The sequence below is a fragment of the Lissotriton helveticus genome, chromosome 5_1 (assembly GCF_964261635.1).
Source record: "Lissotriton helveticus chromosome 5_1, aLisHel1.1, whole genome shotgun sequence".
In the NCBI taxonomy this organism is placed as follows: domain Eukaryota; kingdom Metazoa; phylum Chordata; class Amphibia; order Caudata; family Salamandridae; genus Lissotriton; species Lissotriton helveticus.
The window spans coordinates 1,590,460,256-1,590,748,613 of NC_136065.1; the positions used below are offsets into that span (position 1 = coordinate 1,590,460,256).

Below are 288,358 nucleotides of genomic sequence, written 5' to 3' on the forward strand. Positions count from 1 at the left end.
TAGTCGCGTGCCAGCCCCTTTTTACAGGATAAAGGTAGGAACTGGCCCCCTTCCAAATCAGATCATCTTTGAATCCTGAAACTACTTTCCACGAAAGGAACTCAAGACTTCTTCCTAAGATTTCTCCCTTGTGACTAAGGAGTAGTCACCCGGCATCCGCAGGCACCATCTTAAGAACACTGCGGTCTGCTGCAAGTCTTTCCTCCGGATCAAGACTGCCCAGCTCGACGAGAACCGGCTTCCCTGGCACCTCTGACCTCTACCTGCATCATCAGTCACGCTGAGATTCGTGGGTGTGACGAGACCTCGAGGGACCGGCCATCTTCAAGACTGCACGACTTCTTTCCAGCAAGCCCGCCGAGTAATTTCCTGGTGAGTGCTTTGGGGTCCGAGAAGCCCCGACCCTGAGCAGCTCCAGCACCGAAGTGCAGCCTCCCAGCATCTCCACGATCTGCGTGGGGCCCTTCTGCTTTTTGCTGCTCACCGCGTTGTTTGGCTACTAGCCCGCTGGCTTGTGGCCTTCTGAACGACGCCCGACGACATCACTGCTGCTGGTCTGGTTGCTCCAGGCTGGCCCTTGCTCCCTTCCAAAAGAGGAGCACCCCGGACCCTCCTGGTCCACTCAAGACGCCATTTTGAGTCCACCGCGTGGGCTTGAATTAGCCAAGGCTTGTTGCCCAATCCTGGGTAACTTCGACGCCGACAGCTTCATCCATCGTGGGACAGCTCGCCTCTCCATCCTGGTCGCCGACAACGCCTCCTGGTCCGTGAGATCTGCAGAGCCAGCGTCGCCCACTCACCTAGTCGAGGTGACTTCGCCCGGTGCCATCCTGGTGCCCACTTAATCACTGGCTAGTGATTCAAGAACTTGGTCCCCTCTGCTTTCAGGTTTCTTCTTCCTTGATCCAGGCTTGGATCCATCGAACTTTTCTTCACTGGTCGCCTGCCAGCAACTTCCTTCTTCCAGGCTCCTGGTCCGGCAACGAGATCCCCGACGTCTTTTCAGACCTATGCAGCTGCAGCCCCTGGGCTAGGTAACTTCGGCACTTCGGTGTCCCAGCATAGCCTCACTATCCTAGGGTCAGGATCCACTGTCGTTTTCTTCCTACCAGGTCGGGTTCGCCCGTGAACACTAACTTTGCCTTTACTAGCCTCCATAGACTTTGTCCCGCATCCCGCGTGAGAGTGCACACTCTGCACCCGAGTCCCCTAGGTCTCCTAGAAGTAATCTAACGATTCCCTAGCCAAGTCCTAGCGATTCCAAAGCCTATTAGTACTGTACTTACCTGCTAGTAATTTCGCATTCCAGTTTTAGAGTATATGGTTTTTCGTGCCCCTCGGGCATTTGTGTATACCGTGCTAACTTAAGTATTTTCGTAAGAGTTTTGTTGTGTGCCTAGCACCCTGTCCTCATAAAGAGTACAGGGTTGTTGTGATTCTAATAAATACACTGTTTATTTTCATAACACTTGTGTGGTGTCCTTTCACTGGGTGTTCAAGGGGTAATGTGATGGTAAAACAGCTGGCTTAACACGCCCTCTAGAGTCTTAGCCTTAGACTGCTCGTATCCATGCTACTAGGATAGCTGGTCTATAAGGTTGACTTACAACCAATCATCAATAAGGGTTGTTTGGACTGATATATAGTGATCACTAGAATAGTGAACACTGCACATCAGGCCAACTTCTCACACCCGCCAAAGTTGCTGGAAAAAATTGAATGAAAAAATGTAGATATCACACCAAATATAGGGGTCAATTATGATGGCAGACGGATCGCCACCGCCATGAAGCGGTGGCGATCCGTCCACCATCCTTGCCCGTTCGCCACCTTTTTCCCCCCGCTATATTATAATGGCGGGGGGACCGTGGCGGACAAGAAGACCATCCGCCGCTTTTCTAATATGGTGGCGGTGTCTATCAGACACCGCCAGCCACATTAGGATGGGCTGAGGGGAATGCCTTTACGTGGCGGCAATGCCGCCACAAAAAGGCATACGGTCCTTGCTTTGCGGGCCCCCAGGGTGAAGGGGAGTGCACATGGGGGTACCTATGGTACCACCCTGCGTTTCAAAATACAACATGGCAGGCACCGCGCGGTGCCTGCCATGTTGTGCTTTGAAACGCACAACATGCATTTTTTGCATTGCGGCGGGCGGCGCGGGACATCCGCCCCTGTGGCGGACGGTCCCGTCCTCCGACAGGATGGCGGACGGACTTTGTCTGTCCGCCATCCTAATTGACCCCTTAGTTTGGAATGAAGTCACAAGACCAGAGCTTACTACTATAAAAACAATGAGCCAAGCCCGTCGCTGACGAGGCATTGAATACAGTGTGAATCAAAGCACAGAAATGCAGTGGGAGATCAGTATTTAAAAGAGCATGCACCTTGGTGCGGGTGTTTGCCACGTGAAGGACAAATGTTTCACGGGAAGAAGTAAGGCCAACTTCTTTCTGGGACAATAGAGCCCTTATTCGACTCATCTGTTGAACTCTGCTTTCGAGGTCTGAATGGAAGGCCAGATGGATACATCGAATTTCCCATGTGGGGGTGGGAAAAGCACATTTTTACAGCAGACTACACGTTGGGAGACTGTCACAATGTACAGAATCCCTGCCAGCATACCGCAGCAATCTTCATTATTTAAAAGTAAATAGCTACTGTTAGTTAGCAACGTGAAAGTTGGTGTTATACCTTGGCACTGGATTACACTTTAAAATGCATGCTAAATTCGAAGCTTTTGTGTTACACGAGACGTGCAATTGTATATTCCTGCAAACCAGTGAGTGATCAGGTTTAGAAGTGAACTCCAGTGATCAAGTGTGTTCAAGATCAACACGGTCAGGAGGCAGCTGTTGAATTGGAAATGCTTTACGCAATGTCCCAGAAGCGGATAAACCCTGGCAGTTACCGAAAATCATTGTGGAGGCTTATAAGACCATTGGACACAATAGTTAGGGTGTTAAGCCTTTTGCTAAAACAGCAGCTCAACCGCAAACTCAGACGGCTAAGTCTAATAAAGACAACCATCCAGTTTTATCTAAACAGATTTGGAAAATAAAAAACAGGGGAAACAGCAAAAGAAACAAGGGTCGCGTCCTGCATCACCAATACCTGTGTCTACTGAGCGCACATATGAATTGCGCGACCGCGCGAGTATCAAGTCGCCTGATCGATTTCAGGTTCCAGATCAACGTTCAACTCATTCTTTACAGGAAACATCGGTCTCGTCTCACAAACCGGTGGAGGAGAACACGGCAGAGGCCAGGTTGCCCCACAAGGACGTGAGCAGCCCCGCCAGATGGAAGGTAAAGGCAACAGGACAACTTTTAACGTCAATGCCCTCAGTTTCAGAAAAAGAAAGTTGCTGCTTTAACCGCGAGGTTCCCACGGATAGTGAGAACACAGCTTTGAAAGCAGACATGGGCGCTAACGCTGCTAGACAGCGCAGCGGAGGTTACAGTAATGCACCAAGCACTGCGTCCGTATCTGAAGGCAACAGCAACTGAAACGTTTATTACCGTAGAGACAGCTGACTCTAGAGTGGCTCCCCCTGACAGACAATATGAGATGGTTCTTTTAATTGAAGGTGACATACAGCGTAAAATAAAGGGGATTTTTGGGGAAAACCCGACCTCTACATATGACATTTTGTTAGCTGAGGCAGACTGGCCCCCAACTTTCATTTTGGCCGCTACAAGAGAGGAGGAGGTAATCCTCCCTAGTTTCGCACACACTGTGCCGAAGGAGCAGGCGCAGAATTTTGCAGAAGAGTGGGCTCAGGTGCTCGCACCGGCTTCGTACCGTACTCAATGTGGATGGGACAAACTTTCGGCCAGACATGAGATTCCATTGCGGTCTATGCCACAGCCTCAACCCCAATATTCCATGCGGCGAGAAGCGAAACCTCCTGTTGCAGAAATCCTTGATCAATTGGAATATCAAGGTGTGATTGAAACATGTGTGTCACCCATGAATTATCCTCTTTTCACTGTAACCAAACCTGATGGGTCGTATCGCCTGGTATTGGATTACCGGCATTTAAACTCACATTGTTGGACCTGCGCGGTACAGAATACTCACAGTTCTGCCCTGGTTGATAGTCTCGTGAGAAAAAGGTTTAAGACCACACTTGACATATCCAATGGCTTTCTTAGCCATAACCTGTCCTCGATTAGTAGTCAATGGACAGCATTTACTTCTGGCGACAAACAAAAACAGTTCAAAAGATTAGCCATGGGCTAAAAAACAGTCCAGGTGTCTTTGCCGCGCGTGTAGTCTCTCTGTTAGAGAGAATCGACCCTGATGCGTACTCGTATGTTGATGATATTTACCTAACAGACGACAAATTATGGCCACATCTGTGTCGCGTTGACCACATCATTGTTATGTTTGCAGACTTCGGTTACAAATTTAACTTTGCAAAATCACAAATTGCAGAGTACACAGTGTTGTTCCTGGGCTATGAGCTCAACAACGAAGGTCGAGGTTTAGCACCTCAATTCCTGGAGAAGTGTGCACAGTTGCGCGCTCCAACAACTCTGAAAAAACTACAATCTTTACTGGGTGTTAGACCTGTCAGCCCTAGGGTGCTCTTACCCCCGTTTTTTTTGTCCTTTTCACCTTATTTTTGCCACCGTCTTTTGTTGGACCTAGCTCTCTGGGTGCCTTACCACTGCCAAACAGTGCTGAGGTGCAGGTGCTCTCTCCCAACAACATGGCTGCCACAGGCCCCTGCTACTGTGGAGTGGCTTTTGAATACCAGCACTAGTAGTTAGGAGCAGGCTGGGACATCCTGATACAGTATCTCTGCCATTCCGCCTTTTTGTTCCATAGCCTAATATGTGGAAGCTCCTGGAACCTTCCCGCCATGGGAGGGGTTTGCTTTGCCGCCTTTAGAGGAGGGTCACCTGACCTAGGGGTATAAGAGTAAAGGAGGGAAACCTGACTGTCAGTTGGGGCACCACTGGACCTGGGGAAACCTCTCCCGGAGTATAGGCGGTTGGCCCTAGGGGAGGAACCTACACTACTGGGACTGACTAGGCTTAGGCCCTGCTGTTCCTAAGGTAGATGAGGGACTCTGACAGCCTGCTGATCTAGCCCAGGAAGGGGGGAACCCAGGCAACCATCTCCAGTGCGCTGCAGGGAACCATCCTGCCTCTGAAGCCTACCAACTCAACCCCCTTCCTTCCCCAAGAACCTGCACTGAGACCTGCCATCCATCCCCCCTAGAAAGGCGCTGTAACCATCAAGCGCTGTCAGGAAGCACCTACCTGCTGGGAGCACTGCTGGGGGATCAACCAGGTAAACAGCGCTGTGCCAACTAAGCGCTTTATTTGCCAGAACTGTTCCCCCTGTGTTGTGCTCCTAAGTGCCGTAATCCCTAAGCGCTATTTGCCAGAACTGTGCCCCCCTAGCGGTGAGCTACTGAAGCGCTGTGTGAGCCTGGAAGAACTGTCTGCCCCTTAGCGCTGTGACTGACTCCAAGCGCTGTGCCCCCAAGCGCGGTGCAGGCCCAGATCTATCATCTGCTGCTTGGTCCTCGAAGCGCAACTTGCCCCGCTGATCACCGCCGCAGCCCGGTAACTGCTGTGGACTACCCACTGGGAGTAGTGGGAAGTGCTGCTGTGCGCCCGATCCCGGTAGCGCTAATTGCCGAACTCACTGCCGCCGCCTCGGGGTCGCTGAAGAGGGAAGCACTTCATCGCCCGGCCCGTTGTGTGCCCCTGGCTGACCCCAGAGGAGTCTGTGCTGCCTGCCCTACACCACCGCTGCCCCCAAAGCCTGGGGAGGGCTGCCACGGTATTGCCGAAGGCCGCGCTGGGCCTGGGAAGTTGACTTAGCCACCGTCACGTGACGGGGCGCTGGCTACGTCATAGGCCGCGCTCCCGTAAGCCGCCGCACAGTCATTGGCTGAGGCTGCCGTTCCGCCACAAGCCGCGCTGGGATTGGCGGCTGCGGGCGCGCCTCTGCCCCACTGCACTCTGATTGGTTCCCGGGCCGGAGAAGACAGCGGCAGGCCCGGGACCATTGCCGAACACCGGAAAGGGGGCTCCCAGAAGAGGGAGAGCCCTCCAGACTGCCCAGACCAGGCCTGAAGAGGGAAGGCCTCATGGAGGGCGAGAGACTGCATAGACAGCGGGGGCTGCCGAGGAGCCTCGTGGAATTAGAGAGGTAGCCCCAGGACCGCCCCTCCCCTTCAGCAGACTGCAGTTGGGCCCTGTAGGCCATAGTTAACCCTGCGGTGGCCCGGTGGGCCTTGAGGGTCTAGAGTGAGGGTGGAACTGATTAAAGGCCTTCTAAACTAGGCTCAAGAGCTGCCCTGATTATTGTTGTATTGTGCCTGAGTTAACTCCTTGCCAGGGTACTGTTCCTTTCAGCGTGCCCCTGTTCAGGGAACGCCTAGATGTTTCTGCTGTGCTATTTATGCTGTGGTTGAGTATTTCAATGATCCCCATGCACAAGAGATGTTTTAATGTCATGACCAAACCCCATTTGAGGTCGATGGTTACAGGAAATGTTATTGACTAGACTTCCCCTGAGCAGAGTGTTATGTTCATTGAAGTAGTACTGGAGATATGTTGACCCTAATTTCCTAGTATCACAAAAGTTATATTTGCCTGATGTAAGAGAAATGTTAAATACCTGAATTGATGCCTAGTATATAGGAAAAGTTACTTACCTGCACTGAAGAGAGTCCAGATAAAAGAGTCTTGTTTTAAACAACAATCTGGTGTGGTGTCCCTTTTATTGCTTGTGCCTTCTTGAGTCAGTACAAGTGTGTGCTGCACTTCTGCCTTACACATTGCCTTCGGGTGCCTTCCTGCCTCGTGCCAAGCTACCGTGGTGGAATTGGAGACCCCAGTTCTGACACTGTTTTTTTAAAATTTCGGGCGTACTTAGATACCCTATTATGCCCAGCGTATCAAGCCGCTATATGCCTTGATACAACCTACTTTTACCAAATCTTGCTGACTGCCGGAACATTCAGCAATACTGCATTCTTTGCAGTCTGATCTTCTTGAATCTAAGTACTTGCTGACACGTGACAACCACACAAACCTGGTAATAAGAATTGTGCCAGGCGCAGTGGGTTTCACGTACTTGACGTTTAATGAAGGAGACACAATCCCTATTGCTTACAAGTCACACTTGTACACTTCGGCTGAAATGCGATTTTCTACTCTCGAGAAAGTTTTGACTGCAGTGCAGATGGCGATTCTAAAAGAGAGAGCACTGTTGCAGGGGAAACGCATGTTGGTTGTAACACTGTATCCTGCCCGTCAGGCAGTGACGAAAGCCAGTGTACCTAATTCAAAAGCTTTGCTTCCTCATTGGATACAATGGGCTACTTCACTGACGTCTCCGGATGTCACGTTTATTTTTGACCCCTCATTGCAGACACAGGAGTATTTCCAGTATGAATTTGTTCATCCTGCTCCTTTGTCCTTGTGCCCGCTTGAGGATTACCATTGTATCATTTACACTGACAGTTCGGCGCAACCGGCGACGGGGTTTAAGCATACTTATTCAGCGGCCTGTGCAATAGTGGTGGGTACCATGGTGAATGGCGAGTTCAAGTCCAATGTCGTGCACACGCAGACATTAGGGGACTGTACCGCCCAATTGACAGAGCTATGTGCTCTGGTGCTTGCACTGGAGTTTGCTAACCCTCGTGTGACCACTCTAATGGTAAGTGACTCTTACTACTGTGTTCAGTCTTTCAATGACAATTTATTCTTTCGAACTCAGAATGAATATCGAGATTCCAAAGGTAGCACAATCAAACACAAAATGCTTTGGGTTTGAGTCGCAGAACTTAAAGAGCTTCTGCCTCTCGTGAATATAATTCAAGCAGGAAACCAGGACCTCAGTGAATTGTGGTTTACCAAAAAACTCACCTCAGTACCCAGAACCCCTATCCGACTAGCTTCAGTGTCTCATCAGCTCTCCGTCCTATAGCGAAGCTACCAATGATTAGACAACCCAGAACACGCAAATTAGGGTACTCTCAGGCATGGTGGGAATCAAGAACACTCTTTCGTTTTTATTCTCATACCAGTCCACAACGTGAGTAATCAGAGACACAGAAAAGTTTAAAATGTTTATTTTAATAAAGTGCTCTAAGATGCAGTATTTTGGCTAATATAAGCAGGCATATGATTAGAACTAAAACAATTAGCATTATTACAATTCCATAAAACACAAAGGGAGAAATCATGTTATAATGATAGTGGAAACAGGTCATATAGGGCCAGATGTAGGTAGGCTTTTACCGGTCGGTAACGGCCGATTTCGGCCGTTACCGACCGGTAAATGGATTTTGAGATGTAGGGGGCAGAATCGGTAAATTTACCGATCGGTAAATTTACCGATTCTGTAAATTACCGAATCGGTATTTTTACCGATTCGGTAATTTTGAGATGTAGGTGGGACTCTTCTGAGTCCCACAAGCCTTTCCGAATCGGTATTTTACCATCAAATTCAATTTGATGGTAAAATACCGATTCCGGTGTGCATGCACATGTGTGCATGCACACCTGTGCCATATGACAGGCAGACCTGCCCTTAGGGCATGTATGCCTGCCACATGGCACACAAACCAGTTTTGGGGGTGCTAGAGGGTGTCAAATTCGGTATTTACCGATTCGGTAAATACCGAATCGGTAATGCCCATTCATTCCTATGGGCTTCAAAGCCCATAGGAATGAATGGGCATTACCGGTCGGTATTTACCGAATTGGTAAATACCGAATATTACCGATTCGGTAAATGCACATCTGTATTTACCTACATATCAGTACTTCTATTTTACCGATTCATAAATACGGAATCGGTAAAATTCGGTATTTAGGAGTCGGTAAAATAGATTTACCTACATCTGGCCCATAGTGCCTTGTGAACCACCCTCCCCTGCTAGGAACTAGGTTTTATAATAATAGAAGGTCTCTTAGGCTTGAATGGGGAACTCCATACCTGCAAGATCAGCAGTGGTGAATCACATCACAGGATCAGCAAAGCTCTCTCAATGGAAAATGTTTTTCTCCAAGTGCCCAAATCATACATGTAGTGCAATATTAAAAGCACTCGAATTTCAGTTGGTTGCAGCTGTGTGGGTGTTGTGTCTAGAGCGGGAGCCGATCAACCTGAATAACAGCATAAATTGTTATAGTGACCTTGAAGGCTTCTGCACGTGGTGTACAGACTAAGGTTGCAATGTAAGTCTAGGGATGTGCAAACCAGACCTTTCTCATGCGAGGAAAATCAAGCAGTTTAACTTACAACAACAGTTACATGTAGTGTCATGTGCAAAGCTGTAAAGTGGCAAAATGGTGTTTAACTTCTAATAAGCTTATGCTAACATAGCAATAAGTGCCAGCAGGGCCCTGTCTTCACTACACTAGAAGAAGTTCATCCCAGTACTCAGGAATTCACAGAAAAACTGGCAAATCATTACATGATCAAAGCAGCCAGGTTGGACTCCTACTTAAAACAAATAAAAGCACCAGCACCGACCCTTTTCCATAACAACAACCCAAGAGTAAGCTAACACAGTCTCTCCATACCTTCCAACAAATTTCAACCGATTAATTTATGGACCTAGTCAAAGCAAGCAGGCCTGCCGGCAACCCTTCTGACCCATGTCCACCACAAACCTTCAAGACAATTCTTCTAACTACCTGTGCTGCCACACTAGTAAAAAGAATCATCAATTCCTTAACTACCTGAATATTTCCAGAAGATCTAAAAAAAAGTAATACATATGCCCATTACTAAAGAAAACAAACCTGGACCCGCTTAACCCCGACTACTACAGACCATTTTCAATTGGACCTTTCCTAGGCAAACTGATAGAAAGAGCAGCATTCGCCTAGATCTCACGATCCACTGATACTTTAAACTTGCAAACAGTATTCCGTCCAGGAAGAGGCACAGCATTTGTCCTCGTTGCCATCTGGGATGACCTTAATAACACAGTTACCCGGGACGGGCTTGCTGTACTACTTCTCTTGGATGTCTCAGCTGCCTTTGACACGGTTGACCATGACACTCTAATGCAAAGACTCTACGAAGCAGGCATAGAGGGGACTGTTCTATACTGTATCACATCCTACCTATACAACAGATCCAATGTCATCCATACCCCCTCTTTCTCAGCTAAACGGAACTTCACAAAAGCAGGGGTCCCTCAAGACTATCATCTCACCCATGCTTTTCAACATCTACATAAAGTCATTACCGACACTGATCGACACTGATCAATCAATTTCACCTCACATGCTATAACTATGCAGATGACACACAAATGCTCCAAAAGTATCCAAGGAAACAAGAAACCTCAGATTTACCATGGACTCCAAGCTATCAATAAATGCCCAAGTGGACAAACTAGCAAGATCAAGTTTTGTTACTATAAAAACTGTGACGCATCTTCTCCCACCGGGGGTTTCCACACAAGGTCCAGGCTGCTATTTTGTTCTGTCTAAACTCCATAACGCCGACAACCTCTACCACAGATCATCTTTAACAACTATGAAAAGACTACAAAGGATTCAGAACTCTGCTGCCACAAGCTCACATCTCCCCTGCCTTGAAACCCCTACATTGGTTACCGGTTGCCAGAAGATCCAAATTCAAGCTGCTTTGTACCACCCACAAAGCAATGCACGGAACAGGACCGCTCTTCATCAGGAATAAAATCCCCAAATACATTCAACAAAGGAACCTCCGCTCTAGATTGCCACCTGGCCTCAAAATTTCACCGCACAAGAAAAAAAACCATTGATGGCACATCCTTCACTGTTCAAGCAGCCAAAATATGGAACTATTTACCCCCAAACATAAGATCCACGGATAACTACCTTATCTTCAGAAGACTACTGAAGACCATAACTACCATACTCAAACACACATACAGCATATCCTTCTGTATATAAGCATTTATTTGGACTTAAGATGTGTACCTACATATGTGCATTGCTTTGTATAAACGTGTAAATATATAGATATTCGCTAGTTCTGCTTAACAAATGTACATATTACTTATGGTTATATAATTCTGTTTAACATGTATTAAGGAGACTTCATAGATAAACAAATATTTTATCTTACCATAACTATTTATCTACAATTGCTTCACTAATAAATTACAACAAACAATTACTTTAAATACAGGAACTCTTGAAAGTGAGTTTACTGAATACAACTTGCATCAAAATATATATTTCCTTCCTTGTACATATCTATCTTCCATGGACTCATGTATCTATATATTTATTACTTTGCTTCTAATTCAGCATCTCTAATGCACTACCCTATATCTCATCCTATACCTCTCGCAATATATCCTCTACCTCCACTCTGACATACCTCAAACCTTGTTCTACTACTCTCTCCAATGCACATCCCTATTTCTCACCCTATACCTCTCAATATAGCCTCTACTTCCACTCTCTGACTCATCTCAAATCTCATTCTACTACTCTTTCCAATGCACCACCCAATACCTCTCTCAATATATCCTCTACCTCCACTCTCTCACTCATCACAATCAATGTGGGTTCGTGCCCCACAGGAGCACTTACTAAGATTGTATGGAGTGCTACATAACACAAAATTAACCCGACGGAGGATGCTATGCTGCTCTCCTTAGACGCATGCAGGGCATTGGAAAATATAGAGCGGCCATACTGACAGGCGGTGTTGGGAATATTTGGGTTTGGACCTGGCTTTTGTGCTTGGGTACGGCTCTTATACGCGGGACATTAGCTAGGGTGAGAGTAAATGAGGCGATCTCGAGGACTATTTGAGGTCATAAAGACACAAAACAGGGGTGTCCGCTCTCGCCCATGCTGTTCGCTCTGGCGTTGGATCCTCTGGCGGCATGGGTTAGGATAGACCCTATAATCTGTGGAATCAGTGGGGAGGGAGACTGGGTGGAAAAAATATTACTGTATGCAGACAATATACTGCTCTATGTCACCAACCCCAGGTAGTCTATAAATCGGACCATTCGAAACTTTTGGACTGTACTCGGGATATAAAATAAGTTGGAATAAATCTCTACTGTATGTTGTGGCTGGCACAACCCCGTGCCTGCCAACTTGCGCACGCAACCTTAGTGATTAATGATACCTTCAAGTACTTAGGCATAATTATTTCCAATGGGACGACTAGATTCCTGGATGATAATCTGTTCCCCAGCTAGACAGGCTATGCAGTGACATTCAACACTGGCAAAAACTTCCACTGACTTGTTTGGTTATTTATTAAAAAGATAAAAATAAAAAAAAGATACTGCTACGGTTCCCTGTATCCTTCATGACTACTCATCCATGATCCTTAGCCACACAAGCCCAGGCCTCCAGACCCCTTTTGGACCACAGCTTCTCAATCTCCCTTCCCAACACCTTATGAACCCTGATACCTCTTCCGCACATCTGCAAGTGGCTCCAAAGGGTGCCTTCCAGTCTCTCCTGTTTGTATGCCTAAAGTACTAATCCTGCTGCAACAGCCACTTCGACAAACATAAAGGCCCTTATTAGGAATGGCCCATTAATGCCAGTCAGCTAGCCAGAGGAATTGGGAGTTCAGTCGAAGCACCGCTGATAAGTTGTATCCCACCTGGAGATTTCATCTGTTATTAGCAGAATTCTCCATGTGGAATCCTAAGGAAAACCATGGGGAAACTGGCACGATAAATCCCATTTCCACATGTTGTTTCCCATAAACACACAATGTTATATCCACACCCATTCAATTCAGATCCACATACCCTCCTGAGGCGGAAGCCGGGAGTTTGCACTGCTTATTTTAAAACTTATGTGTCACGAATAAATTGTTTATTTTAAAAATTGTACTCACTCTGTCCCTGGCACCTTAAGGACTTGCCCCTTGAACTGACCGCGCAGCGGATCTAGCGCTGCAGCGGAATCGCCAAACCACAAACAAACCTGACGCCATTGACAGCGTGCAGCGAGGCCACGCCCACTTCGAGCCCACGCCCCCGGTATAAAGACGTTGATTGCGAGCGTTTCTTGCCAGATCCACATACCCTCCTGAGGCGGAAGCCGGGAGTTTGCACTGCTTATTTTAAAACTTATGTGTCACGAATAAATTGTTTATTTTAAAAATTGTACTCACTCTGTCCCTGGCACCTTAAGGACTTGCCCCTTGAACTGACCGCGCAGAGGATCTAGCGCTGCAGTGGAATCGCCAAACCACAAACAAACCTGACGCCATTGACGGCGTGCAGCGAGGCCACGCCCACTTCGAGGCCACGCCCCCCACCATCGGTATAAAGACGTTGATTGCGAGCGTTTCTTGCCAGATCCACATACCCTCCTGAGGCGGAAGCCGGGAGTTTGCACTGCTTATTTTAAAACGTATGTGTCACGAATAAATTGTTTATTTTAAAAATTGTACTCACTCTGTCCCTGGCACCTTAAGGACTTGCCCCTCGAACCGACCGCGCAGCGGATCTAGCGCTGCAGCGGAATCGCCAAACCACAAACAAACCTGACGCCATTGACGGCGTGCAGCGAGGCCACGCCCACTTCGAGGCCACGCCCCCCGCCCATTTTCGCCTCCTTGATAACATGTGTACTCACCGGACGCGCAGCGGACGGGCGCAGCGGGCGCGCCGTTTGCGCGCCGAAGGCGCGCCTAAGGCAAGCCCGTCTGGGCCCGTCCGGGCCCGGCCGGCCCTAGGCCCGGCCACTATGCCCAATTCTCCCACCAGCCGCCTCACCTACTCTCAAGCCAGGCTCCGCGCCCTGAACCCATCGAAAAATATTAACTACCATTACATTTACACAGGAGATAAACCACTTTCTAACTGTGACCTCTGCAACCCAGCCCCTACTGGCGCAGAGGGCCACAGCCCTCAGCTTGGTCTCCTTAACTGTAGGTCCCTCCCCAAACACTCCCACGAGATAAACCTTCTCATTCAGGAACTAGCCATTGACATTCTGTTCCTCACGGAAACTTGGCTCTCCCCTCATACCGACTCTGATATCGTTAATGCCCTACCACCTGGTTAACAAATCCACTCCCAGAACAGACCCCTCGGTAGAGGAGGTGGTCTGGCTATAATATTCAGAGAGCATTTCTCCTGTAGAACTAGCAATGGCAATATTGAGGACTGCGAATGTTGTCATTTTGCTCTTCAGATTTCACCTGTAACCTCCCTTTCTGGTCTATTGATATACCGTTCACCTGGAGCCCCAGCCAAGTTCGCTAGCGCTTTGGCTGACACTGTCTCCCTCATGACAGCAACAACCTCCAACTTTCTAATCCTGGGAGACCTCAACCTCCATCTACTAGACCCTAAGGACGTAATTGCCTCCGATCTTCTGCTCGATCTCACGTCCTTTGGCACACGACTGGTTAACCAAGAGCCCACTCACGAGAAAGGACACCTGCTGGGCCCCATTTTTACAAACATCCACAACCTTAAAACTGGCACTCCCTCAGGAGGAGCTTGGCGGGCATCCATGATGGCCGCGTGAGCACAGCGCTCTCCGGACCCCCGCCACTCCCGGCATGATATCCTGACTGTATCCTGATTAATTACGAGGACTCTTGTAGAGGAACCTGGGCTGATCCTAATGCTGTTTTTGGATTGCGAATTGGACCAGGGGCACGGACGCTACGTCGACTCAAACTTTCGGGGCCCGCCCGGGTGGTGCACCCGGGCCTTGGTGAGGCTCTGTTGCCGTGTCTGAGTTGAACAACATCGGTAGGGAGATTCGACTTGAGGGTCCCCCTCTTAACTTTCGGTTTCGATTCTGCTTCAGACTGCGTCTTCCAGTGGAGGTGTCTGGCCGGTGCTGAGTCCAGCGGCGCGAGGTGGCAGTTGCACCTTTTGCCTGCTTTGTGCCCTTCCAGGCCGGTTCACACCTCGATGTACCCTCGTTGTTGACTTTTGGTTCCGACGCCCTGTCCGCCTGTGGCCATTTTCACCAGGTCACGCGGGTCCCTCGGGGACGTGGTCTCCACCATGACTGGCAGAGGGGACCAGGAGAGGCGAAAGACCAAGACGCCCCTTCGCGGGGGCCCGGTCCAGTCTAACGTCATGGACCGGTACACACAATCGAAAGGGTCCCCTGGAGCCGCCTTGCCTGGCCCGAGTGCGGTTGGACACCCTTGGGAGGCTTCTGCGGAGCCGTCCCTGCAGGACATCATGGGCGCCATTTTTGGCATGAGGGAAACCATTGGTCAACAATATGAAGCTCTGGCCCACAAAATTGATACTGTGGCTATTGATGTGAACTTGATTCGGGCTGACTTATCTAAAACCAATGAGAAGGTGAAGTCATTGGACCTCAAGTCATCTAGTCTCACGGCCGACGTCTCGGAGATACAGACGGAGATCGGCAACCTCAGAAAGGTGAATGATTTCATGACTCAGCGCTTGGAGGATTTTGAAAACAGAGCACGGCGCTGTAATGTGCGTGTGGTTGGTGTTCCGGAAAATCCCGAACCGCATTCTGTTGATCTCCTGGTTGAGGACTTGATACAAAACTACCTTTCTCCATCTGGCTTGAGCAAATTCTTTGCAGTGGAACGTGCCCATCGAGTTCCGGGTGGCCAGGGCAAGCCGGGGGCCCCGCCGAGGCCCATTGTTGCAAAACTCTTTCACTATAGGGACCGAGACGCTATCCTGCAGGCCTCGCGAGTTAAGGGCCCGGTGGCCTTCGAAAATGCCACTGTGAACTTCTACCCGGACTTCTCACAGCTTGTGCAGAGACAGCGTATGGGCTTCCGTGGAGTAAAGAAGCGTCTTCGGGACTTGGGACTGCGTTACGCCATGCTTTTTCCTACCAGGCTGCGAGTTGAGTACAATGAACGAACCCTTTTCTTTGATCGGCCTGATTCGGTAAATGACTGGCTGGACTCTCTGCCGGACCGGCCCCACTTGACTGAGCCCGCCGAGCACCCGGATGGTGCCGAGGGTGGCGTAGAAAGTTGACTTTCTTGTTTGGTCCCCTGTCTCCGTACCATGTGATTTCTTCCTGGGTTCTGTACTTGAGTGCCTCTATTTTCTGTGTTTTCGTTTCTTCCTTCTTTCTGTCGGGGTGGCGGGTGGGACAGGGGCCTTTTCCTCCTCCGGGGTCTTTTTGTAGAACGGGGGGTTTCGGGCGACAGGCACACTGCATGTTGGGGTGGCTTTTTTGCTTACTGCAGGGGTGCAGGGTGGGGGGTGTTTTCTTGGATGTTGGGGGGTGGGTTGTTGGGGTGTTCGAGGTTTGTGTTTTGTTTTTTCAAGGCGACTCTATCTTGCTAATGGAATTTTCAATGTCATGCTGTTTGGGGGATGGTTCCTGCATTGCTTGGTGGGATGGGGGGTAGCGGGTTGAGGTTTATTTCCTGGAACGTCAATGGTCTGGGGGATCGTATAAAACGGGGGGTGGTGTTGCGATGCTTGCGACGTCTGTCTCCCGATATTGGTTTTCTGCAGGAGACGCATTTGGTGGGTAATACTTGTAAGGCCATGAATAGGTGGGGCTATCGTCTTGTGGCGCACTCGGGGTTTACCACGGGTTCCAGGGGGGTGGGTATCCTTGTCCGGGCCTCCCTTCCCCTGGCGATAGATGAGGTGATCCTCGATGATAGGGGGCATTACGCCGTCCTCGTGGGACGATATGAGGGCCGGACCCTGTCTCTGTTTACCGTCTATGTGCCCCCCGGCCTGCAGACCTCCACCTTCTCCGATTTGGGCCGAGTGCTGTTGGGACTCCCTGATGGTGCTCTTTTCATGGCTGGTGACTTTAACTCTGTTCTCTCCGGTCTGAGTGATCGTTACCCCCCGAGGGATACTCCTTCGGGCCAACTGTGGCTGGGTGGCTTTTTGGATACTTTTGGTTTGGTGGACTGTTGGAGACTTATGCACCCCGCCCAGCTTCAATATACTTTCCATTCTGGGGCCCATGGGAGTCTGTCTAGACTGGATTACTTCCTCATGCCAGCGGCACAGTCTTCGGCTGTTCGGGAGATTAGACACCTTCCCCGGGGCATCTCTGACCATTCTCCGCTCTGGCTTTGCTTTGATGTGGGGGTGGAGGCGGCGGGCCGGGTGGCTCCTATCAACCCTTGGTACCTGACCTCCCCTGGGACCCGTGGCCTATTGATTAAGTCCCTGGATAACTATTTTCTAGACAACGAGGGGTCTGTCTCCTCTGCAGTGTCCCTATGGGAGGCTTTTAAGACGGTGATTCGCGGGCTGGCCCTGTCTCTCATTGCTGAAACCAAGAAGGCGAGGAACCGGGAGGTGGTGGATCTTGAGATGGAAATACTTGAGATGGAGGCTGACTTGGAATCAACTGTTACTCATGACAAACTCCATGCACTGGGTCTGGAGCAGTTTGCCTAGAAGTCTCTGGTCACAGATGCGGCTAAAATGATGTTTAGAGAGCAACAGGGTCGGTTGTATGATGTTGGGGACAAAGCGGGTAAATTGCTTGCCTGGTTGGATAAGAAGGAGAGGGCGAATCGAGTAGTGCCTGTGATCCAGACTTTGAATGGTGTGCGAGTGACGGACCCAGTTGAAATAGTGGAATGTTTTGCGGACTATTTTCGTTCGGTTTACTCCCCAGTGTCGGAACGTGATGCAGACGACTCTCGCCTCTTGCTGCGCGACATAGCTTTGCCCAGCCTCTCTGATTTGGAACGGGTCTCTATGGAGGCCCCGTTCTCTACAGACGAAATAGCGACTGCGATTCGCTCTCTCCGTTCGGGCAAGGCTTTGGGCCCGAGCGGATTGCCAATTGAGTTGTACAAACTGCGTCCTGACAAGATTGCACCCTATCTTCGTACCATGTTTTCAGAGTCCCTTGAACGGGGTGCTCTCCCTTACGACCAGCGCCTGGCTACGATCGTTGTAATTCCTAAAGATGGTAAGCCCCGTGATCTTTGTTCGTCCTATAGGCCCATCTCCCTGTTAAATGTTGAGCCCAAGGTTCTAGCCAAGCTCTTGGCTACCCGCCTCCTAACGGTCATTAGTGACTTGATTCATCCGGACCAATCCGGATTTATCCCACACCGTAACACAACTCTTAATCTGCATCGCCTCCACGGAGCCATTGCAAGGGCGGGGCTTCTGACGGAGCCGGCCATTTTGGCTTCATTGGACACCTCGATGGCCTTTGATACGATAGAGTGGCCCTACCTTTGGGCAGCTCTTGAGAAGTTTGGTTTTGGCCCGGGATTTATCGGATGGGTGAAGCTGCTGTACACTGACCCCCTGGCGCAGGTTGTGGTTAACGGTCGAGTTTCTGCTTCCTTTTCTCTCGGTAGGGGGACCAGACAGGGGTGCCCCTTGTCTCCACTGCTTTTTGCTCTCGCGTTGGAGCCGCTGGCTGCGTGGCTTCGCTGGGAGCCTTCTCTCAAGGGTATACGTTGGTCCCCAGACTTTGAAGACCGTGTTTCGCTTTACGCGGACGACATTCTTCTTTACCTTACTTCCCCGCGTAAATCTTTAAATGTCTTATTCGACGTTCTCACCTCGTTTGGCAAAAACTCCGGTTTGATTATTAATTGGGCTAAATCCTGCATCTATGTTATTTCTGGTGATCTGCCCCCGTTGCCAAATAGATTTCCTATCCAGGTTGTTCAATCCGGCTTCAAATATCTGGGGATTTTTATTACACGGGATTCATCGCTCCGGTTTGAACATAATCTCCTCCCCCCGCTTCTTAGACTGAGGTTGGACGTCGCTCGCTGGCGTAAATTACCTTTGTCGCCGCTGGGTAGAGCCGCCCTTTTCAAGATGATGTCCTTGCCGCGATTCCTTTACGCACTCCAGAATTCCTATGATGATATCCCCGCTACTTATTTCCGTGAGGTCGAGAGTCTACAAAGGCAACTGATTTGGGACGGGCGTCCACGCATTGCCCTGGCGAAGCTCACCATCCCTTGGTATGACGGGGGCATGGCGCTTCCTGATATCAGAAGATATTATTGGGCTACCCAACTATCTGCCATTAACCACTCCATGTACTCCCCGGGTCGGGATCCAGCCTTTGAAATGGATAGATTCCAACTGCCGGGTGGGGATTTTAATAGAGCGCTTTATTCTAGGTCGGCTGGGCGCCATCTTACGGGACCGACCAGGATTGTGGTTAGTGTGTGGCGCGCGGCGAATGTGAGCCTGGGATGGGATGATCGAGTGACGCTGGCGACTCCGCTTTATGCCTCTGAACGTCTGGGATGTCTCTGGACGTCAAAGGGATTTGACCGCTGGGACATGATTGGAATCTGTAGAGTGGGTGACGTGTATACGAATGGAGCGGTGAAGTCTTTCGAGGCTCTTCGGACTGAATATGACTTGAGTGATAGGGAATTCTTCCGATATTTGCAGGTTCATCATGCCCTCGCTTCTGTTATGGCTTCTGGTGCCGCCATCCCCGAGTCTTCCCCCCTCGAAGATCGTATCCTGGATGGCCATCTCCCCGATAGCACTATCTCCTTGATTTATAAGAAGCTGATTCACAATCGTTCTGACTTGCTTGTCCGACTCAGGGAGGCCTGGGTCGGTGACGGGCTGGAATTGGATGACGAGGATTGGCAGTCGGCACTGTCTTCTCCGAAAGAGGTCGCCAGCCCTGCCCGTCTCCGTTTGGTTCAGCTCAAGATCCTCCACCGGGTGTATGTTACGGGTCCTCGTTTGGTTGTGATGGGTTTTTCCCCGGATGGTTTATGCAAGCGCGGTTGTGGGATGAGTGCTACATTTCTTCATATTATTTGGGAGTGTCCGAGGGTGGCTGCCTATTGGTCTGAGGTGCTTGCGGTAATGGCTGATGTGACTGGCGTTGCTTTGGGGCCGGAGGCCCGGAGATGCCTGTTGAACGTGTGGGAACCTACCGACTATTCGTTTGCCCAGACCAGATGGGCGACCCTGGGATATATGGTTGCGAAGCGGGACATAGCGCAACTTTGGGGCTCGCACAGGCCCCCCACTGCTTCCGTGTGGGAAGAAAACATGGACTGGTCTATGTTCCGCGAGAAGAACGTTTACACAGCCAGGGGCAGACCTAGGGCATGGGCGAAGATCTGGAGTCAGTGGAACGCCTATCGTGGAGACATTTGTACTCCTCCATTGGTTGAGGCCCCCGATGTTACCTTCTCTCCCTAGGCCGGCGTTCCTGAAATTTCGTATATTGTCCTTTGGTTGCTTGCCCTCCCCGCTGCCCCCCCACCTTGCCTTATCCTATTGAGTATGACTCCGTATTCTTGATTAGTGGGTTTCCCCTCCCCCTCCTGGGCTGACTCCGTTTAGTATGCATTCGCCTTTTTTTTATGTTTGATTTTTTTTTTGTATATATAAAAATGAAAAACGCCTTATTTTGTTTCATAGTGTGGGCGACATCTTGTATCCGATTTGTGCCGGACCACCGGAGTGGCTACCATTGTCTTTATCACATTGTGCCTTGATCTTAGCGGCCAGCCCGTGCGGTTGTGGGCCCATCTCTGTAAACCTGATTTTGTTGCTCAATAAAAGTTTTTAACCAAAAAAAAAAAAAAAAAACTGGCACTCACCTCCCTCTACCTTGGACAGACCACTTCTTGATCCCCATAGACTGGCATCTCTCCTTTCCGCAACCCCAAACATCCGAGACCCGGGTTACCGATAGATGCTGGCGCAAACTTTCGCCAGAGGAATGGGCATCCACGCTCATGACTTCTCCCCCCCCCCAGCTCCTGACCCAGACACTGCAGATGTGCAGTTTAACTCCTGGCTCACTCACTCTCTGCACAACCTCCTCCCCAAAACCAGTACTGTGAAACGAATCAAAAGAGTAAATCCGGCTCAATGGTACACCCCTGAGCTTAACCTACTACGCAAGGACTGTAAAAGAACGGAACGCTCATGGAAGAAGGACAAATCCGCAGTCAAAAAAGACGCCTTCCGTACCACCTTAAGAATTTACAAACTCACGCTTCGCAACACCAAAATCCAATTCTATGACGAAAAAATAAAAAATTCTTCCTGTTCTGCCAGGGAAACCTTCACCATCCTACAAGAACTACTCAAAGTCCCGGAACCAACGCCAGGGAACCTCCCAGATCCCAACGCCTCTGAGGACAAATGCCAAAAACTAGCAATGTATTTTGACGAGAAAATCCAGAAAATTCTCGCCACTCTACCACCAGTCGATCACAGCCTCCCTGACGAGAGTTGTCGCAGATCTGACCCGGCCACCTCCCACCTTAACACACTCGGCCCTGTTACTAGTGAAGAGGTTTTGCTCACGCTCGCCTCGATCAAAAGTGGATCCCCCAACGACCCGGTGCCCATCCGTATGCTCAAAAAAGTGGCACCCACGATCGCCCCCCCTCTTACCGACCTCATCAACTCTTCATTACTTCAGGGTAAGGTCCCCCCCAGCTGGAAAGCGGCTGTGGTCAAGGCCCTCCTAAAAAAGCCTCTACTAGACCTCCTTGACTTGGCCAATTACAGGCCAATCTCCCTCCTCCCCGGCATCAGTAAAATCACTGAAAAGTGAGTAAACAAAAAGCTCTCCCAGTTTCTGGAGTCTACCAACCGGCTGAAAAGCTCGCAGACTGGATTTTGCCCGGGTCAGGGCACGGACACCACCCTCCTGGCGGCAGTGGAGGAGGCCAGACTCATTCTGGACACAGGAGGATCAGTGGCAGTGATCCTCCTGGACCTCAGTGCGGCCTTTGACACTGTCAACCATCAGGTTCTTATCCAGCGACTCACAGACAGCGGCGTGGAGGGCACTGCCCTTGCCTGGTTAGCATCATTTCTAAAACACCGCTCCTTCCAGGTCTGGGAGAACGACTCCCGCTCTCCAACAGTCCCCCTCCAATGTGGAGTACCGCAGGGCTCCTCATTAAGCCTGACATTATTTAATGTCTACATGTCCCCATTGGAGGAGGTCGTCACCCCGTTTGGTGTGAAAATCATCAGCTACGCGGATGACACCCAGCTGGTGGTGTCTCTATCTCACCCCAACCAAGAACCAGCGAATCTGCACAGCTGCCTTTCCAAAATCCAGGGGTGGATGAACAACTCAGCGTTGAAACTCAACGGGTCCAAGACGGAAATCCTGCTTCTCGGACATAATGGACCATCTCTTCCCCCCAACATCTGGCCCTCCTGTTTAGGTGAAACCCCGCCCCTAAAGCTGAGATCAAGAGCCTGGGAATCTGGATCGAGAAATGTCTGTCCTTCAAAACCCAGGCTAAGAAAACCGCTGGGATTTGCTTCGGGCTCCTTAGATCAGTCAGGAAAATCCTGCCTTTGCTCCCTCCCATCTCCCGGAAACTGATCATCCAAGGCCTCATTCTTTCTAGGCTGGACTATAGCAACGCTATATATCTGGGAGCTCCCGAAGCCACCTTCAACAAACTACAAAGGATTCAGAACGCTGCAGCCAGGCTTCTCACTAACACCCCAGCTAGATCCTCGGCCAAACCAGCTCTGAAGCTCCTTCTTTGGCTGCCTGTTAGAGAAAGAGTCAAATTCAAGGCTCTCTGTCTGGCCCATAAACTCCTACAGGACAAAGGCCCCCCATCCTCAAAACCCTCATTAGGCCCTACAAGGCCACAAGGTCCCTCCGCTCCGACCACGAATACCTCATCACAGTTCCCAGAGTGAAAAGGGCCCGCACAGGCGGTCGGCGCTTCTGAACACAGCCACCCTCTGGAACTCTCTCCCCCGCAAACTAAGGTTGGAATCGGACTACCTCCGGTTTAGGAAACTACTCAAAACGCACCTCTTCCCCTGATCCTGATCCCCCCGCCACCCTCCCTTTCCCGGTACTTACCCTCATGATGTATCTGGATCACAGCGCTGGGATGCCTCCGGGTTACTACGCGCTCTACAAAACCCTAATAATAATAATAATAATATTAATTACTGTGACCCCTGGCAATGGTAAATCCAGCGCGGGGAAATTACAGGATTGATAATGAGCAAATTATAATGGGAGCCAGAGAGTCTAAATAACAAGTGGGGTGCTTCACTATCAGCCATGCCTCGGTTTTTAGGGGCAGAGCCAAAACGTTGCAGAAATGGCCATTGTAGTTGCCAGTGTGGCTTGCTCCTTCGGCTCCTCCACCCAGCCATGGATATCGATGTGACCCTGCTGCGAGCCGGGGATCTGGGTCCCTTTTTCTGCTTCTTGCACACCACGGCCGTCCATGCCTCTAAGGACATAGAGGCTGGCATGATCAATCAATCAATTAATTAGAATTCATAAAATGCTGCTAATCACCCGATAGGCTGTCCAGGCGCTGATGGCGCATGATGGCTGTGGCAATTCTGTACTGGTCTTGTTGATCCAGCCATTGTTGCTGCTCTTGCACTTGGAGGTAGGCATGGTAGAGGCCCAGCTGGGATGATGAAGAGGATCTTTGCATGACCATAGGTGGCCACAGGGAAGGGGAAGGGTGAGGATTGAGAATCGGTGAGGAAGCTGCGCTCAGAAGGAGCAATTCTGTGACTCTAGGAGGCTGGAAGCTGAATGTTTGGAGCTCGCACTCAATGTGGATACATTTGCGCTGATGTTTGGTTCAGTGTTGGGAGAGATGTGGAGCAAAACAGTTCTCAGACCAGGCTGGAACAATGTGATGTTATTGTGCTAATTTGGAAGAGGTCTGCTCCACCGCAGACCATATGAAACTATAAATAACCTCAGACTGCCCGGTCCCATCTCTCTTTCGCCTGAAGTTCCTCCATCCTTAATCTCTGCTGTCTTTATTGGCCTGCCTGAGCTGACATGGAGTTGAGAAGTGAAGGTGTGCGGCCAGTGAAATGCACACCAAGGAGCATGAATGTGATCGCGTCCGCACTCTATCTGCTCGCCTTACCCCAAAGTGGGTCGACCTCAGGCCCAGACTAAACTGATGTTTCCTTGGCCAAAAACCTGCAGACTGCGTAACTCTGATGCAGAAGGGCAGGTAGGGGAGTGGAGGATAGAAGACCAGGTAAGAAAAATGCTTACCTTCCATTAATAATGACAACAGCACAGTTACTAATACTGGGGGGCTAACTGTGTTGCTGTCTGGAAACATCAGAAGCAATTTCCTGTGTCAAACAGTGTAAGTGTAATAGTTTGTAAGAAGCAGGGTCTAAAGTGGCTTTAGGAATTAAATTGAGCTATGAGGTTCCCACGTCAGATTCCAAGGTGGTTTATTTTGCTGATGTGCAGCACAGCAGCTGAGTCATGCAAACTGGGTCTGGTGTGGCCCACAGACTTACAGGGAATTCAATTGGTGGAAAGGCTGAGGTAGATCATTGGTTGGGTTCTATAACAAGTGAATCACTAATTAAAACTTTAGCCCAGGGACTGTGTACGAAAAAACTATGAAACCAAAACAACTTGCTTCGCTATAGTTGTATGCCTCTATCTCCAAGCATTAGAAAGTTGTGTGTAGTGGCCTCACCCTGTGCAATTACAAGTTTAGATAGTGCTTGTTTACATCTGTTAGGTGCTCGTGTTTTCCTCACAATTCCACACACTAAAAGCATGTGGCATTTCACTGCAGTAACATGCCAGGAATATGGGGAAAACATCTAGAAAAAGTCTCTGTACTTCTGGAATCTGTATGTTTTTCTCCATTCTAGACCCGTAAAGTGCTAATTGGCTAGTAGAGGGCCTGAATACCCGCCAGATATGGACCTTGTATTCTCTTAACCTCTGTACCATGGAGCTCAGAACTGGATCCGTGTCTTTAACACAATACCATAATGAATGTTCTACTACCTAGAAAGTGCGAAGCGAATAGTTCTGATTTTGGCCACCAGCTTTTGTGCTTTTCTCAATGCTGGTTTTGTTTTGTCATGTTTTTTGCAAAACGTTTCTGTTGGAAAAGCTGCCTCACCCTCGTCAATCTAAAATAAAAACATTGGCTGCAGGCAAAAGTATGTTTTTGGTCTCAAACAGCTCACATTGCCCCAGTAGTCTCTGGTTCTTAAGGGAACTACTTTGTAGGTGGATGTGCTCCTTATGAAAGGAAAACATGCTGTCACTCATTTTTGAGTTAGCCAATGGCTGAAGTGGGCAGATCCACTGTTCTGTGCTGTGATGGGGAGAAACCAACTCCAAACCAATGGATGATGAGGGCTGGCAGAAGGCCCCCTATATGTAAAAGTATTATACATATATTTTTATTAAAATTAAAAGGTCTAGGCCATGGGCACTCGCAAACATTTTCCCAAGGGCCACAAAGTCTGATCTGTGATTTGACCGAGTGCCACATGGATGCCAGCATGATGGTAATCCATGGGGGGGAGAGGATTGTAAGGTGTTATAGGGGCAGCGAATCATATAGATCTAGTGGCTGAATTGCACAATGTGAAACTAGAAAACCTGGGATTAATTTATCCCAGCTTCCCCACTTACCAATCTGTGTGATCCGTGGCAATTGTTTTATTTCACTTTCCCTCCTTTTGCTTTTATTATCACATATAAGAGGACTTTGAAATACATGACTTTCAGATGTGCGCTGTACAAAACCTTCTTCTGTGTTTCATTTAATAAACTCCACTCTTTTGCTGCTTTGTTGATCTAACCCTTCGATAAGGTTGACAGATAATTGTTGTGGAAGAAAGTAGAGAATTGGGGCATCCCATCTTCAATTCTAACAGCCATAATGTCCTCTATTTGGAAACTTGGGTACAGTTGAAAACAGGCCCCTTTTCTCTCTCTGCAAAAATCTGTACGACCGGTGGTTTAAAACAAGGTTGTGTGCTTGCTCCCCTCATTTTCAACCTGTATACTGCTGATCTGGGAAAAGCTCTTGTCAACAGATGCCTAGCCCCTCCCTGACTTCGCAATCGACCTCTACATATTCCTCAGTATGCAGATGACATAGTCATCATGGATCACACCAAAGTGGGCCTCCAACGAGCTTTGACCAGTTTCCACGAATACTGCACATCCAACCATCTTATTATCAACTCAGATAAGACCAAGATCACAGTAATAGGCCAGCAAAAACACAAAAAACGTATCACACGCACAATCGGCTCCAGGATAATTAAATGCAGAAATATAAGTACTTAGGGATATTGTTCACAGACACAGCGAGATCCACCGCTCATAAAAAGGATCTGACTAATAAATCGAAGGCCATAACATATGGTTTAATAAAATTGAACAAGTTAAAAAGTCCGTCAGCAGAGGCCATTAGAAAGGTCACTCAAGCCTTTCTTCTCCCAGCACTCTCATAAGGGCATCAAGCGTTCCTGGGTGCTTGTTCAGAAACCCTAGAGTGGGCTCAATGTGTGGCCTACAAAAGAATTTTTCAAATTCCAAAACACCTCTCCAGGGCGAGACTTAGGTTGGAGCTCAGGTTAGTCAAACAATCACTCACCCTAGAGGCCGACTGTTTAAAATACTACATTTGAATCTTAAAACCTCCAGGGGATTCTTTAAAAAGTTTCCTCTGAGACACATTTGAAAAAACTAGATCGCCATGGAATAAGAAGCTCATGAGAACCATGGTCTCCATCGAAATAAACCAGCACTTGCTCTGCCTTGCATTTCATACACTACCTGGAAAACGTGTATCAATAAACAAGTCCAGCCAGTTTCGTTCCAGCAAGACAAGGCAACATTAAAAACATTACCCTTCTGATACCACTCAATGACTCATATCTAAATAAATAAACCTCAGCCCTATCTTTTTCCACTCTGCTTAACCCAAGGCCAGAAAAGAGATTATGTACATGCAAGTGCTGGCACTCCCACTCGCGGACTTTAGCCAGGCTTGGGCAAACCAAAACACAGGAGCATGCCGTCTGTGTGAATACAAATGAGAATCATGGCTACACCTCCTGTGCTGCTGCCCGACCTTAGCAATTGAAAGGAGGATCCTTCTTAGAGAACTGTGCTTGAGAGAAAAAGGTAACCACCTGCCAGGAGGCCTCTGCAGTATGCTTCACACAAAAAGAACGTTATATCTTGGCCCGCTACTGAAGATTTGTACAAACTATCAGGGGTGCTATGCACCCTGGCACGGCCTCCCGACCTAGCCCTCGAACTGCCCAAACGCTGATACTGGATTATTTAAAACAAAGGCCCGTGAAAGGACATTCCCCTACACAATCGCAAAGCACTTTTCAAGAAAAAGAGTATCAGCGAAATGAAAGGAAACCAAAGTAGTCTTGGTGACTTGAAGGAGCTAGTAGGGTGACATTCTCTTATGGGACCAGCCAAAAGGCAACTCCCAATTGCAAATATGATAAGAAGCCCTAGTCAAACGCTGGCATTTAGCTATTGCACTTTCCCAGATTTTGTTTTAACCTCTATGAATTGTGATGTCCTTTTTACATGTTTCATTGTAATGTAATGGTTTTAATTAACTTATGCAAACAAATAAATAAATTACAGTCAATAGACATGTGTTTCTAAAACATAATAAACTATAATGTAGTTCATGGATGATAGGAATCCAGGCCACCCAAAGAGTGCACATAACAACTGACTTGTCTCTTAGTTCACTATTGGAATTGTTGTCAGTGAGGGGTGGGGGGAATGTTTCTAAATTCATGTTTGAAGATTATCACTTAACAAATACTGTTCAATGCACTGATATCATTTGATTGGGGAAATGGTTCTGCACGTTAATGAAATGCACTTTTTGAATTTTGAGGAGACCTCAATATATTGTTATATTTTTGCTGCAATATGACTTTGAAAATAAAGTTAAGTGGTACAAGACAACCTGTTTACTTCCTTGCCTTAACTTCAATTAACCTTTACATAAAGGCTTGTATGTCTATTTAACATTTTTTTAATGTTAGTGCTGGGTTGCGTGAACGGCAGCCCAGTGCTGGTGTGGGCCGCATGTAAAGGTCAGGAGGGCCGCACTTTCAGTATCACTGGTCTAGGCTAACGCAAAAACAAACAACCACTGGCAAGCCAACAGATTTAGCTTGGGTAAGCGATGGCGAAGACTAGTTTTTTTTATTGCAAGCACATGCCACAGAAGTAAAAAACAAAACATAGTGTCACCTAATTATGGTGCAAAAAGAACAGATGATGGATGGAATGCTGAGTTAATTAAACATTCACCCCAGTCAAAGAGCTGGATAAATCCAACTTTTTTGGCTCGCCACCCCATTCCAGTTCTAACCCAGACGTATGCAAATCAGTCTTGAACCTGCTCCCCATGGGACCAGTCCAGCCCGAACTACCAGACCACGTCCTTACTAGACCAGAAACAAGCATCCTGGGACCGGTTTAGGGTAACACCCCATATCAGCCAGGCTAGCTTGAATCTGGTGGCGTATTGAGCACAGGACCCACATCTGAGCATGCCCATCCCATTCGGGGTGACAAAAGCAAAAAGAACAACTGATGGACAGAATGCTGAATCATTGCGCCACTGGATTCGAGCTAGCCTGGATGATTCCCATAAACCGGTCCTAAGATGCTTGTTTCCGGTCCAGGGAGGACCTGGCTTGGCAGTTCGGGCTGGACTGGTCCCATGAAGAACAGGGTCAAGATTGATTTACATATATGGCTGGCTCCAAACTGGGGTGGCGTGGTGAGCAAAAGAACAGTGGATTAAACCCATGTCTTGGTGACTGGGGGTGAATTTACATTGTTCAGCATTTCGTCCATCATTTATTCCTTTTGCTATTGTCACACCTAATTATGGTTCCCATATGTTTGGATAAAAATGTAAGATCTGAAAGATATACTAGTATGGCCATTTTAATTCTGAAGCTTTTTAAAAACTACTACTTTGCAATCTCGTAATAGGCAAGATCCCATATCCTGTTCTTTATTTACATTACAATGGATCCTGGAATCTATATTGACTCTTTTAGAGAATTATATGGAAAATTCTGACCTGATATTGGAAACACAAACAGGAATACTCCAATACTTAGTGGACAAAAAGAGGAAAAAGCAATGTAATCAATATCCTCAAGTTACCATAAGAAAAGCAGAAGAAAATGAAGGAGGAAAAGAGCAAGGCCACAAAGTATTCTTTACGTCTGAAGACCATTCCCCGTTCAAGAAACAAATGACAACCAAAATGGGTAGAGCTACCCAAAAAGAGAAGAAAAGCAAGAACGTTATGGATGATAAACTCTTCTCTCTCCGTATATTATTTATGGACCCTATAAGTGACATAAAAGCACATGACGTCATCCCATTCTTTCCAATCAGAGAAGATCTCAAGAGCCATTTAATCACTCAACAAAAAAAGAAGAAACAACTAAACCTTGAACTCCAGTCACAAAAAAGTCAGAGCTCATGCCATCAAGAAACAAAATGGATATAAAAAAACTAAGGGGAAACGTATCAAGAAAAGAGCAAAACGAAGATTCTAAACAAAAGGTGTGGAATCTAAAATGTTTACAGTGTCTGTCTCCCAAACAGAAAGCTTTAGGAAAAGTGCAAACCATTATGTTTCTAGAATGTACACATAATAAGGGCCATCATCAATTATTATTATTATTAGGGGATTTGTTGCATGGCTGCCCTGAGACTTCCCAGCGCGGAGTGATCAGGAACTGGGCAGTATAACCGTGACTTAGAGATATTGCTTGAACAGGCAAGTCTTGATCTCTTTTTGAAACTGCAATGCCCTGTCTATCAGTCTGTATTCCAACGGCAGGGAGTTCCAGAGTTTGGGAGCCAGATGGGAGAAAGATCTTCCTCCCCATCTCTCCCTCCTGGTCTATGTTTGTATTAGGCGTTCCTCTGTGCTGCAGCGTAGCCTCCTATTTGGGATATATTAACTTCCTGATTTTTTCCGGAACTTTATTATGGCCTGCTCTGTGAGTGATGATCAAGACTTAATCAAGATCAAGACTTTAAATGTAATTCTTCCTTCTATCGGAAGCAAATGGAGACCTACTAGGTACTTTTTTACTGATTCCTATGTGGGAACGTTACAAAGCAGCCTAGCGGCGACATTCTGAGTAACTTGCAATCTGGCCGTGACATATTTTGGTGCTCCTAAGAACAATGAATTTCCATAGTCTAGTCGCGATGGGACCAGAGAAGGGACCACCGTCTTCCTGAGCTGTATTGGCACCCTATCCATGATTTTCCATATGCTTCTCAGTGGTCAAAAGCAGGTTGCACCAACCTTCTTGGCCTGTGTCCCCATGTAGAGGTCTGTTTCTAACCAGAATCCTAGGCTTTTTATTATTTCTGTGGGAGTGGGTGGCTTACCTAGGCAGGCGAATCTATGATGGGCCTGGGTATTGATTTGTTTCCGAGACATAATATCTCGGTTTTCTCCCCATTCAACTTTAAACAACTTCTCGTCATCCACTCCTTGACTCTTATCAAGTAGGAGGACAGTTTCTCCCCTTCTCTACTATTTTGTGGGTCCAAGGAGATAACCAGCTGCGTATCGTCGAGGTCATGGATATGTTAAATTCCTGCACAATCTTGGCAAGGGGCTCCATGTACACATGAAAGAGGGTTGGACTCAATGCTTATCCCTGTGGAACGCCGCACTTCAGCAGCATGGTTTTGGAGAGAGTGACATTTTCCTGTACTTGAAATGTTCTTCATTCAGGAATGAGGACAACCATTTGAGTTCCATGCCCTGAATCCCTATATTTGAAAGCCTTCTACGTAGTATTTGGTGGTCCACGGTATCAAATGTGGCGCTCAAATCTGGCAAGATCAGGACTGCTGATATTCCCTAGTCTAGTGATCATATCAAGTCTTCTACCACTACCAGCAGAGCAGATTCCTTGATATGCTGTACTCTGAAGCCCATCTGAGTAGGGTGAAGGCACTGGTTGGTCTCTAGAAATTCTGACAGATTTCTGTTGACATGTTTTTCCAGCAACTTGCCTACAAATGGGAGATGGGACGAAAGTTCCCCAATTGCCCTCTATCTGCATTGACTTTTTTTTAGCATAGGCTTTATCACTGCATGTTTCCAAGTCCCTGGGACTTTGCCCAGCTCTAGGGATTGATTCATAACCTTCATTAGTTTTGGTGCAATGATGGATGTTACTGTTCTCAGTATTTGCGGGGGCTGGGTCCAGAGGTGAGCTGGACTTTACCTTCTCCATCAACGCTTCTATGTCCATTTGTTCTATGGGTGGGAGTCTAGTGATAACCTATTGTGGGGGAACTATTTCCTTATTTTCTTACCCCTCTGTTTTGATGTCTCCATTAGTATTAAATCTACTGTAAATATCCGTCACGTTAGAGAGGAAGTATGTGGCCAGGTCATTACACCTCTCCTCTGAGGTTTCGGTTGGACCAGTATCAGTAGTTGCATTAGTCAAGGTCTCCCTTGAGGAATTCTGAGCCCTATTGATTTTTTCCTCAAAGAACTTAGCTTGACTCATTTTAATATTGTTATGATAATTTCTAATGGCTTTTTTATACTCTGTTTTGAGTTGAGGATCGTACATTTTTCTCCACTCCCTTTCAGGCTTTTTGCATTTTTTCTTTAATTCTAGTAGCTGGGAATTGAAGCACCCTTCTGCTCTAGTTCTGGTTTTGGGCTTGAGTGCTACCTTGGGCACCGCAAAATCCAGGGATTGAGTAATCCAGGATTCCCATCTTGAGTATCCTTCTTCAACCGACCCTGGATCTTCAATGTCTGGGTTTGCACTGTCTGTTAAGACATCCACCCCACGCTAAATGATTGATCTTGGCACAGCACCTTTTCCATGTCGTTGCCATGGAGGAATCTTCTCTGTCCTCCTTCCTAGCTTACGTATCTCAAAAGGGATAAAATGATGGTCTGACCATGGGACCGGTATTAGTGTGGCCACTTTCATATCCGGGTCATTGGAAATTACCACATAAAGGGTGTGTCCCTTGTCATGTGTGGCCGTTGTTACTAGCTGGGTCAGTTGTAAGATTTCTAGTTCTGATAATAGTCTTTTTATACTTGGATGGCTCTTATTTTCCATGTGCAGGTTTAGATACCCCAGTATAGTAATGCATGATTTTTTAGTAGAAGACTGGCCAACACTTCGGGCAGTTCTTCCAGAAACTCTCCGTAAGGACCTGGTGGGCGATAGATTAGGAGGCCTGATACAGCACGGTTCAGGTTTAGCAGATTAGAGAAAGTGAGACATTCGCATCCTTCAAGGCCAGTGACTCATTGGTACAAAAAAAGATCAAAAACAATTAACTCCTCTGGCATTACATTTTTCCATAATTCCGATAGATGACTGTCCATTTACGACTAATTAAGATCGAGAAACTGAATTAACTTCTGGGATCTTAAGTGGACAGGAGCAGCACATTCACTCCTGCATCCTTGAAGTAACTGACCTATTTCCCGTGGGAAATGATCCACTGAACCGTGGGAGAATAGTAAATCTATTCCGCAAGATTCACTCACTTCACTCTCTGACAACATGAGAAATAAAACTAGTGGCCTTCCAGAATAAATCTCAAACTATGGTGGCAACCGTTGAGTTCTGGTCTCATGTAATCACCTCCGTTATTTTAAAAGAGTGTGACATCCTTCACAAAAATGGATTTGACATAGCAGGAGTAAATCACAAAGAAAACCTTATACAGCAAAAAAATCCTAAGGAGAGGAAAAAGAGAAAAAAATCCCCAATAAAATCAAATATCTTGTGGTACCAAAGATTCCACTAAAACCATCAAAGGAAATCTAACCGTCTCTAGCAAAAACGGAGAGAGACAAATCTGGAACATCTATACAACAAATGCAGAGATATTATCAAAGAAAAATTCCTGGTCCTGGATCTCGGTTAATCTGAATAGTAATGAACAGGGAAAGGCAAACAAACTCCCTTTTTAGCAGAAGTTTGAAAATTGCGTTGTGGAATATTGCCGGGAAAAATCTAGAAAAGTTAGCGCAATCCTCGAAAACACCCCTGAATTAGTGACCCTCCAAGAAACGTGGGCTCTAAAACCTTTCAATAAAAAAGACTACTTTGTCTGTGGTGTCCCGGCAGAAGCCGTAAATAGGGGACACGCAAAAGGTGGACTTGCAATCTTCCTAAGAAGAAATCAAGTGGGACTTGGAAGTAATTAATATGCTTCTCAAGAATGTCAAATGCATTAAGTTCAAGCACTAGAAAGAAAATTCGGACACCGCTCAAGATCTGCTCATTTTTAATATTTATATCATATTCCAAATTGGATTCATTAATGATAAAAAGCATTTGAGGCAATTGAATCAGTACTAGAATCTAAAGGGTATTTTCCCGTAATCTTAACAGGAGATTTTAACAGAAAATTTTCAAATGCCCGGTTAGAAAAATTGGATATTGGTGATCAAGAGAAAGCCTGGTCAATTCCACTACCAGTATTTCCAACAAAGGTAAAAGCAGACAAACATGGGGAAATACTACTCACTTCTTTAACTGCAAGGAACAGAGTCATTCTCAATGGAAGTGTAGAAGGAGACAACCCTGCATTTTTTGTAGTCAAGTTCTATTCAGGAAAGTTCACTTATTAAATATTACATTTACACAAGAAAGTGATCATGCAATTCTGTCGCTGAAAATTGGAACCTAATGCAGTATACATTCCCATGGCTCTTAACACAGGCGAACCGCACCCCCAAAGTGGAACAGGAAAAAGGGCGGTTAATATGGCATTCTAAAACTGTTAAAATGAATTTAGCAATTATTTCCTCGCAATTACTCCAGTGCAATAATTCATCAGATCCTGTAACAAGTTATGAAGACATTGTCTCCACGGTTGTGGCTACTTTGCATGAAACATCAATCGGTCAAAAAAAGACCTTGGGCCATCGAAAAAAGAAAGAGCCCTGATTACAAAACAACTAGGTTAAATAAATTATAGCAATTATAGCAGATAGCAATTTCAGAATGTCTCTGGTATAAGACAGGAAGAAATCAAAAAGTTTTTTATAAAATCCATCACAGGGAAAAAGAGAAAAAAACGACAAGATCAAAAGGACAAGTACTGGGTTGATATCCAAATAGCAGTCAAACAGAACAATAGTAAGGCATTCTGGAGCTTTATCGCTAAAGAAACAGGAACAAGGAAACCCTTGCAAGCTTCTCCAGCCCCATCATCGGAGTGGGAAATATACATTCATGAGTTATGCAAATCAAATACAAATCAGGAAAAACTGAACAAAGCTATTCATAGGAAGGAAAAAATAATCAAGATACTCTAGCCCCAACAGCCCGGCAAATAGTCCATCACATAAAGAATGCCAGATCTTCCGCAGCAATGGGGCCTGACAAAATTCAGATCCAAGTCCTCCAGAGCAACCCAGAAGAGTGGAGTACATTTTTAGCCCCCCTATATTCCCATTGTTATGTCTCTGGGGAAATTCCAAAATCATGGCGGAAAGAATTGTGATTCCTATTTTTATAAAAGAATCCAGGACACTTCCCAATAATTATCGACAAATTGATTAGCTGGATGCCACCGGGAAGATCTTTACAGCCAGTGTCCTGGACCACCTGATGGACTGGGCATTTTCAACAGGAGTGATCCCTATGACTCAAGCTGGTTTCCGCCCAAAACACTCCATAACAGATAACATTGCGGCCCTACAGACGATCATAGACAAATATGTAGTGTCAAAATCACAGGTTGTCTACTGTGTATTTTTTGACTTTACAACAGCTTTTGACAGAATAGATAGACCTACACTTTGGAAGACGCTAGAGAAATTAGGAATACCTGATACCCTTCTTACAATAATTATATCACTACATACTGCAACATGGTGTACAGTACAAATGGGGAGAGAAAATGGACTAACTCGTTCAATAGCTACACCGAATGGATTAGAGCAAGGTTGTCTTTTACCCCCCTTTTTTTTTCTCTCTACATAAGTGACCTCCCGGATTGCTTTTTAAAAATTAACAATTTACCCCCAAAATTATCATCCAATAATATTCATACTTTGATTTATGCCAACGACGTGGTTATACTAATCTTACACCAATTGGCCTACAAAGAAATTTAAATGCGCTAAGCAGCTACACAGAGGAAAGAATTTTTGTGCTAAATATTTTTAAAACAAAAGTTGTTCCTTTTAGAGGAAAAAAGCAATTTACTTATTTTAATTAGACACTTGGCGAAAAATCCCTAGAGGTGGTTAAAGAATATACTTACCTAGGGCTAATTTTTACACAAACATTACAAAATTCCTCCCACCTCCAGTATATAGGGCTTAAAGCAGACACCCATGTTGATGCACAGCAACGGTTATATTCTTCCTCCGTGAATAGACATTTTCACTCCTTATTAGAGGTCTATAGTATGAAAATACCTCCTATTCTATCATACTCCCTAGAATACATGCCAATAAATAATTGGTAACAAGTAAAAATAATAGAAGAGAACACGCTTCATAAATTGATAAAAGTTAAACAGGCAGTCCCAGTCCAAGTTTTAGGTCTCAAACTATCCTTAGTTAGATCACATGCTAAAGCTATCTCTAACATTATAAAATGGGCATATAATCTCCTACATGCCGAACAGGGATCTTTATGGAGTATATTAAAAATGGAGACCTTTAGGAATGAGTCATTGCAACATACTTTTAATAAGAATCTTACTATAGCACTTAACCTTTTGCACGATAGCACTTTTAAAATCTTGCACACACCCACACTTAAGGCTATTTTTAAAAAATGTGACCCTGAGAATAAGCTACAACCTTGAAGTTAAACACTGCTCTCAATTAAAACATAATGCACAATATGCGGAAACAGCAGTATACAAATCTCAGCAACAATATATTCAACAATAGTTCACAGGGTCCGATGCTGTATTATTTTATTGCGGTTAGGGATTTTACTGTTAAAGGTTTTTACATCTAAATAGAATACCTGTGAAAATACAACTGGTACTTGCGATTTGTGTGTCGGAGGAGTGTAAGACTTGCTGCATATACTGCTTGAATGTCCAAATTCGACACTGGTAGAGGCCAGATGTCGGTATTTAAACCATGTTCGCATCAAATTTAATGTAATCACGGTACAAGGTCTTACAATGATTTTTAAGTCACTGCCTGATAAATTTGTCTGTAATAATCTGTATACATTTTTAAAGAGTTTTCTAAAATTGTTTTGAAGCAGATATAGTATCATTGTTTTTAACAAAGTGTATTTTATAAAATTTGTTGACCTCAGTAGAGGACTAAATCAAATGAAATAAAAACCTTGATCTTGAAATACCACTAGACCTTAATTTCCTGTTATTATTTGTGAAGGAAACAATTGATAAATGACCATCTAATAAAGCGCTCAAATTGCAGGCGGTTATAAAAAACACTTTATAAGTGCAACGTTAAAAAAGACAGAAAATAAATCGCCATCCTACTGGGCACCCGACCTGCAGACAAAATAGTTAACTGGTATTTAAAGTTAATAGAAATAGAAGTAAAAAGCACACTTTAAACAAATGTTATCACTGAAGAGAAAGAACAATGTGCACAGGTTTTTGCAGTCACTCAAAGAGAAGGGCGCAAATGGTAAAGTGGGCTGACCCGTTGCCTTTCTATATGAGTGCACAGAAGTAAAATGTGAATGACAATTTAACAAATGGACAAAGCCTGCTGACTTAAATATCTAATATAAAGACATAATGTATGAGTTTTTCAGAAACAATACTCCAGCCAAACAGCTAAAGTTGACTCAAAGTCGAGAACAAAAATGGCACCGGATTCCTTCCTGATGGTTCACAAAATCATTCAGACAGCCAAGAAGCAAGAAACGTACGCCGAGGAGGTTATACGTACACTGACGTAGGCATTATTAAGTAAATCATTGTAGTGTGTTTTTAGATCGAGCCTAAGTAGTTTGTTTTCATGCTGCGCTCAGGTATGGACTTGGAGCTCCGCCCATTTTTTCAATTGCCTCCTGTTACTGTCCTTTCTAAATTGGTGCTTCTGATTCATCAATAGGCTTGATAGTCCTGCCTTAATAACGCCTTCTAGGCATTTGTGACCTCCCATAAGGACTGGACCTTTCATGTTACTTGTGTGGTTACACTGTATGTTTATTTGGACTATGAGAACAATTTTCTTTCATTATTTTGTCCTACTCCAGACATGACGTGCTTTCATGCAATGGCCATATGCCTTCATTTATTTTTCCAGCATGGTCCGCTTTCAATAGAGTAGTGGCGCTATTTTATTTAATAAACATTTTTTTAAATAAAATTTAAGCACCCCATGCAGCACTTTCACTGAGTATTAGTCAGGCACCTTTCTTTACACGAGCCTTATCTATAGAAATGGACATAGCCAACATGCCACTTTTACAACAAAAAATGTGTTTGTCATCTTTACAAAATATATTTGTTTATCAACTTGAAAAACAAATGCTTAAAAAATAAAAAGCGCCCCATGCCGGGCTTTCACTTTAATGTCGGCCACGCCAATTTCTTTAGGGGCGCGGCCGACATTAAAGTGAAAGCGCCACATGGGCGCTTTGACAATCAAGCATTGCAACGCAATAGAGCTCGCATTTACGAGAGTTTTGTAAATGTGTGACCTTTTGCTTGTTCAATTCTGATTACATGGTTGTAAAGCTGTGAACGATTTATCCTTGCACCCTAAATATTAACTGATCGGATTACTAACTATTTGTCAGACTACGCATATTATTTCTCGTCCTGTCCTTTATGACTTCCCCAGCTCCGCTACGACCCACCCCGTATTCCTTCACTGGGCCTCTAGTCCGCTTCTACCCCCACCTTCCCCAGGCCCCCTCCCTCCGCCCCTCTCGGCACCGCCCTCACTACACCCAGCAATCTTTATGCTTCTCCCCAGTCCATCCCTCCACGCGAGTTCCGACTAAAGTGAAAAAAGCTGTCAAACGGCTTTCGCTGCCAATTACTTGTTGCGTCTCCCTCGGGTGTTCACGTGTTCCCGCGCAAAGCACTATATAAAATCACGCCTCGAGGCTCCTAGGACTCGCGCAATAAGAATAATCCACACTTAGATATTTATAGCAAAAAAGGTCACTTTTTATTTAAGACAGTCAAAAACAGATATCCATTTCTTTGCATTTATTACTATAGAAAGAACACACATTACTACATTTTCCCCAAACATTTCCATAATAAATGTAAAACCGAAAACATTTCCCAAACACTTATCAATCAATACCCCCAATACTGTACAATCCCAGCAATTGGTTTTCTCCTCATTATCTTTCCATAACCATTTTTCTCCTAGCCTCCCCACACCCCCAGAGGGAAAGGATAAGCCCGTTCTAGATTATCCAGACCCCCCCAGAGCACCTAATGAGTTTATAAACTAAGAAAGGATAAAACTGTAACAACTGTCTTAACGTGACAGCGGTCCTTTGAGAGTAAGGAATGCAACAGCGGTCCTTTGAGAGTAAGAGGCAAGATGGCGCCCGAACGCCGAGCCGTGTCGGACGTGTGAGCTGTTCTCTCCACTGACCCACAGGTCTTCGCTATATGAGATATTAGCGAGATACTAGAAAGATATCCGAAAGCTGCAACATTTAAAATTGAAGGATTAAGCGACTGAAAAAATAGTCGGAGGAGCGCGAGGGGCATTCTCTCATACCTGCAAGCGCTGAACGCGGAACGCCGAGGACTGTGAACGTTGAACGCTGAGGACGCTGAGTGCTGGGTGTGGATGCGGAGTTTGACTGTAGCGCTGACGAGACTTCGCCGAGCCTGGTGGCCGGTATCCCACACGGGTGCTGCGGGTCAGCTGCGCTCTGTGCACTGAGAGCACTACGATCCAGGTCACTTTTTATTTAAGACAGTCAAAAACAGATATCCATTTCTTTGCATTTATTACTATAGAAAGAAAACACATTACTACATTTTCCCCAAACATTTCCATAATAAATGTAAAACCGAAAACATTTCCCAAACACTTATCAATCAATACCCCCAATACTGTACAATCCCAGCAATTGTTTTTCTCCTCATTATCTTTCCATAACCATTTTTCTCCTAGCCTCCCCACACCCCCAGAGGGAAAGGATAAGCCCGTTCTAGATTATCCAGACCCCCCCAGAGCACCTAATGAGTTTATAAACTAAGAAAGGATAAAACTGTAACAACTGTCTTAACGTGACAGCGGTCCTTTGAGAGTAAGGAATGCGACAGCGGTCCTTTGAGAGTAAGAGGCAAGATGGCGCCCGAACGCCGAGCCGTGTCGGACGTGTGAGCTGTTCTCTCCACTGACCCACAGTCATTACTGCTATGGGGCAAAAATCAGAAAGGATAGTCATCACAAGAGGTACTCGACAGGGGTGTCCCTGTTCTCCACTTCTTTTTGCGTTATTCATCAATCCTTTTTTAATTAAATTACTAGAGTCATCATATATTAAACCATTTTTTGTTTCTAATATACCTCATTCAATATTCGCGTACGCGGACGATATAGCTATCGTTACTACTGATCTTAGGCAGGCAATTGTAGAGATTGAACGCTTAGCCACAGATTTTGGAAATAGCTCCGGCTATAAACTTAATGCTGCGAAAACGCAGGTGTTGTGCACAGATAGCGTTCAATCCAACGATAATAGGGTAATATCGGAAGTGACATATTTAGGAATTATTATTAAATCACATACAAAGGAGATAGTGGAAACTAATTGGGTTAGGACAATACATCAAATTCAACAATCTTTAGATAGGTGGGGGAGACTTCAACTATCCATAATTGGGAGAGGCAATATCATCAAGATGAATGTATTAGCCAAAATGTTATACATATTTCGTAGTATCGCCTTAGAAATACCCATCAGTCATATATTTAAACTGCAATCTTTATGTACTAAATTTTTATGGGCACCCGGGAAAACTAGGTGAGCTATGAAATGGCTAACACTCCCGATAGAGAGAGGATGACGGGGGATCCCGGATTTTTTATTTTACTATTATGTATGCTTTTTACAAAGGATGCGAATTCTTCTGACTGGAGAACAAATAGAGGACCCGGCAGAGTCTCCTTCAATATTCTATTTATTATTGGGAGAATATTCAAAGGGATGTTTATTAAAAGAGCTGGAAGGGAACTATTACAAGCATACCCGATTTAAGGTGATTGACTCAGCATATAAAGTTTGGAGAAAAGTTAGGAAACTAATGAAGTTAGAGAAAATTATATGTCACACCCCGTTTTCAGCAGAGAAGATACTTCCTTCGATATTTTGGGACCATGTGGCCAAGGAATGGAACAAGAAAGGGGTGGTTAGAATCGGAGATCTATATGAGACGGATGGAACATTTAGAGCTTTTTCTGATATGAATAGTAAATATCAAATACCCCATTCTAGCTTTTTTAAATATCTCCAACTTAGAGACTTCTGTTTAAAGAAATTAAATAAACCGGCCTCTAATAGACTAATAGAGGCAATTCAATCAAAGAAAAAGATTGGTCTGATATATCAGTTATTGTTGGAGTATAAACTTGATGATCTGAATAAATATAATACATACTGGCAGAATCAGGTGGCAGAAAGCGACTGGAATATTGTAGATACTATTTTGATGGCCAAAGACATATGCTTGTCAGCCAACATGAAAGCGCAGGTGTATAAAACTATATTCAGACTATATTATACTCCCAAACGAATGGCCACATGGGGCCCACAGTATGATGGAAAGTGCTTCCGGTGTGGCGGGGAAGAAGCAGATATAGTTCATATTTTTTACAATTGCTCTAAATTGATGTCTTTTATTTCAAGTATAGAAAAATTCATAGCTGAAGTTATTCACTGTCCTTTAAAAATATCCCCAGCACTTATGCTAACCGGGGTGAGCCAATCTATTAATGAAAATGTGGATTTGCGTAAATGTAAGAATTTTTTGTTTGTGGGAATGACTATAGCTCGGCTATGTATAGCTACTGAATGGTTACAACCTGAAGCACCTATGTTTGAATTCTGGAGAAGAAAATGATTTAATATATATGAATTAGAATGGAATTTACATGCTTTAAAAGGGGCAAGGAAAAAAAAAGATCGGATTATTGACATGGGGGGCACTTAAAGAGTATATAGAAGAATAACTTTTGAGTTACGTATTATGTAATGAAATGAACTGTATTAATTCGCCAAGCTGTAATCAGTCAATTGTATAGGAAATTTTTGTATGTATTTACATGGATTGTGTGAATGTATTATGCTACTTTGACCCAACGGAGGCAATAAAAACAATTTTTTTTTAAAAAGGATACACTTGGAATGCTCTGAATTAAAATTACCATTAAAATAAAAAAAGACAATATTTTTTTTATTAAACAAATAAAGAAAAAGAAATAAAAAATTAACAAAGAGGGAAGGGTGGGTGGGACAAACAAACTGCGCCACACTCCTCCTGCCTTCACCGATGACGTAAATCCCACCCACCACTTCCTAAATAGCCTACCTAAGCCCGCCACCTTCCCACCCTACTGCCCAATCGCGCTAGGTGGATTGTTCCACCGCGCGAATCTTCCCAGGGGGACACCGGCTCGCGCCACGGTCCCCATGGGTCCCCATCGCGCAATAAGAACAATCCACACTTAGATATTTATAGCAAAAAAGGTCACTTTTTATTTAAGACAGTCAAAAACAGATATCCATTTCTTTGCATTTATTACTATAGAAAGAAAACACATTACTACATATTTCCCCAAACATTTCCATAATAAATGTAAAACCGAAAACATTTCCCAAAAACTTATCAATCAATACCCCCAATACTGTACAATCCCAACAATTGTTTTTCTCCTCATTATCTTTCCATAACCCTTTTTTTCTAGCCTCCCCCCACCCCCAAAAGGAAAGGATAAGCCCGCTCTAGACTATCCAGACCCCCACAGAGCGCCACCCAGGAAAACCAGAGAGTTTTCCTGGCCCCACCCAAAATGTGAAATAAAATGAAAATAATTTTATATTGCTATCACACCACAAGTTTTCACCCCAAAAACCCGCCAACAAATCTCTTAACTCTATCAAGTAATAGGCTTGCCCCATCTGGGACAGATGTACCCCATCTTCTCGAAAAAGTGTTGTCCAATACTCGTAATATTTTAATGAACCAAACCTCTAATACCCATAGCCGTACAGAAAGTTTTTATTGCTCGATTTAACTTCCTGCGAGCTTTCTCCACTGCAGCATGGTTACGAGCCCCCCTCCATTGATGACGATAAATTAAATCCGCCCACACCACAGATGTACCCGACCAGTTGTCTTTTATGACAGCTAAATCCAACTTCATCCTTTTTATTAACGTTAAGCCTGACAGCTCGACAAGATCATTCTCGCCTAAATGAATAATCAATAAATCTGGAAATCCCCTCTCCCATGACAACTTTGAAAGCAAATTAAATAGATCTCCCCATTTCATCCCACCAACCCCCTTCCAAAATACTTCATGACCCTTGCTGTGTAATCCCAAAGCTCTGCCACAAATGTGTTGTTCCGCAAATGTAGCCGACCATTTGACAAAAGAATGTCCTATAATCCAGGTCCTCATTTTTCTTGGTAAAGAATTAACTCGATCTAAGGTGAGAAAAACAATATTAGTCTGACATACTTACCAAACTTAATGCAGTCATTGTCGAATATACCGAGAGCAACAATCAGATTTCCATCTACCTATTTTTTGTATCTCCTCCCAACCCCAACCCAGCCTTGATGCCTCAGTAGCAGCCCCAATTCTGAAAGCGTGGGTCCCAAACAACAGGGGGTTTTTGCCTGCTAAAGTTAAAACTTTGCTTAATACTGCTAGCAACTGGAAACAGGTAATAGTGTCCCCATTAGGATGACAAAATATCACCCCATGACGAAAGTCAGGAGACAGCAAAAAAGATTCCCATTCACCCAGCGGACAACAACCCACAACGCCACTCCCACTCAACTGAATCCATGTCCCTTTACCCATTTGATCTGTTTTTGACTGTCGAAACCAAATCCTCAAAACAAAACCATTTTGAACGTGTATGTCAGTAGTTTGTATGCCTTTATGTCCCATTAAACCTAGCAATACCGATACTACAAATGCCCCAAAGAACAACCATATCATACAAAGCCGAAAACGAATCACCTCCCACCCATTAAAACAGCAACTGGGCAAATACACTAACAGCTGCTGTAAAAAATTAAACGTAATTGGCTCCCGCAAAGGCTATTGAAGAGCCCTTATTTTACTGAAACCTTTTAACATCCTACGTAATAGCACCCCACCCTTTAACTCTATCCCAAAAAACAACTGACCATAAAAGGAAATCCCAGAAAGTTTGCCCGCAATGGTAGTATGTGACAAACCTTTGTCCATCAAGGACAAAACAAACTGTAAAATGAACTCTTTGTTACCAACCGATAAACCGCACGGATTCTGTGATGAAGCATAGCTTAAAAACTCAGAACACGCCTGGCGATAACTGCGTCTGGTGGACGGAGCAATGGATCGTTCACCCAGCTCGATGATCCTCAATCCCCCAGTACCCAGATGTCTGAAGGAATCGCAGTTTTGCAGCTGTCCGCCCCTGGCACCAAAGAACGAAATGTCTGCCAATTGGAACGAGATAAAGCATCTGCGATTGTATTATTAACACCTGGGATGTGTTTTGCTCTAAAGACAATGTTCAATTTGAGACTCTGCAACATGAAAGATCTCAACAGATGCAAAACACGGACATCTCTAGCTCTTTGCTTATTGGCCAGATCCACTACAATATGAAATAAGACACACCTGTCTCTGAAATCCTCTCCCCAAACCCGTAACGCCACTAGTAGGGGAAAAAACTCAGGGAAAGCAATACTGCGGCCTTGTTGAACCCACTGTTGAGGCCATCGCTCTGCACACCAACGTCCTCCCCAGAATAGTCCAAAACCATGAGCCCCGGATGCATCCGAAAATATTTGAATCTGCCATATAGTGTTATCTTCGACAAAAAAGATAGAAATACCATTAAATTCCTCCAAAAACTGGAGCCAAATCACCAGGTCATCCTTTACAGCCTTAGTAAGTCTTATCCGATGGTGAGGAAGGGAAGCTCCCGACACGGCGAAACCCAGCCTTCTGCAGAAAGTTCTGCCTGCCCTCACCACTCTACAAGCAACATTCAAATAGCCAAGCAATCGCTGCACTTGTCTGAGCTCAATCTTCTGTCTGCCTAGCACTTCTCGCAAAAAGGACCTAATTTCATCCACTTTGTCAGCTGGTAAACAAGCCATCATCACTTCCGTGTCAATCTCAATACCCAAGAATGTCAGCCTGGTAGATGGGCCCTCTGTCTTTTCTTGAGCTAATGGCACACCAAATTCTCTCGCCATCTCCTGGAATCACTCTAACACTCTAGGGACATTGATTACGTTTTGCCTGGCCAATGAATAAAAAATCGTCCAAGTAATGACAAACAGATGTATGTCCACATTTCCTCTCCAAGCACCACTGTAAACTTGTGCTAAATGTTTCAAACAACACGCAGGAAATGGAACAACCCATAGGTAATACTCTGTCAACATAGTACGTGTCCTCAAAAAACATTCCTAACAGCTCAAAGTCTAATGGGTGAAAAGGCAACAAACGAAACGCAGACTGCAGATCACATTTGGCAAGCTCTGCACCAGTGCCCGCCAAACGCACTAAGCGCAAAGCGTCATCCACAGATGTATAGGAAACATTAGCATCCACTGGCGAGATGAAATCATTGACCGATTAGCCCTCCGGCCATGATTAATGATGAATTAGCCTAAATTCACCCGCTGCCTTCTTGGGAATCACTCCCAGAGGAGATACCATCAAATTGTTTAAAGGACACTGGCTAAAGGGTCCCACTATTCTTCCCGCTTGTAATTCTTTGTCCAGTTTCAATTGCACAATATGAGGCAAATCCTTAGCAGACCTTAAGTTATCAGCCCAACGATGATAACGAGGCCCTTGATAACCTATTCTAAATCCTACTTTAAAGCCCCAGAATAATTTAGAAGCCGCATCTGCATCTGGATACTCGTCCAACCATACTAACATAGCCTGTAAATTAACCGGGGTATGAGACTTTTGGAATAATAGGTGGAATGGACCCTCTGCCTCTCTGTGCTCTCCCATGGTCACCAAACATTTGGTTGGGGAAACACTGTGTAATGGGATGCCTACCACCACATTGCGAGCATTCATGTTTAAATGTGCAGAACTGCCTGACGCAGGTGCCGCGGTTGAAATTCCAACATGCACCTGCTGCAGGCAATTGTGCTCTACCCATCCCACCCACCCCCATTGGGGCGGGACGCTGCAGAAAGGGCCGGTAAGTTATGGGCAGATCACTAGCAGTATGTATGGTTGTCGATGTCTGATTAGAAGACATCCATTGCAACCAAAGTTCTTGATCCACTTCCCCCCAAGGTTTGTCATTGAAAATGCCGACTCTGGCCGTAAATTCTTCATCATAATTGAGCCAGGCTTAACCATCCACTTGTAAGTGCGCTTTCCTAATAATATCTATATATTTAAACTTTGCAACTCCCCTTTCAGGATGCCTCTCACAGTACACGCTAGCGTAAATGAGAAAGGCAGCCGTACAATTCTCAATGTTCTTGGGTACTCTAGGGAGACGAGAAAGTTCCCATTCTTTCTCCTTTGAACCCTCCCTGGCCTGAATGTCTTTATATAACAATTTAAAAACGTCTACAAATTCATGTTTCCAAATCTTTTGTTTAGTTTTGTCTGAGAGATGCATACCCAGAGGCATGGCCAAACCCATATAAGGAAGTTTTGTCCGACTATTACCAGTATCTGAAACCTGTCTATTAGTGGGAATATTCTTAAAAGACCTTGTATTATCTTCACACAAATCATTTACCTGTTGAACATTACACGACACCGGTGTTACCTTTGAAACAGACTCCGATTCCATTGCACTATTTACACTCCCTGCATTGCCGCCCCCCTGAACAACATTATTGCCGCTCTTCAAAGGTCGTGACCACGCAGCCCACCAGTTAGGCTTACCTGACGTTAGGTGCTTAGCCCGCTTCTGAAATTCCTGAGGATCATCGCGCCCACGATGTCCGCCGCGCTGAACTCGATCCGCTGAGAAATCCGCTCTTGATCTCTGTAAAATACTAGAAGCCGTGAATTTACCCCGATCCCCGGTTCTCAACTCCTGAGTGAAAACTGAAGGAGCCGCCTTTTGTACCAAACCATCCACATAATTATCTTCATTTTCATTATCATGCCCATAAAATGTGTCACCTTGAACCATAGATACATTTCGCATAGTAGCACTTGTACTCGACAATTCACCATCCCCAATTCCACCATCATAAACCATCCAAGAGGTCACAGGTCTCCGCTGAGAGAGACCGGCCGTTGCCTCAAAATCCGCACTGGATCCGCCTCGAGAATACATCGACCTACCAAAAGCCGCACTATGCTTCGCAGAAGTTGAAATGGAACCCCTATAACCTGACCTAGAGGCAGGGTCCGCCACCAATTTCTTACCGCTCTGGCAAGAAACTGCTGAAGACTTACCCATCACGGAATCCCTGATGTAACCCGACGCCTCCTCCTCTGAAATATCCGAGTGTTCCACCCAAACCCATTGGCCACATTGAGGACCAAACGAAGAGTCAAAGTCCACCTGAGGGTGGCAGGGTGGGTGGCGAGGTTCTGGAAAAATGGCAACCACCTCTGCATCATGCCCACAGTCTATTACCTGCCTTTGGTTACGTTCCCTTATAGGCCATAATTCTATATCCTGATCTAAAATAACATCATCCTCTGCAACATTGACTGGGAAACTCATTTCTGCATTGCAATCCAATTGCGAATGTTCAACGACGTCCTTTGACCTGGGGAGGCCTCTAGGTTTGGGGGTCAATACAGTCTGCAAACTTGCCCCACCCCTGTGGTCCTCCCCCTCTCCAAGAAAAACAGCTTACACATGTTGTGTCATTATGTCTTCTGCTACCTCAGGATGGCCCTCCTCTTCCCCTTCACTGTCCGTGGGGTAATCCACCAGGGCAGCACTGTCGCCCACCTCCATGACATTAGGAGCTATATTGATGTTAGCAAAAGCTCTAGGAAACGCATAAATGTGTGGGGGAACATTGCCTGTGAATGCTGCCTCCTTATGTAATAAAAAAGGTCCCTTCGTCATGCCATGCTGTACCTTCCCAACCTGGCGACTACTGCTAACATTCCCCACATGCAATAAAGGAGCCGGCACGCTGCTCGAACCCCCAGCACCGCTCCTGCCCCCTTTTTTGCCAGCCCTCCTTAGACTGTGGGCTAATAACTGTCCTTGCCTGCCCTGTCGCATGTCCGGCGCGGAGGAAGAGCGTGGCTGTACCTGTCTCCCACGCGCGCTCCTCCCTGAGGAGCGCGCTTGTCACATCAGCATCGGCATACTGGGGGCATTTGGGGAAGTTGGCGGTGCGCGGCTGGAAGACGGCAGACACGCCGCCACAGCCCGACACCCCCCCCAGCTGCAGCACGTCTCGGGCGTTTGGCGCCTGCTTCCGCCTCCAACGGAGCGCCCGCCCGGAGCAGGTCGCTTTGCCCCGCCTCCACCAGAGCACGAACGGCGTCGCGAACCACCCGTTTGTCCTCCATAGCAACCGCTCAAACAACTCCTCTTGACAGCCGCGAAGACTCCTCCTCCCAACAAATTCCTCAGCTGACAGGAAAAACACGGCACAACAAACAAACTGCGCCACACTCCTCCTGCCTTCGCCGATGACGTAATTCCCGCCCACCTCTTCCTAAATAGCCTACCTAAGCCCGCCCCCTTCCCACCCTACTGCCCAATCGCACTAGGTGGATTGTTCCACCGCGCGAATCCTCCCAGGGGGACACCGTCTCGCGCCACGGTCCCCCTGGGTCCCCAATCTGCCACCCCCAGGTGCCAGAACCCCAATATTCAGTCAATCCGTCTGCGCAATGACCATGATACTTGGATACTGGGACATCGGGGGGTAAGTTGGGGGCGAGTGGGAGGTTTATGGAGTTTGGCGAGTGAGAGAAGGTGGCGAGAGCGAGCCTTGCGTGAGAGCTGCAGGTGGGTGGCGAAGGGAAGGCATCTCATGGAGAAGAGGAAATGCGGAGATAAAGATTGGTTGTGGCCTCCCCGGGGCGGCGGAGGACGGAGGGGGTCGGGGCAAGGCTGAATAGTAGGTCGTACCAGAGCGGAAAACTGCAAGGAGGTGAATTACTGTTTTAGGACATAGTCCACGTTAGTTATAACCACGTTCCTGGATTGCCTTGATTTCTTTGTGCAGCAGTCGTTGTGTTGCACGAACCCCCCCACAGATCGTCTGTGCTGCACCTGAGCATTGGGCCTTGACGTGCCCCTGAAATGCTATCTCTCTTGGCGGGAGTCCTCCCCGAGAGCCTTGCACGCCCCCTGCTGAGACTACATAACATTCACTCTGTACACAGGGCCGGTGTTCCGCCCTTGGGCTCGACAGCGCCCCTAGTGAAGCAAGCATTACAGTGGTGTAAATATGTTTTCCATGCCTGTGCTAACCCAATTCTATTGTTTTTTGATTTGCTTGTTTGCAGTGATTGCCACCTCTTATCTCATTTTAATTTTTCTGAAACGTGTACGTTTGTAACTCTCCTTATGTAACGCACTTGATTCTGATCCAGCGCCCCTATAGAAAAACTGTCTCAACAACGCTACTCATCACCATTATACTCACCATTAATCATAAAACACCCACAAGGCCCATTAACAACCGAGACAATTTTTGAGCAACTCAATCATGTGACCTAATTAATCAGTACCTTATTCACAAACTATTTACACATTTATATACAACTGCAGATTATCATTTCTTACCATGGGTTTATGCATTTATCATGTTAATTAAGTCACTTTGGCAAATGGATCAGCTGATGGTAACTAGACCATGAATAAACAAGACCAGCTTGTTGTTTCAAAAATCTAATTTATTAACCTTTAATATTCAAGAATGAGCATTTTAATATGAGTCTTTATTTATTAGCAATTTTAGCAGCATCAATTAAGGAAAATGAATCAATGAACCGACATCTTCAAAGCAAATCAGCATGAATGTGTTAAAGCAAAATAACAGTTTTCCATTCCCTAAGTCTATTTCCCTGTCTAAAACTCGCTTCACCTAAAAGGAAAAAGTCATTTAAGCCTGTTATCCTTACATGCGCCAAAAGTCCATCAGCACGACACGCCCTTCTGGAATCGGAAAGCGAGAAGCGCCCTCTTGCCCATGGGGGCAATTTTTATACCTTTTCTGCCTAGCTAATCTCACTAAAAGTATATTTCTTTCTGCCATCCAGTGTTTTTATTGGCTGTCCGATGTCAGCTCATATGCTGTCATCATCTTTCTCCAAGCCTAGAACGGGCTTTCTTAGAGTCCATTGTCTCTCATCTCTCAGGTCACGCTGCTTCCTCAAAAAGAAACATTTTGTAAGTTACAGGCCGTAACTTCCTTAGCTTGTCAAACTTTGCCTCTTCCTGAACCTTGGGTCAATCTCACCAAGAGCACGTAAAACAATGTTCATTCAAACGTGGAAATATTTTTCAACGTGGAAAAGTTTCCATGCAGGACTCTTGCTCTCTCTGGACAGGACTGGGCATCACCACCTTTTCAGTTTACTCTTTAGGCCTCACTTGAAAACTATTATTTAAACAAACACAAGACATCAATTAATTAGAGAATTGAGACCCATTCTGTTACCCACCCCCATTGCTAATTATTAACCCGTTAATTAATGTTACCTAGCATAAGCACAAGCCACAGAATTTTCCACAAATTTATGCCACATAAAAGACGAAAAGACATAACATAAGCACACAAATAAGCACATGCAATTTAATTGAACAGCTGCATTTAATACTGACAAAGACAATAGACAAGGTTAGTTTATTATTTTCAACACACTTGTAAATGCAACAAAGAGCGCATGTGTTAATCCCTCGTGTCATGTAAATGCATTTTAATCTAGGTTGGTTAATAATTCACCACAAATCAGTTAATACGGTTATTTATTATGGAAGTTTAACTTTGCGAGCCAGAACAAAATATTATTCTGAAACTCGCTCGATCAACTCCCTCATCTGGTGTTTCAAAATCACCAAACTACACCCAAAACCCTTGAACTTGTTTTGATAATCACAATATTAGTATTTCTAAACTTTCGATTCTGCTGTTTGCTTGTAACTCTCATATTGTGACCTTCGAAACTCTTCTAATTCAATCTCCTTCTCCTGTTCCTTTCCGAGTTTGTAAATCCTCTTCTTTTCCTTAAGATACTTCTTTCTCTTGTGTAACATGCAACTAATTTTTAGCAGTAATATCACAAAAACTATAGCTAATAGAGGACACAGTATTTTGCCTAAAATTGAACTATCAATCTCTTGAAACCAGGTTTTGATTGCTGCAAATCTTTTGCTCAAGCGTTCTGAAAAATTTCATCTTCTAAAGGTGCAATTTCTGAATGAATCTCTGTAATGTTTTTAATGAACAATTCAATATTCTGGCTCTTATCAGGAATGTATGTAGAGCAATGCTGGACATGTAATATTCCACAAACTCCTCCCTCTTTTGCTAGCAGAATGTCTAAAGAAAGACGGTTCTGCATAACCATAGATCTCATAGCAATAAGTTCAGTGTCAACTAATTGGAATCCACTAGCCGTATCAGTAGACAGTCTGTCAACAAATGTAGACATTTTTCTGATTTTCACTGCTTTCAGGGTTATACCCACGAAAGGTATTACTGCACCAAAAATATCTCCCAAAATTTCTGAAAAACTTTCCTTTCTGAATCTACTCAGATGATTGCTAATTTCAAATGAACCTTTTGTATTACTATCTACATGAAAAATCTTTGGAAAAACTATACCGATATAGCAAGTGCCATACCAGTGATCTGGGAGATTATAATAGGCTTTATCTCCACACACAAAATAAATTCCAGGAAAAATTGGATCTTTGCCACCTTTAAAAAAGTGTCTTCGCATTGACTGGCACCCACAAAATAATTGTCAAATAGAGTATTGTCTCTTCGAATACAAAGCTTGCCACTACCAGGTTTATCTATGTGAATAGCAACATTTTCTTTTCTACCATTTGGCTTTTCATCCTCAATTTGCCAAAACTTAGACTTGGTTTGTTTCAACATTTCATTTCTTTTATAAATCGCTCTTCTCTCTTCGAACAGGTTAAAGAAAGATTTTTCTTCAGCTCTCAATTTACAAGTTAAATTGTTTCTAAAAGCATACTCATAGGTAAGTTCATTAGTTACAATGAAAAATTCCCTCATCTGTTTAGCATGTTTATGTTTATTCAAGCTTTTGTCAACCTTTAAGTTTGCAAAAATCTCGTCGTAATTTGAATAATAGTACTCCAAACGACCTGTTTGATAAAACAGACTAGCTATAACACTGCAGGTTATGCCATAAGTAAGGGGAAGCATATTGTATGTGACCCCCTCAGAAACAGAAGCAGGCAATTTTACACAAATGTAGCAATCCTTAACATCCATTACTTTAACATATTCGGATAAAAGTCTTGAAAAAGTATTACTAGAAAAATCACCAACAGATCTATCTTGGTGGATCTCTGGTTTGTGCTCAATAATTCTGTTAGACTAATCTACAACTCCATTGTTATCTTGTTTTGCCACAGCTTTACTTGTCATGTTAGTCTTGTACATCTCTTTGTCAACTCCAAAAGGGAAAATGACAGCTAAAATTAACCAAACCAAAACTAATAAAATCACACAAATAGAAGACATCTTGCAACATCTCCTTAAGATGGAACGCCTTGAATTAGTGTTAACATAAGGCATCTTTTACTCAGAACAAGAGCCTTACAAAAAAAATCAAAAATCAAAAATTTCTAAATATACCCCCCTGTTTTGCTTTTTTTTTTTAAAGAAAACCCTACTTTCTAACAGCTTTTCTTCGACCTTACGTCTTACAACAATGTGTTTTTCCAGCTAACACAATTTCTTCGACCTTGTGTCACCTAACACATTTTCTTCAGCCTTATGCCAAGAAAATAAAACAAAATCAATCAATGTCACTGGTATCATCCACATCTTTCTGACTACTACTATTCACCTCCACCACAGGTGGGATGATTATGTAAGTCCACTCAGGGGACTTGTATTTCTGGTTAGGCTTCACTACTCTCTTTGCTCTATTACTAATTACTTCTATTTTCTTCCCTGTTTGAATTTTTTAATCAGAATCTACTTTTTGCCTTGATATTTCATTCACCTGCTCTTTTGACCTGTTTACCAATTTGAAGTTTAGACCTTCTTTTTCAATTGAAGCTGGCCAATTACCTCCTTTTCTCAATATTTTCTTCTTTGGTTCAGATTGATTACACTCTTCTCTCCAAGCTCTTTTCCTAAAATTTCTTATTTCAGAATCTTCATCACTTTCATCTGATTCAGTATCTGAGATTTCAAATCTAAATCTAGGTTCTTCTTTACTCGGCAGTTTCACTCTGTTAAGGACCTTCATCCTTATAGCTGGTACTCGGAATTTCGTCTTCTTCTTCTTCTTCAATCACTTCCTACTTCCCAGTTTCAGAATTTTCGTTCCTGCTTTCAGAGCTTCCAATCTGCTTTTCAATACTCTCCTGATTTTGAATCTCCACTTAATCAGACTCTTTTTCTGCTTCTTTTTCTAGAAGATCTCCATCATCATCAGAGTCTTGTATCACAACTTCTTCAATTTCTTCATTCAATGCCTCATTCACATTTGAATCTTCCAGATGTCGACCTTCTTGTCAATCTTCAGTATCTGGATCTTTTTCAGGTTTTTCTTCAGAATCTGAATCAGCTGTAGTATCACCTTCGTCAGGATTTTCAGGTGGAGGTACACGAATGGTGTGACTTGCATGAATCCACCTCTTCAATCCTTTGCATTAGTTGTGACAAGTATCACCTGTCTTGCCTGTTGCCACCTGGGTACTAAGCAGTTTCTTCTTCGGTGAACTTTTGTTCTCACCCAGTCACCTGGTAACAGATCATGAGCTTGTTCCTTTTCTCTCGTCAACACTTCAGTTCCCACCTGATGGAACACAGAAGTCACGACGTCAGAGAGGTTTTTGCAATAATCCAAAATGACGCTATCATTAATGCTCATTATTTTACCAACTGGTACAAAAGCTTGTCTCATGACTCTGCCCATGAGTATTTCATGAGGACTTAAACCTGTCTTTTTATCTGGAGTACTTCTCAGTGACATCAAAACAAGTGGTAGTGCATCTGTACCCTTCATTACTGTAGCTAGACACATTTTGGCTAATCTATTTTTAATTGTGCCATTCACTTGCTCAAAAACACCTGATGCTTCTGGTCTGTATGCACAATGCAACTTTTGCTTAATATTCAGTGCTTCGCAAACCATTTGTAACAATCGGTTTTCAAAATGTGTTCCACGATCAGTCTCGACCGTCACTGGAAAACCGTACTTTGGTATGATTTCCCTTAAAAGCAATTTAGCCACAGTAACTGAATCATTGTGACGTGTTGGGAACACTTCTACCCATCTCGAAAACAGACAGATAATTACTAGGACGTATCTTAAACCATTGTGGTGTGGCATGTCAATAAAAACCATTTGCAATCTGGTAAAAGGACCACCCTCCCGTCCTATGGTTCCCATGCTCACAACTGTTTTTCTGTTTGGGTTGATCTGCTGGCAGATCAATCATCTTTGACAAAAAGATTCTGCAATTAGTCTGAACTTTGGATTGTACCATGTTTGCCTAAACAACCTAATCATAGAGTCTCTTCCAATGTGTCTTTGACCATGATACATCCTAGCCATGTCAGCAATCATGCTATCTGGCATAACTGGTCTGTCATCTTTGTAAACCCAAATTTCATCTTCCTCCGCTGTCTGCAACCTGCTTTCAACCATCTGTCTTTTCCCTCATCATTTGCCTCATCTTGTAAATCTTTTACTCCATGCCATGTTTCAACTACAGATGTTAGCATAAGTGAGTTCAAAACATGTTCATTGTTTTTCACCCGATTGATTGACTTATTATTTTTCGCACAGAACCTTGCTATCTCGTCTGAATAAGCATTTCCCTTTGTGATATAATCTTCTCCCTTTTTATGTGCTGTACATTTCACGACAGCAATTTTCTCTGGAAGCTGAATTCCATCAATTAACCTTTTAATTAAGTTAGCGTTTCGTATTAGATTTCCCGCAGAAGTTAAATAACCTCTTTGAGACCAGAGCTGACCATAGTCATGGACTACACCGTATCCATACTGGCTATCAGTCACTATGGTAACTTTTAAGTTTTGACCTCTTTCACATGCACGAATCAAAGCAATCAATTCTGCTACTTGAGCTGAACGAATTCCTTCGAGACAAGAGGCTTCAACTACATCTGCAACTGTGCAGACAGAATATGCTGCTCTCAAAACCCTTCATCTGTTCTCAAGCATGAACCATCAACAAAATAAACAAAATCTGATTCACCTAACGGGACATCTTTAATGTCCTGTCTCGGTTTAGTACAGTATTCTAAAACATCCAAGCACTCATGATCAGTGTCATTCTCATTTCTGATTTCTGTTACAGTACCATCAGGCAATAACGTGGAAGGATTTAAATTCACACACCTCGCAATCGAGACATTATCTGATCCCAGAATAATTTTCTCATATTTGGTTAACCTGTTACTCGTCAAATGCTGTGTTTTGCTTCTGGTAAGGAGAATTTCAACTGAATGGGGTACATATACTTTTACAGGGTATCCCATTATTATTCCCTTGCTCTGTTCAAGGCTTACACTTGTTGCAGCTACTGCTTTTAAGCAGCCTGGTAATGCTTTTGCAACAGGATCAAGAACTCCTGAGAAATAAGCTATTTATTCAAAAATAAGGGTGAACCCGGTAAACCAATGGCATCTGGGTAAATAAAGTAACATGTAAAAAACAAATGATGCCATGGACACCAATATCGCACTTTTAATACTAGGTAGGGTAGCTTAATTATCCCATCCTTTGACAAATATATTATCTAGAACAACATAAATTCTTGTATTTGTTTTTTGTGAGGCTTCCCACCTCCGAACAGAACACACAATGTATTGTTTTACTTATTTACTTGTTCAGTTTAATTGAAAAAGGATTGAAAGTTGGGCTAATATATTTTTTATGCCCTTTTTCTACGTATAAACGAACAAACATATATATATACACACATATCACTTTTTACATAAATATATACAAACTGTTATACATACATTGATCTGTTGATATTCCTTTTTCAACCGTTGTAGCCCAATTTCTTTCTAAAGGATGCTTACTACATGTTAAAACTCAGCATTCCTTCTCGAGTAAGATCAACCAGACCTACAAACAAAGGGTATAACAAGTCTATATCTTTTTTAGACCTGCCTTTAGTCCTTTACCCCTTGCCAACAAAAATTTATTTTCTTTACAACTCAAAATATTTTGGCTGCTGTCTTCTTTGAACACAATGTCGATGCGTTTTAGCCCTCACATTATGGGCCTCATCAGGACTCGGGCTAACGTAATATTCCGTCGTTATCTTGGCCTTCAAATTATATATGTGTCCTTGTAAACTCTCTTATTCCGTCAGGGGAAACTATTTTTTGCATATTAGTCACTATGCATTATTCCGATGTAGCTTCTCTTATTTATTATTTTTGGTGAAAGGGGGGGAAAGCCTTTGTGTTGTATGGATTCTTTACACCAATGCCTCAGTTTATATTTACGACACACCTAAATCAAGTCCACAGTCTCTAATTATTAAATGGGCGTACCATCTGACCCACAGACGCCGGCTTATCCATCCTTAAACTCGTGTCCTGGCTTTTCCCTCTGCGTACTTATTAACTTTCTTGAGAGTTCCGGAGTGTGTACACCTCTTTACTAACGCGAACCGACTCCTACTGCCGATCACGTGACAGGTGTCACGTGATCGGCAGTAGGAGTCAGTTCGCTTTCCCCCCCTTTCACCAAAAATAATAAATAAGAGAAGCTACATCGGAATAATGCATAGTGACTAATATGCAAAAAATAGTTTCCCCTGACGGAATAAGAGAGTTTACAAGGACACATATATAATTTGAAGGCCAAGATAACGACGGAATATTACGTTAGCCCGAGTCCTGATGAGGCCCATAATGTGAGGGCTGAAACGCGTCGACATTGTGTTCAAAGAAGACACCAGCCAAAATATTTTGAGTTGTAAAGAAAATAAATTTTTGTTGGCAAGGGGTAAAGGACTAGAGGCAGGTCTAAAAAAGATATAGACTTGTTATACCCTTTGTTTGTAGGTCTGGTTGATCTTACTCGAGAAGGAATGCTGAGTTTTAACATGTAGTAAGCATCCTTTAGAAAGAAATTGGGCTACAACGGTTGAAAAAGGAATGTCAACAGATCAATGTATGTATAACAGTTTGTATATATTTATGTAAAAAGTGATATGTGTGTATATATATATGCTTGTTCGTTTATACGTAGAAAAAGGGCATAAAAAATATATCAGCCCAACTTTCAATCCTTTTTCAATTAAACTGAACAAGTAAATAAGTAAAACAATACATTGTGTGTTCTGTTCGGAGGTGGGAAGCCTCACAAAAAACAAATACAAGAATTTATGTTGCTCTAGATAATACATTTGTCAAAGGATGGGATAATTAAGCTACCCTACCTAGTATTAAAAGTGCGATATTGGTGTCCATGGCATCATTTGTTTTTTACATGAGAAATAAGCTATTGGCTTTCTCAGTTTTCTATGTCTTTGAATTAGTACTGACAATGCACATCCTTCTTTTTCACTGTAATACAGCTCAAACTCCTTTTCATAATCTGGCATACCTAAAGCAGGTGCTTCACACAGACCTCTTTTTAACTGTTCAAAAGCTTCTAGCTCAGTTTCTGTTAGGATAATCGGGTCTTTTATGTCTGCTTTTGTCAGTCTCTGCAGTGGCTTTCCAATTACTGAAAATCCACTAATCCATTGGCGACAATAACCAACCATTCCTAGAAACATTCTGACATGTCTCTGTGTTTATGGAGGCTGCATTCCCTGGATCATTTTAATTCTCTCAATTGTCACCTGCCTGATTCCCTTTGCAATTCTGTGACCAAGATATTTCACTTCTTGTTTGCAAAACTGTAATTTTGCAGGAGACACTTTATGTCCCCCATCTGCCAAATGATTTAAAAGAGTAATGGTATCTGTCACACAATTATCTCGTGTTTTTGCAGCCACAAGGAGGTCATCTATGTATTGCACTAATGTCGATTTTCCAGGTAAGTCTAGATTCTCCAAGGATTTCTTTAGCAACTGATTAAAAATAGATGGACTCTCTGTATACCAGGGGAGAGGTGTGGCGCCGCGGCCAGGGCGACTGACGCTGGAATCTGGGGATCAGGGTTCGATCCCCGGCTCCGGCGGCAGGTTAGCCCAGCACCATGTGACTCTGGGCAATAGTTTGCTTAATCTTCCCGACGGCCCCCAGCGCCTAGAGACCCTTACGGGTGATTGTGCGCGTTACAAATGTGGATTATTATTATACCCTTGTGGGATACGACACCATGCTAAAATACGGTCCTGGAACCTGAACGCAAAAATTTGCTGGCTTTCTGGATGCAATGGAACAGTAAAGAATGCATTGCAGAGGTCTATGACTGTATACCATTCTGCATCATGTGGAATCTGATAAAGAATTACCTCTGGGTTTGGAACAACTGGGCAACATGGAACAACTATCTGATTAACCTTTCTCAGGTCTTGAACAATCCTGTAAGTTCCGTTTGGCTTTTTGACACCCATATTCGGTGAATTACATGGGCTACTCTCAATTTCTTTTAGAACACCTTGTTTTATGAATTTGTCAATTACAGGTATAACACCTTCAATAGTTTCTGCCTTCATTGTATACTGAGGAATGTTTGGAAAATCTACTCCTTGTCTTACTGTAATTTTAACTGGATCTACATTTTTCATCAAACCCATCTCACTTCCTGTAAGATCCCAAATTTTAGCATTGACTGTTTCTTTTAATTCTTCAGGAAGATTGTTTTTATCAAATGCAGGAAATAATTTACCTTCCTCTGCTTCAACCATTAGCATTGTTAATTTGTAAAGCCCATCTTCTTCTTGAGTTTGAAGCTCTATACCATCCGGTGAGCAATATATTTTGCAATTCATTTTGCACAATATGTCCCTTCCTAACAAGTTCACAGGACTGCTGTTACAGACTACAAATCTGTGTTTGTCTTTAAATTTGCCAATTTCAACCTTCACTGGTTCTGTTAAATCTGTTTTAATTTGTTGATTAGCTACTCCAACTACTTGAATTTTATCACCCGAGAGAGGCAGGTTTTCTATTTCCACTGATCTAACAGTAGAACGGGTAGCACCAGTGTCCACAAGAAAAGTGATTTCTACATCATTCACCTTCCCATTTACAAATGGACCAGCCTGATCTACCTCAAGAGTCGCTCCAAGTACACACTCTTCCTCCTCTCTCAGGCACCGTCATAAGTAATCATCAGAATCACTCCCTGCATTTTCATTCAACAAATACTGTTGTGAAACATTTGACACATTTACTCGTGGTGATCTGTTTACCTGTTCACCTCCGCAGAATCCCGTTTCTGTATTGTATCTCTGCACATTTACACAATTTGGAAGTGGGGGTTGTGGAATCTGACTCTGCTGATTCACTACCTGTCGCTGTAGCTGTTGCTGTAGCTGTTGCTGCAGATTTACCTCATTCTGCATCTGCGGATTTAATGATGCATTTTTTAAATTTCTGGGCGGATTTTTACATTCGCACTTCCAGTGTCCAATTTCGCCGCAATTAAAACATGGAGTTTCTGTTTTAATTCCTCAATATTTCCTACCAATTTTTGCTTATTAAAATTACCCTTAAATTTACCTTGATTCTGTTGAACATTTTTGTTTTCTAAGGTTGCTATTTGCTGTTCAGCTACTTTTACCTGTGCCCACATTGCCTTTTCTTTCAGATTTTTCTGTTTTGCGTCTATTTTATCACTGCAATATTTTGCTTTTCTCAAAATATCATCAACTGAAAGTGATTGCCAACCAACGATTCCATTTCTAATCATTTCACCAATTTCAGGTCTTAAGCCATAAACAAACCTGTAAATGAAATGGCTCATGTCCTTCTCACTCAATTTTTCATAACCACTGTATTGTTTAAATACCAGCAGTAATCTTTCATAGAATGAATGTACTGATTCTTTTGGCTCTTGATTTGTTCTATCAATTTTAACCCAATCAACTTCTTTTGGGGCAATCTTATTTTTCAACCAGAAAATTACTTTATCATATAAATTCATAACATCTGCTGAAGGAGCACCTGTTACTCTATCTCGGAAAGGTTCTTCATTGGGCCAATCTATAGAAATTTTACATTATGTCCAAAGATCTGACGGGACAACAATGTCAGAGAAACCATCAAGATCAATCCACAGAACTTTTGAGACCTTAACAAATCTATCTACCTGTCGATACCATTCCACAGGTTTTTCTCTCAGCCGAGGAAAATCATTTGTGAACAATAAAATGTCTTGTCTTGACCAAGGAACATGCACATATCCACCACCAGCAATTTCTCTCATTGGAAACTGACCAACTATCTCTCCTCTCTCTGTCTTTTCTTCCTCTCTTTTCTTTGTCCATTTCGCTCTCCACTTACTTAATTCACCTAATCTTTTTAGGAACACAATTAATTCTTTTATATGAATAATTCTTCCAGTGGTATTCATGCTCTCAATATCCTTTTCAGAAAAATCCACTCTGTAACTTTTTCCCAAATTTTTCTGTCTACTCAAATCAATCTCCAATTCAGTAGCTAATTCTTCTAATTGATCATACTTTATCTTCGTTTTCCATTGTATGCTTTTGCAAATAAACAATAATTCATCATCTGATATTGCTTTAAATTGTCAGGTCCAATTGTACCAATAATTAATTCCTCCAAATCTGCTTTCAGTTTTGCAACATCAAGTAATTTAATTCTGAGCTTTGTGGGGATTGCGTTAAATCTATTTTATTTATGCTCTTCTCCGGAGTACCTGAATCAGATTCTGCACCAGATGGAGTTTTATTCGAGAAACTTTGATTAAAAGTTAAGTCAGGCATCATTGTTTTTTCTCGGTGAATTTCTGATAAATCTGAATCAAATTTTTCAGCCACTTTCTGAATTTCTGCATTTAATGGAATAGTTAAAGCTGAGTGTCTAATTTCTCTTTGATCAAATACTGGTTGAACAGGTCCAATTGTTACTGGTACCGTTACTGCTTCCATGCTTTTAGTTAACTGCTGTATTAATTCATCTTTTGATCGGAAATATTCTGAAGTATTTGGGATTTCCTCACATCTTTCTGTTCTCATAACATTTCTTGAGGTAACATTTCTATGAACTGGCGTTTCAGCATAATTTCTATTTTCAGCAGACATACTGGAGTTAGATCTTGTTTCTACTCTCTCAGGAGTTTTTGCATTATTTGGATTTAATCTGGGTGATGCCTCATCAACGATTTCTCTAGGAGGAGCACTAGGAGAAGTCCCTGAAGGAACCATCGGGGAAGACCATGTACAAGCTGGTTGATAAGGAGGAGGCTTTTTCGGTTTTGTAATATAAATCTCTTCTAAAACTGCATCTTCTAATTCACTTTCTTCAGCATTATTATTTTTCTTTTGAGCTTTATTTTGACTAATTATCTCACCAGTCCTTGCTGGACACAATCCATCACATGCACCACGTCTCCATCGACACATTCTATCTTCATGAGTTTCCCTATTTATGTCTAAGCTGGTACCTCTTGTTATGCCTCTATTCTCTCGTTCCAATTCAAACATCTCATCCTCCCATTCAGCTAAAGCCTCAAATTGTGTAGGTCTAGGCCTTGGATCAAGAGTCATCATTTTGTCTCTTACGTTTTTCATAACCTTAATGTTAAAAGATCCATCTTCTGGCCATGCTAAAACACCATCATTCTTGGTATATTCCATCCAATTCTCAATCCAGAGGCAAGTATGATAACCATATTCACCTTGCATATAAGCTGCGGGTGTTTTGTACATATGAAGTAATCTTCCACCTCGCGTTTCAATTTTCTTATCAGGTTTCAATTTATTTTTCAATTTCTGAAACCACGAAAGCTTCTTTTTCTCTTTAATATAATAATAATCCATGTTTTAAAACAATTCTGCTTACTTTAGAATAGATCGTAAATGTTTCCTGGTTGTTCCGCAAAACCAACCAATCCGTGCGCGAAACACACCAACAAGCCAATCAGGTTAAGCTACGTCACCACCTTGCTCAACCAATAGAATTACTGCTTTCTGGATAAACCAATCAGCTGTCAGCGCGTCTTAGTCACGTGAGCCAATCAGTGCATTCGCTGTGACGTATGCTAGCCAATCACAGCGCCGACCCTGTGACGTATACTGCCGCTGCAGCTTCTCGTCTCTCGCTCCTTGAGCTCACCCCTCCTTCACAAAATGTTTTCAAAGCGCCATTTTAACAAAACTTTTCAATGATATACAATTAGTAACTCCACAAAAACAAACCTCTTGCCTGTTTCGCTAAAATAAAGTGATAGCTTTTTCAGTGACACAGATATTCTTTTACGTGGAATAGACAACGCTATTCTCACAGAATATTTAAATTCGTTGATAAAGTAGGTAGCCTTACTCTACCCTTCTAGCATGTAATAACGAACTCGTTTCCCTCTGAATACACATAAAGTGACAATTCAAAGTTTGACTCGATCGAATATTACTAAATCGTTTATGCACATTCAAACGGAAAAGATCCCTAACCATGTATACATGTCTCTTGGCAGGACTTTAACCAACCAAAGAAAACCTCATTCGCCAGTAAGATAGACGACGCTTCCTTACCCTACACTCAAGCTCGGATAAAATCTACTACTCTTTTCACAGTGAGTTTTAAAACAGGCACCAAGTCCTTATACTCAGAGCTAGAATTTCATAGACAATCCTCACTATACATTCTACCTTACACACCTAGAATCCCTAAACTTTTGCTGTACGTCCACAACACTAGTGATATATGATAATACCACTATTTTGAAACAGAACAAATGCACTGTGCAACTTCACCTGTTACACTACTCTTGCCGGCACAACTAGGATTTTTCACACTGCTGGAAAAAAACTTTCAACTACATATAACAACTGAACAAACTCAACGTATGTAAAACATTGATCCTATGTAATTACCATGTAGCATGACAGTTACCATAGCAACCGTAAATCTGCTACCAAGGAATTGATCCAGCGCCCCTATAGAAAAACTGTCTCAACAACGCTACTCATCACCATTATACTCACCATTAATCATAAAACACTCACAAGGCCCAATAACTACTGAGACAATTTTTGAGCAACTGAATCATGTGACCTAATTAATCAGAACCTTATTCACAAACTATTTACACATTTATATACAACTGCAGATTATCATTTCTTACCATGGGTTTATGCATTTATCATGTTAATTAAGTCACTTTGGCAAATGGATCAGCTGATGGTAACTAGACCATGAATAAACAAGAACAGCTTGTCGTTTCACAAATCTAATTTATTAACCTTTATTATTCAAGAATGAGCATTTTAATATGAGTCTTTATTTATTAGCAATTTTAGCAGCATCAATTAAGGAAAATGAATCAATGAACCGACATCTTCAAAGCAAATCAGCATGAATGTTTTAAAGCAAAATAACAGTTTTCCATTCCCTAGGTCTATTTCCCTGTCTAAAATTCGCTTCACCTAAAAGGAAAAAGTCATTTAAGCCTTACGTGCGCCAAAAGTCCATCAGCACGACACACCCTTCTGGAATCGGAAAGCGAGAAGCGCCCTCCTGCCCATGGGGCAATTTTTATACCTTTTCTGCCTAGCTAATCTCACTAAAAGTATATTTCTTTCTGCCATCCAGTGTTTTTATTGGCTGTCCGTTGTCAGCTCATATGCTGTCATCATCTTTCTCCAAGACTAGAACGGGCTTTCTTAGAGTCCATTGTCTCTCATCTCTCAGGTCACGCTGCTTCCTCAAAAAGAAACATTTTGTAAGTTACAGGCCGTAACTTTCTTAGCTTATAAAACTTTGCCTCTTCCTGTCCTTGGGTCAATCTCACCAAGAGCACGTAAAACAATGTTCATTCAAACTTGGAAATATTTTTCAACGTGGAAAAGTTTCCATGCAGGACTCTTGCGCTCTCTGGACAGGACTGGGCATCACCACCTTTTCAGTTTACTCTTTAGGCCTCACTTGAAAACTATTATTTAAACAAACACAAGACATCAATTAATTAGAGAATTGAGACCCATTCTGTTACCCACCCCCTTTGCTAATTATTAACCCGTTAATTAATGTTACCTAGCTTAAGCACAAGCCACAGAATTTTCCACAAACTTATGCCACATAAAAGACGAAAAGACATAACATAAGCACACAAATAAGCACATGCAATTTAATTGAACAGCCGCATTTAATACTGACAAAGACAATAGACAAGGTTAGTTTATTATTTTCGACACACTTGTAAATGCAACAAAGAGCACATGTGTTAATCCCTCGTGTCATGTAAATGCATTTTAATCTAGGTTGGTTAATAATTCACCACAAATCAATTTATACGGTTATTTATTATGGAAGTTTAACTTTGCGAGCCAGAACAAAATATTATTCTGAAACTCGCTCCATCAATTCTATTGTAAAGCGCTCTGACACCTTTGGGTAAAGTCTGCGCTATATACAATCGCATACATAAATTGCTCTTCCATGAACTCCGGCACTTCATACACTTCACTTTTCTCTAGCCACTTATTACCATCCGTTTGCCACCCATAGGAAAATCCCATCCACAGTACATATAGCGTTAAATTGATCTCTAGTTGCAGTGTTTCCCCCTCAGAGGATACGGTTTCCTGCTTTTTGTTTTGTTCTAAGTACGCTGGTTCCATTTTTCATGTAATCCTGTTCGTGGATCTGTGCGTTTGGTGTTGGACCGGTCCTTAAGCACTGGTGAAATCAGAGCTGTGCAAAGACAGTGGCCATGGTGTGAATAAGATGCGTCTAATAAACGAGTGTTACCTCGTGTATCCTCCGCAGAGAATGTAATCCCGTCTCTAGTCGAAGGAGCTACATTTTACTCTCTCGGTAGGTATAATGTAGTTTGTTGGGAAGTATGAAACGAAACCTCCCCTTCTCAGCATGCCTGCAATTCTTTTAATGTGATCTTGAAATGTTATACTCGGTCTGCCGTCTTTGAAGAGGAGAGAGCTATTGCTCGTCTATAACCAGGGCAACCAGATTGTGCGTCAGGAGAGGACCAAGTTGTGCAGCAGAGTTGAGTAAATTGTGTGGCAAGAAAAGGCAAATTATACAGCACATTTCATGATAGTATTACTTCATTGTGTCTCTTTTATACAGGTTAACAACGCCTGGACATGGGGTTCACCTCGGTACCTGTCCACAGCCAAGTACTGTAATGAGCAACATAAAGGGGGCTGAATAGCAAGGCTGCAGGGGTTTTAGCAGGCGCAGGGTTGAATTGAGGCCACTATTGGGCCCGGGCGGCCCAAAAAAGTGTCAACCTTCGCGGATAGCAATCTTTAGCAATACACTGCTTGGCTAGGATCATGGAGCTAAATGATGGCAAATATTTGTGGTAACAGAAGTATATAAAATATTATAGGGCCAGTACTTAAATAGGATATTAACATTCAAACTAAAGAAAAATGTGCTTTGTAGAAGCACAATTATCAAAACTGCTAGGAACGCCACTTTAATAGCTTTTTTTTTTTTTATTCATGTTTGCTGTGGATTTTTTTTAACATTAATTTCCTCCAGGAAACAGGGCATGGCGTAGACAGACTGATACATATAATTGTTTTAACAGTACTTCAGGGAGGCCTTTCAATGCTTAGGTGCAGCTGTGTAGTTTTCTCTTCGCTTGCTGCTAGCATCACATGAACTTTCCGACAAAGGGAATGTTGCTAGTGTGTAAATAAAAAAAAAAGTAGTGTCTCTTTCCTTGCATACATGCAGGTTTATATAGCACAAACTTGGGCAAGAGGCATTGGGGCACTTTACTTGAGCACCATATAACATTAGAGAAGGTCATTAATTTTGTGCTCATCCAGGGTGGGGAGGGAGACTAAGAGGAGCTCCCTCGCCATCATCTCTTTTACCCCCCCCCCCCCCCCTTCAGTCCTCTCCCCTGCAGGGCAAGTGCTAACAGCTTACCTTCAATAGCTCCTTGTGGCCCCGGTCTCCCCTGGATGGAGCCAAGGGGCAGGGACACGTCCTGCTGTCATAGATGGAGCAGCCCATTGTCATTCTGCCACTGACCACTAGCTGGCGGCCTCACTTCTTGCATTGGGGTCAGGCTCAGTATAAGCACGGAAAGGCTGTAATAGCAGCCTTCCATGTTGTGCACTTGTGGTGGCGTCTGAAACGCCTTAGTCGACCAAACCAGCATTGGCAATGCCAATCGTCTCACATTTGCAAGAGTTAGAGCCATTGGTGCTGTATATGACAATGTCTTTTTCCCGTGTAGTGTGGTATTATGTGGGTTGGAATTGTGTGGTGTGGATTTGTTTAGTGGAATCATGCTTCGTGGTGGGCAGATGAGTTGCACAGAATAGATAGACAGACAGGAAGTCAGCAAGGGATAGGTAGATTGTTTACGAAGTGCTGAATGAACTACAGACACATGAGCAGAAAGAGTTTGTGAGAAAGAAGGGGAGAAGAGGCGACAAACTCATAAAGGGGAGCGCCTGTGCACGCAGAAGAAACCCCAAGAAAAGGAGAGCGTGGGATTGAGGGACAGGGGTACCATGTTCCAATAATGGCCTCTCCTTTTGCATATCAAAACCAAGACCACAACTCCCAGAATGCATTAAGTTGTTGTAAAAGTCTTTGAATGCTGCTCCTTCCATAGCACATACGTGTTTGCCTTTAACATTTTACATAGCATGGGCAGAGGTTGTCGGGTCTGTTTTAATCTGTTTGCCTTTCCTATGCTGATATTAACTGTTTAATTTATTTGTGGCGAGACCTTTGATGCTTTCCATGTACATCGCGTGATGGGATTAAAATGTCTGTTGCCTTTTATCTCGTTCAACAATAAGTGTACTTTGATCTGCTGAACCCCTGTTATTAGCAATAATTCTAGGTGTGTGGAGTTCGTATTGTGTAACAGTGTTAATGACGGTCCACCCCACCTCTCGGCAAGACGCGTCCTTGCTACTATCCCACAGGCTTTACTCATCCTCCGCTGGTACCTTCTACTCGCCTTTTCTTAATTTGACAGCATGTGCGTCTGTAATGAGGCAACATGGAGGTTGTTAATGTGGAAATCATGTCTCCCTCTCCAGATATTTTGGTAGCCAGCGTTTATAAAACAATCACTACATTGTACAGAAACATAGCTATCACAAATGTACATATAATTGCACAGTGAACATAAAATATACAATTTCATTTTTGATCATTCATTCAGGAGAAGGATAATTTCATTCACACACACACTGAATACAGCACAGTGCACTCTTACCTTATCCACATTTATGGCATGGAAAGCTGCCCTTAAGGTATAGTCACTGATTTAATAATCAGGAGACTGATGTGACAAAGCGGCGACTATTAAACTAGTGACCTACTCGGATTAATGTACCACGTAACTCAAGGTTATCAGGGACTCCAATCCTGGCAACCAAATGCATTGTGGGAAGAGTAGTTGTATGTCCACTTCATTGAACTGTTTTAAACAGTATTTAATATTACAATGGACTTAATATGGATGGGGCAACATTACTTTTTGTAACGCAAAGAAAGTAGAGCGAGAAACCATCTCTTGAGACCATGGTTCAGATCACAAAGCAGCAGCATCGCCTGGGCCATGAGGAAGTACCCAGGAACACAGTATATGTGAAGGGCAGACACCACCACAGGAAGCGATCACACATGACTGGCTCTTTGAGCAGGCAGAATGGGTGCATCCAGCACTTTCTAATCTTGGCAAAATAGCCACTACCTGTTTTTCCCTGCACTAGTGGCTCCACAGCACTGTACTGTCTGCCACTATCGTCCATGCTGAAAGATATATATTAGACTTTACCTGAAAAACACCGCTTCCTACACACCGTAGAAGCTGCAAATGATCAGCTTTCAAACAGCCGTGTTAAACTTTCCTTAAGCATCTAATCTCTGCAAGGAGAGACATTCGAAGTAGCCAATGACTGCGCAGTCACAAGTTCAGTCGAAATGATGGGGAAGCGTGAAAAGCAAGGGAAAGAGCGGCTGCAGAAAACGTGCAAGCGGCAACCAGAATCTAATATTAACAATCATGTTAAAAATCACAAAGACAACTTGATTTGCAAAACTCTAAAGCATTAAAATGGTGTATAGATTTACTTCTAAGCCACTAAGGAGTCCAGTGAGCCAGTGTTTTTATAGTGTCATCAATAGAGAGTGATGAAACCCATAGTTGCCAGTGAACAAACAAATACTGGGTGTCCCCAAAAAAAGAATCATACTAATTATAGCCTTATACTTAAACTATAGTTTTACTACAGCACGCTGAATCATGTTGCTACCCATTAGACACCACACTTATACAATACTATCTGTGTGTTGGGGGGAGTGGTTGAGAATTGCGGGAAGGCAATGTGTCACAACCATTATCAACAAGTGTTGACAGGCCAGGTTGTGGAGTTTTAAAACATGCGGATGAAAAAAAGCAATTCGAGCAAGCACAATTGTGGCTTATTGCAAATCAGTGTGGTTTGAGTTAAGAGAACGCACGGAACAGATGGTCTCTGTCAGTGTAATTATTTAATGCTTTCTTGGCAAAACCGGTTAGTGACAGATAAGTAAGGTTTAGAGCAAACTCTATTACACGTGATGCCGGGTATAACCGCCCCTGCTCAGTGTTGATCTAAGTGAGCTTTAGGGCACTCTTCTGTGCACTGCTGACACGTAGGCACTGCCCTCCATATACGTTACAGGCAGGGCCGGGCTTTAGCATGGGCGAGATTGGCCCAGGCCGCTAATTTTCTGAGGGGCACATGGAGATGTGTGAATTAAGGTAATGCATTCACAGTTCAAGTTGCTGAGCCCAGCATCGGGGTGCAGATGCAAAGGGGCGCATAAACACCACAGGAAACTCGGAAGCGATAAGTTCACTTGGATGTCTCTACTTTGTTCAAAGCTGCTGTTTAAAAAAAAAAATGTATGGAGTGCCAAAGGATCTGCCCCTGCATGCAGCAGCTGCTGTACACCAAGGAGCCACGCGACCAGCACTGATAAGCACCAGCTCCCCCCACTCTGCTCTCTGCCCCACACACAGGAAACTCTGAAGCGAGAAGTCCACCTGGATGTCTCTTCCTTGTTCAGAGCTGCTGTTTAAAACATTTTTTTTACGGAGTGCCAAAGGATCTGCCCCTGCATTCAGCAGCAGCTGCTGTACACAAAGGAGCCACGCGACCAGCACTGATAAGCACCAGCTCCCACCACTCTGCTCTCTGCCCGAGAGAGGATGCTCGCAACACACACAAAAGATGTCCCAACAAAAAGAAATCAAACGAAAACCAGAGAGTGTGACTGGACCAAACAGCTCCCGGCGAGACTAGGCAAGAAAGTACAACTCATGTAGAAACTCCTTCCTCAGCGGGAACCTAGCAAATGTGAGTTGCTTGAAGGAAGGGTTGAGTTAGTTGGTGGGGGAGGGTAGCCTCTCACACCCAAGCCTGAGGTGGTGCCGGTGAAAGTGTCCGGAGAGGTGGGAGCTGTTACTTGCACCGCTCCCCAGGAGGAATGAATAAAGTACGAGCAAGTGAGAAAAAAGCTTGAGACCACTCCCACAGGGCCGTGAGCACCCCTCCCACTGAGCGCAGCTGCCACTGTTTACACACATCAGCTAGAAGCATCGCAAATGTTTTCTTTCAGGGCCAGCTCGGACTGGAGCAGTTCGGGGGAAAGTGGAAATGTAATCCGCCTCCCGATTGGCTCATCACAGCATAGAGCCTGAATAGTTGTTTTTGGTTGGACGGTTTCAGTTGCCTGCCTAGTTCGTGTTCTCTTTCTGTGCCCAGAAGATAAGAAGTACAATTTAAAATGTTTTTATTGGCGTTGCACAGTCTCCAATACAACTATCTGCAACAAGCATTGGCCGGTTGGTTTGAAACTACCCACGTGTGAAAGCGCACGCCTCACGCAAGTGGGTGGTGGCGGGGGGGGGCGGCCGAGAGCAGGCAGCGTTTCCCTTGCCGGAGCGTGCCATCATATGGCGCCACCATATGGCGCCGCGCGCTCCTGCAAGAAAATTGCCAAAACGTGCACGAGTTGCATTGAAAAGGTGTGCACGTTTCGCCTGAAAATCTGAAGCGATCTCAAGAGGTCTCTATCCTATTCAGTGCATGTGCACTGCGTAGGCGAGACCTAAAAAAAGAACAAACTACTGGATCTAGTCAAGAATGGCATCGGTAATCATACTGATGGTTTACAGGCCTCGAAAAATCAAAAATGTTACTACACCTGCGGGTTTAGTGACTTAAATAATCTACTCTACCTATTTGTAATGCTCTTGACTGATAAACTGGTTTCAAATGATGTGATTGTGGGCAAATAATTTAATTTAATTGAGCCACCATTGTCTTAATTATCACGTATGAACGCAACTTTAAATGTGCAAGTTCAGCATGTCTGCTGTAGAAAATAAACTCGTTGATTTGATGTAATAGACTAAACTTCCTTTCCATAGTAATTACAAATCTACACACGTATAGGATAAACATGACCCCAACTTGCCTCTTAGTTCATTAACAGCATTTTCATCAGGGTGGAGGCAGGAATGTTTCGCAAATCACGTTTAAAATCTATTACTCTTAATAAATACATAATTAAAGCATAATGTGGTAGCCTACTGTCATTTGTAATCAGCAGATTTTACATTGAAATGGCCACAAACTTTTACATTGACGTGCAGCTTTACTGATAAAACTATGTAGTGTACAGACCATAATGTTTGAAAATAGTTTCTGCAAATATGTGTCACTTGCACTTTACCAAGTAAAGTGTTTTTGGTTTGTTTTGCTCCTTTTTAACTTTATTTGCATCACGCTTCTTAATTACAAAAAAATTGCTTTTGTAATTGCTGTTATATTTTGAAATATATGTAATATTAATTTACAGGCTCTTTATATAAATGCTGTTAGAGAAAAATAACTCACATATTAAGATCGCTCATTTGACAAAAACCTCTAAGTCTAGTAAAAGGAATATAATCCTCCTTTTCCAAGCAGCAATTAGTTAACCCCTTAGCTGCTAGGCCTCCCTCGAGCGCCCTGTGCTAAGCCTTTTTTTGGGGTAGTTCGCCCTTAGGCCCCTGTAACGTTTTCACCACATAAGGTATCCACGCCAAATTTGCGTCCTTTTCTTTAAACATCATAGGGATTTTAAAGGTACCCGGGGTTTGTTGATACCCCTGGAGAGGGCCCAGAAATTAGGCAAAAAACAGCTACATTTTTTTGTTTAGAAAAAATGGGGGGGGAAAGTGCTGCAGATGAAAGCGTCTGGTTCCCCCTCCTACCCCCATGCAAATGGTATCAGCAACGGATGTATGGTGCTGAAATCACCAGCTTTCAGGGGCTGGCAGACTTATCAGAAAACCAATTTTTTTCTTAAAAATGTAATACACTGTTTTGGCATTTTACTGGGACATAGTCTATTTTTGCAAATTTTTTTGTGCTTTCAACCTCCTCCTAGTTAATCGTAGAAATGGGTATGAATCCAATAATGGATCTTGGAAAGCTATGCATTTTAAAAAGTAGACTCAAGTCAATTCTTAAGTTATTTATGTCGATCCTTCAAGGTTTTTTTAGAGAAACTAACAGTTGCAGATTGGAAAAATCAAAAATGAGTTGAGAAACAGCCATTTGTGCCAACGTCTTCACCTGTAACATCTTGTAATTATGACAGATTTTTTTTAAAGCAATATACCATTACATTTGCTGGACCCTTCTGGTGGTGGAGATATATAGGAGTTGTAGGTTCACCAAGACCCTGAAGAACCCAGAGCAAATAACTGAGCAGAGTCTTCCAGTGTTTTTTTAAATTGTGTACTGGGTATATAGCAGTTCATTTGGGGAAAATATGAACAGTGAAAAATCGTTAGGAAAGACACCTATGCATTTCTGAAATGGGAACAAAATATAGAGTTTTGAAACAGTAGATATTTGCGCATCTCTGAAATTGTGGGTACCTGTACTAGCATGTGAATTATAAGACATTTTTCGAAGTCATTTCTTTTCATACATTGCCTTCCATTTGGAAGGCAGAAATGCATCGAAAGTCAATAGGTAAGAACAGTTGCTCTACAATTCTGTGTTCCCCTAAGTCTCCCGATAAAATGGTACCTCACTTGTGTGGGTAGGCCTAGTGCCCGTGACCGGAAACGGCCCAAAACGCTACGTGGACACCACATTTTTTACAGTAAAACTGTGTTTTTTGGTTTTTTTGCAAAGTCCCTAGGTGAAGATTTTGCACCCTAGCTCCGCAGGCACCTAGGGAAACCTAGCAAACCTATCCATTTTTCAAAACTAGGCACCCAGGGGAAGGCAGGATGGGGTGACGTGTCTGGCTCTCACCAGATTCTGTTACCCAAAATCCCTTGCAAACCTCAAACTTTGTAAAACAAAAAAATCCCATTTGTGATGGAAAGTTCTGGAATCTGCGTGGGTCCACACACTTCCACCCACCCTGCATTCTCTAAAGTCTCCTGATTAAAAATGGTACCTCACAAGTGTGGGTGGGTCAAGTGCCCACCACAGGCAAGGGCCCTATACATATTGTGGAGACGTCAAAATTACCTATCGTAAAACAACCTGGTTTTGGAGGGTGGGGGGTGGGGGGAACTGGGTTTTTGGTCCCCGGGCTCAGCTGCAAGAAACTGCTTATTGATCTATGATAGTTTCCATCCCAGACACCTAAAAGACAACCTCCCCTTCAGGCAATTTTTGTGCTTGAGAAGGAATTGCACTGACATAGCAGATTACAACACGCAAGCAAAATGGAGTTGGCCTAACGGCTAGGGCGCTCGACCTCGGACCTGGGGATCTGTGTTCGAGTCTCGGTAACGACGCCAAAACCTCCTGTGATTCTGGGCAAATCACTTAATCTCCCCGTGCCTAAAATGAATGTGTGTCCGTCCTCATGTAACGTAACTGGTGCTATGTAAAGCGCTCTGATACCTGATTCGGTGCTATGTAAAGCGCTCTGATACCTGGTTCGGGTCTAGTTCGCGCTATATAAAACTCTGCAAAAAAAAAAATACCTGTCCACAAAACTGATGTGGCGAAATACCCTAAACAATTGATATCCCAAGCAAAAAAGAGGACTTCCAATAACCATAGAGATGCCCTTTTGGAAGAAAAATCAAAGGAATCCAACACTGAGAACAAGAGACCAATATGCATCACAAAGTTTAGTGGAGCCTCAGACAGTGACTAAGATAGTCTAAAAACATTGGCACACATTAAACTGTGGAGGCCTGAATATTCCAACACCCATGTTCAGCCACAGAAGGGGCAGAAATTTGAAAAACTATTTAGTGCACACACGTTCTAACAGTACAGAAAAAACAGGCAGTGTACGTTGACTACACCCACTCCCACAAGGTCACTACCCATGCAGTAATTGCAGTGTGTGTCATTTGACAGTAGCCATAAAAGAGGTCAAATTTGAAAATCACGCAACCTGGGAACTAAGAAGTTTTACTAACTGCAACACCACCGGTGTGGTACACCTCATTACCTGTACATGCAATCTCCACTATGTTGGTATGACTACCAGGAAAGTAAGCACCCGGATAGTGGAACACCGCAGCAATATACGTTGCAAGCGTGCAACCACGAGAATGAGCACACACTTCCTTGAGAAATCAAACATCCCAATGACATGCGCTGGGTAGTCCTTGAATACATCAATGACAAAGACCATTTGGAAAAGAAACTACATGAGAGAGCGTTGGGTTTTCAAACTACACTCTGACACACAGGGTTTGAATGATGATATCCCTTGGGGACAATTCAGCTGACCACCCTGTAAAACACACATCAGCCTTTTTTGCTTAACTATCTGACATGATCGTGGATCATTGATCAAGCATCGCAAGTCACTACATTAGGATTATGCCTACCGAAGAGATGTCATCCCATTAGATAGACTCCTTTATAATGTTTTAACATCATTCTACAGGATACCAATCACCCCATACTCTGTGAGACTACCTAAGATCGATAACGTCAATACAGCGCACAGTGTAATGAAGCCATAACTATTTGGCTCCTGTAGCTCTGGTTTCGTCCCTTATCAGTATTTGGTGGGCAATCACCTTTTGACCCAAACTAACCAACATGAAGCGCTATTAACGCCTCCACACACACCTCACAAAAACAGCGGTTACATGTCAAGGACACTGAAATCTGCATTCCCAATATAATCAATGAGGTATGCTCCATTTAATATCTCACCCTATAATGGCCGACACCTGTGAAAAAACTGAGGTCCCTTTTATCTATCTCTCCACGTAGTCTAGCCATTCAGCAAGGACAGAATATAATGCAGGAAATACGGAGTGTCATTCAGGCAGTTTTTTTATTAGTTTTATTATTTTTCTTTTATTACGAATCCGGGAAACTGACCTTATGTGTTTAACATTTCCAAACAATGCTCGGTTTAAACAACCTGCAATGTTTCGCGATACGTAATACATGTAAAATGGCCGACAACCTGGCCAAAACCAGCGGCCATCTTTACTTACTCTGCGCGGTATAGTCATTTTGCGAATGACTCAGCCCGGAAACGGTTACTACTTAATGTGTTCCCTCTCATCGACACAGCAAGATGCGGTCCGGTGGGGAGACGAATCTAGGTATTTACCTCGCGAAGCACTTCAATTACAAGTAAGTAACCAACCCTTTTGTTCCCACAGGCATTGACCACATGCTTAGACAAACGAGACACGGAGCCGATTCTGGTTCTTTTCTAAAAGTTTTCCCGCAATTTACTCTGTGTATCTGCCTTCTCTCCAGACACAGGTTAAGGAGTCCTTTGCCCCCCCACGGTCCATGGGGCACAATTTTGCTCGAATCTAAGTATGTACTGGAGCAATCTACTTCCATTTTATGTTCTGTGTCATGTGTCATATAGTCATGTTATCTATGAGTTTTTTACTTGAACCATAATGCAACCGATATAGCCACACTTTCCTTCAGCATGATTTTTTCCTACTTAAGTTAAAACCACACACAGAGCTGAATGTGTGCACACACTGTTCAGGAGGACCTTTTTCACCAATAATGGAAGACACAAATACTGAATGAATGCACACCCGCCGTCCCTATCAAAGGGAGGGGGTCTTTTACCTCTTTATTTTTTCAATTTACAACAGATACTACGTGACAAGCCTGGATCGTATGTATAAAACTAACGCATGCTTTATTAGTTGCAGCGTTTATCACCACTATTTTTCTTGTTGATTGTACCAAATTATGGTTTATTAGGAGTGGCAAACACGGGGCTGGTCCCTGTGTGGTCCTGAGGAAGAGCTTGGGGAAAGCTCGAAACTAGTTGACACATATCCAGAATCACTAGCCCATTACAGTTAGGATCCCTGATACTACAATTTTAGCTATACCAATCTAGGAGCAACTTTAAAAAAAAATCCTGCCCACTAGAAAGGTATTTTTAAATTCACTTAAATCCACTCCACCACATCTCTGCACTACACACAGTCTTCCAAAAAGTGCTCCTACGTATTCTCTCAAGTCGCAGCACGCCTCAGCCCGTAAAGGGCTGGGATGGCCCCAATGATGAACCATGTCACCGTGGGGAAACCCTGGTGAGTTAGGGGACTCTGGAAAGAAATGTTTCTTTCCTGTAGGCTTTTTCCCATCAAACTGATTAGGATAGCCCACCCTACCCCTTTGCTAGATCCTTTCCCATTAATTTGGGTTGATTTACAGTTGATGATTGGAGGGTGGATCTAGCTCTCAAACCCTCTCTGCTCCCCCCCTTGTTTTTCTTTCTCATAATCTGTATACATTTTTAAAGAGTTTTCTAAAATTGTTTTGAAGCAGATATAGTATCATTGTTTTTAACAAAGTGTATTTTATATAATTTGTTGACCTCAGTAGAGGACTAAATCAAATTAAATAAAAATCTTGATCTTGAAATACCACTAGTACTTAATTTTCTATTATTATTTGTAAAGGGAACAATTGATAAATGACCATCTAATAAAGCACTCAAATTGCAGGCAGTTATGAAACACTTTGTAAGTTATGTTATGCTAAGGGGGGATTTATAAAGCGCACAGCTACTCAAAGAGTGTCCCGGTGCTGAGACCAAAGAAAGATGCAGAGTCACAAAAGAAAGGCAAGCGTAGTCCCTAAGAGTAGAGTGATCAGCCTGCTTGTTGGAACAGCCAGGTTTTCAGTTTCTTCCTAAAAGCCAGAATATTTGTAGTTTGCCTAAGCAGTAGAGGGAGCTTATTCCAGTACCTGGCCACCAGATCCTGGAATAAGTGCAACTTTAAAAAAGACAGAAAATAAATTGCCATCCTACTGGGCACCCGACCTGCAGACAAAATAGTTAACTGGTATTTAAAGTTAATAGAAAAAAAAGTAAAGAACACACTTTAAACCAATGTTATCACTAAAGAGAAAGAACAATGTGCACAGGTTTGTGCAGTCACTCAAAGAGAAGGGCGCAAATGGTAAAGTGGGCTGACCCGTTGCCTTTCTATATGAGTGGACAGAAGTTAAATGTGTGACCATTTAACAAATGGACAAAGACTGCTGCCTTAAACATCTAATATAAAGACATGATGTATGAGTTTTTCAGAAACAATATTCCAGCCAAACAGCTAAAGTTGACTCAAAGTCGAGAACAAGAATGGCACCTGATTCCCTCTTGATGGTTCACAAAATCATTCAGACAGCCAAGAAACGAGAAATGTACGCCGAGGAGGTTATACATACACCGACACAGGCATTATTAAGTAAATCATTGTAAAGTGTGTTTTTAGGTCGCGCCTGGGCAGCGCATCCGCTGCTCTGCAAGGCATGCTGTGCTCAGGTATGGACTTGGAGCTCCGCCCATCTTTTCAATTGCCTCCTGTTACTGTCCTTTCTAAATGGTTGCTTCTGATTTATTAATAGGCTTGATAGTCCCTCCTTAGTAACGCCTTGTCTGCATTTGTGACCTCCCATAAGGACTGGACCTTTCATTTTACTTGTGTGGTTACACTCAGTGCTTTAAATGGGCCGGTACTCACCGGTACTGAGTACCTGCACTTCTTAGATTATTCACTCTGAGTACCGGCACTTCTCTTCTGCCGATGAGAGCACTGGTACTCATGAAAAGGTAGGCTTATTGGCTGTGAGTGCTGGTGAGCCAGAGTGGAAGGTGTCTCTGGCAGCCAAGGCGCCACTTCTGTAGCCCCAATCTGAGCCCCAGCTGAGCTTTTCATCAGGGCTCATTTGAATAATGTCCGAGTGCTCACCATCATCACGCTGTGTTTCAGAGAGCAGGGTCCTTTCAGGCCCTGTGCTGTCAATCACAGTCACACTATCCTGTGCATTTGTGCGAACAAAGTGTCAGATGACAGAGGGTTCTGAGGGAGTGGTCAAAAAGAGCATGATACAACGAGTCACAACTTTCATGGAGAACCTTATGAGGCAATGAACGTTTTATAATCATTAGAATATTTAGTTTGTAGTGCGTTAGCAGTGCTATCTTCTGGGGAGGGTCATGATGATTTGCTTCATTTACATATTTCCATCAGAGCTTTGGTTCAATGTGGGAGTATTTTCAGTAGGTGAGTGAGTGGATGGATGAGTGAGCAAGGGTGGATGTATAGATGGATGATGAATGAGTGAAAGCATGGATTGCTGGGTGAAAGAGGGTGGATGATTAGATAACAAGCATTGGCATAGCCGATAGGTCTCACCTTTGGGACCTTATAAGTGTTTAGCCATGCAACAGTTCATGTTGTCGCACCAAGGATATTCTGCTGCATAAGTAAATACTTATAAGGTTCCAAAAGCGAGAACGATTGGCTATGCCAATGCTTGTTTAATGTTTCAAAGTCTTGTATTTGGCTATGTTCAGAAATCAAAATTTTATTTTATTAAATTAAAGCATTTTCTATAAACTATTCTTTTTTGAAGAAATTGGCCCACAAAGATTTTAGAATAATGCTTGAAGGGTAAGATTAATTTAAAAAAAATAGCTTTAATAGCAAGGCTGTGGCGCAGTCATGAGAGTTTTGCATTCTTAAAGTGCTTGTGAAAACTTGTTTAGGTTAAATATTTTTTTTACTCTTTTCCTTTATAATGGAAACATGTATTTAATGAATGCGTTCTTTCAGTGTGTATTGATTTTAATGCCTATTTTGAAAGGGTTGTGTACATAAAACTGTACATTGTGTCGACGTTGGCAGCATGACCTGCAGAGTCAGCCATACTTCGATGTAAAGTTCACCTGCAGGTTAGAAGTACATATCCGGATGGGGCACACAGCCCACTGAGCTATCTTGGCAGGCAGTTTAAGACGAGGCACTTTAAAAGTGGAGACATGTGAGTGGATCAGCCGTCTTACTGCCCCAGTAAGTATTGTCTGGACACCACCAACGACGCCGAGGCTGAGGGGGGGACGCGATGAAAAGACTGGCAGGGAAGAGACAGTTTTTTTCTCAGTCTGATGTGACATTGTTTATCACACGCCGAGGCTGAGTGGGGGACGCGATGGAAAGCCCGTCAGGGAAGAGCCAGTTTTTCTCAGTCTGATATGAAATTGTTTATCAAGGCTCTGTGAGAGCATTGTACTGCAGATTCCCGTTTATTTGGCGCTCCTCTTAAAGTGTAAATATTATTGTAAACAAGTTTAGGGTTTGTTGCAATAAAGTCTAAATAAAACAAATTACGGTCATGGAAGCGGAAAAAAGACACGGAGATGAAGATGGAGGAGAGAGAGAGCTGGAGAAAGAGAAATAAATAAATAGAGGTAGAACAAAAGAAAGCGGGAGAGAAAAGCCAAATGAAGACGGAAGAGAGGGGGATGGAGAGAGAGAGAGCGGGAGAGAGATGATGGCAGGAGAAGAAGGCGGGAGAGAGTGTGGTAGACAGAGTGAGGTGTTAAAGGCTGGTTGACTTAGCATTCTGCCTTCCTTGGAGTAATTGCATTCCAATAGATGAAGGACCATTTTATATCGCCAAAGTGTGAAGCAGGGGGCGGGGTAGCGGATACCTTTGAAGTGAAGCTAAGCTTCACTTCAAAGGCTTGTTGGCACAGCGCACGCTGGGGGAACTGTGGGAGGGGGGCTGGTGTCTGTGCACGCGCTTTTTATGGCAATGCACATGCGCATTGAGCGAGCTTTCACGGGCACTGCATGGAATCGCCCGATCTCGGTAAGCTCTGTTTAAGCCCCTTTATCTCTCGCTCCGCTCAATGCGCATGCGCATTGAGACAGGTCGCTCGACCTAAAAATGCAGATGATGGGTGGATAAGTGAAATATTGAATGGATGAATGAAAAGGAGGGAGGATGAATGAAAGGAAGGGAGGATGGATGAGTAAAAAGAGGGATTGAGTGAAAGGGTTATGTAATGAAAGGGTGGATGGAATAAAGGAGTGAAAGGGTTGATGGATAGATGAGCAAAAGGATTAATGAATGAGCGAAAGGATGGATAAAGAGATGGCTGAGTGAAAGGATGAATGGATAGGTTTGGAGATAGATGGATAGGTTTGGATATGAAGTATGGACAGACGGAATGGTAAACTGAATGATGGATGAAAGATTGAATAGACCACTTAATATAAAGGTTAAATGACAGACATCAGCAGGTAAATGGTAGGATGAAACGATGAATGGATAGATCTATGGAAGAGACCAGAGCTATCTTCGTGGGAGGGTCATGATAATTTGTTTAATTTACATTGTTCCATCAGAGCTTTTGTTCGAAGTGGGGGTATTTTCGGTGGATGTATAAATGGATGAATGAGTGAAAGCATGGATTGCTGGGTGAAAGAGGGTGGATGATTGGATAAAAGGACGGATGATGGGTGGATAAGTGAAAAATTGGATGGATGGATGAAAGGGAGGGAGGATTAATGAAGTGGAGGGAGAATGGATTAGTGAAAGGAAGGATGGAATGAAAGGGTGGATGGAATAAAGGAGCGAAAGGATTGATAAATGAGCGAAAGGGTGGATAAAGAGATGGATGAGTGAAAGGATAGGTTTTGAGATAGATAGGTTTAGATATGAAGGGTGGACAGACGGAATGGTGAAAAACTGAATGATGGATGAAAGACTGAATAGACAGAATGTTAAGATTAAATGGTGGACATCAGCAGGTAAATGGTAGGATGAAAGGATGAATGGATAGATCTATGGGATACAAAACACATAACAGAGCAGAACAGGTCTGGAGATGGTGTGTAACTAAACCAGTGACTATGAAACAGTAGGATGTATATGTGAACCAATGCTGTTGAGGGTTAGTGGAAACAAAAAACTAGAACAAGACCCATCAGCCCACCATTGCGGCGGAGTTTACGTCACGTGGGAATTGCTGATTAATCCATACCACCTCCGGCCATATAGTGCCGGTGTGGAAATGGATATCAGAAATCTAGCCATGATGTTTACCATAAAGTGGACTAAATAAAGTGCAGTGCTCAAGTGATGGTGATAGATAAAATTGACTACACGGACTCTGAAAAAGTGTACATATAGAAGTCCGTGTGTCAAGGGTTAAAAACACGCCTGGTAGTGAGACTACCCTGTGGCGCTGTGCAGACCGTTCTGAGTACACAGACGTACTGAATACACTGTATGTTTATTTAGCCTGTGAGAACTATTTTCTTTCATTATTTTGTCCTACTCCAGACATGACGTGCTTTCCAGCAAGGGCGATATTCCTTTTATTTATTTTTCCAGCATGGTCCGCTTTCAATAGAGTAGTGGCGCTATTTTATTTAATAAACAATTTTTTAAATAAAATGTAAGCACCCCATGCAGCACTTTCACTGTAGTATTAGCCAGGCACCTTTCTTTACACAAGCCTTATCTATAGAAATGTACATAGTCAACATGCCACTTTTACAACAAAAAAAGGTGTTTGTCAACTTGACAAAAAATATATATATTTGTTTATCAACTTGAAAAACAAATGCTTTAAAAATTAAAAATAAAAAGCGCACCATGCAGCGCTTTCACTTTAATGTCTGCCACGCCAATTTCTTTAGAGCGGCTCGTCTAAAGAAAGGGGCGCGGTCGACATTAAAGTGAACGCGCCGCATGGGCGCTTTGACAAACAAGCATTTGCATGCAATAGGTCTCGCATTTACGAGAGTTTCGTAAATAAGTGACCTATTGCTTGTTCACTTCTGATTACATGATTGTAAAGCTGTGAACGATGTATCCTTGTATCCTAAATAATAACTGATCGGATTACTAAACTATTTGTCGGACTTCGCATATTATTTCTCGTCCTGTCCTTTATGACTTCCCCAGCTCCACTACGACCCACCCCGTGTTCATTCGCTGGGCCTCTGATCCGCTTCTATCCCCGCTTCCCCCAGGCCCCCTCCCTCCGCCCCTCTCGGCACCGCCCTCACTACACCCAGCAATCTTTATGCTTCTCCCAGTCCGTCCCTTCACGCGAGTTCCGAATAAAGTGAAAAAAAAAGCTGTCCTACGGGTTTCGCTGCCAATTACTTGTTGCGCCTCCCTCGGGTGTTCACGTGCTCCCGCGCAAAGCACTACATAAAATCACGCCGCGACGTTCCTAGGACATCTGCCACCCCCAGGCGCTAGAACCGAGATACTCAGTCCGTCGGCGCAATGAAGATGATACTTGGATACTGGGACATCCGGGGGGTAAGTTGGGGGCGAGTGGGAGGTTTATGGAGTTTGGCGATTGAGAGAAGGGGCGAGAGCGAGCCTGGCGTGAGAGCCGCAGGTGGGTGGCGGAGGGAAGGCATGTCGTGGGAGAAGAGGAAAGCGGAGATAAAGATTGGTCGTGGCCTCCCCGGGGCGGCGGAGGACGGAGGGGGTCGGGGCAAGGCTGAATAGTAGGTCGTACCAGAGCGGAGAACTGCTAGGAGGTGAATTGCTGTTTAAGGACATATTCCACCTTAGTTATCATTTAGTCCCTCCCTGGATTGCCTTGCTTTCTACGTGCAGCAGTCGTTGTGTTGAACGAAACCCCCCCCCCCCCCCCCCCCCGCCGCAGATCGGCTGTGCTGCACATGAACATTGGGCCTTGACGTGCTCCTGAAATGCTATCTCTCTTGGCACGAGTCCTCCCCGAGAGCCTCGCACGCCCCCTTCTGAGACTACATTCGCTCTGTGCACAGGGCCGGTGTTCCGCCCTTGGGCTCGACAGCGCCCCTAGTGAAGCAAGCATTACAGTGTTGTAAATATGTTTTCCATGCCTGTACTAACCCAATCCTATTGTTTTTTTGATTTGCTTGTTTGCTGTGATTGCCTCCGCTTATTTCATTTTAATTTTTCTGAAACGTGTAAGTTTGTAACTCTCCTCATGTAACGCACTTGATTCTATTGTAAAGCGCTCTGAGACCTTTGGATAAAGTCCGCGCTATATACAATCGCATACATAAATTGCTCTTCCATGAACTCCGGCACTTCATACACTTCACTTTTCTCTAGCCACTTATTACCATCCGTTTGCCACCCATAGGAAATCCCATCCACAGTACGTATAGCGTTAAATTGATCTCTGGTTGCAGTGTTTTACCCCAGAGGATACGGTTTCCTGCTTTTTGTTTTGTTCTAAGTACGCTGGTTTCATTTTTCATGTAATCCTGTTCGTGGATCTGTGCGTTTGGTGTTGGACCGGTCCTTAAGCACTGGTGAAATCAGAGCTGTGCAAAGACAGTGGCCATGGTGTGAATAAGATGCGTCTAATAAACTAGTGTTACCTCGTGTATCCTCCGCAGAGAATGTAATCCCGTCTCTAGTCGAAGGAGCTACATTTTACTCTCCCGGGTAGGTATAATGTAGTTTGTTGGGAAGTATGAAACGAAACCTCCCCTTCTCAGCATGCCTGCAATTCTTTTAATGTGATCTTGAAATGTTATACTCGGTCTGCCGTCTTTGAAGAGGAGAGAGCTATTGCTCGTCTATAACCAGGGCAACCAGATTGTGCGTCAGGAGAGGACCAAGTTGTGCAGCAGAGTTGAGTAAATTGTGTGGCAAGAAAAGGCAAATTATACAGCACATTTCATGATGGTATTACTTCATTGTGTCTCTTTTATACAGGTTAACAACGCCTGGACATGGGGTTCACCTCGGTACCTGTTCCCAGCCAAGTACTGTAATGAGCAACATAAAGGGGGCTGAATAGCAAGGCTGCAGGGGTTTAACCAGGCGCAGGGTTGAATTGAGGCCACTATTGGGCCCGGGCGGCCCAAATAAGTGTCAACCTTCGCGGATAGCAATCTTTAGCAATACACTGCTTGGCTAGGATCATGGAGCTAAATGATGGCAAATATTTGTGGTAACAGAAGTATTTAAAAGATTATAGGGCCAGTACTTAAATAGGATATTAACATTCAAACTAAAGAAAAATGTGCTTTGTAGAAGCACAATTATCCAAACTGCTAGGAACGCCACTTTAATTGCTTTTTTTTTTATTCATGTTTGCTGTGGATTTTTTTTTTTACATTAATTTCCTCCAGGAAACAGGGCATGGCGTAGACAGACTGACACATATAATTTTTTTTAACAGTACTTCAGGGAGGCCTTTCAATGCTTAGGTGCAGCTGTGTAGTTTTCTCTTCGCTTGCTGCTAGCATCACATGAACTTTCCGACAAAGGGAATGTTGCTAGTGTGTAAATAAAATAAAAAGTGGTGTCTCTTTCCTTGCATACATGCAGGTTTATATAGCACAAACTTGGGCAAGAGGCATTGGGGCACTTTACTTGAGCACCATATAACATTAGAAAGGGTCATTCATTTGTTGCTCTACCATGGATGGAGGGAGAGTAAGAGGAGCTCCCTCACCATCACCTCCTCTGCCCTGCAGGGCAAGTGCTAACAGCTTACCTTCAATAGCTCCTTGTGGCCCCGGTCTCCCCTGGATGGAGCCAAGGGGCAGGGACACGTCCTGCTGTCATAGATGGAGCAGCCCATTGTCATTCTGCCACTGCCCACTAGCTGGCGGCCTCACTTCTTGCATTGGGGTCAGGCTCAGTATAAGCACGGAAAGGCTGTAATAGCAGCCTTCCACGTTGTGCACTTGTGGTGGCGTCTGAAACGCTTTAGTCGACCAAACCAGCTTTGGCAATGCCAATCGGTCTCACATTTGCAAGAGTTAGAGCCATTGGTGCTGTATATGACAATGTCTTTTTCCCGTGTAGTGTGGTATTATGTGGGTTGGAATTGTGTGGTGTGGATTTGTTTAGTGGAATTATGTGGCATGGCGGGCAGATGAGTTGCACAGAATAGATAGACAGACAGGAAGTCAGCAAGGGATAGGTAGATTGTTTACGAAGTGCTGAAGGAACTACAGACACATGAGCAGAAAGAGTGTGAGAAAGAAGGGGAGTAGAGGCGACAAACTCATAAAGGGGAGCACCTTTGCACGCAGAAGAAACCCCAAGAAAAGGAGGAGAGCGTGGGATTGAGGGACAGGGGTACTGCGTACCAATAATGGCCTCTCCTTTTGCATATCAAAACCAAGACCACAACTCCCAGAATGCATTAAGTTGTTGTAAAAGTCTTTGAATGCTGCTCCTTCCATAGCCCATTCGTGTTTGCTTTTAACATGTTACATAGCATGGGCAGAGGTTGTCGGGTCTGTTTTAATCTGTTTGCCTTTCTTATGCTGATATTAACTGTTTAACGTATGCTGATATTAACTGTTTAACGTATTTGTGGCGAGACCTTTGATGCTTTCCATGTACATCGCGTGATGGGATTAAAATGTCTGTTGCCTTTTATCTCGTTCAACAATAAGTATACTTTGATCTGCTGAACCCCTGTTCTTAGCAATGCTTCTAGGTGTGTGGAGTTCGTATTGTGCAACCGTGTTAATGACGGTCCACCCCACCTCTCGGCAAGACGCGTCCTTGCTACGATCCCACAGGCTTTACTCATCCTCTCTGCTGGTGCCTTCTACTCGCCTTTTCTTAATTTGACAGCATGGGCATCTGTATGAGGTTTAAGGTGGGTGTGTTACGCGGTACGTAGACACATCCCTGTATACTGGGCACACTTATAAAGTTCAGAAACATCTGTATGAGGTAACATGGAGGTTCTTAATGTTGAAATCATGTCTCCCTCTCCCGTTATTTTGGTAGTCAGTGTTTGTAAAACAAACACTACATTGTACATGAACATAGTTATATCAAACGTACACACTGCACAGTGAACATAAAATATACAATTACATTTTTGATCATTCATTCAGGAGAAGGATAATTTCCCTCACACACACACTGAATACAGCACAGTGCGCGCTTACCTTATCCACATTTATGGCATGGAAAGCTGCCCTTAAGGTATAGTCACTGATTTAATAATCAGGAGACTGGTGTGACAAAGCGGCGACTAATAAACTAGTGACCTACTCGGATTAATGTACCACGTAACTCAAGGTTATCAGGGACTTCAATCCTGGCAACCAAATGCATTATGGGAAGAGTAGTTGTATGTCCACTTCATTGAACTGGTTTAAACAGTATTTAATATTACAATGGACTTAATATGGATGGGGGAACATTACTTTTTGTAATGCAAAGAAAGTAGAGCGAGAAACCATCTCTTGAGACCATGGTTCGGATCACAAAGCAGCAGCATCGCCTGGGCCATGAGGAAGTACCCAGGAACACAGTATATGTGAAGGGCAGACACCACCACAGGAAGCTATCACACATGACTGGCTCTTAGAGCAGGCAGAATGGATGCATCCAGCACTTTCTAATCTTTGCAAAAGGCCCACTACCTGTATTTTCCCTGCACTAGTGGCTCCAAAGCACTGTACTGTCTGCCATTCTCGTCCATGCTGAAAGATATACATTAGACTTTACCTGAAAAACACCGCTTCCTACACACCGTAGAAGCTGCAAATGATCAACTTTCAAACTGCCGTGTTAAACTTTCCTTAAGCATCTAATCTCTGCAAGGAGAGACATTCGAAGTAGCCAATGACTGCGCAGTCACAAGTTCAGTCGAAATGATGGGGAAGCGTGAAAAGCAAGGGAAAGAGCAGCTTCATAAAACGTGTAAGCGGCAACCAGAACCTAATATTAACAATCATGTTAAAAATCACAAAGACAACTTGATTTGCAAAACTCTAAAGCATTAAAATGGTGTATAGATTTACTTCTAAACCACTAAGGAGTCCAGTGAGACAGTGTTTTTATCGTGTCATCTATAGAGAGTAATGAAACCCATAGTTGCCAGTGAACAAACAAATACTGAGTGTCCCCAAAAAAAGAATCATACTAATTATAGCCTTATACTTAAACTATAGTTTTACTACAGCACGCTAAATCATGTTGCTACCCATTAGATACCACACTTATACAATACTATATGAGTTGGGGGAGTGGTTGAGAATGTCGATTCTCCAATTAACATGAAGAGAGAATCTTGATTTCATTAAAGACATACGGAGGCTAACATTATGCAAATACTTTTATTTACTGCCCAAACATGCAGCCCTTTAAAGAATACTATTACATCACAATAAAATAGAACTTTAACACATAGCAACTAGGATGAGCAGGCTCCTATCTTCCTCTTGGGCTGCGATGACACAGGAGTACGGGGAAGAAATTTCATCGAAACAATTATTCCTTAAGATTATCTGAGAAGGAACAAAAAAATATCATATAGTGAAAAAGGCAAGAGGCAATAATCACATTTTCAGATATATAAGAAAAATGACATCAATCAACCCAAACCTCTCAGGGAGAGGAGGGTGGGATAATGTTAGCCTCCGTATGTCTTTAATGAAATCAAGATTCTCTCTTCATGTTAATTGGAGAATCGACATTTCATTACAAGACCGGAGGCTACCATTATGCATGTTTAAAGCCATGCAAAGCTGCACCGCTAACATGTTCTATCGGTCTCAAGTAGAACTTCGAGAAGGTACTTGCATTAGACCAATCTGCAGCTTTAAGTATTTCGGGCAGAGAACCTCCAGCCCAAAAGACTTTGCTAGCCATTGCACCTCTAGAAGAGTGAGCACCAAACCTAGACAGATCTATACCTGCTTCATGCATAATCAAGCGTATCCATCTCGCTAAAGTTGCTGATGACACTGGTTTAAAAGGTCTAACAAAAGATAAAAGAAGTTGATCACATCCTGGAGGTCTAAAAACTGAAACCTTATTTTCATAACATTTCATGCAATTAACAACACATAATTTTTCACATTCATGAAAGAAGGGATAGAAGATAGATTCTGACATCGTTTTCGTTCTTTTCCAAATATCGAAATGAACACCTTCAGAAGAATAAATCTGTAGGAAAGATCAAGAGCTTTAATATCAGACACCCTCCTGAAGGATATTAAACACAATAGGGTTGCTAATTTCATTGAAATTCTTTTAAGGGAAAGTAACTGATTAACAGGCCAAGACATGAAAAGGTTAAAAATAAGATTAACATCCCAAAGAGATTCATAGCGAGCTCTAGGAGGTCTCCTAAGTCTAATACCCTTCATGACCCTCTTGATTAGTGGATTACTTCCGATAGCAAGGTTATTAATCAAACAATGACCTGAAGAGATAGCTGACCTGTAACAGTTGATGGTTCTAAAAGAAAGACCTGACTCAAAAAGATGAGCGAGGTAATTAGCTACATATTGTAAAGGACATTGAACGGGATCCAAATCCCTTTCAAGGCACCAACCAGACCATTTGTTCCATATTCCTCTGTATCTCTTTCTGGTCCCAGGGGCCCATGATTCTTCCAGTAAGCTTTAAGCTTCTCCCGAAAGTTCAGAATATCTTCCTGAATCCCTGATATCCTCCAAACAAGAAGGTTCATTTTCCCCTCCAAGACTAAAGGATGTTCTTCTCCGTCTGGGCCTTGTAGTAGGCCTGGACAAGAAGGGATTAACCATGGGAAGTCTACTGCCAATTCCATTACACCGGGGAACCATACTTGGGATTTCCAAAAAGGAGTCACCAGAATTATGTTGCATGATTCGAGTCTCACTTTCCACAACAATCTCTGAATCATTGAGAAGGGAGGGAAGGCGTAGCAGCCCTTCGTCCCTTCCCAAGGTTGGAGAAAGGCATCTACTCCCGACGCGTTTGGGTCTGGTCTCCAGCTGAAATAATTCTGAACTTGGTTCGTCAATCGGCTGGCAAATAAATCCAACAGGATTGGGCCCCAAACTTCTTGAATTAGATGAAAAAATCTTGGATTCAGCATCCAATCGCTGGAATCGTGAAGAAAACGTGAATTCCAGTCTGCTCTCAGATTTAACGAACCGGGTATGTAATCTGCCCTGAGGGTGATTTTGTGTTCCCAACAGAAATACCATATCTTCTTTGCGATAACCGAGAGACTTTTGGATTTCGCGCCACCCAAACGATTTATGTAAGAGACGGCTAAAAAATTGTCCAAACGGATTAAAGTGTTGGAGTTCTTCAGAACTTCTTTGAAACTCATAAGGGCATTTAAGGCTGCCAACATTTCTAAAGAGTTTATGTGGAGGGACTGTTCTGAAAAGGACCATCTCCCACCGGTTTCTAGGTCGTTCAGACGAGCACCCCAACCACGGTTGCTCGCATCTGATTCTAGGATAAAATCTGGTACATTTCCAAGAATCTTCGTACCAGAGACCCTTTCTCAGGCCTTGAGCTTTTAATCTCTGCAAGCCCCTGTAATGAAGTGGGCCCGGAGAGATTGCTTGAATTGAAGATGAAAGGAGACCCAAAACCCTGGCTAGGTCTTTCAGATAGATAACATCCTTTGAAAGGACGTAGGAGACGTGTTTCCTGATCTTGACAACATTTTGGTGGAGAAGGATCAGGTTGGATAGAATGGTATTGACTTTGAAACCCAAGAATTCTATTTCTTGAGTTGGGGTTAAAATAGATTTTTCCAAATTTATGATAAAACCCAAGTCTCGAAGGAGGTTCATAGTGATATCTAAATGTTCCAGAATTTCTGTCTTGTCCTGAGACATGATGAGGATATCGTCTAAATAAATTATAAGACGAATCCCCCTTTCCCTTAAGTAACTGACCACCGGACGAAGAACCTTGGTGAAGCACCAAGGGGCTGAAGATAGACCGAAGGGGAGACATTGGAACTGATAAAGGGTTCCTTTCCAAGTAAATCGGAGATATCTGCGACAATCTTCGTGCATGGGAATGGTGAAATATGCATCTTTCAGATCCAATTTTACTAGCCAGTCTTTGGTCTGAAGAATGTCCCTCAAAAGATGGATACCTTCCATCTTGAAATGTCTGTAGATTAGAAAATTGTTCAATTTTTTTAAATTTATAACAGGTCGCCAACCCTTGTCTTTCTTTTTGACTAGAAAGATAGAACTCAGAAAGCTTTTCATTCACTCTGAAAGTGGAATTTTTATAATAGCCCCTTTCTCTAACATTTGGGAGATCTCTGTCTCTATTAATTTCGAATTTTCTTCGTCTAAAATGAGTTCTCTGGGAGCTCTTTCCTGAAAGGGTTCTTCCCAAAATTCTATTTTGAATCCCACAACAGTCTCTAAAACCCATGGATCTTGAGTGACTCGAAGCCAATTCTTTTCGAATTGCCTCAATCTTCCTGCCACCTTTAAGGGGATAGAAGGGGTTGTGCTTACCGTAGTTTCCTTGATTGGATGATCGAGGTCTGCCACCACGGGATCTTGAGCCCCTTCCTCTTTGTGGATAGAAGTTTTGAGTTTCCACGGAAACCTCTATAGGGACGATAGCCTCTGTTGTCTTGATAAAACTGGGACCGGGATGAGAAGCGGCTGACAGATTGTCCCCTTCTGTCAGCCCTTCCAAAAAGTGATCGAGTGCCAAAGACTCTACGCATATTTGACTGTGCCCTACTAAAGGCATTAAATGTGGAGACATATTTCCCGAGTGTTTTAATGAAATTGTCTCCGAATAAGAGCCCTTTTGTGTTGGACATATCTTCACTAGCTGAGAGGTCAGCTAGTTTCGGGTTCATCCTCAGGAGAACAGCCTTTCTACGTTCAGTGATTAGATTTGCGTTAGCATTGCCAATAAGGCAAATAGCACATTGAGACCATCCTCGAAGCACTTCAATGTCTATAGGTGAGTCATTAGCTTTAGCTTCTTCGGTGATATCCAGAATTTTAGAGAGTGGTCCCATCACATCGAGAAGCTTATCCTGGGCTTGTTTAAGGCACCTTTCGATTCCTTTCCTAGGATCTCTTCCAGATTTGAACAGAAAGATGATTAGGTCAGGATCAAGATTAGGAGTATTACAGATCTTGTCTTCTGAAGAGGGACGAGGGCACTCATTCTTTAAGAGATTGCGAGTATTGATATCAAGGGGTTTTCTAACCCATTGTGATAGATATTTACCAACATGATCCATAGGCCACCATTCGGTGCTACGGGGGTGACGGATCGTAGTGGGATTGAACATCTCCCCACCAAATGGGTCTTTGACTGAGGTGGAAGTGGAAGGAGTTTCTAGATCTTCATCGATATCATCGAATGAATCTTGCGGATCAAATATAAATTCGTCAGAGTTGTCATAGTCCATAGGTTGATTTTTGAAATAATCATTAAAATCATTTGTCCCGTAGAGGGTACCGAGGGGAAGGCAATGTGACCCAACCATTATCAACAAGTGTTGACAGGCCAGGATGTGGAGTTTCAAAACATGTTGATGGAAAAAAAAGCAATTCGAGCAAGCATAATTGTGGCTCATGGCAAATCAGTGTGGTTTGAGTTAAGAGAATGCACCGAACAGATGGTCTCTGTCAGTGTAATTGTTTAATGCATTCTTGGCAAAACAGGTTAGTGACAGCTAAGTAAGGTTTAGAGCAAACTCTATTACACATGATGCCGGGTAAAACCGCCCCTACTCAGTGTTGATCTAAGTGAGCTTTAGGACACTCTTCTGTGCACTGCTATGACACGTAGGCACTGCCCTCCACATACAACGTTACAGGCAGGGCCGGGCTTTAGCATGGGCGAGATGGGCCCAGGCCCAGGGTGCTAATTTTCTGAGGGGCACATGGAGATGTGTGCAGTAAGGTAATGCATTCACAGTTAAAGTTGCTGAGCCCAGCATCGGGGTGCAGAGCCAAAGGGGCGCATAAACACGCACAGGAAACTCTGAAGCGAGAAGTCCACCTGGATGTCTCTACCTTGTTCAGAGCTGCTGTTTAAACATTTTTTTTTTTTACGGAGTGCCAAAGGATCTGCCCCTGCATTCAGCAGCAGCTGCTGTACACAAAGGAGCCACGGAACCATCACTGATAAGCACCAGCTCCCCCCCCACTCTGCTCCCTGCCCGAGAGAGGATGCTCGCAACACACATAAAAGATGCCCAAACAAAAAGAAATCAAACGAAAACCAGAGAGCGTGACTGGACCAAACAGCTCCCGGCGAGAGGGATGCAGCAGTGCACTGCACTTCCACTAGGAAACAAAGTACAACTCATGCAGAAACTCCTTCCTCAGCGGGAACCTAGCAAAAGTGAGTTGCTTGAAGGAAGGGTTGAGTTGGTGGGGGAGGGTAGCCTCTCACACCCAAGCCTAAGGTGGTGCCGGTGGAAGTGTCTGGAGAGGTGGCAGCTGTTACTTGCACCGCTCCCCTGGAGGAATGAATAAAGTACGAGCCAGTGAGAAAAAAGCTTGAGACACTCCGACAGGGCCACGAGCAATCCTCCCACTGAGCGCAGCTGCCACTGTTTACACACATCAGCTATAAGCATCGCAAACGTTTTCTTGCAGGGCCAGCTCGGACTGGAGCAGTTCGGGGGAAAGTGGAAATGTAATCTGCCTCCCGATTGGCTGATCACAGCATAGAGCCTGAATAGTTGTTTTTGGTTGGACGGTTTCAGTTGCCTGCCTAGTGTGTGTTCTCTTTCTGTGCCCAGAAGAGAAGTACAATTTAAAAATTTTATTGGCATTGCACAGTCTCCAATACAACTATCTGCAACAAGCATTGGCCGGTTGGTTTAAAACTACCCACGTGTGAAAGCGCTCGCCTCACACAAGCGGGTGGGGGGGGTGCGACCGAGAGCAGGCAGCGTTTCCCTTGCGAGAGCGTGCGACCATATGATGCAACCATATGGCGCCGCGCGCTTCCGCAAGGAAATCGGCAAAACGTGCACGAGTTGCATTGAAAGCAATGCAAGAAGTGCACGTTTTTGCCTGGAAAGCTGAAGCTATCTCAAGAGGTCTCTTTCCTATGCAGCGCATATGCGCTGCATAGGCGAGACCTAATAAAAGAACAAACTACTGGATCTAGACAAGAATGGCATCAGTAATCATACTGATGGTTTACCAGCCTTGAAAAATCAAAAATGTTACTACACCTGCGGGTTTAGGGACTTAAATAATCTACCTATTTGTAATGCTCTTGACCCATAAACTGGTTTCAAATGACGTGATGGTGGGCAAATTTAATTTGAGCCACCATTGTCTTAATTATCATGTATGACCGCAACTTTAAATGTGCAAGTTCAGCATGTTTGTTGTACAAAAAAATCTCGTTGATTTGATGTAATAGACGAAACTTCCTTTCCATATAAATTACAAATCTACATGCGTATAGGATAAACATGACCCTGTCTTGCCTCTTAGTTCATTAACAGCATTTTCATCAGGGTGGAGGCAGGAATGTTTCTCAAATCACGTTTAAAAACTATAGCTCTTAATAAATACATAATTAAAGCATAATGTGGTAGCCTACTGTCATTTGTAATCGGCAGATTTTACATTGAAATGGCCACAAACTTTTCCATTGAAGTGCAGCTTTACTGATAAAACTATATAGTGTACAGACCATAATGTTTGAAAATAGTTTCTGCAAATTTGTGTCACTTGCACTTTACCAAGTAAAGTGTTTTGGTTAGTTTTGCTCCTATTTAACTGTATTTGCATCACGCTCCTTAATTACAAAAATGTGCTTTTGTAATTGCTGTTATATTTTGAAATATATGTAATATTAATTTACATGCTCTTTATATAAATGTTGTTAGAGGAAAATAACTCACATATTAAGATAGCTCATTTGACAAAAACCTCTAACTCTAGTAAAAGAGCTGCTAGGCCTCCCTCGAGCGCCCTGTGCTAAGCCTTTTTTTGGGTTAGTTCGCGCGTAGGCCCCTGTAACGTTCTGACCACATAAGGTATCCACGCCAAATTTGCGTCCTTTTCTTTAAACATCATGGAGATTTTAAAGGTACCCGGGGTTTGTTAATTCCCCTGGAGGGGACCCAGGAATTAGCCAAAAAACAGCAAAATGTTTTTGTTAAAAAAAAATGAGAATGGGGAAAGTGCTGCAGATGAAAACGTCTGGTTTCTCCCCCAACCCCCATGCAAATGGTATCAGCAAAGGGTGTATGGTGCTGTAATTACCATCTTCCCAGCTTTCAGGGACTGACAGACTTATCAGAAAACCAATTTTTTTTTTAATACTGTTTTTGCATTTTACTGGGACATAGCCTAGCAAATTTGTTTGTGCTTTCAACCTCCTCCTAGTTAATGGTGGAAATGGGTATGAATCCAATAATCGATCTTGGAAAGCTATACATTTAAAAAAGTAGACGAAATTCAGTTAAATTCTCAAGTTATTTGTGTTGATCCTTCAAGGATTTTTTTTAGAGAAACTAACAGTTGCAAATTGGAAAAATCGAAAATGAGCTGAGAAACAGCCAGTTGTGCCAAAGTTTTCACCTGTAACTTCTTGTAATTATGACAATTTTTTTAAAGCAATATACCATTACATTTGCTGGACCCTTCTGGTTGTGGGGATATATAGGAGTTGTAGGTTCACTAAGATCCTGAAGAACCCAGAGCCAATAACTGAGCAGAGTCTTCCAATGTTTTTTTAAATTGTGTACTGGGTATATAGCAATTCATTTCGGGAAAAATATGAACAGTGAAAAATCGGTAGGAAAGACACCTATGTATTTCTGAAATGGTAACAAAATATATAGTTTAGAAACAGTAGACATTTGCACATCTCCGAAATTGTGGGTACCCATACTAGCATGTGAATTATAAGACATTTTTCGAAGTCATTTCTTTTCATACATTGCCATCCATTTGGAATGCAGAAATGCATCAAAAGTCAATAGGTAAGAACAGTTGCTCTACAATTTTGTGTTCCCCTAAGTCTCCTGATAAAATGGTACCTCACTAGTGCCCGCGACCGGAAACGGCCCAAAACGCTACGTGGACACCACATATTTACAGTAAAAACTGTTTAAGTCCCTAGGTGAAGATTTTGAACCCTGCACCTAGGGAATCCTAGCAAACCTATCCATGTTTCAAAACTAGGCACCCAGGGGAATGCAGGATGGGGTGACTTGTCTGGCTCTCACCAGGTTCTGTTACCCAATATCCCTTGCAAACCTCAAACTTTGTAAAACAAAAAAAATCACATTTGTGATGGAAAGTTCTGGAATCTGCGTCTGTCCTCAAACTTCCACCCACCCTGCATTCTCTAAAGTCTCCAGATTAAAAATGGAACCGCACTAGTGTGGGTGGGTCAACTGCCCACCACAGGCAAGGGCCCTATACATATTGTGGGGACTTAAAAATTACCTATCGTAAAACAACCTAGTTTTGGAGGGTGGGGGGGCACCTGGGTTTTTAGCCCCCGGGCTCAGCGGCCATCTAGGGAAACCTACCAAACCCATACATTACTGAAAACTAGACACCCTGGGGAGTCTAGTGAGGTATGGCTTGCGTGGCTACCCGAAGGTTTCTCTATCCAGAATCTCCCTGCAAACCTCACATTTTTGTGTGGGAAAGTTGTAGGATCACCGTGCTGACACAAATTTTCTACCACCCAGCGTTTCACCTCGTCTCCCGATAAAAGTGGTAGCTCAGTTGTGTGGGTAGGCATAGTGGCTGCAATAGGAAATTGACCAAACCGTACTGTGGAGGCTCCAAAATAACCTATTCTAAAACAAGCTAGTTTTGCCCGGGGTGAGAGGGGTGGTTGGGGATGGGGCGTCCAGGCCGTTTAAAAAAAAAAAAAATCTTGGCGTGGGAGGAATTAAATCCGAAAAGTGGTGATTTTTCAATATAGCCACATCCTCCACCCTTCCATCTCCGGGAACACTTGCCTGTTCCACTACAACAAGGCTGCCTAGCACAGACTCTTGAAACTGAACAAAAGTCATATTTGATGCTGGAGAACACTCCTTGAACACAACAAAAACATTAAAAGTTGCTAAATTGAAAAGCTGGATGGCCTAATTCATATAACAAATGTAAGCTTTACGAAGAGTAGTGTAAGGTTCCAACCTCTGATCTACTCTATCAACACCACCCATGTGCTTATTGTAGTCTACAATGCACACAGGTTTGCACACTTCAGCAACCTGACCCCAAACAGCCACAGGTGAAGCACTTTCATTATGAATGGTAGTCAGCATGTACGCATCCCTCCTGTCCACAAATTTCACAGCTAGCAGTTGATCACTACTCAAGGCACTGCACTGTCCCCTCAGAAGCTTTTTGCAAACAAGCTCTTTTGGGTAACCTTTGCGGTTAGAGCGGATTGTGCCACAAGCAAGACTGTCCACTTTGAACAATTCTTTAACTTCTACACTGCTGTAAAATAACTTATCTAGGTACAAATGGTGACCTTTGTTAAAAAGCCCTCTAGCAAGTTCCCACAATTTTCTCTGAAACTACTAAAGTGGACGGGCAACCAGGGAGGACAATAGTGGAATCCCTCCCAGTGTACACCCTGACATTATAGATGTATATGTTGTCTGAGAGTAGGACAGGATATATCTTAATTCCATAACGTACCCTCTTGCTAGGAATGTACTGTGTAAAAACCAAACGACCCTTGAACAGGAGCAAAGACTCATCAATAGCTATTTCTTTCCCTGGAGTATAGATGAATGAAAATCAATCTACAAAGTGATCAAGTACAGGCGAATCTTAAAAAGACAGTCACAGTCGGGGTGATCTTGTGGCAACACCGTAGCATTATCAATAAAATGCAGCATCCGAAGCACAAGTAAATATCAATCACGACTCCTAATTGGTGGAAATATGGCCCATGGCATCAATGGACTTGTAGACCAATATAAAGTTATGGACGGCTTCCTTATCAAACCCATCAAAAAAGTCAAACCCAAAAACTTCATCTCGTCAAGATGTGTGGGAGTCCACCGGGTATCTCTGGAGTGGGGCTTAAGTCTGTCACAGTTGTCCCTCAAATACTGTTGTTTTTTTTTTTTTGAACAAATTTGTATTGGTTTTGTGCAAACAGCTTACAGTCACGCTCCACATGTATCTCTATCATCATGATGCACATTAATGCAGCGTCTTTAACATTCCCAACTAACGGAGCCCTATCTGCCATTTCCCGCCGCCCCCACTACCCCCACACTCCCCTTATCAGTGTGCCCTCTACTGTCACTCCTGCGGCTTGTCATAAACCTTCATGAAGCAACGAGTGACTTCTCCTAAGCATTTCCAATCTCGGCTCCCCAACGGAGAGGGAGTCCAGGTGCTGCTCATAACAGTGTGTGTTACCCATTCCATCCTCAATCGTATGTGGCACATGCAATCCACCCTCGCTTGCTGCGAGCTACGCGGCCTAGCACACCGCATCCTCAACCATTGCCCCCCTCGCTCTCCACCCCTGTCGTCCCCTCCTGGCTCGCCAGCACGTCGGCCTCACCACCCTCAGCAACTTCTGAATGGGACTATAGGTCTGCCACTAGCGCGCTCCATGCCCTGGCCGCTTCCATCGCTTTATCATTAGCGGTGCGCCTAGCTACCTGTAATCTAAGAGACCCCTCACTAGCCGCCCATTGCAGGAGACACCCCCGCCATCTCAGGAAGCTGCCCCCCCTAGATTTCCAATGCAGTGTGAGCTCCCTCTTGGCCAGGATTAACCCCAGGTCGAAAAATTTACTGGTGATCTTCGTGGCTGGAGTATGCGGGAACCAGAGTAAGAGGCAAGTCCCCATGTCGATCTGGGGTCCCGTAACCACATTCAAGCAAGACATAACTTCAGCCCAGTATGTGCCAAGCCCCGCGCACGACCAGAACATGTGCCCAAAGTCAGCACCCTCCGCATCGCAGCGAGGACATACCGAATGCGCGCCTCCAAAGACCCGTTAGATTTTGGCCGGTGTCCAATACGCCCTATGTAAAGTGAAGTATTGAACCAGTTGGAACCTAACATTGCGCGTGCCCTTCCAGGCCCTACGTACAAGCTGAGGCCAGGTCGTCTCTGGTATCTGCCGACCGAGGTCACCCTCCCAGCGCTCCCGCAGCCTATCTAGGGGAGGTGGTCCATCCAGCGCCAGTCTCCGGTATAGGCAGGTGATGGCCTTATAAGTGCCAGCTGCCATCACAACGTATTGGCAGCCCAACGACATGGGAGGCTCTACCAGCCCCATCCTCCAGCGTTTCCGAATCCCAGTCACTAGAGCCGCATGGAGCAAGAAGTCACCCCTCGGGAGATCGAAGGCCTCTTGCAGGTCATGAAACGACAGCAGGGCACCGTCCCTATACAGGTCCCCTATCATGTGGACCCCGCGATCTTCCCAGGAGGCCAGTGCCGACCAGTCCCCACCATGCGGGAGGGCAGTACACATGCCCAAGGGGATCTCCGGCGCATATGGAATGTGACATCCCGCCCGCCTCTGGCTACGAAGCCAGCACTGGCGAAGGGTGCGCTCCTCCAAAGTCAACTGATCCAACCGAAGCCCTTGCTGGAGCACGATGAAGGACAGGACATGTCGCTGTATAATCCGACCCTGCGGACCGTCCGGGCCTCTAAACTCCCGCGCCACAGCCTGCGTGCCCCTCAAATACTTTTCAGCATACAAATTAGTCTGCTCAATAGTCTCAGCCAAAAATACATCCTCCATAAACAACTGAGAACTGTATAAGCAAAGCAAATTCACTCTACACCATGCATCACCACTAAAGGCAGTCCACACCACCTGCACCATGTTTGGAACAACTCAGAGACCAGCACTTTCAATGGGAAGCTTTGCAGCCCCAGGATGCAGTCCAGATGCCTCTCGCTGCACCATTGACACATCTGTGTCCTCCTCTAAACCAGGCAATTCATCCTCGCTGAGAGTCACTTCATCAGATGATACCTTGTGGACACAAAACTCACTGCCAGAATCTTGTACTTCCTCCTCTCCCTCAGACTCACTCTCAGTCTCCTAATCGTGGTCCGAGGAAGATTCAAAAAGCATACCAACCACCTCCTGAGCAGTAATTCTGCGGCTAGCCATAATCCTTACTAATAAAAGTAATTTGTCAAAGTCAACATCAAACGCTTTGTAGAATAACTAACAAACAAAATGTGGCTTTATCACAAAGACCTACATACTCACACTATACCACTCACTTGTCAGAAGCAGATAGACTCACCACCACCTACTCTGCGCAGACCCAGCAAGGACCAACAATATCCCACTAAAAAAGAAAATTACACCTAAGAACGCAAAAGACATTGCAAAGAATTTCACGCTCAAAACACAATATGCTGATGTTATGGCACCACTTACAAAAAATTCACTCATGCATGATGATGATGATACTCATTTGGAGTAAACGCAACAATTTTTTTTTTTCTTACCAATTAAGTGCAACTATGCAAAACTGCAGATCAACCACTGCTGAAACCACAAACCCCAAATGCCCCCTAAAGGGGAGCGACACTTGCCCAAGGGGCCGCTCCCCGCATGCATTAGTAATACAAAATAAAAATCCCTTGTGGCCCAGTGGGTCATCTAAAATTAATTTAGCCCGATCTTCTCCCCTATTATTTAGATCTGTGTGCTGTGTCTGACAGCGTGTACCTAAACACTCCAAAAGTAACTAAAAAAAGAGGGCTAGCTTGTTGTACTGCCTGCTAGACTCGGGTATGCACTACTAATGTTGATTTACAAATTGTTCAAAAGAAACTAAACCAAGTTTAAACCAGATTCCATTCTTTTCAATTTAATGTTTTTAAATATTCAATTTCAAGAAAATATTTTTTTAACATGGATGAAACAAAAAGTCATAAATACAATACATAATTTGAATTAACCCTTCCGTGCGGGGCTGTTTTCACCACGCTGTGCTGGGGGCGACGGGGCGCGCACAGCGCACCGGTGCTCATGAAGAGCTGAGCTCGTCATGACCGCGCCTGTTTTAATGGAGCGCTCAGCACAGCAGGGGAATCAGCCCAGCGTGCGAGCGTTCCATCAAACGGGCGCGGTCATGACGAGCTCAGCTCGTCATGAGCACCGGAGCACGTGGCTCAGAACGAGCTCAGCTTGTCATGAGCACAGAAGGGGTTAAGAAACACAAAAAATATGATGACTTTCTTCAATCAATGTAGATGTTGATGGCCCAATGCATTTCGGGACATTAAATAGTACCTTCGTCAGGGGCAACACTAAAAAATCAAAATATGAACAAGCAGATAGAATTAGAATATACTTGTGGATCCTTTTAAATGTGCTGATCTATCTGACAATATCAAGTTGCTTAATGAACAACATATTTAGGGAACTCATGTATGCATCTCAAGAACCCGTTTTTAGTGATACTGGCATGACCCAAAACTATTCAATTAGAAGATTAACATATCAATTGCAAGATGTTTCTTCAGTAATTAACCTTTTGTTGTTAAGAGCGTATTCAACAGTAAGAAAATTTTAGAAAACGATAAGTAAAAGTCACCACCATTAAACCCCCCCCCCCAAAAACCCCAATGTGCAATCCTCTGAATGTGCGAATTACTCCAAATGGTAAACAAGATCACCCTTCTGGGTGTGTAACTAAGAAGACAATCAACCGAAGTCCTAAACAGAAAAACGTAGGGAATAGAGAACAAAAACCAGTCAACCTCTATAAACATTATACATGGTATTCTACGATTAAATCCATTTCATAGTATTTACAATTGCTTAAGAATCCAAAGTCGCACAGCCTATGAATTTAAGCCAAGAAACACCAATTCAGTTTACTATACTCCACAATGCAATGGCACGCATGCAGTCAATAGGAACACAAACGATTCCTTAACATACCGTGAAGAATGGGCAGTGAATTATTTACTTCATTATGCTCGAACTGGATTTCAAAATTAGGTCGGGAAGAACCCTGCAATTTAAAGACTGTCTCAACCAGCTGCAAAACATGACCATTTGTCCCAAACTTAACCCCACGTCCAGAACGAATCACGTGCTTACCAAGATAGAAAACCGGACGCTGCTGTTGTCTCTTCGTTCGTGTAATACCACGTGAATGTTCACCTCGTAAATACTCAAGCCGGAAACTAAACAGCCGGAAAAATCCTGCGATTAAAGAGCTATCAGTTAGTAAACTAAGAGGCTCAATATTTATCCCAAACAAAGCCCACATTCCAAATCAAGTCCTGTGCTTACCGAGGTCAAGAAAAACCGCACGCTTCTAGCATTTCCGCGTCCGTACTCAGCCGAGTCTTGTGACAATGGTGCTCGCATATGTTACCAATGCAATTACGTATTTACGCTCATTGTCTTAATAGGACCAACTTGACGTATCTACGTCGTTACCGGAGCAACCATTACCCGAACAGAACTTTTTTCAATTAAACTTTATACTCAAACCCATCTTATTACAACCAACAAATCAGCGTGTTGCTGTACAGGACTCAATACGCAGTGCAAATAAACTTTGCACCTGTTGTACTTAGTGCTAATTTTTCAAGTGGGCAAGTACCATCTGTATGATCAGGATATTCGTGCTACCATATCATTTGTCTAACCTATTCAGACCAAAGTTTACACGATGTTAACGATCTAGAATCCAGCAATCACCAGTACATCTACTGTCCCCTAGTACTCAAAACCACAGAGTGAATGCTATAGTTAAGCGATATCTAACCAGTGAGCACGCCCTCATATAAAAGTGAGTTTGAATAATATTAGCAACAACAAAAGCAACGTCCATGTGTTCTACCAACCCAAATTACATAATCCTTGAATCGTAATGTAACAAACACAAACCTAATAGTGATGTGACATATTACAATTAGAAAAAATTCAGAGAAAAGGTCCAGTCAGAAACAAAAAATAAATGTGTAATGCAGTGCAAAAGATATTGTTACACTCTGAATATATACAGGTTCAAATTAGAAGAAGCAACTTATTTCCATTCGGTCATTGAGACCACCTGGGGTCATTGTGCCCAATCGTTTTATCTTATTTGCGCTATTGTGTGGTGTTTTTCTGACCAGTGTGTAGCTAATGCTACACACTGTACACATTGTGCTACACATTTACGAATTCTACTTTTGTGTTCAGACATTCGTATTTTCACTTTTCTTTCAGTTTTGCCCACATAGAGTAACCACATAGACACTTTATTGCATAAATCACACTGCTTGTATGGCAGTCTCCCTTGTAGTACATTTTGATCTTTTCTCCAGTATGTGGGTGGGAAATGATATTGCCCTGAATAACATTATTGCAATGTATGCAATTGGCATGCGAAGATGTGCAAACGCTTTCCTGCTTTTCTGAAATACTTTTGCCACTACTTAACAATTCCTTGATGTTCTTCGACCGGATTTAAGCAAAAAAGTGGTTGTTCCGAATAGATGTTCTGGAAATCTGTTTCCGACTAAAGTTCCCATCGCTTATTAATGATGCTCCACATTTTCCGTGAATTTGTTGCAAATTTTGAAACAAACATTCCTTTTGCTTTCCACTCTCTCTTTTTACCAAAAGTGTGCGGTGATTTTGTTTCAATGCTCGTTTTGCTGCGTCATCAAGAAGTTCCGACAGGATACCCTCTTCTTTCATATTTAACTTTAAAGTCAGAAATGTTCTCAATGCAATCCTCCTCTTTGGAAACTATCCGTCTAAGTCTCAAGAATTGAGAGTATGGCAAATTGTTTGATTGCTTTGAGGATAAAAACTGCGGAAACGTAACGAGCTGTTTTTATCTGTGGGTTTTTGGTGCAACTTTGTGATTAGTTGGTGATTAGTAATCTCAACCCAAATGTCCAGAAACGCTATCTTATGACTGCTCAATGAGTGAGTAAACTGTATCCTCAGGCTTTTGGTATTCAGAGTGTTAATATTTTGAATCCGTTTGGTTTCTGTGCCTGACCAGACAATGAAAATGTCATCAATGTATCTGCAATAAAATGTAAAATCTTCAGTCCAATCGTTGTTCTCAAAAATGTGTTCCTCGTATTTAGCCATATACATATTGGCGCAAGCAGGAGCCCCTGCAAAGCCCATCGATGTTCCATTCAATTGCATAAAAAATGCATTAGCCCATTCAAAGTAGCTGTGATGTAAACAAAAGTGGGTAAGTTCAAGTAAAAAAACTGGGTTCATTTCCATTTCTGGGTGTTGCAACAGCATCCATTCTTGTGCTTCCAGTCCTTCCAAATGGGCAATCGATGTGTACAATGACACTACATCAATAGTGCATAATATGTATTCTTCATCAGTGGATAAGATGATTTTCTCCAATTTGAGGATGAAATCAGCTGTGTCCTGATGTATGTGTGCCATTGTTGAATGAGTGGTTGAAGACAGTAGTCTATGATCTTGCCTGCTGGTTTGAAAAGTGAGCCACATCCCGAACGTTTGGTTGGAATGGCGGATCTTCCAAACATTTATGAACTTTTGGCAACATATATAATTTAGGTCTTTTTGGAAACTTCGTCATGAGAAATTTAGCCGTGTTTTCTGTGATCCAGTCCATGTCCAATACATGATTTATCAACTGTTGGAGTCTCATTATCTACATTGTGGGATCTTGTTCTAACATCATGTAGATATTAGTATCTTCCATATGAAGATTGACCTTGGTTGTTGGACCCGGCCTCATGGCGTGGTCCTACCCCTCCTGCATGGTGGGTCCAGGACGACATCGGCCCTCCACCCAGCATCGGGCAGCCCTTTTGCCCGACACTGCACGCCCCAACATTGCTGGTCCGGCCACCATCCCGGACCCCCACTACCGACCTGGCTCCAGCGTGGGCCCCTCACGACCTAAGCACGAGGCTGCGCCCGACTCCATCTTGGGCCCACCACGTCACGACCACGTGGCCTCGGCCCCGGCACAGGCCTCAGCACAGCCCAGACATCGAGGCACCAAGATCCACCCAGGTGGTCGAGTGGCCACTCGACAGATCCCGGAGAAAAGGGTGTTTCGATTGCCCTCCAGCCGTCCCCGGACGCCTGGTTTCGATCGCCCTCCGGCCTCCCTGGGTGCTGGCTCCACCCCCCTGCTGGGTGTCTGGACACCATCATCCCGGCCCCTCTGACCCCCAGGCGCGAGGGTCCGGACATCAAAGGACTCCAGTCCTATATCTGGGCCAGCCCTGGATTAGGACGTCAGTTGTATCCTGGACTGGAAAGCCCTGCTGACGCTGTCACGGCCGACCCCAGAAGAACTAATTTTCCTGGAACCTTACGAGATCTTGAGAGCCTGCTGGCGCTGCCGCGGCCCACCTTTGCCGAACCATCTTGGGAGCCTGCTGGCGCTGCCGCGGCCCACCTTTGCCGAACCATCTTGAGAGCCTGCTGGCGCTGCCGCGGCCCACCTTTGCCGAACCATCTCGAGAGCCTGCTGGCGCTGCCGCGGCCCACCTTTTGCCGAACCATCTTGGGAGCCTGCTGGCGCTGCCGCGGCTCAACCTCTCGGGACCCCCCTTTTTCAAGACTTTACAGACCCCTCGGTCTACTTGTACATATCGCTGGGAACCAGCGGCCTTTACTTCCTGATAAAGCTTACGAACTCGACCTCTGGTGTGGTGTCCATTTGTAGTGTGTGGTTACTCTGCTGTGCGATCCTAGGAGAGGGCCCTCACTCAGGAGGCCTCTCAGTAAACGTTCGGCTACTTCTTGACGGAGAGGTGGACCTAGGGGTGGTCAGTCAGACATCTTCTGCCTCCCCCGGGGTCGCCTTTCTAACATTGGTGTTATAAAATTCTGTGTCCATGGGAACAAGGGCGCCTCCCTTATCAGCTTTCTGAAAGGTTAGTTCCTGTCTTTTGCCCACTTTAATTAAAATGCTTCATTCTGCTCTACTCAAATTACTCTGGGTTCTGCAATTCTTCTTATAATTCAATAGTTTATAATTAAAAGTTATGAGCGCAGAAAACCTGGTGATACATTATGTACGATTCAGAACCAAGGAAGGCACGCCCAGACTGGAAATTCCCAGATGGAGGCAGCTACACAAAGGGGGTACAGAGGATAAGTTTGGATCCTGGGACCGGTCACACACTATCTCTATGCTAAGGTCATTCTGTCTGTGCCCATGCTTGACTAGTAGGAGCAGGCCTCTATTGTCATATAGTTACTGCTTACCTATATACCTGTTACGTTAGCATGAGCTTATTAAATGTTTAAACACCATTTTTCCTTTTGCTGCTTTTGCACACGACACATAATTGTTATTTTAGCTTTCAACCTAGAGCGTTGTGATTTATATGAGAATAATATGTTATTGCTCTGATATCAGCTTTGCTTGGTAAAATATGTCTGCACAGTGAGTGCTGAAGCCTCCAAGGATAACTCGACAGTGTTGTTGTGAGGTCTGATCTTCACACCTTCCTAGACATAACATGAATGCAGCTGCTGCCAAGATCTGGCTTTACCTGCGTTTTATATTGCTTTGCTTAGAGCACAAGTTACACACTTGATTGTGCTTCGCATGCAGAGAACTGGTGAAAGACTATGTGATCCTCTGACACTGAGATCTTGAGGTAGGGGCCCGCCCTGCTAAAACCCAAAGAGACCTTCATAGATATAATGTCCTATGCTAGTTAGGGAGGGTGAGAATTAGGTGTTAACTCCTATTCATTACAGCATTTTAGCATGCTGTCACCTTTTGCTTTCTATGGACTAGTAACTATGCTGATAACTTTGTTTCTTATAATATGTTTGCTTGTATTATATAAGATACTGCGTTTGAGAACCCTGCATTAGTAAATAAATATTTAAAATATGCACGTGTCCTCTTTTACTCCACGTTCTGGTTTGAAATGATTATACAGTGATAGTGTGCATGTGTTCCACGATACCTGAGGTATTCTAAGTTCATGTTCTGGTCTGTCTAAACATTGGGAGTTTGTTATGACCAATGAGACAATGTAGCTAGCTCGGTAAGGGGATTTTGAGTACTAAGGTGAGTTTTGGGCCATCCTAATTCACTGAGGTTCCAAATCTCTATGCACAGTTCTGTAGGAGAACGGAATTCCCGCTACATGGCGCCCATACGTTGGTGGTCTTATATCATGACACTCAAGTAGTATATCATTCAATCCTTAACCCCTTCACTGTTTCCGGAAAACAGTGGTGTCGGACAAAACCTAGCTATTTTTGAAATAGGTCTTTTCAAGCTTGAATCTTTCTAAAACGGTTTCCTTGAATTACTACCCAGTTGTGCTACAATGTTTGCTTTGTCTTTCTACGTTCCTGTGCAGTCATGGCCCAACCAGTGGACGTTTCGCGGCATAGTCGCATTGCGGTGCGCAATCATTTGCTGACTTACAATGTACCCATGGAAGGCTTGGCTGTGATATTGGTGGTAAGTGCGGAAGCTGCTTACCCGTACGAACTCTTTTATTCGTTGGTTTCATTTCCGGCTGTGGATGCTAATTCTGGTGTGTTCCACACTTACACTCCCTCACCTGTGCCGGCTGAATATACTCCGTACAGGGCACAGGAAGTACCTATTGATACTTGGCAGCATCGCGTTTGGTTTGGTGGCGTCCTACCCCATTCTTTAACTGCTCCGAGGTTAGGTCATTTGTCCATTCCAGACGCAAATTGGCCTGTTTTGGCTGGATTTACTCCTCCTCCTCTACACGACCTTTGTACCCTTGCTGAAATTCGTAGACTACATGTAGTCTCTTTTGCCGTGATTCGAGCCTTAGTGCAATACATAGCCCGTAATCTTCCGGGTGGGCCCCCGGGGGGGGCGGCGCTTCTGGCCGGACAGGGCGGTTTGAAGCTCAGTCCCGTGATGGTCAATGCTATGATGGGCAGTGTCCCCAGGAAAAGGATGATTTTCCTTTCTGGCTTGCTGAGAAATTTGACCAGCTGGAAGCTGTATTTCCTAATACGACTCCTGGTGAAAAACACAGGATTCTGACACTTAGTTTGCCAAAAGATTTGGCCCCTGAACCCGGTGACTGTGAGACCTGGGGTAGAACCTTTGCGGTGGTCTATGCTAGGTGTTACGGCACTCCGTCTATGGCTGTCCTGCCTACGGTCCTTGTACGTGTTCAGGATGATCACGGACCAGAGGCTGCGGTTGAAGTGGGTATGCGCCTGTGTGGCACCTTTGATGTAGTTTGCGATCTCATTCTTGCTAATGTCAAGGGGGATGCAGTGAACTTTCAGGTGGCTAATGCTTTGGCGGCGATTCCCGAGGCCGAGAAACCCCGACAGTTAGCGAGGATTATTGTGGCGGCTTATAAAACCGTGGGTCGCAATAGTAGGGGTCTCAAACCTTTTTCTGTTAAAGAGAAGAAGCAACCCCAAGTGCAGAGTTCGGAAACTGACGTTCAGCCCAAGTCCAAGAAACGAAATTGGCCTAAAAAACAAAAACAGGGAAAGCAACAACAGACACCGGAATCTCGTCCTGCGTCTCCGTTACGTGCGCAAACAGAACGTGTTTATGACTTGCGTGAAGATTAAATCACCTGATCGATTTCAGGTTTCTGATCAACGCTCTCCTCGTTCCTTTCAGGTCTCATCGGCCACGACGACCGGTGGTGGAGGCGGAAGAGGTCGGGGTGGTCAGCAAGGACGTGACCAGCCCCGCCCAAAAGACGGTGCAGGAAAGCAGGACAGCTCAACGCCGAAGAGACCGCAGTTTGCCAAGAAGAAAGTCGCGGCTTTAACAGCGCATCGATATGCCACAGATAGTGAGAACGCGGCTTCGGAATCTGACATGGGCTCTGACCTTGCTGGACAGCGCGGTGGAGATTACCATTGTGAGAGAGGCCCTGCGTCCACTACTGAGGGTGACAGCGACTGATATTTATGTTGTGATAGAAACAGCTGATACCAGAGTTGCTCCCCCTGATAGACTTCATGAAATTGTCCTGTTAATCGAAGGTGACATACAACGTACCATAAAAGGGGTATTTTGGGTAAATCTTTCGTCTACGTATGACATTTTGCTTTCGGAGGCTGACTAGCCCCCACCTTTTGTTCTTGCAGCACCGCGAGGGGAGGAGGTAGTTTCGCGAACACAGTCTCGAAAGAGCATGCGCTGCACTTTGCAGAAGAGTGGGCTAAGGCTCTAACGCCGGTTCTGTAACGTAACCAATGTGGTTGGGATAAATTGTCCCCAAACCACGAGATTCCTTTACGGTCTCAGCCGCAGCCTCAACCTCAATATCCCATATGGCGTGAAGCCAAGGCTTCCGTCGCGGCAATCCTTGAACAATTGGAATATCAGAGAGTAATTGAAACATGTGTGTCACCGATGAATAACCCTCTTTTTACTGTAACCAAGCCTGACGGTTCATATCGTTTGGTGTTGGATTACCGGCATTTAAACTCGCATTGCCGTAACTGTGCAGTACAGAATACTCACGGCTCTGCCCTAGTGGATAGTCTTGTGCGTAAGCGTTTTAAGACCACGCTTGACATTTCCAACGGTTTTTATGCCCATCGATTTGATGGTCCAAGTTCCCAATGGACCTCCTTTACTTGCGGCGGTGTGCAAAAACAATTTAGGCGTTTGCCTATGGGCTATAAGAATAGTCCTGGGATTTTACTGCCCGCATTCTCTTTTGGAGAGAATCGACCCAGATGCATGCTCGTATGTGGATGACATATATCTCACAGACGACGAACTTTGGGAGCATCTGTGTCGAGTAAACAGCATAATTTGTACCTTTGCAGACATGGGTTACAAATTTAACTTTGCAAAATCGCACATTGCAGAGTACAGTGTTGTTCCTGGGCTATAAGCTCAACAATGAAGGTAGAGGTTTGGCTCCTCACTTCCTGGAGAAATGCGCACAACTGCGCCCTCCGACAACGCTGAGAAAATTACAGTCTTTACTGGGTTTCTTAAATTTCGGAAGAACATACATTCCGGATTATGCCCAGCGTATCAAGCCGTTGTATGCTTTGATACAACCAACTTTTTCCAAATCATGCTGGCTGCCTGAGCACTCAGCCATTTTGCAATCCTTGCAGGCTGATCTGCTCGCATCTAAATTCTTACTGACTCGTGATAACCACACCAACCTGGTGATAAGAATCATCCCTGGGACGGTGGGTTTCACGTACCTTACTTTTAATGAAGGAGACACAGTACCTATTGCTTACAAGTCACACTTGTACACTTCGGCTGAAATGCGATTTTCCACTGTGGAGAAAGTTTTAACGGCTGTACAGATGGCAATTCTTAAAGAACGTGCCCTGTCACAGGGAAAACGCATGTTGGTTGTTAACCCATGTCCTGCTTTGGAGGCAGTTACGAAAGCCAGTGTACCAAACTCTAAAGCTTTGCACCCTCGGTGGAATCAATGGGCTGCATCCTTGACATCTCAGGATGCCACGTTTATTTTTGACGCCACGTTGAGGTCGCAGGAGTATTTACAGTATGAATTCGTTCATCCGGCTCCTTTATCAATGCGTCCTTTGGAGGATTGCCATTGCATCATTTACACTGATGGTTCGGCGCAGGTTGCGCATGGCTCTAAACACGCCTACGTTTCCGCATGCGCCATTGTGGTCGGTGCCATGGTGAACGATGAGTTCCAGTCCAGAGTTGTGCACACGCAGACTCTAGGGGACTGCACCACACAATTGGCGGAGCTTCGTGCTCTCTTACTCTCGTTAGAGTACGCAGATCCTAGTGTGACGACTTATTGTAAGTGATTCCTATTACTGTGTCCAGTCTTACAATCAAAACTTGTTCTTTTGGATTCAAAATAACTTTCGTGATTCCAAGGGTAGCACAATAAAACATAAAATGATCTGGGTTCGAGTGGCTGAGCTCAAAGAGCAGTTGCCACTCGTGTTTGTGATTCATACTCTCGGCCATCAGCGTGTTGGAGTCCACGCTGTGGGTAACTCGCTTGCTGATGAGGCAGCGAAAATCAGCGGTATCTACATATTTGGTTGCAGCAGTTACACGGTCCAAAAGTAAGATTGATGATGACATCTTGGCGGCGGTTGCTGCCACTGAGAAGGGAGGTAAACATCCTACGGGGTTCCCTTCGAAGTACACATACCACTTAAGTCCCGATAAGGTTCCTTTTGTGAAACTTCCTGAAGTTGGAGAACGTCTGATTCCCAACTCGGATCGTAGGGCTAGCTTGATTACAGCGGCGCATGAAGGTGTGGCGTCTGCGCATGCGGGCGTCTCGGCCACTGTAGCTCAATTACAACAACGTTTCTGGTGGCGGGGACTCTACAAACAGACGCGCGACTATGTCCTTCAATGTGACATTTGCCAGCAGATTAAACCTTCGACTGCTGCGCGTCCGCCACGGACACAGTTGTACATATCTAATAAACTACTAGGTTGTGTTTATTTAGATCACTGCGGTCCTTTTTCTTCTGATACTGCGTATAAGTACATCTTAGTAGCAGTTGATTCATGCACACGCTTTGTGTGGGTATGGCCCCATCGCAGCGCTGTTTCATGGACTGTCATAAGAGATTTGCGTGTCTTTGTAGGGATTTTTGCCTGTGGCACCTTCCATTCAGATCAGGGTCCGGCTTTCGCCTCTAAGGCGTATAAGGATGCCATGATTTCGATGGGGGTCCAAGTCAAGTTTTCGTCTCCCTACAGAGCTGAGGGTAACAGTGTAGTGGAACGAATGAACCGTGACTTAAAGCAATCATTGACAGCACGAGTTATAGGCACTGGCAGAAACTGGTTGGCCCACCTCAATGGCGTGCAGCGTACTCTTAATAATCTCCCTAGAAGGTCTCTGGGTGGGCGGACCCCATACGAAATGCTCTTTGGTATCAAGATGTTTGTCCCGGACCTTGACGGTCTAGACGGCGTGGCTCAAGCCACAACCTTTGACGTAGATGAACATTTCAATGTTTTACAGGATCTACAAAAGACCAGAGACAGTCTTGCGAAGGAACATTTGCCCTCCACATCGGATGTTGCGTTGCAGATCCCGGTAGTAGGCTGGCTACCCCAAGTTGGAAAACTGGTTCGAGAGAAGATCGATAACAAAGAATTTGGCCCTTTCTATCGAGCTCCGGTTCCTGTGCTTGGAGTGAAGGGCACAAGAACAGTCATTTTACCGCCACTTCCAGGTCGTAAGGAAAACAGGTTTATCTCAATTGACAATGTCAAGATACACAGAGTGGCCGATTCTTCTTAGTATGACTCCGGCAGTCTCCTGTCCTTCGATTGTGAGAAATTCTGTTTTGGCCACTGCTTCTGATCGTATGCCTGAGGTGGCCCTCAAGATGCCTGCTGTTTCCAGTCCTTTATTAAGTCCTTTACCTGTTGATCACGTTGATGAACTTGATTACACTTATCGATGCCTGATTTACAAACACGTTTGGCCACAGAATCCAGATTCTCTTTTGACACTCGTTTCACAAAATTCAAAAAAGCCCTCACGTTTTGCGATTTATGCCACATTATTTAAAAAACATTTTTTGATCCCCCCCCTTGGACATATATTTGGCTGGTACTTTTTTTCAATTTACCTTTTTATGTCAATTGGTTTTGTGTTTTATTTTTTTCGTCTTGTCGATGGACACTATGTGGAGGAAAGAACATGCATTCGGCATCTTAATGGAACTTTTGCCCCCCTTTCCTCGTGACATTCAGCACACAGACTGAAGAGAGACTTGAATTTTGTTAACGCCACTGCTTGGCCTGTTCTTGATGGGATTGTGTGGAATGCGGTTAAATTTCAAATCCATGGCCCTACTGAGGTTGTTAATTTCCCTAATGTGCTCAGGGTAAACATGGGAGATTTGGTGAAACAAAACATACGTTCTGATGATTGGGATGTTCAGGCCGTGGAAGCATTATTCTCTGATTTGAAATATTATGCTGCCTTTGATGCTGAAGATTTATACTTAGATTCTGCTAATTATGGTGAATTATTTTGCTTCCAACATTTTGGCAACCATTATCTGCATAAAACAAGTTCCAGTAGGGGTACTGTAAATTACTCAGTGGGAACATTGCCCAGCTCCTGTACAAGGCAGTTCGAGTACTTTTTTAAAGAAGTACACTTGTTTTACTGATTTTAATCAGTCTAATCCTGAGTCTTTTTATTTTAAAATGATACAGAAGTCCATGTCCAAGGTTAGACTTACCGATACTAAATTGTTGTATTCGAAGTCCTTTCTAGACAAGTTAGCTGTAGAGGGCTACGAGCTATGGAAGGAAACCATTGACCTTAAATCTGTTTGGGGTTCTAAAGGTTGGCAGGTGCAAGGCACTGAGGCGCTGCACCGTACATGTCTCATCCCAAATCATATGTTTTTAAATTCGACCATTTCTCAAACAACATGCTTTGGATTGGCTACTTCTAAAAAATTAAATACACCTATAGTCCCTGATTTAGAAGAATATTCTGGATGGAATAATATTACACAGTTTTCCATTAGGGAATTGCAAACTCTATTGCATAATTCGTCCTTTAACATATCCAGTTTGGACCCGAAAGGTTGGCTGATGTGGCACAGAAGTTCTGATTCATGCCAACGGCGTTTTCTGGGTTTAGCTGATGGGTTTACACAAGTCAGGCCTGATCCCCGTTTTGAAACTGACCATTCTGTCACCACTTATTCTGTAGGCAAATTATGTCAGAATTGGCTGAAACATTCTACCTTGGCTGCGGTTAAACTGCATCTATCCAAGCTCACTGATGTAGATTTGAACGATTTCATAAAGGGCCCGGCTAGTGGTAGATCTAAAAGATGGATATATACGATTTACAATGAAATCTGGAAGACGTCACAAATTGAAGCTGCTACACGCCTTAGAGCTATTGATCAAGCTAATTTAGAAAAAGTACTTGCAGTTGTGGATAACAGTATTAACATGCTTTCTTCCCGCATTTACACGTTAAATAACATTGTGTCTTCTGTTGTTGATATTGTGCAAGATGAAGTGTCTGTGTTATATACCATGGTCAGAATCAATTGCGTTCCATTATGCAATTTGCGTGGACCCTGCAGACGCTTAAGTCTGGTAAGGTGCCTTGGACTTACATGAACGTGTCCTCTCTCTTCGCCCGTTTTAATTTGACTGACAAGCAGCGCATGCTTTCAATGCGGGACGCATCTTTTTCCATGTTACACATTGAAAGATTAGAGTCTTTACACCGTTCTCTGTGGCAGAAGCCACTGCTGCGACGTGGCTTATCCACGGGTTGATTACATTACCATTTGCTTTGTACAAGTTTACAAATTGTATGCAATATATCGCGATAGGCAGATATGAACCACTAGGTAGTTCATTTCTCCATGAGGCCTGGTCGCTTTCATTCACTTATCGATGCCTGAAAGACGAGAAGGAAGTTTATCTTAAAGGGGAGGAGTGCACAGAAACACCAGATCACTCATTAATATGTAGACACATTCAATTGCACGGTTCTTGTAACCAAGACCGGCCAAATTTAGCCTGTGTTTTGAAAGCTACTCCAGTTCCCGCAATCGTTCCTACTTTCACATTACTGGCAAACGGCAGTTATTTACTTTTGAATAACGAAGACTGTTGTGGGTTAATTAGAGGTATCGCTTATGTGGTAACAGTATCAGAACGTGTGGTGTGTTGCAAAAACGTTCTGTTTCCTCCTACACATGAGAATTCAGATGTTTCCATCTGGCCGCGAATCCCAACCTTGACGGCAGAGTTCAATGGTATGAGAAGAATAAGAGCCCTTTTGTCTCAAAAAGAGGTGGCCCTGAGTTCGGCTCGAGAAACATTTGTCCTTCACATTGCTAACACGTGCACAGAAGTGCAGGCGCTATTGAATACTGATTTGCCATTGCATTTCAGCGAGCTGATTCATCAAATCTTTAATGCCTCCTCCACTTCTGGCCTCGCACACTTTTTTAAAATAGTTAGCAGTGGTCTCGACTTCCTTCGAGAAAATATTTGGGGTCATCCCTGCTTTCTTTCATTCTATATTTTCAAGCCTGTTTGGTGGCTTTCCGGTTTTGCTGGCTGCAGGCGTTCTGGAGATATTTTGTTTTATTAAAAATGGATGCCCGTCCTGTTAGAAGCCGCTCAGCCCCTCCTGGCACTGTTTCGCAACCGGATGCTTGAATACTATGGCACACTGTCGCTTGTGACTTTAAGCACGGCATTTGGATTATCGTTTCGATTTTCCTATTTCACATGTGTCCAGCCTGTGTTTCATTGCCAGAGCTGCAATTTCGACTGGGCCTTTGATTTTGTGTCTCTGCAAGACGGTGTCTCCTGACGTCGATTTTAATCACCTGATGAGTCCCATAGTTAGTGGGAAAGGTATGTGCTAATAAGAAAAGTGTATTCATTAGTACATCAATGCCCAACCTTGAAGGAAACTAAAATTACCAATGCAGCTTCTTGCAGAGAGAGCATTCATTTCGAGCAGGACTCAAAAAGGCAGCCATCAACAACTAACACTTGCTGATGGTTGAACATTAGCTACCTAAGCTGCATGTGGATATCTCTAATGCACATTTAATGGCAAGTGAACTTTGCAGATGTGATGCTCTGTTAATACTCAACTGATTTAATGTTCAATACCTTCCTACTCAGGGTGGTAGGATATTTTAGTTGAGCGTAATAGATAAGGCCAATAGTATGGTTCCCATTGTGCATATTTTGGCTCTGTCTCCCCTATCCACCTCCCACCCCCCCCCCTATTTTCACACCAAAATAGTGTGAATATTGGTTCTTTTAAGTAAATTATCATTCCGCCAGTTAGAAACCACTGACGTTCACCATGAATGTCATATCTGTAGAAAGCCTACCGCAGGCGGCCCAAGCTCTAGTTCTATCGCTAGAAGAGCAGCCTCACTCCTTGCTACCAGATCCCCTGCTGTCAATGCTGCCCTTCACAGACAGGGGGGGGGGGGCCTGGGACAGTAAATAAGGCCAGTGGGGTAGTTAGGCCTTTTGCTGCCCGTGGTGGCCGTAAGAGGGGGGGGGAGTGGTGTGTGCTGGTGTTCGATTCCTGCTTTTGCCACCTATATGGCTGCAGGTAAGACTACCCTCCCCCTCTCCTCCCCATTGCTTTGCCACTGAATAAGCCCGGGCACTGAAATGGAAGTGCCCCACATTAGCAGTGGTGGCTCATGCAAGTAACCGCGGGGGATGGAATTGACAAATGACGGACTAGTGAAATATGAATAAACAAAACCACTTGCCTTGCGCTCGCCGCATCGCAGAATAAAGGTTTTATTTTCACTATTGCGCTTGCCTGCACGGGCCACCTCTGCACATTAGTGAATTAGATGGCTTACAAAGTGGCCCATGTTTACAAATTGGGGCAGTTTTGACCTTGTTAAGACACGCTGCCTAAGTGTTTTGCATGGTATGGAAGAGTGCATGGATCTCAGCTTGCTGCAGACAATGGATTATTATATATATATTTTTTTTAAAGATACTCTAATTAAACTGTAAAAACCATCATGGCAGACCATAAAACAGGCCAAAAAACCCAGCCCACACACCAACCTCTCAGACCAGCCATTGGTCACTGCTTGATTGCCATATGAAAGGCCAGTTCGACTACAGATGGGGATGCGAACAAATAACACCAGCGCTGATCAAACTGACATGGCTGACTCTTCAATCCTGCTGTACCCAGTTCAGTTTTATTGCTGTAAATAGAACTCGGGAAATCTAAACAGGACCCACAACCTGAGGAATAGACTAAACAGGACCCACAACCTGAGGAATAGACTCATGTATCTGGCTAATGCAGACAAATGAACTTCTTGGTTCTAAACAATGCTAAACTTTTCAGCTCCTTTTCTGGGTTTGCTCTAAAGATGTGAAGTAACCGCACTGTGGCAAGTAGGTGGGGCCCTTCCCTTAAAGCTTGACCCATATTCTACCTGCTATTGACGCATTTCAATGTCATAACTCTCTACTGATGGTCAAATGCAACCTAATGTTTTCCACCTGAATTCATGTCCTTCAGTCTAACCAATGTTTTATCTAGTAATGTGCCTACTTGGTGTAAATATATAACCAATACGTATCTTGAGGAGTGCAAGAATGCCCATCCACTGAAGGGTAAAGTGCTCTAACCTCTTCTGGGGTAATGAACAGGAGTCCTCTTGTAGCTGGGGCCCCCTTTCCATTGAAAGGGATGGAATGCCCTCACTTTGGCCCTTTGTGCATGTAGAAAGATCAGATCTGGCACTGTCATGGATTGATGACCCATGCCACTTACCTACTTTGTCTAATGTTGTGCTTTATTCCGTTACAGCTGGCGCACTCCAGCAGGCTGCTCTTGGAGTACACAGGGACTCCGTATGAAGACAAGCAATATGTCCCAGGACCAGGTAATAAAGGATTGGTGGTGGCAAGAGGGAGAATTCAGCGGGCAAAGGAATAAGATTGTTGATGGTTGTGAAGTCTGCCACCCTGGTGCACCTTGGATTACTTTCGGATAGTCTTCATTACTGAGAGTCCTACTGTTTCTAGTCAGTCCTTACAAACTGAAGTGTCCCCATGTCTAAACCCTGAAGCCGGAGTTGGCATTTATTCATAATGCTAACCCTGATCCTCTGTTGGGTGTGCTATATAAGTGACGTTCTCAGTTTGCGATCACTCCCTGGGAGGACCAGCTTGGGGGGCGGGCACAAGGCAGTTTGAAGGGTTACAGACAAGTAACCTAGGCATTCCTTCCGCATTACTCATCGAAGTCCTTACAAACAGAATCTTGCCAATGCTGCGCTGCTGACCATTCTGATCATGTGACACTAGAATCCAGCTTGCTGCAATGCAAGTGTTGACATAGAGCGCTCTCTATACCACCCATTGAACTTTCCAAAATCCCAGCAGGATGCTGCCCCCACCCCACCCCACCTCCCCCCAACCAAAAAAATAGAGCTCATCAGTAAACCATCAACGGCCTCTCTTTAGTGAATCTGATTCTTAATGACCAGTGGTAGACATTTTCACATGCAAATTACACTGAACATGAATATTAAATCGGGCTAATCAGTTTAGTATTAACCGAGCATCACACCTGCAAAGTTCACTTGTCATTAAATGTGCATTAGAGATATCCACATGCAAATTAGGTTGCTAATGTTCAACCATCAGCAAGTGTTAGTTGGACACTTGAGGGGCCTCTCCAGTTGAGCACCTGCGGAGCCTTAATTACACTACACGCCAATCTGGTCCATGCTTGTTTGACTTATTCCACCTATACCCTTCAACATAGCCCTCACCCCCTTTAAACAACCTCCCTCCTACATTCCAATGAATCTGCTGACACCAAATGTACACAAGCTGCATATACCTCCTTCTTCCCTAAACCCAATGTGTTCAAAGTCCACCCACAGTTCTTTCATCAATTCTACTCCCGTTAAGGTATCATCAGAAGCACCCCAACTATTCTGACGACTGTTGCAAGGCAGTTATTCAAGTGTTTTAGGTGTGTGGGTTGTGTTATATGCATGTGGTCGCTGAGCTGGGATGCGCGTAGCTCTATTGGGGGAAGTGATGTGGTGAGTGGGTTGCAGGTGACCGGTGGCTGTGTGGGAGGGAGTTATATTGGGAGAGATGAGGGGTGTTTTAAAATGCTGATGGCAAGTGAATGACTTGAGAAGTGGTATTGTAAAGTGTCTGCAGATGTGACTGCGTTGATAAGTGACACTGCTGAGTTGTGCTGCAAGATGCTGTGCGTGAAGAGTGGCTGTAGGTGGTTTGTCACGTGAGTTGCATTTAGAGTGGTGACTAGTAAGCAAATGTTGATGTTACTAAAAGTTGAGAAGTGTATGTAATGAATGAGTGGTATCTCTGAGTAATGAGTGAGTTAAAAGGCTTGTGAGTATGCGACTTGCTCAGTTAAGGTTCATTGGTGCTGTTATGGGGTGAGTTGTGTGTACTATAGGGTGTTGGTGAATGGTATGATTAAAAATGTGTCCACTGGGGGTAGTGCTTTGGTCATGCTGAGAGTGGAGGAGAGCAGTAAGTAGCATCTAGTGATAGGTGTCAGTGGCTGCCGCAGACCAACAACCAAAGTGGCAAGTGGTGTAAGCAGTGGAAGGTGTAGTGGATGGTTTTTAGGTGGTGCTGCAAAAGTGTTGTGTGGTGTGTTTTTTAAAATTATTTTTATTTAATTAAAAAATATATATATTTCTCGAGTGAACAGACGTTTTCTAAACATCTAGATGTGTCTTGATTGAATGGTTGTGTGAGAAGTATGAATGACTGAGTGTCATTACATGGCGTCAATGGCAGAAGTCCAGCACATGTGGATAGAGTGGCATTTAGAGTGGCTGATGGTGGTTGTGCGTAAGTGGGGAGAGGGATTTGTTACTTTTGTTTGTGTGATTGCTAAAGCAAATTAGTCTAACTCATTTGTGTGCCATCAGGCAGATTTGCAGGCATTGACACTGGAGAGGATGATAAGCGAGTGATATTCTGTCTAGCTGCAAGGAGAGTTGGAAGTGGGTGTGCAAGAGATCCAGAAAGCATGCAGTTGGCACAAAAGGAATAGAGCGGTATTGTAAGAGAATGGGGGTATTGTGTAGATACGGCTGTTTAGGCTGTAGGGTGCAAGGTGCACATAATAGGGTTATAACTAATTATGTATGTGAGGTTACCAAATAACTGTTGCCAGGAATCCTCGCTGCTCTCCAAGGTTTCATTTAACACCTCTGAGCATTTTGTGAATTTTAGCTTTTGTTTGATGTAACCGAACGAGTTGGAACAGCACACCATAAAACTGTGATCTGTCACTGCAAAGTCAAGGTCACTGAGCATGCAGCAAAATGCCTGACTACTAGCTTATTAACGGCCCCTCCCCGCCCCACCAAAGGAAACCCTACTGTGGCGTAGTTGAATTCTATTGCATTTTACTGTGCAGTGTTCTACTGCTGTACACTTGAAGTAGTCTTTTGTGTGCTTGCTTTAGGTGTCGTATACAAAAGGCTGCATTCCTTTACAGTGGTGGCTTCTCTGCTGTGGCAGAGTAGCATCGCACCCCCGCCAGCGGCCTCAACATTTTGAAAAAGAAAACTATAATGAAACGTGTTTATCACTTTATTGTTTCTTTCCTGTTGCACCTTGTGGGCAGGGCCATTATGGCAGGGCAGTCACAGTAGGAGTGGTGGCACTGCACTCGTTGTGCGCATTACTGTTTGGTTGGTCGTCTCAGGATGGCCAAACAGTCATGCACACTGACCTCTCCCCAACCAGAGCGGAACTGCCGGGTGGAGAGAATAGCAGGTGTAGGCTCCCAGCCCCCTTTGGAGCAGGAAACAATTCCACTTGGGATACCCAGCTCTTCTGTTTTGCATGAGAGAAGCACTTGGATTGGCTTGAGGGGAGTCGGGGAGCCTCCGCAGGAAGGAGAAGATCGATGAGGAAATGGTAAGTTCTTTTTTTAGGTCTCGACTATTCGATCACGTAAGTGATAAATGGACGAGAGTATTGAGGGCAAAACAAGCTCTGAAACCACCAGGCGGATAACGTCGAGTGCATGTGCTCATGCACGAGCTTGCCATTTGCTCCCCGAGCCGCCTGCCTCCGAGAGCTTCACTTAAAAGGCATCCGCTCCCCTACCCCCGGCTTCATACTTTTCACGGCCGCCAGGCCGTGTCTCGCATTTCTTCCCCCCCCCCTCCCCCTAATTATTCACCCCTGCTGTTGCTGCCCATGGCCTCCCCACAGCAATGCCAAGAGCTTGTTTGAGCTGTTTTCTATATTTTCTACAGTAAACCCTCATAAACGTTTACAGTGATCTCTGATAAATCTAATCTATTTGTTATTATATCCTGTTTTATTAATTATCAACGTCAACTCCAGAGCGTCAGTAGTCTCTGGTTGTGCCTTTCAGAACATTGGCACACCCTGTACCTTACATCAGAAACGTTAGCAGCCTTGACCTGCACCTTTAAGCATATGTAGCTGCATTTGCTATAGCCAATCATGAGGTAGCTTATATATACTGGCTACGCTCTTAGCATTCTGTTTTTCTTCTGGAGCTGATCCCAGCCACACAGCACCAGTCTGCAAGGAGGCACTCATTGCCCCGCAGGTAATTACTCTAGTACGGAGCGCTTGCTTTGCGTCAATCGTTAGAGCAGTTTATCTTTAGTTACACTGCTGTGTTCTTTGTTTTCACAGAACAACGTCATTATCAGCAGCTGAATTTCACGGCCTTTGCCGGGTGTTTGACATGCTTTTACCAAATCGTGTGCCCAGATAAGATTGCTATTTTAATCACTTTCAGCAACGTAGGATTAGTCACGCAGCGCCAGTCTGCGAGAAGGCACTCCTTGCCCCGTAGGTAACTATCTGAGCAGGCAGTGCTTGGCATGCGTTAAGGATTAGAGCAGTTTGTTTGTTGTTCAATTACACTGCCATGTTCTTTACCTCCACAGAACCACGGCACTATTAACGGCTTATTTTCATGGTTATTGACGGGCCGTCCTCGCGCCATCACGAAATTCTGTGCCCTGACAGGATCGTTATCTTAATTACCACACAGGCACACGTGGCGTCAGTACCTTAACTACCAGGTACATTAGATGTTACTACTTTGGAGCGTTGGGCTGTTTATCGGCATTTGCTTTTAACTCTTATTGGTAGGCATTCCATATTTTGTTTATAGTTCTCTCATTTTTTTCTGCCCCTATTTAGTGCACGCACCTGTGCAAATCAAAAATAACGCAGCACTCGGCGCCACCACCGCAGCAGCACTCGGCGCCACCACCGCAGCAGCACTCGGCGCCACCACCGCAGCAGCACTCGGCGCCACCACCGCAGCATCACTCGGCTCAACCGCAGCATCACTCGGCTCAACCGCAGCATCACTCGGCTCAACCATGTTCTCTCAATGTTTCAAGCTTTATTACTATTGTCACAAAAAGATGTTAATATTTCACTTCTGTTCTTGGATTTTCATCACAATACAATACACTGAACATAATCTTCACAAGTTATTTACAAAAGTTTAAGCTATTGCCATTATAAATTACAATCACTTGTATTTAAGTATTAATTATTTAAAAAAATGAAAAGCCATTGTTATTTGTAATATCAATACATCTAAGTCAGGTAAATACAAAACATGTTGCATTACAAATGCTATAGGTGTCACATTTGCGAAAGTTATAACTATTGGCATTGTAAATGAAAAAGCTATTAATTTAGCTATTTTCAAAAACAATACATAAATAAAAAAATTGTCATTTACAAGACCAATAGCTCAAACTTTCCTAATGCGAGACGTATTGCATTGCAAATGCTTGTTTTCTGTGTCTTCTGTACCCCAACTTGCACCCCCTCCCCTCCCTCACCACTCTGCTGTGAAAGCAGCCACTACTGCAATCCCTATCAGGCTTACAATACTATAGATTTGAGATCTGCTAACAGTTTAGGGCCAGAGTTAGGTGGCTAAATACCGGTCGGTAAAGCCGAAATTCGATAAATTTGAGCGTTACCGACCGGTATTTAGCTCTGTGCGATGTAGGTATTACCGAATGCCATTGGTAATAACGATTCAGTAAATTAATGGGAAACAGTTACCGATTCCTTACTTACCAATCGATCGACACTGAAAGCCCAAAATACCGAATCGGTAAATAAGGAATCGTTAGAAATACGGTAATGCGATGTACCAAAATTCGGTAATTCCGAATTTCTCCAAAATCGGTATTTAAGAATCTGTAATTATCACTGACCCAGAGCAGGTGGTAATCAGGTGCAGTGCATAAAAACAGCACCAAATTTGCAACCGTGTGAACACAATGGCCGCCCTCTACGTCATAGCAAGGCGGCTACGTTTGCAAGCAGCAGAAGTGAGGGTTTGGAGACGGGAAGAGCGTGTGTACAGACTGCATGTCACACTGTTCCAAATGACTGAGCCAGAAATTCATGACGGGTACAGGCTACACCCACACACCATCCTTGACCTGATACAGGACCTGGAACCATACCTGGAGCATCAGACACCAAGAGCGCAAGCAATACCCACCCATGTACAGGTACTCTGTTGCCTGCACCTCCTGGCATCAGGAAGTTACCAGGGTGTGATATCTGTGGCAGGTGGTGTGTCACAGAGCTGCCTGTCCCGGTTCTTCAACTCCTTTCTGGACGCCATGATGGAGAGAATGCATCACTACATACGCTTCCCCAGCACACAGGCGGAGCTGCAGACGACAAAGCTGAATTTCTACCAAAAGGCACACTTTCCACATTGATAGGACCCACATACCAATCTGCCCACCTGCAGATACTGAATACATGTATCTTAACCGAAAACCCACTCACTCCATCAACGTGCAGGTGATATGTGATGCAGACTTCATCATTACTGACTTTGTGGCCAAATTTCCAGGGAGTACCCATGACTTCTACATATTCAGGAACAGTGAAATATATACACGTCTGGCTGCTGGTGAATTTGGAGAAGGATACCTTCTAGGTAAATCAGTGTGACACACTCTGATGTGTACCTTGGATGAACGTATTAGTGACACAAATTAATGGCACTTTCTTTCCCATTTAGGTGACCGCGCCTATGCCGTCCGCTCATTCATACTGACTCCATACCTCAACCCATCCACCCCAAGGGAGAGGAGATGCAATGTGGCACATAAAAGCACGCACAACGTTGTCGAGCACAACTTTGGACTACTAAAAAGCAGGTTCCGTTGCCTCCACAAAAGTGGAGGTGCACGTCAGTACCACCCCATCATCTGCTGCTAAATAATAGCAACATGTGCAATGCTGCATAACCTTGCCACAAAGAAAGGAACAGCAGTAGAACTAACTGACTCTGAGGATGAGGGTGAGGACAATTCACAGCCAGAGCCCTGCGCAGCAGCACCGGATGGGAGACACAGACGGGCTGAGATAACACGCAACTATTTCTGAGTGAGTAATGAGACATAGCCAGTTACTGTATTCGAATGATGGTGTTTAATGACCAGTGCATACCACCAAGATCTGTAGCACTCTACATACACCCATGGGTTACATCACCCATTAATGTACAACCATGGCTGGCTCTATTTCTTGCGCCAACGCGCTGCACTGCCACGTTCCTTAGCCCCACTGTCTGCACTGCCACTATGTTCCTGGCCAGCGCTGTGGCGTTTGCTGCGCCTCCTGGTCTCGGTGGGAGAGGGCGTAATACTGCTATGGCTAGTAGCCTCCTCCCACCCTCCCATCCCCTTCCCCATCTGCTGTAGTGGCCACCTTCTCTGTTTGCAGCTGTTCAAGTGCTGAGGTCATTGTGACCATCCCGCTAGCCACATCCCGACTACAGTGTGCCATCTCCTCCTGCATAGCTATTGAGAATCTGCACATGAGGGAGGTAGCAGTGGACAGGCGGTTCACCACCTTGGTGTATGCATCCAGTCTCTGCCTCTCCCTGCGCCTACACAGGTGGTCCTCCTCCAACTTGCTGCAGAGCTGCCTCACAGACGATGCCACGTCACTCATGCCCTCAGACATGGTGGTGTTGATGGCACTGATGCCCTTCTCAATGCGATGCATGTGCACATTCATGTGTGCCATCTCCCGTTGGACTGATCTAATTGCTCTCCCTTGCAGGCGCTGGACCTTCAGCATGTTGCCTTCCAGCCCAGCAAACACACTGTCACCTTCGCCCTGCATTGGAGGACTGACTGCCCTTGCCCTGCGGCGTCTGGAGGATGTGTGGGCATGCTCTGATGGGAACTCTGATCTTTCCCTGTTGCCGTCCTCAGCCACTGTCGACTGTTGGTCCCCTGTGATGTCCTCCCCGGACACCTCCATCTGCTGGAGGGTGTCAACAGCATGCCTCCTGCGTGACTGTGGTGTTGGGGTTAATTGTGGCGTTGGTGGTGGTGGTGGGGTTGTATGACCTTCAGGCAACTGCTTCTCCTTCTGTTGTCTCCCCTCTGGCCTGGGTGCATTCCCTCTGATGCCCTCTGCTGCACTGCGAGAAGTCTTGCCTGTAAAGACAGAATGTAGATATGCTCACTTATCTGGCAGCATTTGCATTGAAATAAACATTATGCCTGCCAATCATGCTGACTGTCCTCTGCATGCAAAGTGCTGTCAAATGCCTTTGGGTTTGCTAGACTGACTGTTCTGAACATGCTACTACTGACTACATCTCCCACAATGCATTGCAGGTCATGAGTAAAACATGGACTGGAGTGAGAGTCCCTATGCCTCTCTGGGGATTGGGGTTGGGGAGGGAGGTGCACAGCATGCTGGGCATGCATCTTTCCTTGATTGCTGGCAGTTCTGGCAGAGCTGTCTGCGTCGCCGATGCCACTCACACTCTCTGGCTGGAGTGTGGACTCAACCATGAGCTCCAGGGCTGTTGGTGCAGGTGCTCTGCTCCTCACTCCACCAGTTTGCTGGCCTGCCTCTCCACCATCCTTGCCTTCGCAGTCTTTCTCAGGTCATACCATCTTTTCTTTGTGATCTATGAAGTGCTGGGTGACCCCAATGGCATTTATCTTGCTCTGAATAGCAATCCAGATCTGTCTCCTATGAGATTCTGGCACTTGCAGGGACTGCTTGCCAAACAATTGATCATGATCCTTGCTCCCATCTTCAATTAGGACCTCCAGCTCCCTCTCGCTGAACTTCTGTTTCCTTTTTCTTTCTGCTCCCTTCTTCTCTCTCTCCTGGTTTGCCATTTTGCAAGTTGTTTTTGGTGCGATGAGAGGTTGTGTTGCTACTGGCTCCTCTGCTCAGCTACCTACCTCAGTCAGCTCCAGGTTCAGTGCAGCTGCCTGGGTGTGGCCACTTCCTGTTTGGGAGGTAATTGAGGTGCACAGGATTGGCTGATTCAACAATTTACGAATGTTTAAATTACCGAATCGGTATGGAATTCGGTATTTACGAATCTGTACTGGGTTTCGTTTTTTACGTCTCGGCCTAGAGACGCGCGAAGCGCGTTCTCGGCAGAGAACTATGGCAATCGTTTCTGCCGACAAACGAGACAAGAGCTGGCCACGCGCCCAGCATTCTGAATGGAGAGGGAGCGACAAGAGCTAGCCACACGCGGATTTGGTCGCGCTCACGGCGCCAGCGTCTCCGCCGCGCGCCGATGACTGCTCTCTTCCTGGTTATTAATTGATGTCTTGGTCTAGCTTCGCAAACTTTGCAAGGTTCTGCTATTAATTATGAAAAATCAACCCATTGACTTTGAATTGAGGGTCTGTCTTTAAACGGACTTCTTATGACATCTGTGTAATGATTTCCAAACTGGTTCCGCAGGAGCGTCAGGAATCCGAAGAGTAATCCTCAGCCTTCCCCTACGGCCTTCCGACTCTATCAAACACTAGAGTATCGAAAGGCTCACCAGGGGAAAACAGGGAGACAAAACAAGGAAAGGTTGGGGGAGAAATAGTAGAGCTTGATGGTGGTCTTCAGAGTGGATGTGTGGCAACTCAGAGTGGATACTGGGCAACAGGTAGGCTGGAAAGGAAGATAAGAATACAGTCTATCTTAGAGTAAACACAATATACATATACACCTTTCTTATATTGTTGATCACTACATACCACATTTGTTTGCTCGTATTGCAGAACTGAAAAATAGGATACAATAAGGTGTTCGTCTTGAGCTAGTACAAAGGTGACAGAAAAAACAATGGTAAATTACTTCTTCTGACCCTGCACTGGTAAGTGTCAAGAATCTAATGTGTGAACTCTCACTCTGTATTTTTTTAGTAGGCCTCTGGTAGACGTCCAATATTCCTATGGCTATGGTAAGGATCTGGAGTCAACACCACTGAACGTTGCATTAAAATCTATCAAACAAAACATACATTCAGGTCTTCAACAATAGTCACAAAATCAACATATATATATCTAAATGCAGCGCACAGCGCTGTTACCGTGATTCTGTGTAGAGACGCCTGAAATATGCACCACACTCAGGTCCACGCAAGAACCCAGAAGTTGGCCAAGGAATGGGTGAAATGAAGACTTGCACAGGGAATCCGGCAAATAGTGAGGGATGATGAAACCACCTTCGCAGTGCCCAGCCGGATGGCGGAGAACAAGCCCGGCCGCAGCACCAGGAAGAATTAAGGAGGGAGGAGAAGGGAACTTAACTAAACTACATGAGAACTGTACAGGAGCCCAGCCGGACGGCGGAGACTAAGCCCGGCCACCGGGCAGAGCACGCGAGGATGCGAAGGGAACAGAGGCTGAGCCCAGCCAGATGGCAGAGAAGAACCCGGCTGCCGGGCGGGACTCAAGGAAAGGGGAAATAACACGCTACAGCAAAAACTGTAACCGCCACATAAGCTGACGTCAGGGAGAGAGACTAGAGCTAACCACAAACAATACTGAAGGAGCAATGAAAGCCGAAGCTCATCAAAAAAGACGAGAGGGCAGGAATCACTCCACCAGCGTAGACGGAAGCAAATTCACCAAACCGGAAGTCAGGCAATTCAGAAACGGGACGGAACCCACAACGGAAGGAGCTAGACGCAAGAACGTAAAGCGTCGTTCTGTGGGTCTTGGTGTCTTAAATAGTGGTAGCTTTAAAGGTACATTTAAAGTGGTAGCTTTAAATCTCCCTCCGAACTATGTGCTATCTCTGTATCCTTCTACCAAAAGGCCTACTGTTACGAAATTCTCCTCCCCCAACATTGTCTTGAGGACTGCCTTTATGTGTTGCGTATCTTTTTGCTCACCATGCCTTTCCTCTTACTGTAAAGCGCTCTGCTACCTTCGGGTCTTGTTAGCGCTATAGAAAACTTCTAAATAAAATAAATAATAAGTACAGTGTTGTAGGGAAGTCGGGGCATGACAATCTGAGATCAACTTCACTCTCTCTACCCTCTTTAAACTCGTGGAGACCCTTGCTTGGCTCTGCGTTTGCATCGACAATACTAGTATTACTAGTGAGTGACCTTTCTTAACATGAGTTTTATAATGTCACATGCTTTCCGTTTGAAGCAGCAATTGCTTGTGGTGGTGAATGTGAATTAGAAGCATTCATTAAAAAGGTTACTTAGTGCCGAGTGTTCTTACTGGAGGCCCTGTTTATTATCTTATGGGGCAAATTTCGAGTAACATAGCGTGGTGAATATATCGTCATCACATCCATGAGGTACAACGGTACTAATTTATTTGCAGTCTTATTCTTTTTTTGCTAACAGTTATGATAAAATAGATGTAAATATCACACTTTTAGGTAACGTTTTATCAACGTCCAGGAGTAATCTGTAAAAGTACGAATGCCCTGTAATTTCTTTGTAAAATTCCAAGGTACTTGCCTGTACCATGAAGAAAACTCAGAGGCACCTGTTGGAATTCAAGCTTTCGGTATTATTCAGTGGCATGTCGGTAAGTGTACCATGGTGTGCCAGAAAAAACCCACACAACTTAATTCCCTCACAAATAATGCACTACATCGATGGTGTAGTGGTATTGGCACTTCCATCGTGATCGTGTATGCAAGTAGTACCATTCAGTACCATTCAGAGACGTGTTTACCACCAGATATTTGCAGAATTGTATTTTCATAGTGTAATACCGTTTTTTAAGGTGTTACTGAGCAACTCTGCTATTACCATCGAATATGAGAATGCAATAGACCTACAATTCTGCTGAGTCAAGGCATCATTTGACAAATGAATTAAGTGGCTGCCGTGCTGCAGTTTTCTGGCACTGGTATGTCGCAGATGAATGCTACTTTAGCAGCCTTTATTCTGCTAGAGTGTGCTTTTGCTATACTTGGTCATTGTTGGTCTGCCAAAGGATAATCACAGCAAGCCACAATCCCTATTGCTGAAGAAGTGATCCTTGCATCTGAATGTCTAGTCGTCGTTTAATGTGCTGTTATATTGCCTGTCCAGAATTAAGTGTGTTTAAGTATAAATCCAGATGTAGTACAATTCTTCATAGCTAGGGAATGTTGTCTGAGGAAGGTCCCTGGTATCTCAAGGGATGGTAAACGGAAAACTGATATAACTGAAGATAGCAAGCATATTACTCGGACACACCCACATTCTGTGACCGTCCATGGGTTGGCCATTTAAAAACTCTTGTAGTAAACAGACTTTCCAAGCTGACCTGATTGGCACACCATGAAATGTTTTTTTTTTTTATTATTTCAATTTTTTTTAAATTAAAATATACTTGCATATCAGAAGATACAGACAGTACAGCATATTTGGGCTGTGTAGAAGGTTCTTCGAGTCCCCACATGACCGCATTAAGATTTTGGAATGGAATTGGCTGTCTTATTTAGTCACAGGTAAACCGTTTTTGAAAATAAAAATCAGTTCTGTTAAAATTTGTATCCTAATTTTAAAGCTGTAGAATTTGTTTAAGATTGTTAGTTCTCCACCCAGTGTGGCAAATGTGTGTGTATATACCCACATATTTATATTTGGAGTTCAGATACATGTAGGTGTAACATCTTTATGTAGCAACATTTTTGCCTGTTCTAGTATTATACGTATAAAATACTACTCAACACTTTAATGTGTTTTGGGCACTTTTCTAATGTGTATTTATGAAGAGCACTATCACCACTAGGGTATCTTGGTGCTAAACAGGTGTGCAGGTGTACACATCACCCTGCTTAGAGTATGTTGATTAATTGAAAAGCGCGGTTGTCTGCTTTTTGTGGAATTCAAGAGAAGAGGATTTTCTGATATGGAGTGGGGGGGGGGGGGGCGCGATCGTCCCACTCTTTATAATTTATAGAGCATTTTGGACCTTTTCTAAACTATACAAAATGGGGATACCACCAATTGAGAGCTGCCAGAACTGCCAATCGATTATACATATGGTCTTTACCCTCGCATACATATTAAACAACTATGTGCTGATATTAACAGAAATATCCTCCTATTAATATAATATTTACCCCAATGACTACGTTTTAGGATTCAAGCAACATCAGACTTACCACGATAAATAAACAGATCTTCTTGTTAGATCTATTGTCACAGGGAATACGTTCAGATTAACTGACATAACCTCATCAAAAATTATAAATCATTGTCGAATAAACTGGATATTTTCATTCAGAAGAAAAAGGAACCCGAACTCTCTGTAAAGTAGATTTCCCACAAACTCATCAATAGAGCTACTTAAACAGCCACCTTGAGATGATCTATCAACCTACCCGTTGGCTTGTACATACTCATTCTTGCATGCCACACTACTGATCACATAGCCCACCCACATTATAGTGACATTCATCTCATGCTATCTCGCTCCATTAGACTATATGGTAGTCAGACCCACATCTCCATACCCACATGCTATCCCCCATTTCAAAAGATTGTATCATGTCTATGAAATTAAAAATAGATAAGGAAAGCGACTTCTTGACAATAGTGCAGACAAAGAAACAGGGCAGAGAAGATACTATCAGCCTTAACTTTATGCTCATATTAGTTTACGAGTATTATTTTTCTCTCTGTTGCCATACAGTGCTATATTATGTTGTCATTATTTGCTTTTGACTCATTTACTTGGTTTCATTTCCTTGCCTACCATGTGTTATAGAACTCTTACGATTTTATAAAGGGAGTTTAAACCTGACAGGAGCAGATGACCTGGGCACGCAAGTCCACAAAATATTTGTTGTACATGGTACATAAAAGAGACAATACTACACGATCACCTGGAATGAAAGTAATATTTTCAAAGAAAATCACCATCCTCTAGATGGTATTGAACGGGGCAGTCCTACATTACGCTGCCAAACTGATCTCACACCAGCTGGCTTTTCAGCGAGGCGGACATCTGAAGTGGTTGGGTAAACTATGAAGTTCAAATCATATCATAGAAATTCACAAAAAGGATGCATATATCTCTGGGATACACAGGGCAGAAAAAGACATTTAATGACAAGAGAAATATTCCTATATCTGAAATTACTTCAGTTCTGACATGGATAAATGTAAATTAGAGAGCTGCAGGATACGAAACATCATAAAAATGTTACTAGACCTGTAGGTCTAGTAACTTGAATAATCTACTCAACCTAACTGTAATGTACCTGAGTTGTGAACTGGTCTCAAAACGATTGTCACACAGTCCACTTTACAAAATCCCCTAACTTCAGTCACAGAATAAAAAGTAAATGCAGGAAGACAAACTGACTTTTGACTCTCTGAAGTCCGAGCAAATGTGACAAGATAAGAAGATTTAAAGGCATCTTTATTGCTCATTCACTTTGTGAGCAAGCATAACACCCATTGTCAGCTCCCCAGAAAGGGCGAGTAGGCCCTAAAAATAGCCCATCCTGATTAAATCTGACTCTCCATAGCTAGTGGATTTTTCGAGACCTGAGCTACAAATAATAGACCCAATAGGCACTACTGTGACAGACGCATAACAAAACATGATATAAAATTGCCACTTAACCCCTTCGCTGCTAGGCCTCCCCCCCCCCCCGTTCTAAGCCTTTTTAGATCGAGGACCGAAGGCTGCGCTTGCGCAGTCTCCGGGAGGAGATTTAATGTTTTGGAGTATGGGGGCTTGAACCCGCCGCTCTACTCCATTCTCCTCCATTGGCTGGCTTCCTAAACGGAGGCCAGCCATTGGAGGAGAAGGGAGTCACTACAATAAAGCCCCATCTCTTTCGGATTCGGGGCGTGTTTTTTTTTTTTTTTGCGTTCTTTCGACTGTGACATCATCCGTCACTCAGAACGCCAAAACACGCCCCTGATTCCAAAAATTTCAGAAGCTTGCGGCCGCAATTTTATTTTTTGTGCCGTTTTTCTTTTTTTCTCTAGTGCTACGTTTTATTTTTGGCCATTGCTGAATCACGGAACAGCAGACTTTCGTGCACACTAAATCACTGCCCGCAATGTGGCATGTCACAAAGAAACTCGCAGTGAAGGTGAGCCGTTGCTTTCCCGGCGCAGTGACCGCGCGCGAGGCGAGCCACTTACGCGCAGCACCCCGCGGGCAGCCTACTCCGGCCGTTGCTAACAGCGCTAGAGCCCGCAAGCCTGAAGCAGCACGTGCTCCACCCCTCCCATTGTCGGCGCCGCACTCCAGCCGCCTTGCGCTGTTCTTTCCTCCCTCCTCATCCTCTGGCTGGGCTCTGATCCGCTGGGCCGGGAGCTGAGAGGAGGAGCTGCCTGACAGCATGCAGGAGCAGTTGTGAAAGCAGCCACTAGCACCTCAGTGGAAGGCAGGGGCAGCCGAAGCAGCCACCCGAGGCTGGGAGATAACAGACGAGCGTGCCTGCGGCTTTCCGAGGGACATTCCGTTCTGCCACAGTTCTTTGAGTGCTGCTACCTCTGGGGTGTACGGATCCCTGCGAGGTCCCCTCCTAATTAGGAATGGCCCCTCCAGTTCTCTATGTGGCATGGCTGTGAGCAGGGCGTGATGGCTTGAGGGAAAGAAACAGTGGTCCAGGGACCCAGCCGAGGCTTCGGAAAAAAGTTGAATATTTAGTTGCTGCTCTGCATGTTCTCTTAAAGATGACCGCAGCATGACACCAGGAGTGCACACTTGGGGGAGGGGGTGGGGGGGGACAACGCTGCCTCCAAGAAGTGGGAATGTGGACTCCGCTCACTGGTCCTTATACTAGCGCCAAGAAGTACACACTGCTTGGGTTGACCGGCGCCACACCAAAGTGCGCTCTAATGAGGTAAGAAACATCTTTAGCTGTCATTTCCCGCATGTAATGATCTAGAGTTGCATATAGTAACAAGTATAAATAGCTATTAAACCATGTGGAGGATTAGAGCAATGACGAGTTGATTGATTCCACATGCATATATTCAACAGAGAACTTGTCTGCATTAAGCATTTATAATTCTAGTTTTTAAGGCAATGGACACGGTTCTTGCTTCAGGGCGCCCTCTAGCGGCTGCAGTCTAGATCTTTTACTATATGCCGCTACCTTCACACATAACATGACCAGCAGCTATAAACAAGAACGTGGAAATGATGACACCATATTTCTAATACACAGAGAGCTGGGGGTGAGCAAGAGCACAGATGAGAGAGTAACTCCATGGATAAGAGATGTACTTCAGTACTCCCTAAAGTGAGCAGTACACGAAATGCGGCCATAGGCTGGTCTGTCTAAAAGTAATGCACTTTACTCCGTGAGGTAATGTGGGAGCGAGCCGTGCTCTTCACGTGTAGCGGCCAGGGTCGGACTGGAACAGTAAATAGGCCCGGACATCAAAGTAAATGTGGCCCACGTTACAGAATCAAATAGCTAAAGATTGGCCCACGTAGGTTTGAACCTGTGAAGTCACGCTCTGTAGGTATTTTACAACGTATGGTAGACTGTCAGCATTTGTGCTTGCTACAGGCAACGTTTGCGGTAATATCAGGCAAATCTACAGTAAAAAAAAATCGCCAAACTACAACACAGAACAGGCCTACAAACAGTCAAACAACTGACTCACACACGCACTGACCTGTCAGACCACCCCATCTGGCACTGCATGAGTGCCCCATCGGTTAGTCCGACCCTGTAGTGGGCCAGGGCTGTGGCGACTTTATTAGCAAAATATTGATGTTGCAAAGCAAGGATTGTACTTAACAGACGGTCACGTAGGACCCTGTTAATGACATATCCATTATATGCCTGTATGTTGTTTGTACGTGTTGTTTCCAATACGACTGCTCTGTTAATAATATATCTGTTCTACCCCTGTATTGTGTTTGTTTCTGTTGTTTCCAATAGGATTATAAAGGCAGCATGCAAACAGACTCCATTGTCTTATAGGGGTCGACGTGATTAGAAGAAAAGTCACCCAATGTCTCTTTAATCTGCATAGAATAGGGCTCTGTGTGTGTGTGTGGGGCTCTGTGTGTGTGTGTGTGTGTGTGGGGCTCTGTGTGTGTGTGGGGCTCTGTGTGTGTGTGTGTGGGGCTCTGTGTGTGTGTGTGTGTGTGGGGGGCTCTGTGTGTGTGGGGGGCTCTGTGTGTGTGTGGGGCTCTGTGTGTGTGTGGGGCTCTGTGTGTGTGTGGGGCTGTGTGTGTGTGGGGCTCTGTGTGTGTGTGGGGCTCTGTGTGTGTGTGGGGCTCTGTGTGTGTGGGGCTCTGTGTGTGTGGGGCTCTGTGTGTGTGGGGCTCTGTGTGTGTGGGGCTCTGTGTGTGTGGGGCTCTGTGTGTGTGGGGCTCTGTGTGTGTGGGGCTCTGTGTGTGTGGGGCTCTGTGTGTGTGGGGCTCTGTGTGTGTGGGGCTCTGTGTGTGTGGGGCTCTGTGTGTGTGGGGCTCTGTGTGTGTGGGGCTCTGTGTGTGTGGGGCTCTGTGTGTGTGGGGCTCTGTGTGTGTGGGGCTCTGTGTGTGTGGGGCTCTGTGTGTGTGTGTGTGGGGCTCTGTGTGTGTGTGTGTGGGGCTCTGTGTGTGTGTGTGTGGGGCTCTGTGTGTGTGTGTGGGGCTCTGTGTGTGTGTGGGGCTCTGTGTGTGTGGGGCTCTGTGTGTGTGGGGCTCTGTGTGTGTGGGGCTCTGTGTGTGTGTGTGGGGCTCTGTGTGGGGCTCTGTGTGTGTGTGTGGGGCTCTGTGTGTGTGTGTGGGGCTCTGTGTGTGTGTGGGGCTCTGTGTGTGTGTGGGGCTCTGTGTGTGTGGGGCTCTGTGTGTGTGTGTGGGGCTCTGTGTGTGGGGCTCTGTGTGTGTGTGTGGGGCTCTGTGTGTGTGTGTGGGGCTCTGTGTGTGTGTGTGGCGGGCTCTGTGTGTGTGTGGGGCTCTGTGTGTGTGGGGCTCTGTGTGTGTGGGGCTCTGTGTGTGTGGGGCTCTGTGTGTGTGTGTGGGGCTCTGTGTGTGTGTGTGGGGGGCTCTGTGTGTGTGGCTCTGTGTGTGTGTGTGGGGGGCTCTGTGTGTGTGGCTCTGTGTATGTGTGTGGGGGGGCTCTGTGTATGTGTGTGGGGGGGCTCTGTGTATGTGTGTAGGGGGGCTCTGTGTATGTGTGTGGGGGGCTCTGCCTGTGTGTGTGTGTGTGTGGGGGGCTCTGCCTGTGTGTGTGTGTGTGTGTGGGGCTCTGCCTGTGTGTGTGTGTGTGTGTGTGTGTGTGGCTCTGCCTGTGTGTGTGTGTGTGTGGGGGGCTCTGCCTGTGTGTGTGTGTGTGGGGCTCTGCCTGTGTGTGTGTGGGGGGGGCTCTGCCTGTGTGTGTGTGTGTGGGGCTCTGCCTGTGTGTGTGTGTGGGGCTCTGCCTGTGTGTGTGTGTGGGGCTCTGCCTGTGTGTGTGTGTGGGGCTCTGCCTGTGTGTGTGTGTGGGGCTCTGCCTGTGTGTGTGTGTGGGGCTCTGCCTGTGTGTGTGTGTGGGGCTCTGCCTGTGTGTGTGTGTGTGTGGGGCTCTGCCTGTGTGTGTGTGTGTGTGGGGCTCTGTGTGTGTGTGGGGCTCTGTGTGTGTGGGGCTCTGTGTGTGTGTGTGGGGCTCTGTGTGTGGGGCTCTGTGTGTGTGGGGCTCTGTGTGTGTGTGTGGGGCTCTGTGTGTGGGGCTCTGTGTGTGTGTGTGGGGCTCTGTGTGTGTGTGTGGGGCTCTGTGTGTGTGTGGGGCTCTGTGTGTGTGTGGGGCTCTGCCTGTGTGTGTGTGGGGCTCTGCCTGTGTGTGTGTGTGTGGGGCTCTGCCTGTGTGTGTGTGTGTGTGGGGCTCTGCCTGTGTGTGTGGGGCTCTGCCTGTGTGTGTGGGGCTCTGCCTGTGTGTGTGGGGCTCTGCCTGTGTGTGTGTGTGGGGCTCTGCCTGTGTGTGTGTGTGTGGGGCTCTGCCTGTGTGTGTGTGTGTGTGGGGCTCTGCCTGTGTGTGTGTGTGTGGGCTCTGCCTGTGTGTGTGTGTGTGGGGCTCTGCCTGTGTGTGTGTGTGGGGCTCTGCCTGTGTGTGTGTGTGGGGCTCTGCCTGTGTGTGGAGCTCTGCCTGTGTGTGTGTGGAGCTCTGCCTGTGTGTGTGTGGAGATCTGCCTGTGTGTGTGTGGGGCTCTGCCTGTGTGTGTGTGGGGCTCTGCCTGTGTGTGTGTGTGTGGGGCTCTGCCTGTGTGTGTGTGTGTGTGGGGCTCTGCCTGTGTGTGTGGGGCTCTGCCTGTGTGTGTGGGGCTCTGCCTGTGTGTGTGGGGCTCTGCCTGTGTGTGTGGGGCTCTGCCTGTGTGTGTGGGGCTCTGCCTGTGTGTGTGGGTGGGGCTCTGCCTGTGTGTGTGTGTGTGGGGCTCTGCCTGTGTGTGTGTGTGGGGCTCTGCCTGTGTGTGTGTGTGGGGCTCTGCCTGTGTGTGTGTGTGGGGCTCTGCCTGTGTGTGTGTGTGGGGCTCTGCCTGTGTGTGTGTGTGGGGCTCTGCCTGTGTGTATGTGTGGGGCTCTGCCTGTGTGTGTGTGTGGGGCTCTGCCTGTGTGTGTGTGGGGCTCTGCCTGTGTGTGTGTGGGGCTCTGCCTGTGTGTGTGTGGCTCTGCGTGTGTGTGTGGGGCTCTGCGTGTGTATGTGGGGCTCTGCGTGTGTGTGTGTGGGGCTCTGCCTGTGTGTGTGTGGGGCTCTGCCTGTGTGTGTGTGGGGCTCTGCCTGTGTGTGTGTGGGGCTCTGCCTGTGTGTGTGTGGGGCTCTGCCTGTGTGTGTGGGGCTCTGCCTGTGTGTGTGTGGGGCTCTGCCTGTGTGTGTGTGGGGCTCTGCCTGTGTGTGTGTGGGGCTCTGCCTGTGTGTGTGTGGGGCTCTGCCTGTGTGTGTGTGTGGGGCTCTGCCTGTGTGTGTGTGTGGGGCTCTGCCTGTGTGTGTGTGTGGGGCTCTGCCTGTGTGTGTGTGTGGGGCTCTGCCTGTGTGTGTGTGTGGGGCTCTGCCTGTGTGTGTGTGTGGGGCTCTGCCTGTGTGTGTGTGTGGGGCTCTGCCTGTGTGTGTGTGTGGGGCTCTGCCTGTGTGTGTGTGTGGGGCTCTGCCTGTGTGTGTGTGGGGCTCTGCCTGTGTGTGTGTGGGGCTCTGCGTGTGTGTGTGGGGCTCTGCGTGTGTGTGTGGGGCTCTGCGTGTGTGTGTGGGGCTCTGCGTGTGTGTGTGTGGGGCTCTGTGTATGTGTGTGGGGCTCTGTGTATGTGTGTGGGGCTGTGTGTGTCTCTGTGTGTGGGGGGGGCTCTCTCTGTGGCTCTGTGTGGGGGGGCTCTCTCTGTGGCTCTGTGTGTGGGGGGGCTCTCTGTGTGTGTGGCTCTGTGTGTGGGGCTCTCTGTGTGTGTGGCTCTGTGTGTGTGTGTGTGTGGCTCTGTGTGTGTGTGTGGCTCTGTGTATGTGGCTCTGTGTCCGCGAATACTCTCTACTACTCTCTAATGTTCACCTATTGCCATTGTAAATGACAATACCATTTATTTATGTTTAAAAAAAGGAATACAAAAAAGTCATGAGCAATGCCAATAGCTCTACCTTTAATAATGCAGAGACCATTGCATTGTAAATGCTTGTTTTTTTCTTTCTTACCAATCCATTATGAATCGCAATTTTTTTAATTTTTTTTTTACCGATTTTAATACCGATTCAGTATTCTTTAACGAATATTTACGTACATCGGAGATACCGATTCCTTAATACCGAATCGGTAAAATTCGGTATTCAGGAATCAGTATTTCACGATTACCTACATCTAGTCCTTAATCAGCAAAACATCAAGACATGGACAATAAAATTATGTTTAATACAACATGCTGTTTCTTGCATGGGTGCTGGTTCTAACGGAAGCATTACAGTGACGATTTATAGATAGAAGTTACATTGAAATACAAATACATTCAAGAGTTCAGAACAAGTTGCGCACCCGTGTTGCTTACTTTGGCTCTTCAAGCAACTCCAGTTAATCAGCTTTGATTTGTTTTTTAATGTTGTATTATAAGGCTCCTCTGACTTTGAAGACTTGTTTGGTTTCTCTTTTTTTTTTTTTTGTTACTGAACATTGAAAGTATTTTGGTTGTACCTCCACAAATGGTCAACATTTTTTATTTTTTTCCTTATTGCATAGTTTTCATTCTCTGGTTACCTCTTTCTCTTCCTTTTCTACCACCCGTCTCTTATTCATTCTCCTACCCTCTGTACCACTCATGCCTCTAATCCGGATTGCTGGCCAGTCTCCTATTTGGTTTTTCCCATTCTTGTAGGTAACCTCTTTTTGTCTTCCTATCAACATTCTCTCCCTCTCCAATTATCCTTACCTCCTCTGACCACACAGTTTTGCTGTCTCCTCCTGTACCCTGTCATCCACCTCCCCATTCAGTTCTGTCATCTGAACTGCGGTAACCTGGCCGTACTACGTCAAGTAACTACTCCTTCAACTCAAATACCATCCAATTGCTCCTCTTCATGGCCTGTTGCACTTCTATCCTCCTCACAATTTCAAAAGCCATCAGTCACATACCTGCTATCCTGTCATCGCCAAGATGACTTTTTGGGGTAAATGTTCACTACTGGATTGAATAAGCTGCATGTCAGGGCTTTAAATCCTTGCAGTGCAAACTTGGTCTCACATCTTTAGAACATTTAGTGCCATAATAGAGGCAATAGTAACAGGCTTTTTTTTTTGTGGTTGGGGGGGGGGGGGTATATATATTTACAGCACTGTAGTATAAAGCAGCACTGGCCAAGTCAACGGGTGAGGGTTAAACAAGCTAACGAAAGCCAGATTATATTAAAAGCTTTATTGCCCTCTACACTCCTGTTTTAGTTTCTATATGAACTGATGCTTAGATAGGAAAGGATTCTTCATTACAGTCCTAGAACTGTAGTCCGTGAAGGCAAGGGAGTCTGCATTACAGTCCTACTTTTCTTTCTTTGACCTAGAAACCTAAGAGTGTGGTAGTGACAAAAGCAGCCCTCATGAGAAGCCTTGTGGAACTTCTAAAAACTTACCGGAGGCGTGGCCAAGATGGCAATCGGGTGAAGAATACCTTTTTGTCTCTCCGACTTCGAGAAACAGCTGCCGTTAGCGCCGTCCTGCCTTATCCCAAGTGCAAGGGAGACTCATCGGAGAGTGGGGCGAGCCTCCCACCACCTGCGGCGAAACTTGGTATGCAGCGGAGGATGCCCTGTGGTTGGTCCAGGGGTTAGGGCCTGCTGACCGCTTGACGTACCGCGGCTGTGTTGAAGAGGGTTGGCGGCAGTAAGGTTGTTGTGGAAGGTGCCCGGTGAGGAGTGCCACCTGCGACCTAGCCCTGAGGCTGCTGTGGGGGCACGCTGAGCCGAGAGCGAAGGAGAACGAGGTGGGCCACTGTGCTACTCGATCCAGCCCATTGGGGGGGAGAGAGGGCTTGGAATTGGAGGCATTATGACACCCGTCACCCGCTGCGCCACCTCTCCTGTGTGGAGTGGAACTGGCAGATCGCGAGCGGTGGTCTCCTGTCTAGTGGGAAGTGACGTGGGCAAGGTGGCCCTGGTGCGCCTAGGAGCAGGCCTGATCCTTGACTGTCGGCAGTATAGGGGTCCGTGGTGAGCGGACCTGGGCTGTTGCCTACCCTGGTGGGTCCTGGGCTCGACTTGAGGTGACTGGGCCCCTGGTAACATCTGAACGCCCTGGTGGAGTAGTAAGTGGCCGGGAATAAGGGCAGGAGCACAGACTGTGGCCACCAGTCTTAGGGGCGCAGAGAAGACCTGCCTTAACGGGGCGCTGCTGCATCCTCATTTGTTCGCTGACTACGTTGGATGGGGGCAGCTCTGTGGCGCTCCTGCTGCTTAGAAAGTCCTTTGCTTATGCCGGCTTGTCCCACTTGATCAACTCCTGTGTTGTAGCTGCTCTTTCGCAGGGTGACCTCTACCAGGGTGGGACCCTGACAAATGCCGGTCCTGAGGGGTGCGTTCAAGGAGATGGCCCTGTGTCTTGATTTGAGTGGGCCTCTGGCGCTGTGGCGTCGGACCCTGAAGTGTGGGGATGTTCCCTGGTCGCCCTGCAGAGTGTCTTCTGCTGAGATGAGGGTTTGGAAGGGGAACATGCTCTCTGGACGTCTGTAGGAGGCATTGGCCTGCTGAGGGGGTGCAGGCAAGCGGGCTGGTTGCTTTGCTTGGGGCAGGCACCCCCTGCCGCTCCTGACCTAGACGTCCAACGGTCGGCAGTGCTTTTTGTAGTATACTTAGAACATTTCCTTTAGAATGTTATGGTTTCACTGGGGTGGACGTTTTGTAAGTGGGAGTTGGGCAGAGGGAGATTGCACTTCATGAACTGTGGATGTATAAGCTGTCTGTTGTGAATAAACTCCACTTCTTCATGAACCGGACTACTGGTTTACTTCACAATTTGGCGACGAGGCTGGGATTTTCAACAGAAGAATTTAAACAGACAGCGTTTACTTATCTCTAAGGTACTTTATTTTACTTCAATTTTGTGTTTTGATTGCACCAGCGGCTGGTTAATTCACGGGGATAATTTTCTCCATATTAAGTGAATTTGAATTTAAATTTTGAATTTTATGCTGTTTTCTACGCTTACGTGTATGTTGATTGCACCTGCGGCTGTGTTGAAGTTCATCTCTGCGGCTGTTGTGGACATCTGTGGAATATATCTCTTGTGCGCATCGTGTGTATAGCTGCTTATGTGGTTATAATTAGTTTCACTTTATCCTAAATATTAGAGTTGATGGTTTACTTTTAAAAAATGCCAACTGTGGAACCCTTGGTGAGTTGAAAGATTCCTTTGCTGGTGCCTCGAACACGCTGCGGTTCCTTACTTGAAGCGTGAGTGGAATAGGCTCTTATGCGTTCCGATCGCTGACATTCCTTCTCCTAAGCCGGATACATGATGCAAGCACGCTACGTACGTGACTACGCAATTACGTGGTGATGCTTGGCAGCCATTTTTTTTTTTTTTTTAGATGTCTCCATGGTTACGATTTACAAAGCCTCCTCACGGTGAAAACTTCTTTGTTTTTCAGTTCCTGATGTTCATATTTGTTTATTTTCTATCGACAAATTCGTTGGGCGAGCAGATTTCAAGTAAGCTATAGTCTCTGACATTATTTTTTTCATTTTTCACAAGTTTACTATACTCCACATTTTAGTTTACGGCCTTCATTTCCAAAGTACTTTGATTTGAGTTACTTCATTGACGTCTGAAAGAGAAAGTAACATTTGACTTTGACTTCGTTTTGAGACATCTGACCTCGGTGACTACATTTGTTATTTTAATTTTATTATTTTGTAATCCCTATTTGTTTTTCAGGTTCAAGATGTGCATTTCAAACTAAATCAGTTGTGTTTCACTGATATTTAAAATTTTGGTTTATGAGATTGTTGCTTTCTGTCTATTCAATCATTCAACATGTCTAACATTGTTGCACCCCCACATTTTTTACTAGCAGCAGGGGAACCTAAAATAGAATGGGATCTAGGGTATCCACTTTTTTTTTAGCATATGTGGATGTGTTAGAGGAGGATGGACTGTTTGGGAGGCAGGCTTGAAAGAATTGGCGAATTTACCTCCCATAGAAGGTTCTGGGGATACCAATGTTTTTTAAGTTACCGTTAAACAAATGAGCATTAGATTTGGCAGGAAGATCAATGCAGTTATGGAAAGATTTACATTTTATTAGCGTGCTCAAAAGGAGACTGAATCCATTGAGGATTATGTAGCTGCGTTATGTACATTAGCTGGATCTTGTGCTTTCGAAACTATCAATTTTGAACTAGTGTTAAGAGATCAGATCATGATGAAAACTAAGAGTAAGAAGATTCAAGAACGTTTATGGATGGGTACGGAATCTTCTCTGAGTGCTGTATTAAACATTGCTGAAGGGATTGAATAGTCTGAAAAGTTTTAGTGAAATTAGGGGCCAAGTGGCTAAAAGTAAGGAAATTGTTCTAGAGGCATCATTAGTAAAGGATCATTCCAATTCTAGAACCGTTTCTTTCCTACCAAGAAAGAACATTTGGGAAAAGACTGTTTTTTGGGAAAAAATCCCAAGTGGTTTGTTATAGGTATGGTGGTTTTGGCCATGTAGGAAGTTAAGGGTGTCCTGCATGGAATAAAATATGCATCAAATGCAAGAAACCTGGTCATTTTACCAAAGTTTGCAAATCTTCACAAAAATTAATTTCATGACATTTGAAGAAAGTGAAGGTTCTGATCAGATTTCAGAGATTAACAGTTTGTGTGTTGGTGATACCAAGTGCAAGTTTTCCTAGCGACAAAATATTGATAAATGGTAAAGAAAATTCCATGCTGATTGATTCTTGTGCTTGGTACAGTATTATAGATAGAAATGTTTTTGACAAATTCTGGAGTACTAAAAAATTACTTCCGCCCGATGTTCAGCCAAGTGGTTATTCTGGTCAAAAAATTGATCTCGATGGATTCATGTGGGCGGATCTTGAGTTTAAAATCAGAAGAACCAGGGGAAAGGTTTATGTGGTAACTAAAGGTGTGTCCATTCTTGGTTGGCCCCATCAGCAAGAAATGGGCATAAAGCTTGATCCTAATGCGTCTTCACCTGTTTATGTTTTACCCCCTGACGGTGATGAATTTACAGATACGTTGAGAAGCAGATTTCCTTCCATCTTCACCGATAATTTAGGGGAATTTGTAAATTTTCAACACAATCCTTCTTCAGGAGGGCGCAATTCCCGTCAGACACAGGGTGATGAATGTGCCATTGGCGTATCGAGATAAATTGAAATTGATTTTGTCTGATTTAGTGTAAAAAAAAAAATGATTGAACCTACAGAATCCTCTCCTTGGGTTTCTCCATTTGTTTTATCGCTCGAGTAATGGCGATCTTCGTTTATGTGTGGACCTTCGTAGTTTAAATAAGGAGATATGGGTCGATAGGCACCCTTTACCTCATATACATGAGCTAATTTCCACACTGTCTGCTGCCTGTGTTTTTTCCACTATAGAACTGGCTAGTGCCTATCACCAGGTAGTTTTACACGAAGAGTCCAACTTTCTAACAACCTTTATTACACCTGAAGGTATGTTTCAGTTTTGCCGTATGCCGTTCTGCTTAGCCAGTGCGGCGTCTGTTTTCCCAAGACCAAGGAAGGAAGTCCTGGAAGGGTGTTCTGGTGCTATTGCCTTCCAGGACGACATTCTAATTTTTGGAAAGGACTATGAAGAACACGATAAGAACTTGGAAATGGTGTTAAAATGTGTACAGGAGAAAGGTTTGACCTTAAAATGTTCTAATTGCAAGTTTAGACAAAATAAGGTGGAATATCTCGGACATGAAATTTCTTGTATTGGTATTAAGCCCAAATTCAATCATATTCAAAGTATTTCTAATGCCCCTGCAACAAAAGAACAACTTGTATCGTTTTTAGGGATAACAGAGTTCTACAGTAAATTTGTACAAGATTATTCATCTAAAATTCATCCCTTAAGATCTTTGTTAAAGAAAAATGTAAAATTCACATGGAACAATGAACAACAATGTGCTTTTGAACTTCTTAAAAAAGAAATTGTGAATGCTCTATTTTGAAGACCTTTTGAGGTTGGAAAAGATTGTATTGTAACTGTGGATGCTAGCAATGTTGGTTTAGGTTCTTTTTTTTAATGCAGAAAAACAAAGGTGAAGAATATGTGGTTTCATATGCATCCAGAACATTGCAAGGTGCAGAATACAATTATTCTACTATTGAAAGAGTTGCTAGCGTGCACCTGGGCTGTGCAACACTTTCCACAATTTCTGTGGGGTACTAAATTTCGTTTACGAACGGACCACAAGCCTTTAATCAATATGTTAGCGGCTGGTGGTGGTAGAACACTTACTGCTCGGTTGGCGCGTTTGGCTGCCAAATTACAGGAATTTCAGTGTGTGGTGGAGTATGTTCCTGGTCGGTTAAATGTTCATGCCGGTTGCATGTCTCGGTTACCGTTGCTTGACACACATGATTTTGCTAACAATTGTGTTGATTTTGATGTTGCATGTCTCGGTTACCGTTGCTTGACACACATGATTTTGCTAACAATTGTGTTGATTTTGATGTTGCATTTACCATTGATGATATCAACGCCGGAAACTCCAATATTTCGTCTGATATCCTTTCTGAATCTGAGTGGAAAGTGGTTATGTGTGAGGATGGTACCTTATCTAATATTGTAAAATGTCTGCAAATAGGTTGGCCTGAGGAAAGGAAATTATCTGGTGATCTTTTTTCCTTTTGTAAAATAAAGGATGAACTCATGTTTTCCATTGGTTTTATAACGAGAGGGGATCAAATAGTTCCTCCATTCAAGATGAGAGAAAAAATTATTTCCATGGCTCATGAAGGACATATGGGTATGTCCAGCACCAAAAGACGAATTAGAGAGTTCTATTGGTGGCCGGGTGTGGATGGTATGGTCGATAAGTGGGTTCGACTTTGTTCTCCTTGATCTAAAAGTGATAAATCAGTCAAACCATTGTCTGATGATGTTTCCCCTATTGAGTACGTTTTAAGTCCATGGAAGAAACTTGGCATTGACATTATTGATCCACTTAGTTTGTCTCCCAACAAGGATGTGTTTGCTTTGGTTCTAATTGATTACTTCTCTAAATGGCCTGAGTTGAAAGTTGTAGATAAGATCGGTTCTACACAAGTAATTGAATTTTTGGATGAAGTCTTTTGTCGCGAGGGTATTCCTGCGGAAATTGTTTCAGACAACGGTCCCCAATTTATTAGCAAAGAGTTTGGTTTGTTTCTTGATAGATGTGGTATAGTGCATAAAAGAGTATCCAACTATAAACCTCAAGCCAATGGTCCAGTAGAACGCTTCAATAGGGTTATTAAAGACTCTAGCCAATTAGCTATAAAAAATGGTCTGGAGTGGAAAAAAGCTTTACGTGCAACTTTGTTGTCGTATCGCACTCCGAATTCAGTCACTGGTTTGTCTCCCTTTGAGATGTTGCGAGGTAGAAAACCTGGTTCTAAACTCTTACCTTGGTGGATGAAAATTAAAACGTCACATGATTTTACCCTTGATCTTTCTCAAGTTAGGGAAAAGGTTCAGAGGTATCAAGAGAAGATGAGAGGCAATGCTCCACGATTTTCCAGTCATAGTTCGAAAATTAAAGTGGGGGATTTTTGTACGTGTTAAGTTTGGTGGCTTCTATGGCAAGAAGTGATCCAAATGGTCTGACCATTGTAAAGTGCTGGAAGTTTTTAGCAAAGCGGTAAGAGTAGAGGGTGGAAAAATTTGGAATTTCAGACGCATTTCTTTATGTAGAGTTGTGAACTCAAACAGTGTCTCAACCTTGTTTGTCTAAATCCTCTGACAATGAATACCATTCTGCCATGTTAGACACATTTGAGAATGCTTTGCCAACTTCTGATGCATTGGAATCAGGTTCTACGAGTGTAAGCAATTATCAAGATTCTGCTCCTTGCATATCCAGTAACAATGACGATGATTTAGGTGATGATATTGTAGAATCTGGTAGTAATGTATTTAAGTTAAGGAAAAGTTCTCGCATCAAACATACTCCTGTCAAATTGAGAGATTTTGTTCATTAGTTATTGTTGTGTCTTTTTTTTGGGGGGGGGGTTTAGGGGGAAGGTGTTTTTTTAGGGGGAAGGTGTGTAGTATTCTTGGTTAGAACATTTCCTTTAGAATGTTATGGTTTCTCTGGGGTGGACGTTCTGTAAGTGGGAGTTGGGCAGAAGGAGATTGCACTTCATGAACTGTGGATGTATAAGCTGTCTGTTGTGAATAAACTTCACTTCTTCATGAACCTGATTACTGGATTGCTTCACTTTTTTTTATTGGGTCTTGCAATTGCCTGGAGAGATTCCATGGATGGTACCTGGGAGGGGGGGGGGCCTAGGGAACTGACCATCTCAGAGCTGTTTGGGGTGGGGCTCTGCAGGCCCTGGTGCTACTGGGTCGGGCGTGCTGATTAGGGGACCCTCATATCTGCCATGCGATCTAAAATACCAGTCACTGAGAGACATGCTTACCAAGCCAGCGGCTGCTGGGGCGCCCATGGAAGTTCCCCACGTCTGAAGGGGACCCCCAAGTGGGGGCTGAGGATACAGACTAACCAGCCACGAAAGCTATCATGGGGTTGCCCTTCTCGTCCCTCTGGAAGAACTTAAAAGCGATGAAGACCCAGCTCTTAGCAGACCTGAAAGAGGTGTGTCGGTATCTTGAGGAAGTGGGAGACAGGGTGCCTGCGCTGGAGGAATGTGAATCCGGTGAGGGGTGAGGAGCTGAAGATTATGCAGCATGAGATCCTCCTGCCGAAGGAACAGAATGTTTGAGCTTCAGGCCCACCCGGAGGACCTAGAAAACCGGTCCCACCTGAACAATGTCTGAATCCGAAGAGTGCCGGCCCCAAAGCAGAAGGGAAAGGACTGGGGCGAGGAGGGCTACAGACTAAATCAGGGTCTTGTTCTGCCACATGCTGGGGTCCACCCCGAAGGAACAGACCTTCAACTAGACTGGGTCCATAGAGTTGGCTCGCACAGATCTGGAAATGCCCCTCCTGCAGACATACTTGGGTGTGTGCATGGTTTTCAACTCCAGAGTCGATCCATGGGCAGGCAAGGGAGACCCATCCATTGTTGTATCAGAACTTGTCTGCTATTACACTCCAAGTGCAGACCATTTCATCCTGACACGGCGCATCGAAGAGAAAGGAATATCTTTTCATGGGGGCACCTTTTTCGCCTCCTCTTCATGGGGGCAGGCTGCGGCAAATATGATCCCTCAGGGAGGCTCTCTGGGTGGTTGCTCTTGAAGAGGTGGATGCAGAGGGGAGGTCCGACCCTCTGGACAACGAAGTCCGCAATCCGCAATGGTGGCACAAGAAGAAATGAACCTCCTGGAGACCCAAACCAGACAAAGCCACCATAGCTAAAAAAAAGGCAGGCGGTACTCACCACGCTGGCAGCCTTGCCAGTGTTGCCAGAGGCTCCCTGAAACCGCAGAGGAGTCGGGCAGGAGGGCTTCTGGGCTGGCTGAGTTGGAGAGGTGTGCCAGCCGTGCAGACATTTCCTCTTATGCCTTCTCATTTGAGTGTGGGGGAGTCTGGATCAGTTGCTTAAGCCCCGAATGGCCAACGCCCCCCACAAGTTTTCTCACCATGACGGATTGATGTCACCACACGTTTTACTGATTTGTATCTGTTTTGGGGTTTTTCATTTCTTTTTACTCCTCTGCTGCGTGTCCCTGCTGAAGCGCTTTAGTATTTCCCCCCTGCCCCGCCTCCCAAGCTGCATAGGCTGCTTGTATTTTCTTTTATGCTTCAATCTGAGGCATGTTGGAGCCTTCACGTTTGACGGTCTCTGATGGCTGACTGATGGAGTGGGGCTCTGCGATATCTGGCACCACCTCCACCCCTCTCGGGGACTATAATTTCTACTCCGCGGTGCATACATTTCATTCCCCCATTGATCATTTTCTTACGGCTCCCATCCCCCCCACCACACTCAAACTATTGTCGGAGAGGCGAGTATAGAGCCCTGAGGTCTTTAGGACCACGCCAGGATTTCTCTGACTTTGAGGTCAGGGGACTCCCACCTTTGCTCTTTCCTGTGGAGACTTCGTGACATGCTGCTGCAGTCTCCTTCCATGGGTGCCGCAGTGTACAGAAACGTACAGGTCCCCACAGGGTCTGGCGAGACCTGGAGCGAGAGAGGCTTCTTTTGATGCTCCTGGACCTGTATAGGGCAGAACATGCCCTTCCCTGGCATGGGCACAAATTCTACCCGAGCAGCAGACGCATGCTGGCTCTTAGGCTCTGCAACAAGACCTTGTCTGGTTCAGTGAGCCCAATTGGACGGTGCAAGGGAAGGAGGTTGACACAGACGAGGAAATAGCTGCAACCTTCAAAGAGTTCTACAATACCCTGTACTTGGACAGCCCACAGGGTGATTACTCTGCGGAGGTTTCCTCGACTCTATTGCTGAACTCTATCAGCCGAACGGGTATACATCTCAATTTTATAAAACCTGTCAGGAGTTAGCACCCCTTTCAACTCTACTCTGGTGTGTTGACAGACTCAATGATGGGGCGGGGGGGGGGAAATGAGGAGTGATGGCGTGTGTCCCTATCTGTGATACTTAAACCATCAAAGGATCCTGGAGACTGGGTCACACAGACCCAACTCCCTTCTCAACATAGTCTCCAAACCCTTTGTCTGGATACTCGCCTGCCATCTTAAACTGCCTGCCCCCCCAGCCTCAGTCTGGGTCAATGGGACGTCATCTGCTAGGTTCCCTATAGCTCGTGGCACCCGATAGGGGTGCCATTGCTCACCACTCCTCTTTGCGCTCTACGTTGAGTCGATGGCTCATAGAGGTAGGGAAAACCCGCAGATATCCGGCATCCGATTTGGCGCGGACACACATACCATCAGCCTGTGTGCTGATGGCGTTATTTTCTCGTTGATGGACCCTTCGACTTCCTGCCCGTCCCTACTGGATGAGCTACGGCTGTTTGGAGAGGTCGCGGGGTTCAAAGTTCACCTTAAGAAGGTTCAGATCCTGAACACTTTGGTCCCTCCTCCACACGAGGCCGCACTCCATGCACGGATTCCTTTGGCTTGCACGACGGAGACCATAGAATACCATATCCAGGCATCCAGCCTGGATATATAGCGAAGACGCTGTCAGCGAACTATGGGACCCTCCTTGACCAAATATTCATTAAGGGGGGGGGGGGGTAACAGTTCCTAAAGAAGGATGGGACAACCTATTCTGGTTGTAAGGATGTGACTCTCTGTGGATGGTTGGTGATAGTGCAGGGTGGGGAAATTCTCCTTTTGTATTTAGTGCCCTCACACACCCTTGAGTGTCATGCTGCATCATCGGGCGTAGCTCCTCGCTTGGGTGGTGCTGCAGTCCCTCACGGGCCCTCAAGATCTCTTTAACTGAGATCTTTTTAGGAGACGCCGCAGTTGTGCATGCGGGTGTGGGGGCCTAAAAGAGGTAAGTGAGTGGGTTAAAATTGTCTTAGACGGTACCCAGAACTGTATTTTATTCAGGGGTCCCGAAGGCCAGGTTAAAAAATACTTAACACGAAGGAGGGGAGAGGACCGTTCCTGTTTAAACTCCAATACCCCAGGTTCCCAAACCGAGTCAAATAATCACACTAAAGGGGTATAAAGAGTACACGATAGACATAACCAAGAAAAATTTCTCAGTTTAGAAAAACTGCCCTCACTCACATACTGAAGTATGTGACATGCTTCATCATAGGGCCTGCTACAAATGCCCTGATGTAGCCACATCCAGGGCGGAGCATTAGGAAGGGGGAAAATAATAATAAATTCCACACTACAGGACGTACAACCACATAACACCACATACGAGTAACACAAATAAGGTGAAGAGCATGTGCAAAACACCCGGTGCCTGAAACTGATAGTGCGACAAATAAGTGCAGTACATGAAAGTGATTAAAACTGGTTAGGGGTGCCAATGAAAAGAATTCCTTTTAAACACAATTAGGTACCCATACCAGGATTAAAAGTAAAAAAAAAAGGATGGGAAATGTCTGGTCGAGAAAATGAAGTTCCTCAAGACTTCCCTCCTACCACTGCTAAGGTCAACATGTTTCGACCGCTGGAATTGCGCCTCTAAAGGTCACTTCGGTCTTCGTCAGGACTGTCGCAATCAGTACCACTTGGACCTTTCCGTAGTCCGGTAAAAGGCCCCTCGGAGGAGAGTAGGTTAGTCGTATCCGTACTCTTCCAAGTCTATCTCATTCAAAAGTGGAGGCTGATCCCAATAGTGTGGGAAAGACTTTTCCTAGGGAGATAAAGATAGATGGAAACCAACAATTTAGTTTAAACACTCACTATCCCAGTCCTTAGTTTAATAGCATCTCCATTAACATGGTTCTATCTAATGTGTTAGGAGTTTAGCTCGTATAACTGTGGCTGTATCTGCTATGTTCATATCCAAAATTGGAACTTCACCCACTATAAGTTATGTGGTAAATGTCTTACGCTCACCAATGGTGATTGTTTTTTATTTTAATTAGAAAAAATAAGCACCACGCTGCGTTATCCCACACCCATTCAAAATGCCTCCGTGAGCCCCCACACCTCGTTCCACCTACAGCACTCTCTAAAGAAATTCAAACAAATTACTATTAGCCCCTAATGTGGCTGGACACCCCCTTAGTAAATGTCAGACTCACCGAGTTCATGAAATTCACGAGCCCGACCAGGTGTCCGCCAGGAGGGTCTCCCTAAGAACACAATCTAAAACAAAATGAATGCCTGAGGCTACTGCCACTAAAAACGGAAGGTTGCCAATAAAGACGCGAGACACCTGCCGCCCAAAGGAGCAGGTACATGCATCCCAAACCCGTTCCGTTAAATCCCCGTGGTCTGAGCATCTTACCGTTCTCTGGGCCAGCCCTGTCCCCTGAGCCTGTGTGTAACGGCACACCGCGAAGGTAACGAATGCGGTGGTCCGCCGGTCTTTTAAAGGAGATTGAACCTTGACCTATTACATCAAACGCCCATCACGTGATGACGTCATGGCGTAACGCGCGTACTGTCTCTGTTAGATTTAGAAGTAGAGACCTCCGTGAATCATGCGCGCAATGTGTTCATGAGTGCAGGTCGGACATATATAATGTCCCATCACGCGGAACCTCCATCTTTAACTGATTCCTAGATTAAAAAGAAGCCACTACATAGGCTGCAGAACAGTCAAAGTAATTGAAAATAATTATAGCTTGGTCATAGTAAGAAGACATGTCGATGCACCGATTAATGTCTGTTTGCATAAATATTTCCCAATCTGCCATAGAAACTGTGCAAACATATTAGATTGTTATTCTAAGAGGGGCGGAATTTATGTCTTTGATGTAGTAGACGACACACTTGATAACATGACTCATTAGTAAACCATGCGTGCGATGTATTCTTGAATGCAGGTAGGACATAAATAACGTCCCATCACGCAACACCTCCATATTGGTACCACCGTCCTATGGAAATGGGGCATCGGTTGGTAAAGCCACCCTACTGGAATGGAAATTACAACAGGCAGGTATCTCAAATCTCGCCTGTGACCCATGTGTGTGAGGGTATAAGCCCACCCCCAGTGTGCAAAAATCAGAACGGGAAGCTAAGTTGCCCACAGATGCGCTCTATAAGTATGCCTACATACATATAATACTTCCCTGCTTCTCGTGCCCTCAAGGATTTAGCCCAGGGAATGAGATGCGTTACGCAAACTTGGTGGCGATATTTGGTTTATAAAACAGAGTGGTATCAACACAGATGTAACTAGTGTCTGCCTAGAGCCTGCCAAGGGATGTCATCATTTAACCCCACCAGATGACTCTTGAGGCAGTACACCCATCTCTGTTCTCTTTGTAGTAACGCTCTCTGGTCATTCGCTTTATGTCGACCAGGTAAGACCCTCTCTATCACGGTCCATCTCAGATCTTCTATGCTGTGTCCTTTCTCTGAAAAGTGAGCGGTGAGTTTCGTATTTGTTTTCCCACATCGTATCGTGCTCTGATGTTCAGTGATCCTCGTTCGCACCCTCCTGCTCGTCATCCCTACATACTTTTTCTGACATGGACAGGTGATCAAATATATAACACCTTGGGAGTTACAATTAGTGTGAGATCTCTGTTTCCAAGGGGTGTCAAGTCCTAAGTCTAAGGATGTGGTATTGTTCGTTAGGTGGCACATGCTACATGAACCACATTGTGTGTGTCCCATCAGTCTAGGTAAACCAGTCATAGTGGTGGTTTTTCTGGTTCCCCCCGGGTCCCTGGGTCTCGTCTGTATGAGGAGGTCTTTGAGGTTCTGGCTCCGTCTGAAGGAGAAGAGAGGGGTCTCGATATTCATGCCCCCAGTGTTTAGTATCTTCCAGTTTTTTTAAATCAAACGTTTGATTTGGTGTGAAGCAGTATTAAAGGTTGATACAAAAACAGGTTTCTTGGTTTGGGGTCTCATGTTTTTAGAGAGCAGATTATCTCGGTTTGCATTCAATGCTCTTTTTCTAGCTTTTTTTGATAATCCTAGTTGGATAACCTCTCTGATGTAGTTTTTGCGTTAAAACCTCGGATTCCACAACAAAGTCATTAATATCAGAGCAATTATGGCGGATACGAAAGAATTGGCCAACTGGCAAATTCTCCCGTAGGGAGAGGGTATGGAAGCTCCCGAAATTCCAACAAGGCGTTCTTATCCGTGGGTTTATGAAATACCTTAGTTTTCAAAAAAACGCCGCATGGTTCAATGACTAAGTCCAAGAATGGTAGTTTGGTCTTAGTGATGGTCGAAGTGAAATGGAGGAATGGATTCTGGGCGTTCAGCCAATCTAAAAATAGGTCAATAGATGTTCTCTCGCCCCTCCAGACCACTAAGACATCATCAATGTAACGTCTCCACACTCTCAGGTTCCCAGTCCAAGGTCCATTGATGTTCAGAACTGGCCCTGCTTCAAAAGCCCCCACATAAAGCCCCGCTAAACTGGGGGCAAAGACACTCCCCATGGAAGTGCCATGGGTTTGGAGATATAGCCCCCCTATAAATTCAAAAAAGTTTTTTCTGAGGGATATCTCAGCCAAATGTAAGATGAAAGCCTGTGGGGTTTCATGGGGCCAATCCTCTTCAACTAGCAGTGTTTCCAAAACCCTGAGTGTTTCCAACTGCGGAATGTTCGTGTAAGGAGCTTCGATATCGAGCCCTATCAGGAACACTTTATCGGGATCGAATGGTATATCCTTCAACCGGTTCAGGACGTCCAAGGTTTCTCTCAGGTAGGTCGATAATCGTTGGACCATAGGTTTCAAGAAAAAATCGCAAAATTGCGAGAGAGGCTCCAGCAAAGACCCCATCCCGGAGACAATCTGTCCCCCGGGAGGGGGGTCTCACTGTTTTGTGGATCTTCAGAAGACAGTAGAAATAGGGAATCCTAGGTTGTTTATTCATAAGGAAATCCGCTTCTTTCTCCGTGATCCAATCGTTGGTCCTCGCCTCTTCCACCATGATAGTAATTTCCCTTGTAATCTCCTCCGTTGGATCTTCTCTAAGTTTCTGATAAGTTCTTGGGTCCACTAGAAGTCGGTTGCATTCTTGTGGGTAGGCCTCTGTATCTATAATAACAGTGACACCCCCTTTGTCTGCGGGTTTCAGAGTAATTTCCTTGTTGTTCCCCAAGTCCTTGAGAACTTTTCTCTCAATGTTCGAGAGGTTAGAGAAATGACTGGATTGTATCAGGTTGGATGTTTCCAGATCATGAATCGCTGCTTCTTCAAAGGTCGCAATTTGTGGGGGGAGTAGAGCCAATTGTGGCGTAAAAGTGGATTGTGGGCGGAAAGGTGTATCGCCCTTGTGTCCCTCCATCTGATCTCGATCCTCGAAAAACACTCGCAATCTCAAGTTGCGGAAGAATGCAGCCAGGTCCTGTCGGAGTTTAAACAAGTCTGGGTGATTAGTTGGGACAAAGCCTAAGCCTCTGTTAAGCACCTGTTCCTCAATAAGGGATAAGGGATAGGAAGACGGATTCACCACTAGAGAGGGTCGCGGCTCGTGCTCGGTCCGGTTGCTTGTGCCATGCTCCTGGTAACCCGTTGCGTGATTTCTTGGTCCTGATCGTACCAGTTCACCCGTGTGGGTGTCTTCTGTTTGCCGCGTCCCTTGTCCTGGCCTCTCCCTAAAAAAGGACCTTGATAATTCTGGAATTGGGTGTTCTGAAACTCAGGATTCTGGAACCTTTGATTCTCATAGGGTTGGTTAGGGAAGGGTCCGGGCGGTTGGTAACTCATCATAGGCCAAATGTAGGCTTGATTAGGGTATTGATGGAAGGGTTGTTGGAAGAATGGTGGTCTAGGACCACGCCAGTTGCCACGTCCTCTCCCTCTTCTCTTGGGTTGATATCCATTATCACTGCCCTCACTAGAGCTACTGGTGGTGTATTGGCGGGGACGGCCTTGTTGGTTGCTCCTATTCCCCTCTGCTATTTTCTGTTTGGCATATTCCGTGGATGTACAAGGGTATGCCTTCTCCCTGGTGAAGTTCTTCAGATCCTTCTGAAGTTTAGAGATTTTAGAATGGATTAAGTGGTCCCTGTATTCAGCAAGTTCAGTATTGATTTGTTCAAGTTTGTGATCAAACGTTGTCATTACAATAGCTGCTTGCAATCCTGCTTCAGTTGTCTGTATTTGGATTAGGAGAGCGTCAGCTAATCGTTTGACTGTCCGGATAATCAAAACCAGCCAATCCCTGGTGCATTTCCAAGATACTAGTGCCCAGTCACGTCTAAATTCTTCGTCTTCTAAGAAGATGAGTGGTTCATTAGTCACTAGGAGCCCCCGCGGGGTGGCATTTACCCGCAGGTATTCCGTGAGAATTGCCCCATGTAGGATGGTTTTGACTTGTGGTTTCTTGAGTTCCAGTAAGGTATCCCAACCCTCCCCATGTGCCAGTACTGCCGTAACTGTGCTATCACCCAAGAGGAACGGGCCGGATAAAATATCGGTCACAATGTCATCCCCGAAGGAAAGTCCTGAAATCAATGCCATTCTGAATGGAGGTGAGGAAAGTGAGAGGGACACTTAGGAGGATCCCTATCTGTTCTGTCCAAATTGTACTTCCTAAAAAATGCTGATGCGTAAGTGGCAGTGAAAGCACCCAAACTGAGAGCTACAGTGTGTGCATGTTAAAAAAATGCCCCTGCGGCTAAGCTGCCGCTCTGAAGATACTTAACACGAAGGAGGGGAGAGGACCGTTCCTGTTTAAACTCCAATACCCCAGGTCCCCAAACCGAGTCAAATAATCACACTAAAGGGGTATAAAGAGTACACGATAGACATAACCAAGAAAAATTTCTCAGTTTAGAAAAACTGCCCTCACTCACATACCGAAGTATGTGACATGCTTCATCATAGGGCCTGCTACAAACGCCCTGGTGTAGCCACATCCAGGGCGGAGCATTAGGGAGGGGGAAAATAATAATAAATTCCACACTACAGGACGTACAACCACATAATAATACCACATACGAGTAACACAAATAAGGTGAAGAGCATGTGCAAAACACCCGGTGCCTGAAACTGCTAGTGTGACAAATAAGTGCAGTATAGGAAAGTGATTAAAAACTGGTTAGGGTTGCCAATGAAAAGAATTCCTTTTATTAAACACAATTAGGTACCCATACCAAGATTAAAAGTAAAAAAAGGATGGGAAATGTCTTGTTGAGAAAATGAAGTTCCTCAAGACTTCCCTCCTACCACTGCTGAGGTCAACATGTTTCGACCGCTGGAATTGCGCCTCTAAAGGTCACTTCGGTCTTCGTCAGGACTGTCGCAATCAGTACCACTTGGACCTTTCCGTAGTCCGGTAAAAGGCCCCTCGGAGGAGAGTAGGTTAGTCGTATCCGTACTCTTCCAAGTCTATCTCATTCAAAAGTGGAGGCTGATCCCAATAGTGCGGGAAAGACTTTTACTAGGGAGATAGAGATAGATGGAAACCAACAATTTAGTTTAAACACTCACTATCCCAGTCCTTAGTTTAGTAATAGCATCTCCATTAACATGGTTCTATCTAATGTGTTAGGAGTTTAGCTCGTATAACTGTGGCTGTATCTGCTATGTTCATATCCAGGTTAAAATACCCATTGGCTGTGGAGATCCTCCTTCAAACAAATGTGGAAGAGTGGTGTATATTTTTCACTACTCTCGCATCGGTGAAGAAAGGTGTGTGTGAGACGGTATAGTTCAGGTCATCATGTTTCGCGCTACAAGTGGTCCCTAGTGGATCCAAGAACGCTTTGTCAGGACCAAGTGCAGAAGTGCAGGTGAAAAAATGATGGGAAGGAGTCAGGGAAAAGACTCCCTATAATACCAATAATGCTGTAGCAGTGTGTAATAACTGACTAGAACTCTGTATTTCAACCTACTGAAAGAATGTAAACGAACGAGACATATACAAATCAAAAACAAGTTATCAGCCAATTGATCATGATGTGATGCTCATAATTGTGGTGCATCACGTGTTCCAGTGACGAGAGCATTCTGTATTCAAGTTGCCCTTGACTCACATTTGTGCATTTTAAAAAAAACATGGTGCCCAGGGTCAAGCATTGGTGATGGTCAAGTAAATATGACCAATGCGGCAAGTTAATACCAACGAGGTCGTCGCAATGAGTGTGTTATAAAGCAACTCGTGACATTTCATAATGCATTTATGCCGTTTAAAAAAATATATATATATATAAATAAACTCTCCAAGGTAGAGCGTGAAAGAACTTGTTGCAACCCCCATTCAGTATCATACCACAATAATCTGTGTGCCTAATACGTAAGGGAAGCCTACCCTCATTTAGGATCATTCAATCTTGCCAGCGGTCAGGGACAGATGCGTAAAACTCTAAAATCGAAAACAAGTGTGCGGGGCAGAGTAGTTGGAATCTGCTGCTATGTAAAGTCTCAGGATTTTAGCCATCGCACCTGTATCGTAGTGACCGTAGTCATAGGGTACTCACATTCAGTCATCCCACATAGCGCTATGAGCCTACCCTTCCGTTCTTGCCACCGTTGAACACGGTGGAGGCGAGGGGTCAGTTATAGGCAGTCTTTGATTGCGGAAGTGAACTGGTGTGAGGCACGGGGGCGTTGCATCGTGGAACTAGTGAAGATGGTGATGACGCTACTAAAAGCGGTCGTCTTTGGTGGCCATATTAGTGCGGCCCGGGTCATTGGGCGGTGCTTATGTGGATGCGCTCCGTTCCAAAATGATAACGGAAATGAGCCACATGTTAGTTGCAGAGCGTGCGCCATCTTTTAAATGTCAGTATTGGAAGTTACTGTAAAGGTGGTTTACTGATAAAGTGATACACCACTGTGTAGGGGTTCAAGAGGTCATATATTATATTTTAAATTGACAGTCTCGCCTTAGGAACCTAGTGGGTTCCCCGTGATGGTAATAAACCCAAAGACCGATCCTTGGAAAATATGGGTGCCGTCTTGGAAAAGTCTGCTAAGATGTACACGAAGGAAAGGCACAGCTGGATTGTGTTGAGTTGTAACCCATTAACTTGGAGCAGGGTAGTCCATCTTATTCAGTCAGTAAATCCTGTGTCCAGTCCAATTTGTGGCCTCTTAGTAGAGGGTCACCTCAATGGCGAAACGTATGGGGGTCTTTTGCAAGGCATAGATGGTATTCAGGATAAGGCCTGGTGATCTACAATTGCATGTCAGATGGGAATTTATAACCTGTGCAGAGTGGCGTTCCTTACGTCAATTCTACCCAGGGTATTTAGTCATTTAAACCTGAGGAATTGCTTTTCAGATGGAACACCCAGCGCTGTTCTCGCTTGAAGAGTGTGTTTGTCCAGGCTGGGTTGGCTTCGATGATGGTCCATCTCAAGCTATCTACACTGTGATTCATCTCAAGAAAATGGCTCCATAGTTTTGTGTGTGTTTTGCGGCATTGCACTGTACTCCTGTGTTCTCCTATTCTTAGTTTTATTAGACGTGTGGTCATCCCTACATATTTCTTCTCGCAGGGACAGGTGATCAGGTCTACACAATTCTTTGTGTTACAGTTGGTGTGTCTCCTTTGTTGCCATGGTCTGGCCAGACTAAGGTGGATGCTCTTGGAGGGTGCAGTCAGGAAACAGACAGAGCAGCTTCCCCAAGGGTAATGGCCCTCGACCGGAGGCAGGGTCCACAGAGTAGTTTGTCCCATGTTGGTAGTCTTTGTTAGTGGTCTTAGGGCGTGTGTGGACCAGGAGGTCTCTAAAGTTGTTTGTTCTTTTGAATGCAAATAGCAGGACCGGTGCTGGGGAGAATGAGCCTGTCTCTAGGATTTTCCAATGTTTCTCGATCGCTTTCTGAGTCTTATTTGAATTGGGTGTGAATATCGGCACACACGTCATAGTGTCTGTCTTCTGTCTATCCCTGATTTCTAAGAGGGCTTCTCTGTTATTGTTCTTGGCCCGTTTGTGGGCCTGTCGTATGATCATGTTGGGATAGTGACGGTCAGAAAGATTGTGTGACAGAATTCTGGACTGTATGTCAAATTCTTGTCAGGTGTCACCCCGTACCCTCCTTGACCAGACAAGTTAAGTTGCTGTCTTCGCAGAGTCGTCTGCAGCTGGTCTAGCTGCAGTCAAAATTACTGTACTCCTGCGTATTCTCTATCTTTCAGACCTTATAGTTGACTGTTACCCTTGTTGCTGCACTCTCTGCAACTTGCCATCAACCAATTCGTCTGGTGCGATAAAAGGCAGCGTCTCCACTAAACAACTTACATGGACCAAGGGGAAGGGAGGCTAAGGGCTCGCCCCGATTGCTTGTTATCTCCAAGCCACGTACCTCTGCTATAATGTTGAGTGGAATAGGCCTCTCTCCGATGAACACTGGTCCAGATGGTAGCTGGCGTGAATATATGATAGGAAGCATGGCTGTCTCGAAAGTACAGGGCGTGGGGGGGTTTGTACTTTTCACCAGTGACGGTCACTACTATGAAAGTATGGGACTGCGTTGTCTTCCGGCTGGACCTAGCAACGTTCTCCCTCCTCCAGATTGTCGATAATACAGACTCAAGCCCCGCTTTCCCCCGCGAAGCGGCTCTGCAGTGTTCATCCGCTGGTGTGAAGTGGGGGGTGAGGCCCTCCTCTTCGATCCTTCGGGGGTTATCACTTTCGATCTACTTAAGCAGGACTACTCCCTCCCCACATTGGATGTATTCCTGCAGCTGCGGCATTGGAGACATCCCCGGGTTACAAACCAGTAACCTTCTACCCCCTTACCATTTTCAAGAAGTGGCTGGTCCATAAGGAGGGCGATAAGCGTCTTCTCTCTGAACTCTGTGCTCTGCTTTCTGACAGCGGCTCTGCGTTTAAATCCAAAGGCCAGTTGGGCTGGGAGGAGAAATTGGGGCGCTCTCTCTCTCTCTCCTCAAAATAATTGAATGGCAATTATTATAGAATACATCGCACTGCGCACAACATAGCTGAAATGGAGGCGGCCTACTAATGGTCTCCTACTGGTATCTCACACCTGCACATAGTCACAGATGGAACAAGGGGCGTTCGGAGGAAATGTTGGGGGGGTTGATGGGAAACAGGCTCTCCTTCATCTCCTGTGGTACTGCCCCAAACTGACGAGATTCTGGGAGCAGGTCTTAAATGACATCGACTCCGCTTTCCTGTGACTCTCTTTATAAGTTTGAGAAAGGACTTTATTGCAAGAAAAGATTGCATTCACAAAACATATAATAGCATTAAAAAGGAAAAAGCAATCAAAAGTGAAAAATACTTTACAATACCAGCAAGGGAAAGAAAGAAAAACAAGAGGGAGAAAAGAAAGAAAAAGGGGGAAGGAGAAAGAAATAAAATAAAATACACAGCCTTACATTATGTAGAATGGGGAGAGGAGTTGGCCTAACGGCTAGGGCGCTCGACCTCGGACCTGGGGATCTGGGTTCGAGTCTCGGTAACAACGCCAAAACCTCCTGTGATTCTGGGAAAATCACTTAATCTCCCTGTGCCTAAAAAAAAATGAGTGTGTCCTCATGTAACGTAACGAAAAATATGTAAAGCGCTCTGATAGCTGGTTCGGGTCTAGTTCGCGCTATATAAAACTCTGCAAAAAAAAAAAAAAAAAATGACTAATATATAAACAAAGCATACTGTTGCTAATGAAACCAACTTACTATAACCAAGAGAACATAATTATGAAATATACATGCATAGTTCAATAGAAATAAAGGGCACTCATGGAGGTTTGGGAACTTCTTCATTAGCAGGGGTATGCAACGGACGAGATTGAGCAGAAACGTCTAGAAAATTAGTAATCGGTAACCATATGAGATCACGCTTAATAGCAAGAGACATAGGGGAGACATATGCTCTATCCAGTCTATGATTATAACAGACACCATACCACCAAGCCTGAAAGGAGATAGTTGATGTATCCTTCCAAGATTTAGTGATCTGCTGAAATGCCACCGCCAAGAGCAGGTCTATAATGGAAGTAGTAGAGTCCAGGGAGGACCATATGTCGGATAGACTACCCAGAAAAATATGGGTAATTGAAAAAGGGAACTGTGTAGATAAAATAGAATTAATTTGTTGCCATACTTTAGACCAAAATAAATGAATAAGAGGACATGTGAAAAGCATATGTTTGAGATCCGCACATGTATGAGCGCAGGACCAACATGTGGAGGGGATAGAAGAATCAATAGTATGTAATTTGGCAGGAGTGATCAGAAGTCTATTGTAAACAAAAAAGAATGTTTGAGTAGTATTGGCTGCTCTAGAAGACTTTCGTAATTTATTCCATATGTCATGCCATAATGAAATAGAGAAAGTATCTTGCAAGTCAGACTCCCAATCTTGTTCTAATTTGGACTTATCTCTAATAAGAGGGAAATCCTGTAAATGCTTATAAACTTGGGAAGCCGAAGGCGAAGATATAAGAAATGGAAGAGTAAGAGAGGAAGTTGCGGAAGGAGAGGTAGGAGCATAGGAGTCATAAGACGTCTGAACGATCACACAAAGCAAATTATATTTACTAATAAAAGATTGAGGAAGAGAAAAACGAGATTGGAGAGACGGAAAAGGGACGCAAAAACCATCTTGGAAAAGCTGATAAACCCAAGTGAGACCGAGTGAATGCCAGTCTTTCCAGAAAAAAGTTTTATTCTTGAGTTTAATAAGAGGATTATACCAGATGGGGGAACTGTAAAAATCGAGTCCGATCATCATGACCATTAAAGAAAACAGGAAGAAAAAGTTTTTGGGCGTTTTTGAGGATAAGAGGAGACATCTTAGGAGGAACGTGAGAAAGAGAAATAAATTCCTTTAAAGGTAAATGGATGAAAGAAAGAGGATTCAATTGCGACCCATATAGGGAGAGAAGAGATATCCGGTTCCGAATCTAACAAAAAGGAAACCGAGTGGGAAAGGAAGTATGAAGAATGATAGGATAAAAAATCTGGAAAATTGACCCCACCTAAAAATTTAGGGCGTTTAAGTTTGGCAAAGGACATCCTAGCTTTCTTGTGTTGCCACAAAAATTTCGAAAGGATAGAATAAATGTTTTTAAAACAAAATTTAGGAAGATTAACAGGAAGATTAGAAAGAAAAAACAAAATTATGGGAACCAACATCATTTTAATGGAGTCTAATCTACCCCACCAAGATAGAAATAATGGGTGCCATCTAGTTGTGGAAACTGTTAAAGTACTTAGAAAGTTCTTAATATTTAAAGCCACCGTATCTTTAATAGATGGAGTAAATTCGAGTCCCAAATATTTTATTTTAGACGGATTCCAATGGAAGGAAGAGAGCGCAAAATCAGCATGAAAACAATATTTATTTAGGGGAAGGATTTCACATTTGTCCACGTTAAGTTTATACCCAGAAACTGCTGCATAGGAATCAACTTCGGATAAAAAAGCCGGTAGAGAAGTTTTGAGGGTGAGAAATAAATAAAAGAATAACATCCGCGTATGCAGAAATCTTCAATTGATTTTCTCCATAAGAAAAACCCATAATTTCTTTATTTAAACTAATCTTTGACAAAAACGGTTCTAAGGCCAGGATAAAAAGTAAAGGAGAAAGGGGACAACCCTGACGAACACCTGGAAAAGAAGAGGAAACAAGACCATTGGCAAAAATAAAGGATCTAGGAAAAGAGTATAAAAGAGAAATATACGATATAAACTTAGGACCAAACCACGATAAAGTAGAAAGCATAAAAGACCAGTTGACCATATCGAAGGCTTTCTCTGCATCTAATGCAATCGCAGCTAAGGAGTGTTTGAAGGTATGAGACTTACTAAGAACATTAAAAAATAAACGAGTATTATCTGAAAGAAGACGTCCTTTGATGAAACCACATTGTTCCCTACCTATAAGTTGTGGAAGAATTTTATCCAAACGTAAAGCTAAAATTTTCGCAAAACTTTTGTAAACTAAATTAATTAATGAAATTGGTCTGTAGTTTTTACACAGAGTATGATCCTTGTTGTCTTTAGGAAGGAGACAAATAAGAGCCTCTTGAAAAGAACCTTCAGATTTGTGGGAAGATATGAAAAAGGAAAATAATTGATGGAGTTTAGGAACAAGAAATGAAGAAAAGTGTGAATAAAATTCTATGGAAAACCCATCCGGGCCAGGAGTTTTACCTTTTTTAAGCCCATGAATGGCCTCTAAAATATCTTTAGGGAGAATATCCTTATCTAAAGGGGAAAAATCAACATCCGACGTTTGAGGAGGTGGAATAGAGGATAAATATCGCTCAATATCAGAGGATACAGGAGGAGATTCTGGTGTATAAAGATTTTGGTAAAAATTAGTAAATTCAGCTAAAATCTCTTCATCCTTATGAAGTGTGGTATTAGAAGAGGAAACAATTGACTCAATTTTTGTCCGTTCTTTTTTAACCTTAAGGTAATTGGCAAGAATGTTCCCAGCCTTATTTTGTGCAGAGTAAAATTTAGCACTAGATTTAAGTAAAATCAAGTTGGCAGAATTGGTAGATCATTTATTAAAAGAAAGTTTGGCCTTAATGAGTTGACTCGGTCGACTGAGACTTATTCGAGTAATAGGAGAGCTCTAATTGTTTAATCTGGGAAGACAAAGCGTGATTTGCAAGGCGTCGTTTCTTGGCAACATAAGAAATAATAAAGTCCCTAGAGGCAGCCCTAAAAGTGTCCCAAATTAATTGAGGTGAAGAATGTGATGTCTCATTTTCTGCAAAAAAGCGTGGGGCAAAATCAAGAAAAGCAGAAGTAAAATATGTGTCCAAAAGAAGGGCATTATTAAAGCGCCATCTTCGTGTGCCTGTAACAGGAGGGAGTAAATCAAGGCCTAATGAAACAGGGGCATGATCAGAAATCAGTATAGATCCAATGTCGGAATGTGTGATATGTTGTGTGAAGCCCTTGGAAATAAAGAGGTAATCAATTCGTGGTTGTGAGGAGTGGACGGGCGAGAAATAAGTATATTCTTGTAATGTAGGATTGGATAGTCTCCAGGAATCAACAAGGGATCTCTGAGAAATAGTGGGTGTAAATTGGGTATGATTTTGAGATGGGGAGAAACGGGAATCGGATCTCCTATCTAAAAATGGATCCATAATCATATTACAATCCCCACCAAGTATAAAATAATCATCCGTATATTTCATAGAGGATTGAAGGATGAAAGGCCAAAAAAGTTTATCAGGAACAGTAGGAGAATATATGTTGAAAATAGTTAAAGGAATTTTGTTAACCAATAACGAAACAACCACCCATCTACCTTTCGTATCATTATCTTGGGAGAAGAGTTGAATGCTTAAATGTTTATGACATAAAATTGCAACCCCATTCCGCTTCCCCGAACCTGGAGAAGCAAAAACATGGCCCACCCAATTATGACGTAATTGAGATATTTCAACATCTTTAACATGAATTTCTTGCAATAAAGCTATATCAGCCTTCAAATGTGCTAAATGGGAAAGAACACGTTGTCTCTTAATCGTGGAACCCAAACCTTTGACATTCCAAGAAATTACATTAAGAGGCATTTAAACTTTTTGTCGAATATCGGAAAACAATAAACTAAGCAACATTAGCAGGAACAACCAGCAAAAACTTTGACTAAAACATAAGATAACAATATAAATATAGCAGAGAAGAGTATAAATATGAAAAGTGAAAGAATTGAGGGAGAAATAAGAAATAGAAAGAGATATGGCTGAAATATAAGAAATAGGAAAAGGAGAAAGAGAAAGAAAAGAAGGGGAAAAGTAGGAAAGAAGAAAGAGGAGAATGAGGGAGAAAATAGACTACATAATAAACATTGGAAGCACAAAATAATATGAAGAACATACCACAGGGGAACAAGAAAAACAGGGATGGTGAAGCCACATGAGGGAGATGAAACGAAGGACGAAAAGACTCCATGACGAGACAGCAGAGAAGGAGACAACCCCAGGACACGACGGTAAGGATAGAAGACGAAATGGGACCTTACTTGAAACCACCTAGAAGAGGAAAAAGGGGAGAGAAAACTGGATATGAGGGGAAAGACATCCAAGCAAGCATACACAAGAACACCAACAAAGTAACAACACCTGTACAGATGAAACTCTACTTCATAAAACAAAAGTATCAGCAAGACGAAAAGCCACCGATAAAAAGAAACAATATGGGAAACAGACTAGAGGGAGAGAGGACAAAAAACTCATGGTGAAAAAAGCTTCAGTCTTCATGGAGGAGGAACTGCCATTGAATCCACCTTGCAGCTGTTCAGGAACCGTTGGAGGAGAGCGGGATCTTCATAAGTGGTGGTTCTATTATTATAAGTCACTTTGAATAGGCATGGATGGAACAAGCCATATCTCGCATTCAAACTGCGTAACGCCGGTCTCGTGTCCAAAAATTTCTTATGCCGCTCAGCAGTAGGTTTGGCATAGTCCTGTGCAAAAAGAGCGTAGAGCCATTCCATATGATCTTTCCCCTTTGTTTAGCCGCCTGAAGAACACGAAGTAGCTCTGTGTATTCAAGAAAGTACAAAATCACTCCCCTAGGCTTGGGAGAGGATGCTGAAGAGGATTGACTGGGGCCAAGACGATGAGCGCGCTGAATATTCTATACTGGAGTCAGGAAGTCCGAGAAGTGTTGGCAAAAAAGTTTGAAAAAAGGAAATTGGTGATGGCCCTTCCAAACCTTCAACTAACCCGTAAATGCGTAAAATATTGCGCCTATTACGATTTTCTAAACTCTCAACCTGCTGCTTTAGTAGCAATATCTCCTTGGACATGGATGGAATCTGATCTGCGAGACATTGAACGAGGTCCACACGGTTTTCCAACAGTCTGTTCAGTGACGGACCAGTTAGTTTCTAGATTAAGCAAACGACGGTTAGTTTCTTCCATGTGTGGCTTAAGGGCACGCAATTCTTCAAGAATAAGGTCTGAAGCAATCAAGGAGGATGGTGCAGGAGGAGGAGATGGAGGGTTCACCTTGACGCGTTTGCCTGGTGCAGAGGACGAGTTTGACGTAGTAGGGGACGATTTAGGACTTTGTTTAGTGTTCGGGCGTGACCCAGAAACAGCTGACCCCTTAGAATTAGCAGAGTCTGTGAGGGAATCGTCTTTAGACTCTTGCAAGGCATTGAAAGGGGTAAAATCCTCCAAAGATGCATCCTTCGGTTGAAAAGCCCCATTACGGTTAGTGCGCGCCTTAGCCATGATAGAATTTATGATAAGTCACTTCCTATTCTGTATAAGGTGAGGACACTATATAGAACTTGCTGGCACTGAAACAGAAAATGACACAGTAATAGTCATGAAAGGCATCCATGCAACTCTAAATAGCAAAAATGACGAACGCAGGTGCAAAATAGAAGAAAACCAAAGGCATTTCAAGGTTTGGAAGGCTTATGTGAGGAAAAAATCACCTGAGGAGCAGTGCAAGCGGGGGAAAAGCAGACGCGCCCAAAAACAAAAAGGCGGCCGCGACGCTGCGATGACGAGCGGCAGCATTAAACCACAAAAAACAAGGAAACGACCTCACGTAGCGTAGCTATGTTGACAGCATGGCAGCCAGCATCCTTTCCGACGTCAGGAAATAACGAAACCTGGGTCCAAAGTTCAGTGAAAAGTCCTGGAAGCGTCTCGGACTCCTACGTCCCGACGGAGCTCCCGTGAGTCGCAGCCATCCCCAGAGGCTCCTAGGCCACGCCCCCTTTCCTGTGACTCTCTAATTGGGCTGCCAAACCCCCTGACCTTCCCATTGCGTTCGCTTCAGGGTCGGCAGACGGCCTTCGCGTTAAATGATGCACGCCAAGTGAAACTCGCGCACTGGGAATCTGAGAGCATCCCAGACCAGGTTTCCTGGTTACATGAGCTATGGTTTTCCTTAGCAAGGAAGCGTATGTCTCTCGCTGTAGAAAGCACACCAGCCGCCTACCCGGATTTACGGGCCCCCTTTATCCAAATAATCTCTGTAGAATTTAGGGAAATTAGATTTTGCTTTCGCTCCTCTCACGAGAAGCTGATGTAGCATGAACCTTCTTTGTAGGGCATAGCAGTGTCTGGCGTGCAACGGGTACATGATTCAGGTCTGAAAGAGTGGGGGAGAGGGGTGTCTTGGTTTGCGCTGTGCTCGTGATTTCTCTTGCTTTCTTTATTTTGTTTGTTAAAATAGTCCCTACAGCTGTATACTACTGGCTTCTGCTGTTTTCGATGTGGCCGTTGGTTGTGGGCATACAATCTTTGTTTACATTGTGGAACCTAAATAAATGGAACTGTTCCGCAAAAAACATACCAGGGGGAGGGGGAGCAATGAGAGAAAGAGGCAGCATCATGGACGAGGAGCCCCCATGGGACACAGAGAAGGGCCAGATGTGAGCAGACATTTGAGGTGAAAGTGGAAGAAATGGAAATGAGCATGACCGAGGGAGAAACCAGTAATTGGAAAATAGTTGTTCATTCTTGCAAAACGAACATTCCATTGAAGGAAGAAGGATGAACCCTTTAGCATCAGGTGAAAGCAAAATGCTCTTCTGGGCTAAGAAGATGTTCCAAAGTCTCCAGCCAGTGGCTGACGTATGAAGTATGGTTGAAAAGGATTGTCTCTAAACCCCTATGTCTGTTGTAAGAAATTGGTCTGGTTGGTAGCTGTGCTGTCAAAACCCAGACCTAACAACTAGTTTTTTCCTATGATTGCCCATAGTCTGCCTTCTTCAGTGTCTGCATCGCCACTTAACCTGAATCATCCCTGTCCTGCGGGTGTCAATCCACAGGTGAAGGAAGGCAAGTGTAGTGCCAACACTACATGAGATGGAGTGTTGACTTCATGGGACTACATTGTGAAAGTGCGTTATCTGGATGGCTGGCAGCAATTTGCTACCAAGCCCTCCATCTAAAAAAGTTTTTAAAAAATAAATTTAAAGAAGAATGGTGGAGACAGGGGCAGGACAATAGAAGAACTGGATGGGGGGAAAAACAGCTGGAGTGGGCGGGGGCATGAGGGGGAGAGCAAAGTGGGGAGAAGCACACAAGGGAGACCACACAGAACGGGCGAAATGCACAAGGCTAACAGCAACACAGCGTGGAGGGAAGAAGCCCGCAAAAGGTCATTTGATAGCAGGGGGCTCGACCTAATGAGCATTGGCATAGCCAGTAGGCATACACCTGAGCACTGGTTCTGCGAAGGTGCCCTGGCCAGGTGCATAGACCCTGGTCTGGATGAGGCCCAGGAGAGAGAGGGCACCGGTCAGGAGAAGCAGGAAGAGGATGACAAACTGGAGCAGAAGGACCTTCCCCCAGTCCAGGACCAGAGCAGCTGGGCAACGAATAACACTATGAACAAAAAGAGGGACTGATAGGGCTGTTATTTAACGGGGTCCAGTGCATGCACCCTGATTACGCAGTATCAAAACAATAAGAGAGTGCACAGTTCCCCTGATTACAAAGTGAGTGAAGGCACACCGGAGGGGGATCCTCCTTTTTGGAATTAAAGGCCTCACACACCCAGCAAGCTAGGTGTCATCAGTTTTCTGCTGCTGTGGGCATGGCTCCAGCACTGCAATAGAAAAATAAGCAAGCGTGTGCAGGAAATAAGAAAGGCTTGTGGCCCCCAGAAGCCGCCGCCATTCTTAAAGGGGAGTGGGAGGGGACGCAATGCCTCATGTGCTGGACGGTAACAGTATTGGTATGAAAATTATAATTAAAATGCTAATGGGTTAACTCTGTAGCGACTGAAGTGTTGGAAAGCACTTATCTTTTAGGCAGAACATCCCGCGATAAAGATGGCTGGAGGGGTTGTGGAGCGCCGGAGGGGCTGCCCCTGCACCGTGCCTAAACAAAACCACCTGCTCCTACTGATAGCCCCAGCACACTCTGACCCTATTTTTCCTCTGATGTGATAGAAAAAACAAGTGGGCTTGTGCAGAAAATTATAAAGGCTCTCAGCATCCCGAAGCTGCTGCCATTCTTAACAAGGGGGAGTGGAAGGGGCTTCAGTACCTCATGCGCTCGACGATGCTAAGAATATTTTTATAAACCGTAACGGAGCGACTAAAAACATGAGTGCTAGTGTTACAGCCAGAAACCAGCAAAAAAGAATTGTGAGCCGAAACCAACACAAATGCCCAGAAGAGAAAGAAGACATGGGAAAAGGCCAATGACCATGTGCCGGAACTGAAATCCAAAAGGCAAGACAATTTAAACTGCTTCACCACCCAATGGCACAAATGAAAAGCGAGGGGCATGCTGAAAGCCCGTTCAGTAGATGCAGCATGTCTCAAAGAGAGAGTGCATTCACTTTACCTTAGTGTGCCTCTTTATGACTACTGTGCTGCTAATTGAGGTTTCATCTTGTCTATATTGGTAATAGTTGCACAAGTTTAAGGGAGGATCCACACAATATTCGGCATATTCCTTATTAAATATTTAAATCATTTTTTTTTTCTGTGTAAACTTGATTTTAACTCTTAACTTGAATAGTTTGGTTCTGTTATAATGTGGCAGCCACAGACAATTCTTACTTTTACTAAAGTATTTTCCCTCTACTGGTGATCTCATCGTTTTACAAATTGCGATAATGGTTTAAATCAACTGATCTTTGAAATGCAGTGCTAGACGTTGCCATTTATCTAAAACTACGTACCAGATAAAACATGCAAATATTTAAGCACTTTAAAGAATGGGCACAAATCAATTGTCTTTAACTGTTTGTAGGGTTACCAGATGTCATTCTGAGAGTTGCACTGACGTGACCATTCACAGATTGTGCCACATAAATTTAGCGACCTTCACATGACATTCTGGCGAAGAGCAAATATCACATGGTGGCAAGTGAGGTGATCTGGAAACCTCTGCCAGGTTGCTTTTCCTACTTATCTATGGAGGCCGGAACAGCCAGTGTCGATTCCGAGTTTTAAAAACACTCCATGATATCAGAAGTAGCCTCAGCAAGCGTTTTATGTCAAGCATGCATGCAGCACACATGTGCTGTAGCTTGGCAACAAACTATTATATTGTTTTATTTTATTTCATTAAAAAAAACACACTACAAAAAGGTGCTTTACGCCGGCCCATTGCTTAACTTTAGTTGGAACCCTTCTCACTGTTTTGATGCCTTCTAATTCGTCAGCACTTGCAAGTCCTCACTTACTGCCTAACTTCTTTCTTTTTTTGGTTTTTTTTTGTAGCATGGACAAAGTACAGATTAACTTATTATGTGTCCTCTTCTCCTGCTGTGAATTGAAGTAGTTTTTGTTTTCTTTCTAATTCATGAGCACCAGTTAAGTTACACAAGTTCATCTCCCAGCAAACAAAAAGAAATGAAAGTGAAGTGATTTTTCCAAGAATCACAGCATGTGATGCTATGTCAAAGCCCTCCTTTGTTGTGTGTTAAGCCATTTATGCACCACTCTGAGTGGACTGTGCTGTTTTCCGTCGGCAACAGTAAACTTTCTATTTGTGTACTTTTAACTGTTCCCGTTACAAATCCAGGCATGGAGACTGCCTTTCACTGGCTGAAACTGGGTTGCTGGAAGGCATCCTTTTGTTAGGAGCATCTGCATCTGTTACCTGGTTATTTCATGGCCGTTAAAACTGTTCTCAAGAATCCTGCTCATTAGCACGTTCCATGTTACTGTTTCTGCTACCCCACTACACCCTACTCCAATCTACCCCCTCCAATCTACTCAACTCTACCCAATCTCCTGGACTCTAATCTTCCACATTCCACTCTACCCTACCTCGCTCTAATCTACCTCCCTCTAATTTAGTCCTCTTCTAACCCACCATATTACACCCCACTATGTTTTAGCCATGCTGAGCAGCAGCCACACTGGTGTAACACACGGCTAAATCGTATTGCCATAGCCAATAGCTCTTACATAGGCAAGACCTATTGCTTTTCCAATGCTAGTGGTGTGTCTCTGTGTTTTTTTGTTTTGTTTTTGACTGGTCTGTTAACCCCTTCTATGCTCCTGACGGAATGGTTCCGTCATGAGCACACTTTAAAAATATCCCGTTGCTTTAAACAGCAGAGGGATTTCCCTTTTTTTGTGCCTTGGGAGGTGGGGAAGAGCTTTCCCAACCTCCCAAAGCATGGTTTGTGTTTTCATTGTAATGACGATGGCGCGCTGTGAAACTAAACTTAGCCCCGCAAGCACCAAAAAATATGAGAGAGGTATCGTTGGAAAGAGGTGAATCTCTTCTTTCCAATGGTACCCTTCTCTTGTGGATCGCTGCTTGGTGATCGCCCCAGAAGGGCGATTCCCCCAAGCAGGTATCCACCCACTAGCCACCAGGAAGGAGGCAAAGGCCTTTGCTCCCCCCTATAAAATTATGCCAGACAGCCTTTCGACCCCCATTGGGGGGTAGATGTGGCAGTAGCCCCTGATCTGCCCCCGGGTGGAAAGCACACTAGGCCCCAGAGATTTTTTTTATTTTATATACGTAGGAGTGGGAGCTGCCCACCACCCAAAAAAAAGGCTACAGTCTTTCTGCCCCTCCCTCCCCCCCCCCCCCCCCCCCCCCGCTCCGGGGAGGCAGATGGGGCAATAGCCCCTTATCTGCCTCCGAGGGGGGGGGGACAGAAAGCCCAATAGGCATCAGGGAATATATATATTTTTTATTTATTTATTTAGGGGTGTAGGCTCGCCAGAATGGGCATGACCATGCGCCCCAAAAAATGCCAGTCTTTCTGCCCCCCCACCACCCCCAGGAGATTGATGGGGGCAGTAGTCCCTGATCTGCCAAGGGGGCGTCTGAGAGCCCACTTGGCGTCCAAGATTATACTGGCTTATTTTGATGCGTAGGGGTTGGTGCTGCCCAATATGGGCATACCAATGCCCCCACTCCCCAAACTAATAGCCACAATCTTTCTGCCCCCTTTGGGGGCATATCAGTGCATTATCCCCCCCCCCCCCGCCCAGGGTGGCAGAAAGCCCGCTAGGCACAGACTTCATTTTAGCAAAGGCCCACCTGTGGATTTTGGGCCCTAGCACAGCCGGCACATGGGGAAACCTAGCAAACCTGTACATTGTTTAAGGCTAGACACCCAGGGGAATCCGGGATGGGGTGACTTGTCTGGCTTTCACCAGTTTCAGTTACCCACAAACCCATCACATCCCTTTTACTGAAGCTGCCCTTGAGTTGGAACTTTTCTGGAGTCAACTTTCCCCCCATATAACATAAGCATATCTATAATGTCAGTGCAATCTCTGCTTCAGATTTTGTTTGCTACAGAATTTGCTACTCCAAAAGTTAAGGAGGCCCACATATTTAAAAAATAAAGACCTTTGCGTGATCTCAAAGTCTTCCAAAAATTGTAAGCCTTCAAAGGGACAAGAACATGGTAATATAATAGCAGTTCTAGTTAGAAATGGCAGTTAATCTGAAACTCTATAAAAATTCCTCGGATTGGGCACAAATGTAAGTTTAAAATTACAGTAGGGCCCCACTCTGAAATTCATACATAGTAAAATATGCAGACCGGAAATCCGCATTTCAGTTTTGTACCACTGTTTCTACAAGAAAATTATTCTGTGAAGCTTGTTTTTAGTGAAGAATGTGAACTGTCCAGTTTATCTCCGGACCCGTGGAACTGCTGATAAACTTCAGCACAGGAAATATTTTTTGTCTCCGCCAACCCTAGCTCCCTGTTCAACGCTCAATATTGTACTGAATTACAGTGGAACATTCTGTGTACCACAATGTATTGGGTCTGTATGTGTAAATCATTTTCATTTTGGCGCTTACCTTTTGTTTGTGTGTGTGTGTGTGTGTGTGTGGTGAGGAGGGAGGTGGGGTGTTTTTTTATTTTTTATTGGGAATTCAGGCAGTAAGAGTAGCATATGTTTAAAGATGTTAATCTGCTAAATCCCACAGGTTAGAAAAGCAAAATACATAGTGCATCACCAAGCAACTCAATTGAAGACTGGAAACCATTCAGAACTCGGCAGCCAGACACGTCCATGCACCTCTGGGAGTTCCACTGTCTCCCAATACACAAACATGCTCATTTCAAACTCCTGAACGGTTGCATCTCCTTCCACCAACCACCCAGACACCTCTGCTTTGCAGAACTCCTACTCGCACACATAAACCAAATCAGGAGGATGGGTATTCGTTTACATCGCTACCATCGGGTGGAACAGCCTCTCACTCCACATCAGAGCCTCCCCCTCTCTACTTGAATTCTGCAAGAAGCTGAAGACCTGTCTTTTCAATTAACCAGGCTACCGTAGGCAGGATGGCACTCACCTTTCCAGTGCCAGGATACCCTTACGGGTGATAGTGCACTTTACAAATGCACACAACATAGTATAGATAATGGTTGTCACTAAAGCAACATAATACAATACGTACCCAAACGAGACAAAAGCAAAATGGTTGAAAGAAAAGTAAAAAGTTCTAGGCATGGGAAAGAGGCACAAGGAAGGGGAAGGGTTTAACTGCCTCAAGAGAAACCATAAAATACCAGTAATCAGTTTAACATATGGGGTGCAGCTAATGGTCAACCCCATAACGGCGAACGTAACCACCCTATATGGAGGGAAATATTTGCCGAACAGTGTGCACCACTACTCGCTGCACACAGGGCCTGCAGTAGCAATCCTTGGCAGCGAAGGGTGCATCATAACAATGAATGGGAATAGCGCAGCGTATGGTAGCACAATCCCCAGGCAGCCCAGAACCCAAAAACCTCAACACATAAAGTCACGAGGTTGTGTACATCGGTCAGCTCTCTGCTGGCAGGTTCAAAAAGATTCCCAAATTTAGTTAAAAATAGCTGCCTGATTATCCCCTATATAGGTATTGCACTCATCCATCACTATTCAGCCAGGCACTCTTCCTGGTTAGTCAGAGTATTTTCTCCAATGTCTTCCAACAAACAACAAGGATCCTATCCCTGTTCACTATGAGCCTTACAACCAACAATTTGTTAAATTATTTCGTTTATCTGGGGTGTTTTTAGGTCTCGCCTGTCAATGCGCATGCGCATTGAGCGGAGCGAGACTATAGGGGCTTAAACAGACTTTAACTAGACTGGCGATTTGATGCTGTGCCCGTGCGCTTTTAGGTCAATGCGCAAGCGCATTGACCTAAAATGCGCGTGCACAGCATCGAATCGCCAGCCATCTGTTCCCCAGCTTGGCGCCTCCGCTCCTGCTCTCTCCTGGCTGCTCCTCCCCTAATTATTCATGGCCGGCCGGCCGGCCGTACTTTCACGGCCGGCAGGCCGTGTCTCATTTTATTTGTTTTAGCTCGCCCATCTCCTGTTTGCCGCTCATTTAAAGCAGTCGGTTTACGATGCCTCTTACTGGTTTCCTTTATCCTTCCACAAGTGTCTGCCCATTTTCCTTCTCTTTGTAAAAGCTCTGTGTGCGAGTGCATGCATTTCGCAGTTCTGTGTTTTCTCTCGTTTCAACTTCCCTCCCCCACCCCGCTCCTTAATTTGCAAGTGTCCCTCACAATCTCAACTCTATGTACACCAGTGATTCTTGTGCACTACGAATTGTATGGCATGCTAGAGAGCTCCTGGCATTAAATTCCATTAAAAAAAACACTTTTTTGTAGTTTTGTGTTAGCATTCGGCCAGCAGGCGACTATAAGTGCCCGTGTGACGCGCATTTATATTTTACTCTTTAGACTACATTCTCTTGGTTATCTGTATATTTTGTATTTCTCTTCCGGGCGGCAGGTAAACAAGTGCGCCCACGAACCTCGCCTACAGACACTTCATTCACTCAGGCAGGAAGACCCATGATTATTACAAACGAACAGCAAAGTCTCTTCCCTTGACAAAGTTGCTCCCTCTTTTACGGCTCACAAATGTTTAGTCGGAGGATTGTAGGTGACGAACAGGCTTCCTCGCCATCTCTTTGCCCCACACTTTGTTACGAAACACTTCTCCTTTGCAGAGCAGCAACACGTTGTTTCCCCTGTAAAAGGAAGTGGTATCTGCAAGTCAAATCATGGCGAAATGTGTCATGTTGTCTCGCTTTGCGGCACAACCCCAAACGTGTCTGAGTTAAACAAGCATTGAAAATGCAATAGGTCTCGCAATAGAAAAGTTTGACCTTTTGGTGTTGCAAATGTAATTTTTTTTTTGTTTATATTTTTTCAAATTATAAAAGTATTAATTTTGTTTCTTGTAAAGTGAATAGTTATAAATCTACCAAATCTTACATTTATAGCATTAGTAAAATTACATGTTTAGTTTTGTCCTTTTTTACATGTAAAAACTTTTACCATTAAAAAACAACATTAGGTCACTATCCTTTTTTATAAAATTTTACACAAAATTGTGAGTTTGCACATCAATACATGTAAAAAAGGACAAAACTAAACATGTAACTTTACTAATGCTATAAATGTAACATTTGGTAGATTTGTAACTATTCACTTTACAAAAACCAAAATTAATACTTTTATCATTTGAAAAAATATAAACAAAAAAAAATACATTTGCAACACCAAAAGGTCAAACTTTTCTATTGCGAGACCTATTGCATTTTCAATGCTTGTTTGTAATTTTGTTTTATCCGTACTGTTTAACGTTTTTGGTGGTTGTTTATAGATCCAGCCTCAAACTTTTTCCTCATTTTCGTCCCAAAATAAATCTATAAAGATTGCCCCACACAGTTCTATCATCTTTGGAAGTGTTACAATTTTTTTTGCAATGCTGCACTACTGCTTTGTAGCATATTGTAGGTAGAGTTTTATAGTAATGCATGTTTTGGGGTTAATGCTCCAGCCCAGAATAAATTGAAATAGACTGGCGTTATTTCTCCTAGTAAAACCAATTTGAAGAACTAACGTCTGAATATACAGCTCAGTGTTCGGAATCGATGCTCGTGCCCACCTTCCCAGTCAGTGTTCCACTTCAACACACATTCAGTGCTCAGCCAAGCTGGAGAAATAGTTCTGTGTTTAATATGTGCTCCAGTCAGTCTTTGAAAGTACTCCAAGTGCATGAACTTGTATGTAGAACAGTAGTTTAGCTATTCAGAACGCCCAGCTGTACAACTAGAGGCTAGTTAAGCATTCGCCCAAAACTCATCCAACTTTGTGCGCTCAACTAACGGTCAGTAAATGTTTAGTGAGCTGCCCTCAAACATTTCTGTAGTGTGTACCGGCAGATCATTCCATTCAAACTTTGTACGTACTCCATAAAGGCTCACCTACCCTTGGAAAAACAGCTTCATGTGTATTAAACACATTTAATGGAGGCCTAGTTGAGCATATGTTTAATAGCAGTGCTCTACTAACTAGTTTGAGCATGTCAGTGGGGTTGTTGAGGTTGTTTAAAATGTTTTTGATTCTTCTTCTCATGACCACCAGGTTCTATCTGTTGTTTACAGATCTGAATAAAGGACATCAGACTGTCCTCTCTAAATAGGGTGAACAGTCTGATGTCATGGCCTCCATTCTATCTGACGGTCGCAGTAAGTCTTCCTAGAGCAGAGCCAGCGACTGCTCTGCTGTCTGAAGACTGACCAATGGGAAAATCTTCTGCCCAGTGATGAAGACCCACAGAAAATGAGTCCTGGGCCTAGCGGAGCAAGGAAGTGGGTGGTTCATTGGCAGGCTGAAGCAGAAGGGTGGGGCTATTGGAACAAATACATCCTGGGTGGGTGGTGAAGGGGGCAGTTTCGACTTTGTGGTGTGTGAAGGGAGCATAGGAGGAAATATGGCCTTTGTGGGTGGATGGGGCAGTGTTTGGTTGCTAGTTTGTTAGAAGTTGGGTTATTGTTTAGTTTCACTGTTATATTGAAGTGTGATCTGTTTGGAAATAAATTGGGTCAGGCAGTGTGGAAGATTTGGAATCTGCATAAAATGAGTCCTGCTCCATCTCTGACTGGGCCACAGTGATTTTGCCTCTTACTTGATTGGGGGAAGGTGGTCATTGCTGAGCTTTATATGTATGCAGTGGAAAAGGAAAAATTCCTTTGGGTAGAGTTCATTACAGATTATGCATATTAAACACAGATTCACATACCAAGAAATTACACTTTCAACTTTCTCTTCTTCCACACCTGAAGATTGAACCATATGTAACAGGGGAACCACCACGAAGATTAAAATTTCACATACATTTATTGTTTGCATAAACACAATTTCATTAGATTGAAAGGCCTAATAGTTGATAAACGAAATATCTCAAAGTTTAAAACTTTCTACTTCAGAAAACACTTTTAGTGATATGACCCCTTTACATATTCTGCCTATTGACGTTAACGCAATCCCCAGATACTCAAGGGATGTTCACTAAACTAGAGAAACGAGTCCCTGTTACCCTTCGTTTTCCGTAGGACCATCCACCCGTAATACAGTATTAACAATGATTGTATCTTGCTGTAGGTGACTGCATGAACAAGCACAGAGTCTATAAACTGGTCTTGAACTGTACATTTCCATGCTATTAATATTGTTTAAAGATTGATGTGTAGATTATCAAGACACATTATACTTGTCTGGCTTTTTTACTCTACATGTTTTTTAGTGATGTTGGCTAACATTTTTTAATGCAATGTGTTTTTTAAACTTGAGATATTTAGTTTATCAACTGTTAGGCCTTTCAATCTATTGAAATTGTGTTTATGCAAACAAATGTAGGTGGAATTTTAATCTTCGTAGTGGATCCCCTGTTATATATGGTTCAATCTTCAGGTGTGGAAGAAGAGCAAGTTGAAAGAGTGTAATTTCTTGGTGTGTGAATCTGTGTTTAATATGCATAATCTGTAATGAAATCTACCCAAAGGGATTTGTCCTTTTCACTATGTAAGTGCCCTACTTCCGTTGGGTTCACAAGGGGCCCCTCTTCTTTAAGCGCAGCCCTTTATATGTATGGCCTTTATTCGGCCTTTTGCAGTAGATTGAGCGAGGGTTTGGTGTTAGCTTGGGATGGTTCCCTCCTTTAATGAGTAACTTCTTACAAGGAGATATGATGGATGAAAGCTGTTAGGAATTGGAGCAGTTTGATGATGGGTGTATGTAGAAAGGCTACAGTGCTGGCCTTATTGTGCATAGATCATTTTAAGAACTGTTCTTTTGTCTTTCAGCTCCAGATTATGACAAAAGCCAGTGGTTGAAGGACAAGGAAACGCTGGGACTGGACTTACCAAACGTAAGATGTTTATCAGGGTTTTGCTGGATAGGGACGGGCCTGCGGAAGGGTAAACATGAGATGCTATAATGTTTCTTTCCATGCTTCACACCTCCTATGTCAACTTCAAACTACAGTAAATTACTGGGTTAACCGAGTTACATCAGTCAGTAAGTCATGCTCACGTTCCTACATAAAAAGCGCTTTGGGGACCTTGTAAGGGATATGAAACATTGTGCGAGTACTGCAATATCATAGGTGGGCTTGGCTGAGTGGCACTGGCATTGCTGTGTGTAGGCAATATTGCATTAATACACTCTGTACCTGTATACATGTGCCCTCCCCCCCCCCCCCATGCAGAGGATGCAGTTCCTTCGATATGGGTACCTGGGATGAGATTGGCAGAATGTTTGGATTGGCACACTACAAGGCATTATAACCAGTCTTTTGTGAACCCCCTTATTTTTAGCCTGCATGTGGTAGTTCAATTGTGTAAAGTGCTGTTCCTACTTGCGTCTCATCCTACTTCTTGCCTGACATTTTACTCCTGTGGTGGGCTGTCTTGTCACTGTCACCCCCGCTTTACCTATTGCGCAAGGTCATCGATTTCAGACATTGCTCACATTCAGTGCTTGGGCTTGGAGAATAACTAACTGTACTGCTCTTGTGCTCTCTTGTCTATGGCTTCTAAAGAAGTCCGACATCAGGTTCTGGGTGAAGTGCACTGGGCATGTTGACAGGGTCTTCCCCTTCTGTTGCCCTTGCAAAGATTACTCCAATTCATCCCCTGTAACTGGTACCAGGGCACCCAGGCCACATCTTGTGCGGATGTGTTTTTTCCCCTTACAAACACATTTCTTGATAGCAAGTGTTCATGTAATAACCACAATGAGGCAGTTACTGGCTTAAATTTGTATAATTCAATACTCATGTACATCATCCCACAGAGCGTCATGACCATCTCCTCGACTGCCACTAACCTGCAGCTATTGGAGCCTCGCGACTTGTCACACAGATCCTCTACCAGCCATGACACCATACAATGCTCACTCAGGAAATAGCTGCGCAAGGAAGATACTACGCTTCTCTTTTCCTTACACAAACAAATAAACAAAACACAATAAGAAAATAAAATTCATAATGTACACCATAACGCAGTGCTTGTGGAAAAGTAAGATGAACTGTGCCTATGGAGAATATCATATTTGTAAACTTGCATTCCTCATTAACCTTCGTAGGGAATCTCATTCTAAACATATATAAATGTACTGTAATTTACACTGGGATTAAAATAAGAAACATAACCTGTATATCCTCAAAATGAGTTGATATTGCCATTTGTTACGCTAAAATTTCTTTTAATATAATAAGCAGAAATTAACTTGTGCACCATCAACTTTGTTCCTTACAACCATGTCTAAGACTAAGATGAATTCCGTTTAAGCCATTTGGACATCCCAAGCTGGCTTGAACTCAGTTGACTGTTTCCTACCCCCTCAATAGTTCGAATGGTGAAGCCCCGAAGTGAAAGTTGGTGGTATTCTATAAAACCATAGCATGATCCTCACAGCTACTGGTATCACACACTTCTGTATAATAGCCCACCGTATACATTCACCTAAAACTCTGTTCAGGTGCTCAACCATAATGTTGGTTTGGGGATGGTAAAGCAAACTCTTGAGATTTATGCCACTCTCTTTGAAAAATGTTTCCACTTAAGTTGAAACAAATTGGACTCCATTATCAGAAACCATTGCCTCAGGAAACCCCTGATGCATGAGAACCCCTTTCAAAAATTCTAAATCTGCTTTGGAATATGGTTCATCAATTAACTTCACTTCTGGCCATCTGGTGTAATAATTAACCAGCACTAAAGCAAACCGTGAGTGAGGCAAAGAATGAAAAAGTCTCATGAGATCAATCCCAAGTTTTTCCCAGGGTTTTGAAGGTAACTGCATGGGAGTCACGGGGGCGGGGGGTAGGTAGACGGTCGTAATACATTGTAACTTGAACAAATTACATAATCATGTACATGCTATCAATGTCTCTATTCATCTGTGGCCACCAAAAATATTCATGTACTCTGTCCCCCAGATACCCTTCATGCTCTGTAGATAACAGAATACTTCTTACCAGTTCAGGAAGGACTGTTTTTTCTTATCTCATTACTAAACCACTTTCTAATGACCATTCATCACATCTTTTGACCTAAGGTTGTATGATCACATCCACATTCCATTCTTTTGGCCATCCCTCAACAATGAATTTGGTCACACACTTTAAAACACTAGCTTGTTCAGTAGCATCTTTCCACACTTCTGCTGAAACAGCACACATGTTTAATCTCAGCTGCCCTAATTATGCAATCTAAATCTTCATCACAAAAACCTGAAGTTCTTACTGTTTTGTCTCTTCTAAGTTTATTGAAATCGTGAGAGAAAATCTGCTCAGATGTTCTTCTACCAGAGACATGTACAACTTTAAACTGAAATTGTAACCACTTGGTGGACAGTTTGGCAGTGAGGAGTAGAGTTCCTATTCGATGCATCTCCTTTTATTACCTATTAAACTACCCCCGGACTCTGAAAAAATGGATAATACCTTTTTCAAAATATCATCATGGGTCTTTCTGTCTGGGTATAAATATGAACTTCCTCTTGAAAGATGGCTGCATTCTTTGCACTTCTAAGGAGATTAACCATTAGGTGACGAAACACTGATGCAGCGGAGGCTAGGCCAAACGGCATACAATAATATTGAAACGTTTCTGATGGGGAGGCAAAAGCCACTTGGTGGTACGCAGCTGCCAAATCTTGTTTTGTAAAAAAACTTTACCCCTGCAACCATAGCAAACATTTCTGTGGTATTGAGAAGTGGATGAGAAGCTATCCAGATTTCCTTGTTTCCTTGTTGACAGAGAACATCTACACATACTCAGTTCGTTATTCTTTTTCCGTGCTACCACCAATGGAGAAAGCCAGATTATAGGTTTCTATAGGTTCGATTATCCCTCTGCCACATAGCACTTTGAGCTCGCTTTCGAAGTCTTCCCTCATACTAAAAGGAACATTTCACATCTTGAGCTTGATTTTTACTGCACCATCCTTAACCTTTATTCTATGCCTAAAACTTTAATTCTTCCCAGTTCTCCTGAAAACACCTTGAGGTAATTGTTCAAAAGTTCAACAGAACTAGAATCTCTTATAGATTAAACCTGTTCTTTAGGACCAGGGCAAAGCATCATATCAAACAAACCATGATAACTGTAGTACATGCTCCAGAATCAACTAGCAGACGTAGTTCTTTGTCCCCCACTAGTATATTCACCGAAGGATCAAAACAATCCTAATGATTTCCTTTTCTTACCTTTTATCATCTACAACCAAAACCATGTCTTTCATGTCCAAATTCATGTCTTTTACGTCACTATCACTGTTATCTTTAACATACCCCACTTATGTTTCAGTTTTATTTTGTCTTTGGCATTCTTTTGCAAAATGCACAAGCTTCCCGCTTGACCTACATACTACATTTTTACACCAACATGATCTTCCACTTTTATTGCGGCAAGGATTGCCACACCTAAAGCATATATCTGTAAGTTTTAAAACTTTACTGGGATAAATATATTTTTTCCTTTTTCTGGTATCCGTAGTCAAACGCACAGGATTTACTGACTCGACCCCTTCTTAATCCAATTCTTTTATGGATTTCTGTGCTGTTTCAATACTCTTGACTATTCTTATACTCTCTTCTAGAGAGGAATATCCTAGCGATAGCAAGTTCTGTCGAAAGGCTCTGTCAAAACAGTGGCTGAATTGATCATGCACTAATTGGTCACTAACATTTTGGAAATCACTCTGCAATTAATTTCTTTCAGGCAGTTATGTAGGTATCAATGTCTTCCCCTACCTTCTCGACTCCTATGAAAAATGAATGGCGTAATACAAAGAGACTTTGTTGTACTTCACAACTATTTGCTAATTTTTTGGTGGTATTGCGATATTCATCCAGCTCTTATCTCCTAATACAATGTCTGGAAGATGTTTGGATGTTGCTCTACCTTCGAAACTTAGAGGGTGGAGTAAAAGATACTTTTTTTTCTTTCTGGCCTAAATATTTTTGCACCAATTGCCCCTAAATGTTTCTAGAGCATCAAACCACTGACGTCATAAAATAGGGGGTTCACCTCGTGTGTCTAGGGAAGGTGGTGGTGGTGGTGGTGGATTAACCACCTGCATTGTTTTATATACATACTGTTTGACAGGAAATAATAAAAAAATAAGCAACACCAAAAAAAGCAAGTATTTCTGATTTTCTACCTTACTTCACAATTTTTCGAATAAAATAAAAAAAATAGATAAAACACTATAACATACTAGCTTACTACTATGCATCAAAATTACTTTCTTTACACTTAAAACAATGGCTGATCAAAATCACCCCTGAAAATCTGATGTACACATCACAGTGCTTTCAACATTTCTCTGTGGGCGTCATCGCACTATTGGAAGCTGTATTAGCTGAAGACTTCCTGGTGTGCTAGTCACAGCGATGTTAGCGTTCAGGTGTGTATATTTCCAGAATGCCACAGTAAATCCTGGATGAAAAGCCAAGGCGATACTTCACTCTGTGAAACAACCCGTAAGGGTGTGTGGATGTGAAAATCGCAGAGACAGTTATATATTTTCAGATGCCAAATCACTGTTGTGTGCGTACGGAAGCAAAGCGCACGTTTGCGCTAGGCATTACTCCCATCTCTTACGATGCATTTAAACTGATTGGACAATAGTTAGTTTTGTATGAACAAGAACTGTAGCGTAAAAATATATGTAAATGCACTCACATCCGTGGGGGGGGGGCTACACCAATGAAATGAATAGATCATTACGATCGAGAAATGCACAGGTTCCAACTCACAGGGCGGAGTCCAACATCACGTAGGTGAAGTCCAGTCCATCCCGCACCCAATGTTGCTGTTGACCTTCCCGCCTATAGCTCGCAGTGCGCAGATGTCGTCGGCACTTCCCCGGATATCCTTGGCCAGTTGAAGGGAATGTAGTGTACCGTTAAACGTCCAATGGCTGTCCGGTTTCGCTGCGTAGCACATCCTGTTGAGTTATGCCAGCACCTCGTCACACATGAGTTCTGTATGGTATAATTAAATCGTCGCCACACTTTTGTAGTAGCCACATGAACCAGTGTTTGGCTTTAATGTGTTTTATTGAGTACAGATGTAGTACATCATCTCACAGATTGTTGTGCGTTGTCAGCTCACAATCGTCTCCTCAACTAACGGTAACCGTCAACTATTGGAGCCTCGCGACCTGCATGGCACAGACCCTCCAGTGCCATGACCCCATACAGGGCTCATCTGGGGAATCTGCAAGAGTGAGATTCTGCACTTTCCTTCTGTTCTCAATCATAACAAGCATTGGCATAGCCAATAGATCGCGCCTTTGGGACCTTATAAGTGTTTAGCCATGCGGCACATTATCCTGGGTGCTGTGCCATTAGGGATTGAAGAACTATACAACTGCTACACACTGGGTCATGCAGTCCGATTCAGGAATACATCCTTGCCTCAGGAAACATTTATGGGAAGGCCAGGTCTGATAGACGGAGGTGGGCGAGACAGGTGGGACAGTGAGATGAATTGAGTATGGGAAGACCAAAAGGTGTAAGGAGGCCGCAGTGGTGTAACAGAGGAGCCTACTACACTTGTACAGCGGAGAGGATGGGTGCACAGCCTTCGGTCACTAAAACAGTTTAGCCTAAGGCCTAATAAATCTCCAAGATACACGAGTCTTGGGGGCACTCGCCACACTCTGCAGGTAGCCCATCATTTTGCATGACACCACTACAGAGGGGTTATGATTTGTATAGCCCACAATTCAAACATAAATAACAATCTATTTGCATATACGCCAGAGGAGAGCTGCCCGGCTTAGCACAGAAGTCATGCAAGAACTACATCAAGCCAGCACGCTGCAGCTCGAATAAGCCAGCTGATTTCCCGGTGTGTGATTTTTTTTTTTTTTTTTTTTTTTTTTAGCCAGATGGAAAGGGAAGCTGCAATAGCTGCAATAAATCAGTGGGTCAGTGGGTCATAGCGTGTGCTGCAGAGATCAGTGCAGTGCAGTGATCAGTGCAGCACCTCAGAAGTCAAATGCCAATGTTTAGTTGCTCCATCCATTACTTTTAAAGTGCAGACTTCAGGATAATACATGTCGCAATTGGTGTAAAGAGCATTAGGACTAAGAAGGGAATAATTAGTGTGAGTTGTGCTGCTGCAGCGACTGAGTAAATCAATCATTGGCCCGTGACATTAAATTCATTACAAATCCCTGATTTCGGAGTAGGGCGTTGCCGGTTCATAACACGCCCCTAACTGCAGCGGCCCTGTTCGCTGACGGCCTGTGAAGTGTGTGTGAAGTAAACCGGAGAACCCGGAAGCAGGCTCCATTGACACTGTTGTGGGATGGTTGGCCTGTGGGCTGAGCGCCTGATGCAGTGGTCTTTCTGTAACCTATTCGCTTCGATCTCTACTCAGCCTTTCAGCCTTGTGAGTTTGGTGAAGGAAAGGCGGTTGAAATGGGTTGTCATGTAAGCGCACAACGGGCAGCCAAGGTGTCATGGGTGCTTGTGTAAGCATGGGGAATTGGCCCCCTTATCATTGGGTGGAGAGCAAAATACATCAATTATCCAAGTTCAGCGCCACTGCACCTGGCGCACTTTTGGTAGCTATGCCCCCGTGTAGCTGCTTAGAAACATTTCAATTTTTTTCGAGGGTACTATACGAAAGGCCAGGGCCGGAATGTCCCCATGTCAGCAGATGACCAACTCAAAGGTGGAATTAAGCGTGCAGATACTTATACTGCAGTCTGCCCAATTGGTGATGTCGCTGCTTGTGATCTTCAGAGCCCCCGAGCAGGTACATATGCTTGCGTAACAAAATACCTCCTGGAAGCAGATGGCAGGTTTTGAGAGTGGGTGGGGGCTGTGCTCCTTCGAGGCCCGGGCTCCTGGATGTGAAACCCTATAATGGGGTTAGACCAGGAAGCTTGCTGCTCCGCCACCTCGCTTCATTGTATGACGGCCAGAGACTAGGATATAATGAAGGGGGCTCAAGGGAAGCGGTGGACGGGGGAGCGGGAGGGATTCACTATACGATTAGACAAAAAACACACAAAAACAAGACCTGGAGTGGTGCGCCCGCGCTGTAAGGAATGCAGCTGCCATCAAAACATGATCCAAAACAGATGGCTCTGCGTGCCGCTGCTGGCTCCTGAGAGCAAAACGCTCTGGAAGTGAACATTTCCTGAAAAGCTGGGACTTCCACACTCTTTTGGCCAATTGGGTGCTGAAGCCAGACGCAATGCCAATAGCACCACATGCACGAGTTTCTTCTGCAGCTGAAGTGATGCCAAGAGGTCGATTTCCTATGCAGCGCATGCGCGCCGCCATAGGCTCGACCTAAAAAGCCTATGCTACTCTGAGGTTTAAACACCAGACTTCAAATACTTTGTATTCTTTGTTACTATGTTATCTGTGTAGCTATATGGAATTGTTTCATTCAATGGACAGTTTATATAAGCTATGTAGGTATTGGTTAATCTAACATTCTGTGTATTCTGAAAAGAAGCCATGTCCTAATTGGGTCACTTAGTGTTCTGTATTGGAATGTACTTTGATGTTTGAATGTTCAGAGCAGTTGGAGGAATCTCTGGGCCTTTTTACATCTGTACTAATGATGCTCCTGTTGCTTCAATAAACTAAACTACTCTTGCTGGATATCTGTATTCCTGTGTGTACCTGACGCTTCATGTTCATTTTCAGCTTCCATACTTGATCGATGGGGATGTCAAAGTCACTCAGAGCAACGCCATCATTCGGTACATCGGACGCAAACACAATATGTGTAAGTAGCAGAGCAGTTTGTGCAAGAGCCCAGTAATGCACCTTGTTTGGCAAGGACATTGAACATCTAACTGACCAGACTATACCGAAGAGAGCTTCTGAATGTGATGTCTTGATGCAAAGTTTATTAGCCATTGCATCTGCAGAGGGCTTCCCGAGTGCTCCCTATCTCATGTCACTTTAGCTTGTGGTATTGCTAATTCTGTTGCATATTTAGTCTGTGGTACATGTTTCTCCACCCGCTCTTGTGGTCTGCTTGTGATTCTTTCAGACCCCTTTTGCTGTAGGTTTGGTGATTGCAAGGTGCCATTTCTGCTGTAACGTATACATCTGTAAGTTTAATAGCACGGAGTTAAATGGGAAATGGTCGAGTGGAAGCTGTGACTCGTGGGGAAATTGGTGGAGTGCTTTTCAGACTGCATCAACACAGAGAACAGAAGACCTGCCGCACAACTAATTGAGGGGAGGTAGATACTGGCCCATACATAAACCAGACTAACACCAACATTAAATAGGTACAATTCAGGCAAAGATTTAGCATATTTAAAGATGGAGTTACCGCCATTACTTACTGCGTTGAGATGTTTGGCCCCTGTTTGGAATCGGGAAATAGAAGCATTAGAAAGCACCATTTAACAATGGGAATTTTGCTGAGTCCTAATATTAGATTTGTGTGCTTGAGGCTGCTGGTCTGGATGTAAAGATGCCCTTTCTGAGGCTGGAGTGGTTTCTGTTGATACAACAGCTCGCCTTGAGTTGTCTGTACAAACTCCTCTCTTGACTCTGCACAGTACTGGCTGTCTGAGGGGGGCAATAAGCAACCTAGTGTTTAGCATTAGTTATGGGAAGGTAAACAAAAGGGGGTTATTGCATTTTAGTTTGCATGATATCCAAGCTTTTTTTTTTTAGCCGTCAAAAAAGTATGTGTGAGGAGGTTGTGTTAAATGAGACCAGAACCCAGTTGTACAAGAAACCCATGAAGCATTGAGGCGGGGAACTGAGTTGTGAGGTCCGATCACATGCTGTCTGAAGGTGAAGGTGTAAGAGGCAGCTCTCTAAGTACACTCTGTTCAAATCACTTACCCAGAGTTGGATGCATATTCCCCTACATTTATCCTTGGCGTGAATGTTCGCGTCACTAGTATACCGGACAGAAACTAGACTGGGTTCCAGTCGGGTGTTGTCACCGGGGCCCAGACGCCTGAAGGGTCCACTGAACCAAGATTTTTGCTGTTTTTTTAAAAATCCTTTAATCATGGCAGCCTGAGGACCCATGTTCTTCCTTGTATTAGGGCCCATGACACGCTAACTACGCTTCTGGTCAGGTTGACCTATGAAAGAGGCACTGTCTGGGGCTCCTGAGCCAATAGAGGTCCTCCAAGCTGAATTGTATGCATCATTTGGCCACATGTTAGCAAACTCTCACTTTATATTAGTTTTGCTGGAACTGTTGCAAAATGGCTGCCAAAATCAGTGCACAGCGTTCTGTGAAGCGTAAACGTGTCACTTTTGTGTATTTTGTTTTAGGTGGTGAAAGTGAGGCCGAAATGATCCGAGTAGATATTCTAGTGAGCCAAGTCATGGACTTCCGCATGGATATTGGCACTATTGCATATAATCCAAACTTTGTAAGTTTATTTTTTGCATTGACATTACTTGTGGCTTGTGCATAAGGGAGTGGGAAGGAGGGTTCATGTAATGGTGTACTGGTAGTGGACTAACTGTGTGTGGTGATTCATGTAATGCAAGTCTCTTCCTCGGAAAGGCATGTGCTGATACAATGCCGGTTTGGAGTGCCTCTTGCCAAATTAAATTTTTCTGATCACCATGCTTTTTTTTATGCAGGAGAGTCTTAAAGGCCCATATCTGGAGAAACTCCCTGAGAAACTGAAGCAGTTTTCCAAGTTCCTTGGAGTACGGAAGTGGTTTGCGGGAGAAAAGGTATTTTCTGATGGTTGATGCTTCAGTGAGTGAGGGGGGGCGGTGAGTACTCCCTAGCCTCTGGTTGAACCCGGAGACTTTGTGGAGTATATGATCAATCTGCCTGCTCTCCGCCATTTGCAGCATGCAGAATACAGGGGGCTACATAGGAAACTAGCCCACCAAATGGGGGGTGCCAGTCATAAAAACTGTCTTTGGGGACATTTACAAACGCCGCAGATCAGCAGCGGTGAAACGCTGCTCACTGGAACTTTGCCTCACCCTGCACACTGACCACGGGGGCTGCTCCATCATTCACCTGGCACCTTGCATTGCGACCGGTCCCTCTCCGCCGCCGTTAGCCTCCTGACATCCCGGAGGCGCTCTTAAGCAGCGGGGGGCACGCGGGACGCGCGGGCGACGCCGGGCTAAGCCCGGGCAAAGGGCGGGCCCTCTTAGGCCCTCGGAGGCCGGGCTGGGCCACAGCTCTGACATCCACAACAAGAGGTGAGCTGGGCTCAATACATTATGGGATAGCGTAATATTAATACGTCCAACACCTGCCCCTGCCAGCCCCCCTTTTCCACCACCCTCATTTGAATGTTTATTAGAAAACGCCTTAACAATGGTCCAGGAGGAAATTGCTAATACCGAAAGAAGGATGTCATTGGGTTGCAGCGCCATTGTTATACAGTCACCACAAAGCAGCCCCTCAAACATTTGTCCGTTATCACCAACAATTACCATCACGAAATCATCCATCCTGGCACCATTGTTAGAAATGCCATTTGGGGATAGCAGTCAGGCTATAACCATCGCCTCTCAGCCTGACTGCACTGTACAGTCTGTAACATCACCCCTGCCAACAGGAAATAAAATTGGTGAGGGCAAAAGGAAAAGGGGCCCCCTGAAATTAACTGTAAACAAAAGGAAGCAACCGGGGCGCAATAAAAATCAACCTACTCCTCAGAGCATGTGGACTAGAGGGAAACAACAACAATCTGAGGCCAACACTGCTAATGTTGAACTGCCCCTAAATATTGATTTAGGTACCCCTATAACTCTTTCCATTGATGACTCCAACTCCCTGGGTACTCAGACAGAGTTTCTGACCGAGAGCATTATTCAACCCAAACCCAATGGGAATCTTATCGAGACAATTGTGGACTCTATTTTTAAACAACTAGAATGTCAAATGATCAAACAATGTAATGCTGTTTTTAAAAGATTAGATAAATTAGAAAACTTAGTAAAAAAGGAAGAGGTAAAAAGGAAAGGGGCGATCAGCTTTGACCAGTTGAGGGGCGATCGTCTTTTGAAAGACCTGGAGTCAGCGGGCAAGGTTTTCTTGTGTGGCGCACCTAGTCCTAGTAGTAGCACGATGGGAGCCCCTAAATCTGTCAGCAGTACCTCTACGGCTGACAACACACATAGTCACACTAACACAGGGCAAATTAAATCTGTCCCTAAACCTAAGCCTATTCCTGTCGTTGTTGCCGCTTCTTCCAACACCACCACCACATCTAATGGCACACGACAGGAGGGCCTTAATACAATTCCGGTGAAATCAGTGACTCAAAGCAGTAACAACGTTAGGAAGGAACAACCAGCAGCCAGCAGACCCAGACAACCTCATGAATCTGCCCTCCATTTACCACCTGACGCCTGCCCATACGTTCTAGTACTGGCAGGCGTCCCACCTCTCAAGGAGGGACAGGGGGAGTCATGGGTCCAGCTAAACAACAAGTGTATCGACTGGCTAACTAAACACAAGGGGGTTGGCCACGATATTTCACGTGAAATTTTGTCTGCCCGCCGTGTAAGCTGGGTTGGCCCCTTACGTAAAGATTTTAATGGGCTCTGCATTGTTCTAAATTTTAGGTATCCTGGGACTGCTAAACACATACTTAACCGTAATAGCATCTACCCTGCCCCATCTACTATTGTTACTCCCTTGCCTTTGGCCTACTTTTATAGGTTTCCACCTAGGCAACTCCTTTCCGCCCCACCATCCTTTCCACTCTTTCCAGTACCACCCCCTTTCCCACTTTTTAACAGATATAGTGCACTTGAAGACACTTGTAGTTTGGACTGACCATTAGAAATTTCATCTCACACTCCAGCTGGTAACTGCATTTGTAAGGTAACTTCTGCTGGTGTTCCATCCATTTGCCCTATTGTAACATCGCCTAATTCTTTAGGCAAGCATAGGTTGTCATCGGACTGTTCTAGTGGTGCCCAGGGCCATGGCCCCATTTCAGTTTCCGATGAATTCTCAATCCTGAGCTGGAACATTGCTGGCCTTAATGCCAAAATGAACATTAAGTCCTGGACTGATTGGGTTACCAGTTTTGATGTTTTACTGCTGCAGGAAACCTGGTGTACAAGACCCCTACTCCTTGAGGGCTATAGTTGTCATAATCTGATCGTCCCCTCCCCTCCCATTGGCCGTCCCAGTGGGGGTTTATCAATTTGGGTTAAAATTACAGATGGAGTCAACACGGAACTACTGCCAACTAATAATAGTTTCATGGCGTTGAAATACATGGGCCGGTTAAAGTTATGTTTTATCAACTTTTATAATAATGACTTCACAACCCATCCCAACATTAACTTTTTGAATTTGTTTAATTTCATTGACGAAGTTGAGGAGGGTCAAAAATATGGCAAATTTGACGGCATTTGTCTGGGAGGTGATTTTAATGCTTATATCCATCCCAGAGTCCCACCATGTAGGAGAGGAGATGAATTACGCGATCTGCTGGCATCACGTGATCTAGTTAATGTAATGGAGAAACTAGATACTGTTGCATTTAATTTACCCGTTCCTACCTACATAAGGCGTGGGAGCTCTACAACTATAGATTATGTATTTATCTCTTCTCTCCTTGAGGATCTCTTACTAAAATCTAAGGTTATTAGGGCAATATACAGCGACCACTATCCCATTTTTATTTGCTTTAAAACAATTAAAACTCTGAGGAAGAAAACCGAAATTGGGGCCAAAAATTTAACAGTATCAACGGACAGGTTAAGGGTAGCCTGGAAGGGGATAGACAACCAGGATGTCCTGGCTAGAGTCATCAAAAAACATCCCACTCTTGTCTCGGTTTGTCTATCTACCCCCAGCTCGGGGCTCGACATTGTAAATTCATTCTGTGAGCTCTGTAAGGCCATAAAAACTGAAATCTCCAAACCCGTCCCTGTCCTAAAAAACATCAACCCCAGGTGGTTTGATACCTCATGTTCTAAAGCTAACCGGGATTTAAGGGCAGCCTTATCTGCTGCCCCCCGTGATCCGTCCTTAGTAATGACTTTGAGATCCAGATACAAACATTGTCTGAAAGTTAGATCGGAAGAGCTATTAAAAGAACATTGGGACTCGCTTGTTCGCACAGCCACCCTACGAGACGCTGCAGGGTTTTGGAGGGAAGTCAGGAATCTTAGATTACTGGGCTCTAATATCTCCCCCATTAATTGTAACATAACTGGGGATGTGTGGACTGAGCACTTCTCTAAGATTTATGATGCCCCAGCGGCGGGTGAGCTGTTTGAACCCACCCCAGCCATTAAGCCCTTAAACATCTTGTTGCCGGAGGTGGAGGACGCTATTGCAGAAAGCGCGGGGAACAAAGCCCCTGGCCCAGACAGCCTATCCATTGACCAAATTAAATCTGCACTGGACTTCTGGGCTACCCTGGAATGCAACGTCTTTAATAATTTATCCCTCAATACTGTCCCTGAAACTTTTCCTGCAGCACCATTGTCCCTATATTTAAAAAAGCGACAGACTCGACCCCGGGTGCTATCGCCCTATATCCCTAATCGACAATACAGTAAAAGTCTTAGGTCGGGTCCTTTTTAACAGAATCAGTACTTGGGCGGAAGAAAACTCCATCTTACACCCCTGCCAGCTAGGCTTTAGAAGTAAAGTTGGCACGGTGGAGCAGTGTTTGAACTTAAACCTACTCATGGCCAAATACACGATCGCCAAAAAATCCTCCCTATATTTTGGTTTCATGGATTAAAGTTCTGCTTTTGATTTTGTTAATCGTTCCCGCTTATGGTCTGTCTTGCTGAACTATGGTCTAGATGAAACTTTAGTTTATTTTTTGGCACATCTTCATAGCAACCTGAAAGCCCGAGTCCGCATTAACAATGATGGTGAAGTTTCCAATGATATTTTAATTGGCAGAGGGGTCAGACAGGGTTGTGTCCTGGCCCCCCTGCTTTTTATTCTGTACATAAATGATTTGAGTGTTTCCTTGGCTAAAATAACTAATGATGTTCCGCAAGTCCAAGGTAAACCTGTCCCTGCACTTCTTTCTGCGGACGATGCGGTCCTTATGGGCCGCACACCCAATGCTCTGCGAATTTTAATTTCGGGTTTTGTTAAATACATGGCAGATTTGGGATTATGTACCAATCTTAGAAAATCTTTTATAATGTCCTGCGGGCCTAAAAGCTATAAAATAAGCCACATTCAATCAGGGGACAACACTCTAAAAAGCACATGCACTTTCCCCTACTTGGGGTTGCTATTTTCAAATACCGGCTCCTGGCAACCACATGTAGCGCAAGGAAGGAACAAAATGAGTAAGGCTATAAATTCTTTAGTTTCCCTTCGCCAACCTCATCAGGCAGACGTGATTATGTCACTGCTACAAATCTACAGAACACAATGTCTTCCGGTTGGCACCTACGGCGCCGAGGTATGGGGTTACTCCAACTGTACCCAACTACAGTCTGAAGAAAATAGATTTCGTCGGAAGATCCTGGGGGGGGGGGGGGGTAATTAGTGCACCAACCCATATCTTGCATAGAGAATTTTACCTCCACTACATTGAGGATTTTATAAGATCTCGACCCCCACTATTTTGGACAAAAATCTGGTGTAACCCTGCTGCCTCCCTGTCACGTGACATCATCACTGACTGCTTAAACTGTGAAAGGGCTAAACTTATACCTTGATTTAAGGCTGTGGATAGTAGCTTATCAAGTGTGGGGCTGGGTCACCTTTTTACATCACCGCAAACGATTAACCATACACATAAGAATGTATTAAAAAAGGCCCTTTACGATCGCTACCGTAAGGAAAGTCCCTTCCCTTATGGAGCAAATCGACAAACCATCTACTTTGCCCCAGGGCTATCTCCGTTTAAAGCTTGGCAGGTGGAACAGGAGCCTGTTATTCCGGTTTAGGGATGGAAGCATTATAAACTTACTCAGCTTTCCCCTAGGGTTTAACAAAAATGTGGAAAAATTAAATTGCCCCTGTAATATAGGTGGCAAACAAAATTTGCTTCATTTTATCTTTTTTTTGTGGATTTTACAGAATGCTTACTTTGCACTTTATAATGCCGCACTGCAGAAAACATGCTTTGGCGGATTTTAAATTAGCTTTTAAAGATCTGTCGCTGTTGAAAACGGACGAGGTCATCTTTAGAAAGAGCTGCTTTTTTTAAAGCAGCAGTTCGGTCCCGTGCCTCCATGCTAACTGACTGAGAAACTGGCACTATGCACAATTTGCACCTTGCTTATTGCACATTGCACATTTTGCACTAACGATTGCACCTTTGCACATGGAAAATGATGTATTGCTATGAACTTGTAACCAAATGTAACATGTGTTCTTTTTCTGTTGGTTTTTCTGTGTACTTTTATGGATGTTTTACAATCCGAATAAAGATCATTTGACTTTGACTTGACTCTGAACTGTCTTGTTCGAGGCATGTGTGCTGTAGATACACATGCTTTGCATACTCCTGCTATCTAGTGTTGGGTCTGGATGTTTGCAAGCTGTATTCTTCGAAGAAGTCTTTCCAGTCACGATGTAAGGTGACTCCTGCTTTCGGTAATTATGCACATGGGCATCGACTCCATTGTTAGTTTTTTTCCCGCCATCTGGTTCGGAAGTGTATTGCTGCGCTCTGGTCGAAACTGTTCTTCGGGTTCCCCTCTGTGCACAATTAACTTTACCCTTGACTGTATTGTTCTCCCGTTATCAAATCATTCGGGAAACACTATCTTAGGTCGGACACATCGGGGGCAGCCATTGGGCGTAGCTGCGTCTGTACACCCTTCCACCGATGGAACAAACTCTGTTCCAATTCTGTCCTCTGTGCCACGTCAGGTACCCTCACACCGACCTACATCAAGTCTGTAACTTGTGCCTATCACCAGAGCACAAGGAGGATGACTGCGACACCTGCAGGTCATTTCTGTCGAAGAAAACTGTATGTGATAGTCGGGCTCGACAACGTGAAACGCAACACCAAAGCAGTCAACACACCACGGATATCTTTGGCGAAGATTCCGAGCATGAAGACGTTGAAGCATCGGCGGCAGAAGAGGCTATCCCTGTTTCAGAGTCGGATTCTGAACTGTAGATCGACCAGCCTCGGGGACAGGGTGCTGTCCGTACCGAAGACCCCCTGCCACCACAAAACCTTTTCCAAGAAGCATAAGGCTACTGCGCCATCTCTCCCTTTGAGCCAACGCCGGCACCAAGACCATGTTTCCGACTACCTGCCTCGCCAGCAAAACAAATCATAAAGCCTTCCTGCTCGGGATCGAGTCTGCTGAAATCCTCTTCTGATCCGAAACAATCCGCTTCCAAGGACAAATCTGGTTCGGAGCCGAAAAACTCAGCTTCCAAAAGCAACTCTCTCTGTGCCACAATCGAAAGACCGCCTATCTGAGCCACCTGAACCTATTTTAGACCTTCTGAAAGCTAAATCTGATCCAAAAGATTTATATGAATCCTGATACAGGACATATTTCTGCTAAAACACCAGCAAAACGCAAACTTCCTTCAGAGGACTCTCCATATAAAATCCCTCTGAAGAAAAGACATGGCTACCAGCCCTGCATATCCTGCCCCCCAATCCCCTCCACCATCTTCTCCACATTTCCCACTAGATCCTTTACACCTAACATCTCAGGGATCTCAACATACACAGCCAGAAGGAGATGATATTGATAATGAAGACACTCCTCTCCCTGTAGAACCATGGAATGATAACACCATTGACCCTCGTTAGATACTGACCTAGACCATTACCCTCATCACCACCGGACAATAATGTGGCTTATCAGGACCTTCTTGCTAGAGAAGCAGAGTATCATGGGGTGGGCTTACGTCAAGAGTCCCTGGAGGGAGACTTTTTATTTGAAACTCTGTGGTCCACACACAGGTCAAGTCAAACACTTTTACATTTACATCCTGTGTTCATCAAAGGACAATTACCTCTTGATTCCCTAGTAGTGTCCAATGCTCGCCAGAGGGCTAATTCTCAAACATCTGGTGATGCTCCTCCCCAGACAAGGAATCTAAGCTTATGGATGCCTTTGGGAAACAAGTGGCTGGTCAAACCGCTAACTACTGGTGCATCGCAAACCCATAGGGCCCAGCTAGCTAGGTACGAAAGGGCACACTGGGATGAGATGGAGCAACTGCTCCAATATATCCCAGACGAACACAAAAGCAAAGCACAGGAGTTAGTTCAGGAGGGCAAACTGACACAGCGGCTAGGGAGATAAATACCAACATTCTCCTCAGAAGGCATGCATGGCTTACGATTTGAGTGTTTAAACCTGAGGTTCAACAATCCATTTTAAACACCTCTTTTGATAAAAACCTATTTGGTACTGAAGTCGGCCACGATTTAGAAAAAATGAAACACCGAAGTGGTGAGGTCCATGGGAGTGCTCTAGTCTCTATCAAATAGAGGCTTCTTTTGCCGCTCCTTTTACAAGAATAACCGAAGAATAAACGCCGGTTATTCTTCGACGAACAGGACGTTACTCCGTTCTTGGTAAAACATATGGTCTCTCCCTACACTCGGAGTTTATTATTGAATTGCGGTAAACTTACAGCTGGGAAATACAAACTTTTTAAAGTTATAAGAATTGCACTTTGTGAAATAATAATGGCTGGGTTATATGTATAAGACCTGAGAGCCTTATTTTATCCCTGAAGAAGTCTGTGGTATATAACCACTAAAGACAAAACACGTGTTGGCAACGGCTAGATTGCATTAAGAGAAGGATTACTGCTCAATAAAAGAAGAAAAGAAGAAACATTCGACTCATCATTTTGTTCATATGTACACTTTATTGTCTATTAGCTCAGGATATATTTTGTTTTCATGTTCATAGGGCTTTGACTTGTTCATACCTATCTGGTTTTAGTTGGATGGCCTAAACCTTATCCTTTGAGCTTTCTCTGACTGTTTATTATTACATATTTGTTATCAGTATAACCCAGCGCAATTATCGCCCAGCCATCTAATCTCGTGCTTAATGTGAGAGGCGTGCCTGCCTTAAACCCCACCTGCTCAGCCTCTTCCCGACTCAGAGCAGAGTTCTATTGTTGCCAGAAGAGTCGACAGCAACAATTGCAGGGGGCCCAGACCGGGGCACAGGCTGAGGGAGGGAGTAAACATCAGAGAGCACTAGTACCTATGTCTACTACACTAACCTCAATCACAGAGCTCATTACTGTATCCGCAATCTATACACAGCAGCTTCTGAGAAGTGTTTAAAAATATGTAATTGATCATCCCAGTTAATTGATCTCTCAGGCATTTACTAATTTCTCATCATTATGATCGTCACACGGCGGCAGCCCGGTGGGATGGGTCCCAGTCACATCAGATATTACTACCGCCGGGGACTGTGCAGTCCATGTTGCAAGCGGCGAGTACAGCAGCTTGCTGCACCCACTCTCACGGCGACTGACCCATAGCGCCGTCTCTGTAACTCTGACTGGTGGCTCTGGCCCGGTATGTGGCCAAATGGTGCAGGTGGGATCCATTCCAGATAGGACCCATGAGCCATCTTTACCGCAGAAGGTAAGTGTTGTCAGCAGCTTTGAGGCTGGCTTTGCCTTGCACGGACAGCAGCTCTCGGTTGCCCTTCATTGACCATGGTGAAAATCAGCCGTAACCGGCGTTAGTGTCGGAAATCGTTCACCACATCCCTGCCACTCTGCTGCTGTGAGAGCGGCGAGGTCCGGAGGAGGAGGAGCTGCTCATTTGCATTTTAACTTAAAGAAGTGCGGGTGGCAGCAGGAGGATGGACATGACTCACGTAGCCTATTGACTCTACTTCATCATTGGGCACTGACTGCTGTGACGTCGCTTTACATTTGGATCCATGTGTGTCTGCCCTGACGTGTGTTTAACTTGAATACTACAATTGCATTGTAGCAATACTAACTTGCAGAGCTGCGAGCAGCAGATCTAACCAGCCTCCTTAACCTCGCCCTGCTGCCTGGAGTAGTGCGCACCATGATGATATGTACTGCAGCTCAGTCCCTCATGTGCATTATAGCAGCTCTCCATGTGGTAGCTGAGGAGGCACTATAATGCGTGACAATGCATTTCAGTGCTGTGATGCGGATCACCACACTGAAATGCTTTAGTCTGATGCATGATACTTGGCAGGACTGCATGGTCAACACGCAAAAGTTTCATCGACAGCCTTTACAAATACAATCTTATCTGGGAGCGACTCAACACTTGCTCGAGCCTCTCCCGGTGCAGGCAGAATTTGCAATATTCAAACTGTTATTACAGTTTCAAGCCGTTCAAACCTTACCAGCCAGAAGTTTTATGCAACTGTTAGGAATGATGGCGTCATGCATTGCAATAGTGCCTCACGCAAGCCTACACATGCGTCCACTACAGGAATGCTTAGCACGTCAGTGGAATCAGTCACGGTCAATTAACAGATCTAGTGTTGGTAGACAGCCGCACCCATCGCTCTCTGCAGTGGTGGAATCAACAAAATGTATAAAAAAGGAGGCCCTTCATCGACCCTGTTCCACAGATTGTGCTAACAGCAAACTCCTCTCACAAGTTCGGGTGCTCATCTACACAATTACCCAATTCAGGGTCTCTGGGACAACAAGCACAAACGTCTCCACATCAACTATCTAGAGCTTCTAGCAGTATTTTCAGCGCAGAAAGCTTTTCAGTCTTATCTCGTAGGCAAAGTTGTCTTAGTCTACGCTGACATGACAGCTATGTACAAAAAAAAGGGCGGTGTCACTGTCCAGCTGGAACGCCTCTCTCAGATCATCTGGAGCTGGGCATTCATCACAGAATTCATCTTCTGGAAGATGTTCTTCCAGGAGTCAACATTCAAATTGCCGACCTCCTCAGCAGGAGGAGGCAGCAAATACATGGGCTGGAACTCCTCCCTGACCCCCTACCCCCCCAGTTCACCTTCAGTACTTTCAAAAAGTGGATTCCCACAAATTGATCTGTCTGCCACATTGGACAATGCAAAATCCCCAAACTTAGCCTCCAGGTTCCCATACCCTCGCTCCAAAGGCAATGTCCTATGGATCAATTGGTCAAAGATATTTGCCTAAGATTTTCCGCCTCTCCAACTCCTTCCGTTTCTGGTCTGAAAAGCTCAGGCACACATGGCTCACACTGAATTTGGTAGCTCCCACATGTGCCTGTCAACCATGGTACACCACATTTTTGGAACTCTCAGTACTTCCGCACATCAAAAGCGTTACCTCAATTCCATCCGTCTCACTCAGAACCGTGGAGAAATCAGACCCCCAAAACCCAAGGAGGTCAACTTAGCGATTTGGCTCCTGAAGGCATAGTGTTTGGATACTTACATTTGCCACTAAACTGTATGACTATTCTAAACAAAGCAAGAAAGCACAAAACCAGAGTATTTTATGCAGCAAAATAGAAACACTTTGTTCTCCATTGTAATAACAAAATGAATCCTCTAGATGCTTCTGTTCAAAACATTACCTCCTGCACCTACAGCAAAATAATCTAGCTTACACATTTATTCAATTGCACCTTGCAGAAGAAGCTTCATATTTGCTAAACAAACCACATTTATCTTTGTTCAAAGTCCCTGTGATTAAAGCCTTTATGGAAGGCTTACAAAGAGTAATACCACCCAGAATACCTCCGGCACCGGTATGGAACACAACATTGTACTTACAAGACTCATGGGTCGACCCTTTGAACCATTACACAATTGTCCTTCACAGTTCCTTTCATGAAAGGTTGCCTTTCTTGTTTCAGTCACTTCATTAAGGAGAGTTGGTGAGCTACAGGTATTAACCTCAGAAGAACCCTTCTGTTCGAGGCATGTGGGCTGCTAAATTCATATCTTAGCATTAGATCGCCGCCTAGTGTTGGGTCCGGATGATCGCACATTGTTGTCCTGGAAGAGTCTTCGAAGTATCCTGAGATAGGTGGCTCCTCCCCTGGACTACAGTGCGCATGGGCATCGGCTCCATCCCCAGATTGTTTTTTTCCGCCATTGGGTTCGGATGTGGTCTCGACGTCTTTCTGTCGAAACCGAGAAAAACTAACTTTTAGCGGCCAAAAGGCCTCGCTTTTTTGCGTCGGTATTGTCTGCGCACGGTCTCGAGTCTTCCGTCTCTTGGAGCCGGAATAAGCGGAGTCTTGTTTCGCTTTTTCGAACTTTGAGGCCTTCTCATCGCGACACGACTGCAAAACTTTTCGGACATGGAGCGGAGCCCGTTTAAGTACTGCCCGCTTTGTGGGTCCAAGTACCCACACATCGATCTACACCCCGTCTGTAACAAATGCCTTTCGCCTGACCATGACGACGGCAAGTGCAAGGCCTGTGCACAGTTCCGCTCTAAGAAGACTCTCTCAAGCTTCGGCGCGCGGTGCGCATGGAAGCTAGACAAGCGGCCCCGGATCCGGAAAACATCTTCGGAGACCAAGAAGAAGAGGACCAGGGTCATCATCTTCAAATCTCCCCACCCGAGACGGAGGTCGAGGCGGATCCGGGAGACGACGACGGAGTCGTGGGTCAAGGCCTTGAATACGTCGACGAGGTAGGAGACGACGATGAGATTTATGGGGCCGCGGCAGATAGCTCGGGGGACGAGCTCTGCCCCGAAGGTTACGAGGATACCGACCGGGTCACGGGATCGCCTGTTGGCCTTACCCAAGACCCGTTGCCGCAAGCCACAGCCCCGCCTTCTGGCCCGGCCACGGACTTACTTGCTGAGCAGACTGTTTCGAAACCGAAACCAAAACCATCGGGATCGACAACATCTAAAATGGCCGACCCGAAAACGAAACCGAAACTTAAGGACTCGAGTGTCCCTAAGATGGCTGCCGTACCGGCGAAAACAACTGTGCCCGCTACTCCATCGACTCCGTCGACCTCCGGTCCGCAGAAGTCGAAGAAGTCCGTCGATTCCGCTGCTGCAAAATCGAAATCGACGCCAGAGGATGGGTCCTCTAAAAAAGATGGTCGGCACGGGTCAACAGCTGCGCCGCCATCCAAGCACGCCAAAGCCGGCTCCACGGAGGCTACACAGGCGCACGGATCGAAGACTAGCACGTCTGCGCCCCGGTCCCAGGAATCGGGGTCGGTGACAGCGGGATCCGCGTCCAAAGCGCACAAGGCCCACAAAGACGTCGGATCCGAGGGAAAGGTCAAGACATCCTCGTCGGCGCCAAAACACACTGTGAGTGAGACGTCCCCCATCGCCGAATCACTACAGAGAATCAGGGAGATGGCCTCTGCTCCGTCGGCTCCGATATCATCGCCGCAGCCGCAAAAGGACAATCCAGCAAAGCCTTCTGGAAAACTTCTCTTTATTTTGCCGCCGAAGGAGGCGCCGAAAGCCTTTTCCACCAAATCGGCACCAAAGAAGACGATTTCTTCAACGGCTGGTCCACTTCCACGTCGGGTACTCGAATCAGAGGATGATTCAGAGCATTTCATCGACGCTGATACAGGCAAACTGACCCTCTATAAGAGAAAAATCACTTCGGAGTCAGTGGACCCATATGTCATCCCACTGAAGAAGAAGAGGGTGCCCCTTGACGCTTCAGGCCTCATGGAACCAATCCAGCCTCCTCCGAGACGGAGCCCTACTCCCTCACCAGAACACTCTGCGGGTGAGGGGTATGATGAGGACGAGCAATACAATTTCCCTATCAATGAACCAGATGCACAACCGGATTCATATGATGACACTGGTGACCAGGGCACCCAAAGTGTGGGGCATGACCCGCAGCTTTTTAATGCACGTGCATCCCCAACTGAGGATTCAGCAGGTTTTCATGCACTACTTGAGAGGGCGGCGGCCAATCATGATGTGGACATGCATGCTGACCCGGTTGAGGAAGACTTCCTTTTCGACACATTTTCAGTCTCTGAAAGGACAGTAAAGACACTGCCTATGCTTAAAGGAGTCCTCAAGCATGCTGGGGACATATTTAAGGAGCCTACAAGAGCAAGAGTGGTCAATCCACGTATTGAAAAAAAGTACAGACCTGCACCTGCAGACCCCGCATACATTCGGGGCCAGTTGCCACTGGACTCTCTTGTGGTCGCCAATGCCAGGAAACGTGCCAACTCCCAGACGACGGGTGAAGCTCCTCCCCCGGATAAGGAGTCCAAAGTGCTAGAGGCAGGGGGCAAAAGAGTAGCTGCACAGGCATCAAACTTTTGGCGCATTGCCAATACACAGGCACTCTTAGCGCGTTACGATAGGGCGCACTACGACACCCTAGAACAGATTATACAACACCTGCCTCCACAGTTCCAAGAAGGCACCAAACTGCTTATTGAGGAAGGGAAGCTAATCTCAAACGCAGCCATCAAGTGTGCACTTGACGCAGCAGACACAGCTGCTAGAGCTATCAACACTAGCGTTATGCTGAGACGACAGGCGTGGCTCCGCATCTCAGGGTTTAAACCGGATATTCAGACAACCATTCTTAATCAGCCAGTCAATCCTGATAGTCTGTTTGGTCCAGATGTTGACACCACCCTAGAGAAAATTAAAAAAGACACAAACTGCTAAGTCCATGGGGGCCCTACAGTCACAACAGTTTCGTGGCAGCAATTTTCGTCGCTCAGGTGCACGTGGAGTCACCAGAGGACAAATGGGTCAACAATCTCAGTTCTCAAGAGGTGGAGCACAATCCTCGTTCACAAAACAGAACAAGGGAGGTTACAGAAATAACAGCAACAGAGGTCGCGGCAGAGGAAACAGCTCCCGCTCCTCTACCCCAAGCAAACAGTGACTCTCTGTCACTGCCCCCCGACCACTTAACACCTGTCGGGGGGAGACTGCAGCAGTTCCTGCCCGTCTGGAGAAACATCACCACAGACAGGTGGGTGCGACAACTAGTCCAGTATGGTTATTGCCTAGAGTTGAAATCCACTCCACCCAACATCCCGCCAAGGCAAAGGCCTATGTCCGCAGAGCACTTGCTCTTATTGCAGCAGGAAGTAGTGGTGATGCTGCAAAAAGGAGCAATCGAGCTCGTGCCGGTGGGAGAGGAAGGCACAGGGGTGTATTCCCTGTACTTCCTTATTCCAAAGAAGGACGGATCTCTCAGACCCATTCTAGATCTACGTCCCCTCAACCTGTACATACTATCAGAACATTTCCACATGCTTACACTGCAACAGATTCTTCCCTTGCTAAAACAAGGGGACTTCTTGGCAACCTTAGATCTCAAGGATGCTTATTTCCACATTCCACTACACCCGTCCCACAGGAAATACCTCAGGTTCACTATTCAAGGCAAGCATTACCAGTTCAAGGTCCTACCCTTCGGAGTCACCACAGCCCCAAGGGTGTTTACCAAGTGTCTGGCGACAGTAGCAGCGCACCTCAGGAGGCAGAACATCCATGTCTACCCCTACCTAGACGACTGGCTCGTGCAAGCCAAGTCGGAACGACAGTGCGCCGCGGACATGTCCACTACAATTCACCTTCTTCACAATCTGGGTTTCTCGCTGAACTACCCAAAGTCGCATCTACAACCAGCACATGTCCGGCAGTTCCTAGGTGCGACGATCAACACCCTGACGGCCATGGCTCAGCCAAACCAAGTCAGGATAGACAGCATGCAGTCTCTGATCCAAAAGTTCAGACCACAACACTCGCTTCCAGCGAGAGTGTTCATGCAGTTGATAGGCATGATGGCCTCCTGCATCTTCATAGTCCCTCACGCACGGTTACATATGCGCCCGCTCCAGGAGTGCTTAGCGAATCAGTGGACACAGGCTCAGGGGCAATTGACAGACCTAGTGTTGGTTACCAGTCGGGCATACGACTCTCTGCATTGGTGGACTCCACACAACCTTTGCAAGGGCCGACTGTTCCAAGAGCCTGTGCCGCAGATTATCCTGACAACGGACGCATCTCTCCAGGGATGGGGAGCTCATCTGCTCACTTACACAGTGCAGGGACTATGGACGACGCAGCAACAGAAGATGCACATCAACTATCTGGAACTGATGGCAATCTTCATGGCGATCAAGTCCTTCATTGTACATCTGTGCAACAAGGTAGTGTTAGTCCGGACGGACAACATGACTGCGATGTACTACATTCAAAAGCAGGGAGGCACCCACTCGCCACAGCTGTCTCATCTGGCTCAGAGCATGTGGAAGTGGGCCATTCAGAGGAACATTTTCCTCATGGCAGAACACCTCCCAGGGAAGGACAACCAGATGGCGGATCTGCTCAGCAGGTACAGCCATCAAATGCACGAGTGGGAGATACACCCATCTGTCCTCCACCCGTACTTCCAGCAGTGGGGTCATCCGGAGATAGACCTGTTTGCCACAAAAGAAAACGCAAAATGCCAACACTTTGCCGCCAGGTTCCCTCACCCACAGTCGCAGGGGAATGCGATATGGATGAACTGGTCAGGCAAATTTGCGTACGCTTTTCCGCCAGCCCCTCTAATACCGCTAGTCGCAAGAAAGCTAAGGCAGCACGCGATGACTCTCATCCTAGTTGCTCCAACGTGGGCGCGCCAGGCTTGGTACACCACGTTCCTCGAACTCTCAGTGGTGCCGCATCAAAGACTGCGCCTCACGCCCAGTCTTTTAACGCAGAACCATGGAGAAATTCAGCATCCAGATCCGCAACAGCTCAACCTGGCGATCTGGCTCCTGAAGTCCTAGAGTTTGGATACCTTAACCTACCTCCGGAATGCATGAACATCATCAAGGAGGCAAGGAAACCAACTACCAGAGCATGCTATGCTGCAAAATGGAAGCGTTTTGTCATTTACTGTGCAGCCAATGACATCAACCCGCTAGATGCATCTATCCCCAACATCATTTGCTATCTGTTGCATCTTTACAAGTGCAATCTAGCGTACACTTCCATTCGAATACATCTATCCGCCATAGCGGCTTATCTTCAAAACAGGCAGCATCTCTCTGTCTTCAAAGTGCCCGCCATTAAAGCCTTCCTTGAAGGTCTGAAACGAGTCATTCCCCCAAGAACACCGCCAGCTCCGGTGTGGAACCTCAATGTCGTTCTCACCAGACTGATGGGACCACCATTTGAGCCACTGCACTCGTGTGAACTCCAGTTCCTTACGTGGAAAGTAGCTTTCCTAGTAGCTATTACGTCTCTGAGGCGTGTCAGTGAGCTGCAAGCGCTCACAATCCAAGAGCCATTCATTCAAATTCATCCAAATAGGGTAGTGCTACGCACTAACCCCAAATTCCTTCCGAAGGTGGTGTCACAGTTTCATCTCAACCAAACTATTGACTTACCAGCATTCTTTCAAAACCCGCAAACGGTGGCAGAAAGAATGCTCCATACCTTAGATGTACGGAGGGCGTTGATGTACTACATAGACAGAACACAACCCTTTAGAAAGACAAAACAACTTTTTGTTGCCTTCGCACCACAACACAAAGGCAACCCTATTTCCAAAGCAGGGATAGCCAGATGGATTGTTAAGTGCATCCAGATATGTTATCAAAAGGCCAAGCGCACTTTAACAATACCCCCAAGGGCGCACTCCACACGCAAACTGGGGGCATCCATGGCTTTCCTAGGGAACATTCCTTTGGAGGATATTTGCAGAGCAGCCACGTGGGTTACACCACATACCTTTACAAAACACTACTGTGTTGATGTACATTCCAAGCAGCAAGCTGCTGTAGGACAGGCTGTTCTGAAAACACTTTTTCAGGTTTCTGCAGCTGGCACGGGCAGCCGCCGCTGATGGAGGGACTGCTATGTATTCTATGCTAAGATATGAATTTAGCAGCCCACATGCCTCGAACTGAATATGCTACTTACCAGTATGCATCTGTTCTTGGCGTGTAGGGCTGCTAACATTCATATCGCCCGCCCTCCTCCCCGGTGCCTGTCGCAGCTGCAGATATACTATTGTATTTATTCATTAGCATGGACATCCTTTACACTTTTCACTCCATCTTCTGCCACAATGGCGAAAAACAATCTGGGGATGGAGCCGATGCCCATGCGCACTGTAGTCCAGGGGAGGAGCCACCTATCTCAGGATACTTCGAAGACTCTTCCAGGACAACAATGTGCGATCATCCGGACCCAACACTAGGCGGCGATCTAATGCTAAGATATGAATGTTAGCAGCCCTACACGCCAAGAACAGATGCATACTGGTAAGTAGCATATTCATTCAGCTTCATAAAGATAGGGTAGTTCTTTGTACCAACCCAAAATTCATCCCTAAAGTAGTTTCTGCTTTTCACCTTAACCAATTGGTTGTTACCTGTGTTCTTCCCTCAACCTGATTCTGTAACAGAACGAGCTCCTCGTACACTTAATGTTAGAGCGTTATTGTATTATATCGAAAGGACAAAAGATTTTCGTAAAACAAATCAACTGTTTGTTGAATTTGCCCCACTTCACAAGGGCAATCCGATCTCTAAATCTGGCATTTCAAGATGGATTGTTAAATGCATTCAAACTTGCTATGCAAAAGCGAAACTAACTTTATCTATACACCCACAGAGCGCATTCCACTCTCAAAATAGGCACATCTATGGCCTTTTTAGGTAACATTCCTATAGCTGACATCCGTAAGGCAGCAACATGGTCGAATACCACACACATTTATTAAACACTATTGTGTGGATGTATTAGCACACCAACAAGCCAATGTAGGGCAAGCATTGCTTAAGACGTTTTTTAGACAACTGCAATATCTACTGGTAAGCCACTGCTTTGACAGAATACTGCTATATAGTCTGTGCAAATCATGTGTATCTACAGCACACATTATGTTACTTTCCCAATAAGCATCTGTCCTTGGCATGCAGAGATGTAGATGCACTTGCGCCCTCCAACCTCCCTGGACACCTGTAGTTGTTGCAGTTCTCATTTACTTTCTATACGCATAAACATCTCTTTACTACACTCACTTACTCCATTCTCACCCTCTTGTGGGAAAACAATCTAACAATGGAGTCCATGCCCATGCACATTATCACCAAAAGGAGTAGTCACCCTACCTCATGACTGGAAAGACTTCTTCAAAGAAAAACAACTTGCAATCATCCGGTCCCAACACTAAATGGCCGGAGTATGCAGCTCTACATGCCAAGAACAGATGCTTACTGGGTAAATAACATAATCCTTGTGTGGAAGGATCTGTTTTTTTGTTTTGTTTGATAGGAGAGAATGCGTGAGAGGTTACTGTACTGGTAAGCAAAGGCTGATACATTTCAATACTTTTAGAACTGCGGTCTCTTGTGTGTTATTTGTTTCTACAAGGACCTGCGGCATGCGGGAGCTGGCCTTCTAACTGTTGTCAATGGTTCTGCTCTCTGGAAACACACTACAGTACTTAAACTTAGTTTTCTCTTCTCAGATCACCATTGCTGATTTCTTAATGTATGATGTTCTTGATCAGCATCGCATGTTGGAGCCCACTTGTCTCGATTCCTTCCCCAACCTGAAGACCTTCATGAAGCAGTTTGAGGTAACTTGTAGTCGCCTATCTGTGTGAGTATTCTTGTCTGAGTGCTCTTTAGTGGCTTGAATCCTTCCAGGCTGGCTGTTCCTGAAGGGCCTGGATACAGGTTTGGGTTACAGGGTTATTTGTGGACGACTTTAGTGCCCGCACACCAATGAAGTTTTCAGGGTGCTGAACTAATCCAAGTGGGGTGATGGTGATGGAACATGCTTATTTGCAAAAACAGAGAATTCTAAGGACCTGATGTAGAGTTTGGCAGATGGGATACTTTGTTGCAAACTTGACCGTTGGCCCATGTGTCGTATTAGAAGGGCATTCTGTTCTCGGGCACTTTTAATGCAGCCGGTGGGACATTGTTAAATCTATGAAGGATTAGCCCATCCACCAAACTCTTAATCCGGTCCTAAGTGATTATTGCAATGTGGAGCGCTCCAGTCAAAGCATTCCACAGACGTGGGGTTCCTACTGCTGTTGTGTAGTTCTTTGGACACTCCCTGGACCTGCGTGTTTTGGATGATATAAACTGAGGGTTTGGTGTGCAGACAAACTCTGGACACCCTCACAGGATGAGTCCGCGATTAGACCAGCTACCTCTGTGGTGCCCCTACCTCCCCCCTGTAACTTACAGTGGTGTGGGTAGTTTCTTGCAACCACCGAACATGACAACCCTGATTCCTCCGGTATCGTGGTAACAATAAGGTATCTTTCGCTCATTTGCATTTATTGGTTCAGCGTCTGTCTAGTGTGAAACCTATTCGCTGCGATTAATTAAAGACAGGAGCAGACAAATGTGATTGCTAGTACCAATATTGTAAATAGATACATTTCTATCATATTGCAAATAACATGGATAAAATCAGATTATATAACACAATAGCATGTGGCGTAATCCCACGATGCGTTGCCTACCTGCCTAGATGTGTAGGTGAAGCATGTGTATGTAAGTGCTAGGGTGATCCTAATAGATCCTAGTGTAGCCAAGAATTCCCTGGAGAAGTGCTAACCCTTCACCTGATGGGTCTAAATGAAGGCCCCCGTCTCTGCGTCGAGGATGGCACGCCGTGAAGGATGTTGGGTCTCTGCTTGTCTGGAGGATCAGCCTGCAGAGTCTCAGTCCAGCCTGGAAGGAATTCTCCTCTGCCAGTTTATGGGGGAGTGATGGTCTTTTATACTAAAGTGACCACTCAGAGTTTTTCGAGAATCGTTTTGAAAATATTCACTAATTCCTTTTCTAAACAATATGCTCATGCACAGCTGGCTGTTGGACATTGATGGAAAAAATGGTGACCCTTATACAGAGTAAATCTGCTGTGCCAGAGGGCATGTTCATGTACGTCCGGTAGAGGGATTAAGATAGGCTGCCAAGAGCCCATTGTCAAAGACAGAAGGAAACTACTAGGTAAACGGTCAACTATATAGAACCGTTATGTCGTGTGGATGGGTCAAACTGGTTGTAGCTTGTATGTACACTGTTGGACTATCCTAATGGACATGACCGTGCGTTTTATAAACCTACTGATTATGATCAGATGGGGAGCAAGGATCATTGATTAGTGCTTGGATCCTGTGCTGACCGATGCATTAGGAAGATCGAATCGGGAGTTTAAGAAGCCATTGTGTGCCTGGCAAAGTCATTTACACTAGGAGCCAGATGTAGGAACCCTAATACCGGTCGGTAACGGCCGAAATTACCGAATTTCGGCCGTTAACGACCGGTATTAGGCATTTGGGATGTAGGTGGCTACATTTCAGATTCGGTAATTTACAGAATCATTACCGAATTCTTAAATACCGATTCGGTAAATTACCAAATCTGAAATGTAGGGAGCACTCAAGTGAGTGCTTTTCACCTGTAAGGATTCGTTATTTACCACCAACTATAAGTTGGTGGTAAATAACGAATACCTTTGAAAATGCAAATCTGTGCATTTTCAACTGTGCCATGTGGCAGACATACATGCCCTTAGGGCATGTATGTCTGCAACATCTGCACACAAGCATGATTCAGGGGTGCAACAGGGTGTCAAAGTGACACCCTGGCACCCTTGAATGTTTCCCCATTTTACCGAATCGGTATTTACCGATTCGGTAATTGCCATTCATTTCTAAGTGCCTCCAGGCCCATAGGAATGAATGGCAATTACTGAATCGGTAAATACCAATTTGGTAAATATCGAATCTTACAGATTCGATAATTTTTACCGAAAATGTATCTACATCCTATTTACCTATTCTTAAATACCGAATTGGTAAAATTCGGTATTTAAGAATAGGTAAATTGGGATTACCTACATCTGGCCCTAAATATTTTAGTTCAATGTCAGCCAGTGCGCTTGAGTTAAGACTAGTGATGTACCCAGTCGCTGATTATGAAGAAAAGGCATCAGATCTCCACTGTAATAAGTTATTTCAGTAGAGTTCTGACGTCACAATGCCTGCTGCTGGAGCCAGCAGCCGAGTTCAAAGCAGGTCGGGTCATGAGCATAATCAACCCCTTCACAGCTAGGCCTTGCCCCCCATCCCCAGTGCTTAGCCTATTTTTGGCTACTTGGCATAGTTCGCGCTTAGGCCCCGTAACTTTTTGTCCACATAAGCCATCCACGCCAAATGTGCATACTTTTCTACCAACATCCTGGGGATTGTAAAGTATGGATGCTCCTGGAGAGGACTGAGAAATTCCCCAAAATACAGCTACATTGTTTTTTGGGGAACAATGGGGGTGGGGGAGTGCTGCCGAAGCAAGTGGGGTTTGGATCCCCCCTGCAAATGGTAGTTTGCGGTGCTAAAATCACCAGCTTTCAGGAACATGCAGGCATTTGTCAAGAAACCAACATTTTCTACACAGTTTGGCATTTTAGGGGGACATTGCCTATTTTTCCTATCTTTTGTGACTTCAGCCTCATTCTAGTTAGTGGTAGAAATGGGTGTGAAAGCAATTATGGATCCTGGAAAGCTATCCATTTCTAAACCTTAGGCCAAATTTTGAATTCGGCAAGAGGTCATGTGTGTAGATCCCTGAAGGTTTTCCCATAGAAAGTAACAGTTGTGATGAAATAATATTGGAACTGAGCTGAGAAAAACAATCGTGTGCCTACGTTTTCACCTGTGGCAGATTTGTTTTTAAAGCAAAATACAGTTGCTTCCGCTGGACCCTTCTGGATGCGTGTGTGTATATATAGGACTTGTAAGTTCACCAATAACCCGAGGTACCCAGAGCCAATAACTGAGTTGTGCCTTGCAATGTTTTTTTATTGTGTACTGGGTATACAGCAGTTCATTTGGTAAAATAGAGTGAAAAGTACGTACCAAGGAAACCTTTGTATTTCCTAAATGGGAACACCATATGAAATTTAGAAGCAGTGGTTATTTGCACACCTCAGATTTGTGGCTACCCATACTAACGTAAATTAGAGGGCATTTTTCAAAGTGAATTTTTTTTTTCTTCACACAATCTTACATTTGGAAGGCAGAAATGTATAGAAAGTCAATTGGTAATAACACTGGGTTCGAGGCATATGAGCTGAAGATCACATGCTTTGCATTAGATCGCCATCTGGTATTGGGCTCGGATGGTTGCACCTTGTTGTTGCATCACCAATCATTTAAAGAGTGTGCCGGGGAAAATATTTAACCCGTTGCGTCCTGGCATCGGCCAACGGCCATCGCGAGCACTACCTTCAGTATGCTGCGCACGTCCGTTGGCTGACGCGGCCCCGCCCGCGCACGGAAATGTCCGCACTGCGGTGGATTCCGCTCCACGGTTAAAGGGTTTAAGACCTAACGGTGTTCTATCCCCAAACTAAACTTGATAATAACCAATAACCCGCTGGTCTGAAAGAAAAATACTGAAACAACAACAAACTAGAAACGTTTTGTCCAAAGAAGTCCCTTATAAAAGGACACAAATCCCATCAACCCACCAAGGTGGTATATTTCATCATCTGGGATGTCCTCTTAACTGCAGATCCTAATGCAATCAAGGGTTGCAACCTTCCCAAAAGTTGAAGGAAGCTGCCACATGTAGAAAGATAGTGGCCTACACTAGAGACCATTATAGTCCCACCGATGAAACAAAAAACTAGTTACAAATGGGTGATGATTGTAATTGCAGTGCATGTGAGTGAATTGTGAAGAAGTGAGTTATTTAAATTGGCTACCAGGATACTCCACAATTTTAATAAACGCTAGCCTGGTGTCCAAACTAAAAACAGTGCGTATACAGTTTGAAAAAATAACTGTAAAACGTCAATACAAATGACAGGTCTATATGTTTCAGCCTATGAATATAACTAATCCAGGCTTTCGTCAGGACCTAAACAGATGAAATCGCTACTGCAATCTAGTGTATTAGATCTGTGAAACAACTAAATAGAAGGTCTCAATAGAAAGAAAAACTATGTTCACCTGTGTATCTTCATTATGGTTATATATCACAGGGATATTAGACCCATTCCTAAAAAAACAAAGATCATGTTTTAACTAGGAAGACCAAACTAAAGTGAGTTGCTGTTAAAGTACAGGTGCAGAAAACATAATTTTGATATTGCTATATTATTGATATCGATACTTTTAGACTGTATCATGTACCCCTCATTGTACTAATCATATGAATATATTTTTCTGTTAAAAACGTTTGTCGCACTTACCTGTCTTTGTGAGGAAGTACTTCTCACCTCATCTGGCAACCGCTCAGTGAATGAGGCACCGCCATATTCTACAGGTAAAAATATACATAAAACCACAGTCCGAGAGCAAAATCATTGAGCAGTGGCTACTTGTCATCATGAAAAAAGCTGTCACGCATAACTCTGACCCTTGGCGAAAAAGCCAAGAGCCCTTTAATGTCAGTTGGACCAAATAAATTCATTGTGTCAAAACATGCATTCATGAGTAGTCTCCTGTTAAAGGCACTACCACACAGGATTGCCTTGCCAATGTAGTTTATAAACGTAATAATGAGGATGTCCTATTTACATTCAAGGATCTCCTTTATTGAATTACATATGGGAGATTAGATCTAGTATACTTGTAAACAGTAGTACCAAAGAACCAGTGTGAAGCTCTTTATGTTGGTCATACAGCAACCCCACAATAGTTAACCATTCCAAAGTTCCCATTACAAGAAAGTCAATTAAAAAATGATTTGAAAATCGATGTCCAAATTGGAAGCCTTACCGAAGAAACCACCCACACCTGAAGTTGCTTACAATCAAAAGGAAGGAACCCAGAGAAAGAAAACAGCCTGCTGATCCGCTCCTTACCTGTCCGTCGGTACCCCTATCTTGGTTTAGGCGGAAGGGGAGGTAATCAGACGGACAGGCAGCACTGTTTAAATATGGACACGTCCGCTTTTATTTGTCGCAATTCATGTCTATTAGTTGCGCCTGTGTAGTTGGTGTCAGTGGCATTACCTCACTTCAGGCCCTGTGACCGGAGTGAAGAGTACTAATGGGAGAAGGTTTTACTCCATACCTACAAAGAAAATGCACGGCGCATCGCACGTATGTCGTGTCTCCATTGTGACCGCGCATACTAGGAAGTGCCCATTGACTAGTTGCACCTCGAGGTGTGCCGGGATTTGTAGTCCACTGTTCTAAATATTGTCACTATTCATAACACTTGAAATAATGCGCTTCTGTACAGAAAGGAAATCAATATCTCATTGTGTTCCTATCACTAAAGTCGGAAAGAACCTACAGTAGATTCAAAGTCAATTCTTCGTGATATTCATTTTTACCAGTGACTCTAATTCCAAATATGAAAAAATATTTAGAAAAACAGGTTTGAGTTCATAGAAGCAAGGGAAGCATAACACAGACCCTATTGTATTTTGGAGAAGATGCACGAGAGTACAGGCAAAAAAGGATAGATGACCTGTCTTGGAAGAAGTCTTTGTAGTCACGAGATGGGTGACTCCTCCCTTGGACGATAGTGCACATGAACATTGACTCCATCGTTAGATTGTTTTTTTTTCCGCCATTGGGTTCGGATGCAACTTTAGCGCACCGGTTCAAAAACTTTGTTTTATAACTTTTTCGATGCGCACAACATCTGTAACTCATAACAAATTCTATTCAATCTTCAACGTGACCTTCATCGATTCGATTCCAGTCGTCGTCTCGGGGCCTATCTACGCCGCTGGGCCTGCGGCTCATGGAAAAGCTTTCGTTCATGAAATGCCCCCAGTGTGGAGCAAAATTCCCACACAGTGACCATCATAAGGTCTGTAATCTGGGTCTCTCGCCAGAACACAACGAATCCAGCTGCCAAGCCTGCGCCTCTTTTCGATCGAAGAAGACCATCCGTGATCGTCTGGCTCGACGGCACATCATGGCGCAGAGATCCGCTCCGGAACCAGTGGACATCTTCGATGAAGGCCCAGATGTCACAGAAGATTCCGAAGAACTCGAAATTGTGTCAGAGGCAGAAGACTTGGACGACCCCATCACTCCTGGTCAACGGTTGAGTACTACTGCCCCTGCTCCAACCCCACCATCAAAGCAAAAGGCACTGGTCAAGACTTTGCCTGCTGGCCCCAGTCGTGACCGAAAACATGCTTCAAAAGCCCCGCCTTCGAGCCCGGCTCGGAAGAAAAAATATAAGCCTTCCGGTAGCTCGATGCCGAGCAAAGCACATTTGATAGTCCCACAGGCGCCTTCAATACCGAAGCCAAAAGGACACTCTGCTCCGAAATCGGTTTCGATTCTGTCCGCGCCCAAAGACAGACCGGCCTTTAACACCTCCAGGCCTAGTGATAAAACGGCTTCAAACACTTCCAAGCCTAAACATCACGATCCGGCTCCGAAACCCAAGTCTTCAGAACCGAAGGATTCTATCACACCTCCTAAGGCCAAAACCACAAAACTAAACTATGCTTGGAACCGAAAACCTCGCCGAAAGGGGTTATCGAGGAAGAGTAACTGTTTCATCCGGATCCTGTCGATCCCAAACAGAAAAAGATCCTCATTGATCCCAAAACAGGACATGTCATGGCTGTGCCATCCAACAGCAAGAACTCACATACTCCTGTAAAGGACTGTGCCACTTCACCTATGCCTCCTTCTCCTGTCCATCCTACTAATCCCCTTCCTCTCCCTAAACGAGTTACACAACAACCTGTAACTTCTCCACCACATACACCGCCACAAAATGATGATCATGATTGGGGGGGGGGGCTACCCTATGGATCTGTTCACAGACCCACATCCTATACCACAGGATGACTGGGACTTCAACGACCCAATAGATCCAATAAACCTCCCAAGCCCACAGCCATACCCAACAAAACCAACTCCCCCTTATGACAATATTGGTTTTGGGCAACTCATTAATAGGGCTGCGGTTTTTCATGGTGTGACTATGCACTCAGACACACCAGAGGAGGATTTCCTTTTAGACACATTTGAACAGTCTCAGATCAGTACAAATATTACCAATGATCAAAGGGGTCATTAAACATGCCCCGAGGTATTCAAAGATCCAGTAAGAGCCAGGATCTTAAATCCTAGAAATGATAACAAAATATAGACCTGCCCCAGAAGACTCTGTCTATATGAAAGGACAGCTGCCTTTGGACTCACTAGTAGTGTCCAACGCATGGAAGCGCACTTATTCACAAACCTCAGGGGATGCACCACCCCCAGATAACGAATCCAAATTGCTAGAAGCATCAGGCAAAAGGGTAGCCGCGCAGGCAGCCAATCACTGGTGCATAGCTAATACTCAGGCACTACTGGGTAGATATGATAGGGCTCACTACGACCAGTTGGAGACCCTATTACAGCATTTGCCGGACCAATATAAAATCCGAGCAAATTACTTCATTCAAGAGGGAAAATTGATAACAGATGCCTCAATTAAATGTGCACTTGATGCACCAGACACAGCTTCAAGATCCATTAACACCAGTGTTCTGCTCAGACGTCATGCCTGGCTACGCATTTCAGGCTTTAAGCAAGAGGTCCAGACAACCATTTTAAAATCAGCCATTCAATCAAGAACACCTTTTTGGAACGGTTGTGGACACAACTCGTGAAAAAAAATAAAAACACAGTCTGCAAAGTCTATGGGAGCTTTACAGTCTCCACAAACACGTAGTTCCTTTTCATAGAAGAGCCTCTAAAAACATCAGTACAGATACCTCATCGTCCTTCAAAAGCACCACTCAAACCTCCCCCAACAGAGGATATTTTAGAGGAGGCTATAGAGGGAACAACAACAAAGGTAGAGGACGAGGTAACAATAACATTCGTACAACCCCTGCTTCTAAACAGTGACTTCTCTCCACTACCCCCCAGGCCATTCCACTCCGGTCGGAGGAAGATTATCACAGTTCCTACCTGTCTGGAACTCCATCACAACCGACAAGTGGGTAAGACAGATTATCCAATATGGTTACTGCGTGGAACTTACAGCTACCCCCCTAAACATACCACCCATGCAGCGTCCCATGTCCACAGAACATCTTACACTATTAAAACAAGAAGTTCTCTCGCTGCTTCAAAAACAAGCCATAGTTCCAGTCCCCTTGCTTCATCAGGGAACAGGAGTTTACTCCCTGTATTTCCTAATCCCCAAAAAGGATGGGACTCTAAGAACAATACTCGATCTCCGACCCCTCAATCTGTACATACACTCGGATCACTTTCACATGATCACTTTCCAACAAGTGCTTCCACTACTCCAACAAGGAGACTTCCTTGCCACACTAGATCTCAAGGACGCCTACTTCCACATTCCTAAACATCCTTCTCACAGGAAGTATCTAAGGTTCGTGGTGAACGGACAACACTATCGGTTCAAAGTACTTCCGTTCGGAGTCACCACCGCTCCCAGGGTCTTTACCAAATGCCTAGCAGTGGTAGCAGCACACCTCAGAAGCCAACGGATTCACGTCTTCCCATATCTGGAAGACTGGCTAATAAAAGCCAAGTCATTCGACCAGTGTGTTCAACACACTCATCAAACCGTACAAACACTGCACGACTTAGGATCCACATCCACCAGACCAAGTCGCATCTCCAGCCCTCTCATGTACATCAATATCTAGGGGCCACAATAAACACTTCTACAGCTCTAGCTTATCTCAGTGCAGCTAGGATAGCCAGTATACAAGCTCTCATTACCAAATTTCAGACACAACACTCTCTTCCAGCAAGTGTTCATGCAACTAATAGGCATGATGGCATCTTGCATTTTTATTGTACCCCATGCAAGACTTCAAATGCGTCCTTTACAGGAACGTCTAGTATATCAGTGGAATCAGGCTCAAGGACAACTTGCAGATCTGGTGTTGGTGGACAGCCACGCACACCGCTCTCTGCAGTGGTGGAACACAACAAACTTATCCAAGGGGTGGCCGTTCATCAAGCCAGTTCCTGAGATAGCTCTAACAGACACATCACTCACAGGATGGGGAGCCCATCTCCTCATTCACACCACTCAAGGCAAATGGACCACTCAACAGAGTGCTCCATATCAATCATCTGGAACTATTAGCAATATTCTTATCACTGAAATCATTCCAACTCCATGTACAAAACAAGGCTGTCCTCATCCGGACGGACAACATGACAGCCATGTATTACATACAAAATGGATAGATGCATTATGTAGGCACTTGATAGCACTGCACCCTGGTCGAGTAAAGGACCAAGGAGACAAACCAAATCTGCCCCATGGTTCGGGCCGAACTTCGGAAAGGGAAGGCGGCATGCAAGCGCCTTGAGAGACGCTGGAGGAGAGGTTTCTCAGCGATAGACAAGAGCGAATACAAAAACAGTCTTCAAAGATACCATGCCCTAATTAGAAAGCCGTGGGTATCCTACTATAGAGGGAGCAGAGAACTCTGTGAAGGAGCTGTTCTCCGTCTTTAAAGAAATATCTGACCTATCCAGCGCTGCAGCACTGGTAAAAGGGTCAGAGGAATCCTGTAACCGGGTGGCAGAGTTCTTTGTGGATAAGGTGAAGAGGATCTACTCCTCCTTCCCGGAGGTGGCAAGAGAAGGCTGCATGGTAGAAGAGGCTCCTATCAACTTAAAGGGGACAGACTGTCTAACAACCTTCAGTGTCCCTTCACGGGACGCTTTAGGCATAATAGTTGCTAACATCAAATCTGGTTCCCCTAAAGATCCTGCATCTCCTAAAGTATTGAGAGGTAGGGGGGAGATCTTAGAGCCCTACATTAGACATCTGTTAGAGCTATCATTTTAGCACAGGAAAGGTGCCGAAAGCTTGGAAGGAGGCAGTGGTGCTCCCCTTGAAAAATAAGGCTAACGTTAGCATGGAGCAATTGGACAACTTGCGTCCTATTTCGCTGTTACCGTACTTCGCTAAGATCGCGGAGAAGGTTGTTAATACTCAGTTGACTGCCCACATTGACGCTCATAAGCTGCTCCATCCCATCCAGTCAGGTTTCCGTGCACTTCATTCGACAGTCAGTGCTGCTCCTGTCTACAGAGACCTTATGGAAATTTGTAGACGAGGAGCATACGGCGGCACTAATTCTGTTGGATTTAAGTGCCGCATTTGACACTGTAGCTGATCACACGCTCCTACAGTGTCTAAAGAGGGGAGGAGTGGCGGGTGAAGCGTGGGAATGGCTGGAGTCTTTTCTGCAAGATCGCAGTTTTCAAGTGACACAGGGACCTCATCGGTCCAATGACATCAGCCTGAAACAGGGGGTGCCACAAGGGTCCAGTCTCAGCCCAACTCTTTTTAACCTTTATGTAGCACCTGTGGCGGAGATCACGGATACATTTGGGGTGGAAGTCATGTCCTACGCAGATGACACTCAGCTGGTAGTGGCTCTGACACAACCAGAGGAGGAGACAGCCAGCAATTTCTGTACTTGTATGCAGGAATTGTTGGTTTGGATGCCGAACAATTGACTCAAACTAAATGGAAATAAAACTGAGGTGCTGATTGTTGGGAAGGCTGTTGGGACATCGCGTGGTGGCCTCAAGCGCTGGGCCCGCTACCCTCACCTAGCGAGCAAGTTAGGAATTTGGGGGTATGGCTCGATACTAAGATCTCATTTGAGCAACACACTAGAAGGGTGGCAGGCACATGTTTTGGTATTCTGAGGGGTCTCAGGAAGACACTGGACCTGCTGCCAACGACCGCCAGGAAAACCATGGTCCATGCCTTAATAGCATTGAGGCTGGACTATGAGAATGTCCTTTATCTGGAAGCGAATGCTAAGTTTATTCAAAGGTTGCAGCGTATTCAGAATGCGGCGGCACACCTGGTTCTGATGCTGCCCAAGAGATCCCCCTCGAGAGGGCGTTGGAATCGCTTCACTGGCTCCCGATTAGGGAACGGGTGTTGTTCAAAGCCTTGTGTGTCAGTCACCAAATCATACAGGGGAAAGGGCCCATCTATCTCCACAACCTACTTACCCTATACAACCCAACTCGGCGACTGAGATCTAGCGGGACAGGGCAGGTTAAGGTTCCGAAGTTCAGTAGAGCGAGGATGGGAGGGCACTCCTTTCGGGTTCTGGCAGCCCAACTCTGGAACAAACTTCCTCCTAGACTCCGACTGGAGACGTCCAAATTGGCGTTCCGCAAAGAGTTGAAAATGTTCCTCTATCCCAAGAGTAGGCCTGGGCTAGGTAGCGGGGAGTGGGATGAATTACTTCTGCTGTAGTGCTTTGGTTATAGCCGTAATGCAGCACAGGGACACACTAGCCTAGTGTAACCAGGCGCTTTATAAATTCAGATATTATTATTATTAAAAACAAGGAGGCACATATTCTCTGCAGCTGTCCCAGCTCGCACAGAACATATGGAGGTGGGCCATTTCACAAAACATATACCTCCTTGCAGAACATCTTCCAGGAGTTCACAATCGGATTGCGGATCCGTTAAGTCGACAGACACAACAGATTCAGGAATGGGAACTACATCCACAAGTTCTACCATTTTTCCAAATGTGGGGCCAACCAGACATCTGTTTGCCACACAAAATAATGCAAAATGCCCAACCTTCGCCATCAGGTTTCCACACCCCCTGTCCAAGGCCAATGCGATATGGATGAACTGGTCAGGCAGATTTGCGTATGCTTTTCCGCCACTCCAGTGGTACGCAAGCTCCGACAACCGTTTCTAAAACTGATCCTAGTGGCTCCCACATGGGCACGTCAACCATGGTTCACCACACTGTTGGAACTCTCACTAGTGCCACACCAAAAACTACACCTCTCCCCATCACTACTAACACAGAACCACGACGAGATAAGGCACCCCGATCCAGGTCAGCTGAATCTAGCAATCTGGCTCCTGAAGTCCTAGAGTTAGGTTACCTTAACCTTCCACCAGACTATATGAACATCATTAAAGAAGCCAGGCGGCCTACCACCAGAGCTTGCTATGCAGCAAAATGGAAGAGATTTGCCATTTACTGCACTAACAATCATATCGATCCATGGATGCGTCCATCAGAACATCATTTGCTATTTACTACATTTGCAAAGATGTAATTTAGCATACTCATCCATACGTCTATATCTAGCAGCACTTGCCGCTTACTTACAAAACAGACAACTCTTGTCACTTTTTAGAATCCCAGCAATTAAAGCCTTTATGGAGGGCCTTAAAAGAATCATTCCTCCTAGATTACCACCCTCTCCGGTGTGGAATCTCAACATTGTACTTACTAGGCTCATGGGACCCCCATTTGAACCTTTGCATAAGTGTGAACTTCAGTTCCTCACATGGAAAGTAGCTCTCCTTATCGCAAGCACCTCTTAGAAGAGTAAGTGAGATTCAGGCTTTAACTATACAAGAGCCCTTCTTACAAATACATCGTAACAAGGTAGTTCTCAGAACAAATCCAAAATTCCTTCCTAAAGTCATCTCTGCTTTTCATCTTAACCAATTGGTAGAGTTACCGGTGTTTTTTCAAAACCCAGTCTCTATAGCAGAAAGAGCTCTTCACACACTAGATGTCAAAAGAGCTCTACTTTATTATAGTGACAGGACTAAATCCGTTCAAAAAATAAGACAATTGTTTGTAGCTTTCTCTCCACCACATGAAGGGAATCCCATCTCTAAAGATGACATTGCAAGGTGGATTGTGAAATGTATACAAATATGCTACCAAAAAGCCAAACTCACATTAACAATTCCCCCTAGAGCTCATTCAGTACGCAAGCTAGGGGCTTCTATGGCATTCTTAGGAAACCTTCCCCTAGTAGACCTCTGTAAGGCAGCAACTTGGTCTACAACACACACCTTCACTAAACACTATTGTGTTGACGTGCAAGACAAGCAACAAGCTTCTGTGGGCCAAACTGTTCTTGAAACACTTTTTCAAACTACTGCAACTGATACAGGTGACCACCGCTAGGGGAGATACTGCTGTACAGTCTATGCAAAGTGTGTGATCTGCAGCGCATATGCCTCAAACGGAAAATGCTACTTACCAGTATGCATCTGTTCTTGGCATGTAGAGCTGCAGATCCACACACGCCCACCCACCACCCAGGGACCTGTATCTGTTCCAGTACTATCTTACTTAGATATACACACATGGACATCTTTTTCTTTTCTACTAGCTCCATTTCCCATCATGGCGAAAAACAATCTAAGGATGGAGTTGATGCCCATTTGCACTATCGTCCAAGGAAGGAGTCCCCTATCTCGTGACTACAAAGACTTCTTCCAAGACCACAACAAGGTGCCACCATCCGAGCCCAACACCAGTTGGCGATCTAATGCAAAGTGTGTGGATCTGCAGCTCTACATGCCAAGAACAGATGCTATGCCCTCCCCTTCGAGTCTACCCCTCCGGCCATGCCCCCTCGGTTCCACCACATGTCGGGGATCACTTGACGCTTCTCCAGCAGGAAGCTCTTGGCGAAAGGGGCCATCAAGCGCATTCCTGGGCCGGAAGTAGGATGTGGTTGTTGTTCCCACTACTTTCTGGTCCCCACGAATGACAAAGTGGGTTTTCACCCCATTTTGGACCTCAGCGACGTCAATTGCTTCCTCCGGAAGGAGAAGTTCAAGATGTTGACTCTGGCTCAGGTCTTGGATGCCCTCGACCCTGGAGACTGGATGGTAGCGTTGGACTTGCAGGAAGCATATTTTCATATCCCCGTCCTGTGAGACTGAGGGTGCCTTGGACACAGATGCTTTGAAGGACAGCATATGAGGATGGATACCATAAGTGCTTTAAACAGGTGTTTGCAATGAGCAGTGTAGATAGTTGTTAGAAGTTAATTCTGCAAAGAATGTCTACTACCAGTCTGAGTAGTGATTCACCAGGAAGCATCTAAAGTACTGTTCACTAGTCCAATTTCACTTTCTTGGCCTGTCGGTCAGTCTTTGGTGGTAACGGAGGGATTTGAAATGCCCTGTATACGTATTCATGAGTTCAGACCAGAAATATGCAGGACATTGAGTCCCTGTCAGTAACCATGGTATCTGAAAAGCCGATTAAATGAAAAATGTGATCCTAAGAAACTTGATGTAGTTCTGCTGTAGGAAGTTTGTTTAAAGGAATGTAATGTCCCAACTTGGAAAAGAGTGCTGAATCCCTGTGAATTGGGTGGTTCAAAGAATGTTAATTTCAGCAGTAATGTTGTAGCCTGGGTAGAGGTTGACAGAACCCCACAGGTCTAGCATTAAAAACTTGCACACCCTGCAGGTTTTACACTCATTTCTTGATGGTGTGGCCTAATCTTGTCCACCGAAAGAGTCTTGACATCAACTCCGCACTTGATATTGTAACTTTTTGCATGGGTAATAAAAGGCCTCTCCTCAAGAGTAAAGCCCCTTTCTGCTGCCTCTAACTCGTACTGCAACCATTGAGCATAAGTCATGGACTACAGATACCTGCTCCAAAAGTAGATGTCTGGTCTATTTTGGTTTGGCAGTGAAAGCTAAAATACTCTGAGGTTGGTATGAGGACTCCTCTGCACTTGTGTGCCTGAAAGTGTATCAGGCTACCCATAACAATGGCAAGGACGATAGGTGATTAAGTAGGGACAATAGGTATTGCCACAATTCATCCACGTTAAATATACCTGGTTGCCAACAATTCTCTGTCGTATATAGTATGATTTCCTTCTGTACTTGTCATGGTAGAGGAAAAGTATACAACCGGCTGAAGGGCTTTAGTCAGAAGATTCCTCATTGACTGCACACCCCCTAGTGCAAAAGAGGAGGCATCAGTCTTGACACTTGAGGGAAGTTGATGGTAAAAGATATTGTAACCTCTTTCATAAGTTTGAAAAGGCTGTTTCATATTGTTTGTGGAATGTGTAACTGTAGATGCACACGCTATGTGCTTGAAAACGAGGCATTATTTGTGTGGCCTGCACAAGTAATGGGTCTACATTTGTCCTACACTGGGAACCAAACACCCTATTGTAGCGCGTGACTTTCATAGGGTAGCAAAGCAGAGCAGTCGAAGGCCTAATCGAGGGAGATGGTGTGGTCTAGTAATCGCCATTCACAGATGCGCAATAATATCACTCAATAAATGACTGTCCAGTCTGTGCTTCTTGGATGGGTGGGGGGGAATGAGATGGGGTCTGCGCTCTGCCAACCCCTCCCCCCCCACCAACCACACTTTTGGGTAACACCAAAAATGAGTAAGAGTTTCTCATAGAAAATGCATCCCCGCATGGCATTATGGGGTGTTTCGCTTCTCTGGTGCCCAGTCCCACACAGACACTCCGCATGCAGCCATCGTAACTGGGCTGCCACGAACTGGCTCCCCATGTGCCAGCTCACTGACATGCTTCCGCAGGAGCCGGCAGCAGCATTCTTGCCTGCCCACTCCTGCGGGCAGATACTCAATAGATGGGTGCCCTTCCCGCCCCCCCCTCCCCTTCCCCAGACACGGGTGCAAGGAAAGCAGGCCGGCCATTCAGGGGGTAATGCGCCGACACTAGGGATGGAGTCCTGGGCCCCTTCCTCCATATCTTGGGGAGCTCGACGGCACCTCGCCTGCAACTCCGCCATCTCGAGGGCAGGTTCCGGGCTCTAGCCCACCCCAGAGGCAGTTGTATTAGGGTGACTGAGCCCCACACACTTCGTCGCCATTTGGCCGCCACTTCAAACATGCTCTCCATACCACTGGAGTCAAGCTAGCCTGGCTGAGGGGTGAAACCCCGAATCCGGTCCTAGGATGCTTGTTTCTAGTCCACGGACGACCTGGCTGGCAGTTCAGGCTGGACTGTTCCCATGGGGAACATGGTCAAGACTGATTTGCATATGGCTGGGTCTAAACTGGAGTGGCATGGGGGCAAAAACGATTGATTTAGGCCCAGATCTCTGTACTGGCGTGAGTGTATGACATTATTCTGCATTCTGTCCATCAATAGTTCTTTTTGTATTGACCTCTTCATACCAGCCGCGGTCGGTAGGGGAGTATCTGCCGGGGCAGTGACGTGGGGAGGGGGAAGGGCAAGGTGGGGGTTAGTATGTATGGATAATGGAGGTTTGCAGGTAAGTAACCCATTTAAATAAATCAAACGAATTTCGTTGCGCGCACTGCATCCCCAAATGCAATGCAGTGCGCGCAACGAAATTCGTTTGATTTATTTAAATGTTTACTTACCTGCAACCCTCCATTATCCATACATTACAACCCCCACCCTGCCCCTCCCCCTACCTCTCCCCACGTCACCGCCCCGGCAGGTACTCCCCTACCGACCGCGGCTGCTTCATACAGCCATAACTTGGGCCCTCTTGGGCTGATTTTGAATATTTTCATCTTGTTTGCTCCTGTTGGCGAGGCCTAGACACCTGGAGGACTTTTTTCAGGCATCCTGGACTCCAAGAGGACTATCTTGGCAGGCAGCTGGTTTCACTGGCACCCTGCGCCAGCCTTTTACTTGGTTTCCTCTCTGGGCTTCTCGCTGTCCTGGTGCAGAAGCCTAGTCTTTCCCCCAACTCGTCCGCCGGGGTAGAGAGGGAGGGGGGGACCAGTTTGGAGTCTAGCTATCCTGGCTGATGAGGGGCGAAACCCTGAAACCGGTCCTAGGATGCTTGTTTTCAGTCCAGGGAGGGCCTGGCAGTTCAGGCTGGACTGTCCCATTGTGCGCAGGATCAAGACTGATTTGCATATGACTGTGTTCAAACTGGAATGGCATGGGGAGCAAAAAACTATGGATTTAGGCCCAGATCTCTGTACTGGGGTGAGTATGTGACATTGTTCTGCATTCTGCCCATCAGTTCTTTTTGCAGGGATCAATCAGAGGCAGAGTCCTTGGTGCAAATGGCACTAAGGGGGGGTTCTTCCTTCGAATTGCCCATGGCGCCAGCCTCCAGTCCCAGTGCTGCTCAGAAAAGCACATCTCAGAGAGCTCTGCCCCCTGTGCAAGACCTTTAAGAGGGGCAGAAGGGGCGCATCTCTGGCCTATTCTGAGGTGCCGCCCCTCTTTGCACCTTCCGGCACGGCCTTCTGGGATATCTCAGGAAAACGTGACCCAGGTTTCACAAGCCACATGTGCTCTGGTGGTCTCTGCTCCACCTCTTCCTTCTGAGAAGCTGGTCTAATCACAGGTAATTTCTCCCTTTGTGGGGGAGAAAAGTAATTAACACAGCCTAGCAGGGTGACAACAAGCCTGGGCTCTGATGCGGAGCCAGAGAAACATGACATTTCTGGAGGACCCATAAGCTATACCGTTATGACTTTAGACTTAACAGGATTGTTCTTTTCAAACAGGTTACAGTGTATATTGGTGTGACTTTGAAGTCTGTAGACCCAAAGGAGCCAGAGCTGCACCCAAAGTCAGCCTTTCCCATAGGAGTATAATAGAGCGTTACTACTGTCAAGACAGTTAAAGCACTGACTTCCCCGCACCCACATTATAAGGCCTATGCCAGACCCTATCCCAGACCCTTCTGCATCAGGGTCCTGTGCAGTTACTTGGCTGCACACAATAGGAGTCTCCCACACGCAGCCCTCACACGCGTTCATATGTAACCAGCCACACGTCCCTTACCCTTGCTGCTTCACAGCGGCCTGACACTGGCAATAAACAAATGCACTCCATTTCATCATGAGTTTACCGTGGGTCAGTCACACGTTATGAGACTCTCCCATACTAGAAGCTAAAAAAAACAGCTGCAAAAAATCCAGGCGGATTAGGTGATCAAAACCACCTGCATCTCATGTCGCGCCCAGCTGATTTTTACCGGGTTAACAAGTGACAAGGGGTTCTGACCAGACAGCCTACTTGCCAGCTGTCTCCTACCTCAGATGCCTTATGCTGGTTGTTGGCAGCTAAGACCACTTACCTCACCTAACCATGAGACTACCTGTCTCTTAAAGTGCCCCCAGACTGCACAAGAAACCCTCTTGGTCCTAGAGTCGTTGCATCTAGGTCACCAATTGTCCACATGGACTGAGCAGAACTAGGCCTAGCCTGGCTGGCTTACGTAACACTGTGCCCAGCACTCATCTGGACAAGGGTACAGTGCCTCAGCACTGATGCCTTCACACTGGATAGCTCTAGAACCTATCCACTGGCTCACTGGCTGGTCCCCCTTCTGGAGAATATTCCACATAGTACCCTCCTGCTGGGTGCCCACATTCTGAAAATGCGTACTCTTTTGAACCTAAGACACAACCTGCCGCTAGGGTCTTCAGCAGCCACCACCTTTTCGGGATGGCTGTCTTCCCTAAAGAAAGAACAGCCCACTCCTTCTTGGGAACTCCTTCTTGGGACCTCTCCCTTGCAGGGATGCACCTTTGGCTTTGCTCCCTCGTAGGCCCTCAGGCCGGCCTCACCACCACATTGGCCGTGTTGGCTCCCCCTTCGAAACAACCCTGGCAACCTACATCCTATCCTTGCTCTCCGCTGCTCAAACAGGGCGTATGCACTCTTTACTCCGACATGTGCTCCCCTTTTGGAGTATCTTTGGAGAGCCTGTGAGCCCTGTATCCGCTTCACCCAGGCCTACCTCTAAGAGTGGTTCTTCAGACAAATCCAAAATTCTTCCAAAAGTAGTTTCTGCTTTTAACATTAACCAATCAATTGAGCTACTTTTTTTCTTCCCTCAACCTGATTTGTTAGCAAAAAAAGCTCTACATACATTAGATGTCAAAAGATTATTATTGTAGTATATTGATAGAACAAAAGATTTTCGCAAAACAACTTTTTGTTGCTTTCGCTCCCCCTCACAAAGCAAAACCTATCTCTAAATCTGGTATTTCTAGATGGATTATTACATCCATCCAAACATGTTATTTTAAAGCTAAACGAGCTTTATCTATACCTCCTAGAGCATATTCTGCTCTTAAAATAGGAGCATCTGTGGTCTTCTGTGCAACATTCCTTTGGCTGACATTTGTAAAGCAGCTACATGGTCTACAGCACACACATTTAACAAACACTATTGTGTTGATGTATTAGCAGGTCAACAGGCTAATGTAGGACAAGCAGTGCTAAAAACACGTTTTCAAACAACTACAATGCCCACTGTTTAACCTCAGCTTTGGGAGAATAGTGCTATACAGTCTGCAAAGCATGTGTATCTACAGCACGCATGCCTCGAACGGATTATGTTACTTACCCTGTAACCATCTGTTCTTGGCATGTAGAGCTGTAGATTCACATGCCACCTCCCTCCTCCCCGGACGCCAATGGCTATTGCAGTTCGTATTATTTACATCTTATAAACATGGACACCTCTATACTACACTTACTCCATTCTCACCCTCTTGCGGTAAAACAATCAAACAATGGAGTTGATGCCCATGCGTATCACTCCTGAAAGGAGTCACCTTAACTCGTGACTGGACAAGACTTCTTCGAAGAAAAACAACTGGCAAACAAAGCCGGACCAGCACGAATTGCCAGGAGTATGCAAAGCATATGAATCTACACCCCAAGTAAACAGATGCCTATAGGGTATGTAACAATCCTTTCAGGTTACTTACTACCCTCAAAAGAGGTGTGGTGGTGTGCAATTCACTCTTCTCCCTTCTTCTGCCATTCCTGCTTGCCTGATAATAGCATATTACTGATTCCTCACTCAGTCAAGCATATTTATTTAATTATTTTAAAAGCTGCCATGTTATAATTGGCAGTTTCTGTTCACTTGAAAGTATTGTTACCTCCGGTACACTACCCTCTGTAATTATAGCCTTCCAGTGACTAAGATTTTAGATTGCACACACTGATTTCCATGCATTTTAATTGTGTTTTCATGTGCAACTCAATTTATTTTTATTGTCTTAACACCTTTCAGGGGAACTAGCCATTTTCCATGGAAGTGTTTCTGATATTTGAGGAATCATGGATGGTTATTTACTAGTCCCATATGTGCCTCTCCCAAACGTGTTCATTCTAGGGAGTTTAATCCATCCATGAGAGCCCAGTCACTGTCTAAACGATGAACAAACTGGTGCCCAGAAGGAAGAAGGAAGCCTTTTACTAGTGTAGTTCTTTCATTTGTTGAATATGTAATTAGTAGAAACGCATCACTAGATGGTACTTACCTTTCTGCGTTTTAAAATATTCTTCGTTTTTTTATTTTTGGGCATTATAGTTCTTTCAACCTTGATAAATAGTCTTCATATGACATGAATCCTGCTTGCTCTTGTAGAAAGTAAAATGCGATCTTTCAAAGTGGGTTGAAAAGCTAGAGTGTTTAAACTATGTGCCTCCCATGTTGTGTTATGCGTTTCCTTGCCTGTCTTGTTTCCACGATTACCATTATCTTTTCATGTGGCATTCATGTGCTGGTTTATGGAAGTCTGAGTTAGCGAACAGAGTTATCACGGTTTGGGTGCGTCACTAGAACTGTAGCAATGAGTTCTATATGGTAATGACTGTAGAGGAACATTTGATGGGGCTAGTCTTCATTATCTTCTCAAGGTTGTTGGCTGTCTTTTTCACACCTTACATTATTCTGGAGTTTCTGCATCATGTGGTAGGCCACAGTGGCGGCTGGCGATGGTGGAGCCAGCATCTGAAAGATAAAATATTTTATTATAGTTTTATTTTTCAGCTGCTGGCTGACCCAGAATGTGCAGGGAGGGTCGGGGTGGGCCATGGGAAGGGGGAGGAGGAATGGTATGTACACTTCTAAATGCGCACGTCAGTTTGGCTGGCCGTCTTAGGCTGGCCGAACTGAAATGCGCACTTAGGTTTCTCCAACCCAGCTGTATTGCAGAGCTGGGTTGGAGAAACAGCACAAACTCCCTGAGCGAGCGTTAATCCAGCCTGCTCATGCCAATCCCCACGCTGCTCTCATGCTTGGTAAGGCTTTTATTATTAAACCCACACACGGTCCCCCTGGCCCTCCTGTGCCGCTTTCCGTGCCCATCCCACCACTCTTTATATGCCTCCGCAACCACGGTTAGGCCATGTGTTGAAGGTCTTGTGTCTGGACTATGTGTTTGGGGTGGAAGGAAAATGAGGAAGAGGAGGAGCAGAAAGCACCACATAGTCAGGGTATTGAGCAGGCACATGTAATCCTGCTCTAAAATCGTCTAATGGCTGGTCTGTTTGTTTTGGCAGATGAGCTTGAAGAGGAAACATTGTTTTGTGGCAGTGTGGTTCATCAAGCCCAGTTTATTGCCCAATGAGTAGCTTTGTTAAACCATGCTCTATTTGAGACCCGCTTGCTATCGCTGACCCTTCTTTGCTTATTTTCCTAATAGGCTCTAGACAAGATTGACGCTTACATGAAATCAAGCCGCTTTATGAAAACTCCAATCTTTTTTCGAACTGCCACATGGGCCAATAAGAAGTAGGACCAGCTTCATCAGATGGCAGAAGAGCCTTCGTAACAAAGCAAAACAAAAAATTCAGTTTAATGACTAATAAATCCGCTAGAAAGTCTACATCTGTGTTTCGGTTTTATTTTTTGCCATGTTCCTGAATGCTTCACCAAGGACTGTGTATTTCTTATGTATATGGGAAACTTGCATAAGCAGTTACTAAGAAGCTGCATATTATTCAGTGCCCAGAATCCCAGAGCTCAGATCCATGCACACCCTTCTGGATTGCTGCACCATTTTGTTTTACAATCCGATACCTATCTAGGTGGATGCTCACTTGAGAGTTGTATTCTACTTCTGTAGCAGCACTGAATGTAGAGGAGACCGTTCAATCATTTGTTGTAAATCACTATGTGGGAGATGATGTGCACAAACTATGGTCCATTGAGCTAAAATAAGTTGTACATGATTGGTGTATCAGGAAACTGAGGGCCACGATGTAATTGATTTTTCATCCTAAAAATGCCCTCCTCAACGCCTCCCCCAACCTTAAACAGCACTCAAGAAAAGAAACCGGAGCAATGTATTGCAAATAGCATTTTCTTACGAGACTATATTGTAGAGAAATTAATTTTGTATTTTATAGGTCTGCTGTTACATTGCATTACAGTGCTCTGCTTACATGTGTCTAGGTGTGTACTGTTCTGAAGCTCCCACAACCGACCAGAGTCTGATTCGTCTTGCTAGGATATGTTATCAATAGCGTGCAAAGGTGTGGCCCTAGGTTTAGTGATGGGCCAACCTCAATCAGTTGTGGTGGGAGTTCTTTGCGTTTGAGTGAGACTGGAGGGTTGTACCAGATTGATTGCACTTTTTTATGCGGACCAGCAAACTACCTTTTAGATCTATTTGTCTAAGGCATTTGGGGGGGGGGAAGCTGTTAGTTGCCTCTGTGACATGTTTAGGTTATTTTGAAGAGCAGAAGAGTTTGTATTTTGTTGTAGGAGCATGTGGGGTTTCCTGGTTAAGAGTGCTGATGTGCTCACCTTAGTACCCAATGATATGTTGTATCTGGGTTGTATTAGATGTTGGCATGGTTTGCTTTAACAGAATGTCCTAATCTGCAATCCCCTTATTTGCATATATGTCGCTCTACCCACAAATATGTTTGCTCTAGTTATTAACGATGTTAGAACTACTAAGGTCTTGTTTTGCAGTGTGATGTGTCTTCAGTGTATCCATGCTATGCCTTATGCTACCATCTATTGGTGGGGGTCTGGACATTTCCCCTTTTTTTTTAATGTATAATATAAATATATATTCTATATATTTTTTTTTTGCTTCAGCCCGGGTAGAGTCAGTATGACCTACTTTGAGATGAACAGGGGTCTCCAACCTTTTCTACAGCAAGAGCTGCTTGTGTTCAATGAATATCATCCAGAGCTTCTAATGTTATCAGTCTGTCTTGTATTAGTGACCACATCAAACAAGATTAATTAGTGATCACCCTATGCAGGTTTGCCAGAAGTAAACACGTTGGTGCATCAGGTAGGGGTTCCAGCAGTAATGTAAACAAGCATTTACAATGCAATAGGTCTTGCCTTCGAAAAAGTTAGAGCTATTGGCATTGTAAATGACAAACGTTTTATTTATGGATTGGTTTTGAAAACCAATAAATGGCATTGTCATTTACAATGCCAATAGCTTAATCTCTTGCAAATGCAGACCTATTGCATTTGCACAACCACACACACAGAGCCACACACACACAGAGCCACACACACACAGAGCCACACACACAGAGAGCCACACACACAGAGAGCCACACACACACACACAGAGAGCCCCACACACACACAAAGAGCCCCACACACACACAGAGAGCCCCACACACACAGAGAGCCCCACACACACAGAGAGCCCCACACACACAGAGAGCCCCACACACACAGAGAGCCCCACACACACAGAGAGCCCCACACACACAGAGAGCCCCACACACACAGAGAGCCCCACACACACAGAGAGCCCCACACACACAGAGAGCCCCGCACACACAGAGAGCCCCGCACACACAGAGAGCCCCGCACACACAGAGAGCCCCGCACACACAGAGAGCCCCGCACACACAGAGAGCCCCGCACACACAGAGAGCCCCGCACACACAGAGAGCCCCGCACACACAGAGAGCCCCGCACACACAGAGAGCCCCGCACACACAGAGAGCCCCGCACACACAGAGAGCCCCGCACACACAGAGAGCCCCGCACACACAGAGAGCCCCGCACACACAGAGAGCCCCGCACACACAGAGAGCCTCACACACACACACAGAGCCACAGCCACACACACACAGAGCCACAGCCACACACACACAGAGCCACAAACACACAGAGCGAGACAGACACACACAGAGCCCCCCCACACGCACACACAGAGCCACACGCACACACAGAGCCACACGCACACACAGAGCCACACGCACACAGCCACACGCACACACAGAACCACACGCACACAGCCACACGCACACACAGAACCACACGCACACAGAGACACACACACACAGAACCACACAGAGCCACACACAGAGCCACACACAGAGCCACACACAGAGCCACACACAGAGCCACACACAGAGCCACACACAGAGCCACACAGAGCCACACAGAGCCACACACAGAGCCACACACAGAGCCCCGCACACACAGAGCCCCGCACACACAGAGCCCCGCACACACAGAGCCCCGCACACACAGAGCCCCGCACACACAGAGCCCCGCACACGCAGAGCCCCGCACACGCAGAGCCCCGCACACGCAGAGCCCCGCACACGCAGAGCCCCGCACACGCAGAGCCCCGCACACGCAGAGCCCCGCACACGCAGAGCCCCGCACACGCAGAGCCCCGCACACGCAGAGCCCCGCACACGCAGAGCCCCGCACACGCAGAGCCCCGCACACACGCAGAGCCCCGCACACACGCAGAGCCCCGCACACACGCAGAGCCCCGCACACACGCAGAGCCCCGCACACACGCAGAGCCCCGCACACACGCAGAGCCCCGCACACACGCAGAGCCCCGCACACACGCAGAGCCCCGCACACACGCAGAGCCCCGCACACACGCAGAGCCCCGCACACACGCAGAGCCCCGCACACACGCAGAGCCCCGCACACACGCAGAGCCCCGCACACACACAGAGCCACACAAACACACAGAGCCACACAAACACACAGAGCCACACACAGACACACACACACACACACAGAGACACACACACACACACACACACACAGAGAGCCACACACACTCACACAGAGCCACACACACAGAGCCATTTTAGAAATGGGATTTCCAGTTGGCTGAGGCTTGCGCCAAAGCCAGGCTGAAACCACCACTCTAGTCAGGGCAATGGAGTTACACGCCAAAGATAACCCCTGCTCACCCTCTAGGCAACGTGGCGCGAGCAGTAAGGCTTATCCCGGAGGCTATGTAAGTTAAGTGTTTGCACGCGCACCCCCAGCAACAACACCCAAGGCCCACCACAAAGGAAACTCCACACAAGGTTATGTATAAAAATATCCTTTGTATTATACCAAACACATTAGATAAAAACACACACTTTACAATGTGCCAACAGGCACGGGCAGAATTTACAGGGGATGTATGTACAGGACAGGGCCACAGGGACCACTGCCAGGAATAAGCACTTTTAGATTTAGAATACTTGTAAGAAATAGCACTTTGAACATATAATAACTGTAGCATAAAATAGAAAATAGAGCACACAACCAGTAATCACTGGTAACAGGTAAGTACCACCTACGCAACCCTAACCACCTTAGGAGAATGCCACGCAGGGAACCAGGTCCGCACTAGCAACACCTGTACTAGAAAGAACAACCACCTAAGCATCACAATACATTTAGGGGTATAGGCATGAAAACATTACACATGATGCATCACAACATTCAGAGGTGTAGGGAAAAACACATGATGCATAAACATACATTCAGCGGTGTAGGGAAAAGCACATGACGCATAAGAACACATTCAGAGGTGCAGCACAGAACAGTTGCACAGAAATCACATAGGCATAAACTCATAAACTGTCCCCAGGCCAACTGACCTCTCTGGGGCTAGGATGCCCGGTGTCCGCAATGCCAGGGGACCTAAACGGAGCAGCTGCCCACTCAGTGCAGGGCAGCTGTAGAGATAATGGGAACAACACGGTGGAGCCTCGCAGGCTCTGGCCACCAAAACACTCGTGGCCCCGTGAGCCTCGCTGGGCTTGAGAACAACTGTGGGGCAAAGGAGGAGTCTCGTGGGCTCTGAGCAATGTGCCCCACTGGGGAAGCTGCCCGCTGCCAGCTGGGGCTGCTCTACCTTTGAAAAATGCCCCCACGACGTCGGAGTTCCCTCTCGGGGGACTCTGGTAAAATTGTGCCTCCTTGAGCCTCGGGGGCTGTAGAACAATAATGCCGGCCGTTGGAGTCCCTCCCTGGGGGACTCAGAATCAAAGTAAGGCCCCACAAGCCTCACGGGCTCCAGACACCAAGGCCCTCGCACTGGAGGGGAGAGGCGGGCACCGGCAATGAGCCCCGACGCCCCCTCTCCTCACAAAGGCCCTCACCGGGTCATGTGGCGGCTGGAGAGCTCCCGCTCCTCGGGGCTCCTTGACGCTGCGGGCAGACTCCTTTAATCCTCGGCACTGCTCACCAGGTGCCAGGCGGGCTCTCCCGTTCACCAGGGGAGCCCCGCTCGAGCCGGCGCAGGTGTCTCTGGCCTCTCTCCCTTCTGCACCGGAGCGCGGGGTGAGCACCCGTCCGCTTACGGTTGATTCTGGCGGCACTTCCGGGTCGTCTCAGACAGCACGGCAGCCCGGAGGGGGGATAATTAACGATTGGGCCCAAAGACGGCAATAGCAAATACCGCAATGCAGGTTGGGTACCTGCAGGATAAACAGCACTTAATGATGGGGCAATCCGCGGTAGGCAAAGCGGTGTGGGCACCCGTGCCGCAAATTACTTCCCAGAAGGGGGATCCCCACGCCGGGGAATCCCTCAAGGCCGGCAGCTCAGGGCTACCGGGAATGCAGCAGCGCTGGTCCCATAGGCTGCCCACAGAGCGCCCCCAAGCGCTATAAAGATAAGTAGTGAGGGCAAAGCGCTCCCCAGCGCTAGGATGCCCCAAAGTGTAGCCAAAAAGTCCTTCAGGAGGTGGGGGGGCGGCAAGGCTGGGCCCAGGGGCCAGCTCACAGGGTCCTCCTAGGCAGGGAGGCAATCCCCAGTGGCGGTCCTTCTGGCGCCCAGCAGCAGCAGCAGGCCCCCCTCAGCTTGGATCAGGAAGAACAACATTCATGGGGCCACAGCCCCTTCCTATACAGGTAAATCCTTTGTCCTTTGGTGCAGGGTGGGGGGAAAACTAGTCACAGCTGGTTTTGGAGCACTGTGATGTGCTCAGCCACCCTTCCTATTCACTGGCCAGGCTAGGGACATTAGACGCACCACAGGGGGCGGAGCCAGCATTGTGTGGGGAAAGCCCAGCCCTATTCAGGTCCCAGGTGCACTCCTCCCCAGCCATCACACATGCAGATCTCTGTTGGACAGGCCCCATGACGGGCTCGCTCCCTCCCCGCATGACAGAGCCCAGACACCGGCCCTCAGGGTGCTACCCCCAGAACCAACCCGCAACCCGTCCCCTATGGGGCGCCTGCTCCCGGATGTCCCTGTGTCCCGGGCCCGGGCCACCGTCAGCACCATTGCCGGCCCAGCCGCCATCTTAGACACGGCATCACGCGGCCGCGCGGCCTCAGCCCGACCCCAACCCTGGGCCTGGCCAGGCCCCGACATCCCGGCACCACCATCCACCCAGGAGGTGAACGGACCACTTGGCAGGTCAATGGGAGTGAGAAGTGTCGATGGCCCTCTCCCGCCAGGTGCCGATCACCCCCAGCCTCCTCGGGCGCTGGCTCCACCCCCCTGCTGGGTGTCTGGACTCCCTCATCCCGGACCTCCCAACCTCCAAGAGTGAGGGTCCGGACATCAAAGAGAGCCAGACCTATAACTGAGGCAGCTCCAGACCAGGAAGGCAGTTGTATCCTGGAGTCGAGAGACACCGAGAAGAACTCATCCTTGACGGACTGTCGGCGCTGCCGCAGCCCTGCCTTGTGAACTATCGTCCTGCCTGCTGGCGCTGCCGCGGCCCGTTGTAACCATCATCTTCGTGGGGACCTGCTGGCGCTGCCGCGGCCCGTTGTAACCATCACCTTCGGGGGACCTGCTGGCGCTGCCGCGGCCCGTTGTAACCATCATCTTCGTGGGGACCTGCTGGCGCTGCCGCGGCCCATTGCAACTCCTATCCTTGCTGAGGACCGGCTGGCGCTGCCGCGGCCCGTTGTAACCATCACCTTTGCTGGGACCTGCTGGCGCTGCCGCGGTCCGACCTGTCCGAACACCGAGCTCGAGGATTGAGAGCTACCACCGTCGCATCGCAGTACCCGTAGGTACCAAGACTGTCCCGCTACCCCCTTTCCCTACTGGAGACTAGAATTGAGAGGATCCTCGTGTCCTGATCTCACTGTACCGTAGTACCTTACTCCACGAACGGCCTATAAAGAGTATTGAATCTTATCTTCGTGTGGTGTCCATCTGTGGGGGGGAAGTTACTTGTCTGTACGATCGCTGGAGACGGCCCTCACCGGAGGCCTCTCCCCTTGTGCTCGGCCGACCCTCCAGGTCCCCGTCTAACAATCTCCCATTCACCACCGGGGCAGACCCATCCTGACTCCTGGAGCCTGGCACCCCAGCCAGCTCCAGCCAATCACACGCCAGACATAAATTACACAGACATGCCAACTTCTAGAAGCGGCACTTCCACACTAGACACAATCATGCTGCACACATCATCGTGCAGCATTTAATCACAAGAGTCCGCACATACCAAACTCGAGTCTGCACACCCCATGCATCAAGAACTACCAGGTACACATACATTCCCCATGCATTCCAATGGGAGGGCAGGCCAACCTCCCTGCACTCACTTTACCCTGGGACACAGTGGTAAAGTGCGCAGAAACCAAAAATCACTAAAACCAATTCACATTCATAAGCAAAAAGTTTAGGGGTGAACCTGCCAGGAGGGCCAAGTCCAACAGCCACACACACAGAGAGCCACACACACAGAGAGCCACACACACACACACAGAGCCACACACACACACACACACATACAGAGCCACACACACAGAGCCACACACACACAGAGCCACACACAGAGAGCCACACACACACAGAGAGCCACACACACACAGAGAGCCACACACCCACACAAAGAGCCACACCCACACAAAGAGCCACACACGCACAGAGAGCCACACACACGCACAGAGAGCCACACACACGCACAGAGAGCCACACACGCACAGAGAGCCACACACGCACAGAGCCACACACGCACAGGGAGCCACACACGCACAGGGAGCCACACACGCACAGAGAGCCACACACGCACAGAGAGCCACACACGCACAGAGAGCCACACACGCACAGAGAGCCACACACGCACAGAGAGCCACACACGCACAGAGAGCCACACACGCACAGAGAGCCACACACGCACAGAGAGCCACACACGCACAGAGAGCCACACACGCACAGAGAGCCACACACGCACAGAGAGCCACACACGCACAGAGAGCCACACACGCACAGAGAGCCACACACGCACAGAGAGCCACACACGCACAGAGAGCCACACGCGCACAGAGAGCCACACGCGCACAGAGAGCCACACACGCACAGAGAGCCACACACGCACAGAGAGCCACACGCGCACAGAGAGCCACACGCGCACAGAGAGCCACACGCGCACAGAGAGCCACACGCGCACAGAGAGCCACACGCGCACAGAGAGCCACACGCGCACAGAGAGCCACACGCGCACAGAGAGCCACACGCGCACAGAGAGCCACACGCGCACAGAGAGCCACACGCGCACAGAGAGCCACACACGCGCACAGAGAGCCACACACGCGCACAGAGAGCCACACACGCGCACAGAGAGCCACACACGCGCACAGAGAGCCACACACGCGCACAGAGAGCCACACACGCGCACAGAGAGCCACACACACGCACAGAGAGCCACACACACGCACAGAGAGCCACACACACGCACAGAGAGCCACACACACGCACAGAGAGCCACACACACGCACAGAGAGCCACACACACGCACAGAGAGCCACACACACGCACAGAGAGCCACACACACGCACAGAGAGCCACACACACGCACAGAGAGCCACACACACGCACAGAGAGCCACACACACGCACAGAGAGCCACACACACGCACAGAGAGCCACACACACGCACAGAGAGCCACACACACGCACAGAGAGCCACACACACGCACAGAGAGCCACACACACGCACAGAGAGCCACACACACGCACAGAGAGCCACACACACGCACAGAGAGCCACACACACGCACAGAGAGCCACACACACGCACAGAGAGCCACACACACGCACAGAGAGCCACACACACGCACAGAGAGCCACACACACGCACAGAGAGCCACACACACGCACAGAGAGCCACACACACGCACAGAGAGCCACACACACGCACAGAGAGCCACACACACGCACAGAGAGCCACACACACGCACAGAGAGCCACACACACGCACAGAGAGCCACACACACGCACAGAGAGCCACACACACGCACAGAGAGCCACACACACGCACAGAGAGCCACACACACGCACAGAGAGCCACACACACGCACAGAGAGCCACACACACGCACAGAGAGCCACACACACGCACAGCCACACACACGCACAGCCACACACACGCACAGCCACACACACGCACAGCCACACACACGCACAGCCACACACACGCACAGCCACACACACGCACAGCCACACACACAGAGAGCCACACACACAGAGAGCCACACACACAGAGAGCCACACACACAGAGAGCCACACACACAGAGAGCCACACACACAGAGAGCCACACACACAGAGAGCCACACACACAGAGAGCCACACACACAGAGAGCCACACACACAGAGAGCCACACACACAGAGAGCCACACACACAGAGAGCCACACACACAGAGAGCCACACACACAGAGAGCCACACACACAGAGAGCCACACACACAGAGAGCCACACACACACAGAGAGCCACACACACACAGAGAGCCACACACACACAGAGAGCCACACACACACAGAGAGCCACACACACAGAGAGCCACACACACAGAGAGCCACACACACAGAGAGCCACACACACAGAGAGCCACACACACAGAGAGCCACACACACAGAGAGCCACACACACAGAGAGCCACACACACAGAGAGCCACACACACAGAGAGCCACACACACACACAGAGAGCCACACACACACACAGAGAGCCACACACACACACAGAGAGCCACACACACACACAGAGAGCCACACACACACACAGAGAGCCACACACACACACAGAGAGCCACACACACACACACACAGCAACACACACACACACACACACACAGCAACACACACACACAGAGAGCCACACACACAGAGAGCCACACACACAGAGAGCCACACACACAGAGAGCCACACACACAGAGAGCCACACACACAGAGAGCCACACACACAGAGAGCCACACACACACAGAGCCACACACACACACAGAGCCACACACACACACACACAGGGCCACACACACAGAGCCACACACACAGAGAGCCACACACACACACACAGAGAGCCCCACACACACACAGAGAGCCACAAACTCAGAGAGCCACACACGCACAGAGAGCCACACACACACAGAGAGCCACACACACACAGAGAGCCACACACACAGAGAGCCACACACACACAGCCACACACACACACAGCCACACACACACACAGAGAGCCACACACACACAGAGAGCCACACACGCACAGAGAGCCACACACGCACAGAGAGCCACACACGCACAGAGAGCCACACACGCACAGAGAGCCACACACGCACAGAGAGCCACACACGCACAGAGAGCCACACACGCACAGAGAGCCACACACGCACAGAGAGCCACACACACACAGAGAGCCACACACACACACACACAGAGCCAGACACACACACACACAGAGCCAGACACACACACACACACAGCAACACACACACACACACACAGCAACACACACACACACACACAGCAACACACACACACAGAGGGCCACACACACAGAGAGCCACACACACAGAGAGCCACACACACAGAGAGCCACACACACAGAGAGCCACACACACAGAGAGCCACACACACAGAGAGCCACACACACAGAGAGCCACACACACAGAGAGCCACACACACAGAGAGCCACACACACACAGAGAGCCACACACACACAGAGAGCCACACACACACAGAGAGCCACACACACACAGAGAGCCACACACACAGAGAGCCACACACACAGAGAGCCACACACACACACAGAGAGCCACAAACTCACACAGAGCCACACACACACAGAGAGCCACACACACACAGAGAGCCACACACACACAGAGAGCCACACACACACAGAGAGCCACACACACACAGAGAGCCACACACACACAGAGAGCCACACACACACAGAGAGCCACACACACACAGAGAGCCACACACACACAGAGAGCCACACACACACAGAGAGCCACACACACACAGAGAGCCACACACACACAGAGCCACACACACAGAGAGCCACACACACAGAGACCCACACACACACACAGAGACCCACACACACACACAGAGAGCCACACACACACAGAGCCACACAGAGAGCTACACACACACAGAGAGCCACACACACAGAGAGCCACACACACAGAGAGCCACACACACAGAGAGCCACACACACAGAGAGCCACACACACAGAGAGCCACACACACAGAGAGCCACACACACAGAGAGCCACACACACAGAGAGCCACACACACAGAGAGCCACACACACAGAGAGCCACACACACAGAGAGCCACACACACAGAGAGCCACACACACAGAGAGCCACACACACAGAGAGCCACACACACAGAGAGCCACACACACAGAGAGCCACACACACAGAGAGCCACACACACACAGCGCCACACACACAGAGAGCCACACACACAGAGAGCCACACACACAGAGAGCCACACACACAGAGAGCCACACACACAGAGCCACACACACAGAGCCACACACAGAGCCACATACACACACACACAGAGAGCCACACACACACACACACACACACACAGCAACACACACACACACAGCAACACACACACAGAGGGCCACACACACAGAGAGCCACACACACAGAGAGCCACACACACAGAGAGCCACACACACAGAGGGCCACACACACAGAGGGCCACACACACAGAGGGCCACACACACAGAGGGCCACACACACAGAGGGCCACACACACAGAGGGCCACACACACAGAGAGCCACACACACAGAGAGCCACACACACACACACAGAGAGCCACACACACACACACAGAGAGCCACACACACACACACAGAGCCACACACACACAGAGAGCCACACACACACAGCAACACACACACACAGAGGGCCACACACACAGAGGGCCACACACACAGAGGGCCACACACACAGAGGGCCACACACACAGAGAGCCACACACACAGAGAGCCGAGCGGCACACACAGAGAGCCACACACACAGAGACCACACACCAGCTGGCACACACACACAGAGAGCCACACACACAGAGAGCCACACACACAGAGAGCCACACACACAGAGAGCCACACACACAGAGAGCCACACACACAGAGCCACACACACGAGAGCCACACACACAGAGAGCCACACACACAGAGAGCCACACACACAGAGAGCCACACACAGAGAGCCACACACACAGAGAGCCACACACCACAGAGAGCCACACACCACAGAGAGCACACACACACAGAGAGCCACACACACACAGAGAGCCACACACACACAGAGAGCCACACACACACAGAGAGCCACACACACACAGAGAGCCACACACACACAGAGAGCCACACACACACAGAGAGCCACACACACACAGAGAGCCACACACACACAGAGAGCCACACACACACACACAGAGAGCCACACACACACAGAGAGCCACACACACACAGAGAGCCACACACACACAGAGAGCCACACACACACAGAGAGCCACACACACACAGAGAGCCACACACACACAGAGAGCCACACACACACAGAGAGCCACACACACAGAGAGCCACACACACAGAGAGCCACACACACACAGAGAGCCACACACGCACAGAGAGCCACACGCACAAGAGCCACACACGACAGAGAGCCACACGCAGAGAGCCACACACGCACAGAGAGCCACACACGCACAGAGAGCCACACACGCACAGAGAGCCACACACGCACAGAGAGCCACACACGCACAGAGAGCCACACACGCACAGAGAGCCACACACGCACAGAGAGCCACACACGCACAGAGAGCCACACACGCACAGAGAGCCACACACGCACAGAGAGCCACACACGCACAGAGAGCCACACACGCTCAGAGAGCCACACACGCACAGAGAGCCACACACGCACAGAGAGCCACACACGCACAGAGAGCCACACACGCACAGAGAGCCACACACGCACAGAGAGCCACACACGCACAGAGAGCCACACACGCACAGAGAGCCACACACGCACAGAGAGCCACACACGCACAGAGAGCCACACACGCACAGAGAGCCACACACGCACAGAGAGCCACACACGCACAGAGAGCCACACACGCACAGAGAGCCACACACGCACAGAGAGCCACACACGCACAGAGAGCCACACACGCACAGAGAGCCACACACGCACAGAGAGCCACACACGCACACACTCAGAGAGCCACACACGCACACACTCAGAGAGAGACACACACACACACTCAGAGAGAGACACACACACACACACTCAGAGAGAGACACACACACACACACTCAGAGAGCCACACACACACACTCAGAGAGCCACACACACACACTCAGAGAGAGACACACACACACTCAGAGAGAGACACACACATAACCTCCAGAATACCCACTATATATCTGTCTGTGATGGCTTCCTGTATGCCATATCTGAAAGAAACAAGTAGTGATAGATTGCTTATGTTAGAATTACCCCCAGGTGTCAGACTGGAACCGGAAAGTTTTTCGTCAGCAGTACCACTGCGCGTCGGTAGGTGTCGTCGTGCGGCTCCGTGTGTGTCATTGGCGCCGGGATGACATCACTGGAGCCCGTGCGCAGTGGTGTCAGTTCTGTTCTTTCTTTTTCCGCGCCAGTAAGAGCAGATCCGGGAAGAGCAAGTACCCCCAATCAATTTTTGACTGCGCTTTCTCGAGGCCTTATACCTCATTTCTTCGAGTCGATGCTCGGCTTCAAGAATCGTGGAGACTGTCTCCGCATGATGTCGGTGACGGACCCACATTGCGTGAGGCCTTATACTTTATTTCTTCGAGTCGATCGACTCCTGGTGTCTTAGGGAGGCCCAGCTTCAAGAACTATGGGGACTGTCACCGCATGATGTCATTGATGGACCCACACCGCATGCGTCTCTACTGCCTGGGGCGCAACCATGACTCCAAGTCGTGCCCCGACTGCTGGGCCATGGCGCCGAAAACTTTGCGGGAGGTGTCCCGAAAGTTGCTGGAAGTCCGGCAGTTGGCTCCGCGCCGCTCAAGGTTCCGGTCACGTGGGAGGTCAAGGGACCGGTCGTGGAGCCGTTGCCATCGTTCCTCTGGATCGAAGTCTTCGCAATCAGGGTCAGGTAAGTCTCGACATTTCAAGAAGTCGAAGAAGCATCGCCGCTCTTCGACTTCCTGTCGCGGCTGAGGGTGCGGGTGGTACCACCTTGCGGCTCTGCCGCCGGCCTACCCATCTTTTCTCGGTCCATCGGCACAGGTGCAAGAGTTTCTTGCTGCTATGGTCCGACTCTTTGGGCCGTCTGCCCCGCCGTTGCACCTTCGGGCCCTCCGGCCCGACTGGAGGTCCTGCCCTTCTGACGCTGGTGGTTTTGACCCCGGCGCCGCTGTCTGCTCTGTCCCTGGCGCTGCAGGGCCTCCCTGGATCTGGGCTTGGATCCCGGGCGACACCGGTTGACCTATTCACACTTCCACCGGTGTCGACCCCACTTCCGGCACCACCTCAGACTTCGTCCAGTACCACAGTCGATGGTACCACGTCCTCGGTTTAAGCCCTGAACCGGACGCGGCGCTAGAACAGCATCGATAGACGCGGATTCCGACGCCTATGGGGCCTTTCTACCCCTACATCCGTCCTCCTTATTTTCAGCCTGTTTCACAGACTTTGGAGGAAGGGGAGAACTAGGAGGGGTCTGAGGACCCTCTTGCACAACAGTGCAGTGGTGACCCAGACTGGGCAGAGGATTTGGGGGATGCCAGTGGTCTAGACACCTCGCCTGACCTGGACATGCTGCCTCCTCCTTCCGTGGCTAAGTAAGAGGGAGCAAGTTATGCAGTGGTGTTGCGTAGGGTGGCCAAGGCTCTCCACCTCAAACTCCCTACAGTGGCCATCCAAACTAACCTCCTGACAGAAGTGCTACAACCGGTGGCAACCTCTTCGGAGTCCTTGCTGCCTTTTAATGATGCACTGTCTGACATTTTTGGGCACTTGGTCCAGACCCAACACAGGGGCTCCTGTGGACAGGAACCTGGCCCCACTCCATCACCCGGCTTTGGGCCCCCCTCTTTCTCTCCCAACACCCCACCCCTGAGAGCTTGGTTGTCTGAGCCTCTGCATCCCAGAGCGCATTCCCTTCCACAACCCCGGATAGGGAATGCAAGAAGCTGTTTTCATCTGCCAGCTTAGGGCTGCGGTCGGTGAACACTGCATGCGTCTTGGGCCGTTACTCCCACTCTGTGTGGGACACGGTTGCGCAGGTGCTGCCCAACTGTCCGGAGGAGGCCCAGACAGTACTAGCCCAGGCTATTGCAGCTGGGAGGGATGCAGCTAAGTTCACCATCCGTTGTAGGCTTGATACCGGCGACTCGCTGGGCAGGACAATTTCCACGACGGTGGCACTTCGGCGCCATGCCTGGCTGAGGACAACTGGCTTTTTGGGGGATGTTCAAAACCCCTTGATGGACATGCCCTTTGGCATTCATCTTTTTGGCAACAAAGCAGATAGAGCGTTGGAGCGCTTTAAGGATTCACGAGCTACGGCCAAGTCCTTGGGCCTCTCTGCCGCCTCCGCCTTCTGCTTTTTGCTCCTGTCATGGCCACAGAAGGGGTGCCACAACACTTTAATTCCAGAGCCACAGGGTGGCGCAGCAACAACCTCAGTGCAGCCGTGGACGTGGGAACTGCCGGGGTGGTTCTGGGGGCCAGCGGGCGGGCCAGTCCACCTCCACACCCTCTGCAGACCCTCAGCACACCCATCACAGACCTTTCATGCCCATCAAATTCTGGTGAGCTGCAGAATTCGCCATCCTCTCCCCCCACCGGCGCAACATCACTATGGACAAGTGGGTGCTGCAGATAATCCGAAGGGTGCTACACCTTCCCCTTTGAGACTACCCCTCCAGACAAGCCACCTCTGTACCACCGCATGTCGGGGGACCATCTTGCGCTTCTTCAGCAGGAAGTCACGGCCCTCTTGGCCAAGGGGGCCATCGAGCGCGTTCCTGGGCCAAAAGTAGGTCTTGGTTGCTATTCCCACTACTTTCTAGTCCCCAAGAAGGACAAGGGCCTGCGTCCTATCTTGGACCTCAGGGACGTCAACTGCTTCCTCCGGAAGGAGAAGTTCAAGATGTTGATGCTTGCTCAGGTCTTGTCTTCTCTCGACCCTGGAGACTGGATAGTAGCGTTGGACTTGCAGGACGCTTATTTCCACATCCCCGTCCTGCCGGCCCACCAGCGTTACCTGCGGTTCGCGGTTGGCCACGAGCATTTTCAGTTTACCGTGCTCCCCTTCGGCCTACCAGCGCCCCTCGGGTGTTCACGAAAGTGATGGCGGTGGTCGCAGGTAATCTGCGCAGATCAGAGGTTCCAGTGTTCCCCTATCTCGACAACTGGTTGTTGAAGGCAGGCTCACCCCAGGCAGTCTTATCCCACCTCCAGACTATGGCCAACCTCCTGCATTTGCTGGGGTTTTCCATCAACGTGCCCAAATCGCACCTGATTCCCTCTCAGAAGCTCCTCTTCATAATAGCGGTTCTGGACTTGGCACAGTTTCGGGTTTATTCTCCCGAGCAGTGAGTCCGGGATATTCAGGCTATGATTCCGATCTTTCAGCCTCTATCCCGGGTTTCGGTCAGGATGACCCTTCGGCTACTGGGCCTTATGGCCTCCTGCATCCTGCTGGTGGATCATGCAATATGGCATATGTGGGCTCTTCAGTGGGACCTGAAGTTCCAGTGGGCACAGCATCAGGGCAACCTGTCTGATCACGTTAGATCTCGGAGGGCACTGCGCAACAATTGCAGTGGTGGCTCACGAATTGTGATTGGGTCAATGGCAGATCTCTCTCCCTTCCCCAACCGGAGCACACAGTGGTGATGGACGCATCCCTCCTGGGATGGGGTGACCACATGGGAGAGGTGGAGATCAGAGGCCTCTGGTACCTGGCAGAGTCCCGTATCCATATCAACCTTCTGAAGCTTCTGGCAATCCGACTTGCACTGAAGGCATTCCTTCCCTCTGTCATGGGCAGAGTAGTACAGGTGTTCACAGACAACACCACCACCATGTGGTACTTCAATAAACTGGGCTGGTGGGGTTGTGGACCCTATGTCAGAAGGCTCTGCACCTCTGGACATGGCTGGAACATCAGGGCATTTCCCTGGTGGTTCAACACCTGGCAGGTTCGCTGACCGCGAAGGTGAACAAACTCAGCCGCCGGTGCATGATGGATCATGAATGGCATCTAAACTCAGACGTAGCGCTAGGTCTCTTTCAGCACTGGGGCGAGCCTTCTTTAGATCTATTCGCCACCGATGAGAATGGGCAATGTCATCAGTTCTGTGGAATTTCCAAGGCGGCACTCACTAGGCAACACTTTTCATCGCGAGTTGAGCTGCGGTCTGCTATACGCCTTTCCGCCTATACCACTTCAACCCAGAGTGCTGAAGAAAATCAAGCGCGACCGGGCCCCAAATCATTCTTGTGGCCCCGGATTGGGCTTGAAGAGTATGGTATCCGGAGCTACTCAGCATGATGATCAATCCTGCTCTGTCTGCCTCTTCGAGAGGATCTTCTGTTGCAGCAGCAGGGGAGGGTCCTCTACCTCCTTGCGTGGAGATTGAGCGGTGCCAGTTGACGTTGTTTGACCTGCCTCTCGAAGTTTGTGATGTCATCGTGGCAGCCAGGCGTCCATCCACTAAAATGGTATACGCCTGCAGGTGGAATAAATTTGTGGCATGGTGCACAGCAAAGGCTGTGGATCCCCTTTCTGCCCCTCTTTCAGAGGTCCTCCTCTTTCTCCTTGCTTTGGCTCAGCAGGACTCTGATCTGGGCATTATCAAGGGCTACCTCTCGGTCATTTCAGCCTTTTTACAGCTTCTAGATCAGCCTTCCCTTTTCAAATCCCCTGTTGTAAATAGATTCTTAAAAGGCATTACTCATCTTTTCCCTCCTGTTCCTTTCATAATGCCTCAGTGGGACTTGAACCTCATTCTAACTTATCTGATGTTTGCTTTCTTTGAGCCACTTCACAACTGTCCTCTTCGTCTTCTCACTTTAAAGACTGCTTTCCTGGTGGCCATCACCTCTGCCAGAAGAGTGAGTGAGCTGCAGGCTCTTTCTTCTAAGCCTCCATTTCTCTGTCCATCCAGACAAAGTTGTTCAGCGGACTCGTCCATCTTTTCTGCCAAAGGTTGACACTGCCTTTCACATCGGGCAGACCATCACTTTGCCCACCTTCTTTCCGCCTCCGCATCCCTCAAAAGAGGAAGAGAGGCTCCACTGTCTGGACCCAAAACGTGCGCTCTTTCTATCTGAACCCACACAACAGTTCCGGGTGGATGACCAGCTCTTTGTTGGCTACGTGAGCGCCAAGAAAGGTCGGGCCGCGCACAAGCGGACGATCTCTCGGTGGGTCGTTCTGTGCATTAAGGCTTGTTATTCTTTTGCTAAAAAGGCGCCTCCTGTGGGGGCTACAGCCCATTCTACCAGGGCGAAAGCAGCCACTACTGCTTTGGGACGGGGAGTTCCCTTGCATGACATCTGTCAGACAGCTACGTGGGCTTCGCTGCACATGTTTACCAAGCATTACTGCCTGGACAGCCAAGTCCGGAGAGACTGCTTCTTTGGCCGTTAAGTTCTCCAGGACTTTCTGGTGTGATCTTGGTTCACAGACCCTCCACCGGGGTTGGTATTGCTGGGGTATCTATTCTAAGTTAAGGAATCTATCACTACGTGTTTCTTTCAGATGCACAAGTTACTTACCTTCGGTAACGATATATCTGTAAGAAACATTAGTAGTGATAGATTCCTTACCGCCCCACCCATCCTCCCCGTTCTGCAAACTGATTGCTAGGGTTAAGGTCATCCCTTTCAGGGCCCAAGTTTCATGGCACCAGTGGTAAGTTTCTTGCATGGATCTGCGTTCCTGGCGTGGAAAGTCGTGTACAGAACGGATGTCAACACGCATGGGCGCGTCTAAGTAGCTCAAGCAGTGTCATCCCGGCGCCAACGATTCACGCGGAGGTGCACGACGCCTACCGAGACGCAGGAGTACTGCTGCCGAAAAACTTTCCGGATCCAGTCTGACGCCTGGGGTAATTCTAAGGTAAGGAATCGATCACTACTAATGTTCCTTACAGACATATCATTTGAGATGTCATCAGTGATGTCACTGACCATGTCATGAATAATGTAATATGGGACATCATCAGCAGTGGATTGCGGGTGAGCAAAATATAGTTAGTACAACTAACTATATAGGAGCAATTTCAATGGTTTTGTATGAGAGAAATGTCCATCTAACTAACACCCCTAAAACTTAGTTTTTTAAGTGAATTTCAAAGTTTTTTTAAATGCTAATTCCTAACTATATAAGGCCTGAAACCTATGGTTTTTTCAGTGAATTTCAATGGTTTTTTAAATGCTAATTCCTAACTATATAAGGCCTGAAACCTATGGTTTTTTTCAGTGAATGTCAATGGTTTTTTAAATGCGAATTCCTAACTATATCAGGACTGAAACCTATGGTTTTTTCATTGAATTTCGAAGGTTTTTTTAAAGGACAATTTTTAAATGTATTTTTTTTATACTGATTTACTACATTTTTGCAGGCGGGTGTTCAGAGGGCACGCCCCCTTTTTACAACACTCTGCAGCGCAGCTCCATGGCGCTTACTGGAGACACCTGTTGGACTAGTTCCCTCTAGGGGACCTCTGGATTGAACAGGAATTAATTCCCCAACTTAAACTGTGCAAACGCGCCCTGTAGAGTGTTCTAAATTGGAGGATTAAGTTCCCTTGCATACTAGGGGTCCCTGGGGGCCAACTAGTCCACCTGAAACCTCCAGTATGCGCCAGGGGGCTGCATTGCAGAGAGGTGTAATGAGGCCATACCCTTTTTTACCCCTCTCTGCAACGCAGCCCCCGGGCGTGTTTGCAGAGGGGGGAACTAATTCCCCTTGCATACTGGGGTCCCTGGGGGCCAATTAGCCCACCAGAAGCCTCCAGTATGCGCCAAGGGGCTGCGTTGCTTTGCCCCGGGGGGCGACGGTCCCCGGGGCAGTGTGGGGGTATTGGGGACCCCCCACACTTCTTTATCACTATGCCCCCGTGATTTGGTCCCCCCCGGGGGGTAATTTAAAAAAAAACAGACCGGGTTTAAAAAAAAAAAAAATTGGGCCTTTTCTGTCCTTGTGGGACCACTTGGGCAGGCCTAGGGGGTCAGGGTGTGTCTACCCTGCCCCCTTTTTGTGTTCTACACGTTTGTTTTTCTGCTTTCTTGTGCCTCGGTCTACCGAGCACAAAATGGATGCCAACACTTCCTGGTTAGAAGTGTTGACGGCCAATGAGCATTCAGCTTTCTCGGGAAGGCATGCTGATTGGCTGCCACTGTCTGTCAACACTAGCACAAGATGGATGCCAAAACTTCCTGGTTAGAAGTGTTGACAGCCAATGAGCATGCTGCTTTCTCGGGAGGGCATGCTGATGGACTGCCACTGTCTGTCAACACTCCAAACCAGGAAGTGTTGGCAGCCATCTTGTGCCTCGGTAGAACCAATGAACAAGAAAGCAGTGAAACAAAGGTGGAAAACACGCAAAGGGGGCAGGGTAGAATCACCCTGACCCCTTAGGCCTGCTCAGGGGGTCCCACAAGGACCCCCAAGGCAAACAAAATCTATATATTTTTTTTTAATTTGCGGGGTGCGCGCACCGTACGCGTACCTATGCGCTTTGGGGAAGGCGCACGCAGGCTCGAGTGCAACCCGCTACTTGGACAACCCCACGGAGTTATAATACATTAGCGGCGGTCCAGCCGCTGGGTTGCACCACCCCGGAAAACGGGGGCCACGAGACTCGCTATTCAAGGAGTCGCGTATGTGGAGCTGCGCGATGGATAAGGACAGGAGTGTTGTTTGGGGCTCATGGTAGAGCCTTTGGAACGAGCAGTAATTTGAAAGTGCATCCATCCAGGACATATGGACTACATGTCCCATAATCACAATGTGTGTTTTCATAAAGGGAGATGGTAGACGTCGTTCACTTTACTGCTGGCCCCTGATGACTAAAATACATTTCCGAAACGCGTCGGGCCTATTTCAAACACGCAACTGCCCATACCAACAAACGCTTTGGGGAAGGCGCACACAGGCTCGAGTGCAACCCGCTACTTGGACAACCTCACAGAGCTGTAATATATATATATATATATATATATATATATATATATAGCGCTAAGATCTCGCTGTGCTAACCCCTCAATCCCTATGGTTTTGGCCCTTCCCAGTCGCAGCACCTTGGCCCACTCACGCGTGAGGTATAACTTTACTCGGGGACTGAGGGGAATGCTGGGTGGTGGGACACTTGTTCCGGCGTGGTGATCCCAGAGAGAAATTTAGCTAAAAAAAGTCACATTTTCCTCACTTTTGATGTTTGCAGGGGATTCGGGTAGGAAAACTTGAGGGGATTCACGCAAGCCACACCTCCCTGGATTCCCCTGCCTGTCTAGTTTTTCAGAAATGTCTTGGTTAGGTAGGTTTCACTAGATGGCGGCCAAGCCCAGGACCAAAACCACCGGTGACCGCCTTGCAAAACCAGGTCATTTTGTGATAGGTATTTTTGATGTCTCCACAATGTTTTGGGCTCTTGCCTGCTGCGGGTACTTGGCCCACTGTAGTGCTAGAGGCACTCTTGTGGTCTGACACCACGTGATGACCTTTGACTACCATCATTTTAATTGTCTTTGGCGTTTTACTTTACCCTAGCATATACGACGTCCTGCATATGCCTTGTTTCTCTTGAAGATTTCTTCTCGTAGTCTTGGAGTGGGAGCTGTCACAGTAGAACAGCCTTACCTAGAACAGAACGTGTGGGATGTGCATTTGAAAGCATGAGAGAGAGGTGTGGAATGTACTTTTTGGTCTCGAAGTGAAGTGTTATGAGCAGTGGTGCCCACATGTGCATTGTGTTGTGCATTGAGCGATCAAGTATGTGATACTATAGGCAGTAGTGCACAAATGTGCATTGTGTTGTACACTGGGAAGTATTATGAAGTTCTTACTATTGGTTTTGACATGGCTTCATGTCATCCTGAATTCTGACTCTGCCTTGCTTGAGCTTTTCCGCACGCACAGACAGGCCCCCAGAGTGTTTGCAAGTTGCTTGGGTTAATCACGTTCAAGGTTTGTTTTGTGAGAGATGGTTTGATGTACCCTGGAAGGCTTTCATAAGCTTCGTCAAGATAAAGGCTAGAACATGTGAGAATGTGGAGGGAACATGGAAATTCCTTCTTGCTGTGGAATGCTTGCCAGTTCCAGTAAGTTTCTGGGCGCAGAGGGAAAGACTCTCGAACCTTCTAGGGTGTTTTGAGATTATAAAGCTGTGGGTTGTTGACTTAGTAACCGGGATTTTGGAATCCGAATTGGGACGGACGCGTCTACTTCAGTACAGCGGAATCCTGGTTGCTGAGGCTCTTATCCCCGGCTATTAAATCCCCCGGTCTGGAGTGGGCTAAGATGCAGTGTTTGCACCAGGTTTGAGTTTTGATTATTGCCACTGTAATGTGTGGCCCGTGGCTATGATCATTTGAGGTGTTTTCTTTGTGATGTGAGTCAGAGTGCACATTCAAAGTAATCATTTGATCTATTTAGTGTATTTATCTTTCTGCAGGACGTCCGGTATTATTTGCTGCTTGTTTATTCATTATTAGTATTCATGCATTTAACTGTTGCATTTACCAAGTGTGTTATTATTGCTTGCATATAAATATATATCTCTATATACATTTGAATGTTATTCATTTGAAAACCGGGAAAGCTCTTTTTGTTGGAGAGCATTGCATAAATCAAACCCCAAGCCTTATTCTAAAAAGTGTTTGATCTGTTACATTTTATAAAGTGAAACCCCCTTCTAGGGTGTTGTTTTATATCTCCTTCGTCGAGTTTTAAACACTGTGTGGGAGTGGTAATTTGTGGAACTCTGTGTTATCTGAAAGGTGAAGCAAGATACCCATCCACACAAGTGAGGTACAATTTTTATCGGGAGACCTGGGGAGCGCTGAGTGGTAGGAAATTTATGTCAGCCCAGTAATCCCACACTTTTCCACACAGAAATGTGAGAGAAACGACTAATTCAGCTAAATTTGAGGTTTGCAGGGGATTCTGGATAGGAAAATGTTGGGGGATCCACGCAAGTCATACCTCCCTGGACCCTCCTCGGCTGTCTAGTTTTCAGAAATGTCTGGGTTAGGTAGGATTCCCTAGATGGCCACCGAGCCCGGGATCGAAAATGCAGGTGACTCCCTTGCAAAACCAGGTTGGTTTGTGGTAGATAATTTTGATGGCTCCACAATACATTTAGGGCCCTTCCCTGCCGCGGGTACTTGGCCCACCCAGACAAGTGAGGTAACATTTTTATCGGGTGACTTGGGAAAATGCTAGGTGGTAGGAAATTTGCGGTTTCTCTCTGAAGCATGAAAATTATGGGGCAGTAATGCAAGGAAAAGGTGACTTTAGCCACATTTTGAGGTTTGCAGGACATTGTGGGTAAGATAACTTGGGATCCACGAGAGAGACATCATGTACTCCCCTGGGTGTTTAGTTTATGAAAATATCTAGAGTTGGTAGATTTTTCCTAGAGGGAATGTACACATTGGCAGAGAGACTGAAAAGACAATTATTACTGCACAACCATCTATTCCACCATATAGACTGGCTGAATTTGGCACATGGGTGAGTGATGGTTCAGTATATAACATTTTACTAAGAGATTTCTTAAAAATGGAATGCACTGTTAATAATTGAAAGGACAAAAAACTGAACCTGTGACTCACAGCTCATGAGATGCATAGCAGCGTCGCGGCCCTAACCGCTTTACAGGCCACTCCTACACGTTTCGTACATGATGCACACCAGACCAGTCACACCAGCAGTCGTGGAACCAACACATTTCAATATTCACTAAAATGGACAATGTACACCCTGCCAGAGAAAGACAGAAAAGACCAATATTATTGCACAGCCATCTATTCCTCAAGTACACACACACACTGGTTGGATTTGGCTCGAGGGTGAGCGATGGTTCAATATATAATTTTATTAACGAGATGTCACAAAAATGGAATGCACTGTTAATTATTGAAAGGACAAGAAACTAAACCAGTGACTCACAGCTCGTGAGCTGTAAAGCCAGTACAAAGCACCAACCTCTTTATAGGCCATTCATACACCTTTCATACGTATGACACACATAAAACAATTCACACCACCAGCCGCGGACCCAGCATATCACACTCACATCAACACATTGTGCCATTCAAGGGTCCAATATTTTCACATGCCTGACACAGCAACCACACCGACTGACTGATTGTGTGGCCAGGCATTTGGCTACGAGTGTGTGTAGTGACCAGCAGGAAGTCCCTACTCTCACACCTCCAGCCAGGCGCCTGTCCACACTCATAGCCAGCCAATCGCCTATCCACGCTCACCGCCAGTCAACGTACACCTCCAGCCAAGCGCCAGTCCACACACACCATCAGCCAAGCGCCAGTCCACACCCACCGCCAGCAAGTGCCAGTCCATGCACATCGCCATCACACTTAGGTTTTTTAATGCAAAAGAAGAAAACACAAACACATTGTAAGTAGATACAAAACTGCAAACACATAAGCTAAAATTAAATATACCAAACTAATGCCAACCTTGAAACTGAACAAAAAATATAGAACAATACAGATCAGGCAGTTCACTTTACCAATCATGGATGCTCCCCAAAATTATCTTCCGTGTGGTACATTCTAAAACAAGCAGGCACACACAGCACAGGGTTTGAAGGGACACTCAGGCAGTACATATGAGTCTCCTTCTGCATACCTCTTCACCAACAGACTCTAATTCTCATACTGGGAAAGTCTTTTGTGTGCGTGGGAGGAATGTGATCAGGAAAGTGGCGATCTTTCAATCTCAGTCTGTGATGATGACCTGCACACCCAATTAGTGATCAAATTAATCATATACTCTACATGAATCAGTGGTGCAGCCTTATTAACCTGACCAGCCCGTCTCACTATGGCACAGATTTTTCTTGGCATTCCTTACACAATGTTTTACACAAATATCTCTCAGGAGGGGTTTGGGTTTCTGTGTGTGATGAGCTTGGTAAAATATATTACATTTTAGTGATAGGACCGATGTTTGTCCTACATTCCCTTTGTTTAAATTTGCTTATGTGTTTCGGAATTGGATATAATTTGGTTTTCATAGATTACAATGTATCATTTACAGTATTCCCCTGATGAAGGGATTTACCTAAATGCATTGGGATATGTAATAATTCTGCTTGGAGCTTTGAAGAACAAGAAAATAAGCAAGACAATAAACAAGAAAATGATAATTGCAATTTGATGGTAAAGCATTTGTCATTATTGTTAAATGTCTTTTGTAAAACATAACGTATTTGCAATTGAGCATCTTCATAAGAATTATTGTGAGGTTGAAGTTCTATTAAATTTGGTAGAGATTATTTTGAATGTATTGTATTTAAAAAAAATATTGCAACGTAAGGGCATGTGAAAAGTGCAACTTTACACACAAACAGTTTTTTTTTAATCTAGAGTGATCTTTCAATCTCGCCACATCCTTCACCACTCCAACTCTAAGAACACTTGCCTGTTCCACTACAACCAGGCTTTCTATCACAGACTCCTGAAACTTAACAAAAGTCATCGTTGACTCAAGAGAACAATCCTTAAATACAACAAAAGCATTAAAGGTTGCCAAGTGGAAAAGATGGATAGCCAACTTCTTATACCAAATGTAAGCTTGACGAAGAGCAGTCAAAGGGTCCAACCTCTGATCTACTCTATCAAAACCACCCATGCGCCTATTATAGTCTAAAATGAGCACAGGCTTACACACTTCAGCAACCTGACCCCAAACAGTCACAGGTGAAGTGCTTTCATCATGGATGGTAGTCAGCATGTAGACATCTGTCCTGTCTGTAAAATTCACAGCTAGAAGTTCCTAACTACTCAACGTACTGCACTGTTCCTGTTCAAGCTTTTGACAAACAAGTTCTTTTGGGAAACCTTCACGGTTAGATTGTGCCGCAAGCAACAGTGTCCACTTTGGCCAATTCCCTGAAAAACTGCACACCAGGGTAGAGTGTTTCTACATATAAATGGTGACCTTTGTTAAAAAGCCCTCTACCATGTTCCCACATAATTTTCTCACTCATTCCGAAAGTAGACAGACAACCAGGGGGGTCAATCCTGGAATCCCTACCAGTGCACACCCTGAAATTAGAGACCTTTCCAGTCCTACTGTCACACAGCATATACATCTTAATTCCATAGCCCGCCCTCTTGCTAGCAATGTACTGGCTAAAAACCAAGCGCCCCTTTAACAAGACCAAAGACTCGTCCAGAGCGATTTCTTTCCCTGGAGCATAGAACTCTGAAATTGATTATAAAAAGTGAATCTTAAAAAGACGGTCACAATCAGGGTGCTCTTGTGGCAACGCTAAACCATTATCGACGAAATGCGGCATCCAAAGCATAAGCAAACACAGATCATGACTTATGACTGCCGGAAATATAGCTGTCGCCCTCAAGGGAATAATAGACCACTATGAAGAGATTGATGACTTCCTTATCAAGCCCATCAAAAAAGTTAAACCCAAAAAAGTCTTCAACTCTTCCAGATTTGTGGGAGTCTGCTCGGTAGCTCTAGAGTGTAGCTTAAGTCTGGCACTGTTGTCCCTCAAATACTGCTCAGTATGCAAATTAGTCTGCTCAACAATTTCCCAGATGCCTTTTGCTGCACTATCGGCACATCAATGTCTTCCTCTAAAACAGGCACTTCCTCTGCACTAAGAGTGCCTTTGTCATCCGATGATTCCTCGTGGACAGAAAACTCACTGCCAGAATCTTCCATTCCCTCCTCTGCCTCAGTTGCAGAGTAAGTCTCTGAACCATGGTCAGAGGAAGGCTCAAAAAGCTTCAGAACAACCTGCTTGGCAGTAATCCTGTCGCTAGCCATAATCCTTACTAAGAAAGGAGACTTCACAAACAAGTTAACAACCAGCACTATGCAAAATAAGTAGCAAACAAAGTGTGGCTTTATCACAAAGATCTATGTACTCAAACTATACGACTGACTTTTCAGAGACAGCAAAAACCAACGATATCCCACTAGAAAGAAGAAACAAATACAAGACCACAAAATACACATTGAGCACAAATTCAAAAAGATTTTCACACTCAATAAAATAGAAGCTAAACATAATGCTATTATACCATTTACAAAAACACATTTAAGCAGGGAAATGAAACTCTTTTAGAGTAAATAGTACAAACAAATTCTCTTGCCAAACGCATGCAACTACACAAACTGCAGAGCCACCAGTGACAAAACCGCAGCCTGGAACATCAGTCAAAATAGTAATAGACTTTAACTTTAATAAAAAGTAGAAATAAAACATTACAATCTTAGTTCACAAGAAATAAAACAGTTAACATTATAAACATGCTATCCCGCTACTCAAATGGCCAATCTGACACCAAGAGGGACAGAAAAACAGCGACAAGTAAATAACAGATGCCCCATCCCATTTGGGCAACCCTTACCCAAGGGGCCACCACCAAACTTAACTATATACATATCCCTGGTGCTAGTAGGATTTCTACCTCCCCCTTGGGGGGGGCAGATGGGTCTTCAAATAGGGCAGATCCGGGAAGAAACTAGCCACAAGTAAAATACAAAATAGGGGGTGATCCTTGCCCACAGGATCAGCCAACGCATTTTTAAAACAAATCTCTGGGTCTAGTGGGGTATTCGGCACCTCCCCTGCCCCGCCTCCAGGGGCAGAGAGGCCAAAAAAACAGGCCGATCTGTCCCCGGGCAGGCAGAAAACGGCAAACAGAAAATTGCCTCATTTGGAAGCAACCCTTGCCCAAGGGGTCGCTTCCATTTACAAAAAAAAGTCCTGGATCTATTGGGTTTTCTACCCCTGGGGCAGAAATGCCAAAAAAAGGACCAATCTGTCCCCAGGCGGGGGGCGGGGTACGGGGGGTTGAGGTGTGAAAGAAAAAGCATACGCAAAATTTATGCCACTAGGAAGCAACCCTTGCCCAAGGGGTTGCTTCCATTTCAAGAAAAAAAAGTCCCTGGTGTCTAGTGTGGTCATTCCTGCTGCACGATCTTGACCCTATGCGTGATCGTGCAGCAGGAATGCCCTATGAAGAGACCTCAGGGGAGAGGAAAAATGTTTTCCTCTCCCTCGATGCCACGAGAAACCCCTCTCTCGGAGCAGGAAACACCTGCTCTCTCCGGAAGCCTGGAAGCAAATGGCTTCCTGCATGTCTGGGTGGTCCTGATGACGTCGACACGTGCTGTGTGTGCTGATGTCATAGGATTGACGAGGGGGGTGTTTGGGGTGGCAGCGGAAACTCTTCCTCTGCCATCCATGTTTGTGGGGTGTAATGGGCTGCATGAAAATGATGGAATGCACACCAACTTGTTGTTCGTCAATCTTTTTGAATAATGCTAGATAGCAAAAGTTTTTGCATGCTGATATATTTGTGCTCTGCCCCAACAGCACATTATGATAATTTCAAAACAACATGGAGCGTAAATGCGCTCCATTAATGTCGCACAGCGAGAAAAACGCAGAGAAATCCATTGTTCATCCAATATTCCATTTTATGTCATTGTTCATCCAAGTTTTATTTGAAAAGTTTGCCGCAATGTTTTATTCTTCAGTTTAAGACCACGTGAATCCCATATTTTTAAGATGCCGGTGACATGCCAAACCATGCATTAATAGTCAGCACGTGGGGTTCCGCAGCCCCAAGCAGCCTCATTAAATTACCCAATGCATTTCGGGCTAGCAAACAACCCTTCCTCAGTGGTAGCTGCAAAGTTTAAAAATAAACATAAGTATGATATATATTCTACAGCAGCTATGTAATCAATACACTTAGTGTCTCACCATACTTTGTCCCTTGCCCACTGAACTCTCCCTCTGTTGCCACATCCTACCCCGTGATCAAATATGTAAAAAAAATAAAAGCACAGGATTCCTTAATTCAAACCGTGCTTCCCATTTGTCCCAACTACAAGAATACTTCCAAAACACAGCCACATGAAAAATCCAAAATATAGAACCAAAACAAACGACCATCTGCCCTTCTTTACATATTCAGTGTCCTACAAATTTCACTGTACCTGGACCTTTCAAAACAAAAACTTGGAAGAGCCTTCATCTCCCTTCGACTTTACAGCACGTCTGTGCTTCAACTGATCCACTCAAAACCCAACTGTTCCAGCACACGCAGGTGTTGCATCTATTTAAACCTTCCTTAATGGTTTTGAATACCCCACGTGATCGGAAAACTTCACAAAAAACAAATATAGAAAGCGTTTCCTGTGTCTTTGAATGAAATTACCCTCCATGTAAAACAATACCACTCAAGACATTCCTCCTTGCAACCCTGTATCTGAAAGAGACACATTAGTGATAGATTCCTTACCTTAGAATATCCCCAGGCGTCAGACTGGATCCGGAAAGTTTTGCTTAGCAGTACCCATGTGGGTCAGTAGGTGGCGTCCTGCGGTTCCGCGTCCATCACTGGCGTCGTAAGCGCCAGGATGACATCACGGAAAGTACTTAGGTGCCACCAATGCGCGCTGATGTCAGTTCTTTCTTTCTTGCCCATAAGCGCAGATCCGGATTGAGCACGTACCTTAGTCACTTTTTTACTACTATTTTGAAACTTTTGTCTCCCCCTTTTTTCTCCTGGTGCACGTAGGGATGCCTGCCACTGTAGTATGTCGATGGCGGACCCCCACGATGTTTGCCTCTACTGCCTGGAGACTGATCACGACTCCAGGGACTGTCGAGCCATGGCCCCGAAGCCCTTGCGGGAGCGGCGCCGGAAGTTGCTGGAGGTCCGGCATTCGTCACACCACCGCTAGGGACCGTTCCCGGGACTGCTCACGGGACCGGAGCCGTCGCTCATCGGGCTCCAAGTCTTCCCCTTCGGATTCTGGTAAGCGACGTCGTAAAAAGAAGTCGAAGAAGCGTGTTCGCTCTCCGATGTCCCCCTGTCGCTCCTCGTAGGCGGACAAGGGGGACCGGGGCTCCGCCCCTGCGGCTCCTCTGGAGCCTGGGAGTCCCACAGTCTACCCATCCTACCCGGGTCGGTCGGCGACTCCCGAACAGGTGCAAGATTTTCTTGTTGCCATGGACCGCCTTTTTAGGCCTCGGGCTCCCGCCTTGTGGTCCCGTGTCCTGATCCTGTTGGCCGGCGGCTCTGCCAGCAGCTCCAGCCCTGGCACCACAGGACCCTACGCCGATGGCTCCGGCCCTGGCACCACTAGGTGCAGCATTGCCAGCTCTGGCCCCGGCGCCACCCTCGGCTCCACCCTTGGCGCCGCACTGAATGCCATTTCTCCCACCCTTGCCCCGGTTCCAGGACCATTTTGTTCTGACCTGGATCCGTATTGGGAGGCGGCGCAGGGCCGTTTGTCCCTTTTCCAGCTCCGGCCCTGCTGCCGCGACCGGCTCCTCCGGTGCCCGAAGTAGAGGAGGACTGCGAGGGATCCAAGGACCCTCTTGCCCGGCAGTGTGACTCCGAGCAGGATTGGGTGGATGATCTGGAAGACGCCGGTGACCTCAATGTCTCCAGTGACCCGGGGTTTGCTTCTCCCCGCCTACGATGGAGGAGGGCGCTTCCTACACGATGGTGCTCCATCGGGCTGCTGAGACCCTCCACCTCGACCTTCCCACAGTGGCCCTCAAAACCACCCTACTCATCGAGGTGCTCCAGACGGCGTCCACTTCGTCGGAGCCGTTGCTTCCCTTCAATGACGCCCTCACTGAAGTCTTCTTGGGCACTTGGTCATGGCCGGCCACGGGGGCCCCTGTAGATAAAAACATTGCCAGATGCCACCGCCCGGCGCCTGGTGACCCAGCCTTTCTGACCACCCATCCCACGCCTGAGAGTCTGGTCATCCAGGTCTCGACGTCGCAGAGTGCCTTTCCTACGGCTCAGCCAGATAAGGACTCTAAGAAACTAGAACAGTTTGGTTAGCTGTACTCTTCGGCCAGCTTGGGGCTGCGGTCTGTGAACACTACCTGCTTGTGGGGCAACTACTCTCATGCAGTGTGGGATACCGTTGCTCAAGTTCTGCCTCAATGTCGTGAGGAGGTCCAGGCTGTCCTTTCTCAGGCAATTGCTGAAGGTAAGGATGCAGCTAAGTTCGCCATTCGGAGTGGTTTGGACACCGCAGACTCGTTGCAGTACCACGCCTGGTTGCATTCCACTGGGTTCTCGCCCGATGTCCAGAGTTCGTTTATGGACATGCCTTTTGATGGCACCCGCCTGTTTGGCGATAAGGCTGACAGTGCACTGGAGCGTTTTAAGGACTTGCGGGCCACGGCCAAGTCCTTGGGTCTTTCTGCAAAGAACCAGGTCACTCCTGGGTTTCGTTAATTTCATGGCCAGGGCAGAGGCACCCAGGCACGTTCCTTCAACAAGCCTGTGCAGAACCAGCCTCCGCATGGCCGCGGTCGTGGCTTGGGCAGGGCGGTGGATCAGCATACGGGTCAGTCCACCTCCACCCCGCTGCTCCTACCTCCAAACGTTCCTAGTCCGAGCTTTGTGGAGCAACCCACACCGGTGGGTGGCAGGATCCGCCACTACCTCCCCCACTGGCGCGGCATTATGTCGGACAAGTGGGTGCTGCAGATAATCCGCAAGGGTTATTCCCTTCCCTTTCAGTCCTCCTCTCCAGTCATACCACCTCGTTGCCACTGCCTGTCGGGGGATTACTTCCAACAGGAAGTCATGGCCCTATTGACCAAGGGGGCCTTCAAGTGTATTCCCGGGCAGGAAGTAGGGAGTGGCTGTTATTCCCACTACTTTCTGGTCCCCACGGGGGGCCTGCACCCCATCTTGGACCTCCGGGACGTCAGTCGCTTCCTCCGGAAGGAGAAGTTCAAAATGCTGACTCTGGCTCAGGTCCTGGCTGCCCTAGACCCTGGAGACTGGATGGTAGCTTTGGACTTGCAGGACACTTATGTGCGAGGCATATGAGCTGCAGATCACACACTTTGCATTAGATTGTCATCTGGTGTTTGGCTCGGATGGTTGAACCATGTTGTTGTCTTGAAAGAAGTCTTTGTAGTCACAAGATAGGTGAATCCTCCCTTGGACAATAGTGCCCATGGGCATCGACTCCATCCATAGATACTTTTTTTCCGCCATTGGGTTTGGATGCAACTGTTGCGCACCGATTGGAAAACTTAGGTTTTATAACTTTTTCGACGCGTAAAACATCTAGAACTCTTCAAATCCTATCCAAACTTCGACGCGACCTCCATCTCTTCGATTACGGTCATTGACCTGGCCAGCAGGGCCTATCGACGCCGCTGGGCCTACGGCTCATGGAAAGGACGCCGTTCAAAAAATGCCCCCAATGTGAAGCCAAATTCCCACACAGCGACCATCATAAGGTCTGCAACCTGTGTCTCTCACCAGAACACAACTAATCCAGTTGCCAAGCCTGTGCCTTTTTTTGATCAAAGAAGACTATTCGTGATTGCCGGGCTCGACGACACATCATGGCGCTGAGACCAGCTCTCGAAATCGTGTCAAAGGCAGAGGACTCAGATGACCCCTTCACTCCTGGTCAACAAGTGAGCACTACTGGCCCTGCCAGAACCCCACCATCACAACAAAAAGGCACTGGTCAAGACTTTGCCTGCTTGCCCCAGTCTCGACTGAAAACATGCTTCAGAAGCCCTGCCTTTGAGCCTGGCTCCAAAGAAAAAATATAAGCCCTCCAGTAGCTCGGTACCGAGCAAATCACATGTGATAGTCCTTCAGGCGTCTTCGATACGGAAGCCAAAAGAGACACTCGACTCCGAAATCGGTTTCGATTCCATCCACGACTAAAAAACACACCGGCCCCTAACACATCCAAGCCTAGTATTAAATCGGCTTCCAACACTTCTAAACCTAAACATCACAATGCGGCTCCAAGACTCAAATCTTCAGAATCAAAAAACAATGCCGAGGATTCTACCAAGCCCAAGGCCAAAGACCACAAAACTAAACCACGTTAGGAACCGAAAAAAATTGCCCAGAAAGCGGTTATCGAGGGAGAGGAACTGTTTCATCCGGATCCTGACAGTCCCAAACAGAAAAAAATCCTAATTGATCCCAAAACAGGACATGGCATAGCTCTGCCATCCAACAGCAAGAACTCACATACTCCTGTAAAGGACTGTGCCACTTCACCCATGCCACCTTCTTCTCCTGTACATCCTTCTAATCCACTTCCTCTCACTACACCACAGCCTGTAACTTCTCCACCACATACACCACCACAAAATGATGATGATGATGATGATGATGATGGTGATTTAGAGAGGGGGGAAGACCCTATGGACCCATTCACACATCCACAGCCTATACCACAGGATGAATGGGACTTCAATGACCCAATAGACCCAATAAACCTCCCAAGCCCAAAGCCATACCCAACAAAACCATCTCCCCCTGACGACAATATTGGTTTTGGCTAACTTATCAATAGGGCTGCGATTTTTCATGGTGTGACTATGCACTCGGATGCACCAGAAGATTTCCTTTTAGACACATTTGAACAGTCCCAAAGATCAGTACAAATTTTACCAATGATCAAAGGGGGCATTAAACATGCCCCTGAAGTATTTAAAGATCCGGTTAGATCCAGGATTTTAAGCCCTAGAATTGATAAAAATATAGACCTGCCCCAGAAGACCAGGTCTATATCAAAGGACAGGTGCCTCTAGCCTCACTATTAGTGTCCAATGCTAGAAAACGGGCTAATTCACAGACATCTGGGGATGCACCACCTCCAGATAAAGAATCTAAACTGCTAGAAGCATCAGGCAAAAGAGTAGCTGCGCAGGCGGCCAATCACTGGTTCATACCTAATACTCAGGCATTACTGGCTAGATATGACAGGGTTCACTATGACTAATTAAAGACCATATTACAGCATTTGCCAGACCAATACAGGGCCCAAGCAAATGACCTCATCCAAGAAGGGAAATTAATAACAAATGCCTCAATTAAATGTGCACTTGACGTGGCAGACACTGCTTCAAGATCCATTAACATCAGTGTACTGCTAAGACGACATGCATGGCTACCAATCTCAGGCTTTAAGCAAGAGGTCCAGACAACGATTTTAAATCTGCCGTTCAATCAAGAACACCTTTTTGGACCGGCTGTGGACACAACTCTTGAAAAAATGAAAAAGGACACGGAGGCTGCAAAGTCCATGGGAGCCTTACAATCTCCACAAACATGCGGTTCCTTTCATTGCTCCTTTTATAGAGGAGCCTAAAAAAATATCAGTACAGACACGTCATCCTCATTTAAAACTACCACTCAAACATCCCCCAACAGAGAATATTTTAGAGGAGGTTATAGAGGAAATAATAACAAAGGCAGAGGCCGATGTAACTGACACTCGTACCTCCCCTGCCTGTAAACAGTGACTTCCCTCCACACCCCCAGGCCATTCCACTCCGGTCTGGGAAGATTATCACAGTTCCTACCTGTCTGGGAATCCATCACAACAAACAAGTGGGTAAGACAGATAATCCAACATGGTTTCTGCCTAGAACTTACAGCTACCAACATACCACCCAAGCAGCGTCCCATGTCTACAGAACATCTTACACTGTTAAAGTAAGAAGTTCTCTCAAAACTTCAAAAGCAAGCGATAGAGCCTGTCCCCTTGCTTCATCAGGGAACAGGAGTCTACTCCCTGTATTTCCTAATCCCCAAAAAGGATGGGACTCTAAAACGAATACTCTATCTCAGACCCCTCAATCTGTACATACACTTGGATCAGTTTCACATGATCACTCTTCAACAAGTGCTTCCACTGCTCCAACAGGGAAACTTCCTTGCCACACTAGTACTCAAGGATGAATACTTCCACATTCCCATACATCCTCACAGGAAGTATCTAAGGTTTGTGGTGGACGGACAACACTATCAGTTCAAAGTCCTTCCATTCGGGGTAACCACTGCACCCAGAGTGTTTACCAAATGCCTAGCAGTGGTAGCAGCACACCTCCGAAGACAACACATTCATGTCTTCCCATATCTAGACGACTGGCTAATAAAAGCCAGATCATCCAACCAGTGTGCTCAACACACTCATCAAACCGTACAAACACTCCACGACTTGAGATTCACAATCAACTACACCAGGTCACACCTCAAGCCCGCTCGGATACAACACTATCTAGGAGCCACAATAAACATTATACAGCTCTAGCATATCCCAATCCAGTCAGGATAGCCAGTATTCAAACTGGCATTGCCAAATCTCAGACAACACTCTTCCAGCCAGAGTGTTCATGCAGCTAATAGGCATGATGGCATCTTGCATCTTTATTGTACCTTATGCAAGACTTCAAATGCGTCCCTTACAAGAATGTCTAACACATCAATGGAATCGGGCTCAGCGACAACTTACAGATCTGGTGTTGGTAGACAGCCGCACACACCGCTCTCTGCAGTGGTGGAACACAACAAACTTATCTCCAAAGGGTGGCCGTTCATTGAACCAGTTTCACAGATAGTTCTAACTACGGACGTATCTCTCACAGCAGGGGCGTAACATAGGCCCCCGCAGCCCCCGCGGTGCCAGGGGCCCCTTGCGGACCAGGGACCCCCTTGGGCCCCTCGCGCTCCAGGGGCCCCTCGCCCTCTTCTCTTCCAGACTAGTGCAATTTAAATGGTGTGCACATGGTGCTCACAGTTGCGCACGGCCTCAGGCTGCAGTACTGCCCTTCATTAATTATTTAAATAGTGCCGTGCGCAGGGCCGGGCCTCTGAGGCTCTTGCGCTCATAATTAAATTAAATGGTGCGCGTGCGCGGCGGCGCCCAGTTGTCACCGCCGAACCTGCGCGGGTGGGGCACAATGCTATTATCATGCGCCTTGCAGCTAAAAGTGCGTGGGCGTGATTGAAGACTCGTGACGAGATGAAGCATCCCAGAAGACCCGACCCAGCCCAGCCCGTGACCACTACTGAAGGAGTGGACCGTCATCACCATGCGGCCAGGCCGGGCCGCCGAGCATAATTTAATTATTATAGTGCAAGCCCCTGCCTGGCGCGGCTAGCTTTGCCCTGTTCTGCTGCCCCCTCGTGCCTGTCTCTGAAGGCTGAAGCTGCAGCCAGGCCAGGCCTCTGGTTAGTGAGTCTCAGTCTGTCTTCCGAGATGAGTCAGAGGACAGGCAGGAAACAGGCCTCCACTCTTTGGAGCTTCGGCGTAGGCCGTTCCCAGAGTTTTGTCTTCATTTGGGGCTCTTTGAGGGGGGCAAAGGTTCAAGGTCTGAAAAAGCAGGGAGCACTCGCCGATTAATATTAAAAGACGAACAGTCTGCTTTTTTTGTGCCTTGCTGCTCTTTCTCCTGCACGGTAAGGTTGAGAGGGAGGAATATATTAACGTATGATGCCACCATCCCAAACAGCACCTAACGGTTTGTGGAAATGTAAAGGGCCCTCCATGTTGAAGATGGTTCTTTCCAGCACTTTAGGAATGTGAGACGGTCCTCTGCACGCGCGCTTCTTTGTTTCGCACACTATCATTTTCACAAAGCAGCGCTAAAACTAGTCACCTTAGAGAAAGCTTCATGGGTCACTGTCCGTCGTGAACATTGATATTGTCTAAATCCTCTCCACTAAAGATTCCTGGGTTTAGACTAGTTAAAGGGGGCATTTGCCCACCTGTCCACAAACACCTGGGACAGTATCCCATCTTCATAGGTCCATCTTCCTAAGAGTGAGACTTGCTTCAAAAAGCAGCTGAGAACATGCCTTTTAAATGAGATTTAAGTAATAGGGCGTTATGCAAGTCGCTGCTTTACATAAGCGCTGTGACTGGCTTTTGTGCAGCTATTCTGCTTTAGAAATATGGCTATTCATTCATCCATCCATTCATTCATTCATTCACTTTACTTGTACAGATACTACAATCCTCCAGGACACAAAATTAATGGGATTGGAAATGGAAAAACTGAACAGTGACTTGTTGTCGGTCAGTGGCAGGGACCATGAAAAGAGACTCTGTCACCTACCTTTAATCTAACCAAACCCTCTGGTGGGCGTTCTTTTCAGAAAACATCTTTGTGGTAAAGATATTAAAACCTTGAAAGGATTTGAATGGTTGCTAGATTTTCATGAAAGTAAAGATTGTAGATGATCTGTTGATCTCACAGCCTGTGTATGCACCCTACTTTTCAAGCCTCCTCACAGAAGTTGGCAAAGTGTTGTGTTATGCTCTGCAGTGATGCGTTGTGATATCATATGAGTGATGTGTTATGATGCGGAGTGATGTGGTATGATGTGTAGTGAGGTCTTGTGATATGGAGTGATGCGTTGTGATGTGTTATGTTGTGGAGTGATATGTTATGATGTGAGTGATATATTATGACGTGTTGTGATGTGGAGTGATGTGAAGTGATGTGTTATGATGTGGAGTGATGTTATGATGTGGAGTGATGTGTTATGATGTGGAGTGATGTGTTATGATGTGGAGTGATATGAATGATGTGTTGTGAAATGAGTGATGTGTTGTGAAAGTGATGTGTTGTGTTATGAGCGATGTGTTGTGTTAGTGATGTTGTGTTAGTGATGTGTTGTGTTAGTGATGTGTTGTGTTATGAGTGATGTGTTGTAATATGAGTGATGTGTTATGATGTGTTTTGATATGAGTGATGTGTTGTGATATGACGGAGTGTAGTGTTGTGTTATGAATGATGTGTTATGATTTGGAGTGATGTGTTGTGTTATGAGTAATGTGTTGTGGTGTGCTGAGTTATGAGTGATGTGTTGTAATATGAGTGATGTGTTATGTTGTGGAGTGATGTGAGTGATGTGTTGTGATGTGATGAGTGGTGTATTGTGATATGAGTGATGTGTTATGATGTGTTGTGATATGAATGATGTGTTGTATTATGAGTAATGTGTTGTGTGCGATGTGTTGTGTTATGAGTGATGTGTTGTGTTATGTGATGTGTTGTGATGTATTATGAGTGATGTGTGCGATGTGTTGTTATGAGTGATGTGTTGTGTTGTGAGTGATGTGTTGCGTTATGTGATGTATTGTGATGTGATATGAGTGATGTGTTGTGATAAGAATAATGTGTTGTGATATGTTGTGTTATGAGTGATGTGTTGTGATGTTTTATGTTATGAGTAATGTGTTATGTGTTGTGTAATGAGTGATATGTTGTGATGTATTGTGTTATGTTAGGACTTCTAAAGCACAACGAATACCCGGAGGTGTCTTGGTGCTAGCTCACAAGGCCTTGACAGACACAGAGAGAGGGCTCAGGAGAGTTAGAGGCAGGTTTTCAGCAGTTTCCGAAAGGACCGTGTGTTGGGGGCATTTTGAATGTGCAGCGGAAGCGCTTTCCAGCATTTCGAGGCGTAAAGAAGAACCTCCTTCCGCACCATGCTGCTGGATCTATACCAACCATGAATAAGAAGAGGGTGGCTGTTGGCATCCAAACAGTTTTGTTCCTCAGCCTTTTTTGCCTGCTGTTTTGCAATGCTTACTAATAAAGACATTATGATTGAAATTGCTTCCTCAGTTCACATTATTATCATGCACAACCCTTGACAGTCGCTAGTGTGTTGCATGCAGATAATTCACCAGTCTATTTCTCTTGACTTTCGCAGGATACTGAGTTATATCTTGTGTACTTCTCATGTATATTGTCAGTCGAGTTTTTATGGAATTGCAGGTTTGGGTTTGTCTTTAAAAGTGTCAAGGTATTGTCCATTAATGTCAATTCTATTTCAGACCCTTCATAGTTGTTCTTTTGTTCTTCAGCCATAGGCAGTTCCTTAGACAATAGGATCACTCATTGGCATTAATCTGATTGCTGCCTCAGTTAAATAATCTGCTTTTGAAATTGTTACAAATGGCATTGCTTGTATGTTAAGAGTGTTTCCCACCTTCTCATTGGAACTTAGAGAAAGACAATATAGAGGCATTTCAGTTAAATGTTGGAGGTTTCAAATTAAAATATTCTAGATTTCTGGGTGGTAGTGCAAAGTGGTAGATGGTGGGCCGCGCCGCTGGGGCAGGGGTGCCCCCTACATGTGCTTTGCAGGGGGGCCACCCTCAAGTTTCGTTACATCACTGACTCACAGGATGGGGAGCTCATCTCCTCAATCACAACCACCCAAGGCAAATGGACCACTCAACAGAAAGTGCTCCATATAAATAATCTGGAACTATTAGCAATATTCTCCGCACTGAAATCATTCCAGCTCCATGTACAAAACAAGGCTGTCCTCATTCGGACGGACAACATGACAGCCATGTATTACATACAAAAATAAGGAGGCACACGTTCTCTGCAGCTGTCCCAGCTCGCACAGAACATTTGGAGGTGGGCCATTCCACAAAACATATACCTCCTTGCAGAACATCTTCAAGGAGTTCACAATCTGATTGCAGATCTGTTAAGTCGACAAACACAACAGATTCACAAATGGGAACTACATCCACAAGTTCTTCTACCATTTTTCCAAATGTGAGGCCAACCACACATAGATCTGTTTGCCACACACCAAAACACAAAATGCCCAACCTTCGCCGCCAGGTTTCCACACCCGTTGTCCAAGGGCAATGCGATATGGATGAACTGGTCAGGGAAATTTGCGTACGCTTTTCCGCCACTCACACTGATTCCACTAGTGGTACGCAAGCTCAGACAACAGTCTCTAAAGTTGATCCTAGTAGCTCCTACATGGGCACGTCAACCGTGGTTCACCACACTGTTGGACCTCTCACTAGTTCTGCACCAAAAACTACGCCTCTCTCCATCACTACTAACACAGAACCATGGAGAAATAAGGCACCCCGATCCAACTCAGCCGAATCTAGCAATCTGGCTCCTGAAGCCCTAGAGTTCAGTTACCTTAACCTTCCACCGGACTGTATGATCATCATTAAAGAAGCCAGGCGACCTACAACCAGAGATTGCTATGCAGCAAAATGGAAGATATTTGCCATTTACTGCACTAACGTTCATATCAATCCATTGGATGCATCCATCCAGAACATCATTTGCTATTTGCTACATTTGCAAGGATGTAATTTAGCATACTCATCCATATGTCTACATCTAGCAGCACGTGACAAAACGGACAACACTTGTCACTTTTTGAAGTGCCAGCAATTAAAGCCTTTATGTAAGGCCTTAAAAGAATCATTCCTCCTAGATTACCACCATCTCCGGTGTGGAATCTTAGCATTGTACATACTAGGCTCACGGGACCCCCATTTGAACCTTTACATAAATGTGAACTTCAGTTCCTCATATGGAAAGTAGCTTTCCTTACCGCAGTCATCTCTCTTAGAAGAGTAAGTGAGATCCAAACATGTTAGTGATAGGTTCCTTACCTTAGAATAGATACCCCAGCAATACCAACCACCGTGGTGGGTCTGCGAACAAGATTACACCAGAAAGTCATGGAGCACAGAACCGCCAAAGAAGCCGTCCTTCTGGACTTGACTGTCAAGGAAGTAGTGCCAGGAGCATTTTAGGTTTGCCATGCTCTCCTTCGGCCTTACCAGCGCCCCTCGGGTGTTCACGAAGGTGATGGCGGTGGTCGAGGCTAATCTGCGCAGGTCAGGGGTGTCAGTCTTCCCCTACCTCGACGACTGATTGTTGAAGGCGGACTCGCCCCAAACAGTCGTCAGCCACCTTCAGACTATGGCCGACCTCCTGCATTTGCTGGGGTTCTCCATGAACGTGCCGAAGTCGCACCTGAGTCCCTCTCAGAAGCTCCCCTTCATCGGAGAGGTTCTGGATTCGACGCTGTTGGGGTTTATCCTCCCGAGCAGCGAGTCCGAGATATTCAGGCTATGATTCCGATCTTTCAGCCTCTTTCCCAGGTTTCAGTCAGGATGACCCTCCGGCTCCTGAGCCTGATGGCCTCCTGCATCCTGCTGGTGACACATGCCAGATGGCATATGCGGGCTCTGCAGTGGGACCTAAAAGTTCCAGTGGGCGCAGCATCAGGGCAACCTGTCCAATCATGTCCAGATCTAGGAGGGCACTGCACAACAATTGCAGTGGTGGCTCATGAATCGCGATTGGGTCCATGGCAGAACCCTCTCCCTTCCCCAACCGGAGCACACAGTGGTGACGGATGCGTCCCTCTTGGGATGGGGCGGCCACTTGGGAGAGGCGGAGATCAGAGGCATCTGGTCTCTGGCGGAGTCCTGGCTCCATATTAACCTTTTGGAGCTGCGGGCGATCCGTCTTGCACTGAATGCATTCCTTCCCTCTGTCCGGGGAAGTGTGGTGCAGGTGTTCATGTACAACACCCCGCCGTGTGGTATTGCAACAAACAGGGCGGGGTGGGGTCCTGGACCCTATGTCAGGAGGCTCAGCGCCTCTGGACATGGCTGGAACGTCAAGGCATTACCTTGGGGGTTCAACACCTGGCAGGTTCTCTGAACGCCAGGGCGGATAAACTCAGCCGCCGGTGCTTGATGGATCACGAATGGCGTCTGCACTTGGACGTGGTGCAACGTCTCCTTCCCCAATGGGGAGAACCTTGGTTAGATCTATTCGCCATCAAAGAGAACACGCAATGTCATCAGTTCTGCGCGTTGGAATTTCCAAGGCAGCACTCGCTCGGCAACGCTTTTCATCGCAAGTGGTCTTTTGTGCGTCTTTCCGCCTATACCACTTCTGCCCAGAGTGCTGAAGATCAGGCACGACCAGGCCCAAGTCATCCTTGTGGCTCCAAATTGGGCACGAAGATAATCTTGAGCTACTCAGCATGGCGATCGATCCCCTGATCCGTCTGCCTCTTCGGGAGGATCTGTCGCAGCAGCAGGGGACAGTCCTTCACCTGAACCTGTCCAGCCTCCACCTCCATGCGTGGAGATTGAGTGGCAACAGTTGACAGCTTTCGATCTTCCTCCGGTCTGTGATGTTGTTCTGGCAGCCAGGTGTCCCTCCACTAAAACGTTATACGCCTGCAGGTGGTACAAATTTGGTGCATGGTGCACAGGGAAGGCTGTGGCTCCCCTTTCTGCCCCTCTTTCAGAAGTCCTTCTGTTCCTTCTTTCCTTGGCCCAGCAGGGTTCTGCTCTGGGCACTAGCAAAGGTTATCTTTCTGCCATCTCCGCCTTTCTACAGCTTCCTGATCATCCTTCCCTTTTTAAGTCCCCAGTTGCTTACCGTTTCCTGAAAGACATTACGCACACGTTCCCTACGGTTCCGTTTCGAATGCCTCAGTGGGACCTGAATCTTGTGTTGACTTATTTGATGTGCGCTCTCTTTGAGCCGCTTCACAACTGTCCTTTACGTCTTCTCACATTAAAGACTGCTTTCCTGATTGCTATCACCTCTGCCAGAAGAGTGAGTGAGCTCCAGGCTCTTTCTTCCAAACCTCCTTTCCTTTCTGTTCATTTGGACAAGGTGGTTTTAAGGACCCGCCCTTCTTTCTTGCCAAAGGTTGTTACGCCTTTCCACATTGTGCAGACCATCTGCCTTGGGACGAGGCGTTCCCTTGCAGGACATTTATCAGGCAGCTACGTGGGCCTCGCTGCACACGTTTATCAAGCACTACTGCCTTGACAGTCAAGTCTGGAGGAAAGGCTTCTTTGGCAGTTCCGTGGTCCGTGACTTTCTGGTGTAATCTTGTTCGCAGACCCACCACCGGGGTTGGTATTGCTGGGGTATCTATTCAGTGACGGACGCGGAGCCGCAGGACGCCACCTACTGACATGCAGGGGTGCTGCTAAGCAAAACTTTCTGGATCCATTCTGACGCCTGGGGATATTCTAAGGTAAGGAATCTATCACTAAATAATGTCTCTTATAGATATATCGTTACACAAGTAGTAACTTGTGCGACAAAACAAAAAAATAAATTATTCCATTTAACTCCAACTGTGCTGTTCACCACAATATTGATTTTATGATTACAAGTCCATTGACGGGATTGCTGTTGTAATTGCACGAAATCTGTGTATCCATAAGATTTTTCCGAGCTGCCTCGGGCTGAATATTGTATTTTAACTTACTATTTAAACCAATTCAATCTTTTTTTGGGTGCAACCTATTGAGAATGGCACAATTATAAATGTGTGCATGAAAATGCTGGAATGCACACCAACTTGTTGTTCGTCAATTCTTTTGAATAATGCTTGATAGCAAAATTTTGTGTGCTGACATATTTATGCTCTGCCCCAACAGCACATTATGATAATTTCAAAACAACATGGAGCGTAAATGCGCTCCATTAATATGTCGCACAGCGAGAAAAGCGCAAAGAAATCCTTTGTTCATACAATATTCCATTTTATGCCATAGTTCATCCAAATTTTATTTTGCAAGTTTGTCTATGTTTTTATTCTTCAGTTTAAGACAACATGAATACCATATTTTTCTGATGCAGGTGACATGCCAATCCATGCCTTAATCAGCACGTGGGGTTCAGCAGCTAAAGCAGCCTCATGCCAATGGATTTCGGGCTCGCAAACAGCCCTTCCTCATGGGTAGCTGCAAAGTTTAAAAATAAACACAAGTATGACATATATTTTACAGCAGCTATGTAATCAATACACTACATGTCCCACCATACTTTGTCCCTTCTCCACTGAACTCTCCCTCTGTTGGCTTGTCCCACCCTGTGATCAAATACGTAAAAAAACATTAAACCACAGCATTCCTTAATTCAAACCATGCTTCCCATTTGTCCCAACTACAAGAAAACTTTCAAAACACTGCCACAAGGAAAACCCAAAATTAAGAACCAAAACACACGACCATCTGCGCTTCTTTGGGCTGCCCATGGGTAAAGTGCCAGCGCTTTCCCCGTGGGTGAGTGCCATGATGGAACAGTTCCGTTATGAGCACACGCCCACTGTGGCTCATGACGGAACCATTCTATCATGAGCACTGAAGGGGTTAACCTTCTCACCTCTGGATCCATACTGTCTTTTCCTCAGTTCTTAAGCTGATCGTGCTCCCAACCAACACTTTTTCACTGTGGCCCTTGCAGTTCCATACTTAGAATCCGCAATGGTTACTACTCATAGTTCTGCTGGCACTCTTGTTTCATGGTCCATAGTTCACACACAATGTGACAGCAAGACCAGGACCTACAAGATAGCCAATCTCCTTATCAATGAGCTAGATTGAGCGAGATGACAGATGATCGTGTGGTAGACCCCATGGGCCAACATAGGTTTTTCATGAGGACATGCCATTAATTTGGCTGGATTCCACTCAATGTGTCTTGAGATGAGCACTGCTTCCTCCATTTAAAATTACTAACTTTCTAAATGAGGTACTGGGCTTGGTAGCCTCTCTGAGAGCAACTTAGAGGGTGCTTGTGCACTACTTGTTTGAGACATTTGCACTACCAGTTAAAGACTGCAAAATATAAGAGAATGTGGGGAAGTCCACTACAGCCATTCAATGGCACATAGTAAATTCCAGTGTATTTTTAGATTGTTATACCCATCAATAGTGGGATAAAGACTTAATGAAACCTCTCCCAGGCGACTTGCAAAAGCTGTTAATGAAGGAAAAATGCCAACACCCGTTTAAAATCAGCAGGAGACTCAGCAAACTGAGCCAGCAGACAACTCGCAGGGTCAGTTGAATTAATTTCAATCGTGCCACATATCTAAAGATTGGATCACACAAAGATTTCCCCTCATTTCAGTTGTGATTTTGATGTATTGTATATTGTTTGTCCTCAATTATTTGTTCTAAATTTATTGTGTTTTTATTCCCTCATTTTTTTATAAAATCGATCTTTTTATATAACTCTCGCCTGCTTGACATTACATACTTACAAGTACTTGAATGACAAACTAATCATTGACGCATAGCAAATTTTGACTGTCTAGAAAGATACCTACATGGTGCTTTACCCTGTCCTAGAAGTTCATTACTTTACATGGGGGTCCTTGTTTCCTCATAGACTCAGCAAACCGAGCCAGCAGACAACTCGCTGGGACAGTTCTAAGGAGATTGGTATGAGTGCACGTTACAGAGTTTAAACCAGAGGTGCTACCTAAAATGGATGAGTCTTTAGAGCAAATGGAAAAAAACTAAATGAAACAGACAAATTAATGAAAGCTTTACAGGTGGAGGATCATTTTAAGAGGAGCTTTCTCTGACTGTGGTGTAAGGATTGTACAGATAGGACTGTACAGAGTTTCAAAGATAAAGTAACTATTTTCAACAAGCAGTGACGGTAATCTACACATCCAAAAGAAATGTATTTTAGGTAGAGGCAAAGACCCGCTGGGAATGGGAGAGTGTCTCCACTAAGAAGTCCTCCTCTTCTGGTATGGTGTTGATGTCCACCTTGTGAAAAGTGGCTACCCTGTGTACAACCTTATACCACAACCTCATGATATTAGGTGGTATGGTTGGGGGGAAGATTTGGCAGGGTACAAGTCAGGGTCATTGACAGCTGAGGGACAACCCCATAATCTCCCAAAAAGGGTAATTCTGGTGTTCTTGGTTGTAAGGCGTGTCATACATACCTAAGGATGGAGGGCTTCCCTCCCCATAAGATGAATGTGCAGACCCCTGTGGTGAAGGTGGGGGCCGCTGTGATGTTAGAGGGGGAGGAGGAGGTTTAGGAGGAAGAGTTGGATGAGCAGGTCTTTGGAGGCAGCGGACTGGTGCCCATATCTTGCTGCTTTTTTGTGTTTTGGAGGGAGTTGGATTCCAACACATTACTTTTTAAAAGTAAGCTTCCTATTGTGTGGGAGAGTCTCCTGCCCCTGTGGTGGGGGCTTTGTAATGGTTTTGCCTGTATGAGGATGGATAAACGGTCATTGCTGCTGAGATTCTAACTCATCCTGAAGGAGTTGTAAAATTGGTAGTTTATGGTCTTCGGACTCTGCTGTTGGCATGTGACTGGACACCGAAGACTGTTTTGGCTTTGAGGTTGTTTTGGATGCTGACTGTTGTTTCAGCTCCAAGGATTCCTTCAGAGCTGACGTCGAGCCACCTGCGAGCGCCAATAGAGCCATTTAGTCGGGCTGGGTCTTGTGCTTCTGACTCAGTACTGAAGTCAGTCTGAGTCGGTTCCAAAGCCTTAGATTGGTGCTGGCTATGGCTGGGAGGCGATTGCGATCTGGGAAGGCTGTGTCCCCAAGTTTGGGCTCGATGCCTGAAGGGGCAGTGAGTGCCTTAGTGTACTCGCAGTAGTCGTCTTCTGATGCTGGACTGATGTCTGTTGCAGGTCTTGGATCTTGGAGCCCGACGGTGTTTTAGGTTCCAGGCTGAAGGATTAGGCGTGTTCTATGTCGACCGCTTCCTCCTCTTAGACATCTTCCCTGAAGATGTTGGGGCTATCATCGTCACAATGTTGCTCCATGGCACACCGACTATCAATATGATTCCGAATTATCTTATTTGACCAGAAAATGAGGCAGGTGGCACAGGAGGCCTTGTGCTTCGAGACTGGCAGAGGTTGTAGACCATGTGTTGATCTACCCATGAGTACTTTGAATGGCACTGTGAATAGTTACTAAAAGGGATCTTTTCCATCAAAGATCTAGCATTCTCGAGTGTGAGACATGATGGTGGAGTCCCGAGAGGGGCGCTATGCAAGGCATAACCTAAATGGATGACCGGATCCAATGGAGGGACCATGATGGTAAGAAGAAATATTAGTGCACAGAAAGATTGCTCGAAGACTACAGGACACGTAGAACTCAAGAGGCCCTGATGAAGACCACCATGTGGCGAGTCTATACCTCTGAGCCCAACACTAGATGGCAGGAGTATACAGAACATTGAAATCTACAACACTACATACCATGAACAGATGCATACAGGGGTAAGTAACATTTTCTATATGGTTTTATAACTATCCCTAATGTTCTTACAACACATACTTTGGTGAAGCTTAATTTTAGGTTCTGCTTCAGTTCTGTAAACTAGAAAGATAACAGATATCATTTATATCCTTTTATACTTTTTATTTTTTTATTTTATTTTGCCGTCATACAAATAACAACCACCAACAGCACATGCCTTGCTGAAATTACAGTACCTGATTGCCCCCCAACAGTAGGCATAGTATTCATTACTAGTATATTATGTAGTCGACCTGCATGGATGCGCAGTCTTGTTCACCGTCTGACAAAATTAGATCCTGAATTCTCAAATAGTCCAAACGTGGTTCCCAAATGTCCTTGGGCCTTGATGTCGGTGGTAGCTCCTCCGCATACAGTTCCAGGTTCTCCTTAAAATACACTAAGTCCTTTACCCAAGGCTCGGGCCGGGGGGCCACCCTGCTCTCCCAACTCATCACCACCCTCCTTTTTACCAAAAGCAACACAATTTTTATAAACTTCTCAATTGCACCTTTAAGATTGGGTATAATACACAATAAGCATACTTTTGGGCAACACTGCAATGCAACGTTAGTCATAATTCTTGGCCGAGACACCACCTCAACCCAGAACTCCTGTACTCGCCAGCAATCCCATGCCAAATGTATTTATTTATATATTTATATGCTAAATAATTCAAATAGAAATAGAAATGTACCAAAGTTATGCCTTAAAGTGCCAGGTCTTTAGACCCTTCCTAAAAGAGATCCGGTCATGGGGGGTTTTAAGTGTGAATGGCAGCTGATACCACAATCTAGTAGTGATGTTTAAAAAACTTTTGCCACCCCAGTTAGAAAGTCTTGCTTTGGAGACCTCGATCAACATATGTGAAGAAGACCGCAGCATTCTCGTTGGTGTATACTAGCGAAAGTGGTCAATCAGATATGCAGGGCCCTGGTTGTGTAGATCCCTTAAGTCATAGCAAAGTGCCTTAAAGTGGATCTGTTTTTCCACTGGAAGCCAGTGTAGGGTATTGAGGGCCGCCTTTGCAGAAGAGTATTTTGGTAATCTAAAAAGCAGACGGGCGGGCAAATTCTGTTTAACCTGCAGTTTAACCAGGAGGGCTTTGTTAATTCCAATCAAAACACTGTTGCAATAGTCCAGCCTTGATAAGACTAAGGTCGAGACCACTGTTTTATGCAGGTCCAGTAGTATGAAAGGGAACATGTTCCTCACGACCTTCAGAGAATAGCAGGTAGCTGAGGCAATTGCATTCACATGGTGGGTTGAGGAAAGGGTGGTGTCAAAGAGGACACCCAGGTGTAGGAGAGTAGGGTCTGCTTCCTATGGTCCCCACCACTTTTTGCTGTGATACTCTGGTTTTTCGACTTTAGACTGGCTGCTAATCAGGACCACAGCCTAGCTGTTCTCTCTCTAAATTGATACCATGTTCTTTAGGTACATACCAGATTGGGTATTGGGTCACCTCTGTGAGCCCCTGTATAGTGTACCATAGGTACCCAGGGCATAGGTGCATCCAAGGCCTACCAGGGGCTGCAGCATGTATTATGCCAACCCTGGCTGGCCCTCCAAACTGACACCATAGGTTGTTCAGCCAGCCTGGGTAAGGTGGTGTAAACACCCCTTATTTAGATATAGTATACCTACATCTACCTTATATATAGACACATATGCACCTATAAGTCTCTCCTATGGCAGGCCTTATCAATCCTGGAGGCAGAGTGCTTGGTTTTATGTGAGAGGGTGCCCTAGCATGAGCTGAGCCCCTCTGCAGCTTTCAGAACCATCTCCTTATAGCTGTTCTATGATATAGCCATACCATATACTCTTAAGTGCATTATAATCCTTGCGGTAATTGCTACCTTTGGTTTGGCTTTATCGAAACATGTTGTGTCAAACACTTTGGAAAACTACCCCCCCCCCCCCCCGCCAGTCCTGGTGGCGGGGGTAGCATTCCACCCTTCTAGAGGGAGAAGACATGTAGATACTGGTAAACCCGGTTAAAGTTAAACAGAGCCTCAGCATCACAAAATGGATGCTGCCGCCACAGACACGAGTCTGACCTCCTGCTGCTGGACGAAACTCCGGCAGGGGAGGCCTGGACAATAGGTTTCCTGTCAAGGGAGGTGCCAGCACCTCCCCAGACAGGCTGTAGTGTATTGGGGCAGGGAGGGCTGCATTCAGAATGCATTTTCCAGACACTGCCTGGGGCACACAAGGTTCTCCATGCATAGCCCTGTTCAAACCGGTTGCTGGGGCACTCCAACCCAGCTCTGGCACGAAACTGGACAAAGTTAAAGGGGTGTAACCACCCCCTTCTCAGGTCCACCCATAGGAGGGACCTAGCAGATAATCCAACCCCTTAACTTGGCATAAGTATAGGAGCTGTATTCCTAGGACTTTAGATTATCCTGGAACGAAACTTTGATACAGAACTCTTGGACCTTCGACATTCCATTTCAACTGGAAAATGGAAGTCATCTCCCTTGTGGTCAAGGAGTGACCACCCTGTGCAAACAAGCACCACCAGTAACTTGCCGGTCTGCATTGTCGAGGTTCCTGCCAGAACTCGAAGACTCTGCGACACAGGACACAGACTTCCAGACATCTCTGACCCTGCTCGATGACTCCAGTAAAGCTGAGACTCGTAGCAGACACGAGAAACGTGGGACCGGAACACCTGGACATCCTGCATTTTGCTAACTGCATCGACTCCTGAGGTAACTCACAGTTGTGCATTGGGGTACGAGAAGCCCGAGACCCGAGCTCCATTTGCACCGAAGTTGAGCACTCTACACTCCACGAGTGCCGGGTGGAGCCTGCTCTTGCATTTCAGCTCGACGCATCTTCCCGGTTCCTAGTCCATTGGCTAGTGATACCCCTGAAGATTTTCTTTTAAACTTGAACTGCTTTCCTGGTTGCTCCAGGCTTGCTCTAGCTTCCCTGCAAAGGAGAAGCGCCACAGACCTTGCTGGTCTGCACCAAAGCCAATCTTCATCTCCTGCTTGGATTGTGTTTGCTAAGGCTTGTTGGGTCCAATCCAGATACCAACACCGCAGTCAGCTAGATCCTTCGTGGGACAGCTCGAATCCAGCTCCTGGTCGTTGACACCTCCTGGACCTCGTGGCTGCAGAAACAAGCTTCACCTCTTCACCTGAGATCATCGCGACATCACCTGGTTCCTTCCTGGTCACTGGCTAGTGACCCAGACTCTGTCCCTTCTGCTTTCAGGTTCTTCAGATCTTTGATCCACCCTTGGATCCACCCGGACACTTTTCCTCTGGTCGCCTGCAGCACTTCTTTGCAGATCTCCATAGAAAACATCGACGAAACCCGACACCAAAAGGCACCTATGCACCCGGCTTCCCTGGGAGAGGTAACACGAGTACTCCGGTGCTCCCGTGGGTCTTGACTCTCGAAGTGTCCTAGTCTAAAGGGTTTTGTCGTAGTCCATCCGGAAGTGCCCTTAAACAGTAACTCTGTAACTTTTACGTTTCCCATAGAAAGTCAATGGTAACTCGCGGCTGTGTTTAGACACTGCACACGTCTTCCGTGGGCCTCCTACTTCCTAACCTTTGGTTGTTTAGAGTAGCCCCAGCGATTCCCTAGGCCTACTTTCTATTTCTGACGTGGTTCTTATACCACTATTTTAGAATATAGTTTGTGAGGCCCCTAGGGCATAACTGTATTTGTGCAACTTATCTTATGCTAATTAAGTAACTTGTATTGTGCTTTTACCTCTGACCTCACAAAGAGTGCAGAGGGGTTGTGTTTAGAATAAATACATATATATTTGATATATACCTTGTGTGGTGTCCTTTCATTTCGTAGTCCAGGGATTATTATTGGTAAAACAAACAGCTTCACATGCTCTCTGAAGTCTTAGCCTATTCCCGGCTGGTCCATGCTACCACTAGGATAGCTTTCTATAAGGTTGACTTTACAACCACCATCAATAAGGGTCGATTAGACTGGTACAAGGTGCCCACTAGAACTAGTGTACATCAAATGCCAGGCTAACTTCTCACACTAGGTTTTTTGCCTTGGCGACTGGTGTGGGGAGACGGCCTAGTTCTGTAGGCCACCAGTCCAAAGACCAGAGAGAGACATCTCTGCCAAAAAGAAGAACCTCTGTCTTATTTGAATTCAACTTAAGACAGTTCTCTGACCTACTCACATGTCCCATACAGGCGTGAAAAATAAGAACTGTGTTTCGGGAGTCATCTGAGATTGATACTATAATCTGGGTGTCAACATCCGTAGGATTTGAAAAGCCTGGCCAGGGGGACCATGTAAAGATTAAAAAGAGTCTGGCTTAAAGATGAGGCCTGTGGAACCCCACACGGAAGATTGAAGTTCTGAGAGCTGAGGCCGTCCATCTCCACAAATTGTTCCCGGTCCGAGAGGAAAGAATTGAAAAATGATAAGGCGGCACCAGCAATGCCTGTTTCTTGAAGGCGATGTATTAGGAGGCCATGGTCCACTGTATCGAACGCTGCTGAAAGATCCAGCAGGATCAGTGCCGCCATGCCTCCATTATATACCGAGTGCCTGATTTCTTCAAACGCCGTGATCAGTGCAAGCTTGGTGTTATGTCCACTTCGGAAACCATATTGAGATGGATCCAGAACGTCATTGTTAAGGATAAAAGAAGTTAATTCTTGGTTTACATATTTTTCAAGAATGTTTGCTGGTAGTAGCAGGTGGGCAATGGGACAATAGTTGCCTGGGTATGCTTTATCCAAATAGTTTTTTTAATAGTGGTAGAATAGAGGTCTTTTTCCATTTTGTAGGGAAAATGCCAGTTTTAAGAACAAGGTTAAATACCTCTGTTAGATGGCCGGCTATTGGCTCAATCGCAGAGAGAATAATCTTAGGACATGGGCCCAACAGTGAGCCAGATTGGGCGACAAAAAGAAATTGAATGACCTGCTCAGGCGTTATAGGTGGAAACTCGGACAGATACGTAGAGTCAGGGCTGCTGCACTTGGCTTAGTTTTTGGACTGTGGCAAACAGTTCTTTAGAATTATTCTTGGCTTTTTCGATTTTTCCTGAAAAGTACTTAATATTTGCGGTGTGGATGGTTACTTTGTACTGGGTTAATAATTCCCTATAGTGCTCTTTTTCCTTTAAATCATACTTAAGTCTCCAGTGCCTTTCTTGCCTGCCGCAACGACTTTTAAGAAGTCTTAGCTCCTCTAAGAACCAGGGTTCGGTGGGTGCTGTCCTGCTAATTTTTCCAGTTTGTTGAGGAATTGTTTCTAGAACTGCTGACCCAATCCAATCATGGTATTCTAGAGCTGCTCTCTCTGAGTATAGATATAGGAAAGGTCTGCGCAGCCTAAGTTGAGAATTTAACTCATTTTTGTCCAGGAGGTGCCATTGGAAGCGCCTGTGGCTTTTAATAAATGACGGCCTATTATCAACAGTGGAAGGTAGTGTGAAAGTTAGCATAACTACTGCATGGTCTGACCACAGTAGTTGCAGGGTACCTTTAAATTTCAGAAGCGGACAGTCAGAGAAAACCGTGTGAAGCAGGTGTCCAGCTCTATGAGTAGGATCTTCAGTCAGGTGTGCCAAGCCTAAACTGGTTAGAAGGTCATAAGGACACTCAAATCTTTATTATGTAGGTTATCTAAGTGAAAGTTTAGGTCCCCGAGAATGGTATAGTCCTGGAAAAAGACTTTGTGTTCAAGTAACTGACCCAGAGTTTGTAGAAAGTTGACCCAGGGTTTATAGAAAGTTAACCGTGGGTCCGTGGGGGCGATAGATCAACATTCCATTAAAGGAGTATGTGTGAATAATACATAATTGAAAGGAAAGCACTTTGCAACTCGCTCCGATGTCAATCTCAAGGCTTTCATGTGGTTCCTATAGACAATAGCTAGCCTCCCTCCTTTTTTTACCTCTGCGATCTTTCATAATGATGGAGAAGCCTGGCAAAATAGCTACCACCATGTCGGGCCCTGATGTCTCATCTGCCCAAGTTTCTACTACGAACACAATGTCAAGCTTCTGTTCTTCAACAAAGTCAGAAAATTCAAATTTATGTTTGAGAAGCGAGCGTGCGTTGATAAGAGCGCACTGAATCCTTGACTTGGGCTTATGGGGAATACTGGTATGTGTAATTTTGATGTTCAAAAGCCGTAAATTACATATGTGACATTTCCGAGGATCTGAATGTTTTACACATTTGAGGACTGGACCTGAGAAATCTGAAATCTATTAAATCTGTGCCCTGAGCCCCGCACCTTTTACGTTCATCTGAATCCCTGATCCCATATTTTTGCAACCGGGACAGTGTATAATACAATTGGTGTAGATATTTGAATGATGCGAAGATTACCGTTCAAGGTCAGGGCGTCAGTGAGCTGGCAGCTGTACTGCCATTCTTTCTGCATAAGTTGGTGCTTGATTTTTTTCATTCCAGCAGGCAAGGCTTCTATCAGTGACTGGGAGACTTTCGTCCCTGACTGCTCGCTATAGTTTTGGGATTAATTTGTGTCTTGTTGGGCTTACTAGTAGTGTCTGCAGTGCTTGTAGTGTCAGTGGCTCATCTGGAAAAGTGGGATAAAGTGCCCGCGCAGCAGTCCGAAGTCTGCGGTATGTAAACATGAACAGCAGCGTGTTATTTTGTATGTATTGCAGCTCTTCTGGTGTTAGGAAAGTACCATACAGAAGCCGATCTTGCATTTTGTCTATGCCTGCTAGCCTAAGAGAGCGCACAGCACCCGCCTCTTGAGTGACCGACAGCGATGCATGTTGTGCAAGGGGAAGTAGGGTTTTGCAGCTAAGCGAACAAAGGCCTGCCAGGCTGTTATTGTACAGTCAATGGTATTGATTTCAATTTTGGATGTTCCTCGTCTGGTGTGCGGCAGGATGCAGTGCCAAGGAATGGGGTGAGCATCTCCATCCTCCACCACTACATTCGTAATAAAAGCATGAGGGTTATACCAGTAATGTGCATATTGTGCTTGAGCACAAAGATAATACAAGTACAGGTCTAGAACGTTAAAGCCTCCTTTTTCATAGTCCAATATAAGTGTATCACAGCCCACCCGGGGTTGTCTGCCTCCCCAAACCAGTTTCAGCAATTGTGAGTGTATATTCTTAAAAAATTGACTGGACAGTTGGATGGGCATACTGCTAAAAAGGTACAAAAAGCGCAGAAGCACAATCATCTTAATGAGAGCCATATTGTCCGCGAGCGACAGCGGCAGCTCAATCCACCTTGCCACCTGGTGCTCTAGCTTTCTATATACCTTACCATAGTTTTCACTCACCACTGTGCCTGGGTTGCGATGAATCCATATGCCTAGATACTTTGCAGGGTCAGCGGCCTATTCAAGGGGAAACTCTAGGGCGTGTGGAGCAGTGTTCTCCGTCAAAGGTACTACAATCGATATGGCCCAGTTTATACTGAGACCCGAGAAGCACCCAAATCGAATATATTCCCGCAATATAGACGCTAGGTACCCCTGAGGTTCCCTAACAAACAGAACCATATCGTCAGCGTATAACGAAATGCTGACCGGTCTCAATGCGAAGCGCAGGGCTGACTCTCTGTGCTGATGCCTGATGAAGCAGGCCAATGGCTCCAGCAGTATCGAGAAGAGAAGTGGCGCTACAGGGCGCCCTTGCCACGTCCCTCTGCAGATCCTTATTGGCTCCAATGTCAGGCCCTCCATCCTACACGCGATGTTAGGTTGGTATATAACAGCCTCACCCACCTGCAGAAAAACCCAGGGAGGCCTATCTTTTGCTATAGTGAAACCTATAGCTCCACTCGATGGAATTGAATGCCTTGGCAGCATTTTGCAGGATAGCCACCGCCTTTAGCGCAGGGTTTAAGACATGAAACATGGCAAAAATCGTGCCCAGGTTATACGACGTGGATCTTTCCGGTATAAAACCAAATTGGTCGGGCAATACCATGTTCGGGAGCAGGGGCTGAAGTCTGGCAGCAAGTATCTTTGCCAAAATCTGAGCATCTATGTTGATGACGGATAATGGGCGATGTGATTCGCACCTTGAGGGGGCTTGTCTTTCTTTAAAATGGCAATAATCAGGGCCTCTCTGAGTGTGGGCGACAGTCTATGTTTTTCATAGGCCTCCTCAGACATAGCCAGCAAGTAAGGTACTAACTCGTCCCCGAATTCCTTGTAAAATTCGCTTGCGAGTCCGTCGGGCCCCGGCGCCTTCCTATTTGGGAGAGCCTAAATCGTGTCTCGAATTTTTGCTGCCTCTATCGGCCGGGATAAATATTCCCGTTGGCCGTTCGACTGCCTTGCAAGAGAAATATCCGCAAAATATTCATTTAGCTCATCTGGATCTGCCCCTCCCTGTGAGGTATATAGATTCTTGTAAAACTTCTTAAATTGAGCTGTGATTGCATGGGGTGAAGTAGTCCTTCCCCGAATCGTCAGTGGTCTGTGTTATAGTGTGGTGATCTTGCCTCATCTTTACTCGAACTGCAGGATTGTGACCTGGCCTGCCGCCCTCGCCATATGCCCGCGTAACACGCCTCTTTGACAGATATTTCAACTAATCTGCCACCAATTCATTATGTTCTAGCACTAATTCTTTAATTTTGGACAGCGTATAAAAACTTGCAGTAACCTCCTGATCCCTTTCGAGTTGTTTTAGCGTAGTCTCCACCCTCGAGAGCGGCCCCCTGATGTCCCTTAGTATGCCCGCATTGGTGCTGATGTAAGTCCCTCTGCTTGTGGCTTTCAAAGGCTTCCCAGAGTGTGGCAGCTCCACTGACTGACCCCTTCTTTAAGCTGAAGTATTGTTGAATAGCTTCCCTGATCGTGGCCTTGTATGTCTAGTCTAGTGACGCTTCGGACCTAAATCTCAATGTAAACTGGTGGGGAGCAATGATCGGGACGTGCAGCATAATCTTGACCGGGTTATGATCCGACAAAGTTCTGGGTAATTTATCTATGTCTGACACCGATGCATTGACACCTGCGCTAAGGAGCCAATAATCAAGGCTCGACCAGCTTCCATGGGCAGTGGACATACTTGTGCCTTCTAGTATATCAGCATTCCGGATCCTCCACGTGTCCACAAGTCCTAACTCTTCAATCTCTAATAATGTGAGCGGCCTTTGGAGAGTGCTCCTTCTGCTGACTGGATTTATCCTTGGAGGTATCTAAGTGTGTGTTGATGTCCTCATCCCATATTTCTGATTCTGGCCCCTCCTTGAGCACTTTCAGTAACCCCTCGAAGAAACGGTTCATCCATGTTGGGCCCATATGTGTTCACTAAAGTGAGGGGTACCCCGTAAAGCTTGCTGTGGACTATGGTGTACCTACCACTATCATCTATCACAGAGTTAATCATAGTGAAAGGCGTACCTTTTTGGATAAGTATAACCACACCCCTTGCATAGGATGAATAAGAGGAGCCTATCGGTACCCTGCCCATTGTGCACCCACCCTAACCTCTGTGTGTTTAGTCAGGTGCGTTTCCTGAAAGAGAGCTACCTTGATATGTCTATGGAGTTGGGCTAAGACTTGTCTGATTTTCTTGGGGCAGTTAGGGCCGCAAACATTCCATGTCACACATGAGATTGACACACTATCTACCGTTGCTACCCCAGCCATCTACTAAATCAGGGACACAGGAGGCAACCAGATAAGACCATGTACAAAACAGAAGAATCCATGACGACAGTAAGCCATGTGAAACAGCTCCACAAACTCCCCCCAACCCATCCACAGCAGCATCCCAAACATGCTTAAGGCAAAGTGCCCCAGGTCCCACACCCCCAACCTGATAAACATGCTTAAGAAAAAGAAGATGGGGATCACCCACTATAGGGTCGTCAGGAGCTGGAACAGCCTCCTAAACGGTGGTGGCCAGGCGAAGCAAATCCCATCCCGCTCGCAGCTTACGTGTAGGGGGTCTATGGTGTGCTCACATTAATTAACATAAGCCAATGGTGTCAGCTTGTGCCCCTCATCAGTCCGAGTCTTCTGTTTCTTGCGAGCGATGAGCATATTTAATTTTCAATGTTTTCTCAGGAATTCTTGTGCTGCTTTGGGGGAGTTAAAGATTTTGTGTTGACCACCATATTCAACCTGCAGCCTGGCCGTGTACAGCATGGCGTATGTAATGTTCGCCTTCTGCAGCTGTCCTAGTGGAGGATCGCCTCACGATCTCTGTAATTTAGCAGTTTTGCTATTACCAGCTTGTGGGTGCACCTGGAGGTGGCCTCACAGCCAGAGATCTATGGGCCGTCTCAAACACCAGCATAGTCGAAAAGCCCTCCTGGCCAAACAAGTAGATAAGTGTGAGAAGTTAGCCTGGCATATGTTGTCCACTATTCTAGTGGGCACCTTGCACAAGTCTAAACGACCCTTATGATGGTGGTTGTAAAGTCAACCTTATAGACCAGCTATCCTAGTGGTAGCATGGACAAGCAGTCTTAGGCTAAAACTTCAGAGAGCATGTGAAGCCAGCTGTTTTACCATATATAATCCCTTGAATACCAAATGAAAGGACACCACACAAGGTATATATCAAATATATATGCATTTATTACTAACGCAACCCCTCTGCACTCTTTTTGAGGTCAGAGTTCGAGATATGTTACAAGTTACTCATTAAGCATACTATAAGTTGCACAAATACAATTCTGCCCTAGGGGCCTCACGAACCATATACTAAGTAAGTGGTATAAGAGCCACTTCAGGAAAAGTGAATAGGCCTAGGGTCTAGGGAATCGCTGGGGCTACACTACAGGACCAAAGGTTTGGAAGTAGGAGACCCACGGGAGACGCGTGCAGTGTGGGAACACCAATGCAAGTTACCATTGACTTACAATGGAGAACGAAGAAGTCACAAAGTTACTGATTAAGAACACTTCCGGATGGACTACGGTGAAACCCCATTAAACTAGGACACTTGGATAGTCAATACCCACGGGAGCACCGGAGTACTCGAGTTACCTCACCCTGGGAAGCCGGGTGCATAGGTGCCTTTTCGTGTCGGGTTTCGACGATGCCTTCAATGGAGACCTGCAAAAGAAGAGCTGCAGGCGGCCGAAGGAAGAGTGTCCGGGTGGATCCAAGGGTGGATCAAGGAGCTGAAGAACCTGAAAGCAGAGGGGACAGAGTCTGGGTCACTAGCCAGTGACCAGGAAGGAACCAGGATGGAACCAGGTGATGTCGTGATGCAAACAGGTGAAGAGGTGAAGCTTGTCTCTGCAGCCACGAGGACCAGGAGGCATCAACGACAACAAGGAGCTGTAGTCGAGCTGTGCCACAAAGGATCTAGTTGCCTGCGGTGTCGGTATCTGGATTGGACCCAACAAGCCTTGGTAACTGCAACCCACACAGGAAGTGAAGATTCGCTCCAGGTCAGACCAGCAAGGGCTGAGGCACTTCTCTTTTGGAAGGAAGCTGGAGCAAGCCCAGAGCAACCAGGCAAGCAATGGAAATTCAAAGGATCGTCTTCAGAGGGGTCACTAACCAACGGGCTAGCACCCGGGAAGATGCGTCAAGCTGAAATGCAGGAGTGGGCCCCACGCGGCACTCGTGGAGTGTGGAGGGCTGAGCTCTGGCGCAGATGTTTCTTGGGTCTGGGGCTTCTCATGCGCCAATGCACAACTGCAAGTTACCTCAGGAGTCCATGCAATTTGCAGGATGTCCAGGGAGTCTAGTCCCACGTCTCTCGTGTCCGCCATGGGTCTCAACTTTGCTGTGGATGTGGGTCGGAGTCCAAGAAGTCTGGAAGTCCAGTCCTGAGTAGCTGAGTCATCCGATTCCATCGGAGCATCGACAAAGCAAACTGGCAAGTTACTAGTGGTGCCTGTTGAAAGAGGGTGGTCATTCCTTGACCACAAGAGAGATCTTCTTCAGTCTTCTAGTCAGCATAGAATGTCGAAGTCCAAGAGTTCTGTTTCGTAGTTTCTTTCCAGGGTAATCTGATGTCTCTAGACACAGCTCCTAACTTTATACCAAACTAAGGGGCTGGATTCCCTGCTAGGTCCCTCCTATGGGTGGACGATGAGAAGGGGGTGGTTACACCCCTTTCTCTTTGTCCAGTTTCGCGCCAGAGCTGGGGCTGGAGTGCCCCAGCAACTGGTTTGTACCGGACTATGCATGGAGCACCTTGTGTGCCCCAGGCTGTGTCTCATTTTGCAGCCCTCTCTGCCCCAATACAGTAAAAGCCTGTCTGGGGATTTGCTAGCACCCCCCAAGGCAGGAAACCTATTGTCCAGGCCTCCCCTGCCGGAGTTTCATCCAGCAGCAGGAGGTCAGACTCGTGTCTGTGGCAGCAGCATCTATTTTATGATGCTGAGGCTCTGGTTAACTTTAACCGGGTAAAGCAGTAACTACATGTCTTCTCCCTCTAGAAGGGTGGAATGCTACCCCCGCTGCCAGAACTGGCGGGGGGGGGGCAGTTTTCCAAAGTGTTTGACACCTTTCACGACATGTTTTGATAAAGCCAAACGAAAGTTAGCATTTACCGCGAGGATTATAATGCACTTAAGAGTATATGGTATGGCTATATCATAGAACAGCTATAAGGACATGGTTCCGAAAGCTGCAGAGAGGCTCAGCTCATGCTAGGGCACCCTCTCACATAAAACCAAGCACTCTGCCTCCAGGATTGTTAAGGCCTGCCATAGGAGTGACTTATTATATGTGTCTATATATAAGGGTAGATATAGGTATACTATATCTAAGCAAGGGGTGAGTACACCAACTTGCCCAGGCTAAGTGATCAGCTTTGGATGGCCAGCCAGGGGTGGCATAATACATGCTGCAGCCCCTGGTAGGCCTTGGATGCACCTATGCCCTGGGTACCTACGGTACACTATACAGGGGCTCACAAAGGTGACCCAATACCCAATCAGGTATGTACCTAAAGTACATGGTATCAATTTAGAGAGAGAACAGCTGGGCTGTGGGTCTGATTAGCAGGCCCACAGCCACAGTAAAGTAAAAAAAAACAGAAAATCACAGCAAAAAGTGGGGGTGACCATGGGAAGCAGACCCTACTCTCCTACAATGAGCATCTCCGCCACATACAGCTCCATTTTAACGGTGCTCGTGGTCTCCAGAATGCTGATGATCTGAACATTACTGTGCCGAGAGCGCACCTCCAGGTCTTCATTTTTGGCTTGAATAATATTGAGGAGCTTTTCCATTTTGGTGCATTTGCTTGTTGGGGCCTGCACATCGTCCTCCTCTTAAGATAGTTTCTGCTCCACCTCCACAATTCTGGTTGCTTGTTTGTCCAGATTGGACGCCATAAAATCCATTCACTGGTTCAGGGTGTCCATCTTGCTATCTATAGAGAGCAGGGTCTGCTGCATGGCCTGAAGCTTCACTGCAAGCTGCGCGGTGTCCGGCGCTGCAGATGTCTGCTCCTCCTTGTCTTGGTCTCCCTGTGCCGATTTTTGTAATTTTATTTGCCTCGAAGGTAAGCCGAGGCTGTCCCTAGTCAGGCTTACCCATTATGTTGGTCGGGCCCAAGGTAGGACTGCTTGCATACCAGTCAGGTGCCTCTGTAGCTATGCGCATGCAACTCCATTCAGCTCAGCAGTCCGGACCCTCCTGACTGCGCAAAAAAGTGTCAGTAGGCCCTGAGATCTCCGTTCTAGGCACACCTTATCATCGTCTGCTGCCCCCAACAGTCAGTTACAGCTAACAAAAACCTTGCGCCGAGCCCACCCTACCCTCAGTGTCTTTAGTCCGGTGCATTTCCTGAAGGAGAGGTACCTTGATATGTCTATGGAGTTCGGCTAGGACTTGTCTGTTTTTCTTGGGGGTGTTCAGCCAGCAAACATTCCATGTCACACATGAGATTGACACACTATCTACCATTGCTACCCCAGCCATCTACTAAACCAGGGACATAGGAGGCAACCAGATAAGACCATGTACAAAGCAAAAGAATCCATGATGACAACAAGCCAAGTGAAACAATCCCACAAACTCCCCCAACCTTTCCAGAGCAGCATCCCAAACATGCTGAAGACAAAGTACCCCAGGTCCCACCCCCCAACCTGATAAACATGCTTAAGAAAAAGAAGATGGGGATCACCCACTAGAGGGTCTTCAGGAGCCCAAACAGCCTACTAAATGGAGGTGGCCAGGCGAAGCAAATCCCATCCCGCCCGCAGCTTACATGTAGGGGTCTATGCCATGCTCACATTAATTAACATATGCCAATGGTGTCAGCTTGCTCCCCTCATCAGTCCGAGTGTTCTGTTTCTTGCGAGCAATGAACGTATTTCATTTTCAACGTTTTTTTCAGGAATTCTTGCGCTGCTTTGGAGGAGTTAAAGATTTTGTGTTGACCATCATATTCAACACGCAGCCTGGCCGTGTTCAGCATGGCGTATGTGATGTTCGCCTTCTGCAGCTGTTTCTTCACCGCTAGGTACTCTCTCCTTGCTGCTTGCACTGTGGTTGCAAAGTCTGGGTAGAAGGCAACCTGGAAGCCCTGGTAGTTTAGATCCGCTTTCTCACGGGCCTGGCGGAGGATTGTGTTTAGCAGTTTTGCTATTATCGGCCTGGGGGTGCACCCGGAGGCGGCCTCACTGCCAGAGATCTATGGGCCCTCTCAACCACCAGCGTAGTCGAAAAGGCCTCCTAGCCAAACAAGTCGATGAGCATCTGCTCCACATAAAGCTCCATTTTTAGGTTTCGCCTGGCGTCGGAGCTCCTAGCTCCGCCCAGGAGAAAACTTATGTCCCTACAGTGTAGGGCTTAGTCCCGCCCTCTGTTCCATTGGCTAGCTCCATAAATGGAGGCTAGCCATTGGAACAGAGATCTGTCCGTCATGGCCGGACCAGATTCGTGGGCGTTCCGGGGATTTTTACTCATCCCGCCCCTTTAAGAACATCATTGCGGCGGTGGGCGTGTGCTATTTTTTTTTTTCGTCTCGCCATGTTTTCCTCATTTTCACTGTGTCTTTTGCAGGGGTGGGCTGTGCACTGAGGCCGCTGATCAGGTAAGCAGCATTTTTTATTTAATAATTTTGTTTTTATCATGTTCCCGACCCCCCACCCCCTCCCGCTCTCCGTGTGCCCGTTCCCGCCCCTGCCCCCCCTCCCGCTCTCCGTTGCCCGTTCCCGCACCACTTAAATGCTTAAGTTGGTTGAACTCAGAGTCTCGACCCCCAGGGGTGGGATGCTGCTGCGAGGTATGTGTGGAGTGCGCCGGGGTTAGTGCCCGCTGTTGTATGCAAACACTTCCTTCGTGCTGCCTGTACTGCCCCCTCAGACGCACGGCCTGCTTCCTGGGCCTCCCCCGCCCCCGTGTGTACACTGTACACAGTCCTGGCGCTGCCTCCGATGCACGGCCTGCTCCTGGGCCTGTGCTGCCCCGGTGTGTACACTACACACAGTATCACCGTGCACCGGAGCCCTGGCCGCACCTGCGGGACACACCGCCTGTTTGATGTGAAAACACTGGGAGCTGAAGGGAAGAGTGCCTGGTAATACAGGTATTTATATAGCGCCAAACCCCGGGGGTGTCCAGGCACTTGTAACGAACAGCCAGGACATTTCACAAGCACCCTCTGGGCAGAGGGTGGCACTGCCTTCGCCACCCTTCAGAGCACAGCGTTAATGTACTTTCAGGGGCAGTGGGGCGTGTACGCACTGCTTGGGCTTTGAGGTCCTGCTCAGTGCCTCGGCCAGTCTGCTGTTCCAGTGGTCTGGGCGGGAAACTCCTATCCATCCGAACCTTGTATCTCTACCGCTATTTATTCAATATTACCACACTGAGAGTAAAACATGACGATTGCACGCTTCTGCAGTAGGTGCATTATTCCAATGCGCTGTCTTGTAAAAAACGAAACCCATGTGACCAGTAGCAAGAACATAGAACCCAGCAGCCGGTGCAGCTCACTAAGCATGCATGCAGGTTGCAGGAACGCTTCCGGGCGGTGCTTTAACCCAGTGAGCTATCTTACTGACCCTGTGACCTGAAGGATCTGACGAGCAGATCCCTGCAGCAGGCGCATTGACCACCTAAGCTATGTCTGTGGGACTGGAGTCAGTGCTCAGATTTCTGCCGCAGGTGCGTTGACCCTCCCACCCCCCAGCAGCACAGTCTAGAGCCGTACCCATTGCACACAGACTCCGCCCTCGGCGCGGGCAGCACACCAAGTCCTTGTTGCCACTGTACACAGAGGCGCACTCCCGAGTGCTATAAACAAACACCTTCGCCACTCCCCCCCGCACCCCGGGAGTGCCACATCCACCCCCACACAAACACAGGGCTCGCGAAGCATCAAAGGGGAGATCGGCGGGGGTAGCAACCGGCCCTGGGCACGGGCAACACATGCCACGTACGAACATACACCCCCGAAACCACCTGCCCATTCGTTCACATGCTCCTGGACCTTACCTGTATTCATACAACATCTGCCCGTGACATCATTTGCACCAGGAATCGCCTACCTTTAGTCTGACCCAGGTGTAATCTGCCCCTGCGTCTTTGCCCCGGACCCCAGTGCTCTGAAGATCACCCGCTCCCTATCATCGCACAGCCCTTGCCAGCTTCCGCCCATGACATTTCTGGCCCTGGCATCGCCTTCCATCTACCTCTGCATAATGTCTTGGTTCCTAGACACCACACAGGGGCGCAGCTTGGTGAGTGGGACTGGGGGTGAAATTGTGGGGAAATCAGATTTCCCAACAATCAGGCTGGCATATAATGTTTAAAATGCATTTCAGACTTTGTAGAGCAAAGCTTTGAACGTGCGTAGTAGTCTCACTACAGAGGCAAACAACTACGCGGCACACGCAGAGACACTTGGCAGCGCTGCTGCATAAAGCTATTGGCATTGTAAATGACAATGCCATTTATTTATCTGTTTTCAAAACCAACACATAAATAAAAAGTTTGTCATTTACAATGCCAATAGCTCTAACTTTTCCGAAGGCGAAACCATTGCATTGTAAATGCTTGTTCAGTGTTTGTGGTCTCAGAAATGCCGATGATCCAAACATTACTGCTCAGAGAGCGCTCCTCCAGGTCTTCATTTTTGGCTTGAATAATATTGAGGAGTTTCTCCATTTTGGTGCATTTGCTTGTCATGGCCTGCACATCGTCCTCCACATTAGATAGTCTCTGCTCCACCTCCAAAATTCT

General features: G+C 45.9%; 1 protein-coding gene across 2 annotated transcripts; it reads left to right on the top strand.

Moving 5' to 3' along the window:
• The first annotated feature begins 73,773 nt into the window (after window positions 1-73,773).
• Window positions 73,774-224,640, top strand: LOC144755637 (glutathione S-transferase Mu 1-like). Of its 2 annotated transcripts, none has more exons than XM_078644778.1 (8): window positions 73,774-73,902; window positions 114,610-114,685; window positions 174,180-174,244; window positions 182,063-182,144; window positions 183,671-183,771; window positions 183,989-184,084; window positions 202,723-202,833; window positions 224,458-224,640. In XM_078644778.1, exons 1-8 carry the CDS (start codon window positions 73,786-73,788, stop codon window positions 224,548-224,550), a joined length of 741 nt encoding a protein of 246 aa, XP_078500904.1. In that variant the 5' UTR covers window positions 73,774-73,785; the 3' UTR covers window positions 224,551-224,640. The 2 variants fall into 2 exon arrangements, with proteins under 2 accessions (XP_078500904.1, XP_078500905.1); XM_078644779.1 differs by lacking the exon at window positions 73,774-73,902 and adding an exon at window positions 80,619-80,883.
• The last annotated feature ends 63,718 nt before the right edge of the window (window positions 224,641-288,358 follow it).

Coding starts and splice junctions, on each gene's coding strand:
- LOC144755637 (XM_078644778.1), top strand. CDS start 73,786: ATGACTCAGCCCGGAAACGGTTACTACTTAATGTGTTCCCTCTCATCG. Junction 114,686..174,179: donor GCAATATGTCCCAGGACCAG/GTAATAAAGGAT, acceptor TTTGTCTTTCAG/CTCCAGATTATGACAAAAGC. Junction 184,085..202,722: donor AGTGGTTTGCGGGAGAAAAG/GTATTTTCTGAT, acceptor TTCTCTTCTCAG/ATCACCATTGCTGATTTCTT.